We start from the raw sequence: 223564 nt of genomic DNA on the forward strand, positions 1-223564 counted from the left end.
TGTTTTGTTTTGTTTTTAAGATGGACCAAAAAAGACATTTGCCCCAGAAGCAGAATTATCTAGGAGCTGAACAACAACTACTGTTACATTTACAGCAGACAAGCCAAAGAGTTTAACCTATTTTCACTAAACCAGTAGCATTTAAAGCACCAACTAAACCTTGAACTTTTTCTAATCTAGAGGTCCTGCACGATATTTATATTTTCAAATCAGCTTTCCATATTAGATACATGGTCAGGAATTGTATTTTTATTCCCAAATAAATATCTTGCACATTCTCATTTTTATAAGAACGTTATTTATTAATAAACACGATAATGTGCAAGAGCCAACAGAGCACAACTGCTTGTTTTTTTAATTAATTGTCCAAATTAGTTTAATACTTGTTTTGTAATAATGAAAAAAAAAATCTTAAGGGTATAAATAAAACCCCCTAGTATTCTTGCATCTCTTACTTGTACTCTCAACTAGGCATGAGCATTCTTCTTTTGGTTTGGTTTTGCACAGTATCTAAATCTCCTGTTGCATGCTTGTTTGCTCGAATATTACATCCATATATTTGATCAGCAATTAGGATCTTCAGTCTTAATTTTATCAGGCTAATGGACGTGCTCTAGCATGACATTTGCAATCACGTTTGACACCTAGAGTTGGTAAAGAAGTGAAAAAAAGAAAAAAAAGACCGACGGAGTTGTAGATTCCGAGTCTCTCCGAACTCTCCTTGCACATCACACTAACCCATCACTCCGACACGTAGTCGTGTGGAGCTGCTTCTGTTTCTAAATGCTGCTCTGATTGAAAGCACATCTGCCTGGGCTTTCTCTATGTCTCTTTTTGCACTTCAGTTAAATAATAATCCTAAATAACTGTGTACTGTTACTGACTGGGTAGTGAGTATGAACACTGACATTTATAAACAGAACTAGTCCGAAATCTGCATAATAAGAGGTGGTTAAAATCGGTGCCGCTGATGTGACTAACGCTATTAAAGCATTAGCGACAGGTCAGGACCCGTTCCAGCCGGCAGGTCTATTCATTCACCCAAACAGGGTCTTTTCATAAAGAGCGATGAGTGAGAAAATGCCTTAATAAACTGTGAGAAGAGATGAAAAATACCTTAACACGCTTTCAGAGGGCACGAGTGACACACAACGCTGGTGCATGCATTGCAACGAGAGCAGTCACTGGTGCCGCTGTTAGTTCAACAAAGCCACGTTACTCTTCAGTGTTTTACTAATTAAAAATAAATGCAGATTAAGCAGCTCTGCAAGTCCCAGGGACATGAAAGAAGAGTCTGTACTGAATTTCTGAGCAGTGAATTAACAGTGCCAGTCCTTGTGAGACAGGGACAAGCGCAACTGCTGCTCTGCTTTCCCTGGGGCAGCAATGGGCATTAAAGCAGGTGAGAGATGCACGGCCTGGGGAAAATTTAGCCCTGAATTCTTACGATTTAGAGAGATGCTGTCAGGTCAAATATGCTCTGCAATGAAGCATTGTTAAAAGCAAAACCCACCCCCCCTCTCTTCTGCACTGAAAAAAAGTTTCTATAATTTCTTCTCCCTTTCACTTAAAATCTACCAGGAATTGCTTCCACCCCGGCCATGGCCATATCCTGCAGGCCCACAAAACATGAACTAAAACAGAACAGACATGTCCTGAAACAAAGAATAAAACCAAACACTACAGAAAGGTAACTTTAAATAGCATGACATGAGATACAATTTACAGGGATAATCAAACAAAAGGTTTAAAATTTGATTTACCTTAAAGTTTCCCTTAAATAACGCTTTCTTTTTATGATAAAGATAACAGTATTATACTGCGTGTAAATCCAAGGTGAGAAAGTTAATCTACTCAAGGGATCTAGAAAGTGTACAGCACATTTGCTAACTGTAACAAAATGCTTCTTTTTTGAAGGACTGCTGGAAAAGTAGAAGTGCTGAAGGAATTTCCATGTAGAAACACGTTTACTAACAGACATTAATACACCGATTCTTTATTGCAATTAGTATTTCGTTATATGTTTACAGGACCAAGATATTTATATTTTGAAGCGTACATCCCCTTGGTAGCTGTGTTTGTGTGTATGTGCATGTAACATGCATTTGTCCCAGCCAGGAATAACCTTCTCAACCTTCTCCTCCCAATTCCCTTCTCTCCAAACAGGAATTGCATCTTCAACCTCTTTGTTTTCACATATATAGTTAATCGCAACAATACTAACAAGCCTTTGAAAAACGTCTTCCGTCCTCTCTAGCCATAAAGAGCTTCAAAGCTGGCCAGCCCTCGAAACACATCCAAAATATGGGACAGTTTTGATGCTCTGGTAAAGATTTTTGCTGCAGGACTGATGGATTAGAGAACGACCACTAGAAACTGGACCTGTTAAAACAGCGATGGTTGTATTTAATAAGACCAAATTAATTTGCCTTCTCCCCTCCAAATATACTGTTCACAGTGTGGTTTGAGCAACTGAGGGATTAAGGGAAATATTAGCAGTGAAGTATCGCAATTCCTCCTTCAGATTTGCATAAGTGCTCTCCCTTGACTTTTTTTCTATTCAGTTACCCCTAAATTAATATCAGCAGAGTATCAGTGATGATGCACAACCCTCACCCCAGCCTAATTCAATTATACATTCAATTCATCAAATATTCCAGTGTTCTTGATGCCCTAGAAGATATCTATTCTTCAGTAAATAAATAGGAATTATCGCCTCATGGGACAAGCTGAACACCAGGTGACTGAATTATAATATGTCTTTATAACTACCCTGGATATTAAATATACCTCAACACGGATTTCTTGCTAAAATAAAAATAGACTTTTTTTTTCTTCTTCATTTATAAAAAAGAACTTATTTTCTCATGCCTAGATCCCTCCTCCAGTTTCATCTTCAAAAGACCCAAGCAAAACAGATAATGAAGGAGCTCTAGCAAAGTATTAGTAACTTTTTGGTCTCCCGACTGAAAAGGCACCTCCAGGTACTGGGGCCATCCTGGGGGCTCTGGGCAACAGCACAACAGGACAGCACCATCCGTCATGCAAAGGAGACAGGGCATTAGCCCCTCCTTGGAAACGCTGTTGGGTCCTTAAGACCATTTTGACCTTTTCCCCTTACATTTCACAGGCAGAACTGAAAGAATCTATTTTTGTTTTGTTTTCCTTCTTAAGAGCCACTTTCTCTAGATCTGACAACTCTGAGCACTGTGCCTGATCAGATAGTGAATGTTTACACGCGACGGTCAGTGTTTCCAAACTGCTCCATTGTTCCCAGCATCCAGCGGTGAAGCCCCGATGCCCGTCAGGACAAGAAAGCAGCAGCAGAGGAAGGAAGGGTTTCCTGCCCGACCAGAGCAGTCCTGTTTAAATCAGAGATGGAGTTAACTACCCATTCAAATATATGCACACAAAACCCTGGAACAGCCTGCCTGGCTCTGCCTTGCATAATATTATCAAACCTCAGTGAACCGTGTTTAATGGAACAGGGTGAGATGATACTGCGGTGCTGACAACACGGCAGGCAGAGGAAGGATCACAGACTGTCCTTTATTTATTTGTCCCTCCGGAAAAAAAACATTTGCTCTGTTGCCATCCTGCGATTTACCTCTGCCCCACTGCAATTCTTCGAATGTGCTAAGTCAGTTGAGAGATTTTGGGTGAAATTTTACAGCCCGGCTGTCGTGCAGATTTGGGTTGCTTTGCTGATCAGAGTACCGTATGTATTTTATTAATAACTGTGTTTATCCTCAGCTTTAGGGTTTATTTCTCCAGTGGGAGTGGGTTTCTTCTTTGAATTCACACACCGGGATATCAGTAGATGCTTAGGCACTTGACAACATGGTAGATGTGAAGATCTGCTGCAAAATCTGAGGGATCTCTTTGGTATCCATGGCAATAAAAGAACGACCTGCTGGTAGTGTCCTCTGCAGCCTAAGGAGGAGAATGAGGGACAAGACACAATTACCATTTCAAATTACCTTCCCTACCGCAAACCAGGGCTCCTTAAGAACCCATGGTTTTCCTTTTGAATACCTTGCCAACCCATGTCATTCATGTCGCTGTCACCATGCAATTAAAGGCTTGGGAAAGAAACAGTGGGAGGAAACACTGAGAGCAGCAAAGTCACAGAGGTCCTTTCAGCAAGACAATCAAGGCTGTTTCTAGAGATTTCTATTCACGTCCTCTTCCTGACGTGCAAAATCTCTGTTTTGATCAAGGTATCAGTGACTCCACAAGGTATTACAGCAACTGGTTTCTGAGGGCAGCTAGAGATTTACTCTGGAAATGAAGATATTTACTTATTCTGAATAGATTACCATGAATCCACAGCTCTTTCAGTTCAACACCTCCAAGTGACTCTAAATGTGCTCTTTGTATTTCCTCTTTGAGATCGCAGCAGATTAGATGGAAAGATAATTTTTCTGCCAATATTAACCTGACACATTTTTATTCACAACTTAACCCTCCCTTAAAAAAGCTAAACCAGATGCACATTACAGACCCCATCTCCCTCATGTCCACACAGCAGGCTTGGAATTTTTTTTTTCACAGCTTTTTAAAGTTTATGCATCACACCATTTCTCCAATGCTAAGTTAAGTCTCACTTTTACACTGAGTTTCTAAAAAAGCTGCAACAGAGAATTCCCTTCTCCTTCCCCCACAGCAGTTACAGGAAAGCTTTGTCTAATTCTGCACTTCCACATACATAGAAATGCATTTCAGTGACAGCATTGTGTGCATTTTCCATACCCAGTGAACTAGGCAATTATAAGATCTCGTCTTACACAGCAGGATACAGTCAATGCTTTTTTTTTTTTATTCCTAGCAGAAGTAAAAGGACCTTCTGTAATTATAATCTTTTTGAATTAATTCTTTTTTCATGCATAATACAGCTCTGATGTACAGACCTGCAGACATGACTAATGCTGCGTGTGCAGCTGTATCTTTCAACCCTTTTCTGGTGAAAACTAAGTAGCAAGGACCAGTTCCCTTTGGGCCTTCTCTCATTCTGCTCTAGTTGAAGACTCAAACAGAAGCAGAAAAGGCACTGTTGATATTTGTGGCTAATACCAGCTTTTTGCTGCATGTGCTGGTCCTTGGTGGATATGGAACATCACCTGGGACAGAATTTCCTTATTGTTCCCTGGGCCCAACTAATTTGAAGTAAAATTACCTAGTAGCGCTAAAAACAGGCATATTGGCTCAGACTGTTCGAGGAAATTAGTTGTCTAATGCAAGGGGAGTATCTGAGTCAAATGTTTGGCAGTTTTAAAGACTATTAAACTCCAGCTTCTCTTGTTTTAATCTCTTTTCTTAGGCCCACACACATTCAAACCCCATAGTGGGCAATGGCAAAGGCACCACATCTCCGTCATGATTACACAGTGATATTAAGTATGGGGATGGTGCACATCGTCCCATGGGAGGACGGCTTCAGGTGCTCCCTTTGGGTGCTCAGAATGCTCTGAACTAGCTGGTCATAACTGCAAGGACCCATGTACCAGTCTCCTTCCTGACACAAGCCAAAGCTACTGCTTCTTGGTAGTACATAAAAAAACCAGAATGATGGATGAAAACTTGGATACGAGCTGACACTGTGCACTTGCGGCCCAGAAAGCCAACCGTATCCTGGGCTGCGTCAAAAGCAGCGTGGGCAGCAGGTGGAGGGAGGTGATTCTGCCCCTCTGCTCTGCTCTGGTGAGACCCCACCTGGAGTCCTGTGTCCAGCTCTGGAGCCCTCAGCACAGGAAAGACATGGACCTGTTGGAGAGGGGCCAGAGGAGGCCACAAAAATGATCAGAGGGCTGGAACAGCTCTGCTGTGAGGACAGGCTGAGAGAGTTGGGGTTGTTCAGCCTGGAGAACAGAAGGCTCTGGGGAGACCTTGTGGCCTTTCAATACATAAGGGGGGCTTATAAGAAGGACAGAGTGACTTCTTCCCGGAGCCTGTAGTGACAGGACAAGGGGCAACGGTTTTAAACTGAAAAGGGTAGGTTTACATTGGACATAAGGAAGAAATTTTTTATGATGAGGTTGGTGAAGACACTGGCACAGGTCGCCCAGAGAAACTGCAGATGCCCCATCCCTTGAAGTGTTCAAGGTCGGGCTGGATGGGGATCTGATCAATGTGAGCTAATGGCAGGTGTCCCAGCCCATGGCAGGGGTTTGGACTAGATGATCTTTAAAGGTCCCTTCCAACCCAAACCATTCTATGATTTTAGGATTCTATGATCAAAACCTTAGTGCAGACCACCAGCACGGGCAACTATGCCTAGCTTCACTGCAATAAAAGCACAGTTTAGATTTATGATTAGTGGAAACAAAGAAAGTTATATTAGCGATAAAACAAATATACTTACCTATCTGCCTGGTCTCCTAAGGATCCTATAAATATGGCAAAAGCATTGACCTGAGCATTGGTAGTCAAGATCTGGGCAAACCTCGATGGCTGAATCCCATATCGCTCGAGATTTGCATCACTCAAGACGATAACAAAATACTCATCAGCCTCTTCCTTGGCGATTTCACGAATGGCATGCTCCGTCCCTTCCAAGGTATGGTCTCCACTCATGCAGAACTGAGCGTGGGCATGCATGGTCTGTGCGCACAGCATAACCAAGTGGAAAGATGTAAGATGACTTTACGAATAAACATTCATTTCAGCTGGCACAAGGGGAGTGAATATTGAGTTACGCTACATTAGGGGATGCTTCAGAAATGCAGACAGTGCTCCAGCTACTACAGAAGGCGCAGCTTTTTGTACAAAATATGTCATATTTTAAGTCAGGCATCAGTTCTTAAAAACATCGCGGGTCAAACAAACAAAATCCACACATGGACAGAATTAGACCAGACCTTAAGGAAGGTAAAACACTTTGATCAGCTGCAGTTTGAGTGGCCACATTCTTGTCTGTTCAAGGAAGAGAACAGTGCTTGGTCTCCTAATACTGTGACCAGCTCCTGCCTGTTTAAAATTTGCACTAGACTTCCAAACCCTAGTAGGGTCATAGTTATTATCAAATATCTGACTCCTGGCAGTGGCAGCAAGGTTTTAAAATGTTGAAACATTTTGTTTGAGCTTTTATGAAATAAATACACTGTTTTCATTGATGACGCTGTTTCCTGTGCAGAAGACAAGGAATTTTAGACATTAGAAAATCCTGTCCTTCTAACCCAAGTAACTGCTGATCTTCCAATAACGTTTTTTGAAGGAAGCTCAAATACACAGTTCTAATGTACCAATCTGCCAGCCAGGTAAACCCTAAAATATACTCAACTTTTCTTCATCCTACTGCAGTAAAATCTTGGTGAATATACTCACTTTGCAATTGTGATTTAACGTATTTTCAGTCTGGCATTGACACATTTTCCCACTGCTACTGTGACACATAATTTCTTGAAGGTACCAAGCTAAACTCTTCTACAGTTTAAATTAGTCATTTATGCACTAATAATATCACCACATGACTAGGTAGAGCTATCTATATCACTGTATAATGTTTGGAACTTCCTACATGCTTTGACAGCTAGTCAAAATTACACATTTGTGACACAGCAGTCCAGAAAAAGGTGTATCTAGCTTCTACTCTTTTGGTAGAATTTGTTTTCTGCCATGTTTCTGGAAGGCCCTGTTTCAATTTTATGCAAATACACTGATTTTGCTTTCTTGCCTTTCTTTGATTTTACTCTCGCTGTGTTTTGCATTCTGTGACCCACCTACAATTTTATCTTTGCAGTCATAAAATCCTTAATTATCCAGCTTCACTTATCAGTAGGATTTACCTTAAGAATCTCTAATCTTTGCTTATTGTTCTTGGGAACTTTGTCACTCCCAACCAAGGCGATGTTGAAGCCATCTCCTGAATGTCCAACGATATCGTACTGCAAGAAAGAAACTTCATCAGTCATCTGTTAGTCACGAATGGCCCTTGGGTCACAATGACACAAGACAGATCAAAGGCAATTTGCTTTCAACAAGAAAACCCAAATACTCTTCTCTGTTTCTGTTTATGAGCTGCTTAAGGGAGCTACTTGCAATTTCTCACCGACACGAAAACATGGGAAAGAATTACTAAACAAAGAAATTAAAGAACAGTTATTTCCATGATCTGTTTTTCACATTATCCCAACAACTGCTGAGCGGTGATGCATAAGATCAAGACCTTGCCCTCTTGCATTGTCTGTGTATTTTTTTAAAGTAGCAATTTTTGTCCTCTTGAGTCTGACAAACAAGAAGTGCATTGTTTGAGAGTAGCTCCCATGTTTGACGGATCATTTGTGTGACCTCATCCTGCTATGAAAAAAAAAAAGTATTACAAGCCTTCTTTTTTGAAAATCAGCACTCCTTATTTTTGTGCATAACAGATCAAAGTTATTGCTGAAAGTATGTAGAGAAGTGAATTCCAAGAGTCTCTGTACGTTGTCAAAGGAGACAGTGTGCGCATAGTTCTCCTGTGAAAGATCCTGCAAAAACATGACATGTAGGGCTATAATAGTTCAAATACCTTGTTGAACAAATAATATAATATTAGGAAGGCCTTTGTTTTATGTGAGATTTTTATTGTTGATGCATGAAAACCAAGACAAGCTGAGTTATGGCAAGGTCCTGACCTGCCCTTTGTTGTGGATGTGGCAGTTACCCCAGGGAGAACAAAAGTGGATTTAAGAGCTGCCCGCACCAAGTAACAGAGCACGGTGCACAGATCCTGAGCCCAGAGAGACCTGACCTGACAATTCCCCAACATGAACATGCCTGGATTTCCCCCGACGAGCTGGCACAGACCTGTCTTTAGTTGACAGGGAGCCCTTGTGCAATATTTTGCCTTTCTGTTATCCTTCATTCAAGTACTGCCTACAGGTCCCTGCTGGGTTCACCATCCCTAATTCCCACATAATCATTTGGTAAAAGGCAGGTCCATTCCTCAAAGCTTTTCTGTCTTTTCTTTCCTATTGAAGAACACTTGAGTTGGCATAAGTCGTGTCCTGGAGACTGGAGAAATGGCATTCTTTATTGACAAAGCTCTTTTTATTTGTTTCCATACCACTAATTTGCTTAAAAATATATCGAGAGTAAAAGAAAGCTATAGCAGCTGGAACAACATTTTTAAACATGACACCTCCCTCTGCAAAACAGCAAATGTGCCACATACTATAGACTATTTCACCCAGAGTCAGACCATTTTATGACAGCCTCACATAACCCAGACTTACTTCCCCTAGGAAATCTTTTATATAAAACCTTTATATAACCCAGTCCCCATGTCCTCCCATTTCATTCTGCTCTGTTGGGTTTTCTGCTCAGCTCTTCCATTTCTACTATTTGCTACCCAGTCCGATGTAAAGCTTCCAGTCTGCCACATGCTTTCTTTTCAAAACCCATTATCACCAATAATGCTTCAGACTTGTTTTTTTCTGATGAATATTTAGCTGATTTTTCTGTCTTCCTCAAACTGTTATCTTTACTGAAGAGACATCACAAATGAAAATACACAAATTTTGAGAATAATGTTGAGGTTACATTGAGCATACTTCTGAATTAATACAGGAATGAATCCAGAATGCGAACCACACACAAAGAGACTCAGCATGTGTATTGTTTTAAAAACTAGAGGTTATTTGAACCAGAGGAACTAAATAAAGCAGTGGTTTAATGGAGTGGAAAATATACAGCGCTAATGTGGTTCTTACGTAATGTCAGAAATGTCCACAGATCTTCAGGGTAGGCTCTTAATTACGAAACCCTGCACATCCTTGGCTGAGCAGTTCTGTATTCAGTATCACTTTTAAATCAACAACCTAATTATGTAAAGCAAAATGCTGTCATTCTCCAGTGTAAAAAGAAGCCTGATTCCTTCGTAATGAGCTCCTTCCCAGCGTTTCACGGGCCTCTCCCAGCGGGTGTCCTGGTATCAGCTCTGCCACACTGAGTTCATGGGAACAGGCCAAACTTTCCTATTTGGGAATACCATTTTGGTTCTTGGCACGCACCGATAATGGACCAACCTTTCATCTCAACAAGGCTGGCTGTAAGCTCAGCGTGACAGTCTGCGTACAGGGAACCGCTGTAGCTCTGAGATGAAACGCCGGAGGTTGACCCTACGGTTGGGTCCCCTCCGCATTCCTGCACAAGGCGGGAACGTACAACCCCAGGAGGGGCAAGGTTAGGCTGAAATGATCTGAGCAAACTATCGCAGGCAGGTAAAGCCGTTCACCTGGGAACATCATGTCCTGCCCGCTCCCTCCTTGGCCAGCTCTTTATTATTCTCCGTGTGTGCCCATGCATGCACCGCAGCACATATATTTAAAAGATGTTATCTGGTTTTTTGTTTCTTTGCCGACAGTTTACTATGCTACTTGTGATTAAAAAAGTGTGGTGAGGCAGGAGGGAAGAAGCGCCTGTTTGCTTTGTCCTGGCTGCTGCATTCTGGGTCAAATGTAGCCTCCTGAAAAGCGGGGTGAGATCCCACCATCCCTGAGCACCCGCACTGCCGAACAGAAATGCTGCGGGCATCAGCCCTCCCGTGCTGGCCCTCACGGTCCTCTGATCCCCTGGAATTCAAGTCGCGGACAAGCAGTGGCCAAAAGCTAAGGAGAATGAGGTTGATTTCGGGCAGTTTAGCTTCCCAAACTGTGAGGTCAGATAAGTTCCTATGTCCCAGCAAAGGTGGGGACAGGTAGGCAGCAGCGCTGACTTGGGCTGACTTAAGTCAGCGTAAGACTGTGGCTTGGGAGAGAAGGGATGGAGCAGGCTCACAGCCAAGCTTTAGAGGTGACAGAAGGGAGATGTTTCCCCACAGGAACGTACGGAGTCTTCTGCAACTTAGCAAAACAGAGTCTGGGACAGAGTTAAACTGGAGCGAGGAACTCCAACTCTGCAAAGGCAAAGAAGGAGAATTTATCTCTCTCATCAAGGTTTTCTTTCAGTAAATTATTATATCCCGCTAATTTGTGTTCTAGTAAAATGAACCCTTGGTGATTTGATGTTATCTTGGTGCACTCATTTTAAAGAAAAGGTGCAGACAAGTCCCCAGCCCTGGCCAGCTGGGAACCCCAACACATGCAGGCACATTCACGCTTTGTCAGAACCAGTTTCCTTCCTTTGCACAAGTGCTGGGGCTAAAGATCAGCACAGAAAAAGGGCCTCTGAGAAGCAGGGATCTGATGCATTTTTCTCACAAATTCCCCAGGATAATTTATGTGGATGGATTTAAAAGTGAGAGAAGAGCTGTGACACAAACTTGCTCTGAACTGACTTCACTTTTGTTTTACAAAATAGATGGAAAGCGTAGGCTCTCAGGACATATCCAGCAGCAAAGTACGTGTTTGCCACAGTGCGGGCTTAATTGAATTAATTTATTATTGTGGTACACAGCGGCTCGTTTTCAAATAGCCTCAGGTACACAGAGACAAGGATTGCTCTATTCAGGGCTTTGAGTGCACAGTATGTAAACACGTCTCTCGAAATAGCATCATTTTGTTGGTTTCTTTCCTTATTGGTTAAAACAATCCCTGTTCCACCGTCACATTTTGCACTGAATGGATGGTTGCTGCTGCCTAAAATGGGTAAAATGGAAGACTTTTGTCTTCTGCAGCTGCCATGCCAAAAGGTTTAATTTCTGACAGCATTTAAAAAGCTGAAAGAAGACGCATGCTGAATGTAAACAGCAGTGTGAATTGGACCGGCCTCTGCTGGAGGGCTAGATCTTTATAAATTCTTCTCTTCTTTGGACTATTATTTTTTTCTGAATTTATTTCAAACCTTTTGTTTATTATAGAAAAGAAACTATTCTGCCAAGCATGTGGAACATTTCTTCTTTTCCTGAATAATGAGTGCTGCCTCCATAGTAAATTCTACAAATGGGGAATGCTGAAATGAGCATATAAAATCTGCAACATCCCTTTAATATAGCCATAAATAACAATTCAGGCTTTTCCTAACAGTTGCATAACATGACATTTATTGAACCACTTACAATTTTTAAAGGCTTCCTAAAATGGCTGTTGGATAATTTACTGGACATGCCTCCTAAATCTGCCATCATGTGTGCAAATGACAGTAATTAGGGATGATATAAAACCATATGGTTTGTGTGACAGATGGAATACTACCTCAGATAAAACAAAGAACAAACTGCCCTTCTGTACATTTTCAAAGAATTGGCACATAAAATGAGATGTACAAGAGATGTAAGAACTTTAATCCTGCAAAATAATTGCTTATTATAACGTACATACAAGTGATGCATCCACACATTTAAAGGGGTCAAGGGACATTTGTAGGAACATACTTGACTTCCTTTATTAGTATGAGACTGAGAATGTGGCTTCTATTATCTCAGTCACTCCCACTCTTTAATAAAGTACTTCAGAGGAAGTGTGGATGAGATGACATTGGAGGACGGCTTTGAAAATATGGCTTTTAATTCAAATGTATTTCCCGACTGTGGGATGAGCCTCCCAGCTCCCCCTTGACAAGGAATGATTCACTGCCTGCACTTATGGGACATGGAAGCAAGCAGGTTGTCCTACGCAAAGCACAAAAACCTGACAAATACCTGCTGGCACTTGCCTGACTGTTTGTGAAGGATAATTTTGTTACCTGCTTGGTACAGTCGCATACCCAATACTTACCTCTTCTATATAAGGAGGTGTTCTCTAAGTGTTCACTACTTTCATTCAGTGCTGTAAAGACCAATCAGACAATCAACATCATCGATACCAAGGGGTACCACACATGGGGAAAGCTCAGCTGGTAGGATGAAACGACCAAGGGAAAGCCCATCTGATTCATTCACAACCTCATTCAGCAGAGAACCAAACCAATCACCAGCAGAAAAGGGATCTTGAACCAAGAACCAGTTTCCAAAGTTTGCACTGCACTGAGATAGCAGAAGGGAACCTCACTGTGTAAATCCCTTTTGAAAGGTTTGCGCAACAACCCTCATGGTCCCTCAGGTTCAACACACGTTGTACAAGAAACCTCTCAAATTTGCGGCTCATGTTGTTGTGACCCCGGCAGATGGGGCTACAAGAGGAACAGATAACAGTGGGCATTGCTAAAAGCCAAAAAAGTCTAATTTTATAAAACTACTCTTGGAAGGCAAGAAGAAGATAAGGAAGAGAAAGAAAAAGGAGATAAATTGCAGGTTTCTCATTGCACATAACACAGTTGTGTGTTCTTTTCTCTTTTTTTCATATGGTTCCTCTTTCAGACATGAGAAATGCATGCTATTTTTGCAGACATACCCAAACTTCAGCTTTGTCCTGAGAAAAATCAGCAGCATCTTGCAAAATGTCCATGTTTTAGAGACTGGAGTCACTGATATTTTAAAACAATCACTGTCTCATTTACTCTTTGAAGGCCTAATTACACTCACTAGAAAATGAGGAACCGGCACAGTTCTGGTTATGGGTTACATTCATGCAGGTGTAGCAACCGCCATACCAGATTATACACACCAAAAAAAAAAAAAATCAGTATTTTTGAGCTGGAGATTTCAGAAATGCTATTTATTTTTATCAAAGGAATGACTCAAAGAGTCCATCAGCACATGCACAGAAGATTTCTCATATGAGAGGACTGTGAAATGTCGGTTAAAAAGAGATACTTTAGCCTAATCATTGGATCATATTAAGAATATGGTTCAAATATGACTAGTTAATAAATGCCTCATTTTGGGGGATAAATGTGCTTATTTTGGGAGACGACTTCAGTGGCCAGTGAAACATAAGACCACATCTTGTTTGCTATCCTAGTCATCTCTGGTCTACTCTTGTAAATATTACGCTTAGAGTGAATCAAATCCCAATGAGACAGCACAGAGAGATGTGGAAGAAGAAAACAACTTTTCTTCCCTTGGGCAAAAGCAGCTCTGAAGTTGACAGAGTTCACACTGGCTCTGACCAGCATTGAACCAAGGGGCTGTTACTGGCCCCCCAAAGTTCTCTATCCAGTGGAAGGAGCCCTTAAATGGAGGAGAGTTATCCTAGAGGTGATTGAAGTTGAACAGATAAAGAAGCTGATGACAACTTCTTTTCCTTGGTACGTCACTAAAATTTCCAGCATCTTCCAGACCACTGTTTTTTTAAGCATAAAACCGGCCTTACAGCTCTCTTGACTCAGATTGTAAGGATAACTTTACTACTCCAGCCTTACTATCATCAAAGAGCAGCAATTTTCACATCTAATACCTGCACATAGTTTTTGTGTGTTTTTATAAATGGCAAGTGGTTGTTAGAGGCACAAACACTGTTGTGGCAAAACACTGACCAAGCAAAATGCAATAATCTATATTAGACACAAAGGGAGCGGAAAGGTAATGAAAGAGATTTTCAAAATCCCAGAACTGAAGACAGTACTTAAAGATCTTAGTAATTCTGCATAGTTGGTTGTCTGTCTGTCTGTCGTCTTCACCATGCACCTGGGGGTCATGTGTGGGCCCTCAGCTATACAGCTGCACTGGAAATAAGGACAGCTGGTTATCTACCACTGCACTAAATCTTTTTTCAGTGTCGTCACCTTCTAAGCCATTGTCCTCTGCTGTGTAAACGTAAAATAATTGATTGTTCATAACAAAAGCAGAATGGCTGTAGGGGAACAGAATGAACAACTGTTCCCGGTCACTGTTTCCATTTTACTCAAGATTTTATCAGCTCCTTGATTGTAACTCCTCCAAACTGAGCAGTTCTTGCCCACTTAGCCACTTCTTTTACGGGGACACTTCCATGCCCTTTGTAATCTTTGTCACCCTCTCTTCTTTTTCAGCTCTGCAAGAACTTAAGTGAGATGGGGGACAAAAGCTGCACACATTACTCCTGATGTGAATGCGTGGTGGATGTTTACAGCGACACACTGATGCTTTCTGCTTTATTCTCTGTTCTTTTGCTGATAGTTTCTAACATTCAATTAGGTTTTTTGACAGCTGGTGGGCATTGAGTGTTCAAAGAGTCGTACAACATGATTACAAGATTTATTTCTAGAGCACTAATATATAGTTGAGAGTGAGCACTAACAGATAGCTCAGACTTCCTCAAAATCAGGATTATTTTCTTCCATCTGCAGCACTTGACATTTAATAGCACTGAACACCATCTGCCATTTTATTTCCCAGTCATCGTTTATGGCCAAGTCCTCCAACTACTTGCAGCCAGATTTTCCTTTTTGCTTTCCCAAATAACTTCATACAACTACGAACTTTTGTCACCTCACTCTCCATCCCCTTTTACAGATCACTTGTGAATATACAGAACAACATAACAACATGGACTTTGGCACAAATCCTAACGCAGTTCCACCAGTGACCTTCCTTCACTTCTTCGCTCTAAAAAATGACCACTTAGTCTGCTTTCTGTATTTTAAGCAGTAGTTCATCCATCTGAAGGCTTTCCCTTTTATCCTCAAAGTAGTATCATTTCTTCATGAGCCTTTGGCAAGGGACTTTGTCAAATGCTTTTGGCTAAAGAAACTCTATCAACCAACCTTGCTTGTCACATACATACAGACTCTTCAGAATGCATTACTTCCCTTTACAAAAAATATGTTGACTATACCCATATATATCATATTTATCCTTGTGTCCACTACCTCTATTTCATCTTCCTTTACGGATGATCCTGCATTTGGCCATACTAATACGTGAGTTGCTCAGATACGCCCGATTTACCAAGCTACGTAAATTGTGTTGTGTAATTACATTGCCCTGTTAATACCTGTCATCAACTTCTCTATCATAATGAGCAGGAGATACATGAGCAGTTGAACCAATAAACCACCCACTTCCCATGATTTTCTTAGCTGCAGTTGAGTTCCCACATGGCTTCTCAGGGCCAAGATCTAAGCTTATGGTCACAGCACCTTCTCCAACATGAATACAGACAGACTCTCTATCCGGCCTATTTTCATGACATCCGCAGGATTTAGTGTCATTGGGAACAAAACCACTGTCTGAAGTCTGTTTGAAACTGGGCAACGTATTGTGTTTAAGCGTGTGTAAAGGGGACAAAGGATGACTGCCAGCAAGTATGGTAGCACGCACCTCGTTTCCTTAGGAAGTAGGGTATAAACATAATGCCTGTCTCCTTTTATGGTCTTTTCCCTGTGAAATGGAAGTCTGAATGACTGTACTTCAGAAGACATGCCAGGAGTGCCTGCCTCCACACGGCCTGTTTTTGTACAGGAGATTCTGTAGAAGAACAGAAACCTGTAGGATTGTGTTGCCATAGGAACAATGTGAAGTAGACCTTGCTGAATTGATCTGGACTAAGTTTTCTATTAATTTTCTTTAGGAGATATTACATTTTGTTCAGACATATTTAGGTCTTATGTTTGAGATGTTCTGCAGTAAATGCATTGGACATCTTTATTCTTCCTTTAAACACTGAGTTAGTCAAGAATTAACTTGAGACTGTCTATTCTTGTCTTTTTTAAGGTTACAGAAACATACCCTAGACCTTGTTTAGGGTATAAAATTTATTTACATTTCCTGTGCAGGCTACTGTTAAATAACATTTGGAACCTAATATCTTTCAGTACAAGAAAGTTATTTTTTTCCTTTCAGGTAACTGGAAGAGAACACAAATAATGGACAAAGAAGTTTGGTCTTTTCCCATGACAAAGTACTACTGGCTGTACTCTGGGCAGATGGAAAGGTTGGGCATCTTTGCTTGTCCTGAAGCTCATATTTAGTTGTGTTCTGTAGGCTTAAGCATTTCAAAGAAATAAATAAACAGATAAATACAGAAAAAGGCAGCATAGTTCACTAAATCAAAGCCTTAAAAGTCTTAGATTGAATTCTTCCCTGCTGAAGTGTGTAATGTTTCTTACCCAGTCACTAGTATTATTTTCCAGGTTGCTAGAAACTGATTAATGTCTTTATTTCCTTGCAGGAATGAATAATGTTCTTTGGCTAGACTGACTGCTGAAGCACTTTTTCCACTGCTCCATGCAGCCTGTGCAATAACCACAGAGCTCGTAGCCCAGCTGTAATTACCTTGAATTTGTGCTCATAATTCTCCAAAGCTTCCATGACCATGCAGACAGCCTCCATGGAGCGCTCCAGGCGTCCGTCCACCCCGTTGAAGCGGTACATGCTGCCCGAAACATCCACCACCAGGCGCAGGCGTTTTGGTTTCTGCTGGGGGGTCCCAGGCTGACAAAGAAACACAGCAGAAAAAACCCAAAACATTTCAGAAAGAGAACCCAACGCACTTTGCGTTGCACAGATTCTTTTTTAAAAAAGAATAAAAATATTTTCAATTTCTTTCTAACTGTTTCAGACCAGTTATTTAAGAGATACCTTGCTTCATTCTTTCCTCTCACCTTCAATGACTGGAAACAAAATACCTTGAAAAATTTCACGCATGCTCGTCAGGAAAATACTTTTTCTGTCTCAGTTTTGCTTCTTAATATTTTATTTCAGCAAAAAGACTCGAATTTGCTCTTTCTGCCAAGGCTCATAATGGAAATGCTTTCCCTTGGCTTACAATACTAACAGGGACTCGTGTATGACTGTAAAAGCTTGTCTGCTAAGGTTAATCACATTCCCAAAATGTTTGAAATCTTGTTCTGATTAACTACTGGTTTCTTCCTCATTCTGATGCTGAAATCATTATTTTTTCCTGAAAACAATCCCCATCTGTTTTAACAATTTTTGGCACAGTACTTTCAAGGGAGGTGTTTTATTTAGTGTGCAATGCGATGAGTCTGGATTCATGTACAAGGCTTCTAAAGGTGATCTGGCAAAAACCACATCACATTAAAACCAAATAACTAAAATGCTTCTTTTACTTGTACTTGGTTACAAGCACTTGTGTGGTTTATTCTTTAAATTACACTCTTAATAGACTGTGGCATCCCTGTCCTCCCAAAAACAAAGGGAGAGAGAGGGCCCATTAAATTCTACATTTATTTTGGTTTTTTATTCAAAACCTAAAGGTATCCTTTTTTTTTTTTTCCCTAACTGAACTATTTTTAAAAAGCCTTAAAACCGATACATTGAGTAAATACATTTTGAAAAAATGGAGAAATTAAGATCTAATAACTTCTATTGATCTTTCACAAGGGCAGTGCCAAGTTCCATAACCTGTTCAAAGCAACAGATGTCAGGACCAAATAGCATAAAAAAATAATACCAGGGATTCCTCAGATGTGGGCAGCTGACGTGCAAAAAGATGACGTACTCAGCGATTTAAAAAAAATTCTCAGTGTAGTTAAACATTGCAATCTGTCATTAAGTATTACTGTTAAATATTATGGACTAGCCCCACCAGTTTTGGCCAGGTTTTGTTGGTCTGATTCAAGTGGTTTCTCTGTTGCTGATTCAACACAGGCTTAAACATCATGTCTTCTAAGCACTGGCTGAACTCACCCATAGGGCCACACAACTTTCTCGTATTTTAATGGCTTTTCCTCACACTTTTTTTCCATTATAACTTTTATTCTTGTAAATCCAAATATCTGTGGAAGTTGAAATTCTTCGCATATCGTAGAATAAGGAAAAGACATTTATAAAACACTCTTTTTTAAAAAAAAAATTCTGAGGGTATCAGGGTATTTATTCTCAAAAACGAAATTAAGTTACTAAGAAAATATTTTCCTTTTTCTTAGACAAACAAACAAAATGTTTTGTGCTAATTGCTTTCAGCTCAATAAAATATAAAATAAGACTATAGAATCTGTTGCAGTGGATTGAAACAAAGGACTGTCTAGATCAGCATCCTCTCTCTGAGTGGCAAATAATAAATACATGTGTAGAACTATAAGAAGTGAAGCAAACCTTACATCTTGTGGTTGCCTCTTTCCCAAGATTCTTCAGTTTCTCATCCTGTAACTCACTGAAACTCCACTTATATTTGTACAGCCACTATGAAAACAGCAAACTGGTTAAGCACTTCCCTACCTTTCCCCGCTACTTGCTGGATACTCACTTGTGGCTCAAGTTCTCCCCGTCGTTTATATATGGCTTTTTCTCCTGTCAGCCCATCAATGATTTTGGCATCATCTAGTTCTCCAACAGCTTGGTGTCTCAGCCATTGTCTTTCCTTACCCTTGGCCTACAACAGAACAGATGCCTTAATCCACTCAGTGATGTGTGTTAGACAATTTAAGACCTACCAAACATGACATATGCATGAATTTTCTTTGTAATGACGTGATAGTTTTGTCATAAGTCAAAGGAATCCAAACACATTTTCACAGCTGTCCTGCTCTTTTTCTCTGAAATTAACGCTGACAAATAACATGTTTCCTTTGTAATTTTGTCTTTTTTAAGTTGTTTCATATATGGGAGTTTAACTGCGGACTGCAGAAATGTTAAACTTTTTTCTTGCAAATATGTTGGAAATCTGTGTAACAAACCTGTGTAGAAATAACACACAACCAGAGGGACATGCATACCTGACCACTTTTTATGAGTTCTCCAATCAGGCAGTGCAAGGAAAAGACATTGAGTGACGTGAAGGTAACCTACGCATTATTCACCTTAGGTAATGGCAAATGGTTTCTTTTAACATAATATTCATAACAAACGGTATTTTTATTTTAAAATTAAAACCTCGAAAATTGCGATACTCAAGAGACAGTCCACTGAACATTTATTTTATCTTCTTTAAAAGAACACAGGTTATCTACAGCCTGTCTTGATGAACACACAACACAATTCAGGAACTCAGGTATTCATGGAGCTCCTGTACATAGAAGCAAGCACTTATGATTGAAGACTCAAGCGTTTTAGTACTATAAACAACATATTTAAGAACGTTTTAAATGGATAGCTTCATCACGGTTCATAATACGTAAGGTCCATCTAAAGACAGCAAAGTCCGCATATATGAGTTTCATGGTTTATTTCATTTCTGCTTAAAACCTCAGGTTGAAGTTGCTTATCTCAGTAGTAAGTCCAGCAAGGAAAGAAGATTTAAAACTTATATACGTATAATGCATTTGCACTCTCAACAACTTGCTGGTCAGCAGCTGGAGGGAAATCAAATATCCAGCAGGACACAAACTGCCTTAAACTTTGGTTCTCAGGACTGAAAATCAGTTGCTCTCTGATGAGCAGGAAGTGCTAGACTGCAAATCCCCGGTAGACTGCAGACCTGGGATTTGAGAGGACAAATCTTCATAATTTTGTACAGTCTGAGTAGTCAGGTGATGGCTTCTTAAGGCTCAGAGAATCTTTGACTTTGCTTTGGTAAAAATTGATAAGTTTTTCTTTTTGAAGGGTATGGAAGAAGGAGTTCTGGACACCTGACTATTGCCTAGCATTACTCAAAGCTAATGGACTAATTACTTATGAAAATGATGGGCAGAAAGAATACAAAGCTGTGACAAACACATCTTTTTTCAGTTAGGTTGTGTCAAAAGCTCTACAGATGCTTCCTGTTAGGAGGCAAAAACAATGCCAACACATGGAAACCTCAGCCTTTGAGTAAATCACAGAAAGTTAAAGCAGAAACGATTTCCTAGGTTGTGAATTCAGTCAGTTGTTCTCTCTAATACACCTCTGCGGTGCTACAGCCAACCGAGCTTTAACCCACTTGGGCAGTGGGGCATCATGAGTTTGTTTGTACTACCAACCGGTAGTTTCCAGTATCATTAAATATTCTTGGGATGAAATTTGAAGTCCCTTCTTCCATGGGATCCTCAATTCCTTCATTGCTCGAAGAATTGTTTAACATCACAAAAAGATACCTGCAAATTCCAGGTGACCTCTATGTCCTCCACCAAAACACACTGCAGTTTTGCTGCTGTGAAAAACACAGTAGGATAATCCAGGGCAAAATTCTATAAATACTGGAACTGAGGTAGATCCTTAATACTTCCTTTGAGCTGTTGTTTTGTCAAATTTGTGTCATTTGCTTCCTTTCAGTAGGCAGGAGGGACAAACAATAGAAGATGATAAAGTTTAATTGAGCAAATTCTCAACTAGTTTCACTACTATTTTCACTGACGATGCCTTAGCTTCGTGGCTATTTGCTGTTGAGGGAATAGCAGTGTGAGAAGAAAATTGCCTTTAACTATGGACATAGCTAAAAACCATTTCATATGTTTTTAAGCTTATGCAACAAAAGCCAGTATTTGAGCTGAAATTTTATTGGAGGAACAGAGAGGCAACATTCTCTCCTAAAACAGGAAAGAATGCCAACAAAATCTGACCTAGTGTCTTTCTAAAATAATGCAAAAATTATTTAGACTGCTTAGCATCTGCCTCTTCCATGCAGAACTCCTAAGAATTTATTTCCTTTTACAAAACCTGAAAAAAGTCCCCGTAAGGACACGTGTTTTACAATGCACACATTATGTTACAGAAAAGCTTCAAAGCATTTTCAAGATATAATTTTCACGAGCTTAAAAATCCATCTAAGTTTAAAAGCATTTACAATTTTAAGAGAAAAACAGAACTATTCCACATATACCTTGCTTTGATATTTTACTAGAAAGGGTATACAACCCATTACTACTGCAATATACTGCAACCATACTGATAAAAAAAAAGTATACACAATCATTGCATTGCTTTTGAAATTACAAAAATGTGCTAGATATTGTATCTTATCAGCATAGCAATGGCTGATCACAATACAACACTGCAGTAATTCTTTTCACTGACAGAAAAAATTGCAAAAAGTTACAACATTAATTACAAAAAAAATGCAAAATACAACTGTGATGTCTGTGAATATCACAGAAAAAGTTGTGTATGTGAAGTGATTCCATCTAAATATGTAACTAGTAATGGTATAGGATGGTATTAAATACTGCCAGTTGTAGTCTGCATTTGCTTCTGGGGAAACATTATGCATATGTTCTCTGAGCTGCCAGAATCAGAAAACTGTTACTGACGGGGCACAGGGTTTTTTGCATTGTCAGCTCTCTAAGCCATGTCTATTACATTTCATTTTTGCAGCTATGACCAGACAGTTCCCACACGGTCTAAATCAGACAGAGCCCCAGGTGACTCAGGCTCAGGTTTGCCCAGTTTAAATGTTGGTGCCTAAATGATGCTCAGAAGCTACAGGGACACTTGCCCTAGATTCCTGCTGTAATAATCAATAAAAAGAGAAGTACTTTCTGGAAGGCGAGTCATCAAGTGTCTAAGAAGGCCTTTCTGAGTGACTGACTGACCATCAGCTTTTGAATCAGGAGTTCAGAACGTTATTCAGGGTCTGGCCAGCATTAGGAGAGAGGAGAAAGCTCATCACTGACCAGATTTCCTGGACTTCTGGCTTTGCTGCTTCTACAGAAGATCAACAACAACTCATAATGTTTTGTTACTGTTGTTCAAAGAGCTGTCAGAAATCCATGAGTTATACAAAGTAAAATGAACGATGAAATTACATTCTCAGGCCATATTTGTGTATCACTTTCAAGGATCAGCCTATTCCAAACATCTCTTTGTGCTGCTACTAATTTTTGCGAGCCACCAACCATGGGACCTGAATCCCAGGCTCCCGATTCTTGGGATGTAAAAGTTAATCAAAGGAACATATTTTTTAAAACCCCACAAATCTAACAATAAAAAGGCATATATTGGAAAGAAAATCCAAGTTAAATAAACATGGGCAATATATTTCTATTATGTGAACGCACAGCGTATGAAACAAAGCAAACTCAAGCTTTTTTAAAAAGCCAAAAGCGTTCCTTACTGAGAAGGTAATTTGGGATTTTCAGAGTGTTAAAAACACACAAACATCTGAGCTGCAAAGTTTACTGCAACTGATCGTGCCTCTGACTTGTTATTTTAGAAATTAAGAATGTCTGACTGATAACAGAAAGAAAACAGTTTTAGCTCAGAACCCATCATGTACGTAGGACTATCCAGAAAAAAAAAGAGACAGAGACATAGTCCTTCATCAGGGTTGAATGACTTATCATCCTGAAGAATTCAAATATTTTTTTTTTTCTCGAAAAGATAGCATGAAACATGCTTGGACTCAGCTTCCCAATTAACAGCAAACATTCTGCAAGTAAGCAGCTCCTGTCATCATTTATCCTCATTTTCCTAGTGCATCGTCTAATAAAATACCTACCAAAATTTGTATAAATATTTATAAAGTTAGAAATTTGCTTTCAATATTGCTCTTATTCTAGGAGCTAGCTTTTCCAAATACAGTGAGTTTGTTTTTTCATCATAAAGTACATTTACTTTCTCTGTGGTCAGCTGTTACAGATTTTGCCAGGAAGTCAGCAAAGACTTGAAAAATACCAAGGCTTATAAGACTTTGCCTTGATATTAAAATGACCTTTTTAACAAAGCGGCAGGATATGTCTCCTTATTGTAAAATATGTTATATTTTGATTATGATTAATGCGATCCCTGAATGTAAGAATTTTGGCTCCAAAGAACAGACAAAGCACTCTAAAAAGATACTTTAAACTAAAGATTCACTTATTCACTTCGCACCTAGAATGTGCTTCCAATGGCACGTCTACTAGAAACATGGTAAAAAAAAGCACCTAGATATAAGTGATGTAGGAAAAATGGAGATTTATACATAAAATTTTTCAATCAACACCTGTCTTTACAAGCCAAAAGCCTATGTCCCGAACTGAAACACATATTAGGTGCATGAATCACCTAATCATGATCATCTTAAATGCTCATTACATGAGAAACTCTCTGAATGGATACATTCATAATACAACTGGCTGATAGTTTTCTGTGTGTATATGTGATTATAGTAGCATTGTTGTAGTCACAATGGCTTAAAGATATAAGTAAGGCAAAGAAAAATGTTATGTTTCTTACTTGCAATACCGGGGGATTGGATTTTTTGACCCAGGAGGAGTCCGTTGATCACAGAAAGCAATTTCTTTCTACATTTCAGTTTTATTGCTGAAGTAAGGAGACAGATTAGATACAGCACAGTGACTGACTAAGGTATTTGTATACCACTGGTTGGCAGCCTTCAACAGAAATATTTTTAATCAGAGATATCTTATAAGGAGTAAAGTTAATTTTCCTTTAATTTTCATTGAAGATCAGCAGATTACTCCTAGAAAACAAATGCACTTTTTCTTTATTTACCCCATATATGAACACTAATTTTAATAAAATCTGGAAAAACCACAGGACCAATAACTAGAAGAAGTGCAAACTGGTGGTTTTCGTCAGCTTCTATTTAGATTTGGGATACACCTATTTTTATTAGCAAGAGTTAAAAACAAATCTGAGAAATATTTGTGTTTTCAGCTCCATAAAAAGCTTTGACCTGGAGTGAATGTTCCTTTCAACTTCTACAGTATTTGCACTTCTAAGTTAAAAAAGTCCTTTGGACAAGAGGTAAAGACAAAGCCTGTGATCTCCACACTGCCACATATTCTTTTAATAATGTGTAGTATTTTCTTTCCTGAATAAGTAATATCTGTTAACTGTGGTATGGGAATATGGTAAAGTGTAGAGATGAGCACCGGCATCCACTTACAAGCTGCCTTTGAAATAGTAATATGAGACTGTTTTTCTTGACCATGATTAGAACCTGAATCTGCTTTTAGCCCTCAAATGTATGATGGTCAGATGCTAACAGGAAATCAGCAGGACAGCATTTGGGGCCTGACGTAATGAGCTCACCATGTTCCTTTATCAGGGCATCTACTATTACCTGCAGATTGTCTAAGATGATGCGGAGTGACTGAACTTGACGTCGGACTGCTCCAGAGAACCTTTTGTAAGTTGATGCATCATATTCACTCATCTGAATCTCCTTCAATCTAAAGCAAAGAACAGGGAGCTAAGAACGGTTTAGGAAACAAGCATATCATCCACTTACATTTATAGATTACATGTTTATTTACTTGATAACAGGGAAATTCAGACTGTAATAACCACACACAAGAGACAAAGAAGTGGCAGTCGCTTTTGTGAATTTTTGACAAGGCAGGTGATCACCAATGTCTACAGGAATTGCATCACATTAAAACTTTAAATTAAAGTTACTAATCCTTTGTCTCTCTCCTAATCCGCTTTCATGTTTGCGAAGTAAATCAGATGTTCTGAAAACTGTGATCAAATTCTAAAGGTTTTATTGGCTCAGGTGTTATCTGTACATAAAAGGATCATGAGAGTCGATTCATTACTTCACCGTCGGAGTATTTTAAACACATCACAATCCATGCTTTAACACAAAGGTTAAGTAAAGACAACCTATAAAGTCTGTCCTTGAAGACCTACAACTAGTAACTCTGTCTAAAATACCTATCTCCGTATGTCATAAAATGATGAAACCTTGAAACAAAGAAGTTTAAAATGAACATTAACAAAAATCCATTTCCCCACAAAAAAGAGCCTTGTCACTGAACACTGTCTTGTCCAGAGGCCTAACAGAGAGTGCAACACCTGCACCATAAAAACAGATATGTGCTTTTCCTATAAATTGAGATGTGCCCGCTTAAAATTCTGTATCATTCTTCTCAACACTGTAGCTCAGCAAATACTCTTAAACTGATGAAACTCGCCATTGGAATGTAATTACAGAGGTCTACTGGTGAAGAACGAGCTGGTGGACACGTGGATATGCTGGATATTCCACGACCCAGCACTGTGTCGCAAGGTAGCAGTTGTGTACATGGCCACCCCACCATCCAGCATGTGGCTGGGTTCGGTCTGAGCTAAAACACGTTGGCCTGTCTGTGCACAGCTCATTTCAAACAAGCACTTTGTAACAGCATAACCTCACTCACGCTCTTCTGAAAATACTGGGTTTTAAATGAACTATAAATGGAGAGCAAAGTATGTATGGGCTAGTCATATTTCCAATGATGAGTTTTTTAATACCATCACAACTTACTTGCCCGGAACATACACTATACATAAGAATTGCTGTTCAGACTAGCCTTTAATGATAATATTAAAATCAAATATCAAATCTTGGTTGTCTTTAGTACGACTCTGTCCTTTTCTATTTTGAATTTTGCACAGACATAGTCATTACAGCCAACTACCACTCATTAGAGGCGGGAAAAGATAACTTTCCATGCTGTACGCTTCATTTCATGGATCCTGCCAATGGAGTTCAGTATCTTCACATCAAGGAAGAAAACATTTTGTTTCAAACAAAAAAAACCCCTCACGTGCTGTTTTACTTTATTGGATTCTACATGAATCCACAGTGAAAGCTGGTTCAGAACACTGCATCTATGCAAAAGCAGTTGCTAAACTCATTATAGTGAAACAGGGCAATTTAAAATGTTTTCCAGTAGAAGCACTATCTCGCCAGGAAAACAATCAATAGCTTTCATATTAAAATTCTCCCTTCCAGACAATCATATATAAACAAAGCACTGAAATCTGCAGTCCCCCTTATTTTTTTCTTTAGCTTAAGGACTCCAACCTCCCTATTCTTAACTTTTATCTGTTAGTTCCCACAGCTATCCAAGAGGTACAGAATAATAATCCCAGTCAAATGTGGCTTCAGAATAGGCTACATTCACAGCTGGTACATGCCAGCTGAGTGGTTTTAGCAGGACATAATTGTTACCTCATGTACAGATATTCAGATTTTACAGGACGCAGCTGCACTGTTTCCACAACACGTAGCAGTATTCAGGAATTTCCCCTAGCATGAATTTTGTACATGACCATACAGGCAGGTAGGAACTCATCAAAGCATGCCATGTGTGTATATGTGCATATGCACAAAAAAATATACAGTATCTGAGACCATAAATATCAATTGTTTCTATTGTGAAGCAATTGATAACCAATTTTGAGGAGGCAGAATGGGTTAAAAATAGCTCTCCCCACCTACCTCCAGGAAAAAAGACAAAACAAACTCTGCCTCCCTCCTGAAAACAAAGCCTTAAGTGACTATTTTTAATTTAAATTCATGCATGTTGTTTGTGTAAATGAAATCACTATTAAAAGGCATTTTGCCTTTCAGTCTTTTCCTTTGAAGCATTGACATGATCTACACATTTTCCCTGTCATTATTAATCACCAATGCTCTAACAGCAATATTAAATGCCCCCAGTCATTTAGTAATAAAACAGGATTAGAAAATAAACCTGACCTGAATGCAATAGATAAATTGCTGGTTTTAAATATAGCAATTCATGTACAGTGTGTGCTCTATGCTTAACAGCATTATTATTTATATATATCTTGAAGCAAATGGCAATCTCACTTGCTCTTCACAGCACCCTGATTTATGCCCTATTGGGAATCACTTTGTTAATAGCAACAAAATGTGAGCTGATCAAGCTGCTTCTAAATTTATTTGCTCTGATATTTTAATCTATGTCTAGTACTCCCTACTTTCAGACAGATACTCACATTGCAATATATCCTGGGCTAAAACATAAAACTCACTTGGTATGACTGTCAATACACTTTGATTTTATTTTTTTTTAATGCAAAGTACCAGAGTTTGTCTTGAGAGTTCTTCAGAGAAATCTGAATCTCTGCGCACAGCCCGGGAAATAGTTGATTAGTAACCATGCTGGGAAGATCTGTGGTTTGTGTAGAAGTCTCTGCTGAGCTCTAATAGTTCAAATCATCTCACCATTTGACTACAGGTGTTTCAAACAAAAGCAATTTGCTTGTAATGGTCCATTTTGAAAGATGCTTGTTACTTGATCAATTCCTAACAAGATACAATCTGGATTCATCATAATTCAAAGAAATTTTCATATGGTAGATCCCTTTTTAAAAAAGATAAATATTCACATCAGTCTCCTTATTCACCTAGTTATGTTTTACTCTACCAAATCACACAGTCATTTTAACAGTGTGGCTTAATCCAATAAAACAATCTATACGTCTTGCCCAAAACAGTTAAACACATGCTGGTAAGCTCTGTTAAATGATCAAATGATTCTGGGCATTGGAATGCAAAATAAAGACTTTCGCATTACCTCTGTTTAAAGGCCTTTTCACCCATCTCTCGTGCAGCTCTCTTAACCTCCTCAGGAACAGCATCCTTTTCAGCTTGAGATATTTGGTAAACCCTGTGGCCAGCATCCAGTCGATATGGCCCACCTTTGCCACCTAATCCAGCAGTGTCTCTCCCACCTAACATGATCAAGATAAAACATAATTAAGAATATGTATTCAATAATGTAGAAGAATGCATTTTCTTTAAAGCTTCTGTTGTCATACCCGGTTTTCCCGAAAATAAGACCTACCCCAAAAATAAGCCCTAGCATGATTTTTCAGGATGCTTGAAATGTAAGCCCTAATAAAAAAATAAGCCCTAGTTACAGTTCATTAAAAAAGTCAATTTAAATAGTGTCCAGGCAGCTATACATGTAAAAAAGTAATAAGTTTTGGAGAAAAAATTAATATATTTTTTGGGAAACAGGATATCTACAGATGGTCCAAAAAATTTGCCAACAATTCCCAGTAGAAATATTTATTGCCAAAGATTTTCAAACCCAAACTTCTATCACAGTTAAGACGAACTCCAATGGAATATTTGTGTTTATAGTTCCTTGAGACTGGATTCATGATGGTTTCCACCTTGTACAAAGGGCATTATAGATCATATAAGTCTTGTACATGTCCTCAATGCTCCTGGTCCTTAGAGCCATTCATTCAGACTCATCTTCTCCCTAGAATTTGTTGGTTTACATTGTTCCCAAACCACTTTATCCAGTGATCACTATCATGCCCTTTTACAATTACAAGTCACTTTGACAATTCGGTGTGCCTCTTCTCTACACTAACAAATTTCTGCAGCTACAGAGGCATCTAAGAGAATGGTAAATGACTCAGCCTAGTTTCTACAGCTGCAGTCTTCTGGATCTCTACATGGTCAATGAAAAGAAACAACAACAAATTGTAATTCAAGTAGAGATCTGCTATAAACAGTTTAAATTAGACAATGCAGATACTTATTTTCACTGGCAATAAAGTGACTCTGTATTGAGTAAAACAACTCTAAGCAGCGGGTGGCCTTGTATAAATCCTTTTTTGAGTGGCACAGTGTTTCCCTTAGACATCGTTCTATGATGCATTAAAAGAGAAGACAGACCTGTTCCACCAGCCCAAGTATTTCCACCAACATGCGGCATGTTGTCTGGATCCACTTTTCCATGTTTGGGGGAACTGACATCCAAACCACTGTCCCTCTGAATGGTTATCTGTAAAATATAGAGCTGTAAATCTCTCTTATACCAAGGAATACGGCTCTAACAACTTAATAATAACATACAGGTCTGATGAAGAGCAGTAGGACCAGCATTAATTCAATAAATGCAAAATCCCACCTGATGAAGACAACAGGATAAAGAAGAGTAAAACAGGGCTCCTAAGTGGCACATTAGACCCAGGCCAAATTTAAGACTACTGTGCCATCTGAACCACTCGGTGCTCTGGTGAACCTGCTTTGGCAGGTGGGTTGGACTTGATCTACAGAGGTCCCTTCCAACCCCAACCGTTCTGTGATTTCTGTGATTCAGATCTTATCCACTCTGGAAAAGTGCTTACTGATAATCACCAATTTAACTCAAAATCCCCCTGTAGACAGGATCATCTGCAGTTTGAACGCTTCTCGTAGTATTGGCTGTATATCAATTTACAAATTTCACGCATACCCAACTTCAGCTCCATATTCGTTATCGATGGGCAGATCGATCTTCCTTTCATGAGCATGCACTAAAGAAACAACGTGCTCTTCCCTGAGACTCATCAGTAAATGGCTACTTCAAAACACACGCTCATGTCATCTGTAACTTCCCCGCCATGACCGCAGAAGTCTACAGGGGTGGGTTTTCTACACCCCCGCGCTGACGGCACTTTCCCCATCAATTCACCCAACAGCTGTCAGATGGTCAGGGCTGAGTCACTTGAGGCTGGGGCTGGATTTAAGCGAGTGACTGAAGGTAAAAATACTCCTTCCCGTTATGAACTCTGAGTCATGTAGCGAATCAATGATTCATGTGTAAACTGTCCTTCAGTTACTAATTTTCTATAATTTAATGCCACTTTTTTTTTTTAATGAAACTTAATGACAGAGAAGTAAAATTGATGTTTTAACCTCTACAAATTAACTTTTTTCTCATCTAACATAATACATTTAATTCTCTGATGAATTTATGTGCCCCAATAACTACAATTTATCGCCTTCTCAGAAGTTCACTGGCATTATCAGGGTTTTCATTGAGACTGTAGAGCAGTTTAATCTTTGAATTAACTGTCTTGCAGACTTAACTCCATGCTGGCATGAATTCCATACATGCTTTTGAACTGAAAACATGTGCTCTAACTACAGTGTCTTGGCAGCTATTCCAAACATCATTTTCTTTCTCTTTATGGAATTTATATTAATTCAAAAAGGTACAAAACATCCTCTGTGAATGATGTCATTAGTGTAAAATCAAGATCTAATCTGATAAATTACATTAATTAAACATTTGTATAGGCAGGAAGACACTTAACCACAACAGCATGTTACGCTTAGGGTTATATACTTTTTTTGGTTTAAGAGATTTCCTCCAAAATAAACAGTTATTTTTTGCATAACCGGTAGATTTCAAAACTATCAGAATCACAGGTCAACAAAAATTGCTGAGCTTAGTTTAAAATAAAACCATAAAACCAAAACAGTAGTGTCAGCTTCATGAATCAAACCAAAATATTATTCTGTAAAGAGAAACAATAAAAAGAAAATTTTTTACTTGTTCATCCTTCCGAGTTCTTAATAGAAAAATACTCAAAATTCTGCAAAAGGAAGCTCTAGGAGGCAAACAAAACCATAATCAGTGACCCAAATACCATGTTCTATTTTTGTTGAGTTTTTCCATTCAAAAAATTCACTAAATATTTTGAAATACAACTAAATTGTTTAGATTTTGAGTGAAAAGCACTGTAGACAAAAGAGCTTTGTTGCTCATATGTATTTCTCACACATAATAAGTTGTTCGCAACTTATTTTATGTAGGCCTCCTCCCAGGGAAACTGTCACATTATGGTCTAGACAAGTGGTCTCTGTGGTGGGTGGGGAACTGGCTGACACCCAGAGGGTGGTGGCCAATGGCTTCTTCTCATATGGGCAACTTGTCACAAGTGGGGTCCCCCAGGGACTGATACTGAGCCCAAGGCTGTTTAACATCTTCATAAGTGATCTGGATGATGGGATCAAGTGTACTCTGATGCAGTGTGCTGGTGACACCAAACTGAGTGGGGAAGCGGACACTTTGGAAGGCAGAGCTGCCCTGCAGGATGAGCTGGATGGGCTGGAAGATTGGGCTAACAAGAACCTCATGAAGTTCAACAAAGACAAGTGTAAGGTCTTGCACATGGGAAAACACAGTCCAGGAGTGCAGCACAGGCTGGGATCTACCCGTCTGGGGAGCAGCTCTGTGGAAAGGGACCTGGGGGTCCTGGTGGACAACCAGCTCAATGTGAGTGACAGTGTGCTGCTGTGGCAAAGAAAGCCAATGGGATGCTGGGCTGCATCAACAAGGGCATCACCAGAGGAGATAAAGAAGTCATTATCCTGCTCTGCTCAATGCTTGTCAGACCACACCTGGAATACCGTGTTCAGTTTTGGTCTCTGCTGTACCAAAAAGACGTGGACAGGCTGGAGAGGGTCCAGAGAAGGGTGACGAAGATGATCAAAGGACTGGGAAGCTGCCATATGAGGAAAGGCTGAGAGAACTGGACTTGTTCAGCCTTGAGACAAGAAGGCTTAGGAGATACCTCATCACCATGTTCCAGTATTTAAAGGGTGGCTACAAAGATGGAGACTCCCTTTTTACAAGGAGACACATGGAAAAGACAAGGGGTAATGAGTACAAGTTACTCCTGGGGAGATTCTGATTGGATGGGAAAGCGGTGGATTCCCCAACACTGGACACTTTTAAGATTCAGCTGGACAGGGTGCTGGGTCATCTTCTCTAGACCATGCTTTTGCCAACAAAGCTGGGACCAGATGATCCTTGAGGTCCCTTCCAACCTGGTAGTCTATGATTCTGTGAATATTTCTAGTACATATGCACTAGACAAGATTCTAATATACACCTATTTTACAATACTGGTGATCTGATTAAAGCAGATATTTGTAACTTTGGAACACCACATGGTTAACAGAAAATCTTTCATGTTATTAATATAATGATTCATGACTTTTTGTTCTTAAAAGGACAGCAGAACATCCAACATCTGATTTCTATTAAAACTTTGAAAAAAATTTGCATGGGAGAAAGAAAAAGAGACAAATGGTACAATCTATCGTAGCTTAAGAATGTGACCTCCTTACTACTTTTTATATATAGTTAATAAGTAACTGGGTAAAATAATTGATCATTTACAGATGCTAGAATGGAACACCACCAGCAGATGTGTAAATGTCAGGCCAGCAAATGCAACAGTTTCATTCATTTACTTGTTTCTTAAGTGACATTTATGTGCACAGAAGGTAGTAAAATTTTTCTACATCTGAACACTTTAACAACCAACTTTTATTAGCACTGGTTTGCTGGGGGAATTGCTTTTTAAATCTACCACAGGCTTAGAAACTGTGTTAAATTAGCACACTGTAGAGCCCTTTGAAGAAAATCTTCTGGATGTACTTTCTTGGTTTTTCTTTGAGCTCTTAGATAATTTCATTAGTGACTCCATGGAGACAGGGATGGGGAGGAGAAAAGCCTGATAAGTCACTAATTTATATTCAAGGCATTTTACAACTAACAACTTCTCTCTACTCTGAAGGCGCCTCTATAAAGTAAAAGTTAGACTAGCAAATATCTAGATTAGAATTGAAGATATATTTTAGAAAGAAGTCAACAGTAAATCACTGAGGCTGGATGTGAAATCAGGAGAATGATGAGGAATAAAACTGAAGAGAAAAACTTTTGGACAACGATACTTCTTCAGCATGACAGATATAAAGAGATGGACAAGCCATAGATAAGTCACCCCTCTGAGGGCTGGAGTAATTCTTGATGTTAGAAACTGTTGAAAGGTAGATTTAAGGGGGAGGATCCAAAACTGGATGCATTATGAACCCGGCAAACTGAAAGACAGTCAGTGGGAAAAATCTAGTTTATCCGGAGTGAGAAGGAAGACGATAACAACAAATACTGAAAGTAAAGAAAAAGCTCAAACAAATCTAACCATAGTAAGTTTTCCAAGCTTGTCTGACTGGAATTTCTAAACCTATTGAGATTTATCTTGTGATGTGAGATTTATGTTGTGATGGCTATTTTCCAAATATATAAATACTTTGCTTTCTCAAAAGTTGATCTGCCCCCTCCTGAATACTTTCCTCTTGAATCTATATCAGGACTTCTATCAACTGTTTCTTTCAGTGAGAGTTTTGACTAAGCATCTCTTTTTGAGAGAAATCTGTGCTCTTTCTAGCTATACATGCACTGAAAGGCGCTATTCATTAGTGCATTATTGTGAAGATTCCATACTGCCTGGTGTGCATGTCACAGCTCTGTAAAACAACAGATGAATTCAGTCTAGTAGCCCTGAGTTTCAGCTATGAGGTATGCGACAGAGTAGAATAGCCAGAAAAACTGTGAAATTTCCCTTCTCTGTCTTCCTTTTGATTTCCAAAACACTCATGGCACACATATGTCAGTTGTGCATTACGTAAACTTGTTTATACATATTGGCGATTCATGATCAGAGCACGAAAGCCCTTTTCCACTGCCTGTTCGGGCAGGTTCTCACCACACAAGCAGCACATCTGCCATCATCTGCTGGGATCCATGTGATTCTTATTTTATTCTCTATAAAGTCCAAATTCACAGTAATCATCAGTGATCTTAGTCCCTGGTTTACATTCTGTTCTTTTCTTTGACTGTATTATTATATGTTCTCAGGCACTTACACCAATGGGTGGAGGATCTGCAGGCCTTCCAAAGTCAATGAAGCAAGCAAACAAGAATTTTGTGCCAGAAGAATATGAAGACTGCAGGTCAGAAAGATGCTAAAGGAATGTGTTTGTCTGAAGAGGCAATAGTATGAATGAAGTGCTTGAGAGAAAAGGAAACCAAGAAACAACAGAAAATACCAAGACTTGTTCATGCTTTGACTTGATTTTCTGGTCTTCCCTCTTATAGAATCCCAGAATGGTTGGGGTTGGAAGGCACCTCTGGAGATCATCTAGTTCAACTCCCAACAGATCCATTCATTCCAGACAGCAAGGGCAGCCAGGCAGCAATAGAACTAAACACCCATTTTACGTTCAATGAAAGATGGCAGTTGCTTCTGAGATATATGAATGGACACCGAAACAGTTTTACATTGCTCCAATTATATATTTTTTTTCTGACAACACTGGGATTCTAAAAGCCAACTGAATAAGGGAAACCAATACAAACACATGCAGTTTGGAAACTAAATGATCTTATCGTCTTTCCTATAGTAAAGAAGACAAAGAGGCTCAGAGAAGCCAGTTACATGATTCAATGCACTCAACAACACAATGAAACCAGGTGTTTCACATCTGTGTCATATTTATGCCAAACAGCTACTAAATGCATACCAACAGGGGCCACTCTGAAGATGAGTCAAAGGCTGGTAGTTTTGTCTGGACTTCAGCTGCTCAGGAAAACTGTGGTAAGGGGACATCAAATTGTGCACTAACCAAATCTTAACCACGTTTGGAAGGGAATCTAGAAACACATTCATGCCACTTAAGTGACTGCGGGATTGAATTCTAGTGAATTCTAACAGGAAATCATCTAATTTAATAAAAATAACCCCTAGAGAGTAAGGAGGCACTGGCATACATCACATTTTGATACTTTTATCATCCCTCAGTAAAAGACAAGAGCTGAATTCATTGAGGATCACCCAGCTGATCCAGGTACAACATGCGTTACCTCTACAAGACTGTCACAACTATGGGAAGAAAGGCCCTCACAATAACCCATTCACAAAATGTGTGAATTATAGAGAGGGCTGCTGTACTCTATTATTAAAATGATTTACGTCTGACACCTATATCAGCATTTCATTCTAATATGTGAACTGTTTTCACAATTACAGTACTTCCTTTTGAGCTCAGATTTCATTTTTTTTCTAATATATTGCACACAAATACTCTCTATGAGTATAATAAAACTGATCAAAAGCATTATCAAATTTAGCTTCAGTTGATTTCATAGAAATGAGCTCAACAACATTTTAGCACCCAGTAATCTTAGTCATACATTGCAATGAAACTGAGAAGAAAAATACATCTCTAAAAAGAAGCTTCAAAGGCAGTCCCAAGTAGCACAACTGTGCATTTCTGTATCTTAACAAGTGCTAGTTGCCCTCAATTTGCTTGTGCAAAACAAATAAATATAATAAAACAAATGATAGCCTGTCTTCAGCACGTCACATTTATGTCTGATGGCCATAAAATCATTAAATCGGCCAAGTTTTTATGAGATGCTTTTAAGGAACTATTCAAAGTACACCTAGACTGAACATATATTAATATCTCTATTACTAACATGTTTATAATTTCCAATTTAATGAGTAAAAGACAGTTAGCAAAGTAAACTGACATGAATGTTTCTGTATATGTATTATCCAATCATTCACGTTTCAGAGTATTCACAACCTTCAATACTGCCATCTTTTCACCCGTGCATTTTAAGCCCATACATCAGCTCCTCATTTTTCAAGTCTGTTACAATAAAGACTAAAATTGCAGGAGGTAGCTTTATTGCAGAGACAGGAAAAGAATCTCATCTTCTCCTGTATTTTCTCACTTGAAATTCTCTTTATTCCTGGGATTTTCATGCAGGAGATCTAACGAACGGCTCTCACTGTCTTACATGCCCGTATCTCCATTACAGTCTTGTAAAAAGCTGACTCTCTAAAACAACGGGCAGAATGTGGACTTAGACTTAACCGCTGACAGAAAAAGAACTTGTGGTTGGCAGGCTAGGAAATATCTTTTAGACTTTGTAAGCAGAGGTCAGATGAGGTTGAAAACATTTCTAGTTTTGAATAGAAAAGTAATAAATGAGTTATGGCTTCCAGTAAAATGCAAAGGACTTTTTTCCTTGAGGCAGCCTGGGATGCATCCTTGATGCAGATTGGGTTTTTTTTGGTTATAGATATTCCTGTCACCTTGCCCTGTACAGGACAGGCTTCTGCTCAACACGGCAAGCTGGCTGGAGAGAGGGTCTTCTAATACAGCAGCTTACTTGTGTATTCTGCTGCAGTTGACTCCATTAAAGCTCCTGAAGGGCGCAGGATGTGTCAGTGCCTCCCATTCAGGAGTGCTCGCCAGAAAAGCTCCTTTGCGGTGCTGGCAGCAACAGAAGCGAGTTTCTGCCCGAGCACTGGGAAAGAAGCTCTGGTGTCCAACAGGGGTGAGCTGCCCCCTGTGCGGGGAACAGACCTTTCCCCTCTCAGTTTTCATGTGTCTGGCTCTGTCAGGGCTAACTCATACCTAAGTCCTTTTCTGCAAAACACAATGCTTCTTTTAATACTCCGGATACAACTTAAAAAGGGGAAAAAAGGCAGAAAAAATACTCTCATTCCAGGCTAACATCCTGCAATTTGTTCTTTAAAAAATGGACTATATTTCCATTCTCCAGACCTTGCCAAATCAATTTTTTCTTATCCTTTTGGGTATGTTTAAACAGAGCTGGCCCTTCCTTATAGGACTTTACATCTACATAAAACAAATAAAAGGAATTCCTCCTTGTTGTATGCGGTGACAGTTATCCAACTTTTCCACTAAGCCCTTTTAAACATTCTTCGGAGCATTCCGCGTACAACACGTTTACTAATGCTGAAACCAGCATGACTTCAGGTGTCACAACCTAATAAACACACACAAATGGGCAAAACATCATTTTACAAAATACAAGCAAACAGGGTCACAGCTGCAGAGCTGTGGAGAATATTTACGTAGGAAGACTGTGAAAAGAAAAAGCTAAAGAGCCCAAGCAATAACTGTTTTCACAAGCACTTACACTAGTATTCATAATAATACTGCATTATTGGGTGTTTCTTAGTGTTGATCAGAAAGATTTGAGGTGGAATACAGTTCACATGATTTAGGTGCTTAGTTTAATCTAAATTAAGGAGGTGTGCGACATATTAGTTGGCTGCATGATTAGACAGTCCTGGAAAGTAGGCAGATGTAGGCAGGTTCTAGGCTGGCAAGATCCTATTCTTCATTTACTCTTTTTATTGTAAAGAACCCTGCTAAGATGCAAATTAGCAGATATCCACTCTTATTCTAACACACCTGGGGCATGGAGGGAAAGAATTAATCCGCTATTTTGCCTTTTGATTAATACACAATATATTAAACAGTGTAGTTTATAGTCAATGAAGAATATGCATTACTTTCCATAAAATGCAATAAATTATTGTTGAAAAATGTGAATTACATGAATATAAAACCACTACGAATACCATAAAGTTAAAACATTGATGTTTTCTTAATTAGCTTGTTTTCTTTATTGGCACTGTGGACAAAGATTGGGCATGTATCAGAAGATCATTGCAGGAAAAGAAGTGAAAACATCTTAGACTTTTGTCCTACATGTGATTTGGGAAATGTCAATTTCTTCATCAAAATCAGTGAAAAATCTTTTATCACAACCACACACTTTTACATAGTAAGACTGACTCTGGCTGTAACAAAACATGACTATTCTCCAGCTGAAAAAGGCATCAAATAATCCATCTCACAGTGGCACAGAGGATTAAGAAATGTATTCCAATGAATGCAGAATGCATTTCAGTGATGTGCAGAAGACTGATTTTTCCCTGAAACAAAATCTTTGTTTTCTTGTATGCCCACCCTCTTGCCCACCCCCCCAACCTTAAAACCTCAGTATTACCCCAGGCTGCATTTAACAGGTCACAAATATTAACACATCCTTTCCTCCAACACATTCTTTATCAGCAGCATGAATATAAACATTATTTTCTCAAAGAGTATATAAAAATTCCACATCAGGCAAACGAAAGGCTAACCTGCCTGTTCCATGGTGGTTTTACATTCTGTCATAAACCTGATTCTACCAAAGACAGAAAGAAAACATTTTATAATCTATTTACACAAACGAGTAAAAGGCAAAAATAGGCAAAAAAAAATCTAATGGTTTCTATTACCTTTACTTGTACTGTATCATGTACAGCCTTTCTCTATGTACTAAAAATTAACAGCACAATTTCTAACGACGTCAACAGCACAAAATTGAGTCCACAACTAATTTTTTCCACAGAAAGGAATATTCAGTATTAGGTAAGACAATAAGAAGGTATGAAATTCTTGTTTCTTCTATTGTATCCTGAAATGAAAAAACATTAGTCGCACTGCAGTGTAAAACATTTAATAGGTTTTCTTCATTCATTTGGCTTCATTTTGATTTTCTGTCTTGTCTGTGAAACTTCGCAAGAATTGAAAATGAACTAACGAAGCTTCATGTATTATCTGACTCCTGTGAACATTTCCCTCTGAAAGTAGCTTTTAAAATTCATACGGGCATTAAACTTCTGTCTCAAATAGCAAAATTAATCACAGCATCACAGCTTTAACAGGATTTTAGAAAAGTGAATCTGAGTGGGGACAGAGGTGGAGATTTGGAGTGAAACACATAAAAATGGGTATCTGGCTTTCAAATGAAGTTTTTATACACCAGCTAAAACCCCACTATATTAAATGCAGACATTGCTGCTGTGGGTCTTGCTTTGAACTAAATGTTGTCACTCAAAGAACCGACTCAGAAACTCTGCAGCAGTAGATGCGTTAGAGCCTTTTGTCCATGAATATGCACTCTGTGGCTTAAAAGCTGGATAAACTAAATGAAGTAATGAGAGAATATCACACATTTGTTTCCATCTATCAGGTTCTCTGCTATGGTAACACCTGTGTACATTCCACTTTCCTCTGTCATTATTAAAAATTGCCTGGTCAATTCTTTTCAACTAAAAGACATGAGGTCATAATCTTTTTAGTTTGCCAATCCACTACAAAATTTTATCAAAGCAGACAGACCATATCTAGCTTGGTTATTTATCATGACTACTTCACACCTTCTAATATCAATTAACTCAGAAAACACTGAATTTGGTTTCTTCTGGAGTACCCTGAATAATCAACAGCTAGAAAGAGGGGATAAGTCAACCCATTATGACAATTTGCAATAGTCTGGACAGAAAACCACAAGGACATTGCATGGTCAAAAGAAAGTTGAAAAAACATTACACATGGAAGCAGAAAAGCCTTATTTTCTATAGACTTAGGACCTTGTCAAATCCGTCCTTAAAAAGCAGAGATGGAAGTTATTAAAGATCAGCTATGTTGTTCTGTTTTCTGAAGGAAAGACTCCTATATTTGGCACTACCGTAACAGATCGGATGATTTAAATTTCCACTACATTTGTCCTTTCACTAATCAGGGAGCAACTTTGATAAGGGCAGAATTATTAGCATGCATGTGTCTTGTTGGGACAGCAGGATCTCACCGGTGCCAGGAGCTCCAGTCTTTACGTCACCTGTGTGCATTGCTGCAGACTTCTTGAGATCCGAAAGACGGCGCGTGGAGGTTATTGCATTTTCTCCCATGAGAACTGTGGGATTTCATGGGAAGGTCAGAGGAAGAAGGAGGAACTTTGTGCTGGATCAGCCCGCTCTAACAGAAAGTTAAGTTTATTTCCACTCCTGCCCTTTGTCTGTCTGTTCTAATTAGACTGGAAGACCTTTAGGAAAGGGAATGTATTTTAGAGGTGTTAGTATAGTGTTTCCAACAAAGGCCTCATTTTGGCTGAGTCCTCAGAGAAAAAGTATTTGACAGAGAACCGATGATCTTTATCTGAGTTGCTTTACCCAGCAGCAACTTTCAGAGATATGAATTTACCGAGCTCCGCGGGTTCGTGGCTTTCTAGTTTTATGTTCCCCCATACTCCAAGAGATGCTTTGTTTCAAGGGGATATATATGTCTGCTACTCCTCGCTTGGCTAAAATGAATCACGCAGTCCACAAAAAGTTCACAGACCTAAACTGTGTATTTGGGGGCTCACGGATCTCGGGACTGCAAACACTATTGAACTATACCTTGTAATCCATCTACAGACCAGATAACTCTGTAATCTGCAGTATTCCAGGTTTTTCAGGATCCCGTGCAGGACTGCAGAATGCCATGATATCATTATTCCAAACTTACAACAACTCTCCATTGCATGTACTTTCATAATTTACGGGGTTTGTACCGCCAGTATTTAAGGGGTGAGCAAAATCACTGTTATTAGCTCACCGGTGCCCTCATGTGGTCAAAAAACTACTTGGTCTGAAATAGAAAATACAGAACCAGGGGTGGTGGGAAGGACAGGCCATTCTTGCTTTTATCTTGAATCAAGAACTGCAGCTTTGCCCAGTTCAGTCTTAACATCAGGAAAAGGCTGGATTTTTGTTAAAATGTTATAAAGTAAATTTCACTTTTAAAAAAGGAAAAAAACCCCACATTGGTATAGGTTAAAAGTAGATCCTGAGCAGTAAATATAAACAAGCTGGGATCACTGAAACTCTTGAACAAATTATTCTTCAGATAGACATCCAACCTAAAAAATAAATTTCATCAGATTAAATTGCATTACCCTAAACTTTCAGGTGCAAACTGAAACTTCAGAAAAATAAAAAGAAAAAAAGAGTGCATTCAATAAAAACAAAAATGGTAATTCACTTTAAGGGTGAATAATTCATGCAGAGTTCTGCATGATTAGTTGAGAGGAATAGAAACAGAATAAATGAGAAGAAAGGGAGTAAGATGATCATCACCCAAAGATGGCAGAGAATAAAAAAACTACAGATTTTCAGGTCTTAGCCCAAATAACAGAAAGAAGCATGGTGGAAACCCCCTCCATTTCTAAGAATCCATTTCCTTAAATCCGTAAATAACGCCTTGCACACTGATGATGAAGTTCGGGGTGCGGAGCCACTGTGGGCAGCGGTGTCTGCAGAGCCACACACGGCAGGACAAACACCAGCGTCTCCTGCCAGGTGAGCTCTTCAGGCTCTCCTGGTTACAGTGGGAGCTGCCACACTTAGCTCAGCAGCAGACACTGAAATGCCCACGGGGCTGCAGCTGGACCCTGCTCCTTCTCCTTGCTGTTGCTCTTCAATATTTCCAAGCACAGCCGCAACAACCTGCCCGAGCTGCTTGTGTGCAGGTACACGCAAATGTTGTTTAAAGCAATGAAACTGAACTCCTTTTGCCTGTAAAAACTAAGCCTTATTTATTAAGTATAATATACCTGCTTCTTTTTTTTGTTTGTTTGTTTTTTTAATCTAACACAGTCTTGAAAAGAAGCAGGGTAAAGGGTGTAGCTGACCATGACCTTCTCTGGGAGGTAAATGTTTAACTCCTGATACTCCACCAAGGCTCATGGAAGGCTGTGCGGTGCTTAGTGAGCACAGGTTTAGGTAAAAAATTGTAAGGAAGAAAAGGAGACCCTCTGTAAACAAGCTGAGATTTTAAAAAGAGAATTGGACCAACGAACTCCCATAAGTCAGTTGAACTTGAAGCATGTTTTCAAAGGCTTTAGTCATTAATAAACCAAAGCATAACTGCTGGAAAGTAAAACATAGACATTCATTCCATATAAATGAGAGCGATCTTTCTGTTATTCATGTTTTATTTCCACAATAACTCTACAGACAATTCCCAAAACCTCTAAGGAAAGAACATACATCATATTATGAAAACTCAAAGGCAGCTACACAATATTGCTTTTGTTCTGTAATAGCCCTATGAGGGAATGAAAGAAACAAATCTAACGGCTCTTCCAAAAACATCAGCTATAATTAATGCAGGACTAAAAAGCACTGACACATTATCAGCCACCTTCCTCTTGCCCTTGTTCTGGCCAAACAATGGAGAAGTCTAATTGCAAAGATTGTAAATGCCCATGATACTATTTTTTTTCTTCCAATTTTTTTAAATTCCTCTGTAGCTACTATTCTACTAGACAATACTTGGTATCCTGTATCATCCTGCATTCCTGATGATCTCCACATACATCATGATCATTGCTCTGAACCTCTCGCTGTTGCCATCAGAGGCCAGCCCAATGATGTCCACTCCCCTCCATTCCAGGAGATGAAAACATGTCGGAGGAAAGGAGGCTGTAAATGCATCCACAGAAAATTTCTTATTTTCTGAGTCTGGGTAGGCGCCTCAGCTATATTCTCAGTCTGTATCAGGCACACACCAGCTAAGATAACTGCTCAGGTTGAAAAGCCAGAGAAGAGGCAGGACTTGTGCCAACAGGTCTGTTAACCAGCCAACCACAGACAAGGACCTGGCCAAAGGAGGGAGAAGTACTGGTTCATTCCTCGTGGCCAAGTATATGTGTAACACAGGGATCCCGACATCTTTTTCCTAAATTGCTCTAAAATCTCTTCCTCTAAATCCACTTCAAATTCTTCAGTCCCTGAGGGACTGGCCACGTGCAAAGTTATGACGATCTGAGGTAATTCTAATTCGAGAAAGTCAATGTCCAGGTAAAACATCTGGGCAAAAACGTGAACTTTTGTGCGCATGTGTGTGTATCAACGTGTGTATACATGTGTGCACGTACGCAAATATATATGTATGTGAATATATATATGCACACAACTACATATGTACATCCCTCCACCTAATTTAACATGACTATATTTCTTATAATTTCAAGAATAAAACTGACATTTTTGGCATTATGATTACTTTAAAAATGTACTCAACTTTGAGATCAGTTCAACACAGGCTTTACCTGAAGTCTAGGTAGGATAGGAACACATTTTAAACATATTTCTAATGATGGACCTGGCATGCCATAACAGCTACTTAGCATTTCCCTTCATCCTCATCAGATCTCAAGGTTAACTGATGGATTGGAGAAGAAAATCTGAATGTTGGAAACTACCACTGAGTGTTGCCGAACTCATCAAACACTGTTTTTAGCAAAAAGCCCTTGCATCATGGATGATCTGAGCAGCTAAGACACACAAAAAACCCACCCTTAATTTTTTTATCTATTGGTGATGAACATTGCTCTTTTACATTACTGACATTAACCATATGTTCATGTCTTCTAGCTGTTCACAGGACACAGAGTAACTTATGTGTTCTGTTAGCATTTTTGAGTGCTGCTGTAAGGCCACGAAGACAGCCATTCAAATCTAAGAAAAATATCTATTTATTGCATTTCTTGAGCTTTGCTGAATATATCTCTACTCATCTCAGTTAAGCGTGTTTCAACTTCAAGCTATAGAGCTGACAGTCGTTTTTTTAGGTGGCTGCACTGCTTTTATATGCAATTTTTTGCCCAATTTAAGGTGTGTTCGCACTGGTTGCAGCATTCGAGGCCAATGTGGCTACTCAGCTTGGCAGCACAGGTACAAAGTATGCTTACATATCCTTATGGGTGTGTAGTGCATTTATCCCACCTCTGACACTGCGGTGTAGACATCCAGCATGCACTTGAACAAGTGACCTGCCTTCCTGATGTCTCAGTTCCCTCCTCTGGAAAACAAAGATAACGCGAACTGGCTCCACATGTTGCAATAATCACATATTTAAATATTTAGGGTTGTCTAAAGGGAAACAGTTATGGATGGATGAAGTAATTTTTTTCCACTTCTCCATTTAGGTAGTTACAATGATTCATGCTTTGTGGAAACACTAGCTCAGCGAAATGTTAACCAGTCACAGCAGAAACCAAAAGAATATGCCTCTAGCGCCACTAGGAAAAGGAATCGCAATTTAAGATAAAAGTATTCATTTTTGACAGAAAACTATTATCTCAGTCAGTTTGCCAGGGCAGAAGATCTTGAATGATATCTCCCCAAACCTTAATCTAAAGCCCTTTCTGTTCTTACATACATTTAATTGATGTCTCCTGAGAGTGCTAAGGCCCAAAGCATATACAAAATAAATCCAAGTCATGCTGAGTTGTCCACCTCTAGGACCTCTTCTAACAGAATGAATCTGGGCCATGAATTTCTACACACTACTGCAGAACTGTCCCCAGTGCATTTGTTGTTCACACCACTGGTGAGAGGCAAACAAAGATTTTTTTTCTCATTCATGTGTTTTTCTAGATTCATTTCACCCTCTCAGTTTTTTGAGGCTGTGAGCTCTAACGTGACTTAACTGTTTAGTCGGCTTTTTGCTAGAGAATAGACAGATCAGGTCAAGTCACAAAAGCAAACTGGGGTTAAAAAAAAAGGGAGAGAATATTCCCAGGCCTCTTCTTGTCTCTGGAAGGGCCTGGTTTCATATTATGGAATTGTCCAAATAACAGACACTATGTGAATGGTCTTCAGTGACATGGGCTGCCCAAATGTTTTGAGCTGTTGACCCAGTGAGTAGAAATCTGCCGAGAGCAGGTGTCCGTGTCTGTCTTACACACTCCTTTGGACTGACCCACGTAAAAACAAGTACATGAATTTTTAAGCTCGGTGTTGTCCATCATTCTTGAGATTAGAGTGCTGGGATGATGGAGGCGTTTTATTATTCAGGTTCTACACAGGGCATGTTCTTGCTCATGGGTAAGCATAGGTGTGATTTTCCTACCTGAAGCAGAAAAAACTTATGGTAGCTGAGCTATCAATGCCAAATAATTTAGTTTTAAACAGCTGGTATTAGCAAGGCTGGGGCCCACTCAATTCACATTCGCTGTATCTCTCCTCTGTTCAGTCCTACAGTATGTGATCTTGACATTATATTGGCTGAATCTGGGTCATTTAAGAACCCAGCTGAGCTCTTATAGCAGATACAAACTGAGCCACAGATTTCAGATTTTTAAATTTCTGAGGAAAAGGCACACTATACAGAACTCCTATGTGGAGTGGGTGTCTGTCATAGGCCAAAGACATGTAAGCAAATAACCACTGTTGAAGAAGCAGTGTCCTGTAGAACAAGCAGGCATGAGCTTTAAGATCTGGGATCTACCAGGAGATTGTGACCCTGTTTTAGGATTACATCAAAGATGAGAAAATGGAAAGAAGCCTTTTTTTCTTTTTTCTTGTTAACTGTTCGTTTAGATGAAAATAGGATTTCGTTTCCAACTAAGTACCTTAATGTTTATGAGGAAGGCTTGCCATACTGAAAATGAGAGAGGAGAGTCAAAAGAGTTCCAACTACTTAACTCCTTAGGCCTTTATATATAGGTACAAACACACGTCACTGCGATTTCAGAAACTCATCTCATGCACATGAGATGATGTATCTACTGCAGGTTCCACACGTGCATCAAACAACACAGATACCAAAAAACTCACCAAAAGAAACCCCAAAGAAATCTCAGATTACAACAATGTTTGGGGTTTTTTTTGATCAATCGGATCACTTCTTTGGAAAATCTTGGTACTAGACTATCCTCAGCATTGGGATGTCATTTTGCAGGATGAGTTTGCTGCAGAGATTTCAGGTGCCTAAAGGGCATGATGCTTTACTGTCTACTGAAATACCTTGAAATGACGCACCTTTTAATTATTTTTATGCATTGTGGTCTACCTAAATGAGACATAATAGTAAACCATGCTTACTGAAAAACAACAGCCCAACTATATCAGAATGTAATTGGTGGTTTTTTTCTATTTAATTTCTATCATAACTCTTTGATGCAAAAAGTAACACAAACTTATCAATGTCTGCCTATTGACACGAAACTTTAAAGGCAAGATTTAAAAAATAGTCTTACAAATTATTTTGAGATATTTCACAATGAAGTGACCTTGTTCTTAGAAACACCAAACAGTGAAGAAGCTCAATAATTTTTGGATGTCAGGTAGTGTTCATAGCTTTAGAAAATCCATTTTTTTATTTAGTTACCATATTGTAGGCACTCCAATTTAATCATTTCAGAACACTGTACTCATATTTTCAGTTTAAAAGTTCAATACATTATGAAAATTTCTGACTTGCCTATATAAATGCAAACTTAGGTAAACATAAACCATATTTCCAGAAACTATTTTTGTAGCCTCAGCACTTGAGCAGTTTGAACTCTGTTGAGTGTATCAACAATAGCAAACAAATGTTGACTATTTTGAAGATTGCCATGACATTATATCAAGGGAGCCTAATTACTGATCATAAGTGGAACAGCTGTTCGTTTTCCTCTGTTTCATTGCTTATCTACATCCAACCTGTTTCTGAGATCTAATGTGCTTGTGAAAGCAAAAATGCAGCAGTACCACAAGTTCCAGCTGAAGCCCGATTGAAGGTTCGTTTCCACTTCTTTGAATCTATATTTATATTGAAAGCCCTCTAATTCTTTGTCTCTCTCAAAAGTCAGGAAGCTTGAGAGAGATTCTGTGTGTTTTTGCAGAACAGTGGTTCCCAACCACCTAGACAGGTCTCATGTTGGTCTACGCACATCACCATGAAGGGCTAAGCAGCTTTACTAAGCCTGTAGTAGCTTTGCAGGATGCATCAGTGGCAGCTTTTGGGGAAATTTTTTAGGGAAACTGGGGGTGGGTGGGGAATGAATTCTAGTGATATGTGGGACACTGACAATTTTCTTAAGTGAGCTTCTGCTACAAGATGATTGGCAATGATGGGTAGAGTCAAGGAATTAGAGATGCCTCATTAGACTCCAAGATCCTTAACATAAGCGTGAGCATGAAATATCACACAAAATAAGGTGATTTTCATACACTTGAATGAAGAGATCAATGCGTCACTCCAAAGTACCTCAAATTCTACAAAAACAGGTATCAGGAAATATTTAGCTGCAACTTTCTTCGTAAAGTAATTGTCTCTAGAACAGGAAACACTGGAGTACTTGCTAAGCTTACCTTACATGGGGAATCTACATGAATATGTCTTCAAACTAACAGGAACTTTTCATTTCCAGAAACGAATGCCTTAATAAATACTGCTTTTATATCTAGTCCATTGAAAAGTTAAGTATGAAAGGTGAAGGCCTCAGTCTCCAAATAGCAAAGAATAGAGTTTACACAGCAACTACGTATCTATTATCTTATTTGAGATGTACATAAAAGAAAATATTTAATTCACTGTTTACTGTTCTGTAATGCCTTTGTAAACAAAGTTTCTTAGGTCTCATTATCTTTCCATCTAAAGTAAAGTGTGTAAAGTAGAGAAACAGAAGTTAGTGATAATCACACAAGTCTGAAGATCCCACAGGAGGCTTTGTTTCAGTCTTTCAGCTCAAATCAAACAGTATTCCATCTTGAGTTCTGACAAACCACTGACTTGAGCTCTATACCCCACGTTCACAGAGGAAAGACAGACACTACGAAGACTTTACCTTGGAATGTGTCTACTAATTAGAGAGGCAGGCTGTCAGGAGAGAGGAATTCTACAACAGGTCTTGAAAACTGCTTTGTGACTGCAGAAAAACGTCCTAGCCTTTTTAAAAAAATGGTTATTTGACATTACTAGTTAAAAGACTTAAAATTTTCTGATGATGTGTACTTTCCAAGCCAGTGTTCTGTAATACTTAGTTGGCTATGAATGACAGTACAGTGATACTGTTGAATAAGATCACAAGTTAACAAAAAAAAAAAGGAAAAACAACTATTAAAGCACGTAAAATGCTTAACTGTTCCTCCTGCCTCCTTTTGTTTCTACTAGTCAACTTGATCAGTAGATGAAATTGGGCTGGTATAAACCAACTGTATCTGACCATAAGATGGTGCTAGTGCTACTGCATTGGTAATAAAATGGCACTGGCAAAACAACAGGCATCCACACAAACGTGCCACTGGGTAACACTTTCCTCTTCTCATGACTTTTATGAAAGGCATTTGCTGAGGTCCAGTAAGAAGAACACGTCAGCTCTTGCACAAGTTTCTGTAACTGCAGAACATCTTGTAGAAAGGGAGCTCAGAGTGGGAAAAGAAAGTGAAAGAAGAGTTATGCTTTTGGCCTAGTAAACCTTATTCACACTTGAGATATCAGGACACCTTGTGAACAAAAATATAGAGAGATCTGAATACAAAAGAACCATCCTGTTTTCCCATTCTAATGCACTGTGAAAGTGGTTACAGAAATACATGAAACATAATTGCAATGGCAGATAGAGACAGGATCTTCCTAGTCAAAGGTAGAGAAGTCCTCCTAAAACACACTCTAGTTCTTTCAAGTAAAGCGATACCTTCTCCAGTCACTAACAGAAATTAAAGATGCAGTTGAACAGTCCTGAATTTTCCCTCTGTGTTGCAATGGGGGTGATACATATTAGCCCATACATTAAGACTTGTATATACATACATATACGCACACACAGCATACAGGTATATGCTGTATATTTTCAACATTTACCTAAACATTCCACATGAGAACGTGACTGTATGGAGATCCTGGTAACCCTGCTCAGCTGGGATAATTTCCAAAATTAGTCAAAGCCACTACTGTGAACTCCAGGCATCTTCCGCCTAGGTTTCATGTTTCTTTTCTAAAGTATAAACACAATACTTTCTTCCAAGTATTTGAACTCTGGAAAAGCATATACTCTCCTTAAAAAATTAATTTCATTATTCTACATTTTGAAAGTTGAAGTTAAAAATCAGTAGGAGATAAAGAATTGATTTGCATTTAAATGTACTGGAATTTGGCAAAAATACAAACACTGCAAGACAAAGAGTCTGTCAGTAACCATAATTATAAAGGTCACGAATAAGTTTTTTAATTAATCTGTTTTATCGTTTTTTTTTTTTAGTGAAGATGTCTATTCAATTTTTCTTGCAGGCATATTTCTACTTCACAGGGGTATTCAACAGCTCTCCCTCGACCCCACTCCCAGCTGAAAACTCCTTTGCAACTCATTTTGTTAAACACTTTTCTCTTCAGCTTTGTGAAGCCCTACCTGCACCGGACGACCGTCTTCTTGGCCGATCATGTTCCTCCAGTCCTGCAGTGACCGCTGGAGGCTGTCCAGCCCGGTCTCCCAGAGCCTCACACCACCTCCCATGTCCACCGTAACCAAACCCACTTTGCCCAGTGGTGCCAACAGGGCATCGGCGTCCGAGACCTTAGAGAGCCAAGATGTGTAAGGAGATAGAGACTGTGATCTGAAAAACAAGAATTAATGTGATTTTTCTTGAAGTTGCAATTAAAAAGAGAACTAGTATTTCTATAGTTAAGGCAGCAATTAAATGAAATTACATCCTCATTCCATAAGAGACTCTAATTGAGCCCTGCAGACCCGCTATTTTACATCTGAAACATTCCACCTGCTGAAAGTGGCTACGATCAAAAGATACTTGTCAGTATAAAAAGTAGAATAAAAGATCAGGCTGAAAGGGAAAGTGTTAGCTAAGCCACTGCTATATCTCATCTATCTGAAGAAAATCAGTCTTTGCAAAAAACTATAACGAGTATGAAAATTTTAAAAATGTGTTCTAGAAAAATACAAAACTACAAAAAAAAAAAAAAAGAGAGAACATGACCTGAGCACTGAGGAAAATACCTTTCCATCAACCTAAAAGAACATGTTTAATAAGAAAATGAAGATTTAAACACTCATTTAAAGATGGCACAGCTCTATGCACAGAGAATCTTAGCACTGTTTTAAACAGCCAACTTGCAGACAAAAAATTACTGCTGAAACAGAGGGCCTAATAGCTACAGAATAGGCCGGGAAATTTAGATAATGTAGGAAAGATTATTCCATGTTTTTCAGTACTGTTAATGACATGCATAATGACTTCACAGCTTACACTAATACTACAATTAATAATCTTCGAAGACAGAAGAAGCAGTAACACATATATTTCTACCTAAGACTGAAATCTCCCTGTACTAAGTGAAGAAGAGTTAAATACCTTAAATCTTCATACTAGGTTAAAGGTGATGATGTTGAAGTTTGGCTTTGTAATTCTTGTAATTTCTTATAAAATCCTAGTGTAAAATGAAGCATGGTTCACTACTATTTCTATGTTAATGCCTTACATTTTTGAATGACTGTGTAAGATATAGGCCAATGAATCAACTATAAAACAGTGAACAGACCCAAATTAATTCTCTATTAATTCAAAAATTCCACAGAATATTAATGAAGCATAACTAATTTAAACGAGAATCAATTAATATTGCCGAAACCAAAATCAAATGCATAGACTTAAAAAAACCCCTATAAAATTCCTGATGTATGGGTTTCATTCATGTACTATTTAAACCTGCAAAGTTCAGAGACTGTGTATTTTGAGGGAATGTGGACTTTCCAAAGGGAGAACCAAAACACACAGAAGCTCAAGCTGCTTTCAAGGTAAACTTTATATTGGCCCCAGAACTTGATTCCTGGTTTCCTAACACCTAGCACTGGATCATTCTGCCTGTCTCTGTTAGACCCAAAATACAGAGGAAAAGGAAAAGAAAATTAAGATAGCAAAACAAAATGAAAGACGGTAGATAATAATGTGAGTGAAGATGGAGAAAGAGCAAAGGGAATGAAAATTGCAAGATAAAGCTACGTTCTATATTTACTAATTAATTGCTACATTTTCATTGGTACCACCTAGTAAATGGATAAAAAATGTTGGCGAAAATATGCTGCAACAGCTGCAGAATTTTACACACTACATATGAATTATTCTTACTTTCCAGATCAGAAAAAATATGGTCTTATCTTGAAGTATTAATTCATTCTAAATTCTCTTTGCTCTTCATGTAAGACAGAGGCTGCTCTAATCAATAAAATCAGTTACCTAGGAACAGCAATGTATTTGATTTTCTTTGAGTTAAGATCTGTTACTTCCAAGTATCCAGCAGCTTGTGGAGGAGTGACATCTGAAAATAAGCAAAAATTATTTTCCTGCTGCATGATTAACTGCTTATTGCATTTGCATTTAGCAGGTTAAATTTAAACATTTCATTACACAGTACCTGTCAGAAAATGATAAGCTTTCACATTCAATACAGGAGTATAACTTGCAAATATGGAATTGTTTCACTATTATGATAGTGAGCAACCAGACAGGCACAATTATAAAAGAACAATGTATTTGTACAGCAAATGTCAAAATTACACACAAATATAGCCCTACTCACAAAAGCACTAATCAGGCATTACTGTAATCCCTAACTCGCTGCTTTTATCTGTCACTGAAGATAATGTCAGCTGTATATCTGACTTTAAAAGCATGTTGAGGAACATTTCAAAACATTGTGCTTATTATTCCCACTTCAAAATTTCTCAGTAATATTAACCTAAATATTGTTGCCTTAAATTGAACCGCTCTTTTTGCAGGTAGATTCTCAGTATGCAAAGATTTTATAACTTCAGGGTAAATAGACCCAGATTATCAGGCATTTAATATTCTGTTTATAGACAGTTTAATGAATACAGCTAATACTATGATCCCTCCCTCAGAAATAAATTTGTGTGTGTGTGCACATACGCTGGCTTTTGCCAACATATGAGCACGCTCTGCCTGGGCTCAGAAGTGGCTTCCAGTTGGGAGCTGCCTTTCATCTGCCTGGAATAAACTGAGGAACTTAAGTTTTTCAGAAAACAAACCAGAAGACTGAATTACACTGCATAGTATGGCTACAAAATACCATCGTCACAAGATGAAAGCAAGCCTAGATTTCCTTCTGAAATAAAGTCTTTCACCTCCTTGAAATGCAGAGCCTGATGTTACCTGCAGAAGTGTTGATGCTCGCACACAGCACACACAGAAGAGACCAGTAAGATCAGCAGTATAAGGGGATCTAAAATTCAAATGAGTATAAAGAACAACCCACAACAACACTTCATGCTGTACCTACCTATCTACAGTATGCGCATCTACAGTAGGACATCTGTTGACTTTACTCATCTTCATAAAAATGCCAAACACATTAGAAATAGGAAAAAGAAGTCCAGAAAAACGCAGGTTTGTGGGCCACAGAGCACTTTTTGTTTTGCCTAGATTTTGTTACTGTCTTAATATGTGCTCTCTCTTTTGGTAATAATGGAGGATAAGATATATATTAAAAATTCTGATGAAGATCTAGAACACAGAGCTGAAACTGAACTGGAAGAGGTAGAACTGTGGGATAAGAATTAAAAATTAAGTTTATAAATTTGAGAGAGAACACAAATCAATCAAATTAAATTATGAAAAGACAAAGGATTGCAGAGAAGAAAGCTGAAGAAAAGCTAATCAAATGTTCAAATGCAACACAGGAGCAACTGGCCAGGATCTTATGATGAACCATGACCATCAGACCTAAACAAGCACAGTTTGCTCCTCATCTGCGAAAGCCCAACAGAGAACAACAGCTACACACAGCTCTAGACACCAAACTTTAAGGAAAAGATAAGCACATGAGATAGTCGTGGGGGTGACAAAGATGTTAGAACAGATGGGTTATAAGGACAAATATAAGGAATTTTTTCATCTAAAAAGAGACTTTTTATTTGAAAAACACGGCCCATAATATCAAAAAGATTCTTATAAAGAGAGCAATATTATCCTGACTGAGTGCAGGTGACATAAAGTATTTAGTTTTGTTTATAGCAAAAAAGGTGGATACCAGGAAAAGCTTTTCTTATACAAGGAGAGCGAAGCATAGCAGTAGGCCAATTGTTTGACAAACATCAGTTAAGAGTCTAAACATGTCATCCTGTCCTTATATAAATAGGTGGACCAGATGATGTGTTGAGGTTATTCCTGTAACTGTGTGTGTTATACTACATGTTGTTCCAGTTACTGTTGCACTAATAGATACATACTCAGTAACAGACTGTTATTTTATGTTCATATATGGAAAGTGCTGAGAATCCAAGTAAATATTTGCTCTCGAGTAGCCCTCATTTCTATAGCCTTGTTTTTAGAATAAACATTAATACTTATTTGCTGGATCCTGCCATGATCTCTTGTCTGAGTTTATATTTTGTAGCCATACATCTGTTTAGCAGTCTTTGGGGAAATTATTACTATATTTCTTTTCGAACAACTATTATCCTGGTTTACAGTTCCAATAAAACATAAAGAAAATGATTTCTTTGTTTGTTGTTCCTGGAAAAGTTTCAGTAAAACATACTGAAGTGCGCTAGATTCTGGCTGAGTCCTTTGAATTATTCATAGAAATGGAAGGCTGCGTGCCAGACCTGACCAGTTGTCTGAGAAGATGAGAAAGAAAGTCTGATAGATACACAAACCTAAGCAAGAATATAAAACAGCTTCTCAAAGGCCACATAAGAATTAGTACAAGAACTTCAAGGGACTGCCACATACTGGATTTCATGTAATAGGATGCCTTCCCTTCACTATACAATCTCCCAGGAAAGACTTATGAACGAAGACTTACACAACTTATACAATGACAGAACCCGAGGGAATGGCAGGAAGATGTGCCAGGGGAGGTTCAGGTTGGACATTAGGAAGAGGTTCTTCACGCAGAGGGTGGTGGACACTGGAACAGGCTCCCCAGGGAGGTGTCACAGCCCCAAGCCTGACAGTGTTCAAGAAGAGACTGGACAACACCCTCAGACACATGGTGTGAACTGTGGGGTTGTCGTGTGCAGGGACAGGAGTTGGACTCGATGATCCTTGTGGGTCCTTTCCAACTCAGGACATTCTGTGATTCTATGATTCTATGAACTTTTGTAGATAAGTAACTACAGGTTTCCAATGCAGAAACAGCAGTGCAGATGAATCGCCAAACATTCAAAGGCCTCCATGAATTATGCAGCACAATCAGGAACAACCAACACTGAATCTCCAAGGGATCGTAGCAGTTAAATGTGCATTCAGCTAAAGAGTCTGTCAATTAGTGAGATTGAGAGGCAAACTCCAGAAGAAACAATAGACCAGCAGAGAGGGTTGCAAATGCTGGATCTCAAATGGGCACAGTAATGACTAATACCTTGTAATCTCACCTTCCAATTGAGTACATTAATGTATCTCTCTTTTCTTCTATCTTCCCATTTTCACTTTGAAAGATTTTGGATTCAAGCCATAACAATGGCAAGACTAGGTCCCTCTGATCTAGTATCCTGTCTCCCAGAGTCATTAGACGCTTCAAAACTATAAGACCTGGACAAGCACACACGGCGTTTTCCTCAAGTCACCAACAGTTTCAATCTAGGGGCTTCTTAAGCTGAATGTGGTGTCTATCTTTTGATGTCTACCTATTTAGTAACTTTCCAAGAGTTTGTCCAGTGTTCCTTTGGATCCATATTTCAGCGTTCACAACATCCTTCGGGAAGTAGTTTCACAGGTTGTTTCCCTGCTCTGTGAAAAACCACCTCTTTTTATTTGTTTTGATGAAGTTCCTACTACCTTCATTAGTTGCCCTTAACTGGTACCGACTGTTAAACTGCTTTCCCACATATCTATCCTATACATGTTCCTGTAGAACTCCACCATATACCCCTTTCCTGATCTTGTCTCCACATGCAGGAGATTTGGTCAATGTAATCTTGCTCATTCTCACTGTCCTTTTCTGAATTTAGGCCAGTTCAGCCTTCCCCCACCTTGAGAAAGGGGATCAAAATTACAGCATTAAGGACACATGGATTTATAGAACAGCCCAAAGATGTTCTCTGTTTTTTCCCAGTTTCTTCCATAGTAATTCTTAACATTTGATTTGCCTTTTTTTGACTGCCACTGAGCTTTGAACTGATGTTTTAGTAACAACAAAATCACGCCCTTGAGACATACTGATAAGACCCATCATTTTAGATGCAGAATTAGGACTCTTTCTTTCTTCCTTCCTTCACATACATTGTATTTATCTATACCGAACTTCATCTGCCATTTCTATTGCAGTCAGCACTGTAGTCCTTCTGTAATCCTTCATCGTGAATCCTTTCTGCCATGAATAATAACCACTATCATCAGCAAACACTGTCACCTCATTGTTCATTCATTTTTCTATTTTTTTACATGACCACACTGAGTAGCACAGGTCTCTGTAGGGCTCCGCTCATGGCTCTTCCTCCACTAGAGAAACTGATCATTAACTGAAAAATGGAAATGTCTGAAGTCCTGAAAAAAGGCTATGGAGTAGAAAACTTAGAGTCTCGCTCAGGTCCAATTTAATTGTATCAATACAGTCATATTAAACCTGATTCAGTTAAGATCAGTTTTGGTAATTCATAAATTGTCATTTAGAAAATAAAAATGAATGTCAATGATCTTCAAGAAAGCCTTAAATCTTTCAACTTAAATGGCTATAAAGCATGGAACAAATCATACCTCTTAAGATTTTCTATAAATCTACAGCTATCAATCACTATTCATGAATATATTTCATCATAGTTGAGGGGAAAAAAAAAGTTAGTAACCTGTTCAGCTACAACAACAGATATAAATTAAATTACGTGGTCAGACAGAAGCCAGTCCTCAGGTAGATAATTTGTTCAGGTCAAGGGTATCCGGGATTCATGATGAATGTCTCTTGGGTTTTAATTATATTAATCTAGCATTATAAAGTGTTATATGCCACAGCAACTTATCCGACTTAGAAATAAATGTCAAGATCTCAATTTTAGGTATCATTTGGAGGCACTGTATCCCTCCGTCATTCCCAAATCAACAAACTAATTTCAACAAAAGCTCAGACGATTTACCTTCTGAACTTTGATACCATCCACTTCAGACTCAGATATATTTTTTTTTACCATGAAGGGTTAAAACGAAATAACCCAGTCTGACCCTTCAGCAGGTTGTAAAGTATGAGAAGATTACTGCCCGAAGTGGTATAATTAGTTCCAAGATCATCATGCTAAGTCTAACTACGTTTTATTAAGTTTATCTTTTTAAAAGTTAACCTTTTCTTTACAAATGTAGGTAACTTAGATTTTCTGCTCTGTTTATATCCTTGATTTTGCTTCTTTAGTCGAGCAAGTATTTTATCCTTTTAGTAATAAATTAAAGGATTTATCTACACAAGGAAGTAATCTGTGGTAAATGAGACATATTAGATCATTTATTTTGTAAAAGAGACTTAATTTGTAATAAAGCATTTATTCTGGGACAGAAAGTTTGCATATGGAAGAAATCAGGAATAGCTTTTTGTGCTGTTGAATTCAAAATACCTGCCATTCTACCATATCCAAATATTTTGGGAGTTGCAAAACTCACAAATGCTGTTATTTAGCACTAATTGGTATATTTTTAGCTATCAGCTGAAGAAGCTAAAGATACAATGATAACAGAAAGCTTGGCATGGGAGCACAAAAAAGGCTGAAGGTCTGTAGGCTATACCTGCTTTATCAGTGTACAAGTGGAGGAGGGTTTTGCTGTATGTGAATGTTGCTCATTCTCTTGGACAAGAGAAGAACTAAAAAGCCCAGGTCTCTTCAGTTTGGAGAGAGGGCAGATGTGACTGAAGTTTACAAAGTCATGAAGGTGACGGTTAAGGTGAATGCAGAACTATCATTCACCCAATCCTTCAGTGCTAGAACGAGGGGCACTTGATAAAGCTGGTGGGAGATGAGCTGGTCACAGAGAGCAGTGAACTTGTGAGCTTGCTGTGGAGATACACAAGTTGAGAGAAGGACCAGACAAACTTGTGGACAACAGGTCCATACAAGGAGATTTCAAGGCTGAGGCAGGGATGTTCCCTGCAACAGCCCTAATAAAACAGCTGCAAATGTTGAGAAAGTATTGAAGTTTTGCCCAGGGAAGTGGTGGAGTCACCATCCCGGGAGGTGTTTAAAAGGCATTTAGATGAGGTTCTTAGGGACATGGTTTAGTGCTAGAGTTAGGTTAGGGTTGGACTTGATGATCTTGAGAGTCTCTTCCAACCGGAATGATTCTATGATTCTATGAAGGGGAGGACACAGAAGTGGCCAAGCTCAAATACATTCCTGAAATAACCTCTCCTGTTGGCCCCGCTGAAGACAATACTGAGCTAGATGGACAAGTTTGTCTTATCACTGTGTGGCACTGAGCAGTAGTTGGAAACACTAGTGAAGGATGATTGCTGAACTGGAATGATCATATTCCTGTAGCTGGTTCCCAGTGTGGACAGAGGGAGATCCCATCTACTGGGGTATTCACAGTGTAGGTAGTCTGTTAATTCCTCAGAAGTATAATTCAGCATGTTAATAAGATCCAAATTAGGCTTTAAAATGAGTGCCACTACTCTCATTCCTCCTCAAATGTTTGCTCTGTGATTCTTTAAAAACATTTTAGAAAAATTGGTGAGTGATTGCAGTTTACAAAACAAAAACAAGTGTGTACAATTTTTGCAGCACAAGTATATGAATGTCTTACCTTTTGGGTAAATGTCTTTCAAAGGCACATCTCCAGGTGCTAAAATTCTGACTATTTGATTAGAAGCCAATAAAGTTACACAATTGGTTTGTTTTGCAGTCCCTGTTTTCCTCCGGGGTCCATAATAAAATGGATCAGAAGGAGAAACACGTTTGCGACTCAGAGAGGAGTTTCTTTTCCAGCTATACACTTCACTAGGAGACTGCAAAAGAGAAGGAGTCTACGTAACAAAAGGTTACTGCCATTGAGCCTAAGAACTAACATTTCTTGCTAAGTTCTACTTCTTATCTAATTTTAAATCACACGTAGCTACCGTGGTTACCCCTCATGTCACCACATGACAAAGAAAAACCTGGATTATTTTGTCATTAAAAACTCGTATAGGAGTGAAAAACAACAGATGATCTGCACAAGTTTTAGGAATTGAGACTCTTTGAAGACCTGAAGTTGAATCAACTATTTTTTTTCTTCAGATATTTTAGTAATGAATTCGAAGTTAGGCATTAGGGCTGGGATTTGGCTCCACTTCAGAGCCGTAAATACAGATGTCCACACGTGAGCCAGGTGCTTCGCCTCCTGCTACAGTCAGTAGAGTCTAGAGAGTAAATTGTCTCATCTTGAAGGCAGCCTCTACATTTGGTCAGCTGAGCATTGCCACTATAATAAGAGCTCAGATACCTTGTCCATACTAAATACCTGCACCATTAACCCTAAACACTGATTCTGAAATTTTGTCACCTTTAGTACGCTCCCTCTTTGACATTCACGTGGACATTTAAAACCATGTATAAGGAAAGACAGGGCCTCAGCCTAAATCATGGGGAGTAAAATGCTTCATCACCAGTGTTGGTGCTGAAGTGTGTAACATCTTTAGTACTCCCTTCTCTAGACTGCCTCCCTTTTCCTGCAATAAATGCACATCTGTTATAAATAATAGGAAAAGTTAGTATAATCAATCTGGTAATAAAAATCCAAATCAAGTAAAACTCAAAAGCTCATTGTAAAGACAGGAAATGTCTTATTTACAAAAACATAATTTTGAGTCATTTTGGATTTCAGAGTATACTCTTCCATCATCTGGCTTTCCCAAAATCCATGTCTGTAAACAGTTACATTTTCTAATTTGCCCAAATTTAGTAAGCAAACATGCCACAGAATTATTTGTTCCATAAGCACCACTCTTTTAATGTATCACTAGGTAGTAAATACAAATAAATCCAAAGAATTAAACATATTGCTTTTATTTTCCCTGTGTTTACCTTCACTCCTTGCAACAGCCTCACTGTTAAGTTCCACTTTCCTTTCTGATCCTTTTCTAGTTGTGTCACAGAAGTGAGTACAATTACATGCAGTATATACAGTTAACTATATTATTAAATAGAGAAGGGACTGTATAGTTTTGTTACCACTTTCTGTATCTTTTTCTTTGTCTTAAATCTAGAGTCTTGCTAGCTTCTGCACACTAAGCAAAAACTTCATACTGAGCAATCCAAAATTATACTTATATCCTTCTCAGTGGTTAATTAAAAATCCATAAAACCCCATGATTTATTAAATATTTCTCTTGCCAGTACTATTCAGAACTTTCCTATGATGAATTTTGCCTGTGCTAGATATTATGTTGTTTGATTTCTTATTATTTTAAACTCCACTGAAATCTCTCCAGATTAGACTACCCTACTAAACGGTGTACATTACATGAAATTGTCATTTACTGTCATTCCCTTATTCTTCCATATCATTTGCTAAACAGGTATTTAACTGCCTACAGAAAAAATAGTATCATATTACTTCATTGTGTAATAATGCTCAGTATTTACCAAGAGGTCTGGGAACCCAATCACAATAGTAGCATAATTATGTTCATCTGAGAAAATCCTGTTGGGGGAGCTGATCTTTTGTCCCACAGCTGCACTGAGGTTTTCTGAAGATAGCTGGTCACTTGAAACTGCATGCGGCACACACAGTTCTGATGCTAAACAGGGAAATTAAACAAAATGAAAGTCATTAAATCCAGATGTGCAATAGGAAACTATATTAACGATAAGAGCGCTGAGCACTGATCATTGCTATTACTTTGAGCATACAATTACTAAAAAGCAGAAGATTTGATTATACTATACTATAACACAGAAGTCAGGAAATAATGTTATTTTTGCAAAGTACTTAAAATCGGGAAATACTAGTTTTGTACTTGCTTATGCCACTTTAATTTTGCTCTCTACTGTGCAAATGAGGCAGGAAGCCTATGGAATAGAACAGCATGTGATCTCATTGAAGATTGTTATAATGCAATTGCACAGAAAGGCAAAATGTAGGTTTGCACGGGTGTCAACATGACATTTCCTAGTAGCTGTCTTTGCAATTCAAATAACATTATTTCTAACACATTTCTGGTAAATAATTGTCTAGTTTTCTTTTTCTTTAAGCTAAGGAAAACTAAATTTTATTCTGTGCAGCTGTAACAGCTCTTTGCCTCAAATTATCAACACAGTGAGAACCTGGTATCTTTAGTTCTGCAGCACACTCTGTTTCCACTTCAAAGGGCAGACTATCTCGTTTACCTGGCAGTGGGAGAAAATCTTTCCTCCCTCAAAGGATGAATGGCCTACTGGTTTGGGTCAGTGGCAAACCCACACTGGTCTACCTTTTCTTAGTTCTCCTGCCACAGGTTCTGCCTTAAAGAATGAGAACAGGCCGAAGATGTTACATTCAGGGTTTGCTGGATGATTTGGAAAAAAGTGGAGAGGGGATATGATAACTTTTTAGATTGGGAGAGAAGAAATAAGATAACAAAGGATAAAAATAGCACAAAAAGCATGCAGCAATAAATTGTCCACAAATACTTTGACACTGGAAATTACAATAATGTTTCTACCCATCTGAGGGATGATACTCTATAGTGGTTTCTAAATAAGGTAGGAAGAGGAAGGAAACTACTGTGCTCTGAAGGAGCTTGGTAAGTTGATACAGTAAACCAAACAACAGATAAAAAGGATCCTAGATACTTAAGCTGTGGTTAGAGTCTTTGGTATCCAATTTGCTGCTGTTTGTGTAATACAAGCTGTATTTGTTATTTGTCAATAACATTTGCTTGTATCATGTTTACACTGTCTTAATATCATTCTTCATACTTATGCTAGCCACAAGGACCAGGATGAAATGTTTTCCCTCTGGTTTCTCTGTATTTTTCCTCTGTCTCTCTGAGACACACTGGAGATAGGCCAAAGCCTATAAAGTGTTAGGTGGGATGCACACGTACTTCCAGCATTATTAAATCAGGCAGACTGAAGATTTTGTGCACCGTGATCAAAAGCTCAGTGTTGAAAATGTGATCAGACCTGCAGACTGGTGACCATCAGAGATTTCTGCCTTCTGCTGTAGCTAAGACAAGCCTCAACGCCTCGCACCATCTGTGAAATTTACTGAACAAATTCTCCCTATTCTTTAACACAGGTGTGATGGCCTCAATGGCCTCCTGCAGGCTATCTGCAGAACTTTAGAAACTGTTACTTCTGTTTTAACAGGGGATCTTTTGTACTTTTATAAGTGTTGGGAAATGTCTTCTAGCTCATCTGAGTGTGCGTAACAGACGTGCAACAGCGTACAGACTGGGCTCATCAACATATTGGGTCCCTTCTGTTCTTATGTTCTAATTCCTGTCTAGTCATATTTTTTCCTTTTCCTTCTGTAAGCTGGTACATTTCCTGAAAGTCCATGACTGAGGGTCTTAAATGCTACAAGGAAACAAAGATGCTTTACTCAAACAACCTGAAGCTGGAGCATGGAATTTGCCATGCTTTGTGAAAAGTTACTATTAACCAAACATAAGGGAAGGGCAAAAAGAGAATTGGAAAGAAGGTTACCCAGACCTTTAAAGTAAAAGAGCCTTGTTTGTGCAGCTGTAAACACAGAAATTATTTAAAAAAAAAAAAAAAAAAGAGAACAAGCCAAGCTTGCATTCAATACCTGTTGTTAAGCCAAATCCCATGTCAGCTGGCTCTTCAGTCAATGCATACAGCTGGCAAACCTCACTGTCAGCTTCCACATGGGCATGCTTGGTTAAAAGAAATTTCCTGTAAAGGATACACATTTATAATAATTCCTGATTAAGCTTGTAGCTCTAAACAATGACTGTCATCTTCTGAAGTAGCAAAAACATTATATGTCTATATAAATGAGGTTATCAACACCTTTTGCTAAAATGAAATATAACTTACCAAACACCTGTGAGATAGGAAAGGGTAAGCCAGCAAGTGGCAGATGACTTCTGGTAAATGTTTACACACTTTTATTTACTCTTCAGTTATAAAAATAAGACAGCAGAGTAATATTTCTTTCACATGACCATGAAAGTAAAGCAAACAGGCACTAACCCTGGATGATGTGGCTGTACTTCCAAAGCCAGATCCATCAACATTCTCAATACCACCTCAGTAAAAACAGCATTAACATGCATACAATCAAAGCTAGTCTAGATTTTCAGAGGCATGAATTTAGGCAGGTATATCCTGTTCATTTCCCACTCTAAAAGCCTACCTGCACTTTGACCAGAGCAAATCCGCATCCTAAACACTAAGTGTTTAAGTCTAGTCAGTCTCACAAACTGAAAAAACAGCTCTGAGACCAGGAGTGAAAAACTCCTGAACACAAACAAGACACAAACAAGAAATAATGCCATCAAGAAAACCAAGCTTAACTAACTGATTTGTTTCATTTTCCACCAAGAGCCACCGGTCTTCAGCCACCAGGAAAACAGATTTCAGATTGATCGGAAGAGAGATGGTATGAGTTTGACCTTCTAATACATCCAGTACAATAAGGCGGTTTCTGTAAAATTGGAAGCCAAGAAAAGAATAATCAGACAGGGATGTACATGAGAAGATCTGTTATAAATCAGTATAACACAAGGATATAATTTACTCTCACCCTGCTTCTTTGTAGAACACCAGCCAGTTTTTGTGTGAAAACTCTCGGCACATTTTGTAGTTGCTCTGTATAAAAATACATCATACAACAATTATTGGTTGTTACATTCATCCCAGTGAGCTTCCCTGACTCCCCTGAAAGTGGACTACATTTTCCCTTTATTTAGAATAATCCATGGCATTACTTACCTCTCAAAATGCTATCTAGACTGCCTTGTCCCAAGTCATATAACTGCATCATAACTGAGTTCATAATTTTGGACATAATACCTTGTAACAAAATGTTCAATTATTCATAGTTCCAGCTCCAAAAAGGGATTTTTTAAAGATACATATCATCAGACAATAAAACTTATTTATATTTTACATATCACTGCTCCATAACCATGCTATTTCATGTGTAAGGCATTTAAACACACATGAGAGTAGACAATTAAGTCCTTGGGCCATAAAAACAGAAACATAAATGATCCTGGGGCAGTATTTCCAACACTGATCTTTGATTTTAAAAAAAAGCCAACAAACAAACCAAACAAATAAAAACCGCCACAAACAAATAAAACCAAAACAAAACTAAAAACAACTTAGTATAATAGAGGCAGGTGCTGTTCCTCACCACCTCTTCTTTGCTGCTCCACCAAGACATTCTCTTAGGAGACTCTTGAGCATCTGGTAAGAGCACAAGTCGGCGAAGGGCACCGCTGTTTGTATCCAGCAACAACACGACATTGCCCTGTAAACGAAAAGCAGACCCGGGTACATCTCAAGCCCATTTAAGAGACTACAACAAAACTATCTGAAGCAACTCTAGCAACTTAGGACATTTTGAAAAGATGATGTAAATTTTGTTGGAAAAAGTAGGTTGAATCTTCTTGGTTCATTTCAAAGCTCATGGAGAAATTTAATTGCAGAGGTTAAGTACATGCAAAACGTGCTGGAATGTTATTCCGTTTTTTCCATAGTGTTCTATCTATACATCTAACATTCACTTCTGCATAAGCTCTAGGAACTAGACTAGTACGGCTTACATGTTCAAGCTGTGGTCAGCTACAGGTGAGAGACACACCACTTTTGTTTTGTCCCGTCACTAAAACATTTCATTTCAGTTTTTACATTTCTCAGCATTCCTCTAAAATACCCACTACTTAAGTCACACTGAAGATGAAAAACTGGTGAGAGAAGAAATGGCTTAGTACATCCTCTCCAAGTTCATACTTCTGATACTGTGGAGCCTACTGAACATCCCAGTGCATGACAATCCTCCTGTGACCTGCGTTGTCAGACAGCTTGCGGTGTCAGAGGTGGGACAGCTGTTGGAGGACACCAGGCTGACTCGAGGATGGAGATGAGAAGTGGACGGGACACTGGACAGAGTGTCCAAGTATCCTCCACAGAGCACATGTGAAAATATTGTATGCTACATTTTGGATTTCAGATTTCTCCATTTGTTAGTCAATGTCCATGGGTCCGCGCATGACGTCAAATGATGGGGACATTTTAAACAATTATTTTTACAAAGTACTGTAGCTGTTCCTAATGTGTTTAACTAAGAATTCAAGAGAACAATCACTCAGGGCTAACCTTAACTGCATCGAATGACATTTAAAAGTTACAAAAGAACAAGTTAATTAAGCTTTGGGTTGAATTTTTTGATTGCCATTCAAGGAAATATCACATTCTGCAAGGACATTAACTTCTGCAAGGACTTGCTAAAAGTAAACTGTCTACGTACAACATCTGCAATAGTGCAAGATAGACGTTAAGGGAGTAAAGCATAAATTCCCACAAATTGTCCTAAATAAAACAAATACAAACAATCTCAGTCACAGCAGTTTTGTTCTTTTTGGGTACACTTCATACTTTCACTAGGACCTTTTGGGAGGATTAACGTTATTTAATAATGACAGTCATTTGAAGCTAAATATGGTAAAGCATTTAAAATATTACCATGTTATTTGGAGCATTTGGGAATTTCAGCTGGAGTTCAATACCTCTAAAAAAAGAAGTTTGCTTATGTATTACAAACCAAAATTATAGAAATGTGGTTCAGGAAAAAGGAAAAAAAAATCACAAACAAAAACCCAGGGCATTTGCTTTGGATTTTGGTTTTCTGCCATATTTTATTTATATAATTCTGCCACTGCTGAAGCAAAGCAATGCATCAGCCTTCCACGTGAGATAAAGAACACATATGAATCAATTACGTGCTACCACTTAGCGTTAAATTTATGAGAGCAGTTGGTAATATAAAAAGCCTCTCTACTCCACCCCTTTTGATGTTAATGGTTTCCTTCTGTGCTAAGTGATTGATGTATATTCTGGGTTTAAGAATAGATTTTTGCGTCACTTGCAAACACATCCAAGAGCAGCTTTGGCAACTCGTCAAGTGGGCTGGGAAAAGACACTGGTGTGCAATTCCGCTGTGTTTGTTCTTGACTGGGAGAAAAGTAACCTTTGGGCGACCTCCTGACCCCCATGTCTGGAATTCCAAACTCTGGACAGATGCAATAACCAATCTTGTGAAGTGGTGTGCCTTTATTTTTAGTTACTGCAAAGTTTCCCTTTCCTTACTGCTGTTTTTATTTTAGCTAGCATTTTCCTCTTAAAAGTCCTTAAACCCAACAGGGATGTGATTTCACTTTGCTGGTATGGGAAGCTGTTCCTTATGGTCTCGCAGACAGAGAGGAGAGTTAGGGGAAGGAATACACTCCAATTTCTGAGCCGGACAGCACAAACAATACAGTTTAACCCTGTTGTATTCTTACGGAATCACAGAATGTTCTGAGTTGGAAGGGACCCACAAGGATCATTCAGTCCAACTCCTGTCCCTGCACAGGACAACCCCGCAGTTCACACCATGTGTCTGAGGGTGTTGTCCAGTCTCTTCTTGAACACTGTCAGGCTTGGGGCTGTGACACCTCCCTGGGGAGCCTGTTCCAGTGTCCACCACCCTCTGGGGGAAGAACCTTTTCCTGATGTCCAACCTGAACCTCCCCTGGCACATCTTCCTGCCATTCCCTTGGGTTCTGTCATTGATCACTTCTCCCTGTACTCACTCTCAGTTCCATTCTCTGCTGCCCTCAATGCTTGTAGCCCGAGCAAGCAAGCTCGCAAACACAAGACTCTTCTTAGCTGTCAGCTTCAGATGAAGTTGATTCTTAGCCTGGTACGCTAACCCCTCTGTACACTCCTCATCTTGCCTCCTGTCCCACAAGCACCTGTTCTATTAGTGCCACCCAATGACCCCTTGAGTGATGCACATGTAAGAGTCCTGACACTAACTGTTAGGCACAGATACAGACACAGCACATTGTTCATTAGGTTCAAGTGAAAAAAGTCTGTGCAAGAACTATATGGTTTGGCGCTCAAACCTCTGTGCCTTCAGAAGCAGGGACACTTTGTAAGTAGATGACTGGTGTTCCAATCAATGTAAGTGGTGTCTTTCAGACAATTTGGGAGACTTGACTGTATTAATACTAGAGATTTCAGCAAACTGAGAGCAGTGAACAGAGATATAAGGTTTGGACTTCTAGAAAAGGACAGTCTTCACCTTTTCTATAGAAGGTGTACACCTTTCTATATAAGCACAGCTTCCCTTTTCTATAAGGTGTGCTTATCACAGAATCACAGAATGGTTGGGGTTGGAAGGGACCTCTGGACATCACCTAGTCCAACCCACCTGCTAAAGCAGGTTCACCAGAGCAGATCACACAGGAATGTGTCCAGGCAGGTTTTGAATGTCTCCAGAGAAGGAGACTCCACAACGTCTCTGGGCAGCCTGTTCCAGTGCTCTGGCACCCTCAAAGTAAAGATGTTCCTCCTCATATTCAGATGGAACCTCCTGTGCTTCAGTCTGTGCCTGTTGCCCCTTATCCTGTCATTGGGAATGACTGATTTCAGTGAACTGAGAACAGTAAATAGAGATATAAGGTTTGTGCTTATAGAAAAGGAAAGTCTTACATAATATCCAAAAGAGAAGATAATTTAATAACATGAACTAGTTTTTGAGGAAAATACAACCTTCCTCCTGGACGCATATATCAGAATATTATGGGGACTAGAGGTTTCAGACATTACTACTAGTACGTTGCAGCTCCTTCCATACGCAGGTCCCTACTTGTGCTTCAGGCCAGATCTCAAAGTGTTAAAAAAATGTCTTATTTCAAAGGATGTTTGCTATCTCCCACATGGAGCGAGTGAGGTGGATCTCTGCGTCACCTTCTGTGCCACAGAGTCCCTCTCTCCCTTGCTATGGGAGAGCTTTGACAGGGAGCTCCAGCTGCAGGTGGGACAGGGTCCAGCAGTTCCCTCCCTTCCCACGCCACCTCCTGATCGAGACAGACAAACGTTGAGTTAAAGGATGCTGGGGGGACACTGCCTGGGCAAACCTCACCGAGCTCCCTCCCTCAGGCAGACTGTAGGTTATTCTGTCCATCCAGCCTTTTCAACAGAGCAAAGCGCTTGTAAGAAAAAAAACAGATGCATGCAGTTAATTAATATGCAAATCAATTCACCATGTGCGTTTTCCTCCTATAATCCTATATTTACTCATGCATAAAGTTATCAAAATTCTTTACAGTCTGTATTTGCTTTTCTGAGCTGTAAAAGCAGTAGGTGCAAAAAGAAAAAGAAAAGCGATATAGGCAGGCACGAAGCTTTATAGGAAACAGGGGTACGCCCTGAAGTACTGGTAGGGAGGAGAGGGCAGAGGTACCGCTGCTTTGAAAAGATGAATGCAACTCGCAACTCCCATCTTACGAGAAAAAGGCTTCAGATTTCTGAAGAGTCTTTCCAAAGTCTGAACAAAAAGATTCTGGCCACTGCGAGGAACAGAATCATCTACCCTTTCTTCCAAGAAGATGTAAAGGTGGCTTAAAAGTAGATGAATCTCTGATTTGTCCTATTAAGTTAAATCCCCAAGGAGTTTCGTTTTAGTAAAATTTTACTTTGAAGGACGGGAATGAATGGTGATTTTTCGTTTTATTTCACTGGAGGGCTCTGATGAAACCAGATAGATGTTGTCTGGGAAATAAATCATGCAACCTTATTTGAAGAGCCACAATATCATCACCTCATCCTTTCCAGTAAGGTTATCATCTGTTTAAAATGTTTCTTTTTTATAATTTAGTCAGAAACATGCATCTTCAAAGACCTTTATTAAAACAAAAAACTGAGAAAAATCTTTAGGTTTTGGCATTATTTATGAAATATCAGCTGTCAAGTGGACTTTTTTATTTAATAAATGCAACTTAATTCTACAAATATTGGTCTTTTGCAAGTACATGTAGATGAAACTCTAAAGCATCACATACATCATTCACATTACTTGTTTTCCTTCAAGATCTGTTTGATGCACCCTTAGCACAAGTAGCTAACCCTTGGAACCTTGCCCAAAATACAGATGTGCCACTAATCTACTTATCTTAACATAAGAATGCTGCAAATTCTGAGCTTACAGCTGCCAGTGACCTTAGTAGTCCTGAAGGTAGGCATCTTCCCTATATGTCAAGGCTCCTTCTGTTGCCAGTGGAAAGAGAGAGGCACCCCCAGAGAGGGCGATTGACCATGCTCTGCCTTAGCTGGGATGAGTTGCTCTTGCACATCACCTTTATCCTCCCAACAGATACAGAAGGTACTTGGATGATTAGCTTAGACTATATGCGTACCTGCTAACATCAGTAATTATGCATTTAATATCATACACAGCAATATCTACCTCATTTCACAGGTGCACAAAGAGAGCACCTGATTTTTCCATGGCTCCACCGCAGCAAGAGTTGGGAATAAAACCTAAGCTCTATATGGAAAAATTGAACCACTGAGAATCCTTCTTTTGATTCAGTGGCAAGCATAAATGTAGAGATCCTAAGACATAAGCCATAACGTAAGGAAGGAAAGCAGTGGCTGTGAAGATTGCAACAGCAGCATTTGTCTGCCCTGTGCTTCGGTGCCTCATTTAAAAACTAATCCCAAATAAATTACTAATGTAGTCCATGGATACAAACATGCAATACAACAGAGAACCCTTTTTAATATTTTTTTCTGTGCAAGATGCTTACTTAAGTTCCCCAAGAAGTCTAAAATTACTTTTGAATGGAGTCCTAAGTATACAATGATTTTTTGCAACTGAGTTTGTAGTTTAATGAAACATATTTTCGCACTCAACGAGTAAGATCTGTCTTAATGTTAACAGTATGTAAAAAGTCCTAAGACAATGCAAAGCATTCAGAATGTTGTAATTCTGTATTATTTTCCAGCAGCGTAAAACAGGCTTATTTTCAGAAAGGATTTGTTCACCTGTAGCACTTGCTAAGAAAGGCAAGACTGAAACTGTCAAATAGCTCAGCTTTGTCGGGGAAAAACATGAGGTTGCAGCTCAACTGAAGTCATCTGGAAACAGGCACTGAGCTACCACAGTCCCTCCACAGAAAAAACTTTACTTCAGAGTTTAATTCATACTGTGACTGAAAAACATATTCCACAAGGACAGGCAAAACCAGTCACAGAGTTAACTACCTAAAGCTTCACAGATGAACCTTTGATAAAAACTTCATTGCTGACACCAAATGCTGTTGTGATTTGGTTAAAAGCAAAATTAGCAGGATAACTATAAATAGTTTCATGGTTGGAAATTCAGAGACTTAGCAAAGAATACTGCTGGGCTTTATGTTAAAAGGTGTGAGACAGTCTAAACATTCTTAGACATGAGATAGGTTGCCATCTGTTTTAGTTTCCTGCACTGACTTCACCAAAAAAGGCCAAGGATTGTTTAGAAATGAACAAGTGTGTTATGTGCATCTAAAAATACCCCGAATGGTACCTTCTGTAGCTGTTTAAGACAACTACACAGGCAACCACCATAGGCAGGTAACTTCAGAATCATATTTTCTCTAGTTGGCATTGGAAAGTGTCCAAGGCAAAGCTAAAGAAAGCACAGGTGGTTCCACCAAAAGTGGAAGAATTGTGTTTCTCATAAGGTATCAAGCTTAACTGTAGTGTTTGAGACCGGAAAGTGGTGTCAACGCTTGACGAACATTCCTGGAGCAGCACTAACACAGAGACACTAGTAATGAAATGACTGAAAACTACTGAATGCCCTAACTCAATGTAGGAAAGGTTCTTCTAGATCAGAGTCTCTCAGCTATCAAAAAATGGGCAGAAGAAACATCGAACAACAAAAGGAAAAGGAAAAACCAACCAAACATACTGACAAGATTAAATGCCCATGCCAACCATTATGACTGGTAGGTAACATAATAAACTATTATTAATATTGAAAAATGAACAGAAGCAGCACTGTATCAACTGCTATCTCCTATCACTGCTGGGTAAAGAAGTTTTGAATTGGAAATGTTCCAATCAGTTCACTGACAGTAATAGAAAGCTGAATGTATGTGGAAGGTATGCAATACTTGACTTTAAAAAAAGGATTGGAGGCAAACCAACGTGGAAGTCGTCAGCGGTTCTAAATTTGCATTGCTGACACAGTAGATGTCAAGGCTCACAGTCCTCTTTCTAGTCTTGGTACTTTAGATGTTACAGAATGAGGAATATCAGGATTCACAAAACAAACAATAGTGGCATGAAGCAAATACAAGCAACATTTTACTTTGTGACTCAGAAATGGTCTCTTTCATATACTATTTGAAAAGTAAAAAGGGGACAAGCTCAGAATAGAACTTAAGTTCACAGCATAAAAGAGCTTCCTTAGTACTTTGCAAACATTTGCTGCTTGACTGCAACTCCTGAACTCAACTCATTGTCTCCCTTTCTCCCATGTAGGTTAATCTCCTCCTATCAGTAAGAGAAATAAGATAAGCAGGTAGAACTCAGCTTCAATAACGCAAAAGGACATTGTCCAGCTAAAAAGTGCAAGTGGAAAATCTCCACCTAAACACTAAAGCTGAAGACAACTCCCAAGCTTCAAGTATAGTGAAAAAGAGAATATCCAGCAGGGTGTAGGTTTATCCAGGCTATTTCAGTCTAAAGAGGTAGACTCCTCAGAGATTCTACCCTTACGATGTTACTTTGCTCATCACTAAACATTTAGTTGTATTCAATTTTTTTTTTACCTCCTCTTCGTGTAGAACCACTTGACCTTTGAGTGGATTTCCCAGTGGTGCCACAGTCACAAAAGGTTGCCAGACGTTTCCAACTGTTCTTGGGAAGAGGTCATAAAGATCCACAAAGTATCCACTTTTACTGGAAATGTTCATGAAGTACAAGGAAACGGGATTGCACGTAGTAACATAAAGAACATTTTCAGCCTCCTCTTCTGAAATAAGAAAATCAAGTAAATGAAAGGCTACTGACATCAGGCATTACTCTTTTGGAATTATATATGTCATAAACTCAGCAGATGATATAGCAAAATGTACAGAAAAACTATCACTGTTGACAGAGGGAGATGAGAGAAATGGCCTCTTGATACTAACTAAATGTTAACAGGCAGAATCTTACCACAACACTATTAACTCTTTAAACAAGTAGTCCAAGGCACATTTGTGTAGACACGAGTGCAGCACCTGCCAGCTGCTAGTATACACAAAATCTGTCCAGATGGTTTTGTTTGTTTATAATCTTGCTTCTCTCTCCTTCTCTCTCCCATTCTCCTTTTCAATTCACATATTTAATTAAACACAGGATGAATGCAAACTTCGTATGGAACCTTTCACATATAGCATCTTCCTGACTGATTTCAGACGACTCTTGAAATCGATACAAAGCCATCTAATTTCTGTTTTGCTGCCATAAAAGTCTGTTAATGTATTTGAAACTAAGGCTACAAGCAGAAAAAGCAGCATTCCAGTATTGATCATCAGCGATCAGTTTATAATACACAATAAAGTTTAGACATGTTTAATGATGAACCCTAAAAAAGTTTATGAACATTCCCACTGATGCAATTCACTTTGGGACATAAATAGTATAGGTAACTAAGGCAGCCTTGATCCAGTGAGAAAGAATTTTTATCAGTATAAGCACATGGGAAAAAAGCACAGCACTCTGCAAGTTAAAAGATTTGTATTAAAACTGAATTGAGAGAGGAAAAGTCAAAGCATTGTTTTTGTGAAGTACTACAGTGTTGAACATACAAACTAAACAGACTTGCAAATTGTGGCTGTGTTCTACTTTAACTACATATCCTTCTCTTAGTTTGAGAAAGATGCATACCCTTACAAAGACCACAATGACTCAGTGAGATTATGCTCCAACTTCAGTGGCTGATTATTTTTGTATTTCGACTACTGTTCAAAAAAAAAAAAACTGGAAAAAGATTAATTATTATTCCTATACTCCATTCCCATACTCCATATGCTCCATTTCCATATTCCAATTCCTGGTATTATTCCTGTATTCCATTGCAAACACACCTAGAAAGAAGCACTACTGTAAATGCACTGAAGTGTTACTAATAATCCCTTATATTGCCCTTTTACATTCTACCACTGGCTATGGACAAGCACTTGTGAAGTCAACAGCCCAGTCCTTCCTCATCTCCAGGATATTTCACATGTTCATAATATTTGGGATAATTATAGAAGTTAGTACCTTTTGTTACTGTGACATCACAAACGAAGTTAACTTCACCCAAAGGCAGTGTCCAAAAAGCGAGTTCTTCTGTGAAACTGAGGGACCTGGCTTCCTGTCGTTCCAGTGGAAATCCTTGAATATTTAAGTACACAGGGCCCTAAAACAAATGATATCAATGAGGGTTTGCTAAAATATTCCATTCACCATTCTTTATGAAAATCTACAAGTCTTCAAGACTTAACACTATTACTAATAGAAATACAGATCAATTACTAAACAGACAAAAGGGAAAAGGAAATGGTTTCCTGCAAGCTCTCTGAATGTCCATCCTGCCATTTTCTTTATAAAAAACATCGTGCCCTTCCTCTTTAGTCTTTTATTGGTTTGGAACCATTATTGCTTAGTGGCACGAAGAAGGTATCATGTACTGATAAAACACAATCCTTATAAGGAAAACATCAGAATATTTTTGTTTCAAAGATGTTGAATGGCAATTTCTTATTACATGAAGTTTAAATCTCACCCGTACATCACATTAGTAGTTCAGCTCTTTCCTTATTCACTGTAGTAATAATTACTGAAATTAAGCCAAGAACTCAAAGCTAAGAAGGACTTAGAAGCTTTGGCTGCAGGTCAAATTGTACCAAAGGTTCAGATTCAAACTTGGCAGTGCCAAAGACCCATAAGAATACAGCTGCAGGTAAAACAGAAACAGACACTAGCTTTCTTTTTGCTCTCTGACCTCAGCCAAAAATTGAGATCTGGGTCCTGAAACCAGCCACCTACAAGCATCCAAAACAGTTACAAAGTTCTTTCAAATATGATATTTTCCATATCCTCATAAAAACCTGTTTTCAAGAACTTCTGGCCAAACTTACTGATTTTAAAATGCACCGTATGTTGTGAGCGGTAGGTATACAAAAATGTTCATTTTTCTAGTCAGTATAAAACACCTGAGAACAGGTAACGAGGAGCAAGCTTTGTATATATTCTTTTTCCTGAAGAAATTAATCACATTTTAGATTCTTTGCATCCCAATACAAGAAACCAGTACTATATGAATTTTAACTAAATTAAAGGACAAACCTTTACATTTATTTTTTTAGTTTCTGTTGGACACAGCAGTTTCTGTTGTGCATTCCCCGGCTGATTGACCTTCCAGTAGCCCATAAATTTACGATCTGGTAATGGCAGTCTGTCAAACAATTCAGAAACAATTTACATTCGTTAACCAGCAAATGATATGGAATAAATCATTTAAACAACTGCATTTTTCCAAAAATACGTCTGAAGATTCTCTTGTAGAAAATGCTTCCTCGCTAAAATATTTCATTTCTTACACGTTTTAAATCACAAAAATTGTAGCCTTCTGGAATACTAACACAATCACAAGCTAAACAGCATAATAAAAGAAGTAATTCATGTAATATGGCATCTGAAGTAAAACTTTAACAGTCTGAATTATTTGAGACATGTAATAAAGTATATCCAAACCGTCTCTTGCTTTGCTTTATTCAGATCAGGCAGGGTGTGATAGTATCACTTAAAGTAACTCCTGTCAGTGACATACTCATCTAAAAAAGCAGCAGAATAAGCACAATAAACACTGTGGCAAATTAACCAGGCAATTACAGTTCAACCAACTATTTACTAATTATTATATTTTGCCACTGCTCACATGAACCAAGGCAAAGGGATACAGACATGAAAATATCCCACTGCCTTTGAAAGCCACAGCTGCTTGCCTTGGTCTGATCTCTTCATTTCTGTACCTTTTATTTAGGGAAGAAATCTATGGGTCAAAGCAAAGCTCATTTATATAGAAAAGAAAACGCTGGTATATGACAAAGTAGCTTGACAGCAAAATAAGGACAACACGATTTTTATTTCTTTCCTCGGAAGCGATTTGCAAGCACTGAAAGCACTCTGACTTTGTTAATTGGCAAGAATACCTTCAAGCTAACAAACTCACCACTTTTAGTTTCCTTTATTTGGGATCAGTTGCTGCTAAAGAGACCTCCTATCAGAACTACATTCTGTGTTACACGTTGCTGCACATTATTGTACAGCTACAGGACTTGGCAAGAGAACAGAAGACATTCCTTCTCCCAGTTTCTATAAATATTTCCAAAGTCTATTTTAAGGAAGTTCTCTTAGACTGTTTGTCTGTGCTTGGCCTCTTCTGTCCTGTCTGATGATGCTCGTTCCTACTGTTACAATCATTTCCCCTCTCCCCACCAACCAACCTGGCCCTTCTAGATATTTGAGGTTTGTTTAATTTCTTCTTGCTATTTTTTTCAGAATAAGAAGTGATCCCAAATCAAAAAAACCCTCAGTGGGACTATATATGAATCTTAGGGAATTTTAATTTTATTTTTTCCACTGAGAACTCCAAGGAAAAGTCAGGGAATGAACACTAACATCCTGTAATCTTTGCAGCTCATGCAGGAAAGCTGCATTAACAATTCTGACTGGTATATTGACACCAAACCTCAAGCAACCAGGAGAAGCCAGGACTCGCAGGCAGAGCGTCACTCAGCCTCCATCGCCATTCTGCGTTGGGACCATCTCTCAAGGCAGTCAGGTGGTCAAAACCACTTTTTGCAAATAGAAAATGGTTTGGATGCTATAGATCATTGCTGCTCACAATTGCTGGATATACAAATATCCAGCTGCCTGCAATATGCCATTGGCGCATGGAATGAAGAAAGTGCATCTCATTAAGTGCCTCTCTTATTCAAATAACCAGTAGACTCTTCATTGCCTGTTTGTTGCCTAGTTAAGAATATCGATAGATACCAGTGTTTGGAAAGTGATTTCTTTTGAATTCTGCCTCACTTCAGTTTGCATTTTTCCTTTCTTTGCATCTAGCTAGTCTAGGCAGATTCTTCCCAAATTAAGAAGAGAAATTAAGCCACACTCAAAAACTAACCAACCAACCAAACTACAAAAAAGCAAATATAATATATTGTAGATTACAACATACAACATCATTAGGAAAAGACATTCAGGATGTACCGTTTCAACATATACACAATTCTTAGATGAATTTATTCATGCAGCCAGAAAATGGGCAAACAGTCAAGTCATTAGACTAAACATCAGTTTATCCACGAACTGGAATTTTACTTCAGACTTCCATTTGGGTTTCAAAATGATTTATTGGCAAAATGTTGGCTATGTCCTGAGCCAAATCTGTCTTGTGTGCAAAAAGAAACTGAAGACTTTTTTTTTTTGCTATGTGACTCCAAGTAGCATAATCTCTGATATGCCTATAATCAACAACAATCGTTCCCATTAGCTCAATGGAACATCAACTTCCACAAGGATTTGGACTCCGGTTTTAATTCCTTACACATTACTCCCATGGACAACATCCTAGAAATCAATGGGTTCACTAATAATCATGAATACTCATTAAATTTTAAAACAAAACATATGTTAACAACCAGCTCTAACCAAATACCCTGCTTTATATAGCGATAGAATTACAGATTGCATTCCCAAAGAAACAAAACATTTCCACCCTGGTTCAGCTTTCTGGAGATTTGCTTTGCTAATAGTTCCTCCCGTCCCTCAGGAAAACTGATTTCTCCTTCCTCCTAGATTCTTGAGGTTTTGTTCTCTTCCCTGTTTCTGAATTTTTCAGTTTCTCTGTGGCAGCAGACCAAGCCATCGTGAACAGCAAAGAGGAGAGAAAGGTAGAGCAGAATTTAAGAATAAAACAAAGCAGAATTCCTAACGTGGAGTTATTTGTCAAGACTAATGGGGATTTTATACTTCCAGGGCCCGACAATTCTTTTTTATACCATTTCATTGCTCTCTCATACAAATCTGGTCTAAGAAAGACTAAGAGTATTGAAGAAATGTGTCTCCTAGAAGATTTTCAGGAGAAAGTGAGGGTGCAGATGGACTGGAACAACATGACCACACCGAAAATGTGTATACATCTTAATAGTTTTCCCCTATAGTGAATATATGTGGTACGCAATGAAGGAGGGAAATGATTTGATTTTCCCAGGACTTCTAAGTAACAAGCAAATTTTGAAAATAACTTGAAGTGACAGTTCTAGTAAAAAGCTTCACCAGGCTCTCCTGCCACAGTGCTGTATTTCAAATTAATTAACCAAATACTGTTTACATAAAGGGCAGACAGACTACTATAGAAATGCTACCACTGGTAAAAATCTGTGAAGTGAAGAGATCTGATGGGTGTAAAAAGTGCAGTGGCTAGGTAAGAACGGTTCTGAAATTCCACTGCTCTCTCTGGATGGAGTGTACAGTGTGATGCATGATTTTTGCTTTCCTCAAAAGCTGGAAAGAGTTTCTAGAACAGAAACACTACATGACAGGCTGCAGTAATCTTGTAAGAAAGCCAAGACTTAAAAGTCAGTTCTAAGGAATTGTTCCTGATCAGTTCTTTGACTATGGATCTGTCAAAACCTGTTGCTTAAGGAAAATTTAGATTTTTTTTTTAATGTTTATTTGCTCTTAATCTCACATCCTGATTTTCTACAAGATCAGTGCTGCCCATAAAATGGTTATAAAAGTAGGTATTTTGTTCAGAAAAGGTGATTGCACACGACCTACAGTTGATGGGGCAATTCTACAAAAAAAAATACTATTTAGCCTGATTTCCTTCATGCTCAGCGGTCTAATTGTCAAAAGACAATTCTGTAGTGGCTGCTGCTGCTGGAAAACTTTCCAAACTGACACCTACAGAAGACAATTTCTTTTCATTTGTATCTTTTTGATTTTAGAAATTAAATTCATTTTAGGCTAATTTAAAACAGAAACAAAAACAAAAAACCACCACCAAACAACCATGTTCAAAAAGTCTCTGTAGAACCCACTTTACAAAATTATTACTTTAGCTTTCAGAGAAGACAGTGGAAAGTGGCTACGAATCTTGTACGACTGAAGTTCCACTTAACACACATTCTCCACAGCTGGCTATTGTGTAAGTACAGCTGTGGACATGAACTACGACAAGCAGCAAAGCTGCTTGATACACGACCTTGTCAGCCAGCTCAGCGCCAGCGCAGAACGTATTATCCAAGGGCTTAAATCACAGCCTGTGCTCTAGCCAGGTGAGGAGACTTCTGTCTCACCTAACTTGTTGGTACTTAAGTAAGACATAGTTTGGAACCAGAAACTTCTCCTACCAACCAGATCTTCGTACTTTATTCAAATACTTTTTGATTAAAAATAAAAGCAGTGGACATATACGGTCTTATGTGAGGCCTCCCGTTCCCTGACAGGTAAGTAGAGAGCCCTCCCTCTGCTCCCTGTGCAATGCACAGGATGGACAAGAGACACGTGTGGTATGAGACAGGTCCAATAATTAACTACAGACTACCTAGGGGCAAAAAACCCCCCATCTCAAGCGAAAATTAAAGCTGTTAAAGTATACATATTTACATTATATATTAAAAAATCAGTTCATATAAAATGAATATTCAAGTTATAGCAAGTACCTGGAAGTGGATAGTGACAGGAGGCAAAATATAGAAAGGCAACTTCATCAAGGATAAATGCCAGAATTAGAGCTGAATGCTGTTTTACTTAGGAATTGCAAATGGTCTGAACTGTGCGCTAAAATGGCAGATTGACTGGAGTTCAGACGAATCTGACATAACAGATGTCAACAGGAAAAACAAAGTGTAATTGCACATGAAGAAAGATAATGAATTAATACAATGAGTAATCTATCTTACCCACTGTCTTGGCAAAGCATCGTAGACAAGCCATCTGCTTTACACACAATACTGATAAAAATTACACACTATTGAACAGGTGATGCTAGGAGATACAGACAATATCATGATGTTATAACCTGACAGTACCGAACATGTCAGTGCCTTGAAGAATTGTCATCCTACGTGCAAAAAAAAAACCAATCCAAAAAACGAGCCCAAGTAAAGTGTTATTTCACGGGTCTAATATATGATACTAATTTTGAAAATAAATGAGTTAGCATCTACAAATTAATTTCTATCTTGAAAAAAAACAACTACTTTTAATTTAATTTTATTAATTTAATTTTAATTTAATTTTAATTTAATTATTTTCTAAATGGTCATTAGACACCACTTAATCTTTCCTTCCAAGATAAGGTATATTACAGAGCCCAAGCAAAAAAATCCCATAATGGGCACTGGTATCATGTGTTAAATTTCCCCTGTAATTTCAGCTGGATACAGCCCCCAAAGTTCTTATGTTGAGACCCCATATTGTAGTGTGTTGCTCATGTCTCTCACATTTTTGTTCCTATTTTTATAGCAGTTATGTTTCAGTAGAGATTTAAATAATTCTGATTTAAGTTTTCTTTTTGATTAAGTAACAGGTGAGACGGACTTCTTCAAAACTTATTAAAATTAAACAAAGATTCACAAATTGTTTGATCCAGAAGATGCCAGAGAGTACCTGTATAAAGGAGTCCACACTTTAGTATAATGATTTTCCTGTCCTAGAATCTCCTGGAAATCCTTCTGTATCACAAATCTTCTTAATTGTATAGGATTTGTATTCTTACCAATACCAATGGTTTTGCTGCAGGTATGACTAACATGGTCAGGCAGAATAGGTTTGGATTATTATCCTAGTTTTCACGTTACTTAACAGAACCACTGAGCAATTTATTATGATAGCCAGTAAGTCTTCAAAGTCTTGCAAATTAAGACTGAAGCACAGAAGTGAACCTCTGTGGGGATATGCTGGTGTCACTAGGACACTGTAGAAATCACATCTAGTAAACCTTCAGATTCCCAACTTGCGAGAGACTATAGGCAAGTAGGAAAACAAGCTTAAAATTGAAAGCAATCATGACAAATTAGAGAACTAATCTGAAAAAATACAACACGGTAAGAAAAGTGTCGTCATGAAGAAAGTTGACTACCTAAAGTGAAGATGGAGTAAGTGATATGCAGAGTCACAGAATCATGGAATGGTTCGGGTTGGAAGGGACCTCTGGACATCATCTAGTCCAACCCACCTGCTAAAGCAGGTTCACCCAGAGCTGATCACACAGGAATGTGTCCCAGTGGGTTTTGAATGTCTCTAGAGAAGGAGACTCCACAACCTCTCTGGGCAGCCCGTTCCAGTGCTCTGGCACCCTTAAAGTAAAGGAGTTTCACCTCATGTTTAGATGGAACCTCCTGTGCTTCAGTCTGTGCCTGTTGCCCCTCAGTCCTGCACAAAGGATCTGGAGGTTCATGTTTAGAAAACCAGACATGAGTTAAACATTGCAAAAAATGCAAACATACTTGCATTTTCAAAAAGGACTGCTGCATGAAATACACCTGTGTCCTATACCCTCATACTACTCTATTCAGCCCTAGCAGTAGCTAACTTGTCCAGTTTCATGCACAATGATTAAAGATTGACATGAATCAAGTGGAGAGGGGGAGCATAAAAGAAAAATAAAAACAATGAAAGGCCTTAAAAAAGGGGGAAGATTGAGAGAACCGGATGTGTTAAGTCTGGAGATAACTTTCTAATGGCAAGGTTATTTAGAAACAAGGCTGACTTGCTTTGGGAGGTTATAGAACTCCATCTCTGAAGGTCTTCAGGCATGAATCATAATAAAAATCAGATTATAGGTTTTGGATTAACTTGCATCTTTTCTGAAGGAGATGGGATGGACTAGATTAGGGTCATTATCCCACTCTCTGGAAAACAACATAGAGAAGGTCAGATTCTAAACGTGTAGCAGCTTCAGGAAGTACCTTTTCTGCAGTGGTCCAAACACCATACCCAATTACCTCAGTGTGTCCATCATGGGAGCTTGTAATATGGGCTGGAACAGATTTGGAGAGATTATCTAGATGTTCTTTTACCCCAAGGCAGAATCAACTATGCAGAAACCATTCCTGAAAGATGTGTCTATAATGCAAGGTGATCATCTGTGGCTTACAAGCTCCATAGGGTTAAATCTCAAAAACCAACAGCAAGGCTGTCTTGGAATGGAGCAGCAGGATAACCTGAAATGCCAGCCATGGTGGATGCAAGTGAGACATTGAGACCAAGATTTCTGGATCATCAGAGCCAGATGGTCAGCCTAGTCCCAATCTTGAATGGTGAAATCTAAGAAAAAGTTGCTTTTATCAGCTGCGTGTGAACTGCTCCTGTAGTTTCTCCTCCTCTTGGCCTTCTGTGTACTGAGTATGTGCCCACAGCTGCCAGTCAAGATAAGTTTCTGACGAGCATCTTGTGGGGGTCTTGTAAGTCTGTCATCCCTAGTGTAACCTGTCCTATAAAACCGCAGTGATGGATTCAAAATGATCAGGTGATTATCTCTAATTCAAAATGATCAGATCTTCCTTCTATCTTCTCACTTCTGGACTGAACAGTCCCCAATTACAGCAGCCTTCCTCTTATGTTTCCTAAGCCTCTGATGATCTCATTACTAAAGAGCCTTCTCCAATCTACCCATGTAAACCCACATTTAATACTTCTAAAAATTATATAAAGTGCAAATTTCTCAAAAAACTATGACAAACGTTATAATTCTTTAAAACAGAAATTACCAAGTGATTTTTAGCAAAGAAACTACAGCAAGAGTTTCAAGCATATATTGTCAATTTGACAGAAACTGCAGTTGCTCAAATATTGGTTCTCTAGGCATTGTGATTCTTCTGCCATCAAAATGAAAAGGTTCACCACAGTCACTACACTGCCAGTCTTCTTTTAATTGATAACTGCAGTGCTCCAGCAGGAGAAAGCTACACATGGACACCTAATATCAAGACATCATGTCATAAGAATCAGTCCCTCTTTAGCAAATATAAAAACTCGATTTCCATATATCCATAAAGTGTTCTTCATGAAAGGGAAATATTTGTTTCTCCATAAATAAACGGAGTATTAGAGTTGAAGCCAAAGCAGGTTTTCTAATGGTTTTCAAAAGCCTGTTGTCTGTGAATAGCAGAAGAATGAGTCAAATCTGTTTCAAAATTCAGTTTAGTCTTAAAAAAAGCTATTTTGATTCTAAACTCTGAAAAAGTATATGGTGTAATATGTCAACCGTTAACATAATTAAAGAATAATACTGACATACAGACACATACAAAAATGGCTCTCAGCGACTACATGCACTGCCCTATTCTGCAGGAGTGTTTTTGCAGAGCCTTTTGTGAGTATCAAAGTCAAAATCCCACTATGACCGATTTAGGTGATAAATAACAGGACAGAAACGTGTTGCAAGGCAATTAAAAACACAGAAGAAGAAACAAGTATTTCCCTTTATTAATACATATTTGTTTATCATACAAACTATCAATATGTACATGGACATTAAAAATTAGATATTAGTAATAAGCAAATACTCTATCGTAAAAGTAATTTATACTGATGTTACTTATTTGGAGGAATATAAATTTGAACCAGAGGAGGATTGACTTCAAGTATTCCAGGCTGGTTTTAGATCAGTTAGCAGCAAGATAACACACTATAATAAAGTGATCAGAAGAGACCCATCTTCTTAAAATATATGTTAAGTTATTCTTACTCCTTGGCCAGCTGTACATTGGTCGGTTTTGCTCCAATAGGTATCCCATGTTTGTGCAAAGTGCTGATTAAAATTTCACGCATTTCATTGTTGTAGGAATCAAAGTCAAATACATTTCGAACGACATTTGCCAGTCCTTCAGTTGGAAATTTCTGTGAAGAAACAAAGACCCGCAAATTTATTTTACTGAATACCTGTTAAGTTACAGCATATAATTAAATACTTCTGAAATAAATAATTATAACAGTAACTTTGCTCAACTTAGACAAGTGCTCAAGTCATCTTTTTTTAGTTTCCAGAATAAAGGAGGAACATTGCTTCAAGTCAGAATGAAGTTACTGACACAAAACCTGAATTAAACAAACAAGCAGGAGATAATTACAGAATCACAGAAGAGATGGGGCTGGAAGCGACCTCGAAAGATCATCTAGTCCAACCCACCTGCTAAAGCAGGTTCACCAGAGCAGATCACACAGGAATGTGTCCAGGTGGGTTCTGAATGTCTCTAGAGAAGGAGACTCCACAACCTCTCTGGGCAGCCTGTTCCAGGGCTCTGGCACCCTCAAAGTAAAGAAGTTCCTCCTCATATTCAGATGGAACCTCCTGTGCTTCAGTCTGTGCCTGTTGCCCCTCATCCTATCGTTGGGCACCACTGAAAAGAGTCTGGTCCCATCCTCTTGACACCCAACCTTGAGATTATTTAAATACACAACATCATTCATGTTTTAAAGAATTATTTTCATGATACACGTAACAAGATAGCGTAATCACTGGAACATATAACAGTGTACTTTTAAAATTTGGAACTGTTTTCTGCTAACCTTGAAGACCTGACACAAATACACATATTCTTAAATTCAACTATACAATTCATTTAAGAATTCTGATTCTTGACATTGAATATAGAAAAGCAGAAGATACACTGCTTATTACTAAAAATTACTTAAGGTCAGGATGGATTTTAGAAGAAACAGAAATTCACTTAAGATGCACAAACACTTGTTTTCTTAGTGAAAAACACTACCTGAAATGTGCTGTGCCCATAAAGAAAAAACAGATTTTAGATTTGCCCCAAAACTCCAATAGCAAACATGTACCTGTCCCCATTTAAATTAAGGCAGATTCCAGTAAACATAGACCTTAATGTATGTAGCCATAATTGCAGACTCCAATAAGCTTATATTTTAAAGGTACATTTAGATAATTTGAACAGAATATGCATTGTGCAAAATTTAGATTCTGACATTGATAAAAACAGCTGTTTTAGTTGAATATGTTAACACATCTAAGTCACTGAGTCTTCACAGATAGTCTTCAATAAAAATCTAAAGAAAATAATGTAAAAGATGTAAAGGGAGCAAAATACAAAGAATTTTTTAAAAATCACCGAATTACTATATATCCTAGAATTTTACCATCTAACTGCTTTATTTAACCTTTTTTTTGACAAAAAACAGGAATAAGCATATTTTTATTTTAAACTTCTCACTTTTTCTTCATACGTTTTTGTTCAAATATTAGATCTTTGAGAGCAGGACATAGATCCCCCCCAACTCAGAATGACACATTGATGATGATGAACAGGTAAAGAAGTATTTTAGGGAGCTGAAGTCTTAACTTCAACTGTTTTTCACCCATTAGTGAGCAAGGCTGGTACAAATAACTTCAAACCCAGACTTAATGGAAGTCAGAGAAATGTATAAAAGCATTTAAAATAAACATATTTGAGCCTCAAAATAAAAACTTAACCAGAAGAAAACATAACATTTTCATAAATGTTTTGTAATGTACTCTTAATCAAATATCAGCCTTAGTCAGGAGTTTAATATTTTCCCAATTTAATAAATATCTAATCTCTGAAATAAAATATCCGTGACACAAGTAATGCTAAAATTTGCTGGTTACTGTTCTAGAACAGAATACCACTGCTAGAAATAGGCTTGTACAAACCTTTTTGTAATCTGTAGTGTACATATTTCAGTACTAGTGTATGAAAAGCAAGCTAAATTATGTCCTGCATTTCAAACCTGTCCATGAGGAACCTACTAGAAGTTCTGTGTTACTACATCTTAGCAAAATACAAGTTAGTATGAGATAATATGAAGTCGTCCTAAAGCTTGTGGTACCCTGGTTACAACGTCCATTCCCTACCAAATGAAACAGGTTACTAAAAATAAGGTTTCTCCCAAAAGCTATTATCACAGAATCACAGAATGTCAGGGATTGGAAGGGACCTCAAAAGATCATCCAGTCCAATCCTCCTGCTGGAGCAGGAACACCCGGATGAGGTTACACAGAAGGCGTCCAGGCGGGTTTTGAATGTCTCCAGAGAAGGAGACTCCACAACCTCCCTGGGCAGCCTGTTCCAGTGCTCTGGCACCCTCACTGAGAAGAAGTTTCTCCTCAAAGTTAAATGGAACCTCCTGTGTTCTAGTTTATACCCATTGCCCCTTGTCTTATCATTGGCTGTCACCAAGAAGAGCCTAGCTCCATCCTCGTGACACTCACCCTTTATATATTTATAAACATTAATGAGGTCACCCCTCAGTCTCCTCTGCTCCAAGCTAAAGAGCCCCAGCTCCCTCAGCCTTTCCTCATAAGGGAGATGCTCCACTCCCTTCATCATCTTCGTTGCCCTGTGCTGGACTCTCTCCAGCAGTTCTCTGTCCTTCTTGAACTGAGGGGCCCAGAACTGGACACAATATTCTGGATGCGGTCTCACCAGGGCAGAGTAGAGGGGGAGGAGAACCTCTCTCGACCTACTAACCACCCCCCTTCTAATACACCCCAGGATGCCATTGGCCTTGTTGGCCACAAGGGCCCAGTTCTGGCTCATGGTCATCCTGCTGTCCACCAGGACCCCCAGGGCCCTTTCCCCTACACTGCTCTCTAATAGGTCATTCCCCAACTTATACTGGAACCTGGGGTTGTTCCTGCCCAGATGCAAGACACTTGCCCTCGTTCTATTTCATTAAATTTTTCTCTGCCCAACTCTCTGGCCTGTCCAGGTCTCGCTGGATGGCAGCACAGCCCTCTGGCGTGTCAGCCACCTCTCCCAGCTTGGTGTCATCAGCAAACTTGCTGACAGTGCACTCTAGTTCCTCATCCAAGTCACTGATTAATATATTGAATAGTACCGGTCCCAGTACTGACCCTTGAGGCACTCCACTAGATACAGGCCTCCAACTAGACACTGCCTCATTGACCACAACTTATATCTAAATAGGATAAACATTTCACTGTTCACATGTAATGTAAATGCAAAATTGAGACAAAGTAAACATCATATTGGAAAAAAAAAAAAAGGCCACAGACCTATAAAAATGTATATCACAGTTAAGTTTAAAAACCTGTAAAGCTACACAGTACTCAGTGTGCAGGGCCTCATCTCAGTCCATTTTCTAGTGTGTTTTCTTTTTGATAACAAGAGGAAAACATGTCCAGATTTGTGTGTGCACTACATAATGAAAACCTTACCTAAGTAGTTATTTTAGAACATTTATGATGATGAATAATGCATTTTCTGTGTTCTTCCCTTCTCACTGCACAGCACAACCAACAAACTGGCACCAAGCGATCTTGTTCACTCATGACCTGCTCTTTTACCTGCCCTACGCTAGATACTGCAGAAACCTTGGTCAAGTGTTTCAAATATTATCTGGTTTTCACCAGTAGCTTTCAAGAATATCTACATTTTTCTGAATCAATGGGTGACTTCTGACATCTATACCCTTCTCTTCAATGAATTGCCTCAACAGTTCCATGCTTCTTGTATCAGTAGGACATCATAAAAAATTTATTTCCTCAGGTACAACTGATGGCTGCTGTCAATAAAACCTGTTGTGAACACAAGCCACTTGTCAAAAAGCTGTCTACTTCAGTTATTAAAAAAATGGCAACTCGCTTGTTCAATCAGAACAAATCCAACCACTTTTTAATAACTGCCTAAACAACTGCTTACTGCAGAACAGCAATGACAATTCACTTGAAGCAAAAAACCAAACCAAAACCAAAACAAACAACAACAAAAATCTCACAACAACAAAAATGTTGAGTTGAACATTCAAAAAAAAGAATCATTTGGTTTCTATTGATTTTTAAAACCAGATTACTGGAGAAAATATTGATCTCTCATCAGTCTGTCTGTTTCTCATTCACTGATTCTTCCCCTTACAAGTAACAACTCTGTGTGCACCTCAGAGTATTTCTGCAGATTAGATTCTTAGCTATTCCTTAAAATAGTAAATAACATAGGTTTTGCTTTTAACAAATTTGTATTTTTATATACATATTTTATGCTTTATTTGACGCAGAGATGTGACAGAATTTGGCTTGTTGAAAAAGCCGTATTTTTCTGAATCTAACTTTTCATGAGTACATGTATTGCTATAGTCTGCTTAAAAGCAGAGTCCAGATTTTTGTTCATAGAATCATAGAATGTCCTGAGTTGGAAGGGACCCACAAGGATCATTCAGTCCAACTCCTGTCCCTGCACAGGACAACCCCACAGCTCACACCATGTGTCTGAGGGTGTTGTCCAGTCTCTTCTTGAACACTGTCAGGCTTGGGGCCGTGACACCTCCCTGGGGAGCCTGTTCCAGTGTCCACCACCCTCTGGGGGAAGAACCTTTTCCTGATGTCCAACCTGAACCTCCCCTGGCACAGCTTCCTGCCATTCCCTTGGGTTCTGTCGTTGGTCACTAAAGAGAAGAGTTTGGTGCCTGCCCCTCCTTCTCCCCTTGTGAGGAAGCTGTAACCACCATGAGGTCTCCCCTTAGCCTTGTTCTTCTCCAGGCTGAACAAACCAAGTGACTTTAGCAGCTCCTCATATGGCTTCCCCTCCAAACCCTTCACCAACTTCGTAGCCCTCTTCTGGACACTCTCCAGTAGCTTTATATCCTTTTTATCCTGTGTTGCCCAGAACTGCACCCAGTGCTCCAGATGAGGCCGCACCAGTGCAGAGCAGAGCGGGACAATCACCTCCCTGCCCGGCCAGCAATGCTGGGCTTGGTGCACCCCAGGACGCGGGTGGCCCTCTTGGCTGCCAGGGACACTGTTGGCTCATGTTTTAGACTTTTAACTTGTGTTCTCACTACTACTCACTTCCCTACATAGCCCAGTGACCTCAGATGCCCACGCATTTCCCGTCCTGCCAGCACCATCCGAAAGGCTCATCATGCCCCCGGGGCACTAACAGGTCTCTCCCTCCCTGCTCATCCCTCCGCGCCCTTGCTTCACCCTGTATCCCCGATGCCTTTCCACTGAATGTTGCCAGCTCTGAGTCTCCTCAGTTGTCCTGTCAGCAGGGCAAGAAGCACCATGTCTGCGGCTCATCCTGAGCGACACATGCACTAATTGATTAACCAGTGCTTGTGTCTTTAGTGGCCACCGTCTACTGCCAAGAGAAACAGCTGAATCCTCCCCTGCCTTTTCATTCACAGGGAGACTCATTTTAATCAGTTCCTCTCTGTCACATAGCCACTGGTTTTGATTAAATCAGCAGAAATCTAATTATCTTTGAAAACTGGTAACTGAGATTCAGCATGGCTGGCCAAAAGGGTAAAAGTTTATTATTGATGTGTGTTTGGCAGCAAGGTGAGAAAGGGATACAAACTGTGATTTGATAAGCCTACTTTCCTTTCAAGATTAGGCTGAACAGAAAAAAGTACTCTCTTAGCACAAAAGCTTACTGAACAGGCCTAAGAGCCTGATGATTAGTAGATGTCAGGGCCAGAAGCTACCTCAGATATTTAAAGCCTCAAAATTCATAGTATCATAGAATAGTTTGGGTTGGAAGGGACCTTTAAAGGTCAGCTAGTCCAACCCCCTGCAATGAGCAGGGACATCTTCAACTAGATCAGGTTGCTCAGAGCCCCGTCCAGCCTGGACTTAGATGTCTCCAGGGATGGGGCATCTACCACCTCTCTGGGCAACCCGGGCCAGTGTTTCACCACCCTCATAAAAAATTTCTTCCTCATGTCTAGTCTGAATCTCCTCTCTTTTACTTTAAAACCATTACCCTTTGTCCTGTCATAACGTGCCCTTCTAAAAAGTCTGTCCCCATTGTTACACTAGTGCCTACTATTAGAAAGCAGTCTCAGACACAAACAAGAAAGAAGGCCTATCAGAAAAATCTCAGGTTTCCCAATGTCAATAGAGTTAGTAGAAAAGCTATTTCCATTTTATCTGGAATAACAGGGCTTGCCTGATTAACATTTCTCAGGGACACTGGGTAAATCTGGACTCTGCAAAACAACACACAAAAGGTCTCATGAAAACGAGTATGTTAGACTGAGGAGCAGACTGTTCAGAGGAGCAGTCATAGCATACACAGGGAGTTACGGACAGCACAGGGTAACCCAATGGAGCAAGAGCAGAGCTTCTCAGCTTGCCCATAAGCCACTCATTGCATCACTACTTCTGGCATTTGACAGTTTGAAAACTGCAGGCAAGCAAGACAAAAAAAAGCTTCAGGTTACCTGCAATCTAGAGCTCCAAGACTCAAATTCCTTTTACAATCAGTGGGGAGAAACAGTTGCAGCACCCAAATTCGGCACCTGCAGTAGACAACTTTCCCTGTGCCTTCAGTTCCAGGTCTTCAAACTAGTCTGGTATCTCATGCTTCACCAAAAGAAACTTTCCTTAAGGAAGATTTAGTATAGAGGCAACCTAACTGTGAACACAGTGTCTAAGCTACAACGAAATTGTTACAGGTTCCCTATTCGCATAATGTTTATAGGAAGACACCCTTGTAACTACACTGTAGATGCAGCCCTATATGTTGAAGACCACAATTAATCAGATTGCAGATATTAGCTTAATAATATGTTGATGCCAAAGTAACCACAATATTCTTTTAACTGACTGGCCTTGATGCTCAGATGCTCAGATAACAGTAATCAACAGCAATTTTTTCATCCAAAACATCTAACCCATTTTTGCAGTAGAAGAAAAATTCCAAAATTATGTGAAAGAAATCAACACAATAGTACAAAGAGAGTGGGGCTGTGGAACTGCTGTAAGGGAAATTGTTTAACAACATGACTAACTTCCCTCCTTCCTTCCTAAGGACCAGCAATTTTCTTGACTCATTTCCCTCCTTCCTCTTTCTTCTCTACCTGAAGACCTAAAAAGCTTCTTACTTTGGAATAACCATTATGTTTATACTCATTGTTTACATTTGGCTACTCCCAGCCTTTTTATTATTCAGATTGAAAAACAAGTTACAGTAAACAAAATGTTGTATCCTTTCAAAGAAGCCAGGATCTTGAAAACAAATGCTACAGAAGAAATCAAAGCTGCATGTTGGAGATTTATTTGGACTTGACTTTGAAAGAGGTGAAAACCGGCAGACAGGAAACTTCCCCGCTGATCTGTGCCCAACACCCAGGTAGCAGTGACCACACTCATCTGGTTAAGGGAAGGAGACACAAGCAGAGTAAGTGCCTTTAAAACCATGAGCAATGTAACTCTTCCAATCTTCAATTAGATGCTGTTTACACTCAAAAAAAAAAGAGTCCGCATGTTTCTGCACCAGTGCATGACAGAAAACAGGGCAACTTCAGACTACTTGGAGGCAGATGATGAAGGAAAGAACCTCCACAGGAAGGTAGGAACAGCCAGAGAGTATGAAGACGGGGAGGAATTCATTCAACGAGAGCCCTAAACCACCAGCTTTTCAGCAGCATAGCAGCTGTTCCTCAGGTCTGTAATTCTTCCACTTGCATTTCAAATGTAACTCTGTGTTTAAAGACATCGGTGACATAATCAACATGGTCTATGTTCTATCAGTTTGGTAAGCAAATACCTATTAACTGGTAATGGATCCTAATAAACTACTCTGCTTACATGTTTGTTTGGATGGACTCCTCAGCTTTCAGGTCTTGATTCTGTTAACCCTTAGTACAAACTTATAAAGATATCATTATTTTTTCTTTATATTATTATCATAGCACAAATTTACTTTGCCTCAGGACCTCATTGCACCCCAGAGACCACAGAGGACAAAAATCTATTCTCCCCAGAAATCTAGATGAAGATTTTTAAAAGCAGTAATTCTAAGGTGCAGGATCTAAATGTCTGTGTATATGGATGAATGTACGTGAGCATGTTTATGAGCACAAACACAAAACCATCATGCAATACTGTTATACCAGGCAGAGTTAAACATGGGAATAGTAGGCCAAAGAATTTGAGAAATTATATTGTGATAATTACAGTAATATTTACACTAATCTTTTTTCTCAATCTAGGATTCAGTAATTCAAGAAATAGCCTATAAATTGAACAAATTACTGATTTCATTATTATAAACAGAACAAAATAAAAGTACTGCCATTCAAAGAGTATTAAGATACTTTAAATTTCAAATACTTCAGACAAAAAGTATCCTCAATTTATAAAGACAGAAGTCAGGCTCTACTGTTGTCTTAAAAAAAAAATCATAATTAAATCAGAATTCATGACTTGACAGTTAAAATGTGTGTAGGAAGCAATCATGGATCCTAGGTACCTGCTTGGTAAGTTGTTCTCCATCTAACATTTTCACCCGAAAAATTCCACCTGTGATGTATTACCATTTTGCAGCAGGGACTTGTTTTGCCCCGGTAAATGATTAAAGCTAAAAATTTTATAGCAACGTAAAGCAAACAGTTGCATTGTCCTGGAAGTATTGTATGCTGAATATACAATTTTGTAATGTAGGCTAGTATGAACATTGCATACTGTATTCACAGTATGAATGTGGTATTTTCTCTCATAATAGAAAAACAGACACTCGAGGTATTTTTATATCTATAAATAAACACAGAGAAAATATATCTGCCTCTGTACATCTGCAATCCTTACCCTCAGACTATCTGAATATGATGATTCCTTCAAAATGTAAAACTTTTCATAAGAATGAAATAAAAATGCACAAACAATGGCAGCACCTTTTTCTAAAAGCTTCACACATTAAAAAATTAGTAGTGATGAACTCAAGTTTTCAATGAAATCTGATGTGCTGTACCTGTAAATGTTTTACAATGTTCACAACTTCTCTGGTTGAATAGGGGTAGTTAATAATTCCTTGGTCAGCTAAGCTCCTGAGTTCTCCAAAAGCAGCCACCAGTTTCTGAAGAATCGGCTCAGGAACATCAGGACCATATTGTCTAAGCATAGCCAATTCAGACTGTGGTTTGGGATTGTCAACAGCGTGGCAACTAAAAATGTCCCCTAAAAAGAAAAAAAAGTATACGGTTAAGTAATTCATAAAGAGAGAGCATCACAACAGTCCCTTTAAGTTTCATAAAGCACCTTAAATGGAAAAGCAATAGCTCAAGAGGATGCTGCGTACCTGCTTGTTAAAACAAACAAGGCAAAGACTACTTTGAAAAATGTGAAGGAAAAGCTTGCTATGAAGAACATTAAGGTTCCCAGAAACATGGAGATCTCTCATGTCATTTTAATGAAGGTGATCACAAGGGAGAAATTAATTTTAAGAAGAAACACAAGTCAACTGAAGCAGAAAAAAAAAAAAGAAAAAGAAAAGAAACAAAGAAAGAATAACAGGTTTGAATGGGACCAATTTGTGAACACCTTCAACACACCACTGGATGCAGGGAAATTTTGATATGCAGGAATGCCCTAATGCAAACCCGGTTGAGAAGTCTACAGGAAATACTGCATTTATCTTTTCTCTCTGCCCATCTTGAAGTACAGTAAGAAATGTGGCAAGATATTCTTTCCATATATTTGTATTATATTGGTCCCAATCATAACCTATAAAATTGAGTTTATTCATAAAGAGTCCTTTAAGAGTTGTACAAAACTTTGCAGAAGCATCATCAGATCCTACTGAAAAAGGACTTGGATTAAAAGCAGAAGAGCCCCTATGCTTGAAAAACAAAACCAACGAAGAACTTCAAAGCCTCAACCAAGCCTCTGCCACGTGGGCCACAAGCAATAATGCTTGGATGATTGACTTTGTTAAAAGGTCCATGTGAGGAGGGAAATGAGGTCATGAAAAAGAAACAGGCTATACTAAAACATTTTGGGGCAACATAGCTGGGTGAAATTCAGACCAATGGGTCTCTGACATGGAATGCCCATTCCATGGGAACTACATCTTAAAAATAAAAGGTTACCATGCAGTATGGAATTGGGTTTGCTCTTGTTTTTCAAGTACATTATTATTTCTTGTAAAATAAGCATTACAGCCAAAGCCAACAGATAAAGACACACAAATTAGGGCACCAGCATAAGTGGCTATGCTAATGTAGACAACACAGTCGGTGGAGTCTGGAGGGCCCTTCAGCTGGTACCGCAGGTGTAACACTGCCAAAGCCTTGCCCGAGGCCCACTGGACTATGCATGTCGATGCACACTTCATCACTCGCCCTTATGCAACACAAATTCTTTCTTCTGTTGTGAGATGAAGCTGTGGGAAATCTTTGCTGACACACAGGATTTTTAAGACCTACCAGGAGCTTTTTGAAATGAGGCTGCTGTTGATGCGAAAAACTTTGACGCAAAAAACTTTGATGCAAAATTTGGACAGCCTTACGTGAAACCGGGACAAATTCAGTATCTTGTCAAATACCTATATTTTAATAAGGTCTATCACACACAGCCATGTGCATGGAGAGGCTAATGAGGATTTAAAAGCAGGTAGCACCAAAGACGACATTAGCCTCCTCTGCTGAGAGGAGAGAAAAGAACCACCCATGAAGCCCCCATTGTTTGATATGGAGAATAAAAATGGTGAACAATTGTGTTAACCATTCATGTCAAGAATCAAGTTGCTTACAGCTGGTTTTGCTATATTTGTACACAATATACGCTCATTAATAACGATTTATTGTATCCTTGTCTATCTGCTGTCTTTGGACAGATCCCATAAAATAAATTAGTTGTGACACAGATGACCACATACAGCTGTTCTCTTCAGGGCAAGTTCAGGCACTTTTAGTAAGACACCTAAATTTACACGTTGGTCTTCAAGCTGAATCTCACCGTGAGTGTCTTATGTGAAACCAAATATCAATATGTAGAAGGATCTCTTTTTCCCATGAAATATAATGAATAAAGACAGTCATTCTATTAATCAATTCTATTCAAGATCACCACTTAATATAAATCACTTACCTAATGTGCCAAAAAAGTCATTACCCAAGAAAGGAAATCCAGGTCTATTCGCTAGAACTATCATCCTAAAATCAGGATGAATAACTATTGTATTTTCCCTTCCTTCTACATGAGCATCATCTGGAAAAGAAATAAGATTTACATTACATATTTAAGCTTTGCAATTGTGAATGAATTAAACAAACATAATTAGATTAGAAGAATTCTTAGAATTAGAAGAACAGTTACAAAAGAAGGCTCAATAGCTTCTTAGCATGTCATTCCACTATAGTGTTCTAGGTTTCATTTTACAGTTGCGTAATTTTTTTTCCTGAAAATTTAACCAAAGTGTTTCATCTAAAAAATAAAAATGCATCCACTGTTCTTGCGGTGGGGACTAACTTTCCTGTTTATACTTAATTTCAGCAAAATGCCGAAGCCAATGGCGAATAACATGTGTTTTTATACAGGTCTGATATTATCTGCTTTGGGAACAGAGGACTGAAATTCCTCCTGGTTATTACAAAAATCCATGAGAAGTCAGAGAGGCATGATTTCACACGTGTGAAGGCCCTGTTTCTCTAAAATGAGTCACACTGACCCCACTTGCTCCTTTGCAGCATGTTTCCAGTGGCACATGGTGTTTGGGAATCCTGTTATCTCCTCTAAGAAACTACAGTAAGAATTGAGACTGGTTAGTAAGATATTTAAAAAAATGCCCACCTACACTTTATAATGACAAGCAAAAGATAAGTGTTGTGCCATGCAGGTGAATAATTGCTCCACTCATACTTACATGTTGTTCCCAATACAGTTAAAAAGCAACTAATTATGTAAAATACAGTGTCTACTAACATTAAGAGGGCATTTCAAACATGGTTTTCCTTTGAAAAATAATTAAAAATATTTAGTTCCTGCAATTCACATGAATTAAATTCCATTAAATCACAAAATACTCTCATCCTGCAGGATATATTTAAATAATACAAGCATATGAAATATTTGGTTAGATGAAAACCTTAACAATTCAACCTTAGATATACTCCTATCTTCAGTTACAGATCTGATCAAATTCTGCCCCAGCTATCCAGATGGGCAAAACGAAGATCATAATTTGGTGAACTAGAACTTTGTTTCTTATGGTGAATGACAAGCAGAAAGGTCAACTTACAATTTTTTAAATTTAATATATTTTTTTTCAGCAAAATTATTGAGAACGCTCATTTAGGAAAACTTTGGAAAAGTAGCAAAGAAAATTACTGTTAATTCTTTAAATGCTAACATTTTAGCATAACGTATGTTTTCCATTCAGAGTCTTTTGGGTCTCTACTTAGTAATGTAATTGCTGAAAACCAGCAACATGTTACATCTTACTGCAAATGAGCGAATTGCTTTCATCTACTTACTGGCAACAATTCGCCTTCCATCTGACAAAACCATTTCCCCACTTTCTACTAATGTTTTTAAGATGCAGGTGACATTTGTTGGTGCTTTGTCTGCCTCATCAATTACCAAAATATGGCCAAGCTTCACCGCTTTTACCTAAAAGAGAAAAGAATCAAATCATCACAACCCCCTCAAAAATAACTGCAAGAAACTGCATTACTGATGTCTCAGTAGTGGTGACACCTCAGTGGCACTGAAACAAGAACAGGGATAAGCTATAACCAAAGTGTAGCAGAGAAGAGGAAGAAGGGAGATGATAAAGGTGGGTGTTTCTGGTTTTTTGGGATAGAGACGGAAAGGACTGTGCTAGAGAGGGAGCTGAGGAGCCCGACAGAGCGAAGCGGAGTGCTGACAGAGACATGCAAAAGCAGTTTCCATCTACACTGTCAACGTGAAGCTGAAAGAACTAAAAAACGGCTGGAAGAGCTGTTTGCAGTTCAACTTAGCACGTAGGTTTGAGATACCACTCGAAATACCACTGTATTGGTTAGAATATGTCAGGTATACACAAACTAAATTATTTTCCATGCTCATTTTATGCATTTAGATTCCCCACACTACCACCTTATTCGGCATTTAGCACAGCAAACATGACAAATGTGACCAAAGTAAAAGTTAATGAAATGTTACCACACTCAATGACCATCCCACGAAAGTAATCAAATCACAAAAAAATTTCTCATAGCATGTTTAACTGCTTGTTTCAAATGAAAATCATTTTCAGAGATACAATCCAAATGTTACTACTGACCAGTGGTGAATCTTCATATATGATAAGACCGTCTTTAACAGAAGGCTGCAGGGTAAGGCTTTGTACAGTGGTATCCCTGAAACATGGAAAACCAGACAGTATTAATTAAAAATACACAGGAATTTTAGTTACAATAAAATGCAAACAAATAAACGAAAAGCTGAAGACTCTTTTTCTAAAAGGAAAAAATATCTATTATTTTTATAATTCTTGAAGAATTTGAACTGAGAAATACACTGTGCCAGCTTGGCAGTCAAAGGTGAGTATCCCTGTCTCTGTCAGGGCTTTCACAGTAGTTCTGAATTTCTCATAAACCCTGGAAATGAAATCACGGAAAAGCAAATCTGTATCTTTTGCATGTAGGCATACAACTACCGTTACTACTATTTCTAGACAAGCATGCTTGAACTGTCATTTACATGACAAACATGGAAATTTCCCCAGAACCAAACAGGAATTTGCAATATCATAGTCAAATCATCAATGTTTTAATTGCTCTTCTGCACGTATCACCAAGAAAAACTAAAAAGACTAAAAATACTCCTGTGGAATTCTAAAAATCAATTATTTTTAGTTCTATCTAAATGATACCAGATGGCATAATTTTCACTAGTACTTGCTACATTTTATATCATGAATCGTGTAAGCTCTTAGATGGGACAGAGGCTTTTAATAGCATAGTTTTTCTTTTTGAAATTCTGTGTGTTTTAATTGCTCAAATGATTTTTTCATTCAAATTTAAAATAGTGCAATTAAAATCAGTAATGAGAATATTCCTTAATCTTTATCAGTATCATCTACATCATCACCACCAAATGTAGATAAATGAAAAGCAGCAGCAAATTCAGACAGGTTGAGCAACAGACATCAGCACAGTGGATGTACCTATATACATCATGTCCTTAACCTAGAGAATATCCCTCCTGATTCTATGACGTACCTGTCATAACCTTTGTCCAGGTCTGTAAAACCAACCCCATTTACCTTGGGGTTCAGAGGGATCAGTGAGCTAAGGAATAATTCAGAGGTGGGTGATGACAGAAGGTCCCACAATTCCCAGAGTTTCATGGGCACTAATATGCAATTCAACCTCTGGGCAAGCAGGCCATGTCATCCCTTTCCTCCCATATTTCTGAATTTGGATTAGTCTGCGTCAACAGAACGATGGACTTATCCACGTGACAAAACCCATCAAGAGAGTCCCGTTACGCTGCTTGAGATCCACGTGCTGGTCGATGGGGCAGGCAGGAAACCTTTGCGCTGCATGGGAGATGTGAGGCAACAAAAACCTCTTACCTTTCACAGCTGCACCGTATAACAAAACTGTTTGCTTAAGCTAAGCTGACTCACTGTTCCAAATATCCACCTGAGTTCTATTTTTAATTTTGTAACCTCTTATAAAAAAACCCAATAATATTCTGATAAGCTCCATGGGTACAGGAAAGCAAACACAGTCCTGTTTGCAGCAAGCGATTAAACGGCTGGCTTCTCATTGCAGTTTAAACTGAGGGCACAACATGCACTCTGCCTTTATCTGCAACTACTGTCGGCAGGATTTCTGTCCCTAATAACTAATAATTTATTGTTTAACTTTAAACTCGCGATTGATTTATTCCAGCATTTCCCATGCACGGGAATAAAGCACAGGGTGGGAAGGGAGATTTTTAATGTTTAGCTAATTCTTCTGAGCTTTAATCCAGGAGGGGAGAGGTAACAAAGCTGGGGCCACCTTCACTTCATTTAACCCCATCAAATACAGCCTGTCACAAGCAGCAACGTTCCCCAAAATAGTTATATTCATATTGCATTCACTCGCAACATATGCTTTCTAAACCACTAAAATAAGCAGTAGCATTAATCCATTATCTTAGAGATCCCACCATTGCCATAAAAACAATGCTTGTCTTGTCACCCTGCTTGCCCACCCATCTCTGGGGAAAGAAATCAACAACGGATCCAAAAATAACAATAAAAGAATGACTTTTATTTCTTCAACACAGATTATTTAGGGACTAAATTTTCAGAGTGTATGTATCAGCCTACCTCCATCACCTGTTATTTCTGCCTCAAGCCTATACAGTCGCAGATGCAGAAGAATTTTAAAATGTGTAAACCAACCCCTAGGGTATGAGAAGGCACAGTCGCAGGTTACTAATTAGCCAGAAATAATTCATGAAAAATGTTCTAAGGAATTAATCCAAGGAGAAGAAGGGAAGAATTTGTCAAACCTAAACTGTAATCGCTTTAAAGTAACAGAAACGTGAGAGAATGGGAGGTTCTAAGGAAAGTGTAAGCCAATAATAAGGTGAAGGAAGCTGAAGCACTACAGAATGCTTTGCAGATCATAAATTTGCACTCAGCAGCCAATGCATGAAAAAATAAAGTGAAGAGAGCATGGCAGGAAAGGAAGGTCTCTAGCGGTGGTGTGGATGGGCACAGGTGGCAATGGAAGGAAAGACATGAATGTCAAATGTCATTTTACTGTAACATAAAATTGTTTATTTTATTTTTGTTGAGCTAATTAGCCCTCTGGCTCTGCAGAGATCACTCACAAGCCTCTGATATGGAATACTAACTTGTGCTTAGTGACACCAGCAGCCCACAGAAATCCTGGATTGTTCTTATTCTTCAGGGAAGACAGAAGTGACAGTATCTTTGCGAGAAGTAAACACTGGGAGAGTTTACGGTTTACTTCACTGAGGAGTTTATAGTTTACTTAAGCGCTAGTACGAAAGTTGCATGAATAAAAAAAAAGTAGAAGAAATCAAAATGAAAGAATAATTGACATCCTAAATCTAGCTTCTGATTTTTTTCTTGTTTTATCTGTGGCTCCCTCTTTTCTTCTACCTTGCTGTTATTGAGCCTTAATATTTTAAGGAAATATTTCAGGGGATTTGCAATGTATTATAGAAGCTAAATATACAGTCAAATATTAATTCCATTGGCTCGATAATGTAAGTGAATGCAAAACTCCTGTAATTGCTTAGGCTATTACATTCAGCCATGTATATAAAAATGATCTTGCCAGGGTAAGTAAAGATAAATGTTATTTTCCTTTCAGAATCATAAGCTATGCAATTAGATGTCATTAATTTCTGTTCTTCAGAAACCTAACATGAGTATAATAAAAATACGCTAAGTCTGAAATATTTCTGAACAATACAGTATGCAGATTTTCCTAAGTGTAAAATATGTCTGGCACTCAAAACATTAGACTGTAGAATTTCACTCCCACAGGAAAGGAACTAAAAATTGTAATTCGAGTTCACTTATTAATATTAGCATCTCAATATCAACTAGGCTCTATCAAAGACAGGAATATCAAAATCTCCTAATTTCAGTACATTTGGCGCCCAAGATGAAAATAGTTCTGACATAAAGAAGCAAGACTATGGGAATGTAGAAGCAAGTGAGAAAAATCGTCTGACATACTGTCATCCTACTCAACTGAACTGATTCATCTTCTCCTGATCACAAAAGAAAAATATGAAAAGCTCGCTAATATCTTTCCTAAGAATGTATTTTTATTTTTATTGAGTAAGCTGTCCTCACAAGCTCTCTATTAAAAAAAAAAAAAAAATCTGCTACTGAAACTCAGCAACTCTTCTGACAGTACCACTCAATTCTTAGTAGGACTTCTGAGAATTATTTTGATGGTTTTCGTTTATTAGCTCACATCACTGCCTTTTATTTATTTTTTGCTACTGGTGCATTATTTACCCTGAAGGCAGCATTTTCTGAGGTCTAAAGACTTACTTGAACATAGAAGTCGGTGACAGTTGCTATTTCTTTGACAGTAATGCCTTCTTTCCAGGGAAGAACCATCAGATGCGTGGGAAGAAACTTCCATCAACCACAGAGACTGTTCAGTCCATTCTGCCTCTGCCAATTTTCAAGATTTATCCGAATTCTATTAAACAATTGAATTTTAAAAATTACTCCAAAAATAAAGGAGAAGAAATGCACCCAATAGCTATTTTACTGTTTAGAGTAGAATTCTCCTTTATACAAATCCAGTGAGTTCAGCATTTCTTACTCCATTAATTGGAGACACAAACTTTCTCCCAGGCTCTTTTCAAATGAAAATTTGGAGTTGTTTGGAAGAGCTGAATACCTCTATTGACAGACTTTGAAACAGGGCAGGATGGGAGGCAAAGATGGAAAGAAAGTAAATCTCCAAGCACTCTGGATTATCCCATGTTGAGACACAGAGGCTGAAACTTGCCAGAAGGAAAAATTAAGGAACGAAGGAGAAAGATGTTCTTCTCCTGAAATTTGTGTTAGTTCACTTGGAGGACTATCTGGCTGCAAGATGCTTTTTTAGAGAAATGAAATCAATGTATGAAAGCCTTCATTACAAATGTTAATGCCGTCTACATGACACATCAGCAAATATTCCTTGTATGTTTTGAAACTTTCTTCCCCAGAACATTGAAATGTAAACACCAAACCAGAATTTGATTCACTTTATAATTTACTCATTGTCATCTGACTCAAGAAAACGAAAAGGTATTCCACTGCTGTACTTTAAGGCTTGAGTCCTCAGGAAAGCTTTTGTTGAAACACAGGACATGGTGTCAGGACCTCAGTTAACATTACAAACATCCATATTCACTGGAATTACTCCAGCTTGACAAGTGCTAAAGAATATTGTCCTGGCTTTTCTATGCACTTACACTAAGGCTGAAAGCATGAGAGAGTATCTATGGAAGGTAACCTTGTGTTTTAAGGGTTGGTACTCACGGTAACAAGCTTAGATAAACCAGATTTATGATTGGCTTTCCTTGTATTCTCCAAATGGAACTTTACGGTACTTGAAAAGACAAACCACACACAGAATATACGCTCTAATAGTCGTTCTTCGTTTCTGTGAGATATCTATCTAAACACCTACATCTTGTCAATTACATTTCAATCAGACATGAAATACCCATCTGCTGTGACCTAATTTTAAGAGCATTTGAAAAATAATCAGGCCGAGGGCCATCTGAAACTGTTAATTGTTTAGCTAATCCCCTCACGGATTATCCTGATGAAGAGTAGGCGATCTTAACACAAGGAAAGAATCTGCATGACTTTGACATTTACAAATTAATTTCTTTAGCCAACCTACCATACAGCCATTGCACTACATGAGCTGACCACTATGTTTAGGAAATTCTGAAATATCTGAAAAGCCAACCAGCTGCCTCACTTCTCTGTTAAAATGACACTGAAAAGCCTTTTTGACTTATCGATATGCACTGATCATTAAATTCCCATTTTTTTTCAGCTAGGCCATTATAGCTACTCAGCAGGACACATATTTGTTTAAAATCCAAGAAATTATTTGGAGTATAAAGGTATTCATTACTCAGTATGACTGCAGGTTGCAGAACAAAAGCCAAAGGGAATTACATGTTTGATTCAGGTTGTATGCTTAAATCAAGTTACAGAATTACTTATGCGTGATCCATCTTTCATGAAAAATCTATAAATGAAGAAACATGACACCTCCCAGCTCCCCTTATTGTGTATAATAATACATTTCACTGAGTAAACAGTGAGAAGCTGCTACTACAGCCTTAAAGGAAAATGAAACATGAGGGTCTTCCAACCTGAGCTATTTCTCCATAACAGCTGGACAGCAGGACATTCGAGCTGAATTCAATTCCTACAAAAGGACAACTGAAATACGTCTCTAACAGCTGGAATCTGACAATAGCAGAGCCAGTCAGCCAGCTTATGAAAAGCCAGCGTTGGAAACAGAGACCATCAGCTTGCATGAACTCTCAGAAGCTTTGCAGGGTAGCTCTGTATTGACCGAAAATGTATTTAAGAAAAGGGGAAAAAAATAACAGCGAGAGTAAAAAACCATAAAGATACCTATTATACGCTAGCAAATACATTCAGTGCTTCACAGCGTAAGTCTTCGTAACAAAAATATGTCGTCTTATTATTTATTCCCAAACCTGAGCTGCAGAAGAATAAAGTCCACACTATAAGGTTACAGTTTACAACATTAAAAGAAAATGCTCTAGATTTAGACATTCATGACTCAGAAATCATGAGGAAAAATTATCTAGCCTTTTTTGGGGCCTGCTGACATACAAATATACACAGATGTCTTCACTGTGGTCAGTGGATTTCTCTAATAAACTGGTGCAGCTGAAGAGCACTGGCTTCAAAACCAGTCCGCTACGGACGCAGCTTTTCTGGGTTGTTAATTTTTAAAAGAGATCTGCAGAGCTGTATCAGCATTTAAATTGCTTTACACAGTCCTATCTTCTTTCAAGAGAAGATAACCAAAAGCAATTCCGAGAACAAGGACACTATAATTCTACAGTATCGGGTGTCCATCTGTGTCTTGGGCGAAGAAGTTATTCCTTCTGAAACAAGTTTTTTAATTGGAGTTTAAAAAAAATTGGAAGTCAATGAAGCTGAAAGGTTAGTTTTAAATGATCTCAATAGGTGAAACGGATAATTAGATTTTATAGCGATTACCTGTGCTAAAAGAGGGAAAGAAAATTAACATCTAAAGATTAATGGACAGTTTGTAGTAGGTATTGCTTGTAGGAACACCATAAGCTCATTTTCCTACCCCAACCCTCTCCATTAATTTGATTGTTAAAGATCGCAGCAAAATTACATTTATTCTGAAAAGGATAACATATGTAAACTCGGTTAATTTTTGGAAGAAAAGATCATCAGATTACTGTAATTTATTAGGGAACTAGAAAAGGCACAACACAAAATGTAGTAGATTTTTAAAATGAACCCTGTATCACATAAACATAGTAACTTCGACAGGAAGATGCAATATCATAAGTAAATTCTTTGTAAGGAAATGTCACATTAGGAAAACCAGAATAAGGTAGCGTAATATCTTCTAAAATGACAATAAGATTATCAGATAATAAAAATACTTTCTATATCAGTTAATATTTTGCTGACACTGGTAAAACATCAAATGTACAACAAAACCAAATTGCTTTAGCATACATGTTAACACCCAGAAAAGCAGAAAACAAGTTATCAACTTGTAAGAAAAGATATCACACAGAGAACTAAGGCTTAATACGGCTAATTTAAAGTCACAAACCCTCAGGTAAGAACTACATTTTCTAATAGATTAATTTAAAAGCAAAAGAAAAAGTAAACTTCCTACATTCTGTATTTTTCTGAAAAAGCGTTAAACCACATTTATAAACAGCTTCAACTTTTTAGACATTACAGAGATCACTACTCATACACCACAAAAACATGCCCTCTTGTTTGGCACATGACTTTATGAAGACTTGTATTCTTTTTTTGGACAATAAACTTTCTAATTTCCCAGAAGAATGTTTTCTTGATACACAGAAAGAGAACACTTGAACAGAACTAATTGTTTCACATCTTCTGCAGATTCACTGAAGCTCCGAGCAGCAGAAAATCCATTCATAAGCCACCAATAAATTATTGATGTAGCTTACACTGCAGTCTGCTCATCAAAAGCTTCTATTTCTATAAGCAATGGTGATGTTCTTACACAACTAAATAATCACAGATGTACATAATGAAGACGCCAGAGTTGAGCTTGACTAGTTTTACTTATCGTGGCTTCAGTGGCCACCGGAGTGGGGTGAGATATTCTTCTATAAAAGGCACATACATCAATTACATTGCATAACAAAATGTACTACACTACACTGTGGTGTATTTCCCCCTTATCTACCTCCCAAGCTGTTGGAAGTAAACATTTCTGGAATATCTTAATAATTCTGGCACTTTAATATCGTTAAAAAAATGTTGAAAAATGGCAAGTAGATTCATAAATCAGAATACTTCAGAAATTCGGTCTAATTATTTTTGTCTATTACTTATTCACTACTTTTATTTATTACACGACACTACATTTCAATAAATATCTTCATTATATTAATTTTAAAGCTCTACAGTTTTATAATTTTAAAGCTTTACAGTTTTCTCCACTCTAGCAGTGTCTCCTCTGGCTACATCTTAATTATAGCCACCAACAAGGACACTTTATAGCTAAGGACATATCTTTCTACTCCAGAAGAGATACTATTCAGTTGCAACACCCATTCAGTATTGGCATTATTATACATACATACATATTACCTCTTTTATAGCTAATTATATGAAGTAACAGTCACTATGGGCAAAATCAAGAACTCTACAGAATCATAGAATAGTTTGAGTTGGAAGGGACCTTCAAAGCTCATCTAGTCTAACCCCCTGCAATGAGCAGGGACATCTTCACCTAGATCAGGTTGCTCAGAGCCCCGTCCAGCCCGGCCTGGAATGTCTCCAGGGATGGGGCATCCACCACCTCTCTGGGCAACCTGGGCCAGTGTTTTATCACCCTCATTGTAAAAAGTTTCTCCCTCATGTCCAGCCTGAACCTCCCCTCCTTTAGTTTAAAACCCCTTGTCCTGTTTTAACAAGCCCTGCTAAAAAGTCTGTCCCCAAAACATCTTCCTACAGATTGGCCACCTCACTAGAAACTCAGCGCCTCAGGACATGCAGCTGACAAGTGCACACTCATTTTCAGAGACACTAGTTGAAGCGGAACTACAGTGTCTGCAACCTGAATTCCAAGGACTAATGAGGTTCCATCTGTCAGACATGTTTCTGAAAGGGCAGGGAACGTCCACCTTCATCTGACACTGAATCGCCTCCACATGTTCCATGAAGAAAGCAGTAGAATTATTTCTTCCCCTTACAAAGTAGTCAACTAAAACGCATGCTTTGAGTATTCAGTGCTCTAGATTCATAATCCAGGTCTATAAGCACCATTAAAAGTATGATATCTAGAATTCTCTCCTGGGAGCATGGTTAACGCTGTTGACAGTAGCTAGCTTCAAAATATGCAGAAACACCCAGGGCTATTGAGAATGAAGTGCACATTCTAGCATATTTTCCAATAAAATACTTTTACACTATAAGCCACTGACTGCATTTCTCCCCACAAAATATATAAAGCTTAGTAGTGAACTGGTTTCTTGTAAACTTACTCTTATTTTGTTTTGCAATCCAAAAGCGTGCACTAACAACATTGTAATCCTTGTTTAAAACACCCTACAAATTTTATCGACATGTTATATAGACTGGGCTCTTCACACCTCATTTCAAAATGCCATCCAGGATTTAGAAATTTCTTCATTTTCTATATTCAGGAATTGTTTTTGTAGAACTTCATAGGACTACTCAGCATTTTCTACTCAAATCTTTCTCTAGAAGCATGTAACTATGAACAGTACTTTACAGAGCCTATAGAAGTTTTTGACTAGGCAAAAAAGGCACTTTTTTTTTTCTTAGAGATGCAACAACTAGCATGTACATTCTACATATTGATCATCAACCCAAACATCTTGTGTACACAATGTTCTCCTGAGCTACCTGAATTTATGTTAAAGTACTGTTCTGTCTGACCACACCTCATTAAAGAACAATTTTTCAATAAAACACACACTCTGAATGACAGAAACACTGGAGTATTTTGTGAAATAATTGGGATTTGTAAAAATGATAGTGTGTGTTATCCAGAAGGAGAGGGTGGCTGCTCCAAGCAGAGAAGACAGCAGGAAAGTTAACACAAAGCTGAAACTAGCAGGTCACAAAAGTGTTCTTTAGGGAAGATGTGATGGAAGTATAGGAGAGGAAAAGTTCAAAAGAAAACAGCAACAGAAAAGTGATGAGCTAGAGCTGTCCAAGTATCAGGAATAAAAGGACAAGACATTTGAAGACAAAAAGCTGGGAAAGTATTACAGAGACTGTGCTGTTAAAGGGAAAAATGTCAAAGTGTACATTTTTATTAGCACTATTTAAAAAACAGTGATTATGGAAAGAGATAGGATAATGAAGCTGGGAAGCTGAAGGCAGAGAGGTTAGGAATGAAGCTGAAAAAGGATGAGGTTTAATTGAAACTGATGTTTCTAGACATTTTCAGTCTTTATTTCAATTTATTGATTTAAAGTTCATGTCATAAAGAACCAGGCAGACAATTCTATATTACTTCAGCTTTTGAATTGTTTTCAATTGGTATGTTGTCTTGAAGTCCATTTCTTAGCTTGCACATCAAAAAGATTCTAATTTCTAACAGAATTTTGTTTATGGGGAAGAAATACATGTGCTTAGCAGAAGTGCCAAAGAAAAAAACAACAAAAAAAAAGCCAAAATAACCCCAAAACAACACTAACAAAACACCAAAATCTAAACAAAGAAGCAAACCCCAGAAGCCTTTACTACGTAAAATGTTTCTTTTCTAATAGTGATATACTTAAATAAGTACCTTAGAACTTTTTCCCTCACATGGTACCTCATGATTAGGGAAATCTCTCCAGAAATTACGCCAAAACATTACTCTCTTCCTGAGCGTGGTTTAATATCAGTATGGTTTGACTTCTGCTTCCTCTTATGTTAAGCAATGTGGTTGCATTAGACTCTTGTGCTACCTCCTCAACCTGTCAGCTTATTGCCTCTGCCTATAGAATGGATACATTCCTGTGGTCTGTGTGCCACCTATCATGATAGGGTATTGATTCAAACAATAAGTACAAATTAAACTTCAGAAACATGAGTTTTAAAACATGGGAAATCAGATTATAAACACAAAATATAGAAATGTTACACATTCTTACCTATGCAGCTGTAAATACTCTCTGGGCCTGTTTAAAAGGTGAAGGAATCTGTCAACAATCTTGTTTTTCCCAACACCCTGCAGTAAATAAATATAATATTAAGACATAATATAGATGTACATATTTAAGAGTTACAAACAAAGAAATGACGACTTTCCAAAACTGTTAAAATACTCTCCATACTCCTTTATAGGCAAATACAATTTCAATCCACATTCAAGGAATTCCGAACACAATTTCATGTTATATACTTCATTGTACATATATATGTATATTTACAAAATACTTATCTGTCTTACTAGGAATAAACAGAAATAGGATTGCAGCCCTACAGTTACATCACGCATGCCAACACATCCTTTTAACTAACATGATTTTTTTCCAGCCCTTTTATTTCACAAAGGTGTTGTGAGGCTGTGCATGTTAGGAGGTTGGCTTGCACTTAATAGGAAAAGATAATTCTTGGTGGTCATAGGAAACATCCTGTAACTATCACGTGGAATTGGAGCATTGTCTTGGTAATATGTGCTAATCCCATTCCACTGGAGTTACCAAAAAAGGCCCGGATGGAATCAGAATTGGGTTGTAGATCAAAGTGACCTATCGCTCTCCTATTGCAAGATGTCTGCATTAATCAGTAGAGCTGTGCAGAATTATAACAGTGGATTTATGGAGTGAATCGGGTGTTGTTAACACCCCAGTTGGTCCTGTCCAAGCGGTACAGGAGTTCGTACCTCAGCCCAGGCCTAGACTGGTTCCACGAAAGGAATTAGCAGAGGGCATGAATTAGCTGTGCTGCTGGAGAACACCCTCCACTTCAGTCTCATCCTAAGAGAATCCAGGTCATGCGTCCCTTGACACGTATCAAACTCCAGTAAGGAGATACCCTTCAAAAGTGCGGTCCTGATCAGGTCTAAAATGCTAACATAGATGCAGACCAAGGTGACAGTTCAGATGCAGAAATTCATATCCCTCCTGCAAGGACACGGCTGCAGGCTTAGGAGCTCAGAATGACAGTGAGTTTGCGAAGGGTTGCAGAGGAAAAAGAATTAGTAGAAAGAAAAGTTAATTGTAACCCAGCCAAAAGCTGTTTGACATGACACCGTCCCTCTGCTGAGATTCTCACTGTCTGCAACAGCACATCTAGTAGTCCACATCAATGTAAAGTAAAGCAGATAAATATAACCACAGAAAGATTAAAGAGATTAGAGTAAACCAACTTGAGACTCGCTCATCTCTTTCACTTGGTGTTGAAACAGAATAGGAGCATTGAGAGCTGCAAGTTGTGACATTTACGACTGCAAGTTCTAGCTGAAAGATGGGAACTGCCAGCTGCAGAACTGCAAACTGTTTAAGCTTCTCAAAATGGAACCACATGCTCTCATCTGACTACATTTATGAGAACGGAGAATCGTACGCATATGGGTAGCAGTGGAAATCACGGAAGGAGAGTTCTCACCACGAGAGCAGAGGAAAAAATACCACAGAGCTGACAAAAATAGAACTACCTAGATTCTACTGCAGACTCAACTCCAACACAGGAAAGCCAACTCAAGTTAGTGCTCAGCCACACGCCTCCTCACGAACATTCTTCCATCTGCTTCTTCAAAAGAATCTACAGCTTTACACATAGATGTAGTAAGAAGCTGCAACACTCTTAATATCTATCACCAGTCATTTCTGAAAACTGTCACTGGAAACACAGTTCTCCATGGCTTTGAAACAGGAGATAAATTGTGCTAACAGATTCTTCTTAGAGAACATACCCATTTGGGAGGAAAGACGCAACTTCAGGAATTGCATCAGAAACATCAAAAGCAACCAGAAACAGGGTAAGAGTCCTCTAGTAGGACACACACACGGTTTTATTTCCATATATTTCCTAACCCTTGCAGTCAGATACTTGAAGTCATAAATTGGTGAATAAACAGGAATAGTCCTAAAGTCCAGCACAAAACACTCATGCTGAAAGCAGCTTCCTTTACTTTTCCTAAGAGAGCTAAAGATGACGGGGCCAATGTCAGCACGCAGTTTTCTGTGACAATCCTGAGGGGACTGCAGAGCCCTTTGTCTGCGGAGTGGGACTCCAGCCAGCTGTGGCAAGTACAAAGATGAAGAAACAGACCAACAGATTGAATCAATGTAAGACATACTTAATATCAAACACAATGGTTACTGTAATTAAAAAGGCTTTCATGTGCATTAACGGAAAGCCTGTGTAGGTTTTATGTTTATGATAGATGCTTAAAATTATGCCTGAAAAGAATATTTTACCAACTACAAAGTAACAGTGCTAGATGTCTTTTGCCCTCTCTCATTCCAATAGAAATATGACCAAACAGCTGGTTTTGCATATTTCTATCCATGCTGTTATCACCAAGGGTATTAAGAGGAGCACCTCTCACTTTTGAGAGAACGCTCAGAGGACACAAGCATGGTGGGGGACCACCATGGAGGAAGGGAGGCAGCACAGGTACCAAAGTCACGCACTGAAGTCACTGGAAGCTGTGCCACGGCCACCTCTCACCCTTTCTTCATTTGTATTCGTGCATCTCGCCAGGCTGTCCACCCATCTCTTTTTATTTCATTTTAAGCATACCTTGATTTCAGAACGTGATATGTTTTTTTAAAAGGTGCATGCAGTATTTAAAAGCCAAAAGGCATTCCCACCAGGTTTTAGCTATTATAAACACGTGAGCATTGCCCAACTTCTAGACTGAACTGCTTCAGAGAGTACATTATGTGCCTTCAGAGAGGCTGTGGTGTACCACATAAAATCCTTGGCTGGCAGCAGTAGCTGAAGCAAAGTTCAAGTCAAAGCTTTTTTATTCCATCCCTTCACATTCCTGCTTCGTGACAAGTTACCACTTCTCTTTGTCTCAGTTACTCCACTGAGAAGGAACGCTATAATAGAAAGGAAGAAACCAAAGCTATTCAGAAGGCTCTTTAGCACCATTAAAAAACTGAAAAAAAAAAGAGCTGGGATGAGTTCATTCCTTAAGTACTATTCATTCATGTAAGGCCAAAAAAAGTAGGTTTATCCCAAATTCACTTGACCTTCATGGGATAAAGAATATGCCTGCTAGTTATCTGCACATCGACAAGAAATGTCAAAAAAGCTGAAATGAGTTACTGGCACCTAAAAACCAAGAAATGACAAAAATGGCAACAAAGTCACCCTCCTTTCCCCTGAGTCTATACCCAGTGCCAAGGACCAAGCTGGATCTTCTGGACACCCACAGAACTAGCAGTCAGCTACTGAACCAGAAAGAACCAGAACTACCTTTCATATGTACATACTAAAAGACTGAGTTGAACTTGAACTGGACTCAGAATGTAATCTCATGTAATTTGAAATTATTGCAGCCTAAGGTACCATTCAGAGGACAAACCAGTTTGCCATTAACACTTGCTGAATGTTATTTATATCCTCACTATTGCAGTTACTTAATTTAACAGAAATATAAACATACGCTAATTAGAGAGAAAAGAACATCTGTGTTGATGTTTCAGCTGAACCGAATAAAAATATTTCAGACAGCAAGTATTAGACAATTTTTATCTCATCAGACATATGGGACAACTGAAATAGAAAAATGGGAAGTAAATATCTGCACTAATGAATACCAAAAAGGAAATTATGCAATTAGAAAGCAAAATAATCCCTTGGTTAAAAATTCTCCTAACTGACATTGTAAACACTTGTTACCAAGGATAAAATGACTTAATCTTCTAGCAGTAACTGCAATTTCAAATACAAACAAGGTTGCTGTAGGTCCCAGGAGGCGTTTTGCAATTCAGGATGCAGCTATTACAGTAGTGGACAGATTTCTCCCCTGCACAGCCCAGCTAAAGTCAGTAAAGTTATAGTCTAAAAGAACCGGACCCAAATTTTGAACTTGAGTTTGCCTCTTCTTAAAAAAAAAAAACCAAACAACACTATTGGGGAAAAAAAAAAAAAGTCTAAGCCATGCTGCTTCACTTTTATTTTCTTTTAAATGATTTGCAGGTCATACTGAAGCAGTTAAAGAAGTTGCCATGTTTTACTCTTCAGCTGAGCCACAGCAATCACGCCTTTTCCATTTCAGCACCCAGCCATCCGCATAGCAGAGCACCTGTGTCATTACAAAAGAATGAAACAAATTTTGAAACTGGTGAAAAAAGCAGTTTATCACTTTTTCACCTTAGGAAATTTTATTTTAGAATTAATTTTAAAATTGTATTACTAGGGAATAAAAGACGATCTTGACTTTTCATTAAATTTTAGCACATGCTTATAAATATCTCGAGGATGGGTGTCAAGAGGATGTGACCAGACTCCTTTCAGTGGTGCCCAGCGATAGGATGAGGGGCAGTGGGCACAGACTGAAGCACAGGAGGTTCCATCTGAATATGAGGAGAAACTTCTTTACTTTGAGGGTGCCAGAGCCCTGCCCAGAGAGGTTGTGGAGTCTCCTTCTCTGGAGACATTCAAAACCCGCCTGGACACATTCCTGTGACTACATACATTTTGACTGAGGTTGCTATTTTTACTCCAGAGGATGTATTTTTGATTTTTAGAAAAAATGTACTGTCATAACCAGAGCAACAAGCAGCACCTAGCCAGAACTCTCTCAAATGCTCCAGGTGTTATTAAGCTCATCAGTCCCTGCCTGGAACGAATGTGAATAACGCAGAGTGGTAATTGCAGGAGGAGTCCCCGGCAGACACCAGAGGTTGCTACCAGAGGATCCCTGCAACAGCCCCTGTTGTTGCTGCCTCACCTGGACGCCAGCAACAAGGGAAAATAGTGGCACAAAGCAGTGATTTAAGCCTTGCTCCAGCTGCAATCTACGTATTTATTGGTCACAACAGTGAATGCTCTGTGGTTTAGGATCTCATTATTTTATTTGGAGTTTATCATCTGGGGCATGCAAAAGTTATGGTGTGGTAAAATAATAACATTTAACCATAATAACAAATAAACTTTTTCCCTAATAGAAGTAATGAATCAAATGCTTTGGATACATCTCTGACTACAGATCTAGATAAGCTTATAGAGTTGATGCCTTTTTCTGAATTTAAGTACAACCCTCAACCCAGAGCCCTGTCAGGCTAAATGCAATCCTGACATTTCCAGCGAGGTAAGACAAATGTGATTCAACGGAGAGGAGCATATGAAAAATTTACAATAGAAGGAACCTGTGGGAAGGAACATCCGAAAGAGAAATCAATTCATTGATTCTTTTTTTATTCTGGGTCTTCAGTATAACTTGTAAAGGCAGAAAGCAACAATGTAAGCAGAGACACATTTAAAGAACACACCTATTCTCATATGTGCACACACCGTTAGGACGGTAGCAAGTAAAAGTGAAATATTTTCAAAGTTTTCCATGACGGTCACACAGAAATTCTTAGGTTAAAAAAAAAAAAAAATCACAGTACTTGGCCCAATTTAGCTCATTTGAAACTCAGTTTCTTCATGTTCATAATAATAATAAAAATTTGGTTTAGGATATTATCTTCTTGCCTTGCAGAGGAAGCTGTCCACTTTTACACCCGTTGAAGGAAAACAAAGCCCTTTATTACTAAAAAAGTTAAAATGCCAAGCATTTGCTATTTCAAGTTTTCTGGTGACTGATATTATTACACTTTCAGTATCTACTTAATTCAATTTCACAGTGAGATAAGAAGAATAATATTACTTCAGAAGGATAAATCTATTCAACCATGTCCCTTTAAATACCTTTAAGAAAGACTCAGTAATTTGTCCTACTAAATTCTTTAAGAATAAAATAAATTCCTAATGGGAGCCCGAAAGTTCATTTAGGTAGTTCTCTCAATTAAGGAAAGGCAGTGGAAAGAATGAAATTAAATTTTGCTATCAAGAAATAAATTACCAAGTGTGCCAAAAGGCCACTACATTAATGTATTAGTGATAGTCTGCTCACTGTGGGCTCATATCAACATTTTTACCAAGTGCTGCCAGATATTTTGTCCTCATCTTCTTTCAAGTTATTTACCACAATATTTAGCACCTTCATAGAATTCTTCATTCTTATTCTACTTCACATTTCTTTCTGATTTTCCCTTCTCTGTACATTGTCTAATTAGACTGCAAGCTATCTGGGAACAGGCGTGTTTGTTTACCTTGCAAAGTACTTTGCCTGTACATGGGGACGTAGAGGAGGAGTGATTTTTACAGTCTGAAATTCCACACCATCAAATGAAGGACAAAATTTACATGCTTTCTGTACTCAACAGTAATTTGGCAGAATGGCATTTCTGATTGTTCTTCTTGATTATCAACTTTGTCTTTCTTGTTGAAAAGAGAACATAAGCAATAGGAAAGCCAGAAAAAATGTGTAACTCCAGCATTCATTAAGCCTTAATAATAATTGTTGAATAGAAGAAATATATAATTTGAGGTTTGTTTGGTTTTGTTTTTTTTTTTCCTAAGTAGTTCTTCCTTATTAAGTAATCTACCATAAAAGCAGGAGGGATACTGGTAACACAGATATTTCACTGGGTAGATCAGCCAGTACCAAATACCTAGAAATAACCATAAGGGTTGCCAATTAAGATAACTATGTCGTGGTTTAACCCAAGCTAGCAATACAACCATGACAGCCGCTCACCCACCCCCCTTTTCACCCCCCAAATAGGGGAGAGAATTGAAAGGGAAGGGAGAAACTTGGACTGAGATAAACACAGTTTAATAAAATAACAAAATACTAATACGCTATTAGTAAATATATGTATATATATAATAGAAATATAATATAAAAGATACTCAACGCAATTCCTCACAAACTCCATCCATACTGAGCAGCCAGGCCCAGGAAGCAGCACCTGGTCCCGAACGGCTGATCCCGAAGAGAGAAAAAAGGCAGAAAGGCCCAGAGGCCTCTGCAAAATGATAAAAGGCCAAACTAAACGTCCCGAACAGAACTCCCCTGGCCTTAACAAAAAGAGCGAAGAAGGTGAAGGAACGACAGAGAACCCAGAAGATCCCAACTCTCCTTAAACATGAAGCATGACGCTAATGGGATGGAACACTTATTGATCAGTCTGGCTATCGGTCAAGCTCTGCCCATCCATGCCCCCCTTCCTCGATGCCTCACACCTGTGGGCAGAGCGCTCAGAACATCCTTGGCTCTCAGATCAGGGCAATTAAAAACATTAACTCTGTCCCAGGGTGTTATCTCTTGTTCTCAAACTAAGTCCAAATAGTGATCGTGCTAGCTATGAAAAAGAAAGGTTTCTAACTTAATAAAGAAAATTAACTCATTTTCAGTCAAGCCAGGACAAACTACAAGACGAAAGAGAAACTGAGAATTCTGGAAATATAAGAACAAGCAAAAGATGACAAATAGGGAACGGTCCTGATGATCATGAGGTGTTCCAACGTGTGTTGCATTTCCTCTGTCCACTCTGCAGGAAGATTAACAAAGAGAATGTTCCTCATAATTTTGGTAACGCTTACAGTATATGGGCTGTTAATGTCCACCCAGCCACTTTTCATTGCTGTATTCTACACTTTGGAAATGGTATAAAGGCTGTAAAAGATCATCTAAGTGTAGAAGGTCAAGCACTGTGTGCCAAAGCTGACAGGGTACAGTCAAGCAGAGAGGCACACACTGACCAAAATGCACCTAAGAATATTGGCAGTACATATTGAAACGTGAAAATAAAATATATGTATTCTTTCAAAAGACACATATGGAATGGATAAGGGCTAGTGAAGCATTAATGAAGACACGGCCAGAGATCACATACCGTTCTCAAGGCATCACACAACTCCTGGACCTGGTACAAGCTGCATGTGTCCTGCTGTTATAAACAGAATCGCAACTGTGCTGTTTAGGTAACTCATGACAGATCATGGTAGAAGTGTATTTTAAAGCTATATACATACTATATCCATATTTACAATATTTATAGTCATGCCATACTTAAACAGTGGATGAAAATAGATTAACTTCAAAAGCCAAAATGAACACTACTTGTTATTAAACACTTCCTGTATGCCAACTCTGTCCTAAAACCAGAAACATTCAGGATTCATTGCTAAGACAGAACCTCTTAAATTTACAACATCAGCTATCTGAACAGCTCATACTATAAATTATGGCAACAGAATAATGCCAAATAAAATACCTGAACTTTGTTTAACAAGTGGTTAGGTTTTTTAGAACTTCAGGGCTATAAAATAATTCAGAAGTGACAAGGCTGTGAGCCCTCCATCTCTGCAGAAATCCACAAACCCCTTATAACTATGAATATTTTGTTTGGTATCTTCAGAGCCAGCTGATGTTTGCCAAGACTTCACCTATGGCCAATAAAGGTGTAAGCATCCAACAGCTGTCTTTACACAACTTCCAAACGCAACAACTTGGGAAATGTTTTATGTAAAAATTAAAATTGTGAGAAAAAATAAGAGTGTTTTAGCCACTTCTATTTTTCACGGTTTCCCACATTAATAAATTGAGTTTATTATCATAGTTTCTCTCCTATTTGCCAAAGACAGGAATTCAAGGAAACAGTAAAAGATAACAAATAGTGGCCAATCCAGAACCTGCACAATGTCCATCAGGAAAATTCTTACAAAAACACAGTCTAAAAATTTTCCTCGGTAGTAAGAATAAATACTCCAGTCTGCCTCATGAAACTCGGGAGTAGCTGTAAGAGCTATATGTAATGACTAAATAGTCACTGAAAAGTACGGAATAAGTAACCTTCGCTAACCAGGACTCTTGGTGATGTTTGCCTGTTGCTTTGCGAGTCATAAACAGCTGCTCACGCTCAGCCAAGGAAGAAGCTGCTTTAGAGCTGCTTCGAGAAAATATGGATGGTCTCATTCATGCTCAGACTACAGGTTCATCAATGAAGCGATACCAGAAGCCACCTTTAAAATACCAGCATTTCCTTTAATTGGAAGCTATTTCATAGCTGAAAATTCATATCTATCCACTGCCTTTCCCAAGGACCCGAAGAAACTTGTTTGCTTACATATGAAATGAAAACACATTCCAGTTAGCATCCAAAATAAATCAACAACCAATGTAAGCAAATAGTTAGACGAAGCCATATTTCATGTAATACAATTATGCTGTGAAATCCTGGGCCTTACAAGCATCAGAGAACACAAATGAATTAACTGGGTTATAAAGTAGTTTGGTTCAGAAGCTGAACACTCCTAAAATATGTGTTAGTATCTAACAGTTGTCTTCAACACCTCCTCGGTTTCATTAAGAAAGCAGGTCCCTAACATCCAACAAGATAATTTAATTTCGATTTACTGAATTTCAAATACTGATCGTCAAAGTTCAAATGTTGAAATCAGTCTTGGTAAAAGGACTCTCATCAGACAGCTCTAATTAAAAAGAACACACAGAAGAGACGAAATTTGCAGACTTTGAAATAATGAGAACGGACTTAAGCCAACAGAAAATTTGTGTGCATACATATGTTATGAAAACCAAAGATCGAAAATAGGAAAACTGAATCCAGGCAACCCAGCAAACCCAAATCTAGTCTCTAAAAGAAAGAGTATAGGTCAAGCCTTGCACATTCAAGCACAGTTGAAAGGAGACACTAACTTACATAGTCATCATTTTGATGGACCACATTATATTCTAAAGTATATGCCAACTCATTTAAATATCTAGGAAACGACACTGGCATCCAAAGGGATGTTAATCATACATTTTGACATACCCAGGTTCAGAAAAATTGAATTGTCAGTTATTTACATGGAATTTCAATGATTCACTCATTCACCAACAAGAAATACAACAGAAAGGAACTCAAAATAGCACTTCATATGTCCACACAAAAACATTATCTATTTCTTCCAAATGCAAAACACAGGTATACACTGATACATGTATCAAGCAATCATAAAACTCTACCTTCTTATTACAAACTGGACTGTTAAAGTAGCTGAACAGTGAAAGATTATATTTTAATCACTTGCTTAAAAAAAAAAGGAGGCTTTAAACACTAATATCTTCAATGGGAAGGTATCTGCATGTATGGTATAAAGCATATTGAGGTAATATGGTTGCTTTAAAATACTGAAACAGGATTCATCACACGTTGTAGTAATTTACAGTCATATATTCAAGGAATAAGCCAAGTAATTTCTAAATGGTTAGTTACTATACCTGAAAAATGAAGGATGATTGGTGTGGTCCTAAAAGACTGCAGAACGGCAAATACAGTGCTCAAACTTAAAAAATAGTATTTCAAAAAGAATGGGCCAGTTGGCCTTTTCTTAGTCACACATAAAAACAGTGGAACAAATTAGTAAAGAATAAATCTGGAAGCACTCAGAAAGTATGTTAGCACTTAAAAAACAAAACCTGTATTACTGATTTGCCAAAGACAAATCACAGCAAATCAAATGATTTTCCAACTTAACGGTACAGCTGAGCTGATGTCTAGAATCAAAGCAGTACGTTCCAATACTTCAACCCAGTTACATCTTTTAAAACTGTCTCCAATTAGAGTTTCATAAGCTTAGAGAAAATGTGGCACACATTAAATTATTAAAGATGACTATACCACTGCTGGGAAAGTACCTTACACCCTAGAAATTGTGATCACATAGTCTTCAAAATTTTTTTGCCGAATTGGTAGAACATACGAAGTACATGTCAGGGCCTCGAGTGTAGCACCGGGCTCTGCAAGCTCTTCCCCCCCACCTTGGTTTTTACTTGCCTGTGCTGAAGGTCAGCTCTGAGGTGGTGGAGCTGCCTCCTGGAGGTCCCCTTTGCCCCCCACTGCTTGGGAGCTGCATTGACACTCGGGCTCTTTCCTGGGCTCCTTCCCAACCTCCCCTGCAGCGGTGCTGTGCCTGGCCCTGTACCTTGTTGAGCCCAGCTTGGACCTGCTGACTTGACTTCCCAGCTTGACCTCAGACCGGTCTCGTCACCACGGACCCGTCTGGCAGCCACTGGGCACTTGGCTGAGCATGGCTCTTGTACCCAGATCTTCCTTGGACACTGTAGGACTGTGGACCTCATCATTCAGGACACTGTCCCTGCCTCCGTTCCCCTATGGAGCAGCCCACTCTTGCTGATCCCTGACAGCAGGTCCTGCAGGCAACCTGTACTACATAACATTTGCAATACCAACTCAGAAGATGACACAGAGAGCGCTACTTATGAAATAGAATAAATAGATCTTATTTAATTTCTAAAATAGATTAATTTCTATTTATCAACAGACGAAGCCTTTTGGGAGGAGCTGGCATCATCTGGCGAAAGTCTACAAAGGTTTCAAGGACAGGATCTTCATAAATTCAAGCTGTTAACAGGGACTCTAAATTGATGAGACTGTATAAAACTGTACACTGTCATTTTAACACAGGCACATTAATAACAATTAGCATTTTATATTTCTTGTCACATAGGTTAAACCCTTAGTGTTTTGTGTTAGACTTTTTCCAAAGGCTATTGCAAAACATAAGGAGAAACATCTGCTAGAAAATGATTGTATCCTTGCTAAGGGAAAGCCAAACTAAAGGGAGATTTACTTTATGAGGGAAAAAATAACCTGGTAGCTTGGGAAGTATGACAGAAATAATAACAAAAGCTCTCTTTTTTTTCAGAGCTAACTAGCAAAGTATATAATTCTGTTCAAGTCAGCTAGCAGTTCCAGTAATAGTTTAAGGTGGTTCTGAAGAACAAAGACTTTCAAACATACCCAGTTGGAAAACATTTGCCCGTATCTCATCTTGGGGAGCTTATAAACTATTAGACAGAGTCATGAAACAGCAAAGACCAACTAAAAGAACGTAACAACCCCAATGATCTCACTAACGAAAGTCTCCATCAACAAAGATATTAACCAAAGAATAAAGCAAATATATCTCTTCTAGACAAAACTGGTATTTTGCTATCAATAAATAAGATTTAGATAATACTTATATGCACACCTCTTATGTACCACTGGCCATTTTAAATGAAGGGTTTGATATATAGCCACAAAGAATATCCAAAACTATTAACTGAAGATTTTAATCATAATGATGTTACATATAACTTTTAATGTTTTGACTTTTTACTCTGATAGTATTGTAAAAAAACATTTAAGGCATTTACATTTTTCACACGTTCCCATAAAACCCACGGACACTACTAGATAAAGAATCAAAAAATTGGCCAAATAGCTCAGTAGTACAAATGAATGCAATTTCAATGAAGCAAAAAAGAGATTTAATTTCATTATTCATTAATGCATTTGTTCCAAGCACTTTAAGAGATGTTTAACTCACCTGATTGCCAACTAAAAGAAGATGTTCTCCCAGCAGAAAGTCCTTGAGCATATCTTCCATTACCATCATGTGCTACAGAAACAAAAGCACAATTTTCACCATTGTTTTTATACTCTCAAATTTATACATTCACTAATGACAGCAGTACAACTGGAACTTTCAGGATTTGGGGCCAAAATTTTTTGAATTTTATGCTTCCAGCTATTAATTTCATAGCATGAGTCTCTCAGCCAATAATAGCAGAGGCAATCTATCCAGAGACTAAAACAATGAAACAAAAATATTGATTCTCCTTATGTATTTCCTCTGCTGCAACCGACTGTGGGTGTCTGATTTCCCTAAATATACAGAATTCTCTGTAGTCACTTCTAATGCATTTAATTTTAGCCTGGTTGAACGCTTGTCACCCCAAGTGCAAGAACTTTGATTAATAAGTGTATGACAATTTTCCAGCAATTGTACTGGGAGGAAGCAGGTAGGACTTTACAGAAACCAAACCGAGGCAATAAAAGGCAGCTGACATGAATATGTAAATTATACGTATTTATTTTATTAAACACCAGGTCTAACTTAATGACAAATACATTTTTCTATTCTAATCAAGCTCTTTTTCAAGGAAAACAAAATCAGGAAAACACAAGCTCAAGTCTAAAAGTGTTTATTATGTGTCTTCTAAATTAGACTGCCTAATGGAAGCCAAAGTGCTTGAGGTGTATTTTACACATATACAATATGATAAAAAGTAACACACACTGTACATCATTTAACCTTATCTTGCTCCTCACAAATAATTTGTTTAAAAGGATTAAAGGATTAAAGGATAATGTGGCAATGCAGACTACTTTACCCACAATAGCCGTGCATATTTCTCCACTGTATCTGGTAAAAACAGGTCATCTGTAAGTAGGTCAGACAACCTACTTAGAGAAATGAATGCTTGCGTTTAGATAAACATTTTTTTTTCACTTTATCGTCTCATCTCTAGTACTTGATCTTGAAAAAAAAAAAAAAAAAAAAGAAACAAACAGTAGCTTCCCTGTAATTTCTGAGAATAGAAACGCTCAGTTTCTAACTGTGTGAAAGATGTTTTAGGTTTTCAAATCTCTCCAGAACAGAGGCTGGAGGTGGGGAACGAAACTCTTGCAAACACAGCTTAATACCACAAAATCCTAACCAGGCACATCAAAAGACTACTGAATAGTCAATACGCAATTTAAGGAGAGAACTTCAAGGCAAATTACTGTATTTTCTGGCAGGTATATATACAGGAACTTTATAACTGATGATAATAACTTTGACCAGATACAGCATAAATCCTAGGAAGCCAGTTTTACCACAAACACTCACTACATTTTTTATTTTATTGCTAAGGCACGAATGCTTCCTTCTGATGACTACTTCTTTTATCCTAATGTACACAAATATGTGTACATTACAGTTTCCCTGCAGAACAGCTTTCCCACAAGAGATACTCTGTATTGATACTTTTTTAAAATTTGCATCAGGCCCTAAATTAGCATTGTATTAAGATGCATGCAGACATTTTAGATTAACTGTTTACCAAAGGACTTGTATCTAGACACATCAATATTGCATCGACTTGAATAGTCCATGCTCCCTAAAGCCTGGCAAAAGCTGGCAATCGGCATAACACCTAAAATTGTTTCCATCTCTGTGCCACTTGTAGACCAACAGCAATGTTCCACAGCAATGCCAAATTCCACTGGAACATAAAATGTTTAAAGACCAAACACACAGAAGCAAAAACTATGTATTTAATTACACTGTGCAGCACTGCAAAGAGCTGAGGATATATTTTTTTTCTCTGTTTTGGTTTATTTCTGTAGTTTTTAGATAGCAGAGAGGAAGTATTGCACTAGACTCATAAATCAAATGTGTCCTCCAGCAGGTTTTGCTAAATGATGATTACATCACTTGAATGGCCAAACTACAAACTAGCAACACAGAAAACAAGAGTAGAATACATTTAGAAATGGGAGCAACTATCCTGACTGGTATTTGGTGGTTGTTTCCTTCAGCATTCAGAGTGCACAGCTACCAGGGACAGATACAGAACAGTTCATTCTCTGAAGCATTTTTAACAGATGTTGCCTAAATAAAAAAGATGCATAATATCTGAACACAGGTTGCATAGAGTCTTCTGAAGCTCTAAGCAAGAAGGTGGAAAAAACAATGCAGATGTAAGTCCTAGCAAGACTCAGGCTTTCGTTTCCAACAGACCCAACTTAAATACTTCACCAAAATGGCAACGCAGAACAAAACCTCACATGAAATGTTAGTGGGGAAGATGCAGAAGACTGTCATCTGTTCCCCTTGACCGGCCTGTCATCACCTTCAGCAAGTGATACCCATGTAGCATAAGCCCTTCTTTGGAGAAATTGCAAGTGAGAGAGGAAAAAAGAATAAGAAAGGAAAAGCAAGTAAACCCACACCAGGTCCCTGAAAGAAAAACATGTCTCAAGATCACGTTATTAGTGTTGCACTTCAATGGCAAAATATTCTAGAGGCAACTCAGAGGGTAATTCTCTTGCCGAGGATACCCTTGTCTGACAGTTTTGAGGCTTCCAGGCTAGATGGAGAAGGAAGTTGCAGTACACCTGCATCTGCAAAAGGGTGGGAGGAAACAAAACCCAAAACAACCAGAGTCACCAAGCCCTTCCCTTTTTTTGTGTTCACTAATTACTCCTACTCTTCACTACTATGAATTAATTAACACGATTCACACTAATGACTAAGTAATAAGCTAAACTAGTTTTAAGAAATAATTAATAAGCAATTAACTAATAACTAGTTACTCTTCGCCTTGCTTTTCAAACATGCAGTGTTAACTCTAATAAAAGGCAGGTACAACTTCATGTGACAAGCCTGTAAAACAGGGTCTCAGGATGGAATCGATAATCCAGCCCTAAGAGTGGATCAATCCAGCGGCAGTTAAAAAAAAAAAAAAGCACAAATAAAAAAAACCAAACTCAACACCACATGTGATCAAAGCATTCTAAATAAAATTCAGTTTCAGTTGTTATTACTTCATATTTTATGAATGTTCAACAGGATTGTTACAATCTATTCACAAAGGGATGGTGAAGACACATTTGAAACAAGCATTGAATCCTGTGAAATGAATTTTAACCTCAAGAAACTACTTCAGAAATATACCCTTAAAATTTAGTTGGTAAATTATTTAATATATATGAGCATGCACATTATTACACATGTAACAAACCTTTTCTACCTTGGAAGCCAAAGGTTCGTACTTACTTGTGCATTTTCATAAAACAAAACATCAGGCACTTTCATTTTCTCGGTTGAGTCATAAATTGGCATCGTCACAGACCCGATCTTCAGAATCCCATCCTTTATTTCACCTAGACATTTTTCAGGAAACAAGGAAATGCATCACTAACAGCATCCTCTGGACAGACAAGCGATCAATCCCCAACACCTGAGTGACAATTTACAAATTTTAACAAGGCTGTGGGTTGCAGTAAATGATTTCTATCTAAAGAATGAGAATGCTTGGAAGAATCTGCGTTAACAAGAGGTTGCATTATTATGAATTTAAATTCACTTTAAAATTGCAAAGAAGGCTGTTACAATAAATGATGAATAGGGGAATGGGAAAAGTACCATAAGAAACACTAGAAGATGTGGCCGCTGTTTTGGTTTAATTTCATACTCACATTATTGGAATATCACTAATATCGTTTGGTTACATTTCCTCAACCCACAAGTTTCCTCACTCTCATCCTCCCTGTTGTTTCTCCCTGTCCCATTGGGGAGTGAGAGAGCAGCTGTGTGGGTCCTCAGCTGAGAACCAGGGACGACCCACAACAGCAGAGTCACTGTTGATTCTCCCTTCCAGTATTACTTTTTTTTCAAATGGGTTAATGCCAGAATGTGGACACATGTAACATTTTGGTGAAAACTGGCTAAATTTGTGTTCATTGAAACAACCTTCAAATACAGCTCTGAAAGAAAAAGTACATTAGAAAAATATCTTAGATCAAAAGAACCATAAATTCTGTCCTTAGGAAAACAAAAACTAAGTGTAAATAATAATATTGTGCAATAAAAATAGTAATATTTTTTGCCACTAATTTCTTAATCTGCTAAGGTGTAAAACTGAAAAAAAGCCTGACTTCAAGACAAATGTTTTCAGTTGTTCATCTATTATTTATATGATTCTACCTTTATGCCACAAAACAGAGAAACGTAAAGAAAATTCAAGGGATGTGTCCAGATTAAAAAAAGAATGGTAAGTAAGTAGCAACACACGACTGGCCAGAGTTCAAATTATTTTATATATATAGTTTTTATACATACAAAAAAGCAAATACAGATATAATAATACATGGATGGCTGCATATGTACATATGCATGTATACATATATAGACAATATATTAAAGTATCTATTACATACAATATAATATATCTGTATCTACATATATATTTTGATATATATACACATATAAATAAAATCTCTAAAACCAGAATTCATTAATTAAAACCAAAAATGTATTTAATACTGCAAAGATCTAGCAGTAAAATACATCACAGAACTGAGAATAAATATACAGAAGAATGACAGCAGAGATAACACTGGCGAAGCAGAATAAAGAAAATCTTAGCGAATGAAAAATGGCAAATTGCTCAAAGTGTGCTGCCTGACAAAAGATATGAAAAGACAGACAGCATGAAGACTAGGGGTCACGCCAGAATGAGAAAGCAGAAGTGAGAAAAATGGCAGAAGCAGAAATATATGCGTAGCACTGGAGGCTACTGCAAACAAGTGCAACTTAAATGAGGTAAAGAAACAAAGACCTGCTTGGTAAAGGCGACATGTAACAACCACAGCAATTTAAAGAGAATAAAAAGAAGGGAAACTAACAAAGAAGTGTGTGCCACAATGAAAGCAAAACATAACCCAAGACTTTTGCAAGAGTCTCAATGAGAAAAAGGCTGATTTTAACAGTGGACGGAAAGAAGCAATGGTAAAAATCAGAGCAGAGAAATATTAAGATCAAAACAAGGCTGTAACTGTCGAGAAGAGTAGTTAACAGTGATGAGGAAAATAAATAAATAAAAAAGGCAGTCCAAGAATGCCTAAGGCCATGGATCTTATAGACTGGGAAACACTTAAACACGATGGAGAACAGAAGCCCATGATCTGGGAATATAGCAGATAATGCAAAAGTATCAACATACTGAGAGCAGCACCTGCACTCTGGTAGAATAAAGTCAAAGGGATCAAACTATATTTAATTTTGAGGATATTTAATACACCTTTATATGCTCAAGCAACACCCATGAAGAGCAGCACAAAGATGACAGAAGCTTACATGTGTAATCCTTTTCCTCTCGTTTCTTTATGTCATCTGGTCTTCTTTCAACACCAGAATCCTGCAGATTTTTATGTAAAGCTGATCTGGCAAGGTTTGGTAAAAATCTAAATGAAGAAAAATAATAGGGAAGTTGTAATATAAGGATTTTTTTTTTTCAAGATTTCAGTATTTTCTGTGATCTAAAATCAGTACGAAGCTTTACTTGGACTCTAAACCCTGAATGCCTATTCCTTTCACACTCAAATAGTCTTCAACATTTCACCTACCCTTACGGAGAGAAACTGAGCTTCTTCCATAGGCAAGGAACTACATTTGTGGCTGCATGCTCATTTTAAAAGTCTTCAGTGCTTTCTAACATTGCAACAGGGTTGTGAAGTAGAATGGATCAGGACTGGAAGTATGTAATGTCCTCATTTCACTGCCAGTAAGAACTACAATAGAAAGAATGGGTTTTTTTGGAAATACCTTTTCTCTTCACTCAGTTCACTTGGGCCCCAGGTTACGAAGAGAAAGAGTGAGCTCTGAGGTGCCCAGACCTCAGCCCATTCAGTTTTCCAAACCTTTTGATAACTGATTGCTTTCTTTTGAAAAAACAAAATTAAACTAAACTAAACAAAAGAAACCCCACCGACCTCTAGATGCTCACAACTTCTCTAGATACAGCTTTTAGAACTGAAACCAAGCCTTCACCAAACATCTAGTCATCCTACACATTAATATAACTCTGCTTTGCATGTTTTGAGACAGTGAAGTAATGCCGATAATGGTGGCCTAATCTATATAATGTCACGAAACATCTTCATAAAGATAAGAAAAGAGTACAAAGTCATTTCTACTTATCTCCTAAGTTTGAGGATACCACAGAACTACTACTAAAGAAATGACAGACTCTAAGGAGCAAGGCAGCAGTTGTATCATCTACTAAAACGCATTTAAAGCTTTCTTGCATGTTAGCAACTGACCAAGCAGCTCTTGAACGTCCACCAAGACTATTATTTCTACCTGGAAAGGCAAGCTTTATTAACAGCATAGTAAAGGCTTTCATCTGGATGTTGTGACAGTCGGCGACAAATTCGCAATAGTTGTCGAGTAGATAAAGATGAAGCCAGTGACTGTGCCTGTAAAGAAATACAAGGTAGTTTAATTATTTGATCTCTGGGACTGGATTTCAGGGATTAAAACTGAACAAGTCGTGAGAGAAAAGTAATCCAAAAGGAATTATTTCAACTTTTCTCCTAAATCCTGGGTGCTTTCTGCCTCCTACAGCAGCCTGTGATTTTTAATCCACAAGCTTGTAATTCTGTATTTGTTGCAGCAATTCACTGCCATGGAAATCATTATGTCATCAAAAGATTAGCCTTATGATTTCACTTGATAAGCAACAGGAAGAAAAATGTGCTGCTAACTGAATTTTATTAGCTGTATAAAACCTAACACTAAGCACTATTAACAAGAAGGAGGTCAGCTGCTGTAAATGGATCAATGTCCTGAAAACTCATCTGCTCTTCGCAAACTTAATACGAGCTGCACATGTCATGCTCTGGCAGGAGGGTCTGGCAGGATTCTTGGCCGTACAAACAAGACAACCCTGGGCAGCAGTAGGGAGATTGTATCACCTCCGCACATGCCGTTGGGGGCGGGCCGGGACTGGAACACCGCGTCCTTTTCTGTTGTCCACATGTTAAAATAAATGCTAAAAACTGGACGCGGTTCAGCAAAGAGTTACAAAAACGGTTCAACGCCTGGGAAGGCAGACCTCAAACAAATACAGCAACGTTTAAAAAAACAAACAAACAAGAACCCAAAATAAGTGACCATGTATATAAAGAGAGCTATAAGGACTGAGAACGAAATCATTCTATAATTATATCTACCGGATGAAGGGATCTAATACAAATAGGTTCCTTATTTTAGCAGGAAACACACAACAATGTGTGTGATCTGATAAGTCACGCCATGCTTTGCCCGGGTCAAGTGAAATATTTTAATTAGGTAATTTAAAAACATTTTGGTTTGGTTCATATAAATGATTTCTAACTGCATTATAATTATCTTAATATATTATGCTGTTTCGATAGGAAAAAATCCTGAAATTTGCCATCCAGGGGAAAAAAAAATAGAGAAAAGCAACACTTCATTAATTTCAGAGTCTTTTTTCCCCCTCTTAATAATTCTTAAGCATGAGAAATGTCTTAACACCAATTCTTTCCACCGGAAAACTGCAGTTTTGACGAACAAGCATTAATTTTTTTTAAGTCTGTTAAATTATACAAAGCTTTTCTCAAATGCTGAGAAAGCAAAGGATAATACTTCTTAGCATAGCTCTGAGCAATCAGCAAGAATGATTTATATTGGGGTAATGGCAAAGGTTACTACTCCTACACCTCCTGCTTTCACTAACAGAAGACGGTGAAGCATCTCCTGACCCATCAGAGTTCACCACCCAGCATTACGGACAATGTCAACGATGGCATTTCAAGTGTTATTGATATTTCAAGACTTACTCAGCCATATGTGAGGCATGGGCAAGGGAAAGGACTGAGCACTGTGTCCTCCTTATCCCCGCTCACCAGCCAGAACCCTCGCTGTGTGTTTCATACACCGCACCACCTTGGCAAGTCCAATCTCTCAGGCCATGGGGATTTTAAAGTCTAAATTATACACAGCATCAGATCCTGCACTGAAGTAAATAAGCATAGAGGACAGGACCACAGATGAAAAGCTGTATCACGGCTTCTGAATATTTGCAACTGGCAACTAAAGTTTTGGGAACGAAATTTCCTCATTTATTTTATCTGCTTGCTGTGTTTTTTTGTTTTGCTTTGGTTTTTTTAAATATATTCTATATTGAACACTGTAAACTCAAAATTGGGTTACTGACAGTCTTTGTAATACATATCTATAAGGCATCTAATTCAACAGGATCTTGATTGTGGTCTCTAGATTATATTGTAAGTCAAGCAAACAATCACAATGACGCAGACAACGCCCACAGGCTGAGTAGTCTACAGGTATTCTTCTATTGTTAAAAAAAATCACTTCAAACAATGGTTAATATTTCAGGATAATCTCTGGCAGAGGCTCACTTACTTAGGCAATTCTATAAATAGCCTGACATACCTAAGGCACACACTTCCGCCCACAGGCGTGCTGTGCTATTCCCAACATGTCTCATGTCACTGCTGATCTACAAGAATTCTCCCTCGATCCATACCGTGACTCACTTCTCATCCAACATCATATACTTCATTTAGATATTTCACAATGCTATAGACATCAACATATTTGGAAAGGATTTTTGTAATGCTCTGCTCAGGCATGGTATGTCTCCAAGTATATCAAGGCCAAAACATTTACACATTAGGTGTAGGAAGCTAAACAGATAATAACGACACTGTTCCAAAGGTGTACCTAAAAGTCAACATTTTTATTTAGTTTTTTTTTAAGCTCAGAAGAGCATAACAGTCTCTCCTCGGGTTCTTAAATAGTAATACTGCAAAAACTATTACCCATCATGAAAACTAAGGAGAATAGATTACATTTGCATACCAGTTAAACTGCTGGATTCCACTAAAAATGTTTTACGTTTTATTTACATTAAAAACATCCAGTACTTCAGTTGCCATAGTAAGAATTTCTTTTTCTTTCCACCATGATTTGACCGTTTCTTTTTAAAGAATTTTGTGGTTACTATGTCAGCAGAACCTATTTTTCTTGACAAGACTGCTTTAACAGAATAGCCTGTAGCAGTAAAGCAGTCAGGAGTTCTGGAGCTTTCTCTTTTCATAGTCTTTGTTGTTGCCCATTGGCATTTTATAATGGCTACGTAGTTCTCATTGCCCAAAAAGCCCCAATAATTTCAGTTATCAAAGTTCCAACGACTAAAGCAAAGTAATCAAAAAATATTTGGACACACATGATTATATCCATGCCTACTTAAAAGGCACCTCAAACACGTTTCACTGTGAGCCATGTATCTACACTCACCGACAACATGTGTACTGTTCTGCCTGACTTCTCTTGGATTTGGACAATTTCCTAAAAGCTTTATTTATGCAGATTCTAAAAATGTACACCATAAATCAAAAAAGTTTACAGTATGTTGTGCAGTAATTGCCAGCAATAATTTTCTGAGGCTGGTTTTCTAATCAGACAGCCTTTGAAATAACACTACAGCTTAGCGTGCTTCACCCAGCCTTTGTTAAAACAGTCACAACAGGAGAAAGTAAATTTTAAAAAAAAACCAAACCAGCTCACCGTGGCATCATTTGTCTCCCGAAGCCTGTGTGTTAATGACAACAACTGCTCCACAGCAACACTGGGTACATTTGGAATCTGTTTGAAAGAAAAACAGTATTAATCTTACTGCTAGATATGAGAGTTCCACATACAGCCACACCCAGATGCAACGAGCATACAGCTGCTGAAGTTGCTTTGTGTTAACCAAAAAGGAATACAGTTCTGACAAAGAGCATTTTTCTATTACAGCATCATTTAACATCAATATAAGAATGCCAATTTATAACAATACCATTAAAAGATAAGCATACATGCTGCTCTGATAAGCTTTGAATATGAACTCATTTATGCTACACTGAAATAGCAAAACATTTTTAATGTAGTAAATAATCATGTTCGGTAAGCAATAGTCAGTAAGTGCCTAAAATACTGAACGTACTTACCGTTTCTTTAATAACCTGAATTTCTTCACTCTTGCTTAAAGAGCGGACATGATGAAAAAGAAACAGTGTCAGAAACTCTGGACCCAGCCATTGTTGGGTACTACTTCCAATGACAGGAGGTTCTGCTAAGACCACTATTCTGAAAGAAGGATGGATAGGAAAGATAGACCTGCAAAAAGAGAGTGTAAAAACACATTATCTGGCTTAAGCAGTGACTATCAAATTTAATTTTTAAAATAGATTTTTAAAAAAATAATTAAATTATTGTAATGAATCATACCACAGGCTATTCTGATCACTCACAATGCAACTTTATTAAAAAAAAAAAGGCAAAGACTTCATAGTGTGACTTGCAATTTTATAAATCTATGATTTTTTTATGCTCAGAAGGGGACCCAAGTCTCCTCATCTGCAACAAGACCTCCATGCCTCAAGATGAAGAAATACCAGCAACTAACCTACAGTCTGCTGCACTGTATGTCTGAAATGGACACAGCTCACTCATCTGATAGACTTTTACAAGTGTTTTACCTAAAGCAGGTAAAATCAGAAAGAGAACAACATCTACCAGAGCTGCAGGGATGAGTAACTTCTTTTACTCAACTAGACTGACAGAAAGGATGACACTGTAGAGATTGGCCTAGATACTATGAAGATCTGGATTTAGTAACATTTTAGGAACGTTCCCCTTACTGATGATCTTTGTGGCCCTATGAAAATCACCTAGGCTCTTAGGGTGGGATTAATATGCCTAAATTCATAATATTCCTGAAAGTTATACTTCAAAGACCAAACCAGTCACCTCACCCTTGGCTCAGCATGGGGAGACAGGTCCCTCCAAGGGCAGATTGGAGATTTACAAGAATTTAAGAAACGACCTATTCGCGTTAATGTCTGTTTACCCACAAATTCGTCTAATCCCTTTCTGAACTTCTTCATCCTGTCTGCACAACTGCCTGTGCCAACACATTCACCATTCATGGCTGTAAAAGATACTTTTATTGTTATTATTTTTTAAATCTTTACAGAACTGATCTTCAGTGTCCCCTAGTTCACATCACAGGATTTGGTGGCAGTTTCTTACAGACCTGCCTATTTGCTTCCATTGAAGATAATGGGAGCTTACTGTGACCAATACAAACTAAAAGATACACTTTTAAATGCATGTGTTAGAGCAGTAGAAGACCAACACACTGGTTTTCGGTACCTCTGCCTTCTTCACATCTTTTGTCTCCCTTATCTGTGTAATGTTATCAGCTCTTTGGACTGGGAATTCATTGGTACTCATGAATCACCATAATTGCATGATCTCTAGAAGCAGCAGAAATAATAGGCAGTAGAAGTCAGATATGAAAGCACATCAAATTGTGCAAGGAGGGCTTGTTTTCAACAATTAATTTCACAGTATTCTTATTAAAATAGGAAACATTAATTTGGAAAAAGCAAGTGAAATTTAATTAGACAGCTTATAGTACTAGATATGCCTGTTATCATGTCATTTTCTATATAAATTACTACATTTGAAACCAGAACGCTTGGAGGTAAGTATTCTTCCTGGGTAGACTGAGGAGGGAAACGATGGCATAAGCAAGAAAATCTGAAGACACAATATGACCATTAAAGACAAATGAACAAATCTACTGCATAGCTGGCTCATCTGTTCATCACAACAAACCTGTGATACAACAGAGAGATGATAGCAAACAGTCTCTTGTATCAAAGCAAACACAGGGGGTGGCATGAGTTATTCTCAGCTGAAAGTCATAAGCCTAGAAGCCACTCCCTGACTAATAGAAATAGAAATAGATGTCTGAAAACATCCCATGAAAGAGGAACCAATGGGAATGTCACTGTCAGCATGAAAGGAGGACGGGGAACATTAGCCAACCTTATTATAAAAGAAAGTGTTTCCTACATAGGATAAATATATATACTTCCAGCTCTCCCTCCCCACCATTACTGCGAAGAAAAACAGCTCTCCTCTGGAAATCCACCCAATTCGAAGGACCAGTTCTGATCCTTCTGCAATACCATAAGAAAACACAAGAAGCAGTCAGCTTTCCCTAGGCTAAGGAACACGTTTCTCTTGTACCACCGCCATGTCACCACCAAACTTGAAGGGCACATTGGAGACAGCCAGGGAGGGCATGGGGAGAAGCAGGAGGAGAGATGCCAAGTCCGGGCAAGCAAACTTGGTGATATCAGTTCAAGTCACTGACATACTCTCTGGACTTGGAAACACCGTAACACCACTGCTGTAGGTTTCCAGTTTGTAAACAAGAATAAAACTATTTGGCTACTTCAAAAGCCTATTGTTTGGACTGATGTTTGCGATGTTGAAAATCTCAGGCTAAATGCATTACGACAACAAATGACTCAATCCTGCAGTGTGCTCAAAGCTTCCACCAGCAGAACTGAAGAGTTTCAAAGTTGTTTCATCGTGTTACAGATGAAGTCTCCAAAGGGATATAATATGGAGCTCCTATATGGAGCTATATTTTATAAAAAAATAAGTCATTGACATCCTGTGTTCGTTGCAGATCAAGGCCCAGCAAGTGTATCTTGTTAAAAACTTGACACCTTTTAAATTAATGAGCCTCAAACACAGTAGGAAGATTTGGTGTTGGCTGATTCATACAAAGAATCTCTCTCCTCCTCTCTGCTAAATGTTTACTGACAACACAGATAGCAGAACACTCTCCTAATAATATGTGTGTCCTTCTTTTGTCACCAGTGTTTAATTCCAACCAAGGATTACTGCCACACTCTCAAGAGGAAGATCAGAACACAGTCTGTTCAGGGTGAATTTAGGATAAGATCATCTTGTTATTGACACATGGTGCTGAGTAATTGAAGCTTCTCCTATTAAAAAAAAAAAATGTGCAGAATGGCATTCCCAATGCCACCTTGCAAAACCAAACTACCTGTGGTTGTCTCTTCTTGTAACATGACTTAATAAATCTCATTTTCTATCAATTTTTTTGAGTTGGGAATCATTATAATACTAGGACCACAATGACCTATTGTTTTCTTCCTGTTTTTATTATATTTCACCACTGTCTAAAATTAACAGATTACTTTATCCGAAAATTCACTAAACTGGAAAAAAAACCCTGCAAACAACAAAATATTAAGTAAAAGTTCGAAAATGTAAGCAATTAAAAACTCTTATTGCTTGCTAAATTCACTCCTTGCCACATTTTGTATTTGTCTCATCTACTCCGTGTTCCCTTTCAACCTAATCTCATGGAAAATAACCCATCGTCTACAGGGCATTAAAACAACCCATGCATTATGAGTGACTTCTTTTAGCTTTTGAACAATCCTATTATATACCTGCTTCTAGATGTTCTTGTAATAGCTACCTTTCTGCTCACCACACCAAGGTCTTATCACCTGCATGCGTGTGTGTGTGCTGTGGGGGGGATATCCACACAAACAGGTTAAAAAATGGCATAATAAGATAAACCAAGACTCTGCTCATCTTGTAAGGGCTATGTGCTACCTTTACGGTATCTGTCACAGTGAAGTAATGGATGATTACAAGCGAAATTCTATGCAGAAGTCTTGGATATGCACAGTACTTACATGTGCTTTCTCAACCTCTGAACCTGCTCAGGAAAATGAATCATACAATCATGACATGAATAAGGAATCAGCAGCTATAATTTCCTTCTACGAAAAAGATCTTTCAGGACCATCTGTCATTTTCTCAGAGGCAGGGTTTTTTTGTTTGGTTGGTTGGCTTTTTGTTTGTTTTTGTTTGGTTGGTTGTTGTTGTTTTTCTTCTCAAACTCACAAACAGAATCACTTAGTTTTCTCAAATGAGTGAATGTCATCTTAGGGTGACTGTTTGCAACTTAACTCCGCAGCCAAACTGGCACAGGAGAGAATAGAGGAGAAAGTAATTTGTGCCCACCGCTAGTTACCCTGTTGATTACGGGCTTTCAGCAGGCCAAGGAGTATCCCAAAATCTCACAAAGGCAAACGTGCTGTTTGCACTTGTCAGTCCTGACAGAGCTATCACACCCACCAGGCTGAAGCCCTTCTCAGAAAAATGCTAGTAGACATGACAGATGTAGAAATGTACTGAAATAACAGTGAACATATAACTCGATGACAATAATCAACATAATTTAAAAGAAGAATATATTTTATTAGCTCTTACAAAGGTAATAAAACTTTTAAATTAAGTTGTCCAATTTATGAATAATAGCATTCTAACCTGCAAAACTTGAAAACTATCTGAAAACCAAACAATACTTTCCTCTTTGTCCAGCACTGCTAATAACACTGCCATGGTTTAAGCATATTCACATTCTCTACTGTAATACTGTTTACATTCATATACAGAGGCATGTGATTTCTTTAGACCACAGTGTGATCTGAAATACCATCCCTTTATTCAAAAACCTCCCACATTTGACTTATCAGGGTTTGAAATTAAGTGATGGATTTTGTGTACTTTCCTTCTATTCTACTATGCATATTGTTATTGTTGGAGTACTAAAAATTCAAGGCCCTAAAACTGTGAAAAAAAGACTTTTTTTTTTTTTTACTATCAAGTATTTTCATATAGGAGCATGAAAACTTAGTACAATATGCGTCTGTCTTGTCCGAAGAGATCCTCTAAAACTTTTCCATTGATATCTCAGTTTTTTCCCTTCTTAGAAATGAGAATAATCTTTAGGTGTCTCAAATCCTCTTACAAACACAGTCTAAAAAACAATGTTTACAGAAGTTTTGGCTCATTGCTTAGGAATAGTATTCCTTTTCCCTAAAATAGATTTAAATGGAAATTATGTTTTAAAATTCCAGTCACGAGTCCAACTAGTCTACTGAAAAACATTATCAGTTGTTCTTTTCCATTATGAAAGACATATTTCTACTTATGTAACTTACAACAACATCTGGCCACCTCATTAGTGAGTCTTAAATTAAGAGAACAGAGAGCAACAGTGAGTTATTTTGTATTTATGAATGATTAGAAGTAGCACAGAAGACAGAAACTGCAAACTATACTACTTACAGTTGCTACAGTCAAGAACACTTACGCACAGCAAAACTGACCTGAATAGTGGGGGGAGGGAAGTAAAAAAATTTTTAAAAAGTATGTATGCCATGTTCTCAGTTTGTCTTATATATGGCAGTAAGGTGTCAGTTCTTCTCCATCACAGCTGCCTTCCAGTCTCCAGCTATTGCTTTTTCTGAAATCTTGGGGATGGGCCTGCCCTCTCCTAATCTAATGGTTTCCCAATAAGGCTTTGGCTTCTTTCTTTCAAGTTCTCGTCCTTCAGAAATACTCCTTTTTCTCTTGATCTTGTATCGCCTCTGTTTATGACTATTTTCAGCTACTTCATTTAGGCCCTGTCTGACTGCTTAGACATTTAAAACTCTGCCATGCACTTTCAGCGAATCACTGTTGTGTCCATTATGTATCCAAGATGGTGCTAAATGGTCACATTGAGCTTCCAGATGCAAAAATACCGATATAGTGGCGTTTCTGCTCGTTTGTTTGTTTGTTTTTAAGATCACGTACTTGTCAGAAATGTATTCCGAAGGCAACAGACACCCTGCATTTATGGATCAGAGAGGGAAAGCTGTCAGTCAAGTAGATCAATTAGGGCTTAACAATTCACAGTAAGTTCTCTTTCAAAATATTAAGGTGGCTAGATAAAAGCAGTACGTTGTGATCTGAGGGAAAGGGGCACCTTTCTGAGGAAAGTCAAAGACTTCCAGGGCCTCCAAAGCAGTCTAAAGCAATGCACAATTAGCACTGAACAGCGGAACCAACAGGGGAGCGAATGACACCAAAGAGAAGGACAGTGTGTACGGAGGTGGCCCAAGGAGAAGGTGAGTCTGCACAACAGCCATTAAAGACAGTGTGGCCAGTTCTAGTGGTCTAACAGATAATGAAGGTTGTAAGGGAGTCCAGTGCCAAAACAGCCACAATTAGGAGAGACAGGGAGACATGGAATCCAGATGTGAAGCTCTAATCTTGTGAGAAAGATGTGCTGCAGGAAGAGGGGCAGTACTGAAGATGAACGCGTGATGAATGGCCTCAAGCTGCGCCAGGGAGGTTTAGACTGGATATTAGGAAAAAATTCTTCACGGAAAGGGTTGTGAGGCATTGGAACAGGCTGCCCAGGGAAGTGGTGGAGTCACCATCCCTGGAGGTGTTTAAAAGACACATAGATGAGGTTCTTAGAAACATGGTTTAGAACTAGAGTTAGGTTATGCTTGGACTTGATGATCCTGATGGTCTCTTCCAACTGAAATGATTCTACGATCTTATGAATTCTCCAGGTTTTTGGAGTATATTGGCATGAACCAAAGGGTACCACGCAATCAGCAAAACAGCACAGCCACTGCCATTCTGCTCAAAACAAAGCACCTTTGACGAGAACATGGACACGGAGCTGGGATGAGGAGACACACAATGACTACACCTGTTTTGAAAGACAAAGTCCAAGGCAAAGTTGGAATTCCATCCAAGATGGACTCGTGGACCTTTTTTACTTCTCTTTTCCAAGTTAAGGCTTAAAATCCTGATAAACAGAACACTTCCCTGATACGTACTTCTTCAGTCAAATAAAACAAATGCAGGAAATGCCCACCTAGCTGGGTGTATGGCCTGAGCAGCATGAACGCAATTTGCAGTAAGTAGGCTTAGATTAAAATATACCTACAAAAAATAAAAATAAATGCTGTGGAAGACTTGAAGTTTAATTTGTTCTGTTTTGTTGGTGGTGGTGGGTTTTGGTTTGTTTGGTTTTGGTTTGTTTGGGTTTTTTTTAAAGAACAATATTTTGGATCAAAAGGGAGCCAGAAATAACAATCGGGCAGTAAAACAGCTTTTCTAAAGGGTAGACTATGAATGTCAACGAACAAAATGGTATTAAGTGAGACAACTGAGAGAAATGAGGTGACACATCATGAACACATCCCTACTACAACTGATAAGGTCTCTTCAGAGTTTCGGCACATGCACACCCTGCAGCGTTAAGCCTGAGCACGGATATTTGCCGTAAGACTTCAACTGCTTTTTCAGAGATTACAGCCTTAAAATATCTTAAGTAATCACAGTATGTTTAGATCCTTATATATTACTGAATATTAGGTTGCATTCGTTTTGACATACAGTCAACAATCCCCTCCTATTAACTAAAATTGCTCAGCAGTGTTTGACCGTGTATCAAGTACGGCCATCAGAGGACTCAAAAATGCTTCTATCTGTGGAATGTTTCTAGCGGACAGGTGGAAGTGAACAAACAAAAAGAATCAGCATAATGGGTCCCAGCCCATCCTTAGGATTTCCTGCCCCATATTAATTGTAAATTAAATACCAGCTTTCTAGCTAATGAGCCAAAAGAAATTAACAAGTTGTATTTAAATTCAATGTAGATTTATTTCCCAACACTCTTAATAAACCATTCCAAAATTAAATATTATATACATTTAGATCTATGTTTTTATGTACTTACAATTCCTCTTCAATTTCTAATCCCTTATGTTAAAGGATATGGAATGTCTTCCTTTTAGATTGAGCGCTCTAAACAGGATATAATTTTCTCATGCCACAAAAAGAAAAAAGTTCATGAGGAAACTGATGTTTAAAATATGTTTCTCTTGGTGATTAGAAGGTATCAATTTAAGAGAGAAGCATTTTGCATGATGTTTTTGCAAAACAGAAAAAAAAGGAGTTTAAGCTCTTTAGAAGATGAAATACTGTATACATTCTATAGTTACAGCTGACACTTTACCTTTCCTGTAGTTTCTCATCAGAGATCTGTAATTCTTCTTTTAAGTTTTGATATCTGTCTTCCCTTAATAATCTGGTGCCATCATAGAGAGTGAGTTCTCTGTCATGTATTAGTCTGTTTGAAAATAAAGAATAAGCTTTATCTAACCTTTGATTACTTTTAAAACCACTTATTTCAACTAGTACTTTTTTTAAAAGCTACCTCAGTCGACGCGCGGCATAGTAAAGAGAAAAAGGTATACCAATTTAAGATGCATCCAGTCGTGGAGGTGAAATAATTAGCATAAGTAAACAGTTTCAGCACAAAGTCAGTTAGTCAACATAGTTCAAACAGATATGGTAACAAAAAAAATTCCAAAACCAATTCTGTTCTGTTTTTTGAAGTAACATTCAGTTGGATTTAACAATGAATATACACACAGACCCAGCTTCTATTTTTTTATGTCGAAATTGATTATATAATACATGCCCATGTCAGAAGAAAAAGGTAAAAAGATAAAAAACAGGCAAGCATAATTATCTCTTCTGTCCTCTGTGTGTGTACATATATAGTAAAAGAAGGCACAAAATGTTTTTGCTACAATCCGCTTTTAAAGCTGGTGATGTCCTTTAAGTTTATGAAAGGCAGTGTACGATGCAGGCACATGAAACAGCAGAAAAATTTGACCTGACACTAGAGATTATTAGTAAAATATTATCTGCTACTACAACGTCTACTTTGGAAAGTTTAATTTCTTTTTCGTGACTTATGGAATAATGTTTAGAGAGAGTTCTTTGCAATTACCAGAAAGTATGCTTTTACATAAAAATGTAATGATCACATTTTATTTAGAGGCAGACTGCATTAAAAGTATTTCAATCATTTTCTCACATCTTGCCTTTTCTAATCATGGTGCAAATATTACTAATTTTTAGATTTCATAAGTTTACGGTAAAAGCTAGCTCATTCTTCAATTCAGACTTAAATGCCATATGTACAAAGAGCTGAAGTTTCCTGTATTATCATAGACATAAAAAACATTAAAGAATTGCTTCAGCTTTTAAGTATGTAAAGACTGAACATTACACATTCTCTGAAACGCCAATGCTGTTCGATTTTTACAGTATTCTTAAAGTTATAACCTCACATTCACAAGAAGAAACTTAATTTATCAGTATTCATGCACTCAATGAACAGATCATGCGCACCCAAGTTATCCGTGCTCACAACCTGACCTTTGAAGCACAGCCAGGGTGCCGGGGTTAATTCGATGAATGCCATCGAGAATAGCAAGCTTTCCTTCCAGGGCGGCAGTAACAAGTGGCGATGGTCTCCAGGCAGTGTCTCCGTTAGGAAGAGTGTACCTTTGCTGTAGCAAATCTCTCGCCGTCATATCCTGTGAGCATCAATTCATCAAAAGAATATATTTATGCTGTATTTTATTCATCTACAAGTGCTTTCTCATTTTAAAACTGCGTTCTGTTTTTGCTGAGGATATACCCGAAGATTAGCACGAAGTCTTCAATTACTTTTCCAAACAGTATTAGAAATGCACATACACACAAATCTACACACAATGTTAAATAGTCTTTGGAAGTTCTAGACTTGCCAATATCACCACTTTGAAACTAGAACAAAAGCCCTTTTTTCCCCCCCTCTTAAATGTAATGCAAACACATGACGACTTATACACAGCTTTGTGTACAGAAGGGGGCAGCAATTTACACCTGGAACAAACACGAGTCATTCATTTCATATAGAAGAAGTCACCTGAAAGAGCAGAGATTTGACCATAAGTCTTAAACACAAACCAGCAGGACATTCTGCCTCTCAGCAGGAAAACACAGTGGGAGAGTCAGAGGAGAAAGGACAGAATAAGGAAGAAGCCAGTAACGCACAAAATATCAAAAGTATATAGCATGTCACAAGATAATACTTAAAGAGAAATCCAAAGCAAAGACAAAACTCTAGGACACATATTTTAGATGCTCCACTATAGCAGGTAAGCTCTAGAGCAACAAAGACATTACGGCCATTTTGTGACTTGGAAGACAAAATTCCTTCCTCAGGCTGTGCCGTGAACACAACCTAAAATCAGACGAGAAAAATATTTTCTATTGTAGCTGTGGCTTTTGCATATGTCCTTTTCACAACTATAAACCCTTTGAACTTTAAAGAATAAAAATAGAACACATTACCTCATACGGCCTGAATCATTTCCTCTTTCAACGTTTCCTTAAAAGCCTTAAAATAACAAGACAAAGTCTGGTTCCTTCGGTGCTTCCACATTTGTATAATTTAAAGTCTTGCACCAAAATCCACAAAGCCAGACTGTATTTTTATTGTTGTATTTCTGCTTGCTTTGTTGTTGTTGTGGGTTATTTTGGTTGTGTGTGTGTCTTTTGTTGTTGTCTTTTTTTTTTTTTTTACTGCTGTGTTTGGTCTTTTCTATTTTATTAATGAATTAGACTAAAACCAGAATGGGAAACATTTTTATCAAAGCCAGAGAAAAATGTAAGTGTTTTTAGGGCTTGCATCAGAAGTGTGCATTCGGCAGCTGGTGCAAATGCTGTATAACTGAATATTCAACTAACACACCTCTGACAATTCACCTCTAGAAAAATGAAATAAGATAGAGTATGAATTGATTGGGAACCTAGTATGCTATACAGAATGTCCATCTGTAATTCCAACAATGACTCGAGAACCATGCATTAATTTTCTGGAGATAAACTCAGAAGAGTATTTCGCTGCAAGATATTTTCTGAAATATACAATTAATATTTATAACGTAATTTAAATGGTTGAATCAGATACAATTTAGTGGTGCATCAAAAAGAAGTATCATTTGCTAACCATCACAGTTTCTCTAAGGGATTTGTTTTATGGCCAAGTACCTGCCCAGTGATTCATTGTTTCTATTTATTTAGTCTAAACTAATTTTTACTACATATTAAAAATATAACTTCATGAGCTATAGTATTATAACACACTAAAAATCCTTCCTTTTGGAGGGGATATGATAGAGGTATATGGTTTAATTGTTTTTCCCCTTGTTTTGGGCAAATCAATGGCTACATTGTATTGCCTTATGAAACAAAATGCTTATTTTAATTTGTAACAGTAATCGTAACTTACGTGTTTTACATCGCAGTTTATCTTCTAAAATATCTCGTATGCAGGAAAAAAAGACATTCAGGAGAGAAAACAAGTAGGATAACTTGTATTTCACTCCCTTTAGCAGCTATAGCAATACAAGCCTCCAAACTTGCCATTTTTCATGGCTAACAGTGCTAATCATGTTCTTGGCAATTATGAAGTGAAAAAATCTATGTTTCCTGCTTTTCATGCCAATTTGGACTCACATTTTGTTAGTGTTTCTCAAATAAAAAATTGGAAGGAATTTGTAAAGAAAAATTATGAGGTCATGCAAAAAAAAAAAAAAAAAAAGAAAAAAAAAGAAATCCTAGAAACAAAACCATCATAGTACACAAACACTAGTGATGTGCTTAAAAAACTGGGTTTGCTGAGGAAGAAAAGGAACAAGTTGCTGGAAAACTGTTATAACATCACTTTGAATATTGATTTTTTTGGTCCCCTGAAACTCTGAGGGGAGAAAATGTTTTATTTTAAACAATTTAAACCATAAGTTCCCTAACTACAGCCCACAAAGAACCACCTGGCTGCTGCTTCTCATTTGCTGTTGCTTAACAGCATTAAGAGACAACTTAAAAACAAGCCTTTCCTAATGAGGATTATTTTCCTTTGTCAGCAATTTGCCTACATGGAATTATGTGCAATGAGAAATCCATATAATGCCGTCAGATATCACAAACGAGACAGAAACTGTTCTCTGAGCCAGCTGTTACTGTCAGAGATGATCTATGTGCTCAAAGGTTTGGGAACCCTTGGTTTAGGTAGATTTTATTTTCATCTCACAACATAAAAGCTTTTAGAGTTTTTTTCCTGTGAAGCCAATATAAAGAACTACGTCTTTTCACACTATTCAAGCCCTTAAATCAAGTTCAGATGGAAGGAATGATGAAGCAAATATTAAAAATAGAAGTAAACATTATATTTATATAAAAATCTAATAATTCATTTCTTCACAGACCCTGAAGAAAAACAGTGCTATTGCTTCAGACCAAGCATAAGTGCCCCATTACTTATTTTTATGCCTGCAGAAATTATTGGAAAATAAAAATGAATCATAGGACAAACAAAAGCCTCCTTAATTTTAGAAATGGATTTAGGACAATATGGTGTGTCTCTCAAAAAAAATCAAAAAGCTACTTTTTTGAACCAAAGTAGAAATATCTGCTGAATTTACAGCATTATCAAACTTCTCATAACCTTCATTGCTGAATTACTGTATGAATTAAAACATGTAACATTTGTTCTCTTATTAAATTATCTTATTGCTTTGCTATGCAAAGCCTCTGATATGTTATCGCATATTTTAAGAAAAACAAATGCGATCTTAAAATTTATCAGATGTATAGCTCAGCGACATTCAGTCATTGCTTCCTGTAAAAACTTTTAAGATTATGTAAGATGTACGTAGAAAATATCTATATGTATAGATAAACATGTGGATTTTACATAGACTTGTCTACATAGGAATTCATAGCTCAGAGTCATTTATTTGCCTTAGCAATACTGTTTGATATTACCAAAAAGCCTCTCTATAAAAACCCTCTGCTCCTTGAACTTGGAACAAACCCTGGTGATGCCAAAGGAAACGTTCACTTCAGTGGGAAATGTCAAACCCTCGGCCGAGATTTTATTTCTGTAGGAATCACAGATCCCTCTGAAAGAAAGATGTTTACTGAATAACTACTTTCATTGTCAGCTTTTTTTTCTGCTCCTATTCAGCAAAGCTAATTAAAGGTAGAATGTTGAAAAACAGTGGTCATGTTTTTAACCAAATAATTGTCTAATTTTGCTGGTGAGTGCCCAATACCATATTGTGCACAGCAAAACAAGGGTTAGGGTGTGCCTGTCCTTAAGCAGGTTTGGCAAGTTGCAAAAGTTATTTTCCTGGGATGATTTTAAAATACGTTTAGAGTGACAAGTGCAGAGAGAAGTATGCAGGCTAGCTGGACACAGTTCTGGTTCAGAAACTACATGCCTATATTATATATACCGCTGTACAGAAGGCAATAGGTGCTGCTGGGAATACAGGTATATTAGTATGAACATAACATTGCGTTGATGAAGCTATGTAGCTTTGGAACCCAAATCTGCTCATATCTGGCCACATTTAAGTGTAAGAAAAGGGCACAAGTGATCTCTCTGACTCCATCTATGCAGGCACGGTTTCAGAGTCTGTGCCTTTATCAGCTGGAGCCACACAGGGGAAGGAAAAGTAGTGGGATCCTGTCTGGGAGGTTCTCAATAGCACAGGAAAACAGAAAATGGACTGTCTTTCTTTTGTCGTCATCAGTAATATTCATCTTTTCTATTTTCTCTCACTTTTTGTGTGTTTCAACCCTCCAACCTCACCACCCATTTCTGTCAGGGTCTCTCTCCCCGCATGTCATTGCACTTCCAAATCAGCTGCCACTGCCATTTCTTCCTTTGGAGGTCTCCATGCTGCCTGGGAAAAATTTAAATAAGCAAAAGGATAGAAGAAAGAGACCAATGTATTGCATTAAATCTGATGCTAATGTTCCCCCGCAGCACTGCCAATTATCACTTACAACTGTAAATCCTGTGATACTTGGTGTGTTTTGACTCACAAGGTCATGGGAGACTCCTGACTTCATATTTTATTTGAGAGTGTTTTCATTCCTCAAGGTTATGGAGAAAAACTTACATGTGTGAACCCTACTGTGAAAAGCTAGCAAATTAATTAATTCTACTTTTTAGTCTTGTAATTTTTCAGTTTATGTCATGAGGTTAGAGTGTATTGAGACCTAAGACTGATAATTCTTTCCAAACATGTCCTGAGTGATCACTGGCTATGGGAGATCACTACTAAGCATGACAGAACCTGGGGTCTTCAAAAAAATCTCTAGTGCTGTGAGAAAGCCTGAAGCACTGTCTGGATGAATTCAAAGGGAAAACCCCTAAATGTACAGCAGCCTCACTGTGCCATGTTCACCATATTCCTGAGACAACTGACAGCTCCTAAACCTCAACTCTCTTATTATTCAACATGTCCTTCCTTCCTGGAACCATTACTACTACTTCTATGTTAACCTTTTTAAATACAAAAATTTACATTTTATTCAGTAAAACCATTCACTCTGCCCTGAATTTTTCAATTACTGTAAATGTCTTCCTGTAGCTCATCAAAAATGCAGCTTGCCACCACCTTCAAAGCCCATGGACACCCTTATGATTTCTCCAGTTCCTTCTTCTTGTCATTTTACCCCACGACTGCCATTCTAAGGCAACCATGTCAACAGCCCGTGCATCTCAGTGTTAATGCACACTTTGTCCCAAATTTATCTTTAAAGCCACATCTGTACTAAGATACAACATAAATAAATTACCTACAATTAGGCTAAGGGCAAAAGATTACTATCTGCTTGTTATAGCACCTACGAATAATGAAGTTAATATTCCTTGAATGTAATATGCATATATTACATTTAAACACCAGGCCTCATTTTATATTTCTAGCATGCAATATTTTTGAACATGGAACCTTATCTTCTAATCTCTACTGCAATAGTCCCACCACAACTGTAATCATTACGCTAAACAGATATGTAAAAAAAGGCAGAGAATTTATAATATTGTCTAAGATTCCACGCATCAGGCATCAGGAAAAATAAACATGTAAGAGAATATTAGGTGAACTTGACAGAAGAAACACAGCAAAACAACAAAAGAAAAAGATTAATCCAACAGAACATGAGACACAACTTTACAAAAATTCCCCAGAAACATAAACCGCATTATGTATTCTCCATACAATAAAGAAACTGTCTTCCATAATAACAAAAAAAAATAGTGTTGATAATGGAGAATTCCATTATGACATTAAATAGCATATAGACAAACAAAAAAAAAGGCAAGACAAAAGGTCTTCCGGAGGCATTCAACATCCATGAATTACAAGGGGTCACACTGACCTAAAGGCAGGAAACATCCTTCCAAAAGGAAAAAAAAAACCAAACACAAGACAAAAAAGACCAACTTTTCTTTATGACACTCCGTTATGCCAAATCACAGAATGAGTTGTCAATTCTCTGCAGCTAGGAGAAAGACGAGTGTGTTAAATGATTCTCCTTACATTTTATTGAGATCACTTCTCTTTTACATTCAAAATGAAGTCAATAAAATCAAAGCAAAGCAGGATCAGGGCTAGTTTATATGTAGTAACATCGTACTTTCTATACTGCTGCACGGTATTCCATTTGTTTAGATCATCAATAAGAAGATATTTCAGATGAGCGTTCTAACAGAGAGAGTAAAAAATGCTCTAAAATGACCAGAAAACTTCGCTATCCTTTATTCTCTTAACCCATATAGATGATAGGCAGTGATTTCAAAACCTGCAGCTGTATGCGAACACATCTGCAGCTTTAAAATCACTTAGAGAAAATTGTTACACAAAGAATTGACCTCTGTATATTATATTTTGGATTATATTTAAAGTGCTATCATCAGCAGATAGTTTACTTACCTGGTACAGCATGATAGGTTCTATGCTGTATCCCAGCATATCAGCAAACTCTTTAGCAATAACTGTTTTGCCACAGCCCTAATGAGTAAAAAAAAAATAAGAACTAGATAACATGCTAAGGAACATGGGTAAGGAGGGAGAAAAAGAAATTTAAAATCTTACTTTTCCTCCAATCAAACACATATCTTTAACCATATGGGATTGCATAATTTCTGCCAACAGCTGATTATGGCTGGAAGTCCTTATGAAAGTATCCGATCGAGGATGCTTTTTTAACAGCCCAGTCCCAGCTGGAACCTATACGAAAAAGAAGAAAAAAATTTTAAAAAATCAAGATGCTAAATACGCTATACTGTGATAACTCAAGGCTTTCTGTGGACTGGGTTACACTTCTCCAAAACTATGGTAATATTTTACTGATGATTGTCATCCATCAAACCTAAATCTTTCACTTAAAAAACATTAATCATGTAACTTCTAATAGACAACCTCCTTCACACCTCCTTTGCCCACTCTTCATGAAAAAAAGGTGAATCAATTCAATTACAGCACTGGTGTCTGCAAAGAACTTGAGGCTGTTCATGCTAGAGACAAAATAAAAAATCACCAATATTTATCAGTCCACAGAGAAACATGGAAGAGAAGAGCAATCTGTACTGCGAAAATCTGAAGGAGCTACTTTGACCAGAAGTTTGGAGAGTTTCAATCATTCCCCACTTCCCGTTCTAGTCTGGGAACTGTTTCATCTGCAGACTCCTTATGCCCTCCTGTTCCCAAAGAGACATTCCGCAGATGTATATTCAGATGACATCACCTATAATATACGTCACACAAAAGCAAAAATGTTCCCCTCAAAAAAGAGCTGAATCAAGTCCCTACAGACTCAGCCTTTTCTGATAAATTCCCATTTGCTGCTGTTCCACTTTTCACTTTGTCAACTCTCTGAGGATATGTCTCATCAATGTCAATACCATCTCTCTCTGACTCCCACTAATTCACATTCTTTACAGACCCTCTAGACTCTCCAAATTCAACATTAACTTCAAATTCTCAGGTCAGCGTCTGCTTCTTGAATAAGACCTTATTTCACCACCTAGCAGGTCATAGACTTAATTGGAAGAAAATCAAACTAATCATATTTGATGTGACTACTTTTCTTCCATTTTCCCAACATCCTGTGTCAGAACTTTACCAAGGACTCATTAGATTTTATTTGAAGTGTAGACAAAGACAGACTATTTTTTTAATTAAGAGAAAAAGGAAATCTAACACCAAGAGCATCATAAGTCCTCTCTGCTACTCTAATCCAATAAAAAAATATGAAATTTAGAGGCTTTTCTTTTAACACAAGAAACTTAAATGAATCACATGTAGGAAAGTATGAGTTTATCTAGAAATAAAATCTTGTGTAACCATAATCTAATATTCCAATATCTAAAGGTTTTTCTAATAAATATCATGTGTTCCACTACCAAAAAATATTCAATGCTAGTGAGTTTTAGTATCAAGAGTAAGTGTCAAATTCTCAAAGAGATGAAAACAAGTTATGATATCTAAAACCACATATAGTTTGATGAATACATAAATTCATACCTGGAATGTCACTTCTTTATCACCAATCTGAACAGTTACATCAGCCTGGAAGGGTTTGTTCCCATGTGCACTTTCTACTTTCGTAACCCTTCTAGGATGCAAGTGGCTTTTTGAATCTTGAAGCTCAAAACGCTGCAGAATTAGAGGGTGGGAGAAATTAATTATTAAACACAGCTTTCTGTTTTTTTAAACTGTTCATTCTGAAAACAGGGCCAGAAGCACACTAAAGATAAATGGACTTAGGATTTCACAAGCAATTAACTTCAAATGCCTCTGTTCACATTCTCAATGGCCTATATATTTTACATTCAAAATCAAAGTGAAAAGATCATATATTATCTACTTATTCTGACTGTAAAGACAGATGTAAAGTGAAAATGTCATGTGGTGACTTTGCCAAGTCTTATCCTGACAGACTGAAATAATAAGAGAAATGGATGATAGCCTTTAGCATGTGTAATAATAGATCACCTGTCTCTGCAGGTCATTATAACCAACTGCAGATTTAAACATCTGGCTACCAATAAAAATAAACATCAAACATTATGTTTACTTAGCTCCACAGCCTTATCGTACAATGAAAATTGAGGACAACCTGTACAAATAAAACCTTCAGCATGTTCTGGGTATATCGAGGACAAAAACCAGGACATTTGTCTTCTCAATTATCTTTTAAGAATTATATTCTCTATTTTATGCTGCATTTAGAAAGCATGAAAATAATTTTTAAAATCCCATTAAAAGTCTGTTTTGTTGGGGAAGGGGAAGTTATATCAGGGGGGTTTATACAGAAAAAAGCCACTAACTGAAATTACTGAACTCATAGAGACATTTTATTTAACAGAGTGAAAGCTGAGTAAACAAGAGAAAAAGGAGTATTATCTGACTCTTTAGAATTCTTAGCAAAAATATTTTTTATACAGAAGTCACTAATGCAAAATAATTCTTAAAAAGCATGTAGTTTTATTACTACTAGGATTCACAGCAACAACGATTTAAGTTTAGAAAGAAAACTGAGATGCATTCATACAAACACTTCGGCTATTCATTACTTTACAAATTCCCATTCTGGAACAAGAGCCTACAAAAATTTCACATTTAAACATGAATGTAAGATACATGTGCTTAAGGAAAGGTCTGCACCAAACTATATTCTTGTTGTAACAGCTGAGTCTACTTCAGATACCATTAAATGTTGAAATAACAACAGTGGGCAGGAATGCCAAGTGAGTAGTATCTCAAACTATAATTCTAAGAAATGTGCCAGTCATGGTTCTGTGAAACAAACTACAAGTGTTCTCACTCTAATGTTCATTGGTAAACTGTAATATTCTTATGAAGTTAACAGCACTTTTGGATTGGGCCAAAGCTGCTCATACACAAAACTGCAAACTGCTTGTATACTAAAATCCCTTAATCAGATACCAAGAAAAGAAAGTAACTGTGAGCAAACAAGGTCATCTGCACCAGCAGCCTCCGTATCAAACAAGGAAGATTTGGAAAACAGCAGTAGCAGATCTTGTACACAAAGGTCTTGGGAATCTAAAGATTCTAAGGTGGTTTTTTATTTGGATTTTTTGAGGGTTTTAGTGCTGGTGGTGGGTTTTTTCTTTCTATTTTTTTTTTTTTTTCCCAGTCCCTAAAATGTTGTTGAGGGTTCTGCAGCTGGCCTTTTAGACCCCAAACTAGGACAGCAAAAGAGGATCATCTATCTCTGTGCAGATCCTTCCTGAATTTAAAAATTTGAATTCATTTAACTGAATCTGTACAGTTTAAATTCATCACATGTAACCACAGAGATGCTGCTGAACTGGAACTTTAATTTAGTAATTAAACTATACCTGGACAGAAGCAACAAACACGAAAACCATTTGAGGCTTTTAGAGTAAGACCGATCTCTTTGATGCAGTTCTTCATTTAGAATTATGATAGCTGGATATGGAATCTGAGCGGCGTGACATGGATGTACAACACACTAAACATACTGCTGCCCAGGGAAGCGGTTGGGTCACCATCCCTGGAGGTGTTCAAAAGATGTGGAGATGTGGCACTTAGGGACAGGGTTTACTGGTGGACTTGGCAGTTAATGGTTGGACTTAATCACTTAAAGGTCTTTTCCAACCTAAATAATTCTGTGATTCTGCTGGAGCCAGAAGCAACTTCCTCTACGCAAAGTCCAAGTTGGTAGCTGCAAATAAAAAAAATATTTGTGGCTTGGAAGGACAACCGTTGAGAAGATACAGTATCAGAAAGTTTGTGAGATACTTAGCACGTCAGTAGGCAGTCTTGTTGCCTCAGACTCAAGCTGAAAGAAAAAAGAAAAGACTAGCCACCAAAAACAAGTGAAGAGGTTTGGCAGTCCGTAATCATCAGGCCACATTCTGCATGCTTAGAAACATGTGAGAAAAGGCAAACTTTAAAAATTAGAAAAAAGGAAGAAGAGGAATTCTGACTACTCGGAAGTATCTAATGATGAGTAATGTCTCAGTATGGAAACTGCAAAGAATACACTGGTGATCCAGCCGGTCAAAGAAACAGAGAGCTTGAATGACATGCATTTGCAGAAAACCACTATTCTGAACCCACACGGCAGCAAAGCTATCCAAAAAAGTCATCCAAAGGCAACTGATCTTGAAGATTCCCAGCATGGGAAGGAAAAAGAATTTTTTAAGGAAAAAGAGGATGTAACCGTTTCACAAGAAGCAAAATATGAACTGCAAGTGCAAGATGGGATAGACAGATGAAGTCTGAACGACAGATTCCACTACAATGGCATGTATTGGCACTGAAAGTATTCATTCACGCAAAACCTCAAAGATTAAAGACTACTTTGGGGGCAATAAAAGAGAAACAAATCCTTCCTCAGACCAAAACATGCAATAGAAATACCTTAGATGTAAACAGAATTCTCTAGACAAGAAAGAAGACTCCAGTTTTCTGAACTATTAGCCCACTCTCTATAAGAGAGAGCCTCTGTAGTCTGAAAATTCCCTACTGTGAGGCAGGGAAATGGTTTTCGAGGAAGAAGTCAGGTAAGATTAAAGTGGGTGTGCAAGTAACACAAAAAATAAGTCAAAGGGAACAAAAAAAAGCTTTTATTTGATATTAGATCAAGACAGTAAACACAGAACTAATCAAGGCATAAAAAAAAATTCTAGAAGGGTCTTAGAGCAAAGTTAGACACTTGGATAGTAGGCTAAAACAGACCTGCTCTGATGTGAAGATTAAAATTAAAAAAAAAAAAGCAAAAAACCCCCAAAACCACCACAACAACAAAAAACAGTGGGTGTTTCTAACACTGAGAAAAAAAAACAAACACACACCACCAAAAACCAAAACATGCAAAAGGCATGTGAGAAGTAAAATTGCAAACCCTAAATCTCTGATGAATCTGAAGTAAAACACTAAAAACTTATGGAACAATGAAGAAATAAGTATAGAACAGTTGGAGTCTCTTATGAGTGACCAAACTCAGCCTAAATGAAGATAATCAATAAGTACAGAACAGTTGGAGTCATCTCCCACAGTATTGCCTATCAATAGTATACAGGAAAGAAAACTTCAATACCTTGGGAGACACATGTGCTTAAGCTTCTTATTTGTGAATGTTTAACAGGTTTCCTTGAAACCAGCGATATCTCTATATCCAAATCTTCTACAGAAAAAACTTAGATAAATTTTTACTTAATTTTTGCAATCATTTTTGAAATGTTCCTCTATCAGTCAAAATAATTCGTCATGGCAACATTTCACGCAAATACAGAACAATTTTAAAGGCCAGAATTCAAACCAAAGCATATTTTGCTTCACAAGATCTTCCAAGTTTAAGAACTTTAAGAAACAGAATAGAAATTGATACAGTTTATAAAGTGCAGAAACTTCAAATAAGGTACACAAAGGCACACCGTTCTCAAGTTTATTTTGGTACTTCTGTCCTCTCTGTGCAAGCTAACAAACCAACCAATGCTGCGAACTGTGGGCCTTGTACAAATGTTCTGTGTGATAAGCAAATCTCAAGATCATTGCTGATGCTGGACCAGTGTGCAATCCATAAACACTTTTTTGATACAAACTAGTTTGACACAAGGAGCACACTTGTATCAAATGAAAAAATTGGTTGATAGAGTCAAGCCTCAAACAGGTTTTAACTCCAACTAGATCTACTCAGCAAAAGATTTGCATTTCAAAGCATTTTTACACACCCAGGACTAACACTATTGAAAACTACTTTCACTCACAGGGAAGGTATAAGTCAATATTTCACATTAATTAATCATCAAGAATAAGAATTATGAGGAATATCTAGGTCTTGGTGGAGTCTCGGTGAGCAAAGAGCTGAATATAATGTTTGGGAAGACAGTGCTTGGAGAATATGAACTCTTTGAGAAATATGTGCAGGGTCTAACAGCTGCCAAAACAAGGTGTTTAGCCTCACCACTGGCTACGTCACTTCTCAGCTCCGACAGCTGACTGGAAGGGAAGACATCCTGAAATTAAGGTATGTTATGGCTAGATCACTACTTTCACATACCTGTCTCCAAGTGTGATGCCTAAAATTTACATTTTGTTAGATGAAATTTGGTTTTATTTTCTTTAAAGGTTAGCTGATGTTAAGAAGTGATTCAATTCAAACAAATTAACCCACCGATTGCAAATACACTTTAAGCATTTATTTTTTCAACTCTCAATACCTCCCTGTTAAGATTAGTATTTCCTAACTGTGTTCTGTGACACAGAGAGAAGTATTCAGTGGCAAATATCAGCTGGACATTCTTTGGAAATCTGTAGGAAGGTGGAGTAAGAAATCACCTGGCTTCTTCCAGACTCCTCTACCTCACATTTTTTGTGGAATGGAAAAAAATAATTTATCAATAATTAATATAGTTCTGGTGCTGTCATTACTAAAATACCATTATAAATAGAAGTTCCTCAGTACAACCAGTTATTTTCTGTATTTCTTAAGGTTCACTGCTTAACAAGATTTGTAGTGTGCAAATAGAATACAGTTCCAAAAGAGATTATATGTAGTTGTTGACATTTGAGACAAGTTCGATAAGTAATGATGAGGAAGAGTATCAAAAAAAGCCCAAGGGAAAATTAAGACAGAAAAATGTAAACGATAAGGAGGTTTTTAAAAGCAGGCGATCATTGAGAAAGTTGATCTTACTAGTCAAATCAACCTGTCTTGCACAGGAAGCAAATGCACGCACAACACACAAAATTAAATAAAAGCAATGGAAAATGGAGGAAGCTGATGGTTCTGAACATAAAGACATTCACTATCTATAACTGACAGAGGAAACAAAATGGCACAAAGGATTTAAAATAAAGGAATACTAAGGACAGAAGTGACTGTTACTGCTCTGCTAACAGATGTAAGTCTGTATTTCCACCCAGACCACGATTCTTATGGGCAACTTCAATCCCCCTGACATGTGGTGGAAGGGCAACCCAGCATGGCACAGCCAGTCTCGATTTCGGAGGCTGCCTGGAATAACGCCTCAACGCCAGCGCTGCATCGGCTGGGCTGGGGCGATGCCCAGACGGCTCCTGCTTTTCACAAGGCAGGAGCAAGTGGTTGTGGATGTGGCGATCGATGGCAGCCTTGGCTGTAGCTACCATCAAATAATGGAGTTCAACTTCCTGAGGGGGAGTGATGCAGGCAAGGAACAGCCTGCAGACCCTGGATTTCAGGCCTGACTGGCTCATTCAGAGAAGTGGTAGGTAGGAACCCACAGGCGGTTGCTTTGAAGGTTCCTGAAAGCGAGCAAGTCATTCAGGACAACCTCCTTCCAATGAAGGACTGTCCATCCCCAAACTCAGGAAGACGAGTAGGAGACCAGCCCAGTTAAACAGGGAATACAGGACTGAGCTCCAATGCAAAAAGGCTGTAGATGGGAGGTGTTGGCAGGGATGGGCTACAAACATTTCCCCTTGGCTTTAGGAAAAACAAAAATTCACTAGTGACAAAGCTGGTTATTTCTAAATACGCACATACAAATAACTTCTAATTCTCAAGACTGAAAGAGCTGGGTGAGATGCTCTAGATCACAAACACTAATTTTCAGCAACATACATAACTCCTACAACATATTCAATAATGAAAGAAAGTCGTCACCATGATGAAGTTCTAAAAGGATGAACGGAATAACCCAGCATAATTATAGGCTTTATAAGCTATTATTGAGCACGGACAAAACAACAAAACAGATCTGACGAACAAAAAGCAACAAAAAGCTAACACAGACCAAAACCAGAGACTAGTACAATCTATAATCATACTATAGTGAACGTATTTTGTGCATGTGATCTCTCTTGTCGTTTTAGTATGTCCTTTTAAAAGCCAAACGCCAGAAGTATTTTTTAAGCATTTGACAACCTTAACCATGTAAGTAGCTACTTTCAAATTAATTAACTGCTTACATCATGAGGGTTTTTCTGTAGTCTTGAACGGAGGTCCACCTGTTCTACAGAACTGAAGAGATTTCACCTTTCACTATAACGAAAACTACTTGCTTATGAAGTTTGAGGTTTTTTAAATGCTGTTTTAGCATCGGCAATAATGTAGCCATTTAGTTTACTTAAGATTTCTTTTTTTTACAGAAGTAGTGAAGTAACATCAGTCAGGAGAACTACTGTCGTAATCTATTGCTCCCTGGAATTATAATATATATGTGCAATACTTACTTTTAACGCATCTTTGACTGCAGTCCTGCCTTCTTTTCCAAGGAAAACATTATAGGGATAAAGCCGGTCAACAACATGCTGGACAGACATCATAGGAAAGGAATCCTAATTCGAATTTCAAAATACAAATTAAAAAGAATGATTGGCTCATTTTATCATCAGCTATTAACCTGAAAATCCTGTATAGCACTGAACTTAAAATAAAACTGTAAGGGCAATATACAAATGACCACTGCATGTAGTATTTAATCAAATGTCAAAATAGGCATTTCTCAGGTGCAACTCTTTATAATATAAATGTCTAAAAGTAGATTGGAAGAACTATGTCCTCAAAATTACTTTCTTTCCTGTGCATATATGGAAGCTACTGGCTCAGATACCTAAAGACATTTAAGGTTAGGAGAGACAAACCCCATCCCAGGTAACTGAGTTTCGTAATACCATTAGAAAAGAATCACTGTGACAAGAAATCTGTATTACAATAACGATCTACTCATTCACAGCAACTTCTAGCATTTCATTTTGATTCTATTACATTGTATAGACTCTACTTAAATCAATTCCTAGAAATTTCTGAACAGTTTGATCAAAACCATTTTGGTTTGAAATGAGTTACTAAGTATGCTTGCACTTCCTACACAAAATGGAAGACAGCTTTTTTTTACTACCTCCTTGCTAGTTGTAAGTACTAACGCTTTTGTCAGTTGCCGCCTGAACTAGATAAAGATTGAATTATTTTGACACAGTAATAGAGAAACAAATGGAAGTGCATTTATGAATACTCAAGAAACATATGCCTTCCACGGTGGAAAAAAGTGTTTCAAAACCCCTAAAGATCGTTTGTTTTAAAAAAGACTTGCAAATTTTTAAGGACTACTTGTGTGTAACACTAATGAAAAACAATGGACTGGCACTACTTTTTTAAGCCTTCATCAAAGTAAGTAAAAAGTAAATAATATAACTCAAATAAAATCAACTAATTTTCAGTTATACACTTGGATTTACATAGGCACTCAACTGAAAGAAGAGTTGCTTAGAAATGAAATCACAAAACGCATATTTTTTGAAATGCATAATTAAATTCTAACTTACAATCATTAATACTATTTATAATGTTCCATATTAAAAAAGATCAGTAAAAATAAACCATTTAAGGCACTGTAGTAAATGTACTGCTTAAAGGGTCAGAGAGCCCTTTATTGCATTTTAAAAGCCCTCTGTCTATAGATAAAGACATAACATATAATTTGTCCAGATTATCTCAAATTAATAATAATTACAATGACGTGTATGAAATTAGCCTCTTCAGAATAGCCCTCTATAAAAAATTCTCCCTTTCAGCAGGCATGAGTTTTCAGCATAAAAAGTATATTTTGGGACTGCATGAATCCATGATAGAAGACAAGCAACTAGTCATTACAATGCATTCCCTCCACACTTCTAAATGGTTAAATAAACCAAGCTAGAAGTAGAGGATGGCAGTGACCCTGTACGTGAAGGAAAAATGCTGTAGCTAGAATCACTGAGAAGGGTCAGCTTAGAAAACCAAGCGATTAAAACTAATTCTAAAAGAAACAGTTCTCGTCTACCTAAAAAAGCCACTGTCATACAGTGCTAACACTTCACATTCACTGATGTAAAATAAAATGCTTCCTTCATTCCATAGTTTAGATAATAGCTTAGAGCTCATTTTCTTTCCATTACTCTGAAAGCCATCTGGTATTAATTTAAAAATAATTTTTCACTACAGGGCTCAAAGAATACAAAGTTGCAATTTATTTTAAAATCCAACATGTATTTCTTTCCTAAAGCCCTCCAAATACTGTTTCATTTCTCTGAACTTCAATTTTAATCACTCCTTAACATCTGATGTAGTATCACTAACTCAGAAAAAAATTCTGTGTGTAGGCATGCAGCACAACTGAGGGGACAGTAACACAAGTAATTGGTATGTTTTAATGTATATAATAAAAAAATAGGTAGAAGTAACCTGCCACTGTGCAGTAACATAGGGAAAATGACTGCACAGGAGACATAACAGAGAATTCTCCTAAGAGTCCTTTCTACAGACACCTGTGCCTTGGAGAGAGGTTTTGAGAAGCTGTCCTGGTATTTTCCCTTCCTGGGCTGACTGTACCTTCCTGCATGCAAAGGGCACCAACCACCTCCCTTTATACAGATCTCATCTCCCCGGCTTCCTTCAGGAGGCACTTTCTGGTTTTATTTTGACTTTTTACCATGTCGTTATGAAGTCCAGGGGACAAAAACCTGTCATGGAAAGCAGAAAAGCTGCCACAGCTACAGTCCCAACCTGCCTGATCTGCCACTGTGAACTCCGCAAGTGCACATTTGTTTTATTTCCCGACGGACCGCAGCTGTCAGGAAGCGTCGCATCTTCACGTGTGCACAACCTGCACCTTCAGGTGACCCTCTGGGTCTGTGTTAATTCTAAATCCACCAGCCACCCCGGTGACCTAACGTAGGCTTCATCTCGTACAACTTAACTGCCTCCTATACCCATATTTGAGTAGTTGTTTTGGATCCTTTCAGGTGTCAATGGAGAGTAATAGGTGTCTCTGTAATGCAATCAGTCTGATTTTTGTGCATACCATTAAATCAGAAGCACTTTTTATTTCTCTCCACTGACTACCTCAGTGTCATCAAGTAAACTGCAGATGCCCTTGAAGTCAGGTGAGATGATTTAGGAGCATAAAAACCATTATTTTGAGCACTATGATACATTCAATCACATCACAAATCTTGTTTTGTGCCATGCTTTGTCCTTCAGTGTTATGCGATATACTTTGCTGAAGTTTTATCCAGAGACATCTGACTGGGGCTTTTCTCCCTCAAACCATCCTTAGCTTTTTCAGAGTTATTTTTTAAATGTTCGTGTTAATCTTCTAACAACATGAATAATCCAGATCTAATTTTGAGACATTTTAAACCCATGCAGTTTCACAGCACATGTTTATGCACATACCAAAATCTGAACTGCAGCCGATAAGCTGTCTAAAGGAAAATCTGGAAGTCCCAATGTAGAAGATTCTTGAGAGCAGAGAGTTGTAGCAAAAGACAGGAGCTGAGAAACTCTGCATAGAAAAAAAAAGTAATTACAGAGTTTTATACATTCTATCTATATTTAAAACACTAAAGCCCAAAAAGTTAAATAAGTATGAGATGCTGAAACTATTTCTGAGCACAAATAAGTAACATGTGATTGAAGTTCTAAAGCATTAAGTATTCATTATAGGGAGGCTGCATAGGAAAAGCTGCGTGAGCATACGCCCACATGTATTAAAAAACTTCTTCAGTCCTGGTCTCTATGCAGTGATAGAAGATACAAAAATAGCAAGGAATCCTGAAAGGACATTGCTTTTCTTCATTCAATTTTTTTTTTTTTTAATTATGAAAAATTACCTCTCTGTGGAAATGTTTGATCCAATTGAATACAATAGCTGAAGATGGTCCTGAAAATAGAACATAAAATCACAGAGGAAATTAATTTGGGGATCATACTGTGGGTCACAGCTCACAATGTATGAGGTATTTTTCTGTTTTCCCTCTAATTCGGACATGAGGAGTCTACTCTTTGACACAGAATTTATTTTATTTAAATTAAAAAAAAAATTAGAAATTTTTTTTTTTACGGTTATACTGTTTTACAGAAGTTCTTTTTCTGCTGTAGCATTCCTTGGCAACTACAAGCATGCTTTTCAGGAATTTATTAGGCCCCACTATGAAAAAAACCCTTTAAGATAAATTTATTACTCAAGGCTTCTTTTCAGAGGCGAGGTAAGTAAAACATAACATCAAAACTTTAGCTCTACTCAGTACAGATAATCCAACCCTTCTGCTACGACACTTACCTTAAAGGGCAGATGATAAACATCTCTAGCTTGAAACCGAGAGCGAAGAGGGGGATCCAAAGGGTTACCAGCGTACTTAGGTACTGGCAGGCCCAATGCTATCACTCTAAAATCCTCACTGACCCGAACAATCTTCCATGCATCCAACTCTGATTTTGTATGATCCTAAATTAATTAAAATCAAGCAAGAAGAAGAAAAAAAATACTTCTTTAAAAACTTATGATGACTAAGGTACAGACTGACTAATGGCCCTGGTCCTTCAACCTAAATGTGGTGATGTTCTCATCTTTCATTCAGAGGGGCTAGAAAGCATTGCACTAGTCAAATTTGTGGATGGTAAAAGCAAGTTTTTCCACAATGAATGCACTTAGAAAGCTTCATTAGGTGCAGCTTTCAGGTCTGTAGCAATTTGACCAAAGACCCCTTAGACAGTCAAAGTTGAAAAGGTGTCATTACAGCATTGTTTTCATAAAGAAGACAAAATAAACAGACCACGAAATGTATTTTATTCTAAAACCTTAGAAGTGGGCTACCATAAGCAAGTTTTTTCCTTCTTTTTTCCCCTCTTATAACTGTAAAGGAAACTAAAATGTGCATTTTCAGAGTTTCATTTACAAATTATGCTTTATTCTAAGCAATAATACAGAACTAGACCCCTTCATGAGGACATTAAATGTTGTATTTCACTTGTCATATAAGGGATTCATTGCATACAAAAATTGGACTCTTAAGTCTTTCCTACATCACAGTTAAGTTTTCCTTGAAACCAAACATGAGGACATTTCCCGCAGACCTAGATACACAGTAATTATTCACACAGGAGAAGAGAAAATGAACATTAGCTTCTATAATACAATGTTCCCCAAACAACGAAACAACAATATTAGATTCAGTAGCGTGCAAGAGATTAATTTAATTCATATACTATTAGCAGTGTGCCTAAGGCACTCATTTTGAAACATTTTATCATTAGAAAAGTGTTAGAAAGGAAAAAGAAAGGAACATGCTTTGCATAATTGTAACTAAACACTGTCTAAGTTTGAATTCTCATTTTCAGTCTCTTTTTAAAACATTTTAAAAACTTACTTCTAAAATATAATAATAATAACACTTCCAACAACTGCATCTACTAATTAAATATCATCAAAATGTTTTCTGAGAAGGCATGGATCAGAAGAATTGTAACCACAGATGAGAGGCCTAAGAAATAATGATATATTTTCAGAAATCCAGCATAGTTGGCAACTTCATACAATCGGGATCAATGACAGAAGGCTTATTTCAAATTTCCTTCCTGTGCCACATGGGTCTGAGTCATACACCTAACCACAGCTAGGTACAACAGATAAAACATGAGCAAGCAGGGGTCAGACTGACAAGTGTGTGATCAGAAACCTACAGAAGTTATGGGAGACTGACAGGTATGTGATCAGAAACTACAGTACATGAAAGTAAGATGCGCAGGACTACTGGAAACTGCCTGACGGAATTTAGTGAGGTGCCCAAAAGCCTGAAAAGTATCTGCTCAAATTTAAGCAGTAGGACTCAAAGCCCAGAAAAAAGGAAAATGCCTGAAGTAGCAACGGCAGCAGACACTAAAATCCCATTTCCTATTAAAAGAAAATTCTCTAACCATTTCCTATAATTTAGATTGGCTGTTTACATAGATTTTTGTAAACTAAAGGCCAAACAGCACTGATGAACAGTGTTGCTCATCTTGACCTCGTTTTTTTGGTATCCTAACATTTTAAAAGCTTAGCAACAAGTCTATTGCAATGTTGAAGCATTATCTGAACTTCACGAGAACAATTTCAACTTAAATCTCTCTTCACAAGTGTATTTGGTTATTCTCATGTTGTGGCTTTCACATTTTAGAAACATCCAGGCTTCATACAAGGTTAACGCAGAACTACCCTTTTTCATGTGGACAGACAAGACAACAAGGAAAACATTTTTTTGCTGTTGCAAGCAGTAGTTTGACTTCTTGCACAGAAACAGAAAAATCTGTTTCACCCTGCCTGTTTCATCCTATGTAACACCCCAGAAAAAACATAGAAACCTTGGTGAGATTTCCCCCATTTGGCTTGTAAGTATTCTCCTCTTCATAACCGTGTCCCAGCACTACCAAGAATAGGGATAAAAAGAAGTGGAAAATCCAAACGGTGTTTCCATACCTGCAGAAGTTTGTCATAGCGCTCTGCAGACATGAGAAAACGACCGTCTTCAAGCTGCATTTCCCTGTTCTCCAGCAGATTGTTTAGCACCGGCAGGACGTTCCGCTCGGCCTTCTCCAAACCTTCCAGCACGAGGATTCTGCCTTCGGTAGCTGCACGAACTGCACACTTTTCAAAAATCAAAAAAACCCCACAACAATATTATAATAGAAATAACCATTACATATCTCATGAAATCCTGCTGAAAAAGAACCTCCAGGTGCTTCCCAAAACAGTATTTATTTCTGTAAGCTGGACTTTTATCTCCTAACTATTAGACGGATTGGCAGAAATAAGTTCCAATATTTTGTACCAAAAGAATGAAACGCAAAACCTTGCGGACATTTTAGTGTATACCCAGTGTATATTAATATGTGGCACCTTTTCTTTTTGATGTTGCATAACACCTTGTATTTTCAGGTATTTTAAAACCACCTAGCAATTCTGGGACAGCTATTTATACAGAAAACATACAACCAAGGTGGTTTTACACGTTTACGATTATATTAAAATATTTAGAAAAAATGCCAAGTATTCCTTTGGATTGCTCTGGTTATGCGCCATTGTAATTCATCCTTGGCACATTGCTCTAGTCTGACTAAAATATCAGTCTATTGAAATAAAACATGGATGACAAAAACAAAACAGTGCCATAAATAATCAGATGTCAAAAAATGTCATAAAACTAAAAAGATTTAGAATTATATTCCTTGACTGAATGTGGTTTTCTACAAAATCAGGATCAAAATGGAGCCATTAACTTGATAATCCTCTGGGGCCTTTGGGATAGAAAGTTATACTTTTCTCTGTTTCACTTTATTAGTTGTTTATATGTAGCTGTTTACTTAAGTGCATAATGCGGAGCCAAAATGTAAAACTGAATGCTGGTGCTGGTAATTTTGTGCAGCTTTCATGCAGTCAATGACATTCACTCAGATAAATTAACTACACTTCATATCTAATATTCACAATTACTGTCCAGTAAAAGACCCTGAAATTCAATGCATTCTTGCCTACTTCCAATTTGCAGAAGTTTAATCAGATAATAATGGGGCAGGTTTAGGCACAGGCAACATTTAGAGGCACCAAAGAGTCTTCCTTTGCATTCCTATTACATTTTAACACAATTTTAGACACAAGCATAGTTGCACAGGGAGAACAAATGAAATCTCTTCCCGGTATGTCTCCTATTAACTCCTACAGAAGGACGTGTCATATGATGCTAGATGGAAATCTCTGATGAATACAATAGATGTCAAAAACTGGGACAGAGAGAAAGAAGGAAGATATGAGAAAGAATAACGAAGAAACACCAGAAAAAAAACTAAACGGAAAAAAAAAAACCAACACACACATATGAAAGCAGATGTATCAAGGATGAAAGCATAACCATAAACTAGAAACAAAGAACAGTTCAGCACAACAAATTAATTGCCACACGGTACTAAGCATACAGCAGAACCAGAGATCCATTTGGGAAGATAAAGACGACACTAAATGATAAGACTAAGTAATTTAGATGCTTCTTAGGTACAGCATAGAAGCAGAAATAACTACCGGCAAATTAGCCATGATGTAAGCTTTTCACATCATTATTAAAATGAAAATAATTCCTGAATCTAACCCGGAATCAAGCAAATATTACTAAAAAAAGACACTCATCAATCCTGGTACACATCTTGAGATGCAAGTTGCATTCTCTGAAAGATATTTTGTATAACATTTCAATATCTAGCCTCATAATCAGTAGGAACCTGTGAAGAACCTGGAATAATCCCATTGAACAAGTATATAGTCCTCAGATGATTTCTTTTCCACTGAATCACTGATTCTTTCTAAAAGTAATCAGTACATGAATTGATTTTTTTTTAATTCAGGACCTCATACTCTACTAACAAGCAATATAAAATTCCTCTCTCCTCGTCCCATAAAATTTATACAAAGGACAAATTTTGTCCTAACATTCTTCTCTAGAAAGGTCATTGTACAAGTCAAAAATCTGTTCCAACCTGCTTGAATAGAAAACCTGAGTCTCCAGTGGCCAGTCCAATACCTGGCATGAAAAAAATGCTATTTTGTCTAAACACAGTTTGGAGATACATGCAAAATATGCTTTAACAAACAATTTATTTGCCAAGTTGGTTGGATTCTGCATATTATAAGTCTATGAAGACTTTATGACTGAGATTTACTAACCAGAGGAAAATACACGTTCTGTTCATATGGTTTCAAAATATTTTGAGTATCCATAGAATCTTGTTGACTCATGATGAGACAAGCACTCTATGGATGAAGGCTTGTTGAAATAACAGGCTTCCAGTACCTCCTGAGCTTGTACATGATGACGATCTACTGCAGGAGTAGACTGTGAATGTGCAGAAGTATATACCAATCATTAACTTTAACAAAGAAGATGCTCTCCATTAGCAGCACAATCTTGAAAAGCACGTTGCCTGCTGATCATCAGCTTATAGGATCAAATTTTTTAAAAAGTAAAGAGTTTCCTGAACTTGGAAACTGTTTGAAGTTTTTACTTAAAAAATCTATTGCTCAGTGCAATAACATTTCAAAAGGTATGCTACAGATCAGCTTTGCCTACCTCTATGGACCTTTTATAACCAGCTTCAAGAAAGGCTGAATGAAGAACCATGGTTTTTCACTTCTTAATGAAAAGACACCCCATAACAACAATAAAATCACGACCATGGGGTTTCTCACTTACTCTGATTGGCTTTCCTCCAAATTGTGCTCCTCATATATCTTCAAAGTATATCTGAAATACTGGAAATCGTTCTCCAAAATACAATGAAATAAATGCACGATTCATCTACCTCTAAAATTTCATGATAAATACCATAAAGTGCATTCTGGTTGGTAATGAGTAACAAGTTTTTGCAATAAGCTGGGCATACTACAAGGCATTCTCTGAATCATTATTTCAGTTTTCTCTGTGTATTGATGGATTGGTATGAAAACTAAAATGCACGAAAAAAATCAGAGGAGGGAAAGTAAGCCTGCAACCTGTCACTGAAAATCATTTTTAAAAAATGCTTCCAATAAACAAATCTTCATAATTCTATAATGAAAACCCAGAAATAGCTGCGCTGCCTCCCTCTCTCACTAGTCTCATTTATTCTAAACGTTTAACACAAAACACAATTTGACAGGGGAGGCTTATATTGTACCACCTTGACGACAAACCTGAGATTAAAAGTATTAATTCTTGTTAAAAGGCCAAGAGGGATTTTTTAAATGTTTACTTTCAGACTTATTGTAACTGGAGCAGGGAACTATTTTGCTCATCAGAGGAGGCTGCTGCCTCCCACCTGTGCTCTGAGGGTGCGGGGAGGATGAGAACCTGGGTACCTGCTCCAGGGAATAGGCTAGGAGCAGAAGCTCTTCACACAGACCTAGTCCCATAATAATGGCTTTATGGAACAAAGATATAACACAGATTGGAACAAAGATATAACCCTGATTTCACACTGCACCTACAAAAGTATATTTTTATATTTAAAGGCAAAAACACCTTAGGAACAAGACAACCCTAAGTGGACTTTCATTATCTTTCCTCTAGCTGAACCATGGTGAGCTCCTCCACTTGAGCAGTGCAAAATAAAGCTGTAAACCCCAATTTTGACATAAATCACAATGTATAAGCAAGAACATGGATGAAGTTATACAGTGTCAGCAAGGGAAGAAGGACAGAAAAAAGCTCACAACAAAGCACGTACTGAAATGCACGAACGCCATAGAAAGGAGCACATTTTTTTAAAGCTAACCAAAACAGTTTGTAAAGGCATAAGGAATTTTAACAGTATAGTTGAAAATACCAGAACTGAAATGGTAGTTGTCTTCTCTTCGGAAAATGCTTATTGTGAACCAGAAAACCCTGGTTGCCTTGAAATCTGTGAAGAAGGTTCTCAGGGAACTCTAAAGGGCTTTAATTTTTCAAATCTGGGCATCATTCGGAGTATGATGTACAAGCTACGCTTCAGAACAGTGTAAAAAAAAATGCTGCTAGAAATTGCCCAACAGTAATCAGTAATTGTCTCTTCTTCAGGAGATGAAAGTTTAAACTCAAGATGAGTTTGGGGTTTTTTTTAGAAGATGACTTGTCACTGCTCTGAAAACCGGATCCCTGTAATGACATCTCAAGCACAACAAGCGTAACTATTAATACAACGTGGAAAAACAAGACAACAAGTAGCTCGGTGACCATGAGAGCTAATGAGGTCAGGTTTCCCTCCATCTGCAGACTGCATTTCAGATGTCCCTTCCAATGTAATATCTTGCTCCCACCACCCGCACAATATCCCACACAAACCCATCCATTCAAGTTTTTCCATTCACTCCTGTATCTCATAAACATCTCAACGATGTAATGTCCAGATGTCTCTTATGGTGAAAAGAGATCCTTGACAACCATCTGGCAAAGATAACACAAAACTTTGGCTGGTTTTGACCTAACACGATGGTGACTGGCTGCAGCAGGCCAACAGAACTTGGACTATTAAATCCACGGTAGAATAGAATCACAGAATCATTTTGCTTGGAAGAGATCCTCAGGATCATCAATTCCAACCATAACCTAACTCTAGCACTAAACCATATCCCTAAGAACCGCATCTAAACGCCTTTTAAATACCTTCAGGGGTGGTGACTCCACCACTGTCCTGGGCAGCCTGTTCCACTGCTTCACAACCCTTTCTGTGAAGAATTTTTTCCTAATTTCCAATTCAAACCTCCACTGGCACAACCTGAGGCCATTTCCTCCTGTCCTGTGACTTGCTACTTGGGAGGAGAGACCAACACCCTCCATGCTCCAACCTCCTTTCAGGTAGTTGTAGACAGCAATCAGGTCTCCCCTCAGCCTCCTTTTCTCCAGGATAAACAGCCCCAGCTCCCTCAGCTGCTCCTCCTCAGACTCGTGCTCCAGGCCCCTCGCCAGCTTCGTCGCCCTCTGCACTCTCTCTAACAGCAGGTGCGGTCTGTCTTCCAGGCATGGGAGGTGGCCATTAAATTGAGCCCCTGTAACCTACTGAGCATCACAAAACTCAGAGGAAATTGACGTATTCTAAATCTTTTTCCACAGGTCAAATAGAATTAATCTGGGTTTTTTTTTTTCAAATTTAAATCATTAAAACTAACCAACAAGTAAAAAATACCAGGAAAAGAAATGACAGAGATGCAGAATGGAACATGCTATGAGCTTTTGCTCCTAATCTTACCATGGAAAGAAGAGGACATTGACCCAGACTTGTAATTTACTGTAAGCGCCTCAGGTTATTCTTTTAAGAAGATGCAACAGAACTAACAGGGGTTTTTTTTTTAATAATACTTACATGGTAGAGCAAATTATTCTAGAAATTTAGAGACAGTCTAAAGATGTTGAGGGCAGTGATGCATATAAGGATGTTTCCTGTTGGGGAATCTACTTTGCTAGATTTTAAAATATCTGTAGAGTGAACAGCATGTCTAATGGTATGCCTCTGCCAAAGAAAATCTTTCAGTTTTTAGGCCTCTTAATTCCTTAGTCATTGTTTTCCCTCACGAGTTAAGCAAACGGGAAAGCTGTCGAGCAAAGCTGAAATGGATGACTATTTAATGGACTAAAGTGATAACACACTTCCAAAAAGAAGTATAATCAAAAATTAAGTAGTAAAATAAAGGGCTATTATAAGCCACGTTCAACCAGTCTCAAAGCAACAATGTCAACTTCTATTAAAAACTTACTGTTATCTTTTTCCTTAAATATTTGTAAAATCTTCTTAGTTGCTTAAAATAACATGTATTTAATAAAAAAGTTCTGAATGTATAGTGCCAGTCAAAGATGAGATTAAAAACAGACCTACTATTCACCTAAATGTGTATTCTATTTTTTGTTAAAAAATGTTTCACTTCGTAGTGGATGATGAACTATAGTTTCACATTTTACAACTTAGGCCACAATACTGAGCTACATATATTCCAGGTGTGATGTTCAGGTTTTATTAAAATCAACATAATGGTAACTAATACAATCATAAAATCATTTAAAGCTAAACTAGTGTGGTTAGTCAAATTTAAAAAGTAACTTACGAACTAAATAATTCGACCTTTTCCACCCTCTGTAATGGAGGAGGGGGCTACATCTTCACTATTCAGATGACCTCTCTGCTGAGTTAATCAAGTGTTTTCTGGGTGGGTTTTATAGCTAATTTTCCCTTGTGAGGTTAGGAAAATTACAGGGCAGGTTTCATTTAACACTGTTATTCACTCCTTTTTTATTACATTTTTTAAAAAAAAGAAAGAGAAATTGCAGTGTACCAGAGCAGTGGTACCCAAAGAGAGACTCCAGCTGTCAGCTGGAGTTCATGTTTCCATGAGGAAGAACGGCCTGAACTGATGAGCACCTAATTCATGATATAACACCACAGCACAGAACAAAAAGCAACTAAAAAAGAAACACCCTGAATTTACTGGAGGTTCAAATCAGAAAACTAGCCTAGAAAAGTTTACCCTGGGAAGTGAATTGACACACTGTAAGACAAGAGCTGGAACAGCCTTTCATTTCGTAGTATTGATTTTAGCTTCGCTGGTCATCGATTTCAGCTTCCTTCACATGATTTTTTTTTTCTTTTTTTTGAACTACCACATGGCTGAATTATTTGTTTTATTTCCATCACCCCTTCCACTAACATGAGAGGGTGTTTTTGCAACAGTGCCTGCAATCTGTATTTACAAGAGCTTATGTCCTCACCTCGGCAGGGTCAATTGGGCCTTTTTAGCTGCTTTACATCAGTATATTAGTACAGCCGTACATTTACATCCGGTATGTGACACATTTTGCATCTTGGGCAGAGAGCAGGCACCCAGGAGCAGGAAATCTAAGCTCCTGAACAGATTTATCAGTGCAAATATCTACAAACAACGAAACCTAGGAGTTTTCGTCTTCATTCTATACAACTCTTGTGTAAGGCAGATGGGTTATTTAAATTTTTCTTTCTGATAAGTAGCAGAATAAAAAGGAAATTAAGACGGATATCTAAAAATTACGTAGTTACTTATCTCTTGTAAAACCCTTTGATTCAGAGCACTATGCATCAAGTCCACGTTGCCTATGAGTGTTATGACCCTACATATTACAAAGTATTATACTTTCCTGCATTGTAGGAAATACTAGCTGAAAAGAAAGTGGAACATGTATGGAACAGTCACAAACAGAAGAAAAAAGAACCCCACACCTTCCATTTTAATCTGTAAGGAATTAAACACACATATTAACTTCATCCAAATGTTTGTTTCTATGTAATATTTCCCTCTTTCTGTGCAACATTGGACACAAGAAAATTACTAGTAATAATCATACTTCTGGAGTACTGTATGGCTTGCATCTTGTTTCTATGGACTTTTCTAGCTCCCTGTACCAGTCAGACAGATACTGCAGTGACTGCCAGCCAACTAAATTAAGCTTTCTGACAATGCCTTTGCTGCAGCTAGCTTAGCAGCTCAGCAAAAATCCACTGTCACGTCCAAGGTAGTAAGATAATAAGTCACAGAATTACACAATTTGCACTTGCTGATTGATTTTTTTTTTTTAAAAAAAAGCTGAATTATTCTTACCCATCGCATGTCTTATTTTATAATTCTCTTTTCTAACCCTTTTTCATTAAAAGAAACCAAACTCAAGTCTGTGTAGTGCTACTCCAGGGGGTTTCATGTCATGTTCATTTTACAAGCAGGATGATTTAAGCTGTCATTTCCATCACTCCAAGTCTTTAATTGATTAGTACATCGTGGTCTTTCAAGCCACAGTAGAAGATAATTTTTCTGGTATCTTGACAATCAGTTTTAAATTTTATCATTGTATAACTTATGATGCTGGTGCAGTAAGGGATGCAAAAGTGTTCTATTAAAATGCGTATGTTCACATAGTTCAAAGATACACCAAAACTTAGTCTGATTCTGTATATACGTACTTATCTACTCAGTGGATACAGCTTAAACAGCAAATCTTCAAAAACATGACATTTTATTTGTAATTTTTCAGAACGTAACCATATTTTTCTACTTATTCCAACCTCAGTTAGTTTGACTGTCCCAAACAAAAATGACCGTACACTTAATAAAGCGGCCTGTGTTTGGGAAGCTTGTTTCATTTAATGCAAAAGCTGGAAGATACAGAGTAAGCAAAACTGGGCATTCCAGGCAACACAGTTTGTGGCACAATCCTGGAGCGCTGAACCTCTCGAGCACCAACAAAATGGCTTGGCTGCTCTCCCAATCGCATCAACTACATTATTTTCATGTAGGATTTCCTTAGGTGTAATAATTTAAAATGTAGGAGGCTGTAGAAATAAGAATTTAAACCAGAGGTATGCCGTTTATAGTTGTATACACATGATAAAGAGCAAAACTGCATCAGAAATGGGGAAAAAACAAACAAAGAAACAAACAAACAAACAAACAAACACAAAAAACTCCCAAACATAAAAATATCAAATCTAATTCATTCATTTTTGAAAGTACAATAGGCTGATATTAGGATCTCCATACTGGTTCAATTAAGTTGGTGTCTCAACTACAAAGAGTTACAGAATGAGAAAAACTCTCTGCAAGACAAGGTCTTCTATCAAGAAATGCAAAATTTGAAGCTGCCATTTAAGTATTTAAGTAATATAAAGTAATTCTAACTAATTACTTGATACATAACAAAATTAGCTCACGCAATAAATTACAGAATAAAAGCAAGAGGTTACTTAATTGTCTGAATAATGGCAATAATGACATTTCTGAGGCTTTTAACAGTGAATTAATAGCTGAAAACCAAAATTAATGGCCTAAGGTAAATACAAGAAAACAGAATTTTCTGCTGTCAGTACTTGAATGAAAAAAGTAATTCACAATTAACCCATTATAAGCCCTTTATTTTACATTCTTTTCATTAGGAATGAACCTGATAATTCAGTGTTTACCTTTATTTTAGTAGTCCCCTATTTCTGAGGTAAACAAAACCCTTTCCCCGTGCCTCTTCTAACTTCATAACTCCAAATCTTATGCCATTTGATTCACTCTAGTACTAAGAAATGCTAATATGCAAGGATATGTGATACACCAACACTTCAATACACATTTCAATATGGAATTTCAATCACTGCTTCCAAATCACCATCTTCCAAATCTATCTTAAATAACTATCTGCAGCCATATTCAGTAACTTCATGTTAAAACATATCAGATGTTTTGAAACCTCCAAGATATCAATTTAATATGCCATTATTAAATGTAAAGCTATAAACAACCACAATATCTTAACAATCACTCACAGACAACTTTGCAAACGTTTGTGGGTCTGCAAATCTGATGATCCACTATGTTAAAGTTATTTCTGGTAACAAGATGCCAGCTTTCGATATAGTATATTATTATTCAAAGTGTAAGATAACTACACTACTATATTGACTTGCACGCAAAGAGCCTCAACTATCTTAACGCACAGCTAAGTTTTATTTGAGCCACAGAATTCATAGGGTGGATGCTCTGGAAACCAGACTTTGAAGCTTTGCTGTCTTCCCTGGGGGTGTCATGAGATTCCACAGGAAGGGAACTGGTATGTAAATCTGAAAAGCAGAGCTTTTTCTTCAGTCCTTCATATGAGTTCACCTTCTCTTTAGCTCACCTATGGCGATGGGAGCAATCCGAGCTTTTCTGGGAATATTTTGTTAAGGCTACCTACTGATGATAGCCTTCTCTGTCTTGAAACAATTTGCGGTCTGGGGTTAAAGACAAGTAGTGTCCAGTTTCTGTAATGTTTTGAATTGGCACAGCCATCTGCAAACCTCAAAATCATTAACTGAACTAACTAAAATTCAAACCCCAGTGTAACCTGTAAAACTTTCTTCCTTTTTATTACTGAGCTATAATTAGATCTGTGACAGTTCTAAACATAACTATGTAGCATATTTTATGCGTCTTTAACTGAAACACGGGGTTAGCAAATTTAAGCTGGAACATCCCTATCTATGAGATTAACATGCCATGTTTCCAATATTCTAAAAATGTTAATCTAATACAAATGATTGATTTTCCCCTCATAGCTTAAATATACCTTGGTTACATATGTGATGAGTAACACATGAGCTGAGGAAAGACATGACAATTCCAATTGACTTTAGAACTTTGGTATCTTACTAAATGAGAGTCTTGGTCTGAAGTACTGCTGTGCTGGATTGTTGTAAAAACCTTTAAATAGATAATTTCCAACAAACTAGGGAATGAAGGTAATCTTACACCTTTACCTTGGAAAGCTAACTTTCGTAGAGTGTTCTTAGCGGAGTGAGATCAGCTTGTACAAAGTGAAGCAAGCTGCCTCATACTTACATGGGGATCAAAGTCTTCAGACAAATACAGGGTTAACAGACCACTTCACATCTCAGTGAGCTTCTTACAGTCCCTGACACAGTGGTTCTTACAAATGTTAGTTAACTAATGCACTTACACCAGCGTCAGATTACTTCAACTGTCCTGTAGAAAGTGTGAGGATGAGGCTGTCCATAAGAGCAGTTAGGCATGGAGCTAATATAAGTTAATGAGTTAACCCAACAGCCTGCACAAATGCTCCCGTCCTCTGGTAAATGAGAAGCCATTTACAGCCCTAATCCACAGTACAGTACTTTAAATTATATTGTGCAACCCTCATATTTCCAGATAAGCATGAGATAATTTGAAGTCCTAAAAGTAACTAAAAAAAACATATTTAGATTAGTTGTTATCCTTCATTCTGAGGATCTTCAATGGTTTCAAGAAAATCTGTTTAAAGGTTTCTTTAAAGTTTGAAGGCTGCAATTAAAAAAAAAGAAAAATAAAGAAAAATTAAAAAAAAAAGAAAAATTTAAAAAAAAGAAAAAAAGTGTTTCTTTAAAAGAGAGAACAAATCTAGATTCTCTTTCCTCTCCTGTTCCCATCTCCCTTTCCACTCACAAATCACTCAGATGATGATGATGATTTAACCTCTATAGCATCACCAACTGAAAACTGGTTTAGGTAACAAATTTAACTTCACATTACATCAGAGGAACCGACCCACTCTATTTAATTAGAAACCCAACTTGTATACAAAATTTAGGTATCTAGGAGAATGGATATTTTAAATAAAGTGTATATTTTGCCTGTATAATTGAAAGGGAGGCGCACTGTTGATAACTTACAAAGAGAAATCTTACCTAATCTAAATCACTCTGTGGTTGTACTAGACCAGCTAAGGGGCTGGGGAAATACTGATGGCAGAAGTGTTTAAATCATTATTTTAATCCAGATCAACAGTGTGCTTTTGAATCAGATCTCCCAATTGTCTCCATTTACTGTGCTTGTGTTTCACAACACAGAGCAGTCTTAAAATACGCGAACTAGACTCTTTGTCAACGAAACTAGATATATTCCTAAAATGAATCTCCTGATCTAACGTTCTACAAGTGTTAGGTAAGAGACACACCAAGAGAAGTGCTTGTGAAACTATAGTCTAACTTGCACGGAATGGATCTCACTCCTCATTACAGAAACACATCAAAACCAGTCTGCCTAAATCAACCCTGTGGTACTCTTAAGAGACAGAGTCATCTTGGATTTGGGTAAAGATAACGCTTTCAGTATTAACAAGATCCAGAGTGTTGTATAAGACTTTCTAACTTTATCAGAAACATGTCGGTTAGTCTGTAATACACATACTAATTTTTCATCGTATAAACCATGACTTCCTCCAAACTACTTGTAAACAATGATTAGGTGGCGTGTGACTGCAACTTGCCTGATCGAGATAAAAAGCGCTACCATCTCGGATCTCTCGTCGCTGTTTGAGGTCAGTTTCTGTGGTGTCCCTTGATAGTGCAATATATTCAACCTCCCGCTTTGTTAGCTCCTGTGGACAAGAGTCTGAAGTTACTACAAAAATAAGATTATAACCCCAGAAAGTGAACTTTAACAATAGGCCTAGTGATATAATTGTACAAGAAGTTCTAGGCAGCAGCACAATGAATGGAAATAACTCTAAACAAAATCTAATCTGTTGTATTTTTAAAATGTTCACAATGTGTTCTGCCTCAAACAAAATGGTTTGAATTTCTGTTCAATAAACTTTTATTTTCCCCAAACCTCTTCTAAAAACGTAATAACCAGCTATATATTCTTTCCATTGAACATCTGTAACATCATGTAAGTTAATCTTCTGGTTCTGGACTCTGAAAAACAATCAGCATCTGCAAATCATGAATGAAAATCAAGTTTTCTGTAAAAGATAGAAAAGCTTCAACTCTCACTCAGTAATACTTATACTGTGACGCAGTTGTGATATTACCAGTATATGCTTGTCAGTACACTGATGAACTATATTGTTCTTATCTTCTCTCCCTTTAATGTCATGAGATGCAGTTTGTATCTGTAAAATTATAGACTGTTTAAAAAAATCAGAACCCTTGGCTTATTGTTTTGTTTATTTTGATTCAATATGAGATATGCTTAGAATTTTCTATCTTAAAGGAAAAAAAAAAAATCCCCCCCGGTGTTTCTGCCACTTCCAACCTGGGCTATCATGCATTCTGCTAGGAAACAGATTAATGACAAAATGCTCTTAGCCCTTACGCCTCAACAAAAGGTGTGATATAGTTAATCGATCTCTCTTAAGAGGCAACTTCTAACTACAGTTGTATGAAGAAATAGAGCAAAGATATAAAAAGAAAATGAAAATAATTTCCTTTCCATTTTCTCAGTGCCTACTGGTTACAAAGCCACTCAGGTGCATAAAAACAGCGATACAAATACTGACACACATTCTATGTCCCATGCCTGGATATCAGGTGTTTCCTAAGTCCTCTTTTTAGGTTATACCAAACTCTTCTCGCTTATTTTAAGGAGCGTGTCTAGCTATCAAGTAGCATATCTGGTTTGCTGAAGAGATCTTTGCTCCCCTTTCCAAAGTTCAAAATCTTGCAGCTTTCTCCTGGATGTTTTATCTCTGAGAACTAGCCTTTGAATTAGCATCTTTTGATTTTTTAAATGAATAACTGATCTTTATGACAATTCTTTACACACCTCCATTTGTGATCCTTCTGCCCAACCAGACTCTATATAGAGCTCATAGCAGACAAAGTCCTACCCACGTCACCTTTTGGGGCAGACAACCCCCTTTTCCTGATAATTTAAAGGCACGGACAATCGAAAAGTGAAATTTTGCATACGTTGCTGCCATGGTTCATGCAGATGGATGTAGACAAGTCCTTCCCACATTCCAAGGGAGGATCATACATGCTTCTACTCTTTCTAATCACTTATGATAACTGTTCCCAAATGTTACTCAGAACACTCCTCTCCCAAATCCTTTCCTTCATTTCTTTTTTTATATAATGAAGCAAAACCAATTTGTTGTCTGTAACAGTAGGCAGATATCTTAATCTTCTAACATACATAATGCCTAGAACAAACTGTTTCTCCATTTGTGATAGCATATGGTAACACAGCTTTCCAACTTTTTCCCTCCCTGGAGTTTAAGCAGAAAAACATGTATTGAAATGTCTGTACTTTCTATCTGTTTGTAACAAAAATTGAACTTTGGAAAGCACATTTATGGAAAAACTTATTTACCTCCTAAGTAGCTTGCTGTAAGATTTTCTAGGACTACTTTTTACAATTTGGTTAGTAGTAGAATGACTAACTGACATTAGCTACTACATCTCCATGAATTTAAACCAACATACTTACCAGATACTGCATGGCAATAGATCGCCGGAGAGGCCCAGGAGGACCAATAAGAAAGACATCTTGGCCAAGAAGATCTTTCTGCATTATCCATCTCAAATGGTGGACTACAGACTGGGCCAAAGAATCTGTCACTTTGAAACACAAAGACAGAACATGTTATTTAATGTTGAAAAGTGTTAGATACCTGGCCATTCGGACTTTTTTTTGTTCTTATTTGCAAAAATAAAACAATGACACAAAGATGTGCTGCCCTAAAGTTGGACAGCTGAAAAGCAGGGAATTCCACACACCGTATATATTAGACTGCTTAATGTACATATAAGTTTACATACCTATCTTACCTGTTGCCTTTTCATCTGCTCAACTTCACCCTTCAAAAAAAACCCCAACAAAAACCAGAAAATAATGTTGTTGATTCTCATTTCATATTAAACTGATCAACACAAAGACTGGGTTTTATTACCAAATGTTGACTGGACTTCTCAGCATCACTTAATGTAATACAGATATGTTATTAATAATCTGTAAAAGATTGATCCAGCCTATATCCCAATGCTTCTTTGAATCATGAACATAAAAAAAAATACTGTGCTTGCATCACAATAAGATTAATGTTTGGGGATATATTTGATTTGCTATTTACTTAAAAGACAACTGCATTCCTCTTTAGATTTTGACAAAATAAAACACAGAATTAAATTATCAGGGAAATTAAAACCTTGCAATATCACTACATCAATATCACACAGCTTCCAAAATCATAATAAACAACAACTCAAAGCAGATCCACTTATTTCTATTAAGAATACAACCCCCATATTATTTTAAAAAGCAATAGCCTGATTATCACAGGATCACAGAATGGTTGGGGTTGGAAGGGACCTCTGGACATCATCTAGTCCAACCCACCTGCTAAAGCAGGTTCACCAGAGCAGATCGCACAGGAATGTGTCCAGGCGGGTTTTGAATGTCTCCAGAGAAGGAGATTCCACAACCTCTCTGGGCAGCCTGTTCCAGTGCTCTGGCACCCTCAAAGTAAAGAAGTTTCTCCTCATATTCAGACGGAACCTTCAGTCTGTGCCCGTTGCCCCTCATCCCATTGTTGGGCATCACCAAAAGGAGTCTGGTCCCATCCTCTTGACATCCACCCTTAAATATAATTAATATTATAATATTATATATATTATATATAATATTATAATCATATAATATAATTAAACTAAAACCTTTACCATGTGTATACAAATGTTGGCAGTACTGTACAGAAAGAGCACACGGAACAGGGGGCACCATTCCCGCTGCCATACGTCACTCTCCCCCCACAATATTCCTTCCTGCACCCCCTAGCAAAGCCTGGCCCTTTCTCAGACCCAAGCAAAAAGCACTAGCGCAGGAGGAAAAGGAGAACACAAGCAAGCCAGAAGGGAGATTTACATATGCATGGACATATATGGTAGCTTTCAGCACAACCTGATGAGACTGATGATGGGGTTTTAAGCCAGAGCCTCAAGGGTGGTGTCTTGGATGCTAAAGTGCAGTAAGAAAGCAGGAAAGGTGATGGAATTTTCAAATTAATACTTGGTTATTTACCTTTTTTTCAGTGTGGCTACCGGTTGCAATCAGAAGACAAAATTTTAAAACCCGAGCCTCAGTTTTACATCAGCTTTCCCGAGGCAGCACGTGTGGGGCAGAGTTCAGGACCGCAGCAATAGTGCCCCTCAGCTCTCAGGAGTTTCAGTTCACCCTCAAATCTTTGTACACCAGAATTTAAATCCTTTTTTGTAAGATCATAGAAACAGTACTAAATGACTGTATGAGATACAAGAAAGGTTTTTCAAGCATAAAGGTGGCTAAGGAAAACTTTATAAAAAATTTTAACTGAATGTTTTGATGTGGCACTCAGGAAAATCACTTGCAATCTTCTTCCACTTGCAGGGAAATCCATATCCTTAAAAACAATATGAACAGGAAAAATATACACACATAGGCAATAAATCTATGTGTTAGGATTAGCAGAATAATTGTAAATAAACATTTCGAGCTTGGTCTGGTTTGTTTTTAAATAACTTCCACTGACATGCCCAGGATTAGTTCTCACATATGGTATGGTAAGATCATATGAATATAAGAATATTTTCTTCTTCTTCACTGCAGTACTGTTTTCCGAAAGTTATACACCTAACACATACCACACACGAGAAGCCAAATATAAATAAATTCCTCACAGAGAATAACATGCTCTTTTCTACAAGATTTTCAAGAAAACTAAGAAAGCTCCTACTACATCTATTCTTTGGGAAATAAAGGGTAATACATGATACCAGAAGAACTGCTCTGTCAAAACTTCGCTACTGGACAGGTATGGTAATTTGAAAAGCCCCACAGAAATAAAAAGTATTATATTAAAGGTACCATTAAAATTGCAAGACAGAGATCTCACTGAGAAGCTTGTTCATTATTAGTCCTACCTGTTGTATGGATATGTCAATGTGCCTCTAGTGTATTTTTATAATAGCTGTTCTCAAAAATAAAATTTTTAAAAAAACAATTTAAAAAAAGTTACTTTACTTAAAGAGGACAAATAAGCTTGGAAATCTTGCTGAAACACCAAATTATTTCATATCAAAAGTCATGCATTAGAAGCACAGCAAAACCAGCTTTGACAGCATGACTGTACAAACGCCTCTGGTGTAATTCACATAAATATGTGTAGCCATCTTTTGTTCTTTTTAGGATGGCCTCAAGAAAAAACTTGGGTCAGATTTAAAAGCAGTACTATAAATAGAAACAAGATTTAAGAGTATTCAGCAGCATCTGCAAGACAAACTGTCATGCAAAAGAGAACATAAGTGTATAGCATCCAAAAAAAAAAATCTAAAACCTTAGGAACATGATCCCCCTGCAGACCTGAATACATAAGGCACTCATATTCTTGTCATTGTGTTTAAACAGTCCAAATTTTCTCCAAAATATTAATACGCAAAATGTAACTTTAAAAAATGTCCTGTAAGTTCCTAACTTTGGGGGTTTTTTTGAGAAAAGGACATGATACATGACACATTTCCTAGAAAATGGTTTCATTGGTTCATCTTTCACATGATTCTCCTCACATACAGATTACAGCTGCATCGATTATAATACATGTTTTGAATCACAGCCAGCACACTGACCATCTGCAAACTCACTCCAAGGAAGCCCATTACAAATAACGTGGAAAATTCAAAGCAAGTATTCCCTAAGGTGAACTGTCACGACAGCAGCTTCCACTTTTCAGTTCCTTCTATTCTAACACGTGTTTGGGAATACTGGCACATGTCATATCTGTACATCGCTCCAGATATTAAGCCATCTTTTCCTTCCCAGTTATGTCCTTCTAAAATCAGAAGAGTATAAGATTCTCTCTGTACATGCAGTCTATGCTGCATAAACTGCTTCCAAAGCACAGTATGCTTTTCAAAACGAACTTGAGATGCACATACACATATATTGAGTATTATTTCTATATATTTAGACTACTTTTACTGTGGCTTCTACATTGAAAAGCTTTTACGTTTTCTCTAACACGACTTGAAAAACATTTTTGTTCAAGTACCATATATTAACTTCACCACGAGCAGCATATAATCATATTCTATGACATTTAGAAGACAGGGCATATTAGCTGAAAGAAGCATCAGTATGTATATTACAGGATTTTTTATTAATTATCCCATGAGTCAGATAGCATCTAACGCAAACTGGGTTTGCACAATCTGTTTAGTGGCACTCTGCTGATTTGCACCAGTTGAGTAGCTGGCCCTATATTCTTAATCTGCAGGATGGTGCGTAGGAAGCCTCTAGTGTATTCTCAAAGACACCATCTGGCACATGCAGGAGAGTAGTCAGTGCTACAATTTGCTATTCCTGTGTATCAAGGATGGCCAGAGAAAGAAATTGCATGATATTGCTTTGTAATATGTGATAAGTAGGACAACACCTAGCAGAATCTGCACAAACAATTTGTGAAGTGAGCAGCTGAAGCTGAATGGAGAAATCCCCAAATAAGAACAGAAGAAAATGTTGTAGATGGATTTTGAAGCAAATGCAGCAGCTGCTGTTGTTTGATCCACAAATCAGCTTTTGATAAAACCAAGACTGAAATGGCTATGCTGGCCTCGGAAACATTCCAGTTCACTCATACTCGAATTCTTGGCACACGTTACACTCACTGAAGCCGTAAGATGCACTGGAGATAACAGGCAGCATCTGCTGGCAAGTCCTTGTGTCCCACCTACAGAAGAAATCCCATAAATGAAGGAGACACCTACCTCTTCCCACTGTTCAGAGGCAGACAGTTACATGAACTGATTCCTGAGAATATCTATTCCAGATGTGGTACAAAATACATTAGAGCTCATGTCCCTGTATGACTCTAGTTTGGTCAATCACTTAATAACCAACAGGCACTTAGAAGACACCAATATATATAATTTTCAACAGAATAAAAAAAGATCTCAGCATACCCTAAACATTTGCTAAAGTACATATTCAGAGCCTGAGAATGGTTCCTTTTATCAGGGGAGGCAAAAATTCATGAGGGGGAAAAAGATCTCCTCCCCCTCCAATTACCAAGGGGGTCTTTTAGCTTTTCCCGGCAGGTTGCAGTACATTCCACACAGACGGTGGCCACAGTAAAATACACTTGAGGAAGAAGGGAACAGGGAGAGAGGCCTTTGCCTAAAAACATAAACACACTCCGAAAAGGTAAAATGCTCACTGAGACTATTTCACTGCTTGTTGAGGCTGGGGGACCATGAAGGAAGAGCGCAGGTTGCCCAAGACACGGTGAAGGAGGCGGCATGGCCAAGGTGAGGAGGGAGGCACTCCGGTGTGTCCTGCTGTCAGCTGCTCTCATTTGCCACTTCACACGTAAAACGCTGATGCTCTTCCAATTTCATGCTGATGCCCAGAGCCCGAGGAGTTTACAAAGTCTCATAGTGCGGTTGCTTTGCAGACAGTTTTCATTGGAATACTATTTTTGCTCATAAATTTTTCACGGAAACGGTCTTCATTCCAAAAATTTTTGTTCTTGCGATGGTGAGGAAACAAGTTGCGAGCCTTTGCAGGGGCTTAGAAAAGGGGAAGTTATTCCTTGGATGAGACCATAAAACTCATTTATCATTTATTCCTCCGAGTCAACAGCTTCACAGGAAGGTATAAGACGTACACAGGTAAATCGTATTTCTCCATGTGAGTATAAACAAAAAGAGAACATAAAGGAATCATGTAAAACCAAATAGCTTCCTGGAAGGAACATGGAATGGGATTCAGAAGACTAAATTTCTCTTAGTTATATATAAACATAGAATAAACGAAACTATTCTGAGCTGGATGTAAAACTCGTAGGTAAATACACAGCCAGAGCAGTTATCTGCAGCTCAGACTCCAACTGGAGGGACATATTGTGTCTGGTTTTGAGCACAACAGCTCAGTCCAGCCCTGAAAAGTTCAAGAGATTCTAGAAAAGAGCAAGAAGAATTACCAAAAGTCTGGAAGAGTTAAATAATTCAGTCTAAAGAAGAAGTGACTGAAAATTATAACAACTGTTTTCCAATATGCAAGACAGAATCAGAGTGAAAAAAAAGGATTCTGTACATCACGATTATGCTATATAGAACAAGCCCCAGGGAACTGAAGTATGTCCAAAAAGATCTAAATGAGGCATCGGAAAAAGCTTTTTTCACAAAAGAATGGTTAATTACTGCACTAAAGTGTGCAGAGAAGTTCTAGAACCTACATTGTTGGCACATTTTAAGAAAAGGAGAACAAATATCTCTCAGGAACAGTTCAGATTCAGCTGACCTTGCTTTGAGGCACAAGGAATGGTGAAGAAGCCTCCCTGAGCCTCATCCGGACCTCCACTGAAGGTTTCCATGTCCATCTGTGCCTCACTCTTGGTAGAGAAAAAAACATGGATAATGGTGTAGAAAAAAAACTCTCTTTCAGATTCTGGATTAGGTGGTGACAGCCAAGTAGCAGATCAGTTGCCAGCCTACATGAAAACTCCAACTGCTGAAATAATCCCCATCTCTGACAACAGGCATCCTTCCTTACGCTAGGAAGGAAGAAATGCAACGACAAAAATCTTCATCAGTGCAAAATTCTGGTCATCCCGCAATACAACCAGTCTCTGTAATGTGTTGCACTTGAACATTCAGATTTAAAGTAAGCAGAAAGAAGAATGAACACACATTCCAGTGCAAATCTGAACCTACTCCGAGCAATACCTGAACATACGCGCTTGTCCCTGCTCCAGGACACCGCTCTGGGAGAAGGACACTGAGGTGTTTCACTGTTAAGACAATACTGATCTTTCAGGTGAAGAATTAATAACAGGAACTGCTGGCATCACTGAGCCTACTACAGAGAAATAACCTCAATTTCTTCAACATTAAAATAATTCCCTTTCAAGCACAGAAATCCAGGTAGTGCTACCTTTTTGTGTTCATTATTACACACACAAACTTTCTGTTTAAATTCCTCACAATAATTAGTCTTCCATACATCTCAAGTGACAAAACTAACAGGAATTATCGCCTAACCACTTGTATACATGCGTGTTACGTTTGATCACACACTGGGGAGCATGCTCAGACTCAGGACACCTGGCACAAAAACACATCGTTGGAAATTAATCTTCCACAATTCAATGCAGTTGCATGTAACATGACTACAGCCAAACTCTCAAGTGCACTTGCACCTTCACAGAGCAGCAGAGCTGATGTGGTGTTGGACAAGAACAACCCTTTTCCTGCCTTAATAAGGATTTGCCTTCATTGAACAAAGTGTCCTGGAAGAGCTATGTTAGGAATTGTTTTGTCAAGATTTGTAAATACTCCTGCACCTGGGGAGGAATAACCCCAGGCACAAGTACAGCTTAGGGGTGGAACTGCTAGAAAGCAGCACTGCAGAGAAGGACTTGGGAGTTCTCATTGACAACAGGTTGACCATGAGTCAACGATGTGCCCTTGTAGCCAAGAAGGCCAATGGTATCCTGGGGTGCAGTAAGAAGAGTGTGACCAGCAGGTCCATGGAGGTTCTCCTCCCCCTCTACTCTGCCCTGGTGAGGCCACATCTGGAGTACTGCGTCCAGTTCTGGGCTCCCCAGTTTAACAAGGACAAGGAATTACTGGAGGGAGTCCAGTGGTGGGCTATGAAGGGGACTGGAGCATCTTTCTTATGAGGAGAGACTGAGAGCGCTGGGTCTGTTCAGCCTGGAGAAGAGAAGGCTGAGAGGGGATCCCATCAGTGTTTATAAATATCTCAAGGGTGGGTGTCAAGAGGACGGGACCAGAGTCTTTTCAGTGGTGCCCAACAATAGGATGAGGGGCAATGGTCACAGACTGAAGCACGGGAGGTTCCATCTTAATATGAGGAGAAACTTCTTTACTTTGAGGGTGCCAGAGCCCTGGAACAGGCTGCCCAGAGACATTGTGGAATCTCCTTCTCTGGAGACATTCAAGACCTGCCTGGACACATTCCTGTGTGATCTGCTCTGGTGAACCTGCTTTAGCAGGTGGGTTGGACTAGATGATGTCCAGAGGTCCCTTCCAACCCCAACCATTCTGTGATTCTGTGAAATATCAAGTAGATTGTAATTTTCATAAAATTTCCAGAAACCATTAACAAAAGCAGTGCACTGACATGAAGTCAATGATAAAAGGAAAAAAAAAAAGTGCATTCTCACAACTCAATTTTAGATGTAAACTATTACGGAAAGCCACATAAAGTTTCTTCAAAGTACAATTAAAGAAGCAGCTGTGCTTTTCAGGCATGGCGATATTTTTAAAATTTAGGTTTTATTTTCACTGATAAAAGAACAAGCAGTGAAAAAATAAATGCCCTCTTTCTAGAACATGTCAGACAGAGCTATGACAGAAATCCCATTAGCAAAACCCCCTTGTGTATGACTCATTTTTACTTATCACTTATTAAAAAAAAATAAGACAAATTTATATTTTATGCACCTTTAAATATCATCTTGCAATAAAAAGCCATTTGCCAACAACAGTAAAACAAATTAATATTTTACATTAACATACAAAATGGAGTACTTCATACAGAATTTGCTAGGCACCGAGCATAAAACCTCAAAAAGCAAAGACACGAAAACATAAGGTAACCAGCAGTACTTATCTATCTCTGAAAAATGTAACAAGGCTCAATAAAGGAATTAAAAATCAGTTTAACTTGGTAACACAAAAGATTAAATATTTTGGTATAAATTACATGACAAAATGACAAATTTAAAGTTTTGTAGGTATTTAACATAATTACGTTCCTTACTGTATGACTTTTTTTCAGACTTTTAAGGCTATTTTTAAGCCTAGAGTAATGATGCTGTGTTTAGAATAAGTTGTAATGTCCCTAAAATTTGCTGTAAATTATAGAAATTTTTATGTGGCTTTTATGTGGCAGAATAACAAAAGAAGAATCATGCTATTCTACACAAATAATGAGCTAGAAAACAGTATCATATGCAGCACAAGTAAATGAACTGCGACCACTATAATTCCCTCCTTTTAGTTCTTAACCCACTGCAAACATTACAATGTCTGAGACCTTTTTGGGGATATGTGGATGACCAAATTATTTCCAGTCTTAGTTCAAAAGAAATCAGGTAAGTACCTTGGTCATTTAAATATTAGTTACTATAATAAAATTTCAAAATATGTAATATTTCAGTTTACAGATCAGTATAAATATGCAAGTATGTTCAACCACTTCACACCAAAACATCATGTATCTACAGAAGTCATTCATATAGGAAAATAAAAAATGCTCTTAAAACAATCAAAAAATTTGTTAAGTAATGCAGATACTCCCTAAATGCCTAACAAAGAGGAGATAATTGACATGAAGCCAATACAATGTACTCAGCTTCACTAAACAAATATAACTTTGTTCTCCATAGTAACATAACCATAGAACTTAAGCATTAAGGCATAAAAAAATTTCTAAATTTAAATATACAAAGAAATTGTACTCAAGTATTTGAAAACAATTTTCTGCTACTAAATACATTAGTATTCTACCTTACTTAATTTTAATTAATTTATTATTTAGGTTTATAAGCAAAATTTTGTACTTTAAGTAATCCTACTGTAAGTACACAAATACTGATCAACAACAGTATCCCAAGCCTGACATAGACTCCTTTCAGTCACGATCATTTAAAAAAAAAAAAAAAAGAAAAAAAGAAAAAAAAGAAAAAACTAATAATACACCTAATATGTGCTAAAAAACATCACTTTTGGCTATAGTACCAGATTTTAGCTAAGATCCGATCATTTTGTACAGTTCCAAGTTTAAAAATCTTTATGCTATCAGATTAGTTTTCAACCACTTTTTCCTCCTTATAATCATTAACTAGAAAAATCTCTGATTCCTTGACTCTACCAACTCTCTTATCTCCGCAGTCCAAAGAACTGAAAGAAATTATGTTACAGCAACTCAGATCTAACATTTATCTTGCTGAAAAGTGCAGACTGACCAAAACATGTAACAGTGACTGGCATGGTGTGGAGGAGTGGAAAGCAGGAAACATTCATAAAATTAACACATTTGGTACAGCACAGAAAACAAGAAAGCAGAACAGCCTACAAGAAATGTAACTACGTGAACCAAATCACATTAGTCATTGGCATACACAACCAATGTCCTTACTTCCTTATTAAAATGAGAAAACAGGCATCCAAAATAAATGATGAAAGGCAAGAATCTATAATTTAAGAAGCTATAAAAAGTAGTAATACAGAGCAGCACTTCTCAACTGTTTGGCTGCACTCCCAGGGAACTCACGACAGTCTAAACCAGAAACCCTTTCCTCATGAGCTACTCCGTAACAGCAAGGACTGACACATGGCATCGGATACCTTTGGTACCGTAGATCACCTGTCAGGAAAGTATCAGTGTGTAATGCCTACTGGAGGATGGGAGTTACGCAGCCCAGAAGCCAGATGCAGACCAGCAATGTGACCTTCTAGAATACTGGCAAACTTCACACTAATCACTGACAGCAAACACCACCTCCCTCTCTGTGCTCCTGCTACACCTCTCAAAGGACAAACATTTCAGAAGAAATGTTGCATGTCAGAAGAGAGTTAAGAAACAGTAATCTAAAAACGTCAATAGTAACACAGATCTACTATCCCAGTTACTAGAAAGTACAGAATGGCTGAGGCTGGAGGAGACCTCTGGATGTCACCTTGTCCAACCCCCCTGCTCACAACAGGGCCATTGAAAGCCTGTCTGACGAACTGAAGCACTGTTGCCACAGAACACAACAATATAAGCCTTTGCACAGCAGCTCCTGCCCTTTCTGATACTGTACCAGCAGCAATCCCTGTAGACCTGTAACATCCCTCTTGCCCTCAGCATCTCTCTCCCAGTAGTTATCAACCATCCTGCTGACTGTGCAGAGGCAAGTGTACTGCTGATATCATCAATGCCATCCTTCTAAAAGAATAAACAAAACCAAAAAAACCCAGCGCCCCAGCAGTTTTCATGGTGACTGCTTAAAAATGTCACAGAATGAATTTAAACACTTTGGGAGGCAAATCCACTTGAAGTGAATGGCTATGCTCAGATTCCAGCTGTAGGACCTCACAAGCCCAGCGATGACAGTCACTGGGGGTTCTCGATGCTTGGCCACATCTAAGCATAGTATAAGACTTACATATCCCTTTAGAATGCCATGTGGGCTTGGTTTTAGTCTGAAAATTTATCTGGGTGGAAAAATCAGCTGTTGGTGGATTTTTTTTAATTTACATTTCAGGTGCCCAGCAGCCTACATGGGGAAGTGCGGAACGAATGGCAACTGATCATTTTGGATCCTCAGGAAATAGGTGACCTGTACTGTCCTAGGAAATGCCACAGGGAAAACACAATTCACTTGCTGATCCACAGTGCAAATGGAAAAGCTCAAGAAGCATGTGTTCTCAATAAACAAACAGGAAATATGGATGCAAATCCATGGCATTTTGAATAAGGTATCAAAGAGTAATGTGAATTAATTGTAAGTATATGTATTCACTTTGTTAATGTGCATAATTTGCTGTGACTTTTGTAAGCATTTGATAACATTTTTTTTCACTATGCAACTGACTTCCCATTAACTTGATGGATTGCAAAGATCTGTATGTTTGTTGACAACAATAACATGACAATCTGGGAATACTAAATATCACAGTAGAAAAACACCACACATCTGCCATACAGCAGAAAACTCCTAGGACATATAATCATATTGCAACTGAATGATAATTTAAAACTGTCACAGCTTTATCACCAAACGATTTAAGATTATGGTATTATTTTTAGAAATAATTGTTGGATCAGACCCCTTTTGAACAAAATATTTAAATATACACAAATGGTCATTTTACTGTCCCACTGACCAAGGGCACAAGCTACATTCAAAGTTAAGAGATTCCTGTATAACAGGTGGAACCAGAGATACAGTAAAGAACTCAGCAAAGACAGCCTTCGCCAAATCACATGCTTTTTCAAAATGATGTTTCTTAGACAGTTTCAATAAAGTCAGTGAGGTGACTTGACTGAGTAAAAGTTTTTAGAACCAAGCCCTGAAATCCATTAAAAGGAAAGCAGAATCTTACTGTAGTTCTGTGGAACAAGTTCTGGGTTCTTCGGCGTTTTGAGTTTAAAAGATACATCTCCAATAGTGACAGTATCACCTAAAAAAGAGAAAAGAAGTCTTTCAGTTCCCAGATACTAAAGTGTATAATGTCCTTATATTAAAGTTTAAATCATAGGCTTGCTGTGCTAAGGCTGATTGTGTTCACAAAGCAGCCTCTAATGTATTTGAGATGTTTACTAATTAGGCTCTCCTGCTTTTCAATAGATCAGGTACCCAAACAATCTACATTTAATTAATATTCCTCAACTTTTTTCTTTTTCTGTTGTTATAATCATAACTTACTTTGTCAGGACCTATGGAATTCAAGCTTGCCATAAAACCATGTTCCAGCTACCATCATTGCTTTCTTGCAATGAAATCCTTAGCCTCTTTGTCTGCAGAAACAGCGAGAAACACTTGTAGGAGTGATAATTTTCCCGAGTTTTCAAGCAGCCTGAAACAGCATCTCTTGGAAGTACAAAACTATATGTTCATGTCAGTGGGCCCTTCCTGCACTCCATGACTGTAGGGCTGCAAAACCTGACACCTTTCCAAGGTTTGAGAGGTCTCAAGCATTTCTTGCTCTGGATTTCACCAAAACTAAAGCGCCTGCCATTCTATTTAATGGTCTCCCACTATGACATGCCTGTCTTATCTCCTTGTGTAACAGCAGGCTTGAATTAAATTGTAGGGCATGGCCTGTGTACTTTGTCATGGAAATCAGAAGTGAAATCTAGTTTGCAGCCAGGAAATGGGCGAGCACCAAGACAGCAGCAGTCACACAGAAAAACAGCACAACGCTCAAAACCCATGAAACCAAGAAAATGAGCTGCAGATTGGTAACAAACCCAAAGTTTATTTTTCTGAAGAGCCCATCTGGGCCATGCAAATGAGCTCACAAGTATTAAGACCATGAAACTAAGATGACTATAGCAAAATGACATTTTTTCCATTCCTGTTGCTGAAGATATCATCACCTTTGCTGCCCAACAGGCACTGCAGTGCATGTGTGAGGATGGAGAGGATCACTGGAGTGAGACGGCTGCGCGGGGTGCAGTTCTGCCACAGCACTCTGATTACACTGCCTTTCCATGAACCAAGGCCAAGTTTTGCAACAGTTTCTTATGCTTTTCTCAGAAACGAGACGTAGAAAGTACATAGCCCACGAACAAGATCCAACTCTAAAAATCATAGACTCATAGAATGTCCTGAGTTGGAAGGGACCCACAAGGATCACCGAGTCCAACTCCTGTCCCTGCACAGGACAACCCCACAGTTCACACCATGTGTCTGAGGGTGTTGTCCAGTCTCTTCTTGAACACTGTCAGGCTTGGGGCCGCGACACCTCCCTGGGGAGACTGTTCCAGTGTCCACCACCCTCTGGGGGAAGAACCTTTTCCTAATGTCCAACCTAAACCTTCCCTGGCACATCTTCCTGCCATTCCCTTGGGTTCTGTCCTTGGTCCCCAGAGAGAAGAGATCAGTGCCTGCTCCTCCTCCTCCCCTTGTGAGGAAGCTGTAGCTACCATGAGGTCTCACCTCAGTCTCCTCTTCTCCAGGCTGAAGAATCCTTTCATAGGTCTGCACCTTGTCCTGTTCCATCCAAGAGGACTGAGCCTACAACCACCTATTTCCAGCAATGTGTAAGGAGTCAAAGAGTTCAGAAGGCCAATGCTGGAACCAGACAAGGAGATGCTGAAGAGGAAGCCTGTCCAAATTAACACAGGCAACTAAAACTCCTCTCATACATACAGCAGCTCTCCTTTCAGTCAGCAGTGACTCTGGTTTTGCACTCAAATGCCGGTCTCTTCCAGCACACCCAGATGTTACTGCAGATCCCACAGGGCCGAGAATCCCCAGGTTCTGACATGACTCACACAATCCATGGGAAAGGTCACACATTTAGAACTAGATTTTTACCACCCAGAGAAGAATCACCTACAGTAGGAAGCATCCAAGAAAGGATTAGAGCTGATTTCCTCCCAGATTTAAGGTCTTAACAATGACGCTGAGAATGGGATTCATGGCCTGACATACATGCCTGCACGTGGCTCTTTATGTTGTTCCTGAAGTCCAAATAATCAGCTCCCCATTTTTCCCTTAAAATATTGACAGAAGGTGGTAAGGTGGTGGTTGTTCCGACATTTAATGTGACAATACAGTGCTTCAATGGCTTGTCAGAAAGCGTGAGACTTAGACAATAGCACCACTGCTAAATAAAACGTGGCCAAGGGTTCATTCTTGGTCCTAAGGACAAGCAGCACCAAGCAGTTCCCAGCCTCCCTGCTAGAGCTCAGCACCCTTCTTTGGCAGATCTGTGTCAGACAAGCAGTGGAATGGTCCAAACAGAGCTGGGGCCCAGCTAATGATTCAGGGTTTCAGCTCATTTCCTGGAGCTCGCTAAATTTGCAGTTCAAAAGCACCCAAAAGGAACGTGCCCTCTTCAGCCCGAAGCATTCAAACTCACTCCCAAAAGAAAGTCCAGCAACGGCTTAGGGGTCTGGTCCCTATTCTGGGAACTGTTATATATCTTAAATTAAAGAGTCACTAGACAACAGATGCAGTCACTGAAGGGAATAAAATCCAGGCTCCAGATCCCCTAGGATTCTGTCCATTTCTCTAAGTGTTAAAGCAAGAAAAACTATTTTACTGCCTAAGCATCACCTCCTGTTCTTCTTCTTCTGCTGCAGCTCAAATCACTCTTTCCCACTGGGGAACAGCTAAAGGATTGACCAAAATGCCTCCAAGGTGATGAAAACATCCTATGAGCCCACTGCTTCTTGCAAAAGTTGACACGTCTCTCATTAGCTCAGCTAAGAAGAATTTTAACATTCTAAAAAGAGCAAGTTGCCTGATATATTCTTAGGAAATTAGTGCCAGTTTATTTTCTCACCATTCCCCAGCCAACACGCAATGAGACAGGAGTATATGACTAATTAGCTCCTACCTTAAATCACCTCAGCTTCAAGTTGTAAATACTCTTCCACGCATGCACAGTCTCCCAAAACACAGCAGGGATAAGACACCAAAACAAAAAGGTGTCAGACTTTTTCAATACATTGGAATGATGATATCATCTACAGGAGAGAATTTTAATTACCTATTTCATTGGCACAGTATTGAAAAGCCTCAGTTGATTTCCTGTACTTCCCCCCACCCCCTAAAAAAGAAAGCACACCACAACTGAGTTTTATCTAGGTGAAAAATAGAAAATGCATCTCTTCTGGTGGTATTTATGTCAGCCCATAACATGCTACCCTTGATCAAGACATCTAATCCTGCCCAAAAACTCCACAAACCTTCCAGTCATAAATGGACTCTATAAATTTTCATGAAAATTGGGCTGAGAAGGGAACAAGTTCTGGAGAAAGCTGAGCACACAAAATCCCTAGCATACAGTCAGGACATTCAGCTTTTAACAGGTTTGTTGCTGCCTGGAGACAAATGTTGCTTCCAACTAGCATCTGTCCACAAAGCAAAAATATTAGCAGTGTTTAATAGAACTTTAAGCAACAATAAACCAAGACAGCACAGTTTATTTTCCTAGCTAAATGAGCACAAGGGGAATTAGCCCACTAATCTTATCACACACTTCCACCTGAGCTGTATTTTCTTGTCTAATTTGTTTCTTCCATACTTATTTAAAATCTCATGTTTGGTTACCCCTTTTCCACTGAATTTCCAAACTCTTTGAACAGAGATGTCATCCCAGACAAGCTTTTTCCAACATTTCACCAGCTGGCAAGGAACTAACAACAGACTGCTTGGTGAAACAGTGGTGTTAAATCAGCAAGATTCATAATCTGAGAACATGTATCCCAAAGGACTTGTCTTCACTGAAAATTATGGAATAGTCCATAAAAACGCCAAACCAGCTCACAAGCTACTACCCCAGTATTGTGGACAAACGCTGTACACGGGGTTTTGCAATGGAGGCTTTGTAGCCTATATCAGGCTTGCTCAGGCAAGCAGTGAAGCTGTGCCCCTGCCTGCTTATTTCCCACACAAATATCAGTAATCTTAGTTATGATAGTCTTTGGGAAGAAAGTGGGATACAAGCAGAATCCTGATCTACACAAAGACCTATGGCTGCCGAAACAAAGCAAGTGCCAAATAAACCAGAATCCAAAGGATAAGGGAAGGGGGCCATCCCATTCAGGGGGTGGTCAACAATGAGACAAAGCAGGTCATCCAAGAGCACATGCAATATGGACTAGAAATTGGGTGGACACATAAAGATCATGACTCAATAACAAGACCCTGAAGAGATTCTCTGAAACGAGGAAGGTATGAACACAGCCTGAATACATGCAATGAGCTCTTTCTCCTGCACCTGGAATAGACAGGTGTGAATTGCACCTCTGGCAAAATGGCACTTCAGCCATGCACGTACAGCTGGCCAGTCACTGCAACACTCTGAACCTGGTGCACGTTCTCCTTTAGAGGCATGTTTTAGACAGACCACAATAATTAACACCTACATCTGCTTGTTACTATTACTGACAAGGGTTCTTCAAGTGAGCCGGCCTATTTCTTCCACTCAGTCCACTGAGGGCTACTGAATAGAAAGGCACTATCACCTTCAGCTCCAAGCCCCTGAGCTACAGAGGTGGCAGACAGGGGCTGGGGGAGCACTTTGGCAGAGCACCCCTGCATGAACACCCCATGCTTTTATCCTCCCCCTAGCATCTCACAGAATCACAGAATGGCTGGGGTTGGACGGGGCCTCTGGACAATATCTAGTCCAACCCACCTGCTAAAGCAGGTTCACCTACAGCAGGCTGCAAAGGACCACATCCAAGTGGGTTTTGAATGTCTCCAGAGAAGGAGACTCCACAACCTCTCTGGGCAGCCTGTTCCAGGGCTCTGGCACCCTCAAAGTAAAGAAGTTTCTCCTCATATTCAGATGGAACCTCCCATGCTTCAGTCTGTGCCTGTTGCACCTCATCATATCGCTGGGCACCACTGAAAGGAGTCTGGTCACATCCTCTTGACATCCACCCTTGAGATATTTATAAGCACTGATAGGATCCCCTCTCAGCCTTCTCTTCTCCAGGCTGAACAGACCCAGCTCTCTCAGTCATCATAAGAAAGATGCTCCAGGCCCCTCATCATCTTCATGGCCCACCACTGGACTCCCTCCAGTAATTCCTTGTCCTTCTTAAACTGGGGAGCCCAGAACTGGACACAGTACTCCAGACGTGGCCTCACCAGGGCAGAGTACGTTGTACTCACCATTCTCCAATATGGAACAGTACGACTCAATGGACCTTTGTTCTGACCCACTACAGATGCTTTTCTGTTATGATCTCAGCAAGAAGGCTTCTTGAAGATGCAGCTTTATTGTGCACTTGGCACCTTTGATCTGTCTTCTATTTAGAAGCTGGTATCACACCAACTATCCCTCTTCTCCTCTCCCACTCCCAGGAAGAGACTATTCCCTAACCCTGCTATTTTTTCCTATATGTTGAGAAGCAAAAGCTGCTGCTGCTTAAATTATTCACTGCAACACTGGTCATATATGAAGATAAACAGATTGCACCTCGACTACAATTTAAGAACTTGAGAAGGAGAAAGAAGTTTTATTTCTTCTACTCACCATTTTTCTGGTGAAATAACATATTAAGAAAAAAGTAGGAAATTAACAAATTTGAAAAGGTTATTTTTAAATCAAGAAATCCTACAGGGAAAAAAAAAACAACCACCCTGCACAGATCTACATGTGTGTTTAGTTTCTTAAGTGCACAACAGAAACAGTTCCGATCTTGTCTGTAAATCTTTATATTATATGGGGGTTTGTGAGACACTGCAATGAAGCTTCAGGAATGCTGAGTTTTTAGGCGGCTGAAATTATTGTCTTTTGGCCTCTTTAGTCCTGAATTTATGTGAGATTAACACATTCCAACAGTCATCTTAGTATATTACACATTCACTTGTACACAGACCATCCATCTGGTCTCAAAAGCCAGTAACAGCAAGAGCATATTAAAACTGTGAAGGTGCTAAGCTCTGCTAACATTAATTTCTGTGTGATAAGATCGCACTTGTCAGAGGAAAGCTAAAAATCTCTATTATATTCAAATGTGTATTTCCAGGTCTTAATTTCATTCTAATGTGAAGGAAAATTAAAAAAGATGCTTTTAACTGATATTTATCCAGTACATTTCCATGAGGGCACAGGAAAGAGTGTCAGCCCTCACCCTTGAAGAGCCAACTTATTTTGAAGAAACAGAAATGACACTTTCCAGGATTTTTTAAATCTTTTTCTTCAGCTTTTCTGAATATATAACTCAGAGGAAAAGAGGAAAAAAAGAAGAAGAAAAAAAAAAAGGCAGCCCTATCTATACAACTTATATTTCTCTCCTTTCAAACCAGCTCTTACTGGCCACCTTCATGGCTGCAAACATTACACACAGTCACCAGGTAGTACTGTAACCCATTCTGCATCTTATGTTAGTACTGGCAGCCCCCCAAACCCATGAGTACGAGGGACAGAAACCCATTCCCCACATTCACTGGGTTTGTAAGCAAATAAATCTTCATTAAAGTCACCCTTCTTTTTCTGAGAGAGTTTTTCCCTCTAAGAAACCAAAATAATAACTTCAAATATAAAAGTTGAGTATTACCCGATTTCTACTCAATGTTACTGTTAGACCCTCTCAGTTTTTAATTTATAGTTCTGAAGCTAATGTTTGATTTTTAAATTATCTGCTTTAGGCTAATGATTCTCTTTAAAGTCCAAAGTGTCATTAAAATAAAATCCTGGTCTTTACTCTAGGAAGTGATCCTTTTCCTCCATTTTTCTTCATTAGCTGAGGATCAACAACATAAATGTGGATTCTTTTCTGACATCCAATCATGTAGGAAGCTTACAATAATTTCTGTTTTTCATTAGGGCCAATAGCATACCCTAAGGGTACAGAGCGTGATGATGCTCAATTACAAAAGTGTCAGGATGTGAAAAGTCAGATTTAAATACGTTTAATACCATGATGACCTCAAATAGGCTTGATATATACATTTCGGAATATGTCTTAGTAATACACTTACCATGTCAAAGAAGTGCTAAGTCGCCCATTTCATCAACTACCAAAACACCTTAGAAATAACTGGTTGGAGTGACTCTGAAGCACCTTCTCCAACTTCCTGCTTACCATCAGCTTACCACCAAGACCAGATCTGGTGAACCGTGGCTCTGGCTCACTGAGTCTCAAAAACCTTCAAGGATGGATGTTCCACAGCCTTTCTAGCCAACTTTTGCTGCTGCACTACTCTCATAGTAAAAAGGTTTGTCCTATTGTCCAGTCAGAGTCTCCCAAGCCCCGATTTGTGATGACTCTCTCTTGATATAATATATTATTTGCCACTATTAAGTAAAGTTAGGCTTCATCATCTTTGTAATTATAATTCTAAGTTGCTAACAGATTTCTCCTACTTGGCCTCTCCTTGCAAGACTAACAAGCCCAGATGCCTCAGTTTCTCCTCACCATAAGGTGCTCTAAGCCTCTAACAATTTTGGTAGTCCTCAAGTGGACTTCCTCAGTTTCTCAATATCTCCCTAGAACTAGGGAACCCAAAAGCAGACACAGCATTCCAGGTGGAGCCTCACCAGTGCTTTCTAGAGATGAATCATCCCTTTGCCATTGCTCACCTTCCCCCTAAGGTCGCCCAGTCTGTGGTTCACCTTATTTGCTATGAGGTGTTGGCTCATATTCAACCAGACAACTACTGCAACTTCACAGCCTTTTCAACAAAGCTGCTACTCAGTCCCTCCCCAATCCGTAGTGACACACAGAAACACTTAAGTCCAGTAGCAGAACTTCATACTTCTCAAACTTTTTGAGGTTTCTGTTGGCCCAGTTCTCAAGTTTATCAAGGCCCTTCTGGACTAAAGATCAGCAGTTTGTCAGATGGTAGGGATTTTGTCCCTACATACCAAATAGCACTTTTACACTCCTGTTGTCTGTCCTTATGTCCACTTTTGTATGCCCCTTTTTTGTGTTTTAGTTGACTGAGAAGTTTCCTGCTTGGTCAAGCAGGCCTCCTGCTGAAATACCAGATCTTCCTGCACTGTGGAAAGGTGCATTCCTTGAGCTGTCATTAAATTTTCTTTAAAAATCTACACAATCTCCTGGGCACCCTTCTTCATGGTTATTATCCAAGGAATTCTACCTACCAGTCTGCCGAATAAGTGAAAGCCTGCAGTCCTTAAGCCCAGGATCCTAATTCTGCTGCTCACCTTCCCAGCCTTTCTCTATATCCACAGCTCAATCATGTTACAGTCACCACAATCCAGGCTGCCACCTGTGACCGAAACAGCCAGTTCTTCCCTACCTGTGAGCAGCAAATGAAGTGAAGTTACCTCGACCCGGCTCTCTGCCATCTGCATTACAAAATTCTTACCCACACAGTCTAGAAACCACCAAGAGCACACGCACGACGCCAGACTGCTCTCCTAGCAGATGTCTGGCTGGTTGAAATCCCCCATGAACACGAGGCCGCATGAGAGGGAGGTTTCTGCCAGCTATCTGTGGAAAGCGATATCCACCACCTCCTCTTAGTCATATAGTAACAGATGCCCACCACGTCCCCAGCGTTCCCTTTCAAATCTCCTGTGGCCAATGCTACCTCTGGGAAAATTAGCTTACAGTGTTTTAAAACTATATGAAGATTCCTAAAGCAGTTTGCTCAGTGCAAAAAAAGCCAAATTATCAGTTTCTTCTAAACTGAGCTTAGGTATCAAATGCATTAGTAAAATTTCAATAACATATTTCAACTACAATGGAAAACCAACAAGTTTTTTAAAAAAACCTTCTCATCTATTGAAAAGATACCAAAATAGACAAAACAGCTTTAAAATTCACTATGGCATCTCCTACGCAACTATCCCAACTCCCTGAGTTTGCCAAGCAGGTAACTTCAGTCTTATATATTAAAATGGGCAGGACTTGCACAGCACACCAACACGTAGCAGGACTGCAACAGTTGCTAAACAGGAAAATTTAAATTTTGAACAACCACTAAACATTAAAACTCAGATGCTATTTACTAACAACCGCTCATGGGAACAACAGTGAAACCCTACCGAAGAGCGTACAGAAACTTATCTGCCTGACAGCTCATCCCTTTTTTTCTGGCTATATCAGCATGTCTAATAAAAGACACTGTTTTTTTGCCACAAACCTTTTGTCTCTTAAATGTTAGAATAATTAGAAATAACTCAAGCATAACTCCACAAACTTCCACAGACAACTGGCTTTGAAATTCCCGTCTCCATTTGCTGCCTCCTCTGTGCTGACGTAACAACAGTTTGTAAGGCCTTGCCATAAATCAAACCACTGGAATCGTTTCAGTCACCACAATACAGCCCTGTAAGTACAACCACGGAGGCAATGAACAATAACAGGAATGTTAAGATAAAGATGAAAGAACCAAGTCTCTTAAAAAGGTTTTGCCAGTGAAAAAAATTTGTCAGAACCACACTCCCAGCTGTCAACACATGAACTTCAACAAAACAATGACACCGGTGAAGCTGGAAAAGGGAATGTGCTGGAAAGCATTTAAATCATCAACCATTTCTTTAGTGTTTGGACAGCGATAGACCCTGAAAAAAAAAAAAACCAACACAAAACCGCAAAATACAAAACCAAAAAAAAAGGCATGAAAAAAAACAAACCAAAAAAAACCCACAACACCCCAAAACCCTGCTAAACACATGGTCCCATTTATAGTCATCTTTCAGATTATAATTTTTTACCACAATCACTTAGATCCTGTATACTGATGATTAACATTACAAGATTCTGAAGTCTGATACAGTTTTCACAACTGACTGTGTTATGCTCAGCAGATATTGTTGTATGTACTACTGAGGCCTTTTAGGCTTTAAACATGGGCTTGATCAGAAATTGAGACTGAGCAGGGTTTAGAAAGCATAAGAAGCAAACCTGGATGGGCAGAGCTGCAGAAAACAGCTAATGAAACTAGTACATATTTTGGTCTACACAAGTGACAAAGTCTAAGTTGTTTTACGTACCTTGAGCAGCAAAGCACACGAGAAATATTACTTTGCCTGTACTGTCTGACAGGCAATGATTTTTGATTTTCAGCTCTTCAATTTTCACTAAATTCAGCATTTGTTCCCACCAACCCCTTAAAGCTTCTCTGATATTGTGTATTCTGTCAGATTTTTTTGAAAGTTTCACATTACATACAGATAGATGCAAATAATTAAATGCCAGTGAATCAAGTTACAGAGAACTTCACTCTGTTCAGCTCAAACTGTGTTTAAAATAATAATTCATCACAAATAACTCTGCAATCTACAAAAACTTGACCGTTCTTTAGTCTTTTGGAAGGAAACATAAAACCTGCACTAAAAAAATGAATCTCATATTCATCCTTGCATTTATTACTATAAATGACATTTCCCTCAATAAATGAGTTCAGCAAATCCAAACCTTTCCTAGCTATTCCCATTACCCTTTAGTCACCGTGTGCCTCTGCCTTTGAGATTTCTCTTAAGCTTTACCACTAGAAAGCTCTGGCAGTTCCTCCACAGCCCCCAGTGCACCAGCAGGTCATATTTGCATTACAAGGACAAAGCTAAAAAGCTGAGCATGACTCCTTCACATATAACAGGACAAAAACTGACAACAATTTCTCCCTTACACTTAAAAGGTACCATCACAGAGAGTAAATCCGATCTGGCAGGGATGTCAGATCCAAATTACTGGGTAGACAACAATTTGCTATTTACTTGACTGTTAACAGCTCCCAGGCCTTTCAGAAATATTTTCTTTATCACTAGGGAAGAGACACGAAACCTGGAAACTGCTTACGAGACTTATAATTACAGAACCTGCATAGAAATAGCAAAAACACTTAATGTGCGCAAAATTTCAGACCATCTCATTGTAACTTCAGTAACCTCCAAGGAGTGATAGGGCCAGCAAGAAGATATGCAATCATGTTTAAAATAAAATTAATTTTTAAAACCCCCAACCAAATAATAAACAGGATTCCTAATAGCAAGGTCCCAAATACACAGGAACACAGGAAGCACTATAATGACTGAGATGTCTCAGATGCTGGGAGGGCAAATATCCCTAATATTATATCGTAGCCTGCCTTTAATAAACTACAAGATTGTCTAGAGCTTTGAGAGTTAAGTCTTTCTACCACAACTATTACCATCATCGATTGTAACTGGGAATACTTCTATTGTTCATATACATATACAGTGTATTCATGAATATTGCTAAGTTACACTCGGTTACATTCCACAGCACATGAAAATTATGAAGTATTTTTAGTAACACTGCATTTGCTACCATTTCATTTTGCTGAATTTCTTCTTGCTCTTAAGGTTATTCATCCCAACAAGGGGCTGAAAAGTCTGGAGCTACCCTCTTCAGATGCTTGTTTGCTAATTTGTTCCCTTAATTCCTATTTAAGATAAATAATCCTAGCTTTTCTAGTACTTTTCACAAATAAAATATTTTCTATTCAAAAATTCTTGAGGGAATTTTATGATTATCAATTCCTCAAAAGCTTCCTTCTTGAGGAACCTTTGAGAAACCAAACACATATTCAAAGAAATGAACTGGTCAACTAATAAACAGATTAAAATAAAATTAAAATGGGGATAAATGGTATTAAAGGGGAGCAATTAAGAGCCTTAGAGAGTACCCCATCCTCAGAATCACTTGCTGTCATTCTGCCACCCTCGCTCTGTATTTAGTAGCTTTGTTGCTTTTGGCATTCATCCAGAAAAGCGCCAGCTACCACAGGCATATGTCACCATTTCCAAACGCCACTTCTGCTCTGCACGGGCCCCTCATCTGTTCTCCAGGGTCACCACAGGACACTCCGGGACAGTTCGGCTCATCCCTCCTACCACACGCAAGCTCATTACTGTGGGCTGCAGGTAGAACCAAGCGCACATCAGCCTTGGCAACCCCTGACACGGATGTGTCTTGTCCAGCAGAGGAAGGACGAAGCCAGGCAGTGCGGAACCTGGAGCATGGCGAGGCGCTGGATGGAGAAGAGCGGTCCGCACAGGCCCAGGCTGCGGGGCTCTCCTTGCTTCGCTGCGGGTCAAAGGCTCTGGAGGAGACGCCGTGGAAAGCCGCACTAAGCGGCCCTGCCAGCCTGTGACTGAACTCTGCCCTCTCCTCTCACACAATACTCATTAAAAAAGAAAACGGGGAGGGCAGCGCCAACGGGACAAGCCGGCAGCCCGTGAGGTGCAAACCTGCCCCCGGGCCTCCCCCGGGCCACCCGGCTGAGGGCAGAGCGAGGCTGCCCACACGCTGTGCCCGCCGTCAGGGCCTGCGGATCGGCCTGGGCGAAGGAGGCCAGTGGGGAGCCGTAGGGATCCCGGGCCGGGCCACCCCGCGGGGGCGGGGGTCGTTACCTGAGCCGTGCAGCGCCCGGACCTCCCGGCGGCCGCGCCGCGCCAAGGCCGCGCCGCCGCCCAGCACCTGCCCCAGGAGCAGGCGGACCCTGCGCGCAGCGGGAGCCCCGGGCCCGCCGCCCAGGCACAGCACCCGGGACTGCATGGGGCTGCGGGGAGGCCGCCGGGCCGGGCCGCGCCGAGCCGAGGCGGGGAAGGGAAACGCCGAGGCACAAAGTCCCACCGGAAACCAGCGCCGGGCCGACCGGCGGCCGGGGCGGGGACGGGCCGGCGGGGGCGGCCGCGGGCTGAGGCTGCCTGTGCCGCCGGGGTGCCTGGGGACGGCGGGCAGGGCTCGTTTCGTCCCCAGCTGTGCCGGAGGGGGTAGGGAGGACCTGGGCGGAGGGGGAGGCAATGACATGGGCAGCCCTGGGCCCCCTCAGGCCGGGCAGGCGCGGCCGGAGCGGGAGGCGATGGCGGGCGGCGCCCCGAGCCCCTCACTGTCCCCTCAGCGTCCCCTCACTGTCTCCTCAGCGTCCCCTCACTGTCCCCTCAGCGTCCCCTCACTGTCCCCTCAGCGCTGGCCGCTGTTCCGGGGCTGATACCCCGGTATGTTCTGTAAGAAGAATTGGGGTGCCAGCTCTGAGGACGACGTGTTCTCCTTTTGTTTTTTGCTTATTTGGAGTGTTTTTTGTATGGAAGAGGCCGAAGTCCATACCTGGACGCGTTTAAAACACCCTGGAACGCAGGGTGCGGGCAGCGGTGGCTGAGGTAAAATCCTTGTGCCAAAGGTGTTTCCTACCTCTGACTTCTTAAATCCTCCTGAATTCACGGAACCTTCAGTCCCAGTGCCACCCCTCACCTGTGTTCGTGATTACGTTACTTTTATACCTTAAGAATTTGAACCAAGTTATTCAGGAGTGAAGTTTTGCACATGCGTGGCTTGGATGTGAGATTTTTGTAAAATGTTATTTATTGAAGTGGATTTCAAAACTGGCTCGTTCAGTTAAAGTTACTGTGCCTGAATGTGTGTAAAAGCTTGGGAGTAAATTTTAGAAAAATTTGTGAAAGGCTGAAGCTTTCACGATAACAAACTAAGCCTAGTTTCAAGGAAAATCCAGTTGAGGCTTGGATCTCAGCACCTGTAAAAAGACCGTGAGGGAGCTTAGCAGAACGTAGAAGCCACAGTCAAATCACCATAGTTATAACCTGTACTTCAGGTTTTAGGTATCTCAGTGTCCCTGGGGCTGGGAGAATTTCTCTCCAGTACATCTCCTAATTCCTGCATGTTTTCAGCATTCCAGAGGACAGACACTAACGAGCAAGCTAAGCGTCTGTTCTAGCATACACAACTTTGGCTTCTAAGCCCCCAAATTATATTATGAGTTATGAATGTTGCTGTAGTCCTAGATGCATTCGTGCAGCTCGGTATTAGGTGCTTTAAACAATTAAGAGAGGTGAAATTTCATGACCTTCAGCGTTTCCCATTGGCTAGCTTGTTGGCTGGGTATAAATTCTATTCTTAGTACTTAATATAGGTCTATGGATCTGCTTTCTGGGTCTAAGGCAGGGTAAACTAAATTGAAACATCCTTTTATGGATATTGCCCTAATTTCTTGTAAGCTGAAGATTGCGAATGATGTAGGCTAAAGATAGGCTAAGTAACAAGGTCTGGCAGAACAGAGTAAAGGCCAATGAGGAAAAATAACAATGGAGTCCTTTATGAATATATGTTACCAATCTGGGATATTAAATTAGAATATTACATTGATCCTCTTGTCATAGCTATAGAAAAAAATAATAAATAGTAATAAATTGCAACAGATATGCAAGCAGTTAAATGCGTAACCTGAATACTGAATAGATTTTATGCTATGCTGGTAACAATGAGACATTTCAAAATTTTGTACAGACTCACAGTAATTTCACACTGTGAATATACAAAGCTTCCTTTTACCTCTATGTGTGTATATACGTACAACTATAAAGCTAAATTCTTGAAGTTTAGCCCTTTATGAGTCATGTATCTATGAAATGGTTTGCTTTTTAGAGCATCTTAAAATTCTGAATTAGTCAACTTCTCCAAAACTTCAAATTCAGCCTTGAGTTCAGCCTCCAACTTTGCAGCAAAACTATATTTACTTATTTTCAAACCATTGCTGGGAACTTATAATGGAAACGTTGTTGTCTCTGTGCATAATTATGTAGAGGGAAATTTTGATGAATGTATACATGTTTACACATATACAAAAATAATTAGATGTGCAACTTGAATGTGGCATTGTTTTTATGCTATACCATCAGTCATGACAGCACTCAAAATTTAGTATAATTTAATAATGTGAATGTATAGAACCTACTTTTTTTTTGTGTATGCATGTGTATACCCATATGTGAATTTTTATCTGGCTATACAGTATTACAATATTTCTTGAATATGGCATCTGCTTCACTTGCTAATCATAACTGATGCATATATGCCTTACATATCTGGTACTTGCTCACTGCTCTCTATGGAAAGCACGATTCTGTCAGTGCTTCAGTGCTGTCAAGAAGTGGAAGGATTTAGCAGTTTGCATCTGGTGTGTTTGTGAAGGCTTTCACAGATGATTTACAGCACGGGTAACAAACAGCTATTTCATATTTTCATTCCCTGGCTTAACAGCATTCTTATTTGGAACGTGAAGTTTCTTAACAAAAATACTTTTCCTTTGATTAAACAGAAAAGAACTTATTCCAAAGAACGAGAGCTAAAAAAGCATCTCTGTGAGTTGACAGTTTCCAGACTCTTCTCTCTAGTAGCTGTCAACTACTTTGCTGTGTAGCTCTAGCTGCAAGACTAAATTAGACACAGGTGCAGACTGTAAAGAACAATGGATCATCTCTGCCGAGTTGTACGCAGTTCTCCTACACAAGAACAGAGAAGACAGCTGACATTAAATCCTGGCTTCATCTGAAGTTAGTAGGAAATCTCATACTGAATGTAGCAAGACCTGAGTTTTACCCAAACATTCTGGCTGAACTGCAGTAATAGGAGCAAGTCAGTCTTCATTTACTGTTAAATCTTTGTCTCGAGCATAGGTCTAACATTGAACTTCTTTTAAACTATGTCCAGAAAGTGTGAAGAGGCAAAAAAGGAAGCCTATTTGAATTTATACAATTCCCTGGTGGTGTGGGTTCCTTCTGGCGATACTAACAGAGAAAGTCAAGCCATAGCGGCTGGCTGTGCTTACCAATAATTTTCATTCCTGACATCAAGAGGTTACTTTTGTATCCTTTTTCAGTTAGGCAAAATTACTTTCTTTGGTTTAAAATTTATAGTTGTTTTCTCAAATTATCTGTAGCCAGTGATGGCTTGCTTTCAAAACTAGATGTAGAGAGTGTCTGGCTTGTTTTCTTCTGCTGTGGATCAATTTTGAACAAACATAAGTACTGATTTCCATGGAGCCAATCTAACTCATTATAATGAGTCTTTGTAATACCAGAAGGTGTTTCTCTTGTATGGAATCGATTGGGAACAATATAAATCAAATAAAAATCGAAATGCACATCTGGTCCTTTGTTGACACAAACCCTAAATTTATCCCCTATTTTAATCTGAGTTGATTTAAAAAGTGGATCCACCAATAAGATACCAAGGTTCTTTGGTAAACTGTATTATCTCCTGGTTCTTGCTAAACTGGCTTTCATTCATAATTTCTTTGCATCTAATGATTATTTAAATATCCATCTCTTCCTTCTGCACTATTATAAAATAGGCAAGAGTCAAAGCTAGGTTTTGTTCTACAAATTGTGTTTATGATAGATTTACCACCCTAGAAGAACTGATTACTGCCTTTTTAATTAAGGGCTTAAAGGTTTTTGTTCTCTGTTTGTATTACAACTTCTTTCAAGACATTGACATGGACTCCATTAGCTTCCTTAGTATCTGTTCAAACTCCTCTGTGTTATTCTGTGCTGTTTGCACTGTTACACTGAACTAAAACAGCAAGTAAGGATACAGTCATTATTGATTTTTGTAAGAAATAATGACATCGAGGTAAGGAAGTTCTTGCCGTCTGATTGCTCACTGGAAGGTTGACCTAGCAGTCTCTAGCTACTTGGAAGTACATTTCTCGGAGATCATTATTGTAGCCATAAAAACTTGTACTTTTTTTTTTTCAAGGGAACATAGAGAGTTTTAAAAAAAAAAAAGTACACTGCTGAATGGTACTGCATATTCACATTCATATATGTGTTACAATATAAATGCTCGGAGAGTATGAAGGCCATAAGTTGTGGCATCTGCAATTTCTTATGCCAAACTCCATCTGTTTTCAGTAGTTCATAACTTCACCATTCTTTAGTAATTTGGGCAGAAATTTCGCATGCTGAATTTCTGCCTCAGGCCGAAGTCTTCTTTTGAAAACTTGAACAAAAATAGCTTAGCCACTTTTCAGAAAAGAAAAAAGAGTGCTTTACTCAGGAGCAGCTATAACCCTTATGTGACTGGGAAGACTACACAACGGAGCAGCCGTATCACATGAGGGAAATGCTTACTACCTTCCTTGGTGCTACTGGAGAGCCAAGGAGAGACTGAAGAAGATTTAAACCTCTGTCGTGCCTGATAAATCTGCATCTGGTTTTACCCATATGAAAACAATTCTTAAACTAGGAGCTTCGCTGTTCCTGAGCTTTAGAACCAGGGCTAGAATTCTGCTAAGAGAGTCTTTCTTGCTTTTTGATGACCCTGATTTTTTGCTTAATCACAAACTTCTGAAAACTGGGGAAATGTATTATAGTTTACTAGCTAACTTATATTCTGTTTGTATGAAGTATGACCTAGGATAAGACCGCATTGGCTGAGCCAGACTACCCTCACTTATTAATATTTCTCCTTCAAGGCCAGGGAGCGCTGCAAAGACAGTCTCTGATGTGCCTTCAGTGCTGCTCCTATCCCCAGGCTGAGGAAGCAGAGGGATGAAGAGCCAACCCCAAAGGGACAGTTAGAAAACAGTGAATCGAGCACAAAGAACCCAAAGGGGAAGTGGAGGAGAGGGAAAAGCCACTAGATAGATGTAGCCTGACAGTACAAAGCTGCATGAACTAAAGTAATGAAGGATGAGGTTCAGACAGGGGCTGAGAGCACCATGACCACTATGTTTTGTGAGTCCTGGACAACACTGGAACCCCCAGTATTCTGCTGCCGACAGAAATAGTTGTGAAACCCACCAAAAATATACTGACCTGGTTCATTCATGCTGTTGGTCTGTGTGGTGGGGGGATCTCTGATGTCCTGCTGATGTGTAATTTTGCCTCCGGGGCAAGAGGGTTGTTTCTGTTTGATTTTCATAATTGCTATTTCTTTTAACTCTAGAAAAATATAAAATATTCCAGTAAACTAATATAGCAGTTTAGTGATTTCAGAACGGCACAAACTCAAATGTTCAGGAATTAAATGCAAAAATGGTATTGTTAGGTTATTGAAATTAAACTGCTGTTGATATAGAAATTTTTATACAAAATTAGTGAGATGATCATAAACGGTGATTTCATTGGCTTCACAGATATTCATAGCCTGATAAAGCCTAGCATGTATTAACAATGTGTATGCAGGAGCAAATGGAGTCAGGAAATACATAGTGTAGTGTTAACACTAGAAAAGACAATGACCCTTTCAAGAAGAGAGAGACAGAAAATCCATGTGAGATCCTGTCCCTGCTGCTGAAGAGGACAGCACCTGGGCAGGAACTACTTCAATTTGAGGAACTCGGGAATGTGTCTTTTCAAATCATAGAATTGTTTAAGTTGGAAAAGACCTTTAAGATCATCATGTCCATCTGTTAACCCGGCACTGCCAAGTCCACCACTAAACCATGTCCCTAGGCACCACATCTACATGTCCTGTAAATGCCTCCAGGGGTGGTGACTCCATCACTTTCAGTGAAGAAATTCTTCCCAACATCCAGTCTAAACCTCCCCTGGTGCAACTTGAGGCTATTTCCTCTCGTCCTATCACTTGTTACTTGGGAGAAGAGACCAACACCCTCCACGCTACAACCTCCTTTCAGGTAGCTGTAGACAGCGATCAGGTCTCCCCTCAGCCTTCTTTTCTCCAGGCTAAACAGCCTCAGTTCCCTCAGCCGCTCCTCATCAGACTTGTGCTCCAGAGCCCTCACCACCTCATTGCCCTTCTCTGAATTCTCTCCAACACCCCAATGTCTTTCCTGTAGTGAGGGGCCCAAAACTGAACACAGGATTCGAGGTGGGGCCTCCCCAGTGCTGAGTACAGGGGGACGATCACTGCCCTAGTTCTGCTGGCCATGCTAGTTCTGATACAGATTAATCACCAGTGTAGGTTATCAGCTCACTTGTGTCTTATTTGATTTAGCTGTACTTGCATCAAACCTATGCTCATTGGCAAAGATTTCTGGTGTCCTTTCCTGTGTTCTTTATGGTTGTCATGATCCTCTAAAACAACTCTTGTATGCTCTTTACTCACCCCAACACTGATGTAAAATATCTACTAAATAAACTTCAGTGGTTTGTATTTAGTGTTTTACTTTATAACTGGGGTGGGCTACAACTGTACGCAAAGCTGGTTAGTAGAGTGAGTGGGTAGTATTTGGGTAAAACATGGTAGTTCCATCCCAATCCCATGTGCCCATACCCTAAAGCTTTTCCAGACCCAGCCCACAACTCAAAGGCAGCCACAAAATGTTGGTAGAGCTGTTACATTAAGAGCTAAGCAAAAATACCCGATCAAAGATCACCTGAAATCTCTATCTGTTTTCATGTTTAAATGGTAGGTTTCCTTTATTCTCAGGTTATAAACACTTGGGTTTTGCTATCTGTCTACAGAGTATTGCGCAGAATAATCTGTAAAGGGTCACAGGCAGCATGTGCTGGTAACACAACATCATCAGTAAAATGCCCAAGTTCCTGAAGAGAGGATTAATCTTACCCCCTTAGAATTCAGTGTCGTCATGGTTAAGCACAGGGTAATTCCACATATCACCGACGTTTTTTAAATTTCAATAAATTGTGAGGCAATCTCACAAGCTCGGGTTTGCTGTTAACGAACAAAACTTTTACTTACCCTAGCTGCGGAACTTGCAACATTAGTTCAGTAGGGCCTGAGGCCGTTTGTGCAGCTTACACAATCCCCAAAGATGAAAATACTTATTGCCTCATTCCTGAACCTTTGAACTCTCTTAGGGCATTATTTTCATGAAAAATCATCAACCTGCCTGGCTGGCCACGGGGTAGAGCTGTGGGTGACGCACAGTGAAAGATTTAGCCCAGAACGAAGGCTGAGGTGAGCACCCAACTGTTCCGTTTAGACACTAATATCCTAAATCCTTGCTCGAGGGAGCTGCCAGTGACTCCCCTGCTGGCATATGGTCTGGGTCTGCCTAACAGCAGAGTTCAGCTGCAGCAGCCTGACCCCTCGACCTTGTCAATGTAAATAAAATACAGAAAACTGGCCCTTCTGTGCTGTCATCTGTGCGAAGAGGCGTTACGGCCTGCCCATCACGAACACCGAATGAAAATCTTCATGGGCTACACATGCACGAAAAGTACAGATTTAAAATAGCTCTAAATGACCTGGTCTGAGATTTGAAATCCCACACAGGGTTGCATTGATATAATCTCTTGTGTTTAATATAAATTAGAATGAATGAGATTGTTTTTTTCCAGGAATTTTAAACTGAAAATTGATTAAATCTGTATTTAAAGAATGACCTAAAAAATCTTTAAGAAACAAAACAAAATCCAAAACAAACAAAAAAGCCCAGCTGTCATGAAGACATAATGGGCTTTTCTTTCTAAGAGAAAAGACCTTGAAAATGTTTGATATTCATCTCACCTAAAGTCCACATCTGAAGTGAAGTACAATCTTTACTTTCTCAGGACAAGACTATTTAACACAAGTTCTCCAGGGAAACGATGACTTCATTAGGATTCTCTTAATGTTTTCAGTAGAGCAGCATTGCCTTTTACGAACTAGGCAAAGACAAACCTTATACAATCTCATTTTTTCAGCTGCTTCTTTTGCCTCTCCCTAATGTTCAGATGAAACAGTTCAAATTGAAAATAAGAAACATTAACTGCATTAAGTGAGGATAGATTGCAAAACAATAGGCAGGAGGTACGAAAACCTCTTTCTTTTTAGGTCAACCAGAACTTCAGTGTGTGTGAATATGCAACTTACTTTCACCTGCTGTCTTTGATGTACTGTAGTTAACCATATAATTTTATCAGACAGTCTGTCTGGGAAGATTCAACTTTATGACAAGTGAAAGAAATGTGAAAATTATAATTATGAGGAGATTAAAGTACTGTGGTACATTTAGCTTATACATTAGGGCATGAATTTTTTTTTCTTTCTTTTACAAGTGGCTGTCAGGTTTTTGCTTTTTAAAACAAACAATGGAGTCTCTTAAATAGTGAAACGTCTCAAATTCCTCTGAATATCTTCTAAGAATTGAAATATGGTATCTCTCCATGTTGGAAGGAGTAACCCAGCCCATCTCGACTTTCACTTGCTGTCCCGAACAATGGTCCCTTACTGTCCCGAACAACGGTCTCTTGCTGTCCCAAACAATGGTCCCTTGCTGTCCCAATATCTTAAATGGATTAATGTTCTAAGAATGCTTAAATGGGATTGTGGAGCTTTCGTTTACACTTGGGACCCTGCTCTTCTTCATTCACAGTTCCTTTCTCAGTGTTCAGCATTGGTTTTGTCTGAGGGTCAGGTTAAGGACATCTTGAAAGCTTTGCCTTCGTTTCTACTTTTATTTTCTCACTTCATAGTACGCTGAAGTAGTTCAAGAGCACTGCAAAGCACGTCAGATGCAGTTTTGTCTTCAAAAAGCTCAGAATTTAAGGGCTTAACCCAGTTTGCATGCAACTGGTCAGTCATACTTTGATTTCCAGGAACGAGTACAGTTATTCAAGTGGGTAGACATTAGCAGAATTGGTCCATGCAGAACAATAAATGAGTTCATGGGAGGGAGGAATTTTTTTGTAAGACTTGAGTGTGCTTGGACTTAATTTAGGTTGCACAAAAAGTGGCTGCCAGCCCAGCCACTGTTATATTGTGTGGTATGGAAGCAGACAGTACAATAGGTAATGAGGGGTAGGTACTAGTGCCCTCTTACACTATTTGTAACGCTAAATCAACACCTGAAATCCCTTCCTAGATAGAAGTACGAAGAGGAGTGGGGTGAGGTATGAGCTCCTCTCTCCACTCCCTGCACTGATACAAGATGAATCAGTTCACCCAAGTAAAAGTGTGCTGGATCAGTAACTCCGTATGCAGGAACTTAACAGTGAGTTTTATTGTTATTGTTCTTAATTACTAGTACCAGAAGGGATTTGAAGAAGAGAAGAAAGTGAGAATCCAGTGAACAGGGAACAAACGACCTGGGTGTCACTTCACAAGGAGTGTGGCTCACAGCATTTATCTAACTTCAGATTTAATTGTGCAGCTAATTGCTTAACTACAACAGAATCTATTTAATGTCCTGCTTGAGCAGCAGTGCCATCTGGAATGAGCACAAAAGGCAAGAAAATCAACAGTACAATTTGAATGTATTCAGAGGAAAAAACCTGTGCTCTGGAAGAGGTTTTCCCCTTCAGACATAGCAGTACCAGGGGTCACGAGCTTTTTCTTCTTCAGATCCACATTTGTAAACCTGAAACCTTTCCTCTGCCTATAAAATACTGCAGTCACAAACACGTTTGGCAGCCCGTGCTAATAGTAATAATATTCAGCAGCCGCTGTCAGTTCTTATTACCGCCTTCCATTCCCATCTTCTGCTTGCTGAGTCCACTCCTTTGGCTGCCCTGCCTTTGTAGCTTAAGGTCTTTGGGGCAGGAAACAGCCTTTTTGTGGTGGTTTGTAGGTGTTAAACACAGAAGGGCTCTGATCCACCACAGAATCTCCAAGATCATAATACAGCTAATACAAATAAGCCCAAGACAGATTCTATGTTTGTTATAATTAAATATATTTTTTTGCCCAAATTACAGATGGCTCCTTTGAAAAACAGAGCAGACCATATTATCTTCTATCCATCAAGCACTAGAATATATCTATGTTGCTGAAAGATTATACTTGCTGGAGGCTTTAGAAAAGGCATTCCATATTTGAGACGTGATTTAACTGCGCTTAGCTTTACTTCATTTCACCAGGTCCTAATTTATACAACTGAAAAGGCTGCTTTACACAGACCTCCATTCTGAGCCAGTCCCTGGACTGATTTGGGAGACAGAAGAATGACAGAAAACCAATATGGTATAATTATATTTCTTTAAATGGAGAAGAGGATTGAGAATATTTTGCATGAATTTTAGCCCAGACAGCTGATACCTGGGGCAATAGGAACAAATACAAGCTTGAAAGATGCAGTCATCAGGGATGGAATAGAGGCATTGCTGCGTATAGATTTGTCAATTATAATAATAAAATTGTAGCCACACAGTACAAGTGAAGAAAAAAGAAAAATTCAAGATTAAAAAATCTGCTGACACACAGAAGGGGTAATCCACTAGAGGGAGACAAATGGAAGAAACCATTGCACTGAAATCACCAAAAAAATGAAGTGGAAAAATAGGAAGAGTTTATACAATTAAGCACAGTAATCCCTATATTTTTTTTAATAAGTAATTCACTCACCATTCTTACTCTTCTTACTTCCTCATCAGTATCAGGAAATCTGGATTTTAATTTGAATTTATTGCTAAGTGTGTTAGCTCAGGCAAAATGTTGCTGCTAAAAATATGAATACCTATATTTCACAAACCATATTTCTTGCTACTGGAAACATTTCTCATTATTAACAAGTCCATGTGAAAGAGCCATCATTTAGATTCCTACTGTTTCTTGAATATGCAAAGTATGTTTAATGATAGGTGTATTTCAGGTTGCTTTTATAGTTTCAGGGGTTTGTAAACAATTATTTAGCAATCTTTTAATTCAACAAGATTGACCAACATATAATGTCTTCCTGACAAATAGTCAAAATAAAGGATTTTAGTACAAGACTGACTAGCACATAAAGTTGTGGTGCATTGACCCCAACCAACAGCCAGCACCCACACAGATGGTTGCTCATTCTCTGCCTTTGGGGAGCGGGCTGAGTGAGTGGCTGTGTGGGCATTTGCCTGTTGGCCAGGGTCAACCCACCACAGTCACAGAATCACAGAATCACAGAATCACAGAATGTTAGGGATTGGAAGGGACCTCAAAAGATCATCTAGTCCAATCCCCCTGCCAGAGCAGGAAAACTTAGGTGAGGTTACACAGGAAGGCGTCCAGGCGGGTTTTGAATGTCTCCAGAGAAGGAGAATCCACAACCCCCCTGGGCAGCCCGTTCCAGTGCTCTGTCACCCTCACTGAGAAGAAGTTTCTTCTCACATTTAAGCGGAACCTCTTGTGTTCCAGCTTGAACCCATTACCCCTTGTCTTACTGTTGGTTGTCACCGAGAAGAGCCTGGCTCCATCCTCGTGACACCCACCCTTTACATATTTATAAACATTGATGAGGTCACCCCTCAGTCTCCTCTTCTCCAAGCTAAAGAGCCCCAGCTCCCTCAGCCTTTCCTCATAAGGGAGATGCTCCACTCCCTTAATCATCTTTGTGGCCCTGCGCTGGACTCTCTCCAGCAGTTCCCTGTCCTTCCTGAACTGAGGGGCCCAGAACTGGACACAATATTCCAGATGAGGTCTCACCAGGGCAGAGTAGAGGGGAAGGAGAACCTCTCTGGACCTACTAACCACCCCCCTTCTAATACACCCCAGGATGCCATTGGCCTTCTTGGCCACAAGGGCACAGTGCTGGCTCATGGTCATCCTGCTGTCCACCAGGACCCCCAGGTCCCTTTCCCCTACACTGCTCTCTAATAGGTCATTCCCCAACCTGTACTGGAACCTGGAGTCCTTCCAAACCCAGTACAAAAGTCTTCCTCTTCTCAACAAAGTTCTTGGTGCTTTATTTAGTGACGGTTTATATCCTGGGTTGCTTTGAATTGCTCTAACCTGAGCAAATAGAAATTAGTCATCTCAGTTTGATCATAGAATCATAGAATCATTTCGGTTGGAAGAGACCCTCAGGATGATTGAGTCCAACCATAGCCTAACCTAACTCTAGCGCTAAACCATGTCCCTAAGAACCTCGTCTAAACACCTTTTAAACACCTCCAGGGATGGTGACTCCACCACTTCCCTGGGCAGCCTATTCCAATGCCTGACAACCCTTTCCGTGAAGAAATCTTTCCTAATATCCGATCTAAACCTCTCTTGGAGCAACTTGAGGCTATTTCCTCTCGTCCTATCACTTGTTACTTGGGAGAAGAGACCAACACCCTCCACACTACAACCTCCTTTCAGGTAGTTGTAGACAGCGATCAGGTCTCCCCTCAGCCTCCTTTTCTCCAGGCTGAACAGCCCCAGTTCCCTCAGCTGCTCCTCATCAGACTTGTGCTCCAGACCCCTCACCAGCTTCGTCGCCTTCTGCACTCAAGTTACTCAACGTCAGTCAACAGAAGGTCTATGTTATAGTCAGAGAAAAAAGACACCCTGAAAAGGCAATTCATCTTGACCGAAAGCAAGTATTTGTGTTCAGATGAATTGTTCTCTTGAAACATCTATTTCTTTCTAATGGGAACTTTGCCTCACTAGCTCAGGTCTGAATGGGTTACTTCACACACCCAAAGGCAGGTGAGACAAAGCCAACTAACTGCTTGTGTCTCTATCTGATTTGAATTGCTCCTTTTTGTGTGCCTTTTGAAACCCAGAATTAAAGATTATCCCCTACTTTTGCTTTTATATTCTCAGTATTTTTTCTGTGTTCTGACACTATTTTTAAAAATATGTGCCCTTTTCTTCAGCAACAGCTATTAATTATATTAGTTAGAGCCTGCTGTACTGATTAAGCCGTAGGCTGAGCGGGCCTAGCAAAAAAAGGAAAAGCTAAAACTTCATCTGTGACCTGAACTAAATTTTCTCATGCTTCATATGCTTACTTCCCCATTTCATAGCTGATCACCATATGTATCCCAAAGTATTTGCACTCCTTCCTCTTTGCTGATCAAAATGATAGTTTTTGTTGAGGAATGGAAAAAGAAAACTTTTCCTTACTTTATTGTCGGCACAAGATACAGACATTATCCCATTTCTACCGAAAGAGATCTAATAAAAATCTATTTCGTCATTTGTAACTCTTTTACAGCATTTATTTTCATTGGGGTCTTTCGTCACAATGGGAAGCCCTAAAGTTTTGAAGAATTGGAGCTGTGCTTGGGAGGAGTTCAGCAAAACCAGTGCGTGACTAAATATGCCCTCCTATGTTTTATATCCTTCCCTCCTTCCTTCCTTCTTTCCCTCCTTCCTCCCTTCCTTCCTTCCCTCCCTCCCTCCCTCCTTCCTTCCTTCTTTCCTTCCTTCCTTCTCTCCTTCCCTCCTTCTCTCCTTCCTTCCCTCCTTCTTTCTTTCTTCTTTCCTCCTTTGTCCCATCCCCTTCCCTGCTTCCCTCCTTCATTCTTCCTTTCCTCTCTCCCTTCTCTCCCAAGCCTTTTAATCTGCCAGCTGTTTTTTAGCAGATGTTTCTCACATAACCACCCAACTTCTCATTCTTTACTTTTCTTTATACTACCTCAGTGTCTCCTGCTGGACTGTATTATCAGCACGGCTCATACTTTGCACATTAGAAATCCCACATCCAAATCTAGTCAACAGAGGTTGGATTCAAATTTTTGGCTGAGGGCAGGTCTCAACCCCAGCTCACTGAAGGCAACAGCAGATTTTTCCCTGCCTAAGCCAACCGTTCTATCCTAACTTGCTTTTGAGACTCCCATTAGAGAATTGCAGTAGCTTCTGAAACGTTTAACCTGAAAGGCAGGAAGTTATTGGAAAACAAGCTCTTATTTTGCAGTCCCTCGTGGATAACACCCACTTGGATGAAGTCGCCATCTGTTATTTTCGTGGATCGTGTCAGAATATGTGAAATAAACTGGAAGAGAGAAAGAGACAAAACGACAGACAGATGCAAGTGGGAAATAATGTTTGGAAATTTACTGTTGAGGTTCTAGAAAGCAAGAGAAGGACATGAAATGTTATATGCTAGGTCTGGAAAAGACCTGCTGGGACAATAAAGGTAATTGCACCAGTCTCCAAGAAGTGGCTAGAGCATAAAGAAAGCCCACTGGCTGCCATAGATTTAGCATTGTTGTTCTTTATTTCTTCTTCTCATATTTTTCTAGGTGTAAATGGACTGGAAGCTGGCAGTGGGAAGTGGGACCAGAATCATCCTCTAGACCATGGCAGGAAGGACAAAGTAGAAGAGCAGTTAGAGCAAATAACTTGTGGGCTTAATGATGGGAACTAAAGGTGTGACGTTCCCATTAACCTCTTCCCTTCAGCAAAGCTGAGTTGTAATGAGGAATCCAGCCTGTATCTTATAACCAGGCTCCAGTTACAAGACAGGAAAAGAGAGGAAAAGTTGAGGTACAGAGTTATGATCAGAAGTTTCATCAGTTTAGTGATATCACATATATTTTCACTGAAATCTAAATAAATTTACATTTAAAATAAAGTGGTTTCGGATTCAAAACCAAATAGCATCAATTCTGTTGGTGAAAATGAAAGTGTTGTTTATCCCTGATAAAAAAGGACAGTTTTGTCGGTTTTCCTCCCTTCATCTATCAATGAATGCATACCTGTAATATATTAAGAAGACAGATATCTTCTGTGCAGTATTGCGCAAGACCCAAAATTGGTGTATCGTAGAGAAAGTACACTTCCTGAAAATATTTTCAGAAATGTTTTAATAGCAAATGCTTCATCAAGCTGTTTTATCATGTTACATACAGGAAGAGGAAAAACTAACACAGAAGTAGTTCATCTGTTAGCTTCTGAATTTAAGCAAACACTTAATATACCAGTAATGTTTATTGCTGTTATAAGATGTTAGGCATGTCTGTAACTAGCATTTAAATCTGATTCTCTTAAGCTGAAACAGTTTTACTGACTCAATGGTACAAGCATTTCCTGAAAAAGAAGGACATATTTCCTGTATTTTGTTAATATTTGACAGCACTGATCTTAAACCAGTAGCAACATGACACTGATTTGTAAGGCAGGTTTTAAAGTCAGGTTGAAATTCTGTAGTATTATATGCCACTTAAATTCATTTACCGAGCAACAAATACACAATAAATTACATTTAAAACCAAAAATAGACCCTGTTGTCCTTATTTCATGCAGAGAATTAAGCAGAGTTAAAAACGAGAGAGGATCCTGCAGATGAGCTCTCAACTGACGATGCCTTGTGTCCATGCCCTGAAGTTTCCTCAGCTTCAGAGCAGGAGATCAGCAGAAATCAACTCCATGCTTTGGGTTCCTCGAAGGAGTGAGTTTTGCCCTCAGTGCTTAGTTAAAAAAACAAACCGAAACAAAACACAAAAACCCCAAACAAACAAAAAGCCATAACCAAAACAAAAAACGAACAAAGCCACACACATAAAAAACACAAACCAAGAAAAACTTCCTAACTAATCTTTGCAGAAGGGACAAAATTCACTTTGAGACCTTGTGAGCTTTTTAAAGTTGATACCAGTATTTGCAATTGCATTCTCGTTTCTGCAGAGAGACAATGGGAAGTTTGGGCTCAAAGAACAACATTTACTTGGTGTTACTCAGCAGAAACATCTTGTCTCTGAACTTGCAGTTCATGAAGTCGAATTTGTGCGTAAACCTTAATTTGAGGTCAGATGTCTGACCACATCTGAGAGCACACTGACTGAAATAATGGGATTAATAAGACTGGAAAGAAACATATAAGCATTATTTTCAGCAACAGGCCCCACCTTTTTGTCACAGTTTTCCTCCTTGCTCAGGACACAAAAAGATCCTTTTGCATCAGCTGTAGCCAAAAATATATCAGAAAAGAGCCCCTCAACCCTTCTACCTCCCACAGAAACTAAGAGCATACAGAAAGCACCTGGATTGATCAAGAGATTAAAAAATAGGCATTGCAGTAAAATAAAACTGTGGGCTCAATCTTCTTAGCTAAGCAAAAGTTTGATTTAGCTTGATCACAATTTCTAATTCCTATTATATGGAACAGCGATTTAGCTACAGAGGAGTCTTTCTTCCAACAGACAAAGGTGCAAGAAATTCCAGTGATCAGAAATAAAGGCTAACTTGGTTAGATGGTGGAACAATTTATTAAGATTGGTTTGTAAGCTTTGTAACCTTTTGATCCTTTTTTTTTTTGTTGTGACTCTAGTGGACGCTTACAGTGTCAGGGCTGGCCACTGTATTATAGTGACAGTTGCAGCAATGTCAGGGATAATACAGTTTCCTATTATACAGTAAAGATTGTGCCCACCCTTACTAAGAGGATCAGGCTCAGAGCATATGTTCAGCCCCAAGCTTCCATGACCTCGGATGCTTTGCTACGTTCTTCAAAGTACTGTTTTGTACATTGCTGCCCTAAAACTTTCCTAGGAAAATACAGCAAATCCAGACTTTGTGGACTGGAGAGAAAATACAACAAGAAATTGAAATAGAATTGTGTCCCTCATCTATATAATTTTGACAATATTCAAGTTAAATATATCATGTATGTGTATCCAGTCCCTTTGAATCATACAGCCACTATTATAAGGTGGAAAAAACAGGCTGTAGTCCAATGCTATCAAGTAGTTTTCAAATAAATACTATCTATTTTCACAATAGTAAGGTGTGCGCCAGAGAAGCAACATCGACCTTCTGAATTTCCAGGTTTCCTTACTGCCAGAAGAGCATAATATGTATGTGTTTTATTTTGTACTTGTACAAAGTATTCCCTTCATTCTTCATCCTCTATGTAACTAGAATCTGGCATTTTCTTTAAGACTCGATGGGTAAGGGCTCTGAAACTGTCTTGGCACCTCTTCTTTAAATGACACCTAACAATTTACTGTCATGTTGTAAGAATTGGGTGATTTTCTTGTACTTTAGAACAACTAAAACAACTTCCCTGCTCATGATCCTAGGCATTTTTTTTTTCTATTTAAATAAGCTCCCTCTTTGCGTTTCCTTTTCTTAATCTCTTTCCAGCATTGCATTTACAGCCAGTTGCCCAAGTAACCAAAGCCCATATTGCTACATGGGTCATGGAAAGGCAGAGTGCCATAAAACCTTTTTGCCTAGTACTTTCCTTTACTATTGTAAAATAGTCAATTCTGCTAATAATCTAATTTAAACCTCAGAATTCAGTTCCATAATACTGCATGGGTTTGCTTTAAATCCTCATTGCAAAGACTTGCAAAGTAATTATTTTGGTTAATAAACTATAAAATAGAAACCTCTCTTTCTGTAAAGTCCTACAAAATAAAAACTTGGAAATCATATTTCATATGTATATTTATATACAGGTATGTAAATTTTAGTGGAGGATAGTCCTATTCTGAGCTGCTTCTGGTATTTTGAAATCAGGGGGGTTTTTTGCAGCAAGGCAAAAAAGTGCAATGGCTTTCTGTGTAGACACTATTCCAATGACAGAGATAGTTTTAAAAAGTGTGGTGACGAGTAGCAATGCACATTAATGTCAAATTATACCACCTACGTTGCACCACTTGACACATGAAAGATATTTTTGTAACACCCAGGTGAATAATAGGTTGCAGTCTCTTCTCTTCTCCTTTCCCTTGAGATCCACAGTTTCTCATGAGAAATATGCCAGACCTAGCCAAAAAAAAGTGAACAAAGAGACAAAACTTCAGTCATGCAGAACAAATGTATCTAGGTTGCTTCTGATTGAGAAAAGCACTTCTTCTCTTAAAAACATTCTCTCTTCCAAAGGGTTTTAATTCTACTTCTGTGCCGAACAACCTGATATAAAACGTAAGTTATGGATGTGTAATGGTTTTAAACTGAAAGAGGGTAGATTTAGATTAGATATTAGGAAGAAATTCTTTATTGTGAGGGTGGTGAGACATTGGAACAGGCTGCCCAGAGAAGCTGTGGCTGCCCCATCCCTGGAAGTGTTCAAGGTCGGGCTGGATGGGGCTTTGAGCAACCTGGTCTAGTGGAAGGTGCCCCTGCCCATGGCGGGGGGGTTGGAACTGGATGATCTTCAAAGCTCCTCCCCACCCAAACCATTCTGTGATTCATCAGTTCAGGAGTGGAGTTGTGTAGGTACCTTAGCAATGGCGTTATTCAAAAAAAACAAGTTACGTCCACATGAACCGATGAAAAGCAACCATAGTATTTGTGGAAGCAATATCCAAAGAATGCTATTTCTCTCTAGTTTTAGTCATTAATAAGATGGGGCAATATTTATCGACAGCTGGTTGGCTTGCATTTCTCCCAAAATTGGAACAACTTTCAAGCGTTTCTGAAAAAAAGAGAAAATATGCTTTGGGTCAAAAGAAAGATGTAGACGGGGAATGATAAAAAACAATGTAGTGTGTTAAGGCTGGTTTGATGCGAGAGGTTTATTCAGACTTTTTCCAAACAAGATGTTAATTAACATCTCACAGGATTATTTTCTAAAGGGAAAGCTTGCTTAGGCAAATCAACAGATGGTACAAAATACTTTATGTGGAATTTTCCTTCTAGGCAAGGTAGGTAACATAGTGCTGTGTTGCATTAAGGAACGTTTTATTGCGTAGCATGAGGATGACGAGTTTTGATGAGTTAACATATTGCCATTGAATAAAGGTGTTATATTCATTGAGCAGAAGGAGATATATGTTATTCTCCACACTCCCTTCATTCTGCAGAGACAGTACCAAGAACACTGAGAGAGGGTTTTACAAAAAGAAATTAAAATAGACTGCACTTGTTGGAATTAGCTGGTGTTTTTACTTGCTGTTTGTCACGTATCTTAGCATCACACTTGGCAACCTATTATGGCAAGGGACGCACCTTAGGACCATTGCTATTTGTGCTCCCCTTTTCTCCTGTAGCTGGGGAGACTGCAATATGCATACTTAAATTAATAGCTTAAATTCAATGATCTGAATGTGTCATGCAGACCATTTAATTATATCAGGCTGGTCAATGAACATGGCTTGGAGGGGATGTAAATGCATTCTACATGCATGAAAGGCAGCGGATGGATTTATTGACTTCAGATGCACTCAGGGGACACAACGTGACATTTATTCCTTAAGAACCATGAACAACAGAATTCACTAGTCTGTATATCTGTGCTCTAGTACAACAGGTTGTGACTGAAAGGTTTAGCCTCCTTATGTACTTGCGTTTAATTTACACCAGTTATTATTTTGTTCAATGTTTATGTTTCTGTCCTACTAATCTGATTTTTTACATTTTTTTTTATTATTGATTACTTTTTATGAAACAACCTGAATTTGTAGTCTGTTCTATGTTAAAGGTTACTGACTTCTAATTCTCTCCACCTCGATGAACTTTTTATTCCTTCAGGAACAAAATGTGAGAACTGAGTCCATCTGAGATTGTGTTCAAGATGTGGATGTGATGTGCAGCCAAACTTAACAGGTGGATGCTAGGCATAGGTAAAGAAAGAACACAAAATAACAAGATTGGATCGACCATTATCCATCAGAAAGTTGTCTGGTATGATCCCTCTGCTGCCTTTCATGTCTCTCTAATTTTCTTCTGTCTTGAACAAATAAAAATGGGTATAATAACTTTGCTGGGTTTTTTTTTCCTGTAGTTTCTGGGCTTACACACCTCTACTGTATTTTTCTAAACTATTTTTTCCAGCTTTCTTCAAATGGAGGTACTTTTTGGCTTTCATTTTATGACACTGCAGCTCTTTTCCACCCTTTTTCCAAAATAACTCCCTCATTTGTACTAAAATTTTCAATCAGATATTGCCTAGAGCTTGCAAAATAACCATGGTATAACAGAAGTAAACAAATGAAACATCTCACCCTTAGGACTGAGCACAAACTATTTATACTGCATTTAATGGATGCCTAAAAATCATTATGCAATACTGTAATCCATGCACGAAGAACTAATTTCATTTTCATTGCCTCACATGGAGCTGCAGAAATGATACATTCAGTCTGATGATTGTAAGAGTGTGAAAGAGTGTGTCTTTCTTACATTCTCATTTATTTCTGTCTTCTTGTATCCACTTGCTTACTTGAGGTGGAAAGGAATATGTAATCGGTATGGCTGAGTGAATTAGAAAGCTGTACTTGAAAAAGAAACCTGTACAGTCTTTTCAGTCCTTTGCTGGTGGGAAGGCAATGCAGAGGCACACAGAGCATTACATGTATGTATAGACGGCATGATGACTGTTGGATATGTACACTCCTCCTCTGTTCCCTTCCCTAGAACTGGCCTTTACTAGATTCCCATTTGCATTTTCCCTCCTTTGAAATGTCATTTCCTTCCTGCTGCTCAGTTCCACCAACACACCTCTCCTTATTACTTCCACTTCCCTTCTCATAAGGGATAAATATAGCTGAACAAGTGTGCGCCTTGGCCACTTTTACGCTGTAGTCCCAGTCCCCTGTGATAACTCCCACTGGCTCAGGCACAGACTTTGCCCCGGAGACCTCAGAACCGCTGACGATGTGGAAGCAGGAGGAAGTACAAGAGGAGATGCCACTCTGCCCAAGGACAGAATGTGAGAGCGCTGAAGTCTGCCTTCCCACGGCAAACCAGGGGCTGGCCAGTCTCTGTAACTCTTGGCGTGACGGGACTGATCTCCTCATGCACAGCTATGGTGTGAACCATCTTTGAACAGATGACAGAGGTCTTGGACTTCTCCCTTTGACACTCAACAGGAGAGCAAACTGAAAAAAAAAAAAGGAAGCTCGATCACCCTTGAGGTGAGCTGATAAAATCAGTAATGAAGTTCCTCTCTTTTGCTGTTTGTCTTCATTTCATTTGCTAAACAAGAATTTTCCTGGGTCCATGTGGTGCCATAATATTTTTTTGGCGGCTGCAGCTTCCTCAGCTGCAACAGTTTGACATGTAAAATTGATATCAGTACTAGGCAGGCTCTGCATGCTTTTAGCCCATGATCTCAGAGGGAGCTGATCTTATCCCCGTAAATGAGGATTACTGAGGCTCCCCAAGAAAGTGGAGGCTACGGACACATGTGGATAACCTTTTTAGACAGGTCCACTTCAAAGGAGTCTTATCTGAGGCGATAGTAAGATGCAAGCAAGCAGCATGTTTGATCTCACGGTAAACAATCAACTTATGAAAATAGCGGAAAAAGAAAAAATCATCTCACAGCTTCCGCACAGCCCTGTTTGAAGCCCCATTCAGTAACATTAAATAGAAAACATTAGCTCAAGGCAAAGCGGGCAGCTCTCCTTCCCTGCTCCCGGGAGCCTCCCTTCTCTCGCAGGCACTGGACTTCCAGAAGGGGCTCGTCGCCTTCACTCCCCCCTAGAAGATGTGATTAAGGGCTCCTGCGCCCTTCCAGCAGCCAAACAGGAAGATTTCCACAACCAGAGCAGAGCACCTGAGGGCTGCTGGGAGCTATGGTGCTGGGTTTTTTCCCATTAGCCTAGAGTTTGGTGGGGTTTCTTTGCCTGTTTTGATGGTAAGGGAGGTTCTGCAAAGTTCTGCATGTCAGTGTTATATTTGTCCCTGAATCTGCTGTTGTAACCCAATGCAAAATAGGCTGTGTGTAGCTTTTAGGAAGAAGTCAAATCCTACAAGTTCTATTTATACACCTAGATGAGTGGATGAAAAGGGTTAGCTGTATCCCAGATATTTGCAATAATTAATCATCGCATCGTTAATAGCAGCAGCAATGATCTGCACCCCTTAAGACATCTGGTTTTCCAACAATCTCTCAAACAGAATATATTGCCTTCCCTGTTCAAAGGGTTTGAATGATGGGATGTTTCTCTGCAGCCTGGTACTGACAGGTGCCTGCTCATGGAAAAAAATGCAGACCTGGCATTGGGGTGAAAGTCTGCCTCTTCCTGGGACCAACGCTATAGGATTTGGTTCTCGGAAACCAAAAAGGATGAAGAAAGGAGGGATACTCACTGAAGAGCTTGGGTGCATCAGGAAGCAGGATTTTGTACTCCACCCAGTAGTTCAAAGGTGTATGGCTCATGAACAGACACTATTGATGTATGGAACGAGTTTTCCTTCCTATGGCAGTCATGAGGGTGCAGCTATGAGAGGCAGAAACAGAGCTGGTAGCATCTCTAGGCTTGGCTTGCATAATGCTTCCTGCTGTTAGGGATACCAGGGCCTTGTTGTTTGAAAGGAGGTGTTTGGAAACACAGCAGGGAAATTCCTTAAAATACAGATCAATTATTTTGTGTGTCCCATGAAGATCTGAATACAGCTTTTTCACACCAGAGAGGGAAAGCATGTGCAGAGGAACAAAGGAACAGAACCAACATGGTTCATGAACTAAGTCACATTCACGCCAACTGCCTTACCTACTTTGAGTTCATCTGAGTGGGAAGTAAAAGGTAATACGTCAAGCCACTAAGCAGGTTTACTAGGAATGAAGAAGAAAAAAAAAAAAGAAATATCAATTAGCTTCCCATCTGGTGAATAACAGGTATGTTGTAGTTGGAATGAATCACAAGGAAAAAATAGGCCGTAATGAGAGACCGGCTCAGACTGGGCATTTGCACAACAGGACCGTACTGAGTTTGCACAAACTACCTTCATTTTTGCATTTCTTACCTCTATGACTGCTTCCTTTTGCAGCCTCAACATTATTTTAAGGCAATTATTCCACCACATGCAATGCAGAGCTCACATAAGGAACTTATGCAACTTATTTATGGAGGCACAGTCTGTCATTGGAAACACTGAATACCATGTGGGTTAAGGAATGTTAAAGAAGAGTCTCTTGAAGGACACATGGCTGGTATTCCCTAGAAAGCATCCTGAAGTATTTTTAGCTATGTATCTTTCAGCTATGTATTTGCTCAATGCGGGGTGAAAATAAGCCAAAGGGAAAAAAAATAGGCAAGATGTATAATATGAAGTGTATGACTGTATGAGAGACTCTGAATTCTGAAAGTACACGAGGATGGGAGCCCTCAGACCTCACAGTAGCAGAAGAAAAAGACCGTGAGACTTACTGCATATTTTCAGGGGTCTTCAAAACGATACTCCAAAAACTGCCCTGTAACGTTGTGAATTTTGTGCTTTGAGGGCCTGGCGCACAACTGTTCTAGCTACACGGAGGTTAATGCTTCTTCACAAAGGCTTGAGTCTTTGTGGATTCAACAGATCGGAAGGTGGTACTCTCCTCTCTGGGAGGACTGGCTGACTCATGCCCTGAAGCATGTTTTTAAAATTAATTCTACATTTTCAAAAGGTAGAGTAATGAGGAGGAGCTTTCACAGGGGCAAGTTCATCTACTGCCATGAAGATTGGTGCTGTCATTCCAGTTTTTCACCACAAAGACTGTGCTCACTACCTGTCCAGACTTCTTGAAGTCCTTGTTTCTCATGCTACCTACATTGTGAATTCTGATGTTGCAATTCCAGACTGTCCAAGGCATTCATCCTTAAAAATCAGTCCACCAGAATTCATCCATATACTGACGACTATATTGCTGGGTTTTATGGAATAGTCCCTCCCAAGCTAATTTCAAAGTGCCTCTTTGTCACCATTCCTCCTTTCAGCTTTGAAAAATAATATGACGATTGTGGCCCAGCCTCCAGCCAACTCACCTTTATGGTTTCTAAAATTGTTCAGCCAGTTGACGAAGAAGTTATTCATTCTTGCAGATCATTCATTTACCACAACTACTACCATCTTTAAAATTAATTGGCATGCCCCGCTCACACAGCACCTTCCCAAATCTCAGAACTCAATGTAGGTCAAACGTGAGGGAGTTTAACCTCTTCCAAATAATGGTCTACATCTAAAGAGACACAACTTGACTTTGAAACAGGAAGTTCAAAGTAAACCATCCTTACCTCCGGCTATTTTCCTGAAAGTGTTCCTGTTTTGACTGGAGCTTTTCGTTTGCTTGTTTTTTTCTTTTCAGGAATCACTGGCAATTTCAAAGGTCTCACAGGGCTTGGCAATACTACCATGTGTGGCTGGAGGGCGGGCAGAATGAGATTACTCTTCAGTGTTTCTGTTTTAACTCTCAGTTCAGCTTAGCTCTCAAGCTGTAGTTTGACAAGACAGTAAATCTGTTTTTTGGGGCACTTAGTGTTAGATCCCAAAGCCACTGTAATCATAAGAATGCAATATACTGCTACAGAGTCTCTCCACTGATTCAAATTTGTTAACACTATGTTGAAGAAAGGATTTCTCTTCAAGCAGATTTAATGTAGAGCAAGCACTCTCTGTCTAGGCAACTCTAACTTCATGCTGTCCTACAGCCAGAATAAATTCAACGTAAAATTATGAAGTGAACAGAAACACTGTGCTGTGTGCTCTGGCTAAACCAACCAAAATGGAATCATATGCTCTTGCTTGAGTTTTATCAAATTTGTACTGCCACACAATGTACAACCACATAGAGCTGGTATTAAATGATCACAGAACTGCTGTCTCAGTAGTCTACCAAAGCAACAACTCTGTGGTTAGAAAATGAAAGACATTTCATCCTAGCATCTGCTCTTCGCTTAGAATTACAAACACCCTCGTCAGTGGAAGCTGTCATATCTAATAGAAAGACAGTTTCAATCATCACCATGTAGGAAGTCATCAGGAGGACAAGATGGAAGATGGAGAAAAATGTGCCTCAGCTGCAGGATTCTTAATGCTCTGTTTTTTATAGTGACCCAGATCTCCTCTAACGACAAAAAATATTGCTTTTGTGGCAGGCCGAGGATACTTGTATGCCCCTACTTGCTGTAATAAAATAGATCTTTTTCTAATCTACAGAAGATGTATCATATTTCCATGATTATAAACTCAGAAGATTCCCTGGTGATTATCTAGTCAGTAGAGATTATACACTACATACACTATAGAAGATTTTACATGCATAGAATAGTTGTGGTTGATTATTTTGTTCTCCATAGAGCGAGCCGTAAGATACACCTGAGTTTGAATGAGTACTTCTTTTAAGACAACACTCAGTCTTTTGTCTAAAAATTTTGAACCACAAACCACGGTATGTTATTCCAATGATTAATTAATCCTTATCTTAAAATCTACCCTTTTTTTCTAGCCCCAATTTAGACTTATAGTAGGGAGAGTTTCTGATAGCTCATATGTAGAGCTGAGGAACCCCTTGACCTCTTTCCTATTCTGGGACTTAGAAGCTTTAACTTGTTTCTCAGCTTGTCTTGTTAATCAAAACAAACTCCTGGAGTCTTAACTATATAGAATGTTTTCTGGTCTTTCAGGTGCTTTGCGGGCTCATCCTTGCACCTTTCCTAAACAATAATCATCTGTTTCGGAGTGTGGACAACAGCACCAGATATTGTACTGCAACTGCATGTACCTCAGTACCAAGCACAGAAGCGATATCACTCATTTACAAGTACCAGAAATTCTTCCATTCATCGATCCAATTCTACTCATAAATCCAATTTACCATTCAGTTCTGGCTGTAGATCATACGCAGCTAGTTAATCACCATAACCCCTAAGAACTTTTTTAAATCAAGGCATCCCCTAAAGCATCCTTCATGGAGGTGTTTCCCACAGACTTTGTTTTTAAGTGCGCAGCTTTGCATTTGGCTTTTTAGAAATATATTTGCGTACGTTCATCTCACCAGCCAAGCCAAATAATTTATTTCAATGATCTACCCTTTTCATGATTTACCATTCCCTTGGTCTTCATGACATCTGCAAATATTATCACTCAAAGGCTGACTGTCTCTGATTCCTTCTCGGTTTGTTTCTATGGGATTCAGATGCTTTCATCTTAGAAACCGGTGCCTAATAAATCTGGTTGACCAGGAACTGCTCAGTCTCTCTAAGGTTCACCAGGTTTGTACTTTTCCATTCAAACCACAAACCTTTCCTCCTGGCACAGCTTCACCCACAGGTCACAAACATGAAACCCCTTTTAAGTTTCACAAACCTTACGCAGGAAAAAAGGTTGGTTGTAAATCATATCCCTGTTCTTACACTGTATGAGTGCAAACAAAACATAAAGCAAAAGGCATCTTCAAACTTTGTCCTTAGTTTACCCTTTTGCTATTCATCTAGTCAAAAATGTGTTCGCTGGTCACTGTTGCCTTGCTTCACCCTTCCTGGCGAGGGAAGAATCAGCTCCTCAGGCATTTCACAGCCCGGCGGAGCCGTTCACGGCGACACAAGCAGACAGACCTGTCTCTCAGCTCCACGGCATCCCAGCTGTACCACGCTCCCAGCAAACAGGGAGCCCAAACGCCTTCCCCGCCGCCCCACAGCCCCGTGCACGGGGCGGGCAGGACCCCCCAGCATGCACAGGGCTTCTTCCATCCCGCAACGAGAGATTTCCATTATTAGCAGAAAAAATCTGACACATCTTACTTCAACTCCCTGCGAAGTAAGATTTTAGGACTAAATTTCTTAGAATGTTGTTGGTCCTAAAATACCAACGAAGAGGGAGATGTATACATGCCTGGATATGCTTTCATTTGGCAGTAGTAATGCAGATTGGTAAATTATGTTAATAAACTACTTACACCTGTAATCCCTTCTAGCAATACACACTTGTTCATTACAACTTGTTGTAGAACTAACAACATCAAAATGTTAACTGTGCAAATCTTCAGTAAGACAATACAATTTTTTTTTCTAAAAACAAAGAGAAACATTATTCACATGTGACTCCTGTGGTAAATGACAAGATGACGGCCAACTTAAGAACATTTTTTATAATATGAGCCTTCCCTATATATTTCAGCTTTATTAATCTAAAACGCACAGAAACATCCCTTTTATTTACTTTCATATTTATCTGAACTAGGCTTGGCTATATCTAGCCAAGATAGAGCCAAGAGCTCTCCCATACACTATGGCTGTTTCATGGATTAAGACTCTTTCTTTAAATTAGAAACGCAACTTAAATGAGGTTAAAGGAGCAAAAATGTGTTTTCTTTTCTGGTAAGTCATGTGGCATCCTCTCTTCATTAAAAAATAAAAATAGCTATGCAAACCATCTGATGGGATCCCTCTAAAGTAACATGGGAACCCTATTAAAGCAATGCCAGAATTTCAACTCCACATTAAGTTAATAGACTCTATGAAAAACTTTGCAGAGCAATTTGTCCCTGAGATAACTAAATTTACATCACAGGAATTATAGTATTATAAGAATTAATTTAATCTTGTTATACTTGGCTCAATTACTAAAAGCATCAGTTTTCTTTAATATCGGTATTTGTGGATTTACTGACTTATTTGCTACTATCAGAAAAATGTATCATCTTAGAAAAGTGAACAGACACATAATTCTCTGCTATGTTTCTCATAGCCGTCTCTCTTCCTCCCATGCTTTCTTTATAGATCAAATATTTCTCTTCTCAAATCTGTCAATTTGCAAGGTTCCCTACTGAGAGTATGTGCTTTCAGCATGTGCTGGAAGTGAAATAAATGGGAGAAACTGTGTACTTAAAAGTAAGCGTGGACCTCACTGTCTTGGCCACAAAAATGCTCTGTGATTTTCAGCACTACACCCACGCACTCTGGTGAAAATGGATTTTTTTTCTTTTTGCTATGACAACAATATTTGTCTCAGTATTCTTTAGCTCATCTTCAAAGTAGATCAGGACCATGGTGACAAGTCCATCTTACTTATTCACAATGACCACAGGGCTGCATTTATATTCCCCCACCACTACACACACATCTTGTTGCTTCTTCCTTTCACTTGTACAAGCAACTAAAAGTTCACTGGGATAAGTCTGTCTCTCTTTCCTCTAGTAAGGAGGGGGTTTTTTTGGTAAAAATATATGTTTTAATATTTCGTCGAACATGCACCATGATAGACTACAAGAAGAAACCTGGTCAAAATAGGAATTTTAGATATTTATCTGCTGTAATTGGAAAGCTCCTAAAGATTGTGCTTAGTAGAACACATAAAAAGGAAAAAGGAATGGCTCCATCTCAGTGCCAAGTTGTTGGGTGGGCTAAATTCTTTCAATTTTCCACACAAATAATTTTGCCATCTCTTTTCTCCTTTTTAAGAGTCAGGAAAAAGGTGAATCTCTTTCCCCCTCACACCGATTTTAGTATTATAAACCTTTAGTCACTTAGAGATTCTTTAAATAAAATGTTTACTCTTGTTCTGAGCATTTCAGAAATAATATATTTATTAATTTGTGTATGATTTTAAAGTATGACATTAGTAACCCTTATGTTTTACTATTTGTTTCTCTTTCTCTTTTAGAATAAATGTTTGTCCAAAAAAGTTGCCTCTGCAAGGTCTGAAGGAATTCAAAGAAGCAGATCCTTAAGTCCATGCTAGGCTTCCCAAAGTCTATAACCACAAATGCAAAACTCCACCAGAGGTATTTGGCTCGTAAGTAAAAATGAGGTGAACATACATCTTGTGTTTAATTGGTTCAGTTCTTGTATTATGAAGTGAAAGTTTTGAAAAGGAGGAACTCGGGAATTACTGATCCATCACACAAACTTAAATTCTCCCCCAAATAATAATAAACCCTTTGTAAGTACTTAGAAGAAAATACGGTAGGGGTGTAAAAACCACAAGTTTTTCAAGAGCAAATAATGTCAAACAAATCAGGCCTGTGGATAGGATAGACACCATGTACTTTGTGCCTTACGTGACTTATGTCACTTGTGTGACATTTTCCTAGGAAACCATGTTTCAGGGGAAAGATTCCCTGGTGCTC

General features: G+C 38.6%; 1 protein-coding gene across 2 annotated transcripts; it reads right to left on the reverse strand.

Moving 5' to 3' along the window:
- Positions 1-370: 370 nt before the first annotated feature.
- VWA8 (von Willebrand factor A domain containing 8) lies at positions 371-195077 on the reverse strand. 2 transcript variants are annotated; one of them, XM_065630544.1, is made up of 45 exons: positions 194859-195077; positions 182421-182498; positions 170764-170894; positions 168818-168928; positions 156994-157161; positions 154819-154983; positions 154370-154419; positions 153933-154041; positions 150950-151054; positions 144263-144394; positions 142832-142966; positions 142670-142747; positions 136266-136426; positions 135052-135165; positions 127289-127457; positions 126864-126941; positions 123609-123724; positions 122604-122710; positions 120522-120628; positions 117243-117314; positions 104981-105057; positions 94356-94431; positions 93565-93700; positions 92180-92299; positions 90063-90268; positions 81053-81204; positions 72631-72739; positions 71563-71701; positions 70083-70285; positions 62630-62743; positions 62012-62076; positions 61787-61912; positions 61052-61158; positions 58903-59057; positions 57083-57284; positions 50576-50657; positions 48736-48940; positions 28971-29079; positions 27853-28009; positions 24603-24711; positions 18927-19052; positions 16991-17149; positions 7785-7883; positions 6362-6600; positions 371-3933 (listed from the first exon to the last, which is right to left on the reverse strand). In XM_065630544.1, exons 1-45 carry the CDS (start codon positions 195001-195003, stop codon positions 3825-3827), a joined length of 5712 nt encoding a protein of 1903 aa, XP_065486616.1. In that variant the 5' UTR covers positions 195004-195077; the 3' UTR covers positions 371-3824. The 2 variants fall into 2 exon arrangements, with proteins under 2 accessions (XP_065486616.1, XP_065486607.1); XM_065630535.1 differs by having other exon boundaries at positions 62627-62743; positions 194859-195076.
- Between the last annotated feature and the right edge of the window lie 28487 nt (positions 195078-223564).

Source organism: Caloenas nicobarica, chromosome 1 (assembly GCF_036013445.1).
Source record: "Caloenas nicobarica isolate bCalNic1 chromosome 1, bCalNic1.hap1, whole genome shotgun sequence".
NCBI classification, from domain to species: Eukaryota; Metazoa; Chordata; class Aves; order Columbiformes; family Columbidae; genus Caloenas; species Caloenas nicobarica.

What these genes read in the sequence shown, in the direction of transcription:
- VWA8 (XM_065630535.1), bottom strand. Translation starts at nt 195,003, where the DNA reads ATGCAGTCCCGGGTGCTGTGCCTGGGCGGCGGGCCCGGGGCTCCCGCT. An exon ending in TATATGAAGATTCACCACTG is followed by an intron (nt 93,701 to 94,355) that starts GTCAGTAGTAAC and finishes TTTCTCTTTTAG; the next exon opens with GTAAAAGCGGTGAAGCTTGG. An exon ending in TCATCTTAGACAATCTGCAG is followed by an intron (nt 19,053 to 24,602) that starts GTAATAGTAGAT and finishes GTTCTGTTGTAG; the next exon opens with GCCAAGGGTAAGGAAAGACA.